The 288,358-nt window shown below is 43.1% G+C and overlaps 2 protein-coding genes across 3 annotated transcripts; one reads left to right on the top strand and one right to left on the bottom strand.

Annotated features, from left to right (window-relative positions):
* Positions 1 to 61,793: 61,793 nt before the first annotated feature.
* LOC126194184 (uncharacterized) lies at positions 61,794 to 137,523 on the top strand. Of its 2 annotated transcripts, none has more exons than XM_049932746.1 (4): positions 61,794 to 61,966; positions 94,314 to 94,531; positions 107,510 to 107,855; positions 123,181 to 123,402. In XM_049932746.1, exons 1-4 carry the CDS (start codon positions 61,918 to 61,920, stop codon positions 123,213 to 123,215), a joined length of 648 nt encoding a protein of 215 aa, XP_049788703.1. In that variant the 5' UTR covers positions 61,794 to 61,917; the 3' UTR covers positions 123,216 to 123,402. The 2 variants fall into 2 exon arrangements, with proteins under 2 accessions (XP_049788703.1, XP_049788702.1); XM_049932745.1 differs by lacking the exon at positions 123,181 to 123,402 and adding an exon at positions 136,511 to 137,523 and having other exon boundaries at positions 61,796 to 61,966.
* A 13,923-nt stretch (positions 137,524 to 151,446) lies between these two features.
* On the bottom strand, positions 151,447 to 171,268 carry LOC126237391 (turripeptide Lol9.1-like). Its single transcript, XM_049947482.1, has 3 exons — positions 171,216 to 171,268; positions 157,066 to 157,215; positions 151,447 to 151,558 (listed from the first exon to the last, which is right to left on the bottom strand). The coding sequence occupies exons 1-3, from the start codon at positions 171,244 to 171,246 to the stop codon at positions 151,455 to 151,457; spliced, it is 285 nt and encodes a 94-aa protein (XP_049803439.1). The 5' UTR covers positions 171,247 to 171,268; the 3' UTR covers positions 151,447 to 151,454.
* Between the last annotated feature and the right edge of the window lie 117,090 nt (positions 171,269 to 288,358).

Here is a 288,358-nt window from a genome sequence, read left to right as displayed (position 1 = left end):
AAAAATCTTAAGTAGTAGGTTCGGTAAATCCCAATAATTAGATGAGAAACGCCTGATACTCAGATCTGGGGCGACGGATGGCACAAAACCTAGACCTCAAGTAACGGACGGTCCAACCCTAAGCACACTATGATCCATACGTTAAATCATCTGTTTAGATGATAAATGATAAATGTCTATTTACATGGTATCTAGATCTCAATCTAGGTAATATCTCAATACGTAGATGGCCAAATAATGGCGCCAGATATCTGAGACTAAGACCTCAGAAAGGTGGAAGGGGGAAGGAATTTGACATAACCCTTAAGTAACACATGACCTGCACCTTGAGTACATGCCACTAAAACATGGATCTTAATTAACCAGCTAATAATTGCAGTACCTAGGTAGTGAAGTGGCATGCATTTCTGTTCGTAATATCATGGTTTTGAGAAGACATAACTATCAACAACACACATAAAACTTACATCTTTAGCGTTATGTGACAAATATTCGGGTCAAGCTAGTGATATCACATTAAGCTGATATTCATACAACTCTTGATAAAAACTTGTGCCTGAACTATCTCCCATAGAGACTCAGCTACACTGGTATGTAGACCAATGACACATCAAGTCATGCACACATTAAACAGGGCGCACAAAATCGGATTCGTGAAGGATGACAATGGAAATCAGCCGTGCCATTTCCAAAGGGACCATCAAGGTAACAAGAGATTTACGGAAAAAATTTAAACGTGAGTGACCGGATGGGGCTGGAACCACAGTCCTCCTAAATGCGACCCCAGCGCCTTATCATTGAGCCACCTCTCTCGTTTAGACAGCTTCGTGGCGGACAACTGGAGTGGAACCAATTACAGTACTCAGTATGTGTTGATGAAGAAAGTACTAAATTCACTTTCCAATCAATAACACAAGTGAATCCAAATCATACATCAGACTTACAGTTAAAATATTTTTAAATTTAGATTTATCTAGATAACTTTGCTGCTAAAATTGACGTACAATAATCCATTAATTTTGTTTCTGGAGAGTGCAAAAGTCCATAAATCTCAGTTAAATCTCAGGCTGTAAGAGATTATAAAAGTAAACTAAAAGCTACTTATCGCTATTTCTGATAATTATCAAACACAAGAGTGAAAAGGTTTAAAAAACGTCAAAGTTTCACCTCCCAGATTTCCTAGTAAATTTTAGTATTCGAATTTTGAACCCAGTTCCCGTGCTTACAGGAAATAGTAATAAGTTAAGAGTAGGTCGCCTTTTTGTAAATAAAGAACTTTTGTTTTTCTTTAATTCCCAAACACGTTTTACCACAGCTGTAACATCCTCAGTGGGCTTTTCTCTTTATTTTCCTTTTATTTTACATTTTGTGTGTCCTGTGACTGCCAATTGAAATCAGCTATAGGTCTAAATTAGTATACCATGTCGCCTTTACTGTATTTCACTTGTCCTGAGCTATGGCTGGTTTGTATTTGTGTGCAAAATGTGTTTTTTTCGGTTTTGTGCAGTTCGACAGACGTTTTCTCCTGCTCATTTGTGAACAGTGCGTCTTGTTACAAGGTTGCTGTGGTTCGGACACATGTCTTAATGCATAAATTTACGTTCAGGAAACTAAATTTATGCAGTGAAATATCTGTTCAAGCCACAGCAACCTAATAATACAAATGAGCAGGAGAAAAACACGTCTGGTACACAAATACAAACCAGCTACAGCTCAGGAAAAGTGAAATACAGTAATGATGACGTGGTGTACTAATTTATACCTGCAGCAGATTTCGTACGGCACCCACAGGACCACAAAATATGTAATAAAATAAAAATAAAAGTGAAAAGTCAACTGAGGATGACACAATTGTGGTGAAACATGTTTGGGTATTAAAGTAAAACTAAAGTTCTTTACTTACAAAAAGGTGGAACCATTCTTAGCTACTTACAATACTTCTTCGTTACAACCGGTTTCAATCATCGTCAGGTATCCTCTATACCAAGGGAGAGAATATATGCAAAGATTATATAAAATTTATTTCGTATTTAACTCTTATTACAGCGTTATCCGGTATACACGCTGACGAAACGTCAGATACTAAAGTGTTACAAACTCGCTTAAAGTCATTTAATAGCTTCCATGGTAATAGTAAACCTATAACGCCAAGTACCGTGAAATTCATCGTAAGACACTGACGCTAAAATTACACATAAAGTAATGAGACTCACAGTGTTCACACACAAACGAAATACTTATACGCGATGCAAGTAACGGTGTCATCTGCTGCCAGTTAGTACAATACATTACATTAGTAATAGTAATGTGTTAACCTTCCTTCTTTATACACAGTCCGGTTGCAGCATTTCGTGTGGAAATATTCTACACACTAGCAAATACACAGCTGCTTTGAGTTTACATGTCGAACCAAAGGTCACGCCGAGGGTCTACATTCAGCGACATCTGGCACGATTCCAGTGATTGATACTCTTAAAATAATTCATAGTGACGTCATACATAACTGTACTCTTCAGTTTTAATTTTATTGGAGCACAGACAGTGTTTTTAATACATGTACCGTCACTGCTTTAACGTAATGCGTTTCTACATTAACAATTAGATTCTAATTCCGTAAGGAAAGTATGAATCGTAATGAACGTTCTGTATAGTACCTAGGCTGACAGTATGTCATAATACAATCACATACATAGTTCGTTATTTGTGGCAGCAGGCACAAACAGGAGCCTTTACGACTATCATAAATCCTCATACATATGATACACAATAGTATAATCGTAAGGGTATTAGTCACTGGAACCTTAGTATAGATATAATTGTATGCAGACCCTCTGGATGAGTTTTGGTTCGACTTTTAAACATAAATCAGTTGAGTAGTTGTCATTATGCGAGTCTCTCAACCCGAAATGCTGGAATCGGATTGTAGATATAAAACGAAGATTAACAGCCTTTCGTACGTTTTAGTATTCAAATGTAATATATTTTACTACTTGACGGAAGGAAATACTGTTAAATGACTCGTATTTAAGTACTTTGTTATAAGTATAAACACTGTCAGAGCCTTTATTTTATGTTTACTTTTAATTTCAGTGATTTACGATGCCTTTTATGGCATTTGACGTCACAGATTTAATATTGCCAAGTAATCCGATTTTAAGCTATTCTGTGGCATATTGTACTACGTAAGTTTTCGTAATTATGTGCACCAGACGGCGCTGTGCTGACAGTTAAATACAAAATGCGTTCCATATATTCTCTCCTTTGCTATGCAAAATGCCTGCTGATGATCTGATTGTTAGAATTAAACCGGTTGTGAAATAGTAAGTATTTATTAGCAGCTCTCAGCATAGGAGATAAGGCGATTTTTGAATATTTACGAGCTGTGGATCATCGTCATCACAAAATACAATGACGTAAAACATTTGCAGCACCAAAATATAATTAGTGTAGAGCAATGTGGTTTAGAGATACATTTAAGTGATTAACATTGCTAGATTACAGGTTAATGAAAGCGCGAGATAAGCAATGGCAAATGTGAAATTCTGGTACATTAATAACCGGTGTAAGTGTCAGAATGTTGAATGCGAGCAATCAAATATGCATTCATTGCATTGTACAGGCGCCGAATGTCAGTTTCTGGGATGGAGTTCCATGCCTTCTACATCTACACCTACATCTACATAGTTTACATGGTTACTCTGCAATTCACACTTACGTGCTTGGCAGAGGGTTCATCGAACCATTTTCTTACTACTTCTTTACCATTGCACTCTCGAATGGCGCGTGGGAAAAAGGAACACCTAAATCTTTCCGTTCGAGCCCTGATTTCTCTTATTTTATTCTGGTGACCATTTCTCCATACGTAGGTGGGTGTCAACAAAATATTTACACATTCGGAAGAGAAAATTAGTGATTGAAATTTCGTAAATACACTCCTGGAAATTGAAATAAGAACACCGTGAATTCATTGTCCCAGGAAGGGGAAACTTTATTGACACATTCCTGGGGTCAGATACATCACATGATCACACTGACAGAACCACAGGCACATAGACACAGGCAACAGAGCATGCACAATGTCGGCACTAGTACAGTGTATATCCACCTTTCGCAGCAATGCAGGCTGCTATTCTCCCATGGAGACGATCGTAGAGATGCTGGATGTAGTCCTGTGGAACGGCTTGCCATGCCATTTCCACCTGGCGCCTCAGTTGGACCAGCGTTCGTGCTGGACGTGCAGACCGCGTGAGACGACGCTTCATCCAGTCCCAAACATGCTCAATGGGGGACACATCCGGAGATCTTGCTGGCCAGGGTAGTTGACTTACAGATTCTAGAGCACGTTGGGTGGCACGGGATACATGCGGACGTGCATTGTCCCGTTGGAACAGCAAGTTCCCTTGCCGGTCTAGGAATGGTGGAACGATGGGTTCGATGACGGTTTGGATGTACCGTGCACTATTCAGTGTCCCCTCGACGATCACCAGTGGTGTACGGCCAGTGTAGGAGATCGCTCCCCACACCATGATGCCGGGTGTTGGCCTTGTGTGCCTCGGTCGTATGCAGTCCTGATTGTGGCGCTCACCTGCACGGCGCCAAACACGCATACGACCATCATTGGCACCAAGGCAGAAGCGACTCTCATCGCTGAAGACGACACGTCTCCATTCGTCCCTCCATTCACGCCTGTCGCGACACCACTGGAGGCGGGCTGCACGATGTTGGGGCGTGAGCGGAAGACGGCCTAACGGTGTGCGGGACCGTAGTCCAGCTTCATGGAGACGGTTGCGAATGGTCATCGCCGATACCCCAGGAGCAACAGTGTCCCTAATTTGCTGGGAAGTGGCGGTGCGGTCCCCTACGGCACTGCGTAGGATCCTACGGTCTTGGCGTGCATCCGTGCGTCGCTGCGGTCCGGTCCCAGGTCGACGGGCACGTGCACCTTCCGCCGACCACTGGCGACAACATCGATGTACTGTGGAGACCTCACGCCCCACGTGTTGAGCAATTCGGCGGTACGTCCACCCGGCCTCCCGCATGCCCACTATACGCCCTCGCTCAAGGTCCGTCAACTGCAGATACGGTTCACGTCCACGCTGTCGCGGCATGCTACCAGTGTTAAAGACTGCGATGGAGTTCCGTATGCCACGGCAAACTGGCTGACACTGACGCGGCGGTGCACAAATGCTGCGCAGCTAGCGCCATTCGACGGCCAACACCGCGGTTCCTGGTGTGTCCGCTGTGCCGTGCTTGTACAGCCCTCTCGCAGTGTCCGGAGCAAGTATGGTGGGTCTGACACACCGGTGTCAATGTGTTCTTTTTTCCATTTCCAGGAGTGTAGATCTCGCCGCAAAGAAAATCGCCTTTGTTTCAGTGACTGCCACGCCAACTCGCGTATCATATCAGTGAGACTCTCACCCCTATTGCGCGATAACACGAAAGGAGCTGCCTTTCTTTGCACTTTTTCGATGTCCTCCTGTTGCACTTGGTTGGTCAATACAGCTACAGTTATGTGGTTGTGAATGACGCTGGTGTTGCCGTCCGATGAGGTCCCATGATGCGCTCGATTGGAGGCGGATCTGGTGACGGAGCAGGCGAAGGCAACATTTCGACACTGCGCAGAGCATGTTCGGATACAACAGCGGTATTTGGGCGAACGTCATCCTATTGCAAAACACCCCCTGGAATGCTGTTTATGAATGGCAGCACAACAGTTCGAATCACCGGACTGATGTACAGACTAGCAATCAGGATGCGTGGGATAACCAGGAAGTCCTCTTGCTGTCATACGAAATAGCACCACAGACCGTAACTCTAGGTATAGGTTCAGTGCTTCTAGCACACAAACAGGTTGTCTGCAGGGCCCCAAGTGGCTACCTTCTAACACAGGGCCATTACTGGTACCGAGGCAGAACTAACTTCACTAGAAAACACAGCACACCTCCACTTCTCCCTCCAGTGAGCTTTCACTTGAGACCACTACAGGGCATCTGGCTCAGAGCTGTCGTTGAAGAAACCGATTTGTAACAGTTCGTTGTGTTACTGTGGTGACAAATGCTTCTCAAATTGCAGCTACAGATGCAGTAGGATGCGCCAGAGCCATACGACGAACACAACGCTCTTCCCCCTTGGTAGAACCGTATGGCCACATAGCCGTCTTCTTGCAGCCGGACATTCTCGTAATCACTGCTGCCAGTAATCACGTGCAGGGGCTACGTTTCTGTCAACTCTTTCCGTAATATTGCAGATGTAACAGCCATTTTCTCGTAGCCCAGTTACAGGACCTCGTTCAAACTCAGTGATGTTCTGATAATGGCTTTTTTTTTCGCCTTGAAGGCATTCTTGACTCACTCAAAGGATACTAACGCTCCCGAACGTTACAGGGTGGTTATTTTCAGCCATAATGGCTACGTTTGTGAACCGTGACTGTGTAGTTCAAAATGGCTCTGAGCACTATGGGACTTAACTTCTGAGGTCATCAGTCCCCTAGAACTTAGAACTACTTAAACCTAACTAACCTAAGGACATCACACACATCCATGCCCGAGGCAGGATTCAAACCTACGACCGTAGCGGTCGCGCGGTTCCAGACTGTAGTGATTAGAGCCGCTCGGCCACCGCGGCCGGCCCGACTGTGTGGGATAATTATTTACTTCAAGTTTCTGCTACCAGTCACTTTTTATTTTATGCTTAATTTAACAAAATGCAACGCGTTTCGAACATGTTCTGTTCATTTTCAGGAGTTTATACATACATACATATATAGGGAAATGTTACTTAAAAATAAACAGTCTTAAACTAGAAATCGAAATCTGCGATTTGTAGCCATACACTGCCCCCCTCCTTCCCCCCAAATGCCACACCAGCAGCTACAGTAAAAAACAATGGACAAAGTGTTCTGGATTAATCTAGTATAAGATTGTTTATTTTTAAGTAACGTTTCTCTATGTATGTATGTATGTACGTATGTATAAACGCCTGAAGATGAACAGAAGATGTTCGAAACGCGTTGCATTATGTCAGATTAAGCATAAAATAAGAAGTGACTGGTAGCAGAAACTTGAAATAAATCGTTACAGGGTGGTATTTAAAGCAAACCTGATTTGCCTCCTCATTCACACATCTTCCGAAAGCCGAAAACCGAATTTGAGAAACCGTCGCTGGCTGCTATGTTCACATGTTAAGGTATGCAGCGGATTTTCTAACCCAGTTACATAAGGCGTCTGGAAAACAGCTGATACAGTTTCTAGTTCAGTCAACACAATCGTTATTTCTCTTCACTTAAATATTACAGCTAGACAGCATCATGCAAAGTCTAATACTTCTGCTTCTACTTCGCCGCACATTAAGTCCATGTAAATCGTATATTCTGAAAACAAGGCGTAACTTGACAACCAAAGTACTTTCAAAAATGCTTGCGTGCAAATGGAAGCGAAAATCGATTGTGGAATCGGAAAGACGCTAAGTAGAAGGGAGTTTCCAAAATCTATTTTGAAGTGGTTATATGATTACTCAGAAATGCTATTGGGAATCGGTTTACGAAATCCGCTTCCTGGAGCCCTACGTAAACGAGGTGCTAATGGCGCCACTACCCGCCACTCTTAGCGACTCGCGCGAAATTTGAGTAGACATCATCTTTCAGATGTAGAAACACACCTACCAACTTTCATTTATGTCGCACAACTCCTTCTTGGCGTTGCGACATTTTTTTCCATTAGCATATATTGAGAAAAAGGTACTCGTCATACCCATGACATAGCATCATGCAAAGCCGGCTAAGTAGTACCTTACACACATGTACGTTAACGCTGTTGTTATGGGTACAGGAAAAGTCAGCCTCATTTCCCAGAGCCCGTGTCTGGGCGAAGCTCCTCGCTCAGTCACAGTCGCGGCCCCAGATTGCGCCCAGTCACTCTCTGCCGACCTCCGCACGATCGGCGTGCTTCCGCTTCCGCAACAGCTGCTCCGGTACAGCTAGGCCACGCCTCTGCACGTTCTACTTTACACCACACTGCTTCTTTCCTTGTTGCGCATATGTCTGACAAACAAAAAGGGAACACAGAAAAGGGTGCAGGTGCGAGTTACTTCGTGTACTAGTGTCATTTCTCCTTTTCCTGTTCCAGTCATGAATGGTTCTCGTAGAAAGGAGCAAGATGTCGGTTGACTCTTCTAGGGAGGTATGCTCTCGGAGCTCTGATAGTAAACCGCATCGTGACGCAAAACGCCACTCTTAGAGCGTCCGCACTGGAGTTGGCTTAGGATATCTATGACGCTTTCGCGCTTACTGCATAAACCCGTATCGAAACGTGCTGCTCATCTTTGAGTGACACGTAAACATATTGAGTGTATCTCCTAGTTGCTTCACGCATTTTTTCTGGTGTCTCAGCAGCTAGTTGCAACTTCGGTTTCGTAATGTGTAGCTGCATTGAACCCTTTTAATACTGTTTGCCACGTCTTTAACGCGATGCCCAGTGTCAATGAAAATATAGTTTTACTTTAATTACAAACAAAATTATTTTTAAAGCGGAATTTTATGAGTCCATTCCATAGAGCGCCCCCAGATTTCTCTAGCGCGATATTCGTTTATTCGATATGTACTTCAAGGGACAGTAAAACGCGAAGAATAACTACACTCAAGAGCCAAAGAATCCATGCCCGAGGCAGGATTCGAACCTGCGACCGTAGCAGTCGCACGGTTCCGGACTGCGCGCCTAGAACCGCGAGACCACCGCGGCCGGCCATATGCCTTCAACTAGACAATCGTCAGAGACGTGTTTGGAGGCAACCCGGTCAGGCTGAACGCCTTAGAAACACTGTCCAGCGAGTGCAGCGATGTGGAGGTTCCCTGCTGTTTTGGTGTGGCATTATGTGGGGTCGACGAACGCCGCTGGTACGGCAGCTGGTTGGGCAGCAAAATAATACAAATATCCGAAGTAATGTGGATATAAAGTTTAGACCGGCAGGAATAAGACAAGTGTTTTATAAAAAGATAATTTTTTTCATATCGAATTAATCGTTTTTGAAAGTCTTTGGTAATGCTACTTGTAAGTAGTTTTGTACGGTAGTGAAACTTGGCCGAAAGCAATTCAGACAAGAAAAGACTAGAAACCACAGAAGAAATTTTGAATATTATATGAGTAGATCGCGTAACTAATGAGGAGATAGTGAATTGAGATGGGAAAAATGGAAGTTATGGCACAATTTGATTAAAAGAAGGAATCGGTGATAAAACACATCTCGAGGCATCAAGGATTAGTCAGTTTGATAATGGAAGGAAGAGTGTGTGTAGGGGGAGGGGGTATTTAAAAATAATTGAGGAAGAACAAGGTTTGAATACAGTCAGCAGAATCAAATGGTTGAGGGTGGCAGTAGCTACGCAGAACTGAAGAGTTACACAGCATAGACTAGCGTAGAGAGCTACATAAACATAGTCTCCCATCACGCTATTTTGATTTTCTTTCTCGCAGTCACTTATTTTGGTACCTGTTATTCTGGCATTCGTTTGATGGTTAAACAATTTGTGCATTACGCAAATTACATTTATCAACGATGAAACAAGTTTAATGTACGTTACTTATACAGAATTCATAATATCTTCATTAACTTACATTCATTTTGTGTTACTTATTAACCTCGTTGACTCTCCGTCCTACAACGCTGACTGGCACTCGTTGCATATTTAACAGTGAGCATGCTGCTTGTAACGCGGGAAATCCTGAATTCACCGCCGTCGGTTGAACTGCGCTGTACGTTGGGTAGCCGCCCTGCAGGCGTGCGTCACTTGGTGTTGGAAGAGATTGTTATTTGACGTAGACCGGAAAACACAGAGGAACAAAAGAAACAGATTTTTATTTTACTCGACTGAATATATATATTCGTTTAATTCAAATATTCAATAATTAATTGAAAATATTTAAGCGGTAGCGCTGTAACAAATATGTATGAAAAGGCGGTACGCAGAATTACGGTTTATAGGGCCTTGGTATTTGATTTGGGTTAAGAACAGGGGCGGAAAGTCTTTAGTTTAGCATGGACCAGCAGCCTTTTGTACAGCCATTCGATCATCTGTCCTACTATAGCTGTGTTACAGTATATTAAGCAAGGTTCGAACGAGGAACCGGAGCTGGCGTCGAGGCAAATTGTGCGAATCGATTTTATGCTTAACTAACTGCACCATTTGTATGCTCGGATTTTACGTGGAAAGACAATCCCCGTTCAGATTTTACGAACAAAAACAGCTACCCTTAAATAACTCCGGTCTGAAGCGAGACTGACGGTTCAAGTTTGGTCCATCGGTGTACCACATCTTGGTGTAAGATAGGTTTTAACCGTTTGAAAAACATTTGACTTCGGTGCAATTTCAAGTGCAAAAAACTCGTTTTTCTGGGGGCGGGGGTTCAAGCGTGCCGCTTCTATCCTTTAAAATCTTTTATCCAATACTCTTTAAGCGTTTTTCAGGTACGATGCTAAATTCGACCTGAATGTAGCACGCAAAATTCGTTCTTTCATGAATTGTATGTGTGGGAGCGGCTTAAAGTAAATCAAATAAATACAGAATGCATTATTACGATAAAACTGAAAACTCGTTTTCAAAAGTCTAGCATAGTAATATCTGAAGAAAACTCAGTAATATACTTTACGTGCAAAAGAAACAACACTTTCTTGTGAGTTTTCTTACGCGCGACGTTTTTACGTTTCAGATTTGTGCAAACCGGTGTAAATTTTGTAAGAACTTAAAAATATACACGTAATTAAGGTGGTGCTGTTGTTTTGTGAAAGCTTTATCAGTTGCCACTATATACCGGTCTAAGGTTGCACATAAAATGCACGTAAAATGCGGGTCTACGCGGATCGCAAGTTCTGATATGGTTTAAAGTATTACAGATTATACTTAGGTAATTATAACAATCTTTTGCAACCATCTTTCATTGTTCATGCTACATGTGTGAAAAATCATGTGATTACACATGAAAAAGTATTCGTACGATTGCGTTTCATTTTAAGCGCTGCATTTGGATATAATTTTTTTTAAAAAAAACTGTTTAGTACAGTTGATTATCATTTCACTGGTTCTGTATCAAATATTTTATTCACCATGTCTTTGGACTCGCAAAATAATGCATGTACACTCGGCAGCAAAAAAGTGGGTCACCCCTGAATTCCAACGTTTAGGCTGCACCTGAATGTATGCAACCAACATAACATATCCGTGTTGCACATCGTCGCAACCCTCCACAGTACAGACGTTGTGAGATACACAATGGGTACCGCTAGAGACAACTAGAGAACAACGGTCTTTATGACAGTCCGTCCAGATGTAAAGTAACACCACGATAGTACAGAAGAGATCAGACAGTCCTTAACGTTGGTAAACTAAACTTAATTACAATAAGTGACATTTCAAACGTTATGGGTCAACTAATTTCGTCATATAAATCGTTCAGTAATCCTTAGGCACAATTAAATATTCGAGACAGTATATGGATTTATAAAGTTGTATGGCAATTGGAAACAAGTTCTTTGCTGTCTAAAAGGTTTACCCAACACATGTTGAACGTCGTTCAACGTTCAAAGGGAAGTGGTTTCGCATCAACTTTATGTAATACTAAGCAGTTAAAAGAAAACGTGATTAACGGCGGCAAGCACTCTCCGGAAATTCCAACATTAACAACGAATCACAAGTAATATCATTGTTCACAGTACTCATCAACAGTTACTTGTACACAAAGTTGTACTTTAAATGGCATTACCAACGTCTTCGCTCTGGATCCGGATGCAAACCCAGAACGTAAAGCCATTGTTAACCAAGCAAAGCTTTGTGCCTTATCGAGACTCGATCACTAGGCAGAAAGAGACGTCAAATATTGACGTTTGCACTAGTATTTTATCAATTCTCAACTTGAACGCAAGTGACGATAATGTTTGTACGAAACCAGGAACCCTAACATGACAATTACCTCCTTGGTAATTAACCTCGAAAGACGTTGTATATTGTTGCATTGTCTAGGAACAAAGGATGCACATGTTTAAAATTGGAATGCCATCATGTAATGCTGGTGACAATGATGCGAACCCAACACCTAATCGGATTGTTGAATAAGTACGTAAAATCAGAATGCAGATATAACAGTTTGTCACCATAATGAGGTTGGAACCTTAAATGACGACTGAAGTTGTATTGCCTGACCTGGATTCGAACACGGCGCCTACCGCCGTCGTTGTCTAACCATTAATAGACGAGAAATGTCTAATTTTGGTCCACTATTAGCGAGATTTGCGCACGTTTAACTGGAAATAAGGCGACGAAAACGTCTGTGCTGACTGAGAGTCGAACGCCGCACACATGGTTATGAAGACATGTTAATAATCAAATTCTTATTCAGTAGTAGTATCTTTAGTTGCAAACCTTAAGGCCTTTCTCATCCCTAGTAACGTGTTGCCTAATATCTGCGATATCGTGGTGTTAAATTACAAGTGGATTCACTGCCGTAAAGAGCAATGTTATCTAGTAGTCGTGTATCATTGAGATGTAAATGAAGTGCCTCCGCAGAAAGTAATTTCCGTCGTGCAGCATGTATTATTTCAGAGACAATGAGTACATGTTATAAGTGCACAAAACGTGTATTATATACTACGTAAATACTATTATTTGGAGAAGCTGCCGCCAAACCTGTTTACTTTTATATTCCGCTAGTTGTCGTGGTTGAATACACGTTTTCTTAAGGCTACATCTAATGCAGAGCGCTTACAAGAGAGAATAGTTTCCTGCGTCATGCTATTGCTAGCTAGGTGAAATATTTTGTTGTAGCTATGTTTAAAATGAATGTATTTTTGAACGTATTGTTCGTCAAATATTTGAATGAACTATAGGTGTGACTGCACATGTTGTAGCATAATAGCTGTATAGCTGTAACTGCGTTAGTTTATACTACAGACTTGGGTAGGTTAGGTGTAACTTTCGATCCTTCCAGGGATGATCGTGGCCTTGCGGCCCGGGTCTGTACTACGCGCGGCTCGCGAACTACGGGTCAGCCAGGCTGGCCGAGGCGAGACGGAAGTGAGCGAGCTGGCGGTGGCGTTCATGGGCCAACAGCCCGGGACGAGCCAGCACGGCTGCGCCGCATGCCTCTGCCTCTGCCGCTCCGTTTGACATAAATATATTTACCTCCTCTCCTGGCATCAGTATAAGAGCGGCAAGCAGAAATACACATCAGGCTGTCTGCCATAATGGCTTACTGGGAGAGGTCTTGGTTCAAATGGCTCTGAGCACTATGGGACTTAACATCTATGGTCATCAGTCCCCTAGAACTTAGAACTACTTAAACCTAACTAACCTAAGGACAACACACAACACCCAGCCATCACGAGGCAGAGAAAATCCCTGACCCCGCCGGGAATCGAACCCGGGAACCCGGGCGTGGGAAGCGAGAACGCTACCGCACGACCACGAGCTGCGGGCTGGGAGAGGTCTATTCGAGATATAGTCGTCGCTCTCATTGACGGAGGAGGATCTTCCATCAGAGAAGGTGGCATATAGTATGGCGTACCACATACCACTGCAACGGGATGGTGGAGGATCTGCCTTGAAAGAGGCACCACCAACAGGGCTCCTGGCTCAGGCACGAAGAGAGTGAGCTCACAGCAGGAAGACAGGGACCTAGTGTCTAGGAGCAGAGAGAAACCATTTCTGAACGCGAAGCAGTTGCGGCGGGAGACCAACTTCCCCGGCTCCAGTGACACGATTCGCCGAAGGCTGAGGGACGCTGGACTGCATGCACGACGATCCGCCGTGAAACAAGAGCTCAGCGAAGACAACGTTTTATACCGGCTAGCATTTGCGGAGCTCCATCTGAGGGCGTCGTGGGACAATGTCAATTTCCCTGATGAGAAGGTGTTTTCCACCAGTAACGATGGTCCACGAATCGTTTACAGGCCGCAAGGGACTCGCCATCGACGCGAACATGTAACCACGACGAGAAGAAGTGGCCGTCTATCTGTTACCTGCTAGGGTTGGATTTCTGCGAGAGGGGTGGGAATTCTTCACAGGATAGAAGGAACTCTGGACAGCGTGCAGTATCCCCACATATTGGAAAATGTGATGCTTCCGTCAGTGCGAATGCTGTACGCAGAAGGGGACGTCACATTGCAAGAGGACCATTCGTCATTCTTCCATTCACAAGTCTGCATTTGTTCAGCAGCGGTTCTCCACGATTGGCGTCAACGTCATGGACTGGCCGCCACGGGCGGCTGATGTGAACCCCATGGAAAACAAGTGGGCTGAGGTCACCAGAACATTAACAGAGAACTGGCCACGAAGCCAACCAACTACTGCATACGCTCTTTGGGACTGCCTCCTGGAAGCCTGGGAGGAAGTTGCTTCTTCAGGCTGTTACGTCCGACGGCTTATGCTTTCTATGCCAAGACGCATGACAGAAGTACAAAATAATGAAGGATTCTGGATGAAATATTAGAGTCCTTAAAATGTTTTGTTATGTGTTCTTTTTCGTCATTTTTGCCGGCCGGAGTGGCCGAGCGGTTCTAGGCTCTACAGTCTGGAACCGAGCGACCGCTATGGTCGCAGGTTCGAATCCTGCCTCGGGCATGGATGAGTGTGATGTCCTTAGATTAGTTAGGTTCAAGTAGTTCTAAGTTCTAGGGGACTGATGACCTCAGAATCCATAGTGCTCAGAGCCATTTGAACCACTTTTTGCGCCATTGGGAGCTAGTGGAAGATCGCGTTGCAACAGAAAAGATACAATATGAGTTAGTTTTCCTTTGAGTTGCCTTTTAAATTCAAGTGGGTTTCTTTTGAATATACAGTTTGTTGAATATTCTATTCTGATTTCATTTATACCCTATCTATATACTTACAAACTAATCAGCGTAGTAGTTTTTGTTATTTCAAATACATCTCTCTCTTCCCCTCCATCCATGAATACACCCTCCGTCCTCCGCATAATACCAAACGATTTATGTTTACTCGTTGATAATATCTCCTCTATTCTCTCTCACACACTCTCTCTCTCTCTCTCTCTGACACTAACGCCGCAAGTGCCCTTCTATTCCATTCCCCCAAAACTTTATAAACAAATGTAGCGGTTTCCATTGACGCTACATTTTCTCTTTTGATTGCTGCTGTCTTTACTCTCTATCATTCCTCTCAACACCTATGAAACCGTATTCTTTGATCTCCCCTTCCCTATAACCCATTCGTCGTTCTGAAAACAGTCCTTCCTTATCTGTCGGTCCTAAGATAAAACGAACTGTGGCACACATCTATGTAAGCAATACTTTGCAAGCATTTCACGCTTATATTTTGCACTTCTGCACTTCTATCCATTCCCAGATCCCGCCCTCCTTCCTGTTACCCATCCCTTGACATCTGCATCTACATCTAAATGAATACTCTGCAATTCATAATTATGTGTTTGGCAGGGGGTTCTGTGGTCTGGTGGATTAATCTTGTATTGATGTGTAAAACGTGTAGGTTCACATCTCACGTCAGGCGTAGATATTTAACACACACAAGTAATTCTCCTTCACCCCTAGTAACGCCAACTGCTGAATGCCAGTAAGCTCCGTAGTTCAATATCCACAGTAAAGATAACATCCCTTCGCTGTCGACTGGGGTAGAGCGGCATTCGTTTGAGCTCTGACAGATGGAGAAACCCAGGAAGGCAGAGACTCTGTCACCAGCAAGCCGTTGTAAACTAGAAAACGTATTTCATTTAATGAACCAATGGCCATGTAAGTTCACAAGGTTCTTACTTTATTTGAGACTGAGACGTTGAAAATTGTGGTGTTGGACTGAGATACTAATTCGATTTCACTGTGTTCCCCAAGATTGCAAACTCTTCTAGGCCTCCGCGAAAGGCGCCTATCTGGTTTCGAATCCTGATCAGCACAAAATATTCATTATTTCATTTCAAGCCCTAGCATGTGCACTCCGAACTACCAGTGAAAAATAGTTGCATTTTCAACGTCTTTTCGTGCGTTGTCAGCTGTAACGTGTTCGTTTCAACTCACAGCCACATGATGAGCTTTTTATCACAACATTACAAGATCAAACGTTTCCTTACATCTTTTCAAGTTCAAACATTCCTCTCCATCCTACTGGCGAAAACGGATTCGAGTTTGACGTTGGGTTCGTTGTGATCACCAACGACGATATGTTGTGGATTCAACTTCTAGCCAGCAGAGTATTTTCCGTCACATCATTGACAGTACAGACATGACACTCCAAGCTATTATTGGAAAAGAATTTGTTAGTTAAAGTGTCTTCATGACCACGTGTGCGGGGTTTGAATTCCATTCAGCACAGAACTTTTCGTCGTCTGATGTCTAGCTAAACATGCGCACATCTCGCTACAGGTGAACCAACAATAGCTATTTATCGTCTGTTCCTGGCTAGAAAACGACGGCGCTAGATGCTGGGTTCGAATCCCAGTCAGGCAAAAACAATTCTATCGTCATTTAAGGTTCCAACATCTCGCTTTTGGTGAAAACATTTGATATTTAACTTCTGATTTTACGTACTTCGTTAACAATCCGATTAGGTGCTGGGTTCGCATCCCTGTCACAAGCTTTACATGATGGAATTTCAATTTTAAACATGAGCATACCTTGTTCCTTGTGAATGACACCATATTAAACGTCGTAGGTGGTAGTACCCATGAAGGTAACTGTTATGACAGGATTCCCAGTCCAGTGCAAACATTTTCGTCATTTATTTTCAGGATCTGAATTGATAACTGATGCTGGTGCAAACGTCTATACTTCACGTCTCTTTATGCCTAGTGATCGGGTCTCAATAAAGCACAAACAAAACTTAGCTTGGTTAGCAATGGCTATAGGTGCTGGGTTTGAATCCAGGCCCAGAACGACGACGTTGCTCATGTCATTTAAAGTTCAAATTTGTGTACACGTAGCTGTTGATGTGTTACGAGAACAATGATATTACTGGTGATTCGCTGTTAATGTTGAGATATCCGTAGAGTGCTTGTTGCCGTTAATCGCGTTTCTTTACTGGTTCGTCCAATATCCACTTTCCAGAGCCACTCGCCGTTGAGCGACGTTCAGCACGTGGATGGAAAACCTTATCGAGAGCGAAAAACTTTTTTCCAATTGCTGTACAGCTTTGTAACTCAAGTATTTAATTTTGACTAAGGATTACTGTACGAAATATGTAAAATAATCTGTTTTCTCAGAACTTTTGGAATGTCACTTGTTGTAATTAAGGTTAGTTTATGAGTGTTATGGGGTGTCTCATAGCCAAGAACGTGTTTTCTAATATGTTTTGTATGACGATATTTGTTGACGCTTAGCCCGCATCTCGTGGTCGTGCGGTAGCGTTCTCGCTTCCCGCGCCCGGGTTCCCGGGTTCGATTCCCGGCGGGGTCAGGGATTTTCTCTGCCTCGTGATGGCTGGGTGTTGTGTGCTGTCCTTAGGTTAGTTAGGTTTCAGTAGTTCTAAGTTCTAGGGGACTTATGACCACAGCAGTTGAGTCCCATAGTGCTCAGAGCCATTTGAACCATTTTTCTTGTTGACGCTTAGACTGACTGCCATAAAGACCTTTGGTCTCTAGTAGTCTTTTGCGGTACCCATTGTGTGTAGTCAAACGACTGTACCCCACGGGGTTTTGGTGTTTAGAGGACCTGCAACACAGCTACGTTATATTGGTTGTATTCGGCAGTGACCCACTGTTTTTGCTGTCAAGTTTACCTAACCAGAATTATTCTCAGCCCTGTACAATATGACGTGCTGTTTATTCATGAATTTAAACCCTTATCGATGTTGAAAATTAAACTAACCTGAAAACCGCTATAAAAATCAGTGTCAGAAAAGGATCACCCTATTTCTAACCAATAGAAAATATATTACTGAGTTTCGTTCAGAAATTATAATGTTATGTTTTACAAAATTTATTTTCGTACACAACAAGCTTAAATTCGTCAGTTTTCGTACAGGATTGAAAAGTTAATTGTATTTTGTCGTGCATAGTTGTTTTGCAGTTCGTCTGCTGATTTCATCCAATCATACTCATGCTTAAGTTGGGCTTATTTTTGTAACATTTGGTTCAAAAATGGTTCAAATGGCTCTGAGCACTATTGGACTAAACTTCTCAGGTCATCAGTCCCCTAGAACTTAGAACTACTTAAACCTAACTAACCTAAGGACATCACACACATCCATGCCCGAGGCAGGGTTCGAACCTGCGACCGTAGCGGTCGCGCGGTTCCAGACTGTAGCGCCTAGAAACGCTCGGCCACCCCGGCCGACTTGTAACATTTCGCGCCAAAATTATTCACATGAGTTTTTGTAGCGGCGGTGTCTTAATTTTCAGTGTTTAGTTTCACATACTTTAAACCATCGATGACAAGAATTTTAATATAAAAGATAATAACAAGGTGTATGTTTTTCAATAGTTTATTATTTGTTCCGGAAATCCTTCGCTTTGCGTTATAGTAAGCTTTTATGTAAGTTTGTCTATGTAATGTGGTCGTATCGCAAGTTTATCTACACAATATAAACTACTTATCATAAACTTCTCGCAGTATTTAATATTTCGTTCCGTATCGCAGTTACGTTTGCTATTATTATGGCAATGTTTCAAGTATTTATGGTTAGTTTTCATATGTTTGCGTATATAGTCGTATGCGCTTATGAATAAAATGTGTGTAGATACAAAACGAAACAAAATTGAAAAGAAACAATAAAAATCAAACAAAATAAAAAATTAAGAGATACAAAACCAAATAATAAAGATAATAAAAATAAAAGGAAGAAAACATTTTAAAAACTAAAGAAAACTTCATGCAGGCACGTGACCTTGATGTGGGTGTGAGGCTTGTGTGCTCTGAAGACACAGTAGGCTACACTGGATAGAAACCGTACCAGGCAGGTAACCGTACAGCAGCCGGACTAACGATACCCAACTCTGACAACATGGTTCGAAGGACAATAAAAAGTACCTGTACCTGATTAACTGTCAAGGCACGACGTTCGATGTCAAAATTAGGTTAAAGTAAAAGTTGGGAACCAGGATGAAAAATGCTCCTATCACAGTGATTGGTTTGGATATTATTAAACTCTGAGTAGCAGCCCAATAATTAAGCTATACCGACTGTGTCCTAAGGACAAGAGGCTTATCGGCTAGTACTGCTGTGGGAGTTGTCCGTATAAGTGTTTCAACTGCTGAATAAGGCATTAACTCAATCAATAGGTTTTTATTGTAACAAGAATGACTACGGTGTTCGACTGTTATAAAGTGTTATTTTCTTGATTTTACACAAATGTGAGGCAGTTACTCCCTTCGTCTTACAATTGAATGATGTTTATACTCATCACAGGTCACTGCTCGATATCTTCTTACGGTATAGCACTAATTAGCGCAAATATCACAGTGTTCACTGCCATTCAGTTGTAGGTGGTAGGCGCGGTTGTCGTGAAACGCGTAATCACCGTTCAATGTAGATTTTTAACAAACTATTTCAAAATAAACTCTTTTCTTACAATCGGTAAACTGACGAGAGTCAACTTCCATAGTTGGAGACTAATTCACTTGACAATACCCATTACAGGTGACGTTCCGCCCTTACACCGCGCCCTGTTCCCTTCCTTAGCGACACTCCCCTGCACACTGCCTGCACTCAACGTACCAACAACTGCTCTATGCCACTGGCGCTCGTGGCGCTCGACAGTCGATATCTAGCCTGCCTCTACCTGAGTGAGGCAAAACTACATTTACCTTTACGTAACGGGCTGAGGACGCCTTACAACAACACAAAAACGATGAGTACGTCCCGGGCGGAGTTAGGAATGTAAAAGAAGGGAATTAGCTTTTCGGCTTATCTGACAGCTTCAAAGACATATATACCCAAACATCTTGTCATATTCGATCTTTTTTGCGAGTTAACCTTAGTTCCCCAGCGCACTGAGCTCACTTAGTCGCAAGGTGTTGGCACACATCCGTCTTGCAATCTATAGGCTGCAGTCCCTGATCCTGTGCCCAAACTCAAGAAGAATCACCAGCAACAGTAGCTAAAAATGATTTTTCGGGAGGATAAAACTTCTGGAGATGAATTTGTTCCTGAGGGGACGCCATATCAGTTTTTTTTTTATTTCTGAACATGGGAGGGAGGTTGATTTTCTTCCCCAGGGAGCATTTCTCCTCCAAACCCACCATGTCCTACAGGCACGGTGACGGGTGTAACAACAAATACACACACATTTAGTAAGTAGGCTGTTTAGATGTAAGTAGGCTGTTTAGGTTTTTGTGTTGGTAACGTCACCTAGCGCTCTGTATGAAATTCACTGGCTGTGCTGTGTGCATTCTGTGGCTGGTTGGCATTGTTGGAATATTCGCCATTGTAGTGTTGGGCAGTTGGATGTGAACAGCGCGTAGCGTTGCGCAGTTGGAGGTGAGCCGCCAGCAGTGGTGGATGTGGGAGACAGATGGCGGAGTTTTGAGGGCGGATGATCTGGTTCAAATGGCGCTGAGCACTATGGGCAACTTCTATGGTCATCAGTCTCCTAGAACTTAGAACTACTTAAACCTAACTAACCTACAGCACACAACACCCAGTCATCACGAGGCAGATAAAATCCCTGACCGCGGATGATCTGGACGTGTGTCCATCAGAGACAGTAAATTTGTAAGACTGTATGTCATGAACTGATATGTTTATGATGACTTTGGAACATTATTAAGGTAAATACATTGTTTGTTCTCTATCAAAATCTTTCATTTGCTGACTATGCCTATTAGTAGTTGGTGCCTTCAGTAGTTAGAATCTTTTATTTAGCTGGCAGTATTGGCGCTCGCTGTATTGCAGCAGTTCGAGTAACGAAGATTTTTGTGAGGTAAGTGATTCATGAAAGTTATAGGTTATTGTTAGTCAGGGGCATTCTTTTGTAGGGATTTTTGAAAGTCAGATTGCGTTGCGCTAAAAATATTGGGTGTCAGTTTAGTGTTGATCAGAATAAGTAAAGAGAGTAAAGTCTGAGTACGTTCAGTTCTGCTCAGCTGTTTGAAAAGCAAATAACGTAAGAGGTTTTCCAGTACAGTAATTCATTAATTTTTCTAAGGGGACGTTTCATATGCATAAACTGAACGTAGTCAGACATTACTCTCTTTACTTATTCTGATCAACACTAAACTGACACACAATATTTTTTTAGTGCAACGCAATCTGACTTTCAAAAATCCCTACAAAAGAATTTATGTGCTTGTACATAGTGTGATCCGAGATTGGGGGCGCATCGATAATAGGAAGCATGCCATAGTGGGGATGCAAACATCCTAAAGTGTAATGACACATTGCGACATATTGCGCAACATGACAAATGCCATGTTGCATGACATGATGGCATGTGGCACGACATGTCCTGGCACATTACTTGCATTACCTCGTTTCCCCGAACTCCTGAAGATAGATGTTGACTGTGGATATTGTATCATAGACACAGTGCCTTTGACTATTCAGAGATGTCACTAAACCCGCCCAAAGATGTAAACAACCATGCGTGAGCATCGCCTATTAGACGGAGGAGGTCCGACAGCCAGTCAGTTACACTCATTCCACCCGGAAGGATGTACACGGCTCTTGTTGTCTGTAGTTCAACCATGCCTAGACGGTCAATACCGCGGTTCGTCGCGTCTGCATTGTTACTTTGTGCCAGGAAGGGCTCTCAACAAGGGAAGTGTCCAGGCGTCTTGGAGTGAACCAAGGTGATGTTGTTCAGACGTGGAGGAGATACAGAGAGACAGGAACTGTCGATGACATACCTCGCTCAAACCGCCCAAGGGCTACTAGTGCAGTGGTTGATCGCTACCTACGGATTATGGCTCGCAGGAACCCGGACAGCAACGCCACCATGTTGAATAAGGCTTTTCGTGGAGCTTAATTCTGATTGGCTGTAGATCTAAATGACAAATCAGACCGTTCCTTCCTGATCATTCTGGTGGCAAATCTTGCCTTATCCAGTCACTAATTTGATAGTAATTAATGTCAGAAAAACTTCAATTTCTTGTATTATGTTTAATAAAAATAAGCATAGTGCGAAATATTCTTCAAATTGATAAATAAACCTCTAACTCTCATTCTGGCTGTTTTTATACAAAACCATGCTCACACAGACATACGTCACCTGAATTGTGGTTGCAAATAACTTTCCCACTGTCTGTTTATACAAGGTTTTACGTAAAATGAAGTATTAAATTTTAACGGGTGCCCCACATACACTCCCTCAATCATTTTCACGCACTCACACAACAAAATACAATCAAATAATTATTTTGACCCATTTTTGTATTACATAATGCAAAGTGACAATAGTTTTAAAAATAAAATTCTAATTAATTGATTTTTATGCGCTGACAAATTTGTAATGGCTTCAAATGATAATGAAAGTCAATCTGTTATTGTTCCTATTTTGATTTTAAAAAATAAGCGTAGGTTTTAGGACTTTTAGGTAATACTCTTTATCTCCGACACTATAATAAATAAAAATCTGAAATTTTGACAGCATCATTCCATTAATAACAAAAGGCTGTGTACCAAATTTGAACAAAATCGGATAATAACTAATATGGATTATTTAGATTCGTAGATGGTATGAATCTTCGTATCGACTGCATGCTGCGCTATGCAGTTCCCACAGCAGGCAGCGTCAGCTGTGCTGTGACCAGAGCGAAGAGAAACATAGCCATCCTGCCGCCACCGTACTAGACGGCTGAGTGCGTTACTGCCAACGAATATCATCTCGTAATAACTTGCTGCGTTACATGGTGTGTGCAGCAATCTGGACCACCACCTCTGAACGTCTCGCTGTATCGTGGTACAACATGTAATGTGTGGTTTTCATGAGCAAAAAACGGACGGAAATGATATTTATGCTGATCTCTATTTCAATTTTTTGAACAGGTACTGGAACTCTCGGAAACGAGGTGATGCAAAACTTTTTCTATGTGTCTAAATCAAATTTTTATATTTTACTTGACACTATTTCAAAATGTCAAATTTTTCATAAGTGCAGCTCTTCTGATTTGCATTTTCTGTTGTTCAATGTCTCGTTCAACTTTTACAGCATCTCAGTAGATTACATTACACAATATATCAATAGCTTCCAATGGCCAACGAATCCTATTGGTGTTATTATTAATTCTAAAATAATAGATGGAACAATTCCTCAGCTTATGTAGAAAAGGGTACATATTTTCTTAATCGATTTATGTAATAACTTTTTTACTTAACTAAAGAAATAGTCCCGGAATTAGTTGGAGGTAGACACACAAGACACCATTACGTAAGGAAGCGCTAGGAAATCCATTTCTGTGTTCGCCTTTAGCAGTGCGAAAGAGTATAACGCAAGAGTCGTACCACTAGAGGAACGGAGTGCACACAGTCAACACGTGACTAGAAGGTGATCACGTGGACGGCGCATATGAGTTTGTCGAATGTTATACAACATTCTGAGTAGGCTGACGTTCGGTGCTCAGAAGTATTAAGATGCATTAAACCAGTGAAGACACCCCTCAGTTAAGTTAATGGACTCGTCCATCTCATTTGGGTGGGCTGCAACGAAAAATAATCCCGCATAAAATTATAGTTTTATTGGTAAATGAAATCAGGTTAAAACATCTGATACTGTCTTATGCAATTTTGAGATGAAAGAAAGACGTAAGTAACATCTAAAGTTGTATCAAAATTAAAAATGAGGGATGATAAAAGACGCAGCAGCGGATGGCACGACATGGGGAGAGTGACGGCATTCTCTCTGAAGGCTTCAGCGCTTGGCGACTATAGTTTCCATGGTTCCAAAACTTCATGCCGAATACGCAGGGAACTCGTGTTCTGATTTTGTGGTTTTTCGTATTGGCACTTTGCGCTATGGTGTCAGGCACAGACAAGTCGAAGTGGTAATCTCATTTATCCATCCATCAAATATTTTAGAGGCCACCGAGTTTCCATTATGAATTGTGTAAAATTATTTTCGGTTTTCACTGGTATGCTTAAGAATCCTTTTCCATTGCTTAAATCTTCTTTGGCATTTAGATGTAATGCAGCTGTGTGATACGGACAATGGATTATCTCGGAATGATCCTTTAACAAGTACTGCCGGGAGGTTTGCAAGATGGCAGACTGTAGAACGCCGGCAAGCAGCTGTTATAATAAGGTGAGCCACTGTATAATTTGATTTCTTTCCTAAACCTAACATCACACATAAGCATGACAGACACACGATTGTTGTTCTGGACCAGCACAGGAACGTGGTTGGCAGCACTGCTATATATGACATTTCATAATAATTATCGGTATGATGTACAGTATATGCTACTTCCATTCGACAAAGCTACTGCACAGATGCAAGGGGAAAGGTTTTCCAGCAGGAGAACTCCGCGTGATTCAACATTCGGAACAACTGAGAAAAGGCAACGTGGGAGCGGAAAGTTATTTGTCGGTAACATAATTTCCTCCTGGAGGTTTTTGGAACTTGTTGCTATTACGTACAGCAAGATGTGCTTTCATTTTACTGTACTTCGAGAAGTAATGTACGACAGTAAGAAATTTTCTGTCACTGTAATACGCTTTATGAAGACCTTATCAATTCCAGAATGAGATTTTCACTCTGCAACGGAGTGTGCGCTGATATGAAACTTCCTGGCAGATTAAAACTGTGTGCCGCACCGAGACTCGAACTCGGGACCTTTGCCTTTCGTGGGCAAGTGCTCTACCAACTGAGCTACCCAAGCACGACTCACGCCCCGTCCTCACAGCTTTACTTCTGCCAGTAGCTCGCCTCCTACCTTCCAAACTTTACAAAAGCTCTCCTTTCAGGAGTGCTAGTTCCAGGTTCTCAGGAGAGCTTCTGTAAAGTTTGGAAGGTAGGAGGCGAGGTACTGGCAGAAGTAAAGCCGTGAGGACGGGGCGTGAGTCGTGCTTGGGTAGCTCAGTTGGTAGAGCACTTGCCCGCGAAAGGCAAAGGTCCCGGGTTCGAGTCTCGGTCCGGCACACAGTTTTAATCTGCCAGGAAGTTTCATTTCACCGTATCAATTATTCAGCGGTTTTGTCCGGTATTAGTAAGGGAACCGTCAGGAGTAGCCGAGCGGTTCTAGGCGCTACAGTCTGGAGCCGCGCCACCGCTACGGTCGCAGGCTCGAATACTGCTTCGGGAATGGATGTTTGTGATGTCCTTAGGTTAGTTAGGTTTACGTAGTTCTAAGTTCTAAGGGACTGATGACCTCAGAAGTTAAGTCCCATAGTGCTCAGAGCCATTTGAAGCATTAGTAAGGGAAAACGAACATTTGCTATCCACTCCCGATTTGAAGAGGTTTTTTTTTTTTTTTTTTTTTTTTTTTTTTTTTGAGAAAATGTTTTGTGACACATCAGAGAGTATCTAGCCAGCAACGCTAGTCAAATGTCGCAAGCGCTGCGCACGTCCAAACTTAATGTGGAGAGTTTACTATGAACTGCTGCACCCACATCACCTGCATAGAGTCCAGGCAACAGCACGGAAATGTTACCCACTACAGATTGCACAATGGCGTCTTCCAACCACAATTTGGTGCTATTTACTAATATATTTACGTCCGAGAGAGATGACTGTAATGGCTCTACTCAGTATTTTATGTGTTGTTGTTGTTGTGATCCTCAGTCGAGAGACTGGTTTGATGCAGCTCTCCATGCTACTCTATGCTATGCAATTCTCTTCAACTCCGAGTAACTACTGCAACCTGCATCTTTTACATCCTACTGAATCTGTTTCCTGTATTCATCCCTTGGTCTCCCTCTACGACTTTTACCCCCACGCCTCTCTCCAGTACTAAATTGGTGATCCCTTGATGTCTCATACTGTGTCCTACCCAACGATCCCTTCTTCTAGTCAGGTTGTACCACAAATTTCTCTTCTCCCCTGTTCTGTTCAGTACTTTGTAATTAGTTACGTGATCTACCCATCTAATCCTCAGCATTCTTCTGTAGCACCACATTTCAAAAGCTTCTGTTCTCTTCTTGTCTAAACCGTTTATCGCCCATGTTTCTCTTCCATACATGGCTACACTCCATACATATACTTTCAGAAAGGACTCCCTGACACTTAAATCTATACTTGATGTTAACAAATCTCTCTTCTTCAGACACATTTTTCTTTCCATTGCTAGTCTACAATTTATAACTTCCTTATTACGACCATAATTCTTTCCGCACGCTATACGAGATTAGAATAATAGAGAATTGTGAAGGTGGTTGGATGAACCCTCTGCCAGGCACTTAAATGTGATTTGCAGAGTATCCATGAAGATGAAGATGTAGATCATCAGTTATTATGCTCCCAAAATAGCAAAACTCATCTACTACTTTGTCTCCTTTCCTAATCTAATTCCCTCAGCATCACCTGATTTAATTCAGCGGTATTCCATTATCCGCGTTTTGCTTTCGTTAATGTTCATCTTATATCCTCTTTTCAAGACACTCTCCATTCTGTTCAACAGCTCTTCCAGGTCCTTTGCTGTCTCTGACAGAATTACAATGCCATCGGCAAACCTCAAAGTTTTTATTTCTTCTCCATGGATTTTAACTCCAACTCCAAATTTTTATTTTGTTTCCTTTACTGCTTGCTCAATGTGCAGATTGAATAACATCGGAGGTAGGCTACATCTACATCTACATGAATACACTGTAAATCACATTTAAGTGCCTGGCAGAGGGTTCATCGAAGTACCTTCACAATTCTCTATATAGCGCGCGGGAAGAATGAACACCTATTTCTTTCCGTACGAGCTCTGATTTCCCTTATTTTATCTTTGTGATCGTTTCTCCCTATGTAAGTCGGTGTCAACAAAATATTTTCATATTCGGAGGAGAAAGTTGGTTATTGGAATTTCGTGAGAAGATTCCGTCGCAACGAAAAACGCCTTTCTTGTAATGATGTCCACCCCAAATCCAGTATCATTTCTGTGACACTCTCTCCCATATTTCGCGATAATACAAAACGTGCTGCCTTTCTTTGAACTTTTTCGATGAACTCAGTCAGTCCTATCTGGTAAGGATCCCACACCGCGCAACAGTATTCGAAAAGAGGACGGACAAGCGTAGTGTAGGCAGTCTCCTTAGTAGGTCTGTTACATTTTCTAAGTGTCCTGGAATTGAAACGCAGTCTTTGGTGTGTTCCTTCCAATTTAAATTGTTCGTAATTGTAATTTCTAGGTATTTAGATGGATTTACGGCTTTTAGATTAGACTGATTTATCGTGTAGCCGAAGTTTAATGCGTTCTGTTTAGCACTCATATGAATGACCTCACACTTTTCGTTATTTAAGGTTACCTGCTACTTTTCGCACCATTTCGATATTTCTTCTAAATTGTTTTGCAGTTTGTTTTGATCTTCTGATGACTTTATTAATCGATAAACGACAGCGTCATCTGCAAACGGCTGCAGACGGCTGCTCAGATTGTCTCCCAAATCGTTCATATAGATAAGGAACAGCAAAGGGCCTATAACACTACCTTGGGGAACGCCAAAAATCACTTCTGTTTTACTAGATGACTTTTCGTCAATTGCAACGAACTGTGACCTCTCTGACAGGAAATCACAGATCCAGTCACATAACTGAGACGATATTCCATAATCACGCAATTTCACTACGAGCCGCTTGTGTGGCACAGTGTGAAAAGCCTTCCGGAAATCCAGAAATACGGTATCGAGCTGAAATCCCTTGTCAATAGTACTCAGCACTTCATGTGAATAAAGAGCTAGTTGTGTTTCACAAGAACGATGTTTCCTAAACCCATGTTGACTGTGTGTCAATAGACCGTTTTCTTCGAGGTAATTCATTACGTTCGAACATAATATATGTTCTAAAATCCTGCTGCATATCGACGTTAGCGATATGGGCCTGTAATATAGTGGTTTACTCCTAGTACCTTTCTTGAATATTGGTGTGACCTGTGCAACTTCCCAGTCTTTGGGTACGGATCTTTCGTCGAGCGAACGGTTGCATATGATTGTTTAGTATGGAGCTAATGCAAGAGCATACTCCGAAAGGAACCTAATTGGTATACAGTCTGGACCAGAAAACTTCCTTTTATTAAGTGATTTAAGTTGCTTCAGTACTCCGAGGATATTTACTTCTACGTTTACAACACCGTCTCTCTCCCTTCTCAGCCACTGCTTCCATTTCGTGCCCTTCGACTCGTATAACTGCCATCTGGTTTCTATACAAATTGTAAATAGCCTTTCACTCCCTGTATTTTACCCCTGCAACCTTCAGAATTTGAAAGAGAGAATTCCAGTCCACATTGTCAGAAGCTTTCTCTTAGTCTACAAATGCTATAAACGTAGGTTTGCCTTTCCTTAACCTGTCTTCTGCGGGAAGTAGTAAGGTGAGTATGGCCCCGCGTGTTACTTCATTTCTCCTGAATGCAAACTATTCTTTCCCAAGGTCAACTTCTACCAGTTTTTCCATTCTTCTTTAAGGAATTCGTGTTAGTATTTTGTGACTGTGGCTTATTAAAATGATATTTCAGTAACTTTCACAGCTGTCAGGATCTGCTGCCTTTGGAATTGCAATTATTATATTGTTCTTGATATTGAGGGTATTTCGCCTGCCTCGTACATCTTGTTCACCAGACGGAGGAGTTTTGTCATGTCTGGCTCTCCCAAGGCAGTATTTTAAGTAAAAGTATTAAATCTTTAGTGTAAGCGACTGAAAGTAGCATGGAGGCCGCCACGGAGTATTGCAGGAACAGCACTGGCCACCAGCCACGTTATGTCGACATGCAGGGCACAGTAACAGATGCGCAAGTGAGATGGGAAGCGAAGATAGTTGTACGCAGCGGTAAACTGCCCCGCGCAGAAAAGAACGATGTAGTGAACGGGTCGTTGCCACCACATTCGATAGAGTCTGTTAGGAGCGGCGCCGGAGCACCACCGCACTGACTGGGCAGCACCAACAGCAGCTTCCGGTTCGAGGCCAGGTTGCGTCTGCCGCCGCACTGGTTCCTTCACGGGACTTGGTGCCACAGCCCCACTGGCCTACTGTCTGCAAGAAGGGGTTAGGTTAGCTCTGCAGTAGGGAGAAATACGTAGGTCGACAGAGGTAAGTGAGCGGAAACAGATATTTACATCGAGTATTAAGCGTTTCAGTTGCTATCGAATGGAACATGTACAATTACAACACCTACAGCGGGACTTGTCTATTACGGGTCACCAACGATTTGGTAGAAATGCAGTGGAGGAAGTTTTGGTCAACGGCAAGGGAACCCCAAGGCCACTGACAGGAGTTCCCGATAGGAGTAAGTTCAGTCAGAACGAATGCAGAGGCGGAATGTGCCATAACGGGTGTGGGGAATGGAAGACAGTATAAAGTATTGTTGGACAAAGGAGCATATGTGTCAGCAGCCTCAAGAGAATTACTGGGTAGGACGTAGTGGATTCCACTACGATAGGGGATAATGATATACGACCATTATGGTCAGAAATGGCGAATTGTTCAGTTGGGACAACCAAGTTTAGGCAGTGTGTGGAAGTAGTGTATCATGTGAGCGAGGGGTACAGCATGATCCTAGGGCTAGATTTTCTGCATCAAAATCTTACCATAACTGACATTTGACAACATATAGTGAAACTGAGTGAAAAGACATTCCGGCTAGGGGAAACTGTTGTCAATGTTAACCTGTCGTGAGAAATGTCCAGTATACAAGACGGTCAAGTTAAACTGCAAGCAATAGCATTAAGGCTTGATTTGCATGAAGCATTTGAAAGGAGTAGAAAAAGTACAGTTGGAGAACCTGTTGCTAGAATTCCAGGATATGTTTTTTTTCCGAGAGGGCTGTTGCCTGCCACAAGTAATACAACACAGGATTTCAGCAGGAGATGAAATACTGGTATACCAAAGATCATACAGAATATCACGGTCATTGCAACCACTTTCAGAAGAATTCTTAGATCAGAGATTAGATGACGGAATAATAGAACAAAGTAATAGTGTATTGGGGGCAGGAATCTTAATCGTACCTAATACGTCTAAGGAGGTTCGCAGAAGTATCGGTTTTGTTGCGATTATCGCTATTTGAGTAGCATGAGTGCAACAGATCCGTATCCTATTCTGAATATCACGGAGACCAAAGATAAGTCAAGGCAAAACAAATATTTCTCGACATTGAACTTAAAGAGAAGATACTATAAGTTCGAAGTGGCTCCTGAAGATAGACCGAAAACAGCTTTTCAGTAAATGGGGGACACTACTAATTTAGGAGGATGCTTTTTTGATTTAAAAAAAGCGTCGGCGACATTCCAGTGGTTGCTGGACGGAGTATTGAGAGGATTGAAACCACACCAGTCTTGATGACTTAATCGTCCATTCAAGGGATATTCTAAAAGAAGTATTCAGCGGATTACGGGCAGAATGTCTCATACCCAATGCTGAAAAATGTTACTTGCACTGAAGAAAGTTAACTATTTGGATCATGTCGTAGGTAAGGATGGTGTAAAGATTGATCCAAGGTTGGTGCAAGTAGCACAATATGTTTCAGTACCACATACTCCTCCATCTCGCGAATTATTGTATGAGGTTCGTGAAGGGCTTTGTGAATATTGCAAGCCTGCTTACGCAATAGTTGAAGAAAGAGCTTAAGTTTGTGCGTTCGAAAGAATGTCAGGGAGCATTTAACGAGAGATAGTAGGTGTTGACATAAAGTCCAGTTAAGATGTTTCCATACTTCCAAAAAGATTTGTACTGTTATGTGATGCATCAAACTACACCCTTGATTGCGTTTTGAGCCAGATGGTGGATGGTCAGGAACATCCTGTTGCCTTTGCATCAAGACAATTGAATGGCGGAGAAGGAAATTACTCTATAATGGACAGAGAGATGCTTAGACTGATATTCAGAATAACGTATTTTCGATGTTATTTGTACGGGAGGAAGTTTAAGTTGATAACGGACCATGCAGCTATAAAGTGGCTATAGGCTTAAACGACCCTCTAGTACATTAGCGATATAGACATTGAATCTCAGAGAATTTGAGTACAAAGTAATCCGTAAGCCGAGAAATGCAGATGGGCCAAGCAGAAAGATGCACGCACTGGGTCACAACCTTGCGGAATGGCGAGTAGCACAGAACACCGACGAGGAATGTAGGCAGTATAAGAAACAGCAGCAATTTGGTGTGCACGACAGATTATTGTGCAGAGAGACAAAATTAAGACCACGAGTTGTGGTGACAGCCAAGCTAAAATTGGAAGCACTATATGAGAAGCATGATCACGTTTTGTCACACCGTGGTGGATGCATGCCGACGAATAGAAGGATGGCAGGGAAGTACTGGTGGAAAGGAAGGAAGGATGGCGTGGATTGATACGTCAAGGCCTGTGCGAATTGTGCGCAGAGGGCCAATTTAAATCGGAAGCAGGTATTGTTACAAAGATTGTCTGACCCAACAGAGCCTTTTAGTTTCATTGGGGCGGATGTGTTACAACCATTCAACCGAACACCAGCGGGCAATCATTTTGTTCTGACCATAATAGCTCATTTTTATCATTATGTCGAGATCGTGCCAATTCTAGACCAACAGGCTATCACAGTCGCACTGCCGTTAGTTAATAGGTTGATACTGAAGTTCGGAGTGCCACAGAAGATAGTAATGGACTGAGGGCCGACCTTCATGTCAGACCCCATGAAGGAGTTGCGATAGTTGCTGAGAGTGAAGGAGTTGAGGACTAGCCTACTACATCCACAAGCTAATGACAAAACAGGAAGAGTTCATAAAACAGTGAGGAAGTACCTAGTTACTACGTCGATTGAAATCATTCAAATGGGGACACATACCTAGCTTTTATTGGAAATACATATAACTCTAAAATACACTCCTGGAAATGGAAAAAAGAACACATTGACACCGGTGTGTCAGACCCACCATACTTGCTCCGGACACTGCGAGAGGGCTGTACGAGCAATGATCACACGCACGGCACAGCGGACTCACCAGGAACCGCGGTGTTGGCCGTCGAATGGCGCTAGCTGCGCAGCATTTGTGCACCGCCGCCGTCAGTGTCAGCCAGTTTGCCGTGGCATACGGAGCTCCATCGCAGTCTTTAACACTGGTAGCATGCCGCGACAGCGTGGACGTGAACCGTATGTGCAGTTGACGGACTTTGAGCGAGGGCGTATAGTGGGCATGCGGGAGGCCGGGTGGACGTACCGCCGAATTGCTCAACACGTGGGGCGTGAGGTCTCCACAGTACATCGATGTTGTCGCCAGTGGTCGGCGGAAGGTGCACGTGCCCGTCGACCTGGGACCGGACCGCAGCGACGCACGGATGCACGCCAAGACCGTAGGATCCTACGCAGTGCCGTAGGGGACCGCACCGCCACTTCCCAGCAAATTAGGGACACTGTTGCTCCTGGGGTATCGGCGAGGACCATTCGCAACCGTCTCCATGAAGCTGGGCTACGGTCCCGCACACCGTTAGGCCGTCTTCCGCTCACGCCCCAACATCGTGCAGCCTGCCTCCAGTGGTGTCGCGACAGGCGTGAATGGAGGTACGAATGGAGACGTGTCGTCTTCAGCGATGAGAGTCGCTTCTGCCTTGGTGCCAATGATGGTCGTATGCGTGTTTGGCGCCGTGCAGGTGAGCGCCACAATCAGGACTGCATACGACCGAGGCACACAGGGCCAACACCCGGCATCATGGTGTGGGGAGCGATCTCCTACACTGGCCGTACACCACTGGTGATCGTCGAGTGGACACTGAATAGTGCACGGTACATCCAAACCGTCATCGAACCCATCGTTCTACCATTCCTAGACCGGCAAGGGAACTTGCTGTTCCAACAGGACAATGCACGTCCGCATGTATCCCGTGCCACCCAACGTGCTCTAGAAGGTGTAAGTCAACTACCCTGGCCAGCAAGATCTCCGGATCTGTCCCCCATTGAGCATGTTTGGGACTGGATGAAGCGTCGTCTCACGCGGTCTGCACGTCCAGCACGAACGCTGGTCCAACTGAGGCGCCAGGTGGAAATGGCATGGCAAGCCGTTCCACAGGACTACATCCAGCATCTCTACGATCGTCTCCATGGGAGAATAGCAGCCTGCATTGCTGCGAAAGGTGGATATACACTGTACTAGTGCCGACATTGTGCATGCTCTGTTGCCTGTGTCTATGTGCCTGTGGTTCTATCAGTGTGATCATGTGATGTATCTGACCCCAGGAATGTGTCAATAAAGTTTCCCCTTCCTGGGACAATGAATTCACGGTGTTCTTATTTCAATTTCCAGGAGTGTACATACTAGTACTGGGTAGTCACCATTCGAGGTAGTTTATGGCAAAAAAAATCCATCGCTTGTCGACATGATTGACCAGGAGAGCGGCAAAAAAGGGGCAGTCCGCAAGTTTGCAAGAAAAGTTTAGGTTGTGCGGAGCAGGGGACAAAGACTAAATACGAAGGCTTTGGAAAAACAGGAAGAAGCAATGAGTCGTATGGGAACGTTACTGCATTATAAGGTGGCCCGATGGATGATAGTGTCGAGTCCGTGTACGCCTGAGGGAAAGGCGAGTGAGTTTTTAACACGGTGCCAGTGCCTGTACCAAGTAGTCGAAACTAAGTCACCGGTGAATGTGAAGCTGCAGTTAGCAACAACGACAACGATTGTCATGTGGGCCGTCTGCGACCATTCAACGGTGCGCAAGAAGCGATTCCACGAGAAGTGCTGGTAAAGGCAAAGAAGGATAGCAAGAGTAAAAAGTGAAACGATGAACAACGAGAGAGGGATGTCCGGATGCCTCAGACTCGTTATACATTAAAGTCAACACCGTAGTCATGTGTATCGATTTTGTGCAGTTTATTTGTAAGTCTAGAGTAGGACGTAACGTTGATAGCAATAGGGATATGCCTATATGCTTATCCCCCCCCCCCCCATGAACCATGGACCTTGCCGTTGGTGGGGAGGCTTGCGTGCCTCAGCGATACAGATAGCCGTACCGTAGGTACAACCACAACGGAGGGGTATCTGTTGAGAGGCCAGACAAACGTGGGGTTCCTGAAGAGGGGCAGCAGCCTTTTCAGTAGTTGCAAGGGCAACAGTCTGGTTGATTGACTGATCTGGCCTTGTAACAATAACCAAAACGGCCTTGCTGTGCTGGTACTGCGAACGGCTGAAAGCAAGGGGAAACTACACCCGTAATTTTTACCGAGGGCATGCAGCTTTACTGTATGATTAAATGATGATGGCGTCCTCTTGGGTAAAATATTCCGGAGGTAAAATAGTCCCCCATTCGGATCTCCGGGCGGGGACTACTCAAGAGGGTGTCGTTATCAGGAGAAAGAAAACTGGCATTCTACGGATCGGAGCGTGGAATGTCAGATCCCTTAATCGGGCGGGTAGGTTAGAAAATTTAAAAAGGGAAATGGATAGGTTAAAGTTAGATATAGTGGGAATTAGTGAAGTTCGGTGGCAGGAGGAACAAGACTTCTGGTCAGGTGACTACAGGGTTATCAACACAAAGTCAAATAGGGGTAATGCAGGAGTAGGTTTAATAATGAATAGGAAAATAGGAATGCGGGTAAGCTACTACAAACAGCATAGTGAACGCATTATTGTGGCCAAGATAGATACGAAGCCCACACCTACTACAGTAGTACAAGTTTATATGCCAACTAGCTCTGCAGATGACGAAGAAATTGAAGAAATGTATGATGAAATAAAAGAAATTATTCAGATAGTGAAGGGAGACGAAAATTTAATAGTCATGGGTGACTGGAATTCGAGTGTAGGAAAAGGGAGAGAGGGAAACGTAGTAGGTGAATATGGATTGGGGCTAAGAAATGAAAGAGGAAGCCGTCGGTAGAATTTTGCACAGAGCACAACTTAATCATAGCTAACACTTGGTTTAAGAATCATGATAGAAGGTTGTATACATGGAAGAACCCTGGAGATCCTAAAAGGTATCAGATAGATTATATAATGGTAAGACAGAGATTTAGGAACCAGGTTTTAAATTGTAAGACATTTCCAGGGGCAGATGTGGACTCTGACCACAATCTATTGGTTATGACCTGTAGATTAAAACTCAAGAAATTGCAAAAAGGTGGGAATTTAAGGAGATGGGACCTGGATAAACTGAAAGAACCAGAGGTTGTACAGAGTTTCAGGGAGAGCATAAGGGAACAATTGACAGGAATGGGGGAAAGAAATACAGTAGAAGAGGAATGGGTAGCTTTGAGGGATGAAGTAGTCAAGGCAGCAGAGTATCAAATAGGTAAAAAGACGAGGGCTAGTAGAAATCCTTGGGTAACAGAAGAAATATTGAATTTAATTGATGAAAGGAGAAAATATAAAAATGCAGTAAATGAAGCAGGCAAAAAGGAATACAAACGTCTCAAAAATGAGATCGACAGGAAGCGCAAAATGGCTAAGCAGGGATGGCTAGAGGACAAATGTAAGGATGTAGAGGCTTTTCTCACTAGGGGTAAGATAGGTACTGCCTACAGGAAAATTAAAGAGACCTTTGGAGATAAGAGAACCACTTGTATGAACATCAAGAGCTCAGATGGAAACCCAGTTCTAAGCAAAGAAGGGAAAGCAGAAAGGTGGAAGAAGTATATAGAGGGTCTATACAATGGCGATGTACTTGAGGACAATACTATGCAAATGGAAGAGGATGTAGATGAAGATGAAATGGGAGATACGATACTGCGTGAAGAGTTTGACAGAGCACTGAAAGACCTGAGTCGAAACAAGGCCCCCGGAGTAGACAACATTCCATTGGAACTACTGACGGCCTTGGGAGAGCCATTCCTGACAAAACTCTACCATCTGATGAGCAAGATGTATGAAACAGGTGAAATACCCTCAGACTTCAAGAAGAATATAATAATTCCAATCCCAAAGAAAGCAGGTGTTGACAGATGTGAAAATTACCGGACAATCAGTTTAATAAGCCACAGCTGCAAAATACTAACACGAATTCTTTACAGACGAATGGAAAAACTAGTAGAAGCCGGCCTCGTGGAAGATCAGTTTGGATTCCGTAGAAATACTGGAACACGTGAGGCAATACTGACCTTACGACTTACCTTAGAAGAAAGATTAAGGAAAGGCAAACCTACGTTTCTAGCATTTGTAGACTTAGAGAAAGCTTTTGACAATGTTGACTGGAATACTCTCTTTCAAATTCTAAAGGTGGCAGGGGTAAAATACAGGGAGCGAAAGGCTATTTACAATTTGTACAGAAACCAGATGGCAGTTATAAGAGTCGAGGGACATGAAAGGGAAGCAGCGGTTGGGAAGGGAGTAAGACAGGGTTGTAGCCTCTCCCCGATGTTATTCAATCTGTATATTGAGCAAGCAGTAAAGGAAACAAAAGAAAAATTCGGAGTAGGTATTAAAATCCATGGAGAAGAAATAAAAACTTTGAGGTTCGCCGATGACATTGTAATTCTGTCAGAGATAGCAAAGGACTTGGAAGAGCAGTTGAACTGAATGGATGGTGTCTTGAAGGGAGGATATAAGGTGAACATCAACAAAACCAAAACGAGGATAATGGAATGTAGTCGAATTAAGTCGGGTGATGTTGAGGGTATTAGATTAGGAAATGAGACAAAGTAGTAAAGGAGTTTTGCTATTTGGTTAGCAAAATAACTGATGATGGTCGAAGTAGAGAGGATATAAAATGTAGACTGGCAATGGCAAGGAAATCGTTTCTGAAGAAGAGAAATTTGTTAACGTCGAGTATAGATTTAAGTGTCAGGAAGTCATTTCTGAAAGTATTTGTATGGAGTGTAGCCATGTATGGAAGTGAAACATGGACGGTAAATAGTTTGGACAAGAAGAGAATAGAAGCTTTCGAAATGTGGTGCTACAGAAGATTGCTGAAGATTAGATGGGTAGATCACAAAACTAATGAGGAGGTACTGAATAGAATTGGGGAGAAGAGGAGTTTGTGGCACAACTTGACCAGAAGAAGGGATCGTTTGGTAGGAAATGTTCTGAGGCATCAAGGGATCACCAATTTAGTATCGGAGGGCATCGTGGAGGGTAAAAATCGTAGGGGGAGACCAAGAGATGAATACACTAAGCAGATTCAGAAGGATGTAGGTTGCAGTAGGTACTGGGAGATGAAGAAGCTTGCACAGGATAGAGTAGCATGGAGAGCTGCATCAAACCAGTCTCAGGACTGAAGACCACAACAACAACAACATATATGCTTATTTGTGGTAGTCTTATCAGTAGAATAACAACATTGTTACAGTTCAGAGACAGCAGGCTTCTTGGGAGGAGGGGAGGTGATATGGGTCCCTGCCGTAAGGTTGCCAGGCGAAGGAGAAGACGAGTGCTAGTTTTGGCAGTTCTTTATCTCTTCAACGGAGGCGGTGTATCTGGACTGCAAGTGCACCATCTGGATGGTGGAGTGTTGTTTTCCAGACAGCGAGATATGGTATTTTCTAACCATAAATGGCCTTATTTTAGTATTTAATGTGTGGGAGCTACGAAATGAGATCAGGAGAGAGGAAGAAGTACTTTCGGTGCTGCAAAAATTAGTGATTGGTAGTGGGGAGCAGAGAGAGGTCTCAAAGGAACACGGGAACTCGCTCGGAGCATATGAACGACTAAAGGAGCAGATGCAAGAGGTAACTGAATTAGTAGCACACGAGCTTAGGAGAGTAAAAAGGAGATGGATAGATGACGGGGGTGACTCTGTTTGATGTGACACAGCCACAGCTGTACTGGCCATAGGAACCACTAGAGATATTATCCAAACAAAATCTTACCTTTGTGAACGATACTTGGGAACCAGGTCTGGGCCACACCTTAAGTCAAATGATAGCACCCCAAAAAGAGTGCATAACTACGGAACTAATGCTGCAGCATGTAGACCAGTATCGAAATAGACATCAAATAACAACGAGTGTCAGTGTCGCAATTCCTAGCACCATAGTAATTTTGATTTGGCTCTGCCTAGTTTTTTTTTTTTTTTTTTTTTTTTTTTTGACGCGACACCGCGGGAGGAAACCCGATCCAGGGGTAATACAAGTACCGGTAGATTGGATTCCCAGGGCAAAATTTGTTTGATATAGTAATTATGTAATACACTCCTGGAAATGGAAAAAAGAACACATTGACACCGGTGTGTCCGACCCACCATACTTGCTCCGGACACTGCGAGAGGGCTGTACAAGCAATGATCACACGCACGGCACAGCGGACACACCAGGAACCGCGGCGTTGGCCGTCGAATGGCGCTAGCTGCGCAGCATTTGTGCACCGCCGCCGTCAGTGTCAGCCAGTTTGCCGTGGCATACGGAGCTCCATCGCAGTCTTTAACACTGGTAGCATGCCGCGACAGCGTGGACGTGAACCGCATGTGCAGTTGACGGACTTTGAGCGAGGGCGTATAGTGGGCATGCGGGAGGCCGGTTGGACGTACCGCCGAATTGCTCAACACGTGGGGCGTGAGGTCTCCACAGTACATCGATGTTGTCGCCAGTGGTCGGCGGAAGGTGCACGTGCCCGTCGACCTGGGACCGGACCGCAGCGACGCACGGATGCACGCCAAGACCGTAGGATCCTACGCAGTGCCGTAGGGGACCGCACCGCCACTTCCCAGCAAATTAGGGACACTGTTGCTCCTGGGGTATCGGCGAGGACCATTCGCAACCGTCTCCATGAAGCTGGGCTACGGTCCCGCACACCGTTAGGCCGTCTTCCGCTCACGCCCCAACATCGTGCAGCCTGCCTCCAGTGGTGTCGCGACAGGCGTGAATGGAGGTACGAATGGAGACGTGTCGTCTTCAGCGATGAGAGTCGCTTCTGCCTTGGTGCCAATGATGGTCGTATGCGTGTTTGGCGCCGTGCAGGTGAGCGCCACAATCAGGACTGCATACGACCGAGGCACACAGGGCCAACACCCGGCATCATGGTGTGGGGAGCGATCTCCTACACTGGCCGTACACCACTGGTGATCGTCGAGGGGACACTGAATAGGGCACGGTACATCCAAACCGTCAGCGAACCCATCGTTCTACCATTCCTAGACCGGCAAGGGAACTTGCTGTTCCAACAGGACAATGCACGTCCGCATGTATCCCGTGCCACCCAACGTGCTCTAGAAGGTGTAAGTCAACTACCCTGGCCAGCAAGATCTCCGGATCTGTCCCCCATTGAGCATGTTTGGGACTGGATGAAGCGTCGTCTCACGCGGTCTGCACGTCCAGCACGAACGCTGGTCCAACTGAGGCGCCAGGTGGAAATGGCATGGCAAGCCGTTCCACAGGACTACATCCAGCATCTCTACGATCGTCTCCATGGGAGAATAGCAGCCTGCATTGCTGCGAAAGGTGGATATACACTGTACTAGTGCCGACATTGTGCATGCTCTGTTGCCTGTGTCTATGTGCCTGTGGTTCTGTCAGTGTGATCATGTGATGTATCTGACCCCAGGAATGTGTCAATAAAGTTTCCCCTTCCTGGGACAATGAATTCACGGTGTTCTTATTTCAATTTCCAGGAGTGTACAATGTCATCGGCGAACCTCAAAGTTTTTACTTCTTCTCCATGAATTTTAATACCTACTCCGAATTTTTCTTTTGTTTCGTTTACTGCTTGCTCAATATACAGATTGAATAACATCGGGGAGAGGCTACAACCCTGTCTCACTCCCTTCCCAACCACTGCTTCCCTTTCGAGTCCCTCGACTCTTATAACTGGCATCTGGTTTCTGTACAAATTTGTAAATAGCCTTTCGCTCCCTGTATTTTACCCCTGCCACCTTCAGAATTTGAAAGAGAGTATTCCAGTTAACGTTGTCAAAAGCTTTCTCTAAGTCTACAAATGCTAGAAACGTAGGTTTGCCTTTTCTTAATCTTTCTTCTAAGATAAGTCGTAAGGTTAGTATTGCCTCACGTGTTCCAACATTTCTACGGAATCCAAACTGATCTTCCCCGAGGTCCGCTTCTACCAGTTTTTCCATTCGTCTGTAAAGAATTCGCGTTAGTATTTTGCAGCTGTGACTAATTAAACTGATTGTCCGGTAATTTTCACATCTGTCAACACCTGCTTTCTTTGGGACTGGAATTATTATATTCTTCTTGAAGTCTGTGGGTATTTCGCCTGTCTCATACATCTTGTTCACCAGATGGTAGAGTTTTGTCATGACTGGCTCTCCCAAGGCCATCAGTAGTTCTAATGGAATGTTGTCTACTCCCGGGGCTTTGTTTCGACTCAGGTCTTTCAGTGCTCTGTCAAACTCTTCACGCAGTATCGTATCTCCCATTTCATCTTCATCTACATCCTCTTCCATTTCCATAATATTGTCCTCAAGTACATCGCCCTTGTATAAACCTTCTTCAGAAAAGGTTTACAAATCCCTTGGAAACGTTTTGTGGTGTGTGGTGTCTGGAGTGGTGTGTATATTGAGTGTGGTGTGATGTGTGCTGATGTTCATATCCAATGTGGTGTGATTTGTGTATAGTGCATTGCTGTGGTGTGGTATAGTGTGCACTATGTAGTGAGTTGGAGTGAATTTTGTGGTGTGTGTAGTGTCATGCTGCTTCTGCTAGGTCTCAAGCCATAGAAAGGTGACCACATATATTCTACAAGCCTTTATAAAATGCATTGTGGTGTATATCTTACATCACTGCTAGTGATTCCCTTTCCTATTCCACTCACAGATGTAGCCATGGGAGAACGATTATATGTCCCCATTTGTTAGATGTTCTCTGTCAAGTAAATATATGCATTCAAGTGCCATGAATCTCTACAACTTGTACTCTGCATTATGGATCGCTATGGAGACAGTCAATAGAGGTGGACATATCTTAAACTGCTCTTCGCTTATGTTGTCAAAGTTGAACTGGAACACAAGGTTCTTGTTTGCATCTTCTCACTTCTGTTCGGTGTTAAAGACAGTCCTGAGAAGTAACCACTTGATCAAAAACAGAATATCATGAGGGATGTATGATTTGACTGAAGTGTTCTTCACCAATATGCATGCTGTAATTAATGGTGGTTACTAATTTCATTGATTTCGGTACTATATTCGCTATTTTCAATGCAAAATTCATTGTTGTCCGTACAATATCCATTTTGAAAGCATAAGACTACATCTGGAGAATGTCTTTATACACTCCTGGAAATGGAAAAAAGAACACATTGACACCAGTGTGTCAGACCCACCACACTTGCTCCGGACACTGCGAGAGGGCTGTACAAGCAATGATCACACGCACGGCACAGCGGACACACCAGGAACCGCGGTGTTGGCCGTCGAATGGCGCTAGCTGCGCAGCATTTGTGCACCGCCGCCGTCAGTGTCAGCCAGTTTGCCGTGGCATACGGAGCTCCATCGCAGTCTTTAACACTGGTAGCATGCCGCGACAGCGTGGACGTGAACCGTATGTGCAGTTGACGGACTTTGAGCGAGGGCGTATAGTGGGCATGCGGGAGGCCGGGTGGACGTACCGCCGAATTGCTCAACACGTGGGGCGTGAGGTCTCCACAGTACATCGATGTTGTCGCCAGTGGTCGGCGGAAGGTGCACGTGCCCGTCGACCTGGGACCGGACCGCAGCGACGCACGGATGCACGCCAAGACCGTAGGATCCTACGCAGTGCCGTAGGGGACCGCACCGCCACTTCCCAGCAAATTAGGAACACTGTTGCTCCTGGGGTATCGGCGAGGACCATTCGCAACCGTCTCCATGAAGCTGGGCTACGGTCCCGCACACCGTTAGGCCGTCTTCCGCTCACGTCCCAACATCGTGCAGCCCGCCTCCAGTGGTGTCGCGACAGGCGTGAATGGAGGGACGAATGAAGACGTGTCGTCTTCAGCGATGAGAGTCGCTTCTGCCTTGGTGCCAATGATGGTCATATGCGTGTTTGGCGCCGTGCAGATGAGCGCCACAATCAGGACTGCATACGACCGAGGCACACAGGGCCAACACCCGGCATCATGGTGTGGGGAGCGATCTCCTACACTGGCCGTACACCACTGGTGATCGTCGAGGGGACACTGAATAGTGCACGGTACATCCAAACCGTCATCGAACCCATCGTTCTACCATTCCTAGACCGGCAAGGGAACTTGCTGTTCCAACAGGACAATGCACGTCCGCATGTATCCCGTGCCACCCAACGTGCTCTAGAAGGTGTAAGTCAACTACCCTGGCCAGCAAGATCTCCGGATCTGTCCCCCATTGAGCATGTTTGGGACTGGATGAAGCGTCGTCTCACGCGGTCTGCACGTCCAGCACGAACGCTGGTCCAACTGAGGCGCCAGGTGGAAATGGCATGGCAAGCCGTTCCACAGGACTACATCCAGCATCTCTACGATCGTCTCCATGGGAGAATAGCAGCCTGCATTGCTGCGAAAGGTGGATATACACTGTACTAGTGTCGACATTGTGCATGCTCTGTTGCCTGTGTCTATGTGCCTGTGGTTCTGTCAGTGTGATCATGTGATGTATCTGACCCCAGGCATGTGTCAATAAAGTTTCCCCTTCCTGGGACAATGAATTCACGGTGTTCTTATTTCAATTTCCAGGAGTGTATTTCTCTACATAGAGGTGACAATGTGTGAGCAGAAGCAATACTGAGTAAAAACCACAGCAAAGGATCTAAAATACCTTGTGATTATATCATATGACTTGTAGTTCCTAGCATTAAAACTGGCGTTATGATGGATGTCTGGAATATTACAGTAGCTCTTGGTTCTTCTACAGAGAATACGATCAACTGTAGGTTAGTAGGTCTGTAACTACCTCGTTGTTGAACTCACATTCCAATAGGTTCTTCTACATGTTATTTGTCACAATACTTACCCTGCAGCGTATGACTGTTTTTCTTATATTTTGAAACATTTTTTCGATGTATCAACCGAAAGCTACCTTCATGACAGTCGTATGTATAGCAGACCCTTCACTACAGGAATGTAAGCATAATAAGAGGCTTGCAAAAGAACATTATACTTCTTTAGATGGAAATTCCACTGATTTTGATATATTATTCGTCGATTTCAACATAAAATTCAATGTATATCTGTATGTAATTGTTTTTCTTTATTGGATTTCGATTCCCCCCCCCCCCAGGGGGTGTGCAGGCTGCCAGCAGCGTAATACGTCACACTGCAGCCGACAGAAATGTTAAAAAACGCATAATTAGGAGATATAACAATAAAAAAAGGTGACAAAACGGTGACTGCTTAAAAACGAACATGGTAAAAAGTTGCAAAGAAAATATAAAAAGCAAATGGTGGGCAATGGTGTTTAAAGCATTTAGTAATTGCACAATTAACAAAACTCGGTGACAGTCTGGTTTCTGTTCGCAGCACTTACAAAGGGGGACGCACAACACTGAACACTCACAGAAAATTGCACTATCGAGTACAGGTGCATATGGAGGGGCTGGGGGGGGGGGGGGAGAAGGACCCAGACAGATGAGGGGGAAGAAGGAGGGAGGGTATGTATGTAATTTTTTTTCTTTATTGTATTTCAATTCCCCATCATGGTGGGCTGACAGCATCATATGCGCTGCTCTTCAGCCGAAAGACATAGAACATACAATAGAAGACATTTAAAAATAATGTAAAGGAGAAAATATGGTGCACATAGATATAAAAAAGGGGGGAACATTATGGAAGACAATAGACAAAAAGGAGCAACTGTAAAATGGGGATAAAAAACTGTAACAAAGTAGTGCACACGAAAAACCACACACTGGGACAATTAAAAGAACACAAGGGGAAGCATGACCGGAGCATAAAAGTATCGATGGACAGTGTAGCACATAAGAATCACTGACAGTAACACTGTTTACAAGTCCAGCACACAATTAAAACCACAGCTCTCGACACACAGGAGAACAGCACCAAACACAACACTGACGTAGCACATTGATGATGATGAGCAAAACGGAGGATCTGCCAGGTGCAAGGAGATGAGGGAGAAGGGAAGAAGGGAGGGAGGGGTAGAGAGGGGGGAGACGGGCGGGGAGCGCCCCGAAGAGGGCTGGGGAGGTAAGGACGTGTGAGGGAATGGGGCAAGGATGGGGTGCAGGGGGGGGGGGGAAGGAGGAAAATCCACTCTGGGAGAAGGAGGGGAGAGTAAAAGTGGGGCCCTGGGAGGGGCAGAACAAGGCCAGGTATATGTCACGGCGAAGTTCAACATCTGGGAGGGGGAGGTGCTGGAAACTACTCTGATGAAGGAGATGGAGGCTGTGGAGATGGAGAGAGGGAGGGATACAGCGATAGAGGAGTGGAAATGGGTGGGGGGATGTATGTAAGTCACCTGTCTCCATTTATAAATACCTTGGAGGTGTCATGTTAAGTATGCGCCATTAAACATACAGTGGAGCATAAACACTTAGACATAAAAGTTCCATGGCATGGAAAAACTTTTGCTTCCAAGCACAATTCATGACATGGTTGTCTGCAGTCAGTGGCTGGTGTGGTGTGTGCAGTTGGTAGCTGCCCAGTTAGTGCCAAGAGACTGCAGAAATCACATAACTGCAGTGTATTTCTGGAGGTGTCTTGTATTCTCCAGTGCTAGTACACGGCCAGTATTGTGGGCTCTAGATTACATGATACGACCAGCAGGTGGCTATAGTTTCTGCCTGTGAAGGCAGGTCAGAACTGTGGTGTGCAAGTATGGTATTGATCACTACTCTCACAGGAAACATCATACTTTCCGGTCATATGTATTTCTCGTGCTTTTGATAGGTACGATTCGACTTGTAAATAAGTATGTTTCACTCTAATATCTTACAGTTACATGCCTGGTACATACAAGTTACAGTGTTTGACGTCACGGTGGTGGTTGGCTAGTGTGTGTGAAATAATCACTGTCTATTCCATGCATAAATTTTTATGATGATTTTTATGGGTGTAGTACTAAACTGCACTCCTGGAAATTGAAATAAGAACACCGTGAATTCATTGTCCCAGGAAGGGGAAACTTTATTGACACATTCCTGGGGTCAGATACATCACATGATCACACTGACAGAACCACAGGCACATAGACACAGGCAACAGAGCATGCACAATGTCGGCACTAGTACAGTGTATATCCACCTTTCGCAGCAATGCAGGCTGCTATTCTCCCATGGAGACGATCGTAGAGATGCTGGATGTAGTCCTGTGGAACGGCTTGCCATGCCATTTCCACCTGGCGCCTCAGTTGGACCAGCGTTCGTGCTGGACGTGCAGACCGCGTGAGACGACGCTTCATCCAGTCCCAAACATGCTCAATGGGGGACAGATCCGGAGATCTTGCTGGCCAGGGTAGTTGACTTACACCTTCTAGAGCACGTTGGGTGGCACGGGATACATGCGGACGTGCATTGTCCTGTTGGAACAGCAAGTTCCCTTGCCGGTCTAGGAATGGTAGAACGATGGGTTCGCTGACGGTTTGGATGTACCGTGCCCTATTCAGTGTCCCCTCGACGATCACCAGTGGTGTACGGCCAGTGTAGGAGATCGCTCCCCACACCATGATGCCGGGTGTTGGCCCTGTGTGCCTCGGTCGTATGCAGTCCTGATTGTGGCGCTCACCTGCACGGCGCCAAACACGCATACGACCATCATTGGCACCAAGGCAGAAGCGACTCTCATCGCTGAAGACGACACGCCTCCATTCGTCCATTCACGCCTGTCGCGACACCACTGGAGGCGGGCTGCACGATGTTGGGGCGTGAGCGGAAGACGGCCTAACGGTGTGCGGGACCGTAGCCCAGCTTCATGGAGACGGTTGCGAATGGTCCTCGCCGATACCCCAGGAGCAACAGTGTCCCTAATTTGCTGGGAAGTGGCGGTGCGGTCCCCTACGGCACTGCGTAGGATCCTACGGTCTTGGCGTGCATCCGTGCGTCGCTGCGGTCCGGTCCCAGGTCGACGGGCACGTGCACCTTCCGCCGACCACTGGCGACAACATCGATGTACTGTGGAGACCTCACGCCCCACGTGTTGAGCAATTCGGCGGTACGTCCAACCGGCCTCCCGCATGCCCACTATACGCCCTCGCTCAAAGTCCGTCAACTGCACATGCGGTTCACGTCCACGCTGTCGCGGCATGCTACCAGTGTTAAAGACTGCGATGGAGCTCCGTATGCCACGGCAAACTGGCTGACACTGACGGCGGCGGTGCACAAATGCTGCGCAGCTAGCGCCATTCGACGGCCAACACCGCGGTTCCTGGTGTGTCCGCTGTGCCGTGCGTGTGATCATTGCTTGTACAGCCCTCTCGCAGTGTCCGGAGCAAGTATGGTAGGTCTGACACACCGGTGTCAATGTGTTCTTTTTTCCATTTCCAGGAGTGTACTTTTTTTTCCTCACTTCAGAGCCATCACGCAAGTTTGCATCTGAGGGGAAAGGGTGTGCGTTTCCTGACTTTTCATGTTTCCCTTCATTTAAACTTAGGTCATGTGGCTGTGGCCGAAGCGATACCACAAACAACATATTACTGGCAGAGATCAGAACATCTATACTCCACGTCACATTAGCCTCGCCTGTATCAGCATTCTAGGTCAGACATCGTATGTCGCCAATTTGGACTCTGATGTCATAGATCCTGTGCCAATATGCAAAGATCGTCATCTTAAAAGTTGGTATGACAATGCACGATCTTAGATATTTGAATTTCCCGCCAATTTATACTTAGGATTACAGCCCCACGTCATAGGAGTGGAGGAGAGACTCCCGCGTTTTTGTAATTTCTTACTTAAATTTGCAATTCTTGCTATTTTATACCCAGGGAAATTGGCCATTGTCAGAGGTGTGGAGGGGGGAGGGATGGGGAAACCAAATGACGTATCGATAACGTCATCGATGTCCTTTTATGGTCCAGAAGTCTCCTTGCCTGCCTACTGACATGAATTCGGATTTTTGTTCATGAAATTCAGTAAAAGATATTATCACGGAGTGAAGTGAGGGACAAACAGATAAGCAAACGGCTATACTTATTTATGACGTCCAAAGACTTTTACTAATGATCCGTGTAAAGCACAGATTATTTCAAGGAGAACGAGAACTAATAAATGGGGAAATAATGTCTGGAGAATTGCGAACTTTCCTAGTGATTTGAAGAAAGAGGAAGGGATTCACATTTTCAAGAAGGATAGTCGAACAGATACACACAATTATTGTGCTGTATCTTTGACGTCGGCCTCTTGTAGAACTCTGGAAAGTGTTTTATGCGCTCGTATTATAAGGTTTCGGGAGACCGAAAATCTCCTCCATAGAGATCAACATGGATTTCGAATCGATGATTCATGAAAGCTCGCTCTCTTCGTCCACGACTCCTAGAAACCAGTAGATGCAGATGACCAAGTTTATGACGTGTTCCTTGACTTCCAGGAGGCGTTCGATGCATTTCCGCACAAAACACAATCGTGCGAAATATTAGACCAGTTGTATAACTGGACTCAAGAGTTTCTACGAAACAGAACATAGCATGCCATTCTCAGATCTTTGATTTTATGTATAAATTACACACTGGACAACGTTGGAAGTTCCATGAGGCTTTTCGTGGATGACACTCTCGTATACAGAGAAGTCGCAAAGCTAGAAAATTGTAACGAATTGCAGGAAGACCTGCAGAGAATCGACGCTTGGTACTGAGATCGGCAGTTGACTCAGAACATAAGCGAATGAAACTTAATGCGGATAAATAGGCAAAAACATCCATTATTGTTTGATTATACGATCGCAGAACAATTACTGGAAGCAGCCACATCCATACCACATCCAGGAATATGCATTGTGATTGGTTTAAAGTGGAACGCCCGAACACTTCGCAGGTAAGGAAGTGGCCAACCTGGAATTCACCAGAAGAATCCTCGGAAAGTGTTGTCCACCCACAAATCCTTTGTTCGATCTATACTTGAATACTCCTCGTGAGTGTGGGATCTGTACCATATAAAGTTGACACAGGAGGTCATATCCAAAGAAGAGCTGCGCGTTTCGGAACATGTCCTTTTAGTAAGCACGAAAACATCACGAAAGTCCTCAGTTAACTCAAATGGCAGACTCTGCAAACTGGCGTATCGCATCACGTTGTTATTTACTGTTAAAGTTCGAAGATCGTAAGCGAAAAGTTCATATTAGAGAAATTCAAGCTCACGCGGAGGCTTGCCAACAATAGTTCTTACCGCGAAACAATCACGACGGGACCAGGAAAAGACAGGAAGTGCCAATGGAAAATGAAGAACACTCTTCCACCCACTGTACGATAACTTGCACAATATAGATGAAGACATAGATCCAGAAATCAAGAATAAAGAAACCGAAGCATATGAAGACTGACACTTCAATTAATATGCATTTGAAATGTCAGAAAATAGAATGTAGTCAACTTTGGAATGAAATACCCAAAATATTTTTAAGAAAACAATGTGGTAGAGGTTATACGTAGAAAATATCAATAAACTAGAATATCAAAGAAAATTTCGTGTTAACGTTTTAAGTACAGATTGGAACTCATTGTCAGTCAGAGAAAAGAACAACCACAAAGAAAATATAAATGTTTTTTTGCAGGCAATTTTTAGCAGTCGACGTAAGTGTCAAAAAACTCATGACAATGAACTGGATTAACTGCATTTTATTAGTTCTACTGGTTTCCGTTTTGAGCCATCGTCTGGTACGAAAACCACTTAAAACATTTCATTTGTCATAAATATTGATACACAAATCATTAAATATTTTAATCCACATGAAACACGTAAGAACAATTCATTCCTAGCATTTACAACTGCACCAATTTGTTGTCATCTCATACGAATTGGACGACTACTGCACTTATAAATGCTATGAATCAGTTTTATTACGTGTTTCATGTGGATTAAAATATTTAATGGTTTGTGTTTCAATATTGATGACAAATGGAACGTTTTAAGTGATTTTCGTACAATATGATGGGTTATAGCTGAAACCGATAGTACCGGTACTAATAAAATTCAGTTAATGCAGATCAGTGTCATGAGTTTTTTGGAAGTATAAAGACCCTTGATAGAATTATGAAAAATGCAGAGTATACTGCTGATGTTTCTGATGGGTCACAGAAATAACTGTATCCACGAGGCTGTATGAGATCTCTACAGGACACCCTTGCCGAAAGATACAATGGCCAAACCAAGGAAAGTTCCAAACACACGATCATTGTTACAAAAGATTGATATTCTTAATCAGCAGAAGTAAGCACGAGCGGAGAAATGTAAGAACATCAACAGTTGGACATTCCTCACTCTTAAAAACTTCGTTGGTAATACACAGAAGAACTGAAGGAACGATTGCGTACTTACTGAAACATAATCTGAATACTTAAGTGTAGAAGAGAAGTATTTCAACCTTTATACAACAAAAAGTACGCTTTTACGACGTCAGACACTCCAATTAGATCTTCATAGAAATATGAGTAGCGTTCAATAAGTATTGCTACACTTTTTATTCTGCGGCCGATTTCGGCTGAAAAACGTCGAATTTTTTGCGGGACATAATGGAATATTTCCGCTTAAGACACTATAGGTCATACAGTACCTACAGGTGGCGACGACATACGTAGTCTTCAGAATGGCGGAATGGAGGTGAGTTCAAAGCAGAGAGTTGACATTGAGTTTCTTTTGGCGGAAAACCAGAGCATCGCATATATCCACAGCCACTTTCAGAAGATCTATTGAGACCTGGCAGTGAACAACAGCACGATGAGTCGTTGGCCGAGGCGTCTCACTATCGCAACAAGGTCGTGCCAACCTGTCCGATCTCCCGCGCGCCAGCTGCCCGCACACAGCTGTGACTCCTGCAATGTTGGAACGTGCGGACACTCTCAGTCGAGATGATCGACGGATCACAAACGTCTCGCTGCCCAGCTGGACGTCTGTGTTGGTAGTGTTGATACACGCGTTCATCAGCTAGGATATTCAAAGACGTGTGCCCTAACAGACGACCATAAAGATCTTTTGTCGAACGCCTTCACAGGCGATGAAACAGAACGGAAATCCATGGAATGGCGCCACACCACCTCTCCTCTGAAGAAGCTCGAAGCCGCACACTCAGCTGGTAAAGTCAAGGCGACGATCTTGTGGGACTCAGAAGAAGTTATTCTGTTTGATGTCCTCCCTCGTTGTGCAACGATCAGCTCGGAAGTGTACTGTGCTACTCGCAGGAAAATGAAGAAACGATTTCAGCTTCTTCGTCGCCACAAAAATGCAAACGAACATCTCCTTCTCCATGACAACGCAACGCCTCAAACGATTGTGCGCACCCGAGAGGAGCTCACAACACTTCATTGGACTGTCCTTCCTCAACCACCTTACAGCTCGGATCTCGCACCTTCCTACTCCATCTGTCTGGCCCAATGAACGAAGCAGTACACGGATGATGGGGAGGTTGTTTATGCAGCAAGACGTTGGTTCCGACGCCGACCAGTAGAGGGGTACCATGCAGTAAGGCGGCTTAAGGCAGTCGTATTGAAAAGAGATTATATTGTATAATAGAGTCTTTTAGCCGAAAAAGAGAAAGAAGTTTAGCTTATTGGCATCCTGAATAAGAGTAACCTGCTTTCAGAAGAAAAAGTGTTGCATTACTTATTGAACGGCCTTCGCAACATACAATATGATATGTGGTAACCGCCGGCCGGTGTGGCCATGCGGTTCTAGGCGCTTCAGTCTGGAAGCGCATGATCGCTACGGTCGCAGGTTCGAATCCTGCCTCAGGCACGGATGTGTGTGATGTCCTTAGGTTAGTTAGGTTTAAGTAGTTCTAAGTTCTAGGGGACTGATGACCATAGATGTTAAGTCTCATAGTGCTCAGAGCCATTTGAACCATTTTTATGTGGTAACCTAAGAAGAATGGCGATGAAATAAAAATACAGAAGAGTATTTCTAGTGGATATGGCTAAGCGGATCCAAAATCGTGTCTATGCTCGCAATAATTAATTCCAAAAATTCTGCAACAGACGTAATGGAAGGTTTGAGCATTAGTTTCAACGTTAGACATCTGTATGTGTTAATTTTAAAGGAAAAGTTCTGAGGTTGAAAAAATGATGTGCTTCACCTTGTCTTTAAATGCAATAGGGTGATGGACTGTGCATAGAGTGCAGAATAGTTTCCTGCGGAGGCGGATAGCAGCAGTGGAGAAGGAATTTACGGATGTTTTCATTTTAAGGTTGGGCACAGCTAACTATTAGATTAGAGAGATCTTGTGCTCGATAATCATATGACAGTTGCTTTATCTGTGATCTGAGACACTGAAGTGCGTACGAGATGATGAACCGATGAAGTAAGCATAGAATGTGATGTTCACGTAACTTGTCAGGCCGGAACCATTCTAACTGGCTTTCTGGAAGACTGGCATGGTCAAATAGATGGAGGTTGCAGATTCAGGGGACACAAGATTCATGGTTTCTTCTAAAGGTGTCTAGTTTCGTCTTCCCTCGTCTCACTGGATTACTTCACAGTAATGGAGGTCGGTAGAACGCATGACTGCACATGTTGGCGTTTCACGTCCTGTGGACATGTTCCGAGAACACAGAGGTAAGTCAAATTATTCTTGTTAGCGCTGACAGTTTTCTCTTCCCAAATAAGTTCCTCATCCATTGCCTTCAGTGTCCTCTACATTTTTCTTTACTTTCAGTTGTCACCTTTTCGATGAAGACATTGAATGGTATACAGGGCGGTCCATTGATCGTGACCGGAACAAATAACTCACGAAATAAGCATCAAACGAAAAAACTACAAAGAACGAAACTTGTCTAGCTTGAAGGAGGAAACCAGATGGCCCAATGGTTGCTCCGCTAGATGGCGCTGCCATAGGTCAAACGGGTATCAACTGCGTTTTTTTTTAAAAAAATAGGAACCCCAATTATTAATACATGTACGTGTAGTACGTAAAGAAATATGAATGTTTTAGTTGGACTACTTTTTCGCTTTGTGATAGATGGCGCTTTAATAGTCGCAAACGTATGGCTCACAATTTTAGACGAACAGTTGGTAACAGGTAGGTTTTATAAATTTAAATACAGAACGTAGGTACGTTTGAACATTTTATTTCGGTTGTTCCAATGTGATACATGTACCTTTGTGAACATATCATTTCTGAGAACGCATGCTGCTACAGCGTGATTACCTGTAAATACCACATTAATGTAATAAATGCTCAAAATGATGTCCGTCAACGTCAATGCATTTCGCAAAACGTGTAACAACATTCCTCTCAACAGCGAGTAGTTCGTCTTCCGTAATGTTCGCACATGCACTGACAATGCGCTGACGCATGTCGTCAGGCGTTGTCGGTGGATCACGATCGCAGATATCCTTCAACTTTCCCCACAAAAAGAAATCCGGTGGCGTCAGATCCGGTGAACGTGCGGGCCATGGTGCTTCGACGACCAATCTACCTGTCATGAAATATGCTTTCAACATCGCTTCAACCGCACGCGAGCTATGTGCCGGACATCCATCATGTTGGAAGTACATCGCCATTCTGTCATGCCGTGAAACATCTTGTAGTAACATCGGTAGAACATTACGTAGGAAATCGGCATACATTGCACTAATTAGATTGCCATCGATAAAATGGGGGCCAGTTATCCTTCCTCCCATAATGCCGCACTATACATTAACCCGCCAAGGTCGCTGATGTTCCACTTATCGCAGCCATCGTGGATTTTCCGTTGCCCAATAGTACATATCATGCCGGTTCACGTTACCGCTGTTGGTGAATGTTCGCTTCGTCGCTAAATAGAACCCGTGCAAAACATCTGTCATTGTCCCGTTATTTCTCTTGTGCCCAGTGGCAGAACTGTACACGACGTTCAAAGTCGTCGCGATTCAATTCCTGGGGCATACAAATATGGTATCGGTGCAATCGATGTTGATGTAGCATTCTCAACACCGACGTTTCTGACATTCCCGATTCTCGCGCAATTTGTCTGCTACTGATGTGCGGATTAGCCGCGACAGCAGCTGAAACACCTACTTGGGCATCATCATTTGTTGCATGTCGTGGTTGACGTTCCACATGTGGCTGAACACTTCTTGTTTCCTTAAATAACGTAACTATCCGGCGAACGGTCCGGACACTTGGATGATGTCGTCCAGGATAACGAGCAGCAAACATAGCACAGGCCCGCTGGGCATTTTGATCACGATAGCTGTACATCAACACGATATCGACCTTTTCTGCAATTGGTAAACGGTCTATTTTAACACGGGTAATGTATCACGAAGCAAATACCGTCCGCACTGGCGGAATGTTACGTGATACCACGTAGTTATACGTTTGTGACTATTACAGCGCCATCTACCACAAAGCGAAAAAAGTGGACCAACCAAAACATTCATATTTCTTTACGTCCTACACGAATATGTAATAAAAATGGGTGTCCTATTTTTAAAAAAAACGCAGTTGATATCCGTTTGACCTATGGCATTGCCATCTATAGGGCCAACCATAGCACCATCTGGTTTCCCCCTTCAAGCTAGACGAGTTTCGTTCTTTGTAGTTTTTTCGTTTGATACTTATTTCGTGAGATATTTGGCCCGGTCACTATCAATGGACCACACTGTATACTATATAGCTTGCCCGCGTGGCCTAGCGCGGTCTAACGCGCTGCTTCCCAAGCCGGAATGTGAGTATTGAATCGGGGACCTAGAAACAACGGAGAGAATCCGCCCGGCGGATTTGTGTCGAGGTCCGGTGAACCGGATAGTTTGTGGATGGTTTTTAGGCGGTTTTCCATCTGCCTCGGCTAATGCGGGCTGGTTCCCGTTACTCCGCCTCAGTTACACTATATCGGCGATTGCTGTGCATCCAATGTCTCCACGTACGCGTGCACCCTCATTACTCTACCACGCAAACATTGGGGTTACACTCATCTGGTGTGAGACGTTCCCGGGGGAGGGGGGATCGGGGTCCACTGGGGGCCAAACCGCAGAGTAACTCTGGGTTCGGTGTGGGGCTGTGGTCGGGTGGGTGGACTGCTGTGGTCGGTTGTGGGGTCGTGAACCACTGTGGGCTATGGTGGGACGAAGCCTCTCCGTCGTTTCTAGGTTCCCACTTCAATATACAAATACACAATTCATACCTTTGTATGTGAACATTTCCCTCTGCGTCGGAGAGTACACAGTTCTGAAACTTCCTGACAGCCTGAAAAGTGAACTGAATCAGGAGACGAGCCTTGATATCAACTGAGCTAAGCAGCCACATCTCACGACCCGTCCCAGCAGCTTCATTATTGCCAGTAACTCTCCACTACTTAACGAACTTCACAGTAACACTCTTGCACACATTGCGGGACTAGATGTCCTGAAAGGAAGGATAGCGCGGATAAACTCATTTGCCAGTCTCTAGGACGTTGTTTTCAGAGCAGATCTTTCGCCGTGTAACGATATGAGGGTTGTCTTAAGAACTCCAGACAGATTAAAACTGTATACTGGATCGGGAACCTAATCCAGAAGAGAACTGCCCCCGAAAGGCAGACTTCCTGTTTCGTGTCACGGTCCGTCACACACACTGATGAACCAAAACATTGTGACCCCTGCCCACAGCATGGTTGATTGCCGCCTGGTGGCGCACGTCATGTGGTAAGGAAGGTGTATAAGAGGAACAGAGATGATTGAGGAACCATTCTAGCGACATTGTAGTCCCCAAATGGGGAAACCCACTGACATAAATGACTCTGACAAAGGACAAGTCGCTAACTGGGAACGAACAAGTCGGAATCGGTAAAGATGCTTGGCTGTAGACGTGCTACTGTCGTGAGCATCTATGCGAAGTGGTTGATGGACATTGAAACCACTGATTGGCAACACTTTATTGGACTTGCACGGGTCATCACAGGACGTGGAGGTCGGAAGTCTGCCCGTTCTGTAAAGCAGGTCGATGGTCGCCATACAGGTTAGTGACTGCTCGAAAGACTCACCACGCAACCTGACGTCGGCCATTGAGGGCAGTATTGTGCTATGGCGGACATTCTCCATGCTTCAATGCGACATGTGGTAGTAATCGTAGATACCTGTAGATTACGTGAACACTTCTGCAGACCAGCCATATCCCTTCATGATTCATGTCTCCTCCTCTTCCAGCAGGATAACTGTCCGTGCCACAAAGTCACAATCATGCTGCAGCGCCATGCGCAGCATGAAGCAGAACTCATGTATGTGTCTGAGCCACAAAACTCGGCTAATCTGAATCCATCGGAAGTAGGAATGCTTTAGAACGGCTACTCTGCGTCCCTAACGTCCAGCCCATGCTTTACGTGAATTTTGTGAGCTGTGCGTAGACACTTTGTGCCAAATACCTCTGGAAACGGACCAAGGATCTATACTGTAGGAAGTGGGACAGAATCTGCAGATATTAACCAAGATGTTAGATAAGGCTGCTCTCTGTGTCGTCCGCCATATTAATCTTTATAGAGTAGGTATCAATCATAAATGATGATTACGTTAAACGACACACTAAGAAGTGATCATTTTAATTTCATGATGCTACTGTTTGCTCATGATCGGCTTATAATAGGAAAATCTGAAAAAATGGTTCGAATTGCAGAACATAAGTTGAGTCAAATTGCTGCTAAACACAAAATAAGAAAATTCACAGATAAAACAAAACGGATGCTATCTCAATGACTGGAACCCATAAGATTCGAAACTGTTATAAATGGCCAAACACTTGAATAAGTGAAGGAGTTAAAATACCTAGGGTGCAACTGAACCGCTTATTACTGAAAGGGGATAACTTCTTAAAAACTGGAAATGCAGATTTTTGTCAGTTTCAGTTTCTTGAGACCCAGATGCATGGACTGGAATTAAAAAGGATGGCCGGAATTCCTTGCTACCTGGAGAGAGCAGATTTAAATATGCAATTGTTTCTAATAGGTGACAAATCCAGAATTAGTCATGTTTTAGAAATAAACTTGTGGCAGGCTTGTAATCGTGCTGAATCAATCGGTCTTTTTACTTGAGAACTTTCATTAACTATTGCAATTATAAAGTAAGATCAGCAGCTCAGAGTTCAAAGTACCAAAAAATAATGAAAAGGAAAGCGAGAAAATGGAAAAAAGGTAAACATGATTATTTTTTAATATGCTATGAGTTTTTGAGATAAACAACATGACAAGAGATCGAGGCACGTTTCATTGTTATAATGAGAGCTAAGGTAAGAAAGGCCCTAATCGCTCCTTTCTGTACCGTTACTTTAATTTTTAGAAAACTCCACTTGTCCAGCAATGGCACGTGGTGGCCAAAATCGCAACGATATGGTTATAATAATGTTATTCTTCTTAAAAGACAGTGACAGATTTCATAAAATCTAGCATTGTTTTCCCACTGGAGGGCACTCTCATCTAGCATCTGACCGCACTTACGAATGTGCGACAGAGTACTTATTCCAGATCAGTATATGTCACTTATCATTGAATCCAGCCACCCTGGTCACTTTCAAGTTTACGCAACAAACACAAGCGAAATAGAAATTTTTTAACATGTTGGATTCGTTTATACGAAATGTTCGTCACCTTAACTGAAACGATGGAGAGAGGCACTAGAAAACTGGATAAAGTATCATTTGCTCCCAATTACGTTCTGTGCTATTGCCACAGGTCAAAAAAGAAAAGGTAAGCCGTATATCGTTGGACCCGAGATCCATATCTCAACGTTGGTGAAAGCCAGGACATATTTTCCCATCTAGAACATTGGGCTTCCTCAAACAGAGGCCTATTATGGGAACGTTTCCATAAACACAAAGAAGAAGGGTGTTATTGAGAAACTACTGAAGTGTGTTGCATATCGACAGTATCAAGTGTTTAGAAAAAGCTGAGGACGTAACCAATACAGAAGTAAATGGAAGTGACTGGAAACTGACTAGGAACAGTGATTTTTTTGTACAATGATTTCGTACTCATTTTTGCTAATAAACTTAATACACATTTCTGAACAAGTGACCAATGATCATTTGCAACATTTTTATATTCACTTTTGATTGAACTTCGTGCATTTCTGTGAACTTTTAGTCTTATATAGATAATATTAAACGTATTCATTGGTTTAGGTTCAAAAAATTGTGAAGCAGTAAATTATTTGGTTACCATGTAAGTGTACTTCATATCATGATTATGTACGGTAATTTTTCTGTGCGAGTACGCTTAAGACAGACATACATACTTTATGTTAAATTTATTGTCCTCGAAATGCTGTCCTTAATGAAATATAACTATTTACTTTTCTTGTAAATCAAATAAGTGCCTTAAAATATATTTGGGTCCTCATTTATTGCTGAAAGAGAATAACTTCATGTGATAAAAATCACCGTAACAGCTATAAATATTTTCTAATTAGTAATATTAGCCTCTTCCATTTCCATGGAAGAGGATGTAGATGAAGATGAAATGGGAGATAAGATACTGCGTGAAGAGTTTGACAGAGCACTGAAAGACCTGAGTCGAAACAAGGCCCCGGGAGTAGACAACATTCCATTAGAACTACTGATGGCCTTGGGAGAGCCAGTCATGACAAAACTCTACCATCTGGTGAGCAAGATGTATGAGACAGGCGAAATACCCACAGACTTCAAGAAGAATATAATAATTCCAATCCCAAAGAAAGCAGGTGTTGACAGATGTGAAAATTACCGAACTATCAGTTTAATAAGTCACAGCTGCAAAATACTAACGCGAATTCTTTACAGACGAATGGAAAAAGTGGTAGAAGCGGATCTCGGGGAAGATCAGTTTGGATTCCGTAGAAATGTTGGAACACGTGAGGCAATACTAACCTTACGACTTATCTTAGAAGAAAGATTAAGAAAAGGCAAACCTACGTTTCTAGCATTTGTAGACTTAGAGAAAGCTTTTGACAACGTTAACTGGAATACTCTCTTTCAAATTCTGAAGGTGGCAGGGGTAAAATACAGGGAGCGAAAGGCTATTTACAATTTGTACAGAAACCAGATGGCAGTTATAAGAGTCGAGGGGCATGAAAGGGAAGCAGTGGTTGGGAAAGAAGTCAGACAGGGTTGTAGCCTCTCCCCGATGTTATTCAATCTGTATATTGAGCAAGCAGTAAAGGAAACAAAAGAAAAATTCGGAGTAGGTATTAAAATCTGTGGAGAAGAAATAAGAGGTTCGCCGATGACATTGTAATTCTGTCAGACACAGCAAAGGACTTGGAAGAGCAGTTGAACGGAATGGACAGTGTCTTGAAAGGAGGATATAAGACGAACATCAACAAAAGCAAAACGAGGATAATGGAATGTAGTCAAATTAAATCGGGTGATGCTGAGGGGATTAGATTAGGAAATGAGACACTTAAAGTAGTAAAGGAGTTTTGCTATTTAGGGAGTAAAATAACTGATGATGGTCGAAGTAGAGAGGATATAAAATGTAGACTGGCAATGGCAAGGAAATCGTTTCTGAAGAAGAGAAATTTGCTAACATCGAGTATAGATTTAAGTGTCAGGAAGTCGTTTCTGAAAGTATTTGTATGGAGTGTAGCCATGTATGGAAGTGAAACATGGACGATAACCAGTTTGGACAAGAAGAGAATAGAAGCTTTCGAAATGTGGTGCTACAGAAGAATGCTGAAGATAAGGTGGGTAGATCACGTAACTAATGAGGAGGTATTGAATAGGATTGGGGAGAAGAGAAGTTTGTGGCACAACTTGACTAGAAGAAGGGATCGGTTGGTAGGACATGTTTTGAGGCATCAAGGGATCACAAATTTAGCATTGGAGGGCAGCGTGGAGGGTAAAGTAGTAGAGGGAGACCAAGAGATGAATACACTAAGCAGATTCAGAAGGATGTAGGTTGCAGTAGGTACTGGGAGATGAAGAAGCTTGCACAGGATAGAGTAGCATGGAGAGCTGCATCAAACCAGTCTCAGGACTGAAGACCACAACAACAATATTAGCCTTACACATTCCAGCAAATGATTTGTTTCATAGGACAGAAATAAATTCGCCGTTAAATTGAAACGAAGGTTGTGGAAATTTTTTCTTCCTCCTGAATAATTTGTCAGACGCGAGTTGTCCACTTTTTATAAATAAGTGATTCACTTTGAATCAATGTAGAGATAAAACTGGCCAGACTCAAACATTTCTGTGGAACCAACCAACGTACAATACAAACGCAATGTAAGTAAGGAAACTTCACACAATCTTCGCAAATTACAAGCTAATATGTAATTAATTACGACAAATCGAATCATCAGATATCAATTTTTTTCGCTTTGTAGCGGGAAACTCATTACTGGACCATAAAAGAAACACCTATATTAGACAAGAACTAATTGTAGAACAGATTACAACTGTAACCGAAAAAGCCAGATTGAACTGGAAAGACCATGTCCATGTAAAGTCATAGGATACTTCCTAATATCGTGTCGGCCCTCCTTTCTCCCGGCTTAGTGCACCAGCTCGACATGGCATGGACTTAACAAGTTGTTCGAAGTCACCTGGAGAAATAAGCCATGCTGCCACTATAACCGTCCATAATTGCTAAAGTATTGTCGGTGCAGGATTTGGCGAACGAATTGGTCTCCCGATTATGTTCCATAAATATGCAGTGTGATTTACGTCGGACGACCTCAGTTGCCAAACCATTTGCTCGAACTGCCAATCGTTAACAGTTGTGGCCCTGTGACATAGCGCATCTCATCCATAAGAATCCCATCGTTGTTTGGCAATACGAAATCCACGAATGGCTGCAAAGGGTCTCCAAGTAGCCGGAAATAACTGCTTCCAGTCAATGATGGTTGATTTGAACCGGAGGACCACGACCATTCCACGCAAACACAGTCCACACCATTCTGCAGCTACCACCAGCTAGCGCAGTGCCTTGTTGACAACCTGTATCTATGGCTTCGTGGTGTCTCTTACCAACTAAAACTGGAACTCATCTGACCAGGCCACGGTTTTCCGGTCGTCTAGGGTCAATCCGATATAGTCACGAGCCCAAGCGAGGCCCTGCAGTCGTTGTCGTGCTGTTAGCAAAGGCACTCGCGTCGATCGTCTGCTACTATAGCCCATTAACGCCAAATTTCGCTACACTATCCAATGGATAAATTCATCGTAGGTCCCACACTGACTTCTGCTGTTATTTCACGCAGAGTTGCTTTTCTGTCAGCATCGACAGCTCTAGCAAACGCCGCTGCTCTCGGTTGTTAAGTGAAAGCCGTTGGTCACTGCGATGTCCGTGGTGAGAGGTAATGCATGAAATTTTGTATTCTCGGCACACGCTTGACGCTGTGGATCTCGGAATATTGAATTTCCTTACGGTTTCCGAAGTGGAATGTCCCAAGCATCTAGCTCCAACTACCATTCCTCGTTCAAAGTCTGCTCATTTGCGTTGTGCGGCCACAATCACGCCGGAAACCTTTTCACGTGAATCACCTGAGCACAAATGACAGCTCCGCCAATGCGCTGCCCTTTTATACACTGTGTACGCGATGCTATCGCCGTCTGTATAACTGCATATCGCTATCTCATGACATGGTCACCTTAGTGTACGCCTAGTAATGGAATAGCTAAATTTTCAATACTGTATAAACAAATAGAAACAAGAAACTTTGGATGTCCCTTAAAGAGCTGGTGTGAACATTCTGAGCGGAGCAAGCAGAAAGGTCTGATCCTCGAAGACAATGATGATGACTAACCAAGCAAGGACTTGTCGAATCCACGCAACAAAGAATCGCTGCTGTATTGTGCTTCAGTGGTGGACGAAGGTGCTATTAAGCAGGGAGTCATCATGTTTTGGCTCGTCAGTAGTTCTAATTCATGGGCAACTATTCAACCCTGGTTCAAATGGCTCTGAGCACTATGGTACTTAACATCTGAGGTCATCAGTCCCCTAGAACTTAGAACTACTTAAACCTAACTAACCTAAGGACAACACACACATCCATGCCCGAGGCATGCGACCGTAGCCGTCGTTCGGTTCCAGACTGAAGCGCCTAGAACCGCACGGCCACACCGGCCGGCAACCCTTGAAATTTATCCAATTCGAACTTGTCCTAGAGTATCCAGAATGAGATTTTCACTCTGCAGCGGAGTGTGCGCTGATATGAAACTTCCAAAATTCCTGCAGGAGAGCTTTTGTTTGGAAGGTAGGAGACGAGGTGCTGGCAGAAGTGAAGTTGTGAGGACCGGGCGTGAGTCGTGTTTGGGTAGTTCAGTTGGCAGAGCACTTTCCCGCGAAAGGCAAAGGCTCTGAGCACTATGCGACTTAACATCTATGGTCATCAGTCCCGTGGAACTTAGAACTACTTAAACCTAACTAACATAAGGACATCACACAACACCCAGTCATCACGAGGCAGAGAAAATCCCTGACCGCGCCAGGAATCGAACCCGGGCGTGGGAAACGAGAACGCTACCGCACGACCACGATCTGCGGACGAAAGGCAAAGGTCCCGAGTTCGAGTCTCGGTCCGGCACACAGTTTTAATCTGCAGGAAGTTTCATGTCCTAGAGTACGCCATATTGCACTATGACCTTCGCCTCTTTACTGATGTTGCGTGTAACACGAATGTTTTCAAATGTCATAGACCCTGCGATTACGTGAACATTAACGATTTCCATTGTGCCGTTTTGTGATCAGCTGCAGGCGATGTTTGTCACGTGCTAAAAGTGTAGGTGTAAACAGACGACAACGGCACCAAAACACTTCGTCAATTAAACGTCCTCCGTGTGGCAAGACAGTTAAGAAGAGGTTTTGTGTGTGGGACACTGAACGGCGACGCTTTGTGTTACGCGAGTCACGACACAAACGCGGGCGCCGACTTGCGTGAGAAGAAGGCGGGAGGCCTTCGCACGGTTTGCCGGCACCAAGACGGAGAGGAAGCGGCGGAGCGGCAGCAGCTGCCGCGGGCTGGACGAGGGAGGGGAAGGTATCTGCTGCTAGGTCGCGCGCCGGCACAGTGAGCGCCCACCTGCAGACATGGCAGCCACGCCGCTACTCAGCCTGCTCCTACTGGCCGCCACCACCGGTAAGTCAGCCTCAATAGACACGTTTTCAAGTGTTCTCTCTCCTGTTCCTGAAATGGACAAGCTACATGTACACACACATTAAACCAACGGTATATACACTACTGGCCATTAACATTGCTACACCACGAAGATGACGTGCTACAGACGCGAAATTTTACCGACAGGAAGAAGATGCTGTGATATGCAAATGATTAGCTTTTCAGAGCATTCACACAACGTTGGCGCCGGTGGCGACACCTACAACGTGCTGGCATGAGCAAAGATTCCAACCGATTTCTCATACACAAACAGCAGTTGACCAGCGTTGCCCGGTGAAGCTTCGTGTAAGGAGTAGAAATGAGTACCATCACGTTTCGCACTTTCATAAAGGTCGGATTGTAGGTTATCGCGATTGCGGTTTATCGTATCGCGACATTGCTGCTCGCATTGATCGAGATCCAATGACTCATAGCAGAATATGGAATCGTTGGGTTCAGCAGGGTAATACGGAACGCCGTGCTGGATCCCAACGGCCTCGTATCACTAGCAGTCGAGATCACATGGCTGTAACGGATCGTGCAGCCACGTCTCGATCCCTGAGTCAACGGCCTCTTGTAAGGCGCACCATCACGTTTCCGACTCTGATAAAGTTCGGAATGTAGCCTATAGCGATTGCGGTTTATCGTATCGCGACATTGCTGCTCGCGTTGATCGAGATCCAATGACTGTTAGCAGAATACGGAATCGGTGGGACAGGAGGGTAATACGGAACGCCGTGCTGGATCCCAACGGCCTGGTATCACTAGCAGTCGAGATGACAGACATCTTATCCGCATGGCTGTAACGGAACGTGCAGCCACGTCTCGATCCCTAAGTCAACAGACGGGGACATTTGCAAGACAACAACCATCTGCACGAACAGTTCGACGACGTTTGCAGCAGCATGGACTATCAGCACGGAGATCATGGCTGCGGTTACCCTTGACGCTGCATCACAGACAGGAGCGCCTGCGATGGTGTACTCAACGACGAACATGGATGCACGAATGGCAAAATGTCATTTTTTCGGATGAATCCAGTTTCTGTTTACAGCATCATGATGGTCGCACCCGTGTTTGGCGACATCGCGGTGAACGCACATTGGAAGCCTGTATTCGTCATCGCCATACTGGCGTATCACCCGGCGTGATAGTAATGAGTGCCACTGGTTACACGTGTCGGTCACCTCTTGTTCGCATTGGCGGCACTTTGAACAGTGGACGTTACATTTCAGATGTGTTACTACCCGTGGCTGTAGCCTTCATTCGATCCCTGCGAAACCCTACATTTCAGCAGGATAATGCACGACCGCATGTTGCAGGTCATATACGGGCCTTTCTAGACACAGAAATTGTTCGACTGCTGCCCTGGCCAGCACATTCTCCAGATCTCTCACCAATTGAAAACGTCTGGTCAATGGCGGCCGAGCAAGTGGCTTGTCACAATACGCCAGTCGCTACTCTTGATGAACTGTGATATCGTGTTGAAGCGGCATGGGCAGCTGTACCTGTACACGCCATCCGAACTCTGTTTGACTCAATACCCTATCAAGGCCGTTATTACGGCCAGAGGTGGTTGTTCTTTGTTCTGGGTACTGATTTCTCAGGATCTATGCACCCAAATTGCGTGAAAATGTAATCACAGGTAAGTTTTAGTATAATATATTTATCCAATTAATACCCGTTTATCATCTGCATTTCTTCTTGGTGTAGCAGTTTTAATGGCCAGTAGTGTAATATCCTGTCTTCCCTTGCAAGTTCCTTCGCATAAGTAGGACGAAAGAACACAAGGTGTTTTCAGCAGGAACTGTAAATACGAGGGGCTTTGAGTAAACTGCGACGCATTTTTTTCTCGCCCAATTTCTGTTGGAAAAATGTGGAATTTATTATGGGTCATCGTGGAATATGTCCCCTATAGTTTCACGAAGTTCGGTAGGTCGAGGCGCTATACGTAGCCTTCAAAATGGCCTCTGTAACGGAGATCCGTTCCAAGCAGAGAGCTGTTATCATGTTTCCTCTGGAAGAAAAACAGAGCATCGCAGGTATACACAGGCGCTTTCAGAATGTCTATGGAGACTTGGCAGTGACAAAAGACGGTGAGTTGTTCGGCGAGGTTTCTGTCATCATCGCAAGAATGTCGCTCCAGCCTGTCCAATCCGCGACGGGCCGAACGGCCGCACACAGCTGTGACTCCTGCAGTGCTGAAGCCTCATTCGATGTGATCGACAAATCACAATCAGACACACTGTTCTGGAGCTGGGGGGGTTATTGATGCAGCAAGACGATGGGCATGCAAGGCCGCCCTGTAAGCTCGCATTGAACGGAGTTTATGTTGTAAAACAGGACTTTTTAGCCAAAAGAGTGGGGAATAATATAGAGTATTGAAAACCTGAATAAAACCAACCTACTTTCAGACAAAAATGTATTGCATTACTTATTGAAGACCTCTCGTATTTTGAGAGGTAGCACTATAGACTAATTCGAATAAAACATTCCATGTAACACGTGTCGGAGATTTATTGGTTAAAAAGATGTACGTGATACTCGGTCACCCAAACAAATACTCACAGAAGGTTTTAAGACTGTCACCCAAACAAATACTCACAGAATGTTTTATGCAAAGACAAATAAGTTCGAAGTTGATTTTCATAAATTCAACCCTCTTTGCATTCAATGGACATCTAGTTCTCCTCTCAAGTTGTCTCGGCGTTCTTGTTGAGGTCTGCGCTATTCAGTTTTTTGATTACAGACTCTATCAACCATCATCACAGTCAAAAGTCTAAAGAGGTAAGGTCGGGGGATATTGGTCACAAGAAGCTTGACCATTTCTGCCTTTCTAGCTGCGGGGAATCTCAGCTTAGGTGATGTGTAATCTGACGACTTGAATATGCAGGGTCTTCCATCATGCTGGAAGAACATACTCATCCTTGTACCCAAAGGAAAAGCTCCCAATAGCGCTGGAAGCTCGTTTTCAAGAAAGTCCAGATAACAGGGACAGGTAAGACGATGCAGTAAATTCAATAAACGCAATCAAATGCTCGTCCATCGTACCAGACCACACATTTATAGAAAAACGTTCATCGGACCACCAAAACAAAACTAATAGCGGATAAATAAACCCATAGCACCTGGAGTTCAAACATGCGAAATGCAAAATTCTCTCTATAATCAACTGTATCTCTGTACCTAATAAAAACTTGACACATGTTACACGGAATATTTCATTTGTATTGGCCCATATTTCGACCTCCTAAAATATCTGTTATTCTTCCCGAAACACTCTTTATATCCCTAGGAATCAGCAACTATCGCTATTAACTTGCCCTTACGCAGAACATACAATGGAGACATTTAGTATTGTTTTGCTGGTTCTCGTATTTTATCAAACAACGAATGTTAAGCAGAATATAGTAATTATTCCATCACTGCCCATCTAAGTTTCCAAAACATAGCTTCAAAACATTCGTATTGACTAACAACACACGTGATAAGTATCACTCAGTGTCTTCGACATGTATCTTCAGGCTGACTTAGTGTTTCGATCGTGATCTTCAGCCCGAATACTGGTATGATGTAGCGCCTGACGCTGGTCGGTCGTGTGCCAGCTTCTTCATCTCCCTGTAGCTGGGGCAACAAACATTAACTTGAGCCTCCTTACTGTTGTCAAGACTGTCTCCATCTACATTTTAGCCGGACGCTGTGGCCGATCGGTTCTAGGCGCTTCAGTCCGGAACCGGGCTGCTGCTACGGTAGCAGGTTCGAATCCTGCCTCGGGCATGGATATGTGTGATGTCCTTAGGTTAGTTAGGTTTAAGCAGTTCTAAGTCTAGGGGACTGATAGCCGCCGGCCACGGTGGTCTAGCGGTTCTGGCGCTGCAGTCCGGAGCCGCGGGACTGCTACGGTCGCGGGTTCGAATCCCGCCTCGGGCATGGGTGTGTGTGATGTCCTTAGGTTAGTTAGGTTTAAGTAGTTCTAAGTTCTAAGGGACTTATGACCTAAGATGTTGAGTCCCATAGTGCTCAGAGCCATTTTTTTTTTGACTGATAGCCTCAGATGTTAAGTCCCATAGTGCTTAGAGCCATTTGAACCCTCAACATTCGCGCCCGGGTTCCCGGGTTCGATTCCCGGCGGGGTCAGGGATTTTCTCTGCCTCGTGATGACTGGGTGTTGTGTGATGTCCTTAGGTTAGTTAGGTTTAAGTAGTTCTAAGTTCTAGGGGACTGATGACCATAGACGTTAAGTCCCATAGTGCTCAGAGCCACCCTCAACATTTTCAACCCCCCACACTTCCCCCTCCCCCCATTAAAAAATTTACGACTCCTTGATGCCTCTAGATCTGTCCTATTAACCAATCCCTTCCTTTAATCAAATTGAACGATAAATTTCTTTTCTTCCTAATCCAATTCCGTATCTCCATGATGTAAACCGATCTTCCCATCGAATCTTCAGCATTGTTGTACAAACCACATTTAAAAAGCTTATATTCTCTTCTTGCCTGAAATATTTATCATCTATCTTTCATCTTCAAACGGAAAAAGATTTCCTAATTCTCTAATTGATATTCGATGTTAACATTTTTCTCTTTATCAGGCCAAATTTCTTACTGTTATCAGTTTGCATTTATATTTTCCCTACATCGGCTATTATCAGTTATTTTGTAGCAATACTTATCGTCTGCTACTGTTGTCTGATTTCCTAATGTAATTTCCCCACCATCTCCTGGTAATCCGACTCCGTCCTGTTACTCTTATTCAACTTTTGTTGATATTCTTTTTATAATCTCTTTTCATTACAGCATTACGAATATAGGCCACACAATGATAGAATACGCTGTTTATTCTGCAGAGGCATCTTATTCTCGCAAACTTTTTTGTGATGAAGTCACCTCGCCTCTCAGTAACTTACTCTCTTCCTCTCTGTCGCAACACCTAAATATGTGTTCGATATGACTGACTCCGGATGTTGTTATTAATTCTATAAAACAAAGTAATATTTTCTGATATTTCTGAAATTTAATTTAGCTCCTGTTCTCATATACTGCGAGCTTGACTTGAGTAGAACTATTTCGGTAGTCAGTGTCACTTTTGCGAGGAAAGAGAGGGCGAGAGGGGGGGGGGGGGGGCACATCCGTGTTCTGACTTGCTTCTATACGGCTCGCTACGACTTCCCCTTCTGTCCAGCCTCTTCATTTCAGAGTAGCACTTACACCTAACGTTCCCTCTTATTTGTTGTTTGTATTCCGATCTCTGTGTTCCCCTACAGTTTATACCGTCTACAGCTCCCTCTTGCACCATGGAAGTCACTCTGTGATGCCTTGAAACACGTCCTGTCATCCTGCGCCATCTGCTCAGTGTTTTCCACGTATTTCTTTCCTCAGACACTCTGCGGGGAATCCCCTCATTCCTTACCTTATCAGTCCATCTAATTTTCAACATTCTTCTGCAGCAGCACATCTCAGACGTTGGGTTCTCTTCTTTTCTTGTTTCCCCACAGTCCATGATTCACTTCTGCACAACGCTCTGCTCCAGACATACATTCTCAATAATTTCCTACTCAAATTAATCCCAATGTTTGATATCAGTAAACTTCATATAGGCAAGAACGCTATCTCTGCCTGTGCTAGGCTGATTTTTATGTCCTCTATTATTCGCCCGCCGTACGTGATTTTGCTTCTGAACTAGCAGAATTTCTTCACTCTTGTGGACCCTAATTTAGATGACAAATGTCTCATCTCTTTTCTATCACTCTTCATTACTTTCGTCTTCCTTCGGTGAATTCTCAATCGATATTCTGTGCTCAGTGGATTGTTCATTCCGTTAAGTATGTTCTGTGTCCCTCCTTGCTTCCACTGAGGATAGCAATGTCATCATCGAATCTTATCGGTGGTAAACTTTCATACTGAATTTTAATCCCATTCCGGAAGCTAGCTTTAATTTATGCAATTGCTTCTTTGACATACTTATTGAACCGAAGAGGTGGGAGGGATGGGGTGGGTGGAAAGACTGCATGTCTTGTACCTTTCCAACCCGATCACTTCTTATATGGTCTTCCATTTCTGTTGCTCCTTCCCGATTCTTACGTATGTTCTATATTACTGTTTGTTTTAAAGCTTACGTTTGTTTTTCTTAGAATTTTGAACAACTTGCACGCTTTTACTTTGTCGAACATTTTTTCTAGGTCCACATATCTTATTATGTGACTTGATATTTCTTAGTCTTATTCCCATTAGCCAATCTGATCGTTAGCCAGGTATGCTCAATTTTTCCATCCAGTCTTCTGTATATTTTCTCGTCAGCTATTTGCGTGCATCAGTTGTTAGATCAAGCTTGCGATGATTCTCGTATTCATTTAAACTTTGCATCTTTGACCTTTTGTGGATGACATTTTTCCGAAAGTTTTATGCTAGGTTTGTAGCCTCATAGATTCTACTATGTCACTTACGCACCTTAAATAATGGCTCTCAAGTAAGATATCCTAATAGTAGAAACACTTTTAACAGCTACCCGTGGACCACAAATTGACATTAGTGCTGGCGACACCACTGATCCACTGATGGGAACTGAGTGAAGCAATCTATGTGCCTGTATCGTTTTCACCTTCTCACTCTCATCGCGCAATCACTCATAATGACACAGAGACAAGCACTCGTCGCAATCGTTTGCTTTTCATCATCACGTAGTGGAGTCCGTCTGCCCATCTGACACGTAGGCGCAGCTGACTGCCATGCGAAGGAGCCTGGTTAGATTCCAGATACAGTCAGGTTTGTTTCTTCATGAAAGGAGGCATCCAATGACGCCAGTGGCAGAGGTTAGCTCTGCAGTCGCTCGGCGGACGGAGACGGAGTTATTTAGTTAATTAGTGAGTAAGCAGAGAACGCCAGACACAGAACTATAAGATAAAGAACTCAGCTCTGATTTTTCTTTGACTTAGTAAAACTATCCGCAAATCAGTTGCAAATTCAGGTTGAAGAAATGATAAGGCACTACATTTCAAATGCTAGAAACAACCGCTTTCTCATTGTTTATTAATCACTGCAGGAGAATACGAATGCAGCTACCCTATTTCAGTAGTTATATTACCCAAATGTTCCACGAAATTGGTGCATTATATCTTTGAAGAACAATACTGGAGCGATTGCTGGAGAGTGTCTGTTATTTGTCCTCCGGCATACCTCTAATCCAAGTGTGGAAGTTGTTCCATACCTTCTTTCTCTTCTCTTTATTCTTCTGTTGTCTCTATATCGCTAAATGTACTGAATTCACAGAAACAAGTGCAAAAATTACTTCTTAGAGATTACTAAAACCCGATTTCCAACAGACTCTTAATGCGAAATTTGCAAAGTTCTATGAACACTCTACATTCTTTTGGTCTCACATGACGTTATGCCTAGTATTTTGTGGTTTCCTAAACTCAAAAGATATTTTCTTTCAGTTTTATATACACGCTTCTTACAGCTCCATTCTCATTCCTGATTGTGGAACGCTTACTTCCTTCCATTTCCTTCTTATTTCTGTCTTTAAACACTCGAGTTTTCATATAATGTAGTTGATTTTCTACTATGTAATGACACTGTAGCTTGTAGGGATGCGTTTTACTTAGTAAGACTACAGGAACCAAATAAATAAGAAATGCAGAGAGGCCAAGGCTAAATACCTGAATGAAAACTGCGAACCGATGTAAAAAGAAATGGTCATCGGAAGGACGTATGCAACAAATAGAAAATTCATGACAACCTTCGGTGGAATTGAAATCAAAAGAGTTAACTCGAAGAGCTCAAGAAGGATTTCACTGTTAAACGGTGGGCAGAGTATACTGACAGCCCCGGCGAGTGGGGGGAAACTGACTGAAGATGTGACACAATTAGAAATGGGAGTCGATATGGAAGACAATAAGGATCCAGTATTAGAGTCAGAGCTTAAGAGAGCTTTGGAAGACTTTCCATCAGATAAGACGGTAGGCGTGTACCACATATCTTCCGAATTTCTAAAATCATTGGGAGAAGTAGCAACCAAACAATTAAAATTTCTTTGTGGAATCTCGTTTGAAGATTTCGGAAAAATGTCATCCACACAATCCCGAAGACAGCAAGGGCAGATAACTGTGACGACTGTCGCACACTGATCTTGAAAGATTATACATTCAAGTTACTGCCAAAAATAATATACAGATGAATGGAAAAGACTAGCCCTTCAGTTTTTACCTTCTGCGACTTCCTCAACCACCACGGAAACTATTCTCTAATGTCTTAACACATGGTCTATCACTTTAAATTTTTTGTCAATGTTTTCCACATGATCCTGTCCTCGATGATTCTAGGGCGAACTTCCTCATTTCTTATCATATCAGTTCACCAACTTTTAGGCATCCTTCCATAGCAGCACATCTTAAACTTTTCGATTCGCCCCTTTTCCAGTTCCCCCAACAGACCATGATTCACCTCCATACACTGATGTCCTCCACACGTATATCACCAGAATTTGCTTCCTCAAATGAAGGCCATTGTATGATGTATAAAGAAAATGAATGATCTTTTAAATGACGATCCATTTGGCTTTAGTAAAGATAAAGGCACCAGAAAGGCACTTCTGGAAGCAAGACTTAAGAAAAACGAAGACACGTTCAAAGGATTTATGGATCTAGTAAAAGTGTTTGGTAATTTAAAATGGTCCAAGACGTTAGAAATCCTCTGGAAAATAGCAGTAAGCTACAGGGAAAGACGGGTAATAAACAATATGTATTTGGACAACTAGTCGCATCTTCACATCACTGCAGTTGCTCAATAAGCCTGTCACTGTCGTTTCCTGTTGTACTTCATGAGAATATTTACGCAGTTTGCGCCACTTTATGTGTTTTATGGATGACTTACATAAATAAAAAATGTGCATGCTACGTGAAGGCACAAAAAGTGAATGAAATGTGACCATTGATAATAGCTTCAGTGATCGATATTTGTATTAATATTTGTGACTAGTCGATCTCAACAACCTTGTTGAAATGTATCTGACTCTCAAAACAAAAATTTCATTCCGCTAGTAGAGTGCACACAGTAAAGAAAGATGCTAACATGTTAAAGCTGTACATCGGACCACAGCTTACACATTATCTGATAAACAACTGAATTTGCTTGCAAATTTTGTCACCGTAGGAAGATAATCAGTCGAATGGATTAACAAACTAATGGAATCTGACATTGTAGCTTGTGAAAATCTGACATCGAAAGGTGACAAAATAAATTCCCAAAACCGAATTTCTCTCTCATTACTCCTTATTGGCGTATGCTGTTAACTTGTTTGCAAGACTTTTAAGAGAACTTATTGCCTACGTGTTGTATGGCACCCTGAAGTGCTAAGATAATGATAGGAAAGAATACGCATCTACTTAATAGTCAAAAGCGTTTCTTGTTTCAAATACTATGCTATAACACGACTGCTTCACTGTAGTGATGAAATTACATAGCGAGGAAGAACAGCCTGCAGGTGAAGGACTACCATTAGTTCCGCTTAGGCAGAGCACCTGAGAAACAGCGTTTTCGTTACCCAACGTGCCTCCTCAGAATTGTCACCGCATAGGCTAGTCTTGTGACGATGCAGGGGGAAATTTATCAATATGTAAAACTGTATTGTTGTGTGTGGTCTTCAGACCGCAGGCTGGTTTGATGCAGCTCTCCATGTTACTCGATCCTGTGCAAACCTCTTCATTTCCGAGTAACTAGTGCAGCCTACAGCCTTCTGAATGTGCTAACTGTATTTCTCTCTTGGTCTCCATGTACGATTTGTAACCCCCACATTTCCTTCCAACACTAAATTGATGACTCCTTTATGTCTCAGAATGTGTCCTATCATCAGATCCCTTCTTCTAGTCAGGTTGTGCCACAAACTTTTTTTCTCCCCAATTCTCTTCATTACCTTGTTATTAGTTATGTGATCTACTTATCTAATCTTCAGACTTCTTCTGTAGCATCACATTTCAAATTTTTCTATTCTCTTCTTGTCTAAACTGTTTATTGTCCATGTTTTACTTCCATGCGTGGCTACACTCCATACAAATACTTTCAGAAAAGATTTCGTAACACTTAAGCCTATATTCGATGTTAGCAAATTTCTCTTCTTCAGGAAACCTTTTCTTGTCGTTGCCAGTCTACATTTTATATCCTCTCTAGTTCGGTCACCATCAGTTATTTTGCTTTCTAAATAGGAAACCTCATCTAGTACTGTAAGTGTCTCGTTTTCAAATCGAATACCCTTAGCGTCACCGGGTTTAATTCGACTGCATTCCATTACTCTTGTTTTGCTTTTTTTTATGTTCATCTTATATCCTCTTTTCAAGACACTGTCCATTCCGTTAAACTGCTCTTCCAAGTCCTTTGCTGCTGTCTCTGACAGAATTACAATGTCATCGGCAAACCTGAAGGTTTTTATTTCTTCTTCCAGAACTTTAATTCCTTCTCCAAATTTTACTGCTTGTTCAGTGTAAATATTGAATAACATCGGGGATAAACTACAAACCTGCCTCTCTCCCATCTCAAGCACTGCTTCCCTTTCATGTCCTGCGACTCTTATAACTGTCATCTGGTTTCTGTAAAAGTTTAAATAGCCTTTCGTTCCCTGTATTTTTCGTCTGTCATCTTCGTATTTTCAAAGAGAGTATTCCAGTAAATATAGTCAAAAGCTTTCTCTAAGTCTACAAATGCTGACAATGTAGTTTTGACTTCCTTTATCTTCTCTTCTGAGAGAAGTCGTAAGGTCAGTATCGCCTCGTGTGTTCTTACATTTCTCCGGAATCCAGACTGAACTTCCCAGAGGTCGGCTCCTACCAGTTTTTCCATTCTTCTGTAAGGAATTCGTGTTGGTGTTCGGCAACCATGAGTTACTAAACTGAGAGTTCGGTGCTTCCTTAGCAATTGGGATTATTATATTATTCATGAAATCTGATGTATATTGCCTGTCTCATACATCTTGCACATCAGATGGAAGACTTTTCTGATGGCTGGCTCTCCCAAAGCTATCAGTAGTTCTGATGGACTGTCGTTAGCTCCTGGGAATTTGTTTCCGCTTACGTGTTTCAGTGCTCTGCCAAATTCTTCTAGCAGTGTCATATCTCCCATTTCATCTTCATCTATGTCCTCTTCCAGTTCTATAATATCGCCTTCAATTACACCTCCCTTATATAGACCCTCTATATTCTCATTCTACCTTTCAGCTTTCCATTCTTTGCTTAATACTGGTTTTCCATCTGAACAAAAAAATGGTTCAAATGGCTCTGAGCACTATGCGACTCAACTGCTGAGGTCATCAGTCGCCTAGAAGTTAGAACTAATTAAACCTAACTAACCTAAGGACATCACACACATCCATGCCCGAGGCAGGATTCGAACCTGCGACCGTAGCGGTCGCTCGGTTCCAGACTGTAGCGCCGTTAACCGCACGGCCACTACGGCCGGCTTCCATCTGAACTTTTGGTATCCATACAGCTGTTTCTAATTTCTTCAAAGGTCTCTGTAATATTCCTGCAGAGGGTATCTATCTTTCCTCTAGTGATATATGCTTCCAAATCCTTATATTTGTCCTGTAGCCATTCCTGATTAGCCAATTTGCTCTTCCCGTCAACCCCATTTTTTAGATTTTGTATTCGCTCTCTCCTGCTTCATTTGCTGCATTTCTATATTTTCTCCTTCTGTCAGTTAAGTTCAGTACCTTCTGTGTTATCCAAGGATTTGTACTAGGCCTTGCCATTTTCCCCCATTTGATTATCTGCTTCTTTCCCTATTTCATCTCTCAAAGCTATCCATTCGTCTTCTAACGTATTCCTTTCCCAGTTCTTGTCATCGTTGCCTAATGCTCCCTCTGAAATTCTCAAAACCTTTGTTTCTCTCAACTTATTCAGGTCCTGTCTCCTTAATTTCCTACACTCTTGCAATGTGACAGTTTTATTCGTCGTATAATCTAATACAGAGTCTAAAAATAGCTATACTCTCACATCAGACTTAAAAATAGATTTCCATTCTCCGTAGCTTACGATGAAATCTGTAGACAATTCAAGGAACTTCCGGCTCCATTAAAAGCGTTATTTTCAATATACACATTTTTTCCGAGACATTATCCTTGGATTAGATTAACACAATGCCTTCTAGCATCAGATATGACGGACTCAAGGCTATGTTGTAAGGCTGGAGGAGACTACCACACAGTAAGCGTCTGCTACACCTCCTTAATTGTATTACTAGTGTTTAAAAAACTCCAGATTTATTGTTATACTCAGTGAGGGTTAAAAACTGAAGGACAGATTTGGTGCCCTGCAATAGTCTGTCAGTACTCTTATAACCAATACGTTCATTATATGTGCATCAGACCCATTCAGAGGTGGATGGAACATTGAAACTACTGCTGAAGAATGTTCCCCTCTGCTTCCTTTCTCTTATTTATCCGCACTCAAAATAACAAATTTATTCAGCAGACGAAATCTTTCAGAATATTCATAAGATACTTCAGCTACTGTAGATTCAAGGAGCAAACATCAACTGCTGTATGACATTCCATGAGTGGAATCTTTTTGTAGGGCGTGTATACTGAAAACACTAGCGTAAAAAAATGTAACATCTCTGTAGCTAGAAAAACTTAGTGTTAATAGGAACAAGAGTATTAGAAAGAAGGTAATATGCTAAGGTTAATAATATCATTGATCCGATAATGTAAATCTTAATCAGACTTCGCATAGGAACCTGCCCAATGACACAGGACCAAATCACACGCTAGGTAATCCAGTAGCATGGGTCAAAAACTGATGTGCCATTATCCACGGAACACCTTTTACTAAACTGTGTTCGATCCTGTGACAAGGGGAGCAGTGTTAGAATTTCTTAGAGATTTACTGCAATTTGCGTTACAAAGAAACTAGTGCAGAAAAGATTTTACAATTTCGTTTGTCCGGAATACCACTAAAACTTTTAGAAAGTAGATTTCCATATGTGTCTCAAGTGGTGATATACCGTTTTTCCTATGAAATAAAAAGATTACGGGAAAACCCTTTGCATGCCTCAAGTAGAGAACCTACCTAACAATCCTCACTACAGAAGTACTTTCTGAAAGTGAATGTGGACAATAAAACAGAGTGAAATAAGCCAGAGGTGTGAGGACAACAGGGTAAAGATCAGAAGACACACTCAGAGCTCCATCAGATGCATCACGTCAGTGTTAGTACTCATATCGTTGTCAAAATGTTGCGCACCTGTTATGCTTGTCGTGTTAAACGTGGATAGTAGGCACCATATTTTAAACGTTTTGCCACCGTCTCGAGTTCTCAGTTCCCCCATGTGTCTTGCGCAGCAGCAGCGATCGGTGTATGAACATTAAAACGAACCACTTTGAGCGCCATGATGTTTTTCGTACATTCTGGCGTGGAGAGTGTTTTTTACAGATCTTCGACAGCTGGCAACACGTGCTATGCACGGAACGGCCTTGTTGGTGTGTGTTTACGCGAGACCGCTTCGTACGTGACACCTGTGCTCACAACAGGTCTGGCTGTTCTTTGGGGACTGTTGTTTCCCCTAAGACAGACATTAACGGAACTCATCTTTGTTAACTTTACGTACTCAGGGAGAACCTACCAGCCTCCTTACCGTAATATAAAAGCTACCGATTAAAATTAACAACCTCATAAGAACATTAATTTTTTAATCGAGAGATGGAACCTGTTGACTATAACGGTTGATGTAGCACAATGAAACTTTGGGAAAAACGTGAATGAAATTGTTGAACGGAGCAATCAGTAAATTTTTCTCGTTTTCGTAAATTATACGAAAGCTTTAGTAGTTTCAGTTCCAACAAAATCTGTGCTGATTTCATTGAGGTACAAAGTGTTGATTCAACATATTATACCCAATAAAAACATACATTTTCACAGCTTCCATTAGACTTCATTTGGATAATGAGGAATTCAGAACTGATAGAGCAGCCAGGCAATAAGGTTCCACAACATCAAAATATTTCTTAGCTGTCCTAGAGAGAGTTTCCAGATCTTTAAACTGGGCGATCGAAGATAGGATATGCTTCAGTGGAATATAATGAAGCCACCTCCTTTCCTTTATTCGCATTGAACTGTTTGCCTGTAACTCAAATAAACTTTTCACGACGAATGCAAGAACTTAGCAGAGCAAGCTTAAAATAGGTCTGAAAAGCAATGTCATTGTAACTAATACAAGGTATAATTACATACACTGATGAGCTAAAGAAAAAGGTACACCTGCCTAACATCGTGTCAGGCCCACGCTAGCTGTGCTGTGTGCAGTCTGTGGCTGGTTGGCATTGTTGGAATATTCGCTTGTGTAGTGTTGGGCAGCCGGATGGGAACAGCGTGTAGCGTTGCGCAGTTGTAGTTGAGCCGCCAGCAGTGGTGGATGTGGGTAGAGAGATGCCAGAGTTTTGAGCGGACGATCTGGACGTGCGTCCATCAGAAAAAGGTATTTGTTTAATTGGATGACACAAAATTATATATATATATATATATATATATATATATATATATATATATATATATATATATATATACTCCTGGAAATGGAAAAAAGAACACATTGACACCGGTGTGTCAGACCCACCATACTTGCTCCGGACACTGCGAGAGGGCTGTACAAGCAATGATCACACGCACGGCACAGCGGACACACCAGCAACCGCGGTGTTGGCCGTCGAATGGCGCTAGCTGCGCAGCATTTGTGCACCGCCGCCGTCAGTGTCAGCTAGTTTGCCGTGGCATACGGAGCTCCATCGCAGCCTTTAACACTGGTAGCATGCCGCGACAGCGTGGACGTGAACCGTATGTGCAGTTGACGGACTTTGAGCGAGGGCGTATAGTGGGCATGCGGGAGGCCGGGTGGACGTACCGCCGAATTGCTCAACACGTGGGGCGTGACGTCTCCACAGTACATCGATGTTGTCGCCAGTGGTCGGCGGAAGGTGCACGTGCCCGTCGACCTGGGACCGGACCGCAGCGACGCACGGATGCACGCCAAGACCGTAGGATCCTACGCAGTGCCGTAAGGGACCGCACCGCCACTTCCCAGCAAATTAGGGACACTGTTGCTCCTGGGGTATCGGCGAGGACCATTCGCAACCGTCTCCATGAAGCTGGGCTACGGTCCCGCACACCGTTAGGCCGTCTTCCGCTCACGCCCCAACATCGTGCAGCCCGCCTCCAGTGGTGTCGCGACAGGCGTGAATGGAGGGACGTCTTCAGCGATGAGAGTCGCTTCTGCCTTGGTGCCAATGATGGTCGTATGCGTGTTTGGCGCCGTGCAGGTGAGCGCCACAATCAGGACTGCATACGACCGAGGCACACAGGGCCAACACCCGGCATCATGGTGTGGGGAGCGATCTCCTACACTGGCCGTACACCACTGGTGATCGTCGAGGGGACACTGAATAGTGCACGGTACATCCAAACCGTCATCGAACCCATCGTTCTACCATTCCTAGACCGGCAAGGGAACTTGCTGTTCCAACAGGACTATGCACGTCCGCATGTATCCCGTGCCACCCAACGTGCTCTAGAAGGTGTAAGTCAACTACCCTGGCCAGCAAGATCTCCGGATCTGTCCCCCATTGAGCATGTTTGGGACTGGATGAAGCGTCGTCTCACGCGGTCTGCACGACCAGCACGAACGCTGGTCCAACTGAGGCGCCAGGTGGAAATGGCATGGCAAGCCGTTCCACAGGACTACATCCAGCATCTCTACGATCGTCTCCATGGGAGAATAGCAGCCTGCATTGCTGCGAAAGGTGGATATACACTGTACTAGTGCCGACATTGTGCATGCTCTGTTGCCTGTGTCTATGTGCCTGTGGTTCTGTCAGTGTGATCATGTGATGTATCTGACCCCAGGAATGTGTCAATAAAGTTTCCCCTTCCTGGGACAATGAATTCACGGTGTTCTTATTTCAATTTCCGGGAGTGTATATATATATATATATATGCACACAGCACAGTCAGTGATTTTCATACAGAGCTCTACGTGGAGTTACCAACATAAAAACATAAACAGCCTATTTACACCGTGATTATCAGGAATACGGTAAAATATCAAATCTCCGACAACACTGCGGTCGGAAAAAGATCCTGCAGTAACGTGACCAACGACGACTGAGATTGCAGCAGATTTCAGTGCTGTGCCATCAGCGTGCGAACGCGTAAACGAAGCATCATCTATATGGGCTTTCGAAGCCGGGAGCCCACTCGTGTACTCATGATGACTGCACGACACAAAGCTTTACACCTCACTGGGCCCTTCAACACCGACATTGGACTATTGGTGACTGGAAACACGTTGCCTGGTCGGACGAGTCTCGTTTCAATGTCTATAGATCGGATGAACATGTACGGGTATGAAGACAACCACGTGAATCCATTGACCCTGGATATCAGCAGGGGACTGTTTGAGCTGGTGGAGGCTCTGGTATGGGATGTGTGAAGTTTTAATGATATGGGACCTCAGATATGTCTAGATACGACTCTGTCAGGTGACACATATGTAAGCATCCTGTCTGATCACCTGCTTCCATTCATGTCCATTGTGCATTCCGACGGACTTGGGCAATTCCAGCTGGACAATGCGACATCCCACACGTCCAGAATTGCTACAGAGTGACTCCAGGAACACTCTCGTGAGTTTGAACACTTCCGCTGGCCACCAAACTCCCCAGAAATGAACATTATTCAGAATATCTGGGATGCCTTGCAACGTGCTGTTCAGAAGTGATCCCCGCCCCGTCGTACTCTTACGGATTTATGGACAGCTCTGCAGGATTCATGGTGTCAGTTCCCTGTAGCACTATTTCTAACATTAATCGAGTCCATGCCACGTCGTGTTGCGCCAGTTCTGCGTGCTTGCGGGGGTCTGACAATATATTAGGCAGGTGTACCTGTTCCTTTAGCTCTTAAGTATATATATATATATATATATATATATATATATATATATATATATATATATATATATATATATATAAGAGCTAAAGAAGCAGAGGTAAGTGAGGTAAGAGATTCATGAAAGGTACAGGTTATTGTTAGTCAGGACCATTCTTTTGTGGGGATTATTGAAAGTCAGTTTGCGTTGCGCTAAAAATATTGTGTGTGAGTTTAGTGATGATCAGAATAAGCAAAGAGAAAACTGTTTGAGTACGTTGAGTTTTGCTCAGCTGTTTGAAAATCAAATAACGTAGGAGTTTACCAGCACAGTCATTCTTAATTTTCAAAGGGGACGTGTCAACGGTACACTCGTGAAATGGGAATACGAGAAAATCCCCACTTCATCGTACCTCGAAGATGGTGTCCCATCCCTCATGTGCCCACTATAACACCATGTTGAGACACACTTAAATCTTGGTAACCTGCCTTTGTAGCCGCAGTAACCGTTCTAACGACTGTGCCAGACACTTGCCTTGTATAGGCGTTGCCGACGGCAGCGCCGTATTCTGGTTGTTTACGTATCTCGGTATTTGAATTCGCATGCCTATAACAGCTTCCTTGGCGGTTCGGTGTATATAAAACCAGCATATAGAAGAGAGAATTGCACAAATTAACAAAGTAGTCGTGATAACAGTTGATGAACTTTTCGTATTTAGTTAATGATAGCAAAAGTAGGGGAGTAAAAGTGGCGAGGTGAAATTCTAGTAAAGTAAATGACGTGTTTAAAACCAAGCTCTCTTTGTTTCCGAAGCAGAAAGATTATACTCATAAACTGAGGGTGCTCAGTGAGCAATGTGGATATGAATGTTGGAAATTTTGGTTACTAGGAGACACAAGAAAACGAATAAATGAATCAGGTAAAAGAACAAAGTGGAGTGCAAGACGTAACTCTGAATGTAATAAAAATAAAATGGGAGCTAGTCAGATGAGTAGAGGTAGAACAAGTAATTGCGTTGTTGGATTGCAAGATATGAAACCGATATAGCGAAACGATCTGATAAGCGGTCGGCCGGCCGGCCAGAGTGGCCGAGCGGTGCTAGGTGCTACAGTCTGGAACCGCGTGACCGCTACGGTCGCAGGTTCGAATCCTGCCTCGGGCATGGATGTTTGTGATGTCCGAAGGTTAGTTAGGTTTAAGTAGTTCTAAGTTCTAGGTGACTGACGACCTCAGATGTTAAGTCCCATAGTGCTCAGAGCCATTTGAACCATTTGATATAAGGTCGGTGAAACAGATATTGTAAATAAACATAATTGTCCATTACTTTCTATGTCTGTGAGTCCAAAGGCATAGGTTAAAAACGTTTCCCAGTTTTAGCGGTTTAAAATTTTGAAATCAGTGTTTCGTTATTTCATCAGTCACTTGTGCAGTACTAGCTGATTCGGATATGTGGCCATTATCAACTGGGAAAGTTTTGTTTACAAACACAATATCTCTGAAGTGTGGAGGAAGTTTTATTTTTGACAAAAGCCACATAAAAAATCTTTTCACCGTTGTTCGACGACGTGGGGTTGAGGAAGTTGTATTAGTTCCCTATTTTATTGCTGTACCAGCACAATTTCTTGTTGAATCTGATAAAAAATCTACAGAACAGTATGAATGGTCCGTAGCATCTGATAATAGGTGTAACCACTGCCTAAGTCTTTCGAGCACACCTTGTGCGAGTCCATATGTATAAGGTTTTGTTTGTATATGAACGTCCACGGTATTCAGGCTAGTAGTCGAAGTGGGCATCTAGGTCGGGTAATGTGTTTTGGGAGTGGTTGGCAAGTTTTTGCCGTGTCCTCAGAGTACAGCGGCGTTCTCGCGAGAGTGGCCTGCGGCCATCCGCCGGGACTCCGCGTCGTCTCGGCAGAGGCGGCGTTTTTGCGAGTGTGACGCAAGATCCTGGCCACGCTATTACCTGCAGGAAGCACTTATCGAAACAGCCATCTCCGTCTCCAGGAGACAACCTCGCTACGGCATGAACTTAAGCAGGTCTTTCTTCAAACCGCTCGGCGTCTGTATCCACGTTCCACACCGTTTGCTAATATACCTGCTGTTGCCCCATAGCTGGAGCAGTTATTGGTACAGTGCGATAATTATCACAAGTATGAAGAAATCAGGACCGTAATCGCTTGAACTATTTCCTGTGCATTTCCTTACATTATTCACATAACTAGCGAATGTTTACAACTTTCGTTTAATGAAACAAAATGGTTCAAATGGCTCTGAGCACTATGGGACTTACCATCTCTCGTGTCCGTCGGCCGTCGTAATTTAGTATATTATTATTGTTATTATTATTTTTTGATTGTTGCCGACTTACGTGGTGGGCCTTAATAAAAATGATATTCCATTTAATTTTGATTTTACGATTAAATGCTTTCCTGAAGTTCTCCTTTTTAACAATATTAATCTTAAATTATTTGTTACGTTAATGAATGTTAGACTCGCTGAATCTTAAAACATGAGCATGCAAGTTGTACAATGTAATAGACTTTTCATATTAATTTCCTCGGCTAGTCAGTTCACTTTAAAGCAAGAAATCTTTAGTTATTAATTAAAATTGCGGCCCACACACTCGCGAGAGTATTTTTCTTACCTCCGTTAACCATTGTATTGTAGTCGGAGTCCTGGCTCTGGGTCTCGGCTATAGTACTGAAAATAAGAATCTTAAAGCTACGTATTTTTGCAACTTCGTGCGGCTGTGGAGAAAAATTAATATTATTTTAATAGCGGGCAAGTTTTCCGCTTCCGCTAATTTTTCATAAGTTAATATCGCCACGTAATGGCGTCGTTGACTGCATCGGCAGCTGCGATTGTTGAACTGTAAATTACTTGAATGCAGGCTAATTCAAGGAAGGCGGACATGAAATCGGGATCACCTCTTACAAATTAAAAGTGCACAATAATATTAAATAAGTATATATATATATATATATATATATATATATATATATATATATATATAATCTGCTTAACTCATACAAATATGTTTACATTTGCCAGCACTCGCAAGATGTCCGCCTACACATCATCAAGACAAGTGAAGAAGTGAAGTCGACTAAAAAAATTAACAAAAGAGCGTATCTTGTCGTCTCTTTAGATCATTCTGTCATAAATTATTTCTTTACAATCTAAACCTACACAGAGAAATTATTATTTTACGGCTAAATGGCTCTGAGCACTATGCCATTTGGCTCTGAGCACTATGGGACTTAACATCTATGGTCATCAGTCCCCTAGAACTTAGAACTACTTAAACCTAACTAACCTAAGGACAGCACACAACACCCAGCCATCACGAGGAAGAGAAAATCCCTGACCCCGCCGGGAATCGAACCCGGGAACCCGGGCGTGCGAAGCGAGAACGCTACCGCACGACCACGAGATGCGGGCTTTACGGCTACATGACAAAAATATATTATTCAATTTTTAAATGTCTCTTCTTTATAAATACTGTTTTTTAAGTCTTTTCGTAATATAGCACTGGGGACGCTATACATCTTAGGTCATCAGTCCCCTAGTACTTAGAACTACTTAAACCTAACTAATCTAAGGACATCACATACATCCATGCTCGAGGCAGGATTCTAACCTGCGACCGTAGCGATCTTGCGGTTCCAGACTGAAGCGCCCTGAACCGCTCGGCCACTCCGGCCGGCTTAATGAAACACTATGAACTGAATTACCGGCTCAAATGGTTCAAATGGCTCTGAGTACTATGCGACTTAACTTCTGAGGTCATCAGTCGCCTAGAACTAAGAACTAATTAAACCTAACTAACCTGAGGACATCACACACATCCATGCCCGAGGCAGGATTCGAACCTGCGACCGTAGCGGTCACGCGGTTCCAGACTGAAGCGCGTAGAACCGCACGGCCACATCGGCCGGCGTGAATTACCGCCCAAGGTATAAGTGATATGCCGCCACTGAAAACTGGTGCAAAGACATATCCTCCATTAATTTAATCTGTGGCAGATGGCGTCGAACTGTTGAGCCATGCCGCTTCACACCCTCTGAAACGCTCAACGTGTTGAGCCAAAACTGTGGAAACTGTCACGAGGAACATACAGTATACCCTGTCCTGATAAACCAGTACTAACTCTGATTTATAGTACACACTTCCCGTCCATGCAGTTGGGTAATTCTTCTGGAGGACTATACACACTCTTGTATGTACAAAACAATACCTCTTTCAATTACTCTGCTTTTCAACTCACTTATGGCATTTCTAGAATGTTTACTAACCCAGTTAGAAATAACATAACGTTAAAATAATTGCGTAGGCTTCCGCGGCCAGTCAGTTAACGTGGGAGTTTTCTGGGTATGGTATTGCGTCATATTGTCGTATTGTAAATAACTATCACTAATGAACTCAACGTTTGGGTAGACCCAGAAAGAGGCCACTGTAACATCTGCCGAAACGCTGGTTTTATCAGTGATAGTCTTTTACAATATGACACGGCAATATACCCAGAAAACTTTCGTGTTAACGGAACATTAGTTCATCAAGTGAAACACAGTTGACGTTTAACGAATATGTAGTGATAAATGAAAATTTTTGCCACGCTGGAATGAGAATCAGATTTCCCGTTTTCTTTTCGAGCAGCTGCCATAGCATGCTTCCAGGCCTCACTCAAGTGTTCAGTGTTACTGTTTGTCAAGTTTGATTTCCGGCAGGTACTGCCAGATGTTCTTACTCGGGACAGACGGGACTAGGACCACTGTGCAACACCCTATCTAACTGAATAGAAGTACGAGGTGCTTCAAGTAAGGTGTTTTCCTCTGCAACTTATAAAACAACTGAAAGGAATGTTTATTTAGATATGTAAACATAAGAACAATGCTCTTTGTACGGAATTATAAACATAGTTAGCTTAGTTATTTACCACAAAACTACAGAACGAATTACAGAGTTTTCAATAGAACATTTTCTCTATCATACAGCTACACTACTGGCCATTGAAATTGCTACACCACGAAGATGACGTGCTACAGACGCGAAATTTAACCGACAGAAAGAAGATGCTGTGATATGCAAACGATTAGCTTTTCAGAGCATTCACACAAAGTTGGCGACGGTGGCGACACCTACAACGTGCTGACATGAGGAAAGTTTCCAACCGATTTCTCATACACAAACAGCAGCTGACCAGCGTTGCCTAGTGAAGCGTTGTTGTCACGCCTCGTGTAAAGATCAGAAATGCGTACCATCACGTTTCCGACTTTGATAAAGGTCGGAATGTAGCCTATCGCGATTGCGGTTTATCGTATCGCGACATTGCTGCTCGCGTTGATCGAGATCCAATGACTGTTAGCAGAATACGGAATCGGTGGGACAGGAGGGTAATACGGAACGCCGTGCTGGATCCCAAGGGCCTGGTATCACTAGCAGTCGAGATGACAGGCATCTTATCCGCATGGCTGTAACGGATCGTGCAGCCACGTCTCGATCCCAAAGTCAACAGATGGAGACGTTTCCAAGACAATAACCATCTGCACGAACAGTTCGCCGACGTTTGCAGCAGCATGGACTATCAGATCGGAGATCGTGGCTGCGGTTACCCTTGACGCTGCATCACAGACAGGAGCGCCTGCGATGGTGTACTCAACGACGAACCTGGGTGCACGAATGGCAAAACGTAATTTTCTCGGATGAATCCAGGTTCTGTTTACAGCATCATGATGGTCGCATCCGTGTTTGGCGACATCGCGGTGAACGCACATTGGAAGCGTGTATTCGTCATCGCCATACTGGCGTATCACCCGGCGTGATGGTATGGGGTGCCATTGGTTACACATCTCGGTCACCTCTTATTCGCATTGACGGCACTTTTAACAGTGTACGTTACATTTCAGATGTGTTACGACCCGTGGCTCTACCCTTCATTCGATCCCTGGGAAACCATACATTTCAGCAGGATAATGAACGACCGCATGTTGCAGGTCCTGTACGGGCTTTTCTGGATACAGAAAATGTTCGAATGCTGCCCTGGCCAGCACAATCTCAAGGTCTCTAACCAACTGAAAACGTCTGGTCATTGGTGACCGAGCAACTGTCTCGTCACAATACGCCAGTCACTACTCATGATGAACTGTGGTATCGTGTTGAAGCTGCATGGGCAGCTGTACCTGTACATGCCATCCAAGTTCTGTTTGACTCAATGCCTAGGCATATCAAGGCCATTATTACGGTCAGAGGTGGTTGTTCTGGGTACCTATATCTCAGGCTCTTTGCAGCCAAATTGCGTGAAAATGTAATCACATGTCAGTTTGTCCAATGAATACCCGTTTATCATCAGCATTTCTTCTTGGTGTAGCAATTTTAATGACCAGTAGTGTATGTATTTAATCCGTGTACAAATCAGTCTAATCAGATTTCTATAACTTTTAATTTGGTCGCTATAAACTTTATAAACATTCCACAATCTAACCGAACATGACTTCAGACTGTACACCGAGAAACCTTGTCTCTCCGTTACACAAATATCTTTAAGTCTACATCTAGCCCGCAGTTCGTTTAGAAAGCACTCTTACATACGCATTGTGGAAAATGGGCAGGTTTTGGAACACCTAGCTTAAATGAACACCCACACGAAGACAGGCAATTATGAACAGTATGTTGCATCTACCCGTAAAACTCTGAACGTTTCTAGCTCCATGAATAAAAGTTATAGAAATATAATTTAAATTAATTTGCACATAGTTGGTTCAAATACGTCAATTGCAAGGTATAAAAAACAATTTTATAATTAAAGAGTTATAACTTCTTGCTGCTGCTCTTGTCACAACCTTACATATTAGGAAAATGGATGTATGCATATATGTATACACTGAGGTGACAGAAGATCATGGAATACCTCTGTTTTCCGGGTGTAATGCAGCAACACGACGTGGCATGGACTCAACAACTCGCTGTAAGTCCCCTGCAGAAATATTGAGCGATGCTGCCCCTATAGCTGTCCATAATTCCGAATGTGTTGTCGATGTAGGATTTTATGCTCGAAAGGAGCTCTCGATCATGTCTCATAAATGTTCGAAGGTATTCATGTTGGAAGATCTGCGTGGCCAAATCATTCACTCGAATTGTCACGAATGTTCTTCAAACCAATCGTGAACAATTATGGTCCAGCGACATGGTGCATTGTCATCCCCAAAAATTCCATGATTGTTTGGGAACATGAAGTCTATGAATGGACGCAAATGGTCTCCAAGTAGCCGAACATAATTGGAGGATCCAGCCCATTCCATTATGGAGCCACCACTAGTTTGCAGAATGCGTTGTTGACGACTTGGGCCCATAGCATCGTGGGATCTACGCCGCACTCTAAACCTACCACCACCTCTTACCAATTGAAATCGGGACTCATCCGACCAGGCCACGGTTTTCCGGTAGTCTAGTGTCCAGCCTATGTGGTCACCAGCCCAGGAGAGGCGCTGCAGGCGATGTCAAGCAGTTAGCAATGGCACTCGCGTCGGTCGTCTGCTTTCATAGAACGGCAGATTTCACCGCACTTTCTTAATGAATACGTTCGTCATACATGCCTCATTGATTTCTGCAGTTATTCCATACAAGTATTGCTTGTCTGCCAGCACTGACAAGTCTACGCAAATGCCGCTGCTCTCGCTCGTTAAGTGAAGACCATTGGCTACTGCGCCGTCTGTGGTGAGAGCCAATGCCTAAAATTTTGGATTCTGTGCACGCGCTTGACACTGCGTATCTTGGAATATTGAATACCCTAACGATTTCTGAAAAGGGACGTCCCATGTGTCTAACTCTCCAACTACCATTCCCCGTTCAAAGTCCGTTAATTCTTATAGTGCGGCTGTAAATACATCGTAAACCATTCCACGTGAATCAGCTGAGTGCAAAAGACAGCTCCGTGAACAAGTTGTCTTTTTATACCTTGTATACGCGATACGGAAATTTGTGGTAAGGTCTTATAGGATCAAACTGCTGAGGTCATCGGTCCCTAAGCCTACATAGTACTTAATGTAACTTACGCTAATGACCCTCCGACGGGGGGGGGGGGGGGGCGACCGTGACAAGGCGCCCAAGACCGCGCACCTACCCCGATGCTACCGCCATCTGTACATGTGCATATTTCTATCCCACGACTTTGTTGTAACCTCAGTGTATATGTTTGTATACACATCTTCTCCTAAACTATTAAACTATTGGACCGATTTCAACAAAACGTTGTGTACCTATCACTTACTGTCTGAAAACAATCGCAGTGAGGATAAGGAGCACCTACCTACTCAACGTGGTGGGAGGTCGGTGAAATAAGACGTGTAGTCCACGACACGCAAATGACAAAATTAATTCATCCAATAGATAGTTAGTCACTTGGACCATGCTTTAGAGATAATTTCAAACCTTCAAGAAAGTTTTTGTCGCTGACAACCTCCACAAAATGATGAAGGGAGAAAGTTTGTCCCTTGTTATATTGTCGCTGCTCAGGCAGTAAAACTCCTGCATCAGGCATGACGTTTAAAATTATTACTTCTTTGCTGCTAAGTCGATCCGCAATTCATTTCACAGACAGTATTCACATGTGCCGCTGAATGTATCTACAAAATTACATCATTGTGCGGCACCTAGTTCAGGAAATATGACGCCATGAACATTGAGCTGCCTGGAAAAGAAAGTGTAGGGCGAAATTCGCTAGAGATCCAGGTGAAATATGTATGAAGTGACTTACACAGGTCATACAAAAGAGCGTATGTGGGCGAATCCACGGGTAAAAAATTCTCCTAAGCCCCTGTATTATTTATTTAAACTTGGTACACTTACTACCTATTATCTGGAAAGAAATACGGTAGGGGTAAGAACCAGCAGTGTCGTATTGGGATAGGAGTGCTGATGTGGACAGAGAGAGAGAGAGACAGACAGACAGAAAGACAGACAAAGAGAGAGAGTAAGGGGAGGAAGCAATGGACAGTCAGAAATGGGGAAAGAGGACATGAACACAGGTGGGAGGAGGAGTTGGACAGAAATGGGGAGATGAGGAAACTAACAGAGAAATGGCAGAGGAGAGATACAGAGAGAGAGAGAGGAGAAGTAAATTTGAAAAGACAGTGGGAAGAAGCAGATGAAGAAAGTGAGGGGGGTGGGGGAAGAGCAAATGGACTGAGAGAGTCGCAGGAGAAATAGGAGGGACGAGGGGATGGGCGGGAGATGAACAGAGAAAGGGAGAAGGCGGAGATGGACAAAAAGATTTGTTGTAAACTAGTAACTAAATAAAGAATGATCATAAATCCGCAGAAAGACTCATATTTCTTACGTTTACATATTGAATTATAGTGACTGAACAAAAATTTGGAAACAACGCGAAAAATGGATGCTGGAAGATAAATGCAGATGCAAGCCAAACTTGCAGGTTCCGCTGTTTATTTGATCACGAACGGCGTCTGTGCAATATCCCTAGTACGTTTCAGGTGTCAGTCGTCGTTAGAACAGTGTTGTGTGTAGTTGTGAGTGCACTGTGTCGGAGATAAGTGGATTCAAACGTGGGCAAATTGTGGGTGCTCGTGTGGTGAGTTCTTGCGTAATCAGGGGAGCCAAAATTTTGGTGTTTCATTGGGTACCGTGTTGAAGATTTACACCGCATTCAGAGAAAGCGGAAAAACGTCATCCTCTTAAATCACAACGCGGAGGAAGCTGTGTGTCGAGTGATTGTGGCAGACGGTTACTGAAGAGGGCTGTGGCGAACAATAAGAGAACGGCAGCTGCAAAAGTGACCGCAGAACTGAATTTCTGACTGACGACTCCTGTCAGCACCAAAACAATACGAAATGGCTCCATAATCAGGAAACTACAGGACGTAATTACAAAACAGCTCGTCTGTGATGTCAATGCCCGTAACAGAGAAACGTGGTGCCGAAGCCATGAAACGTGGACGATGGAGCAATGGAAGAAAGTAATTTGGTCGTATGATTATTGTTTCACACTTTCCAACCTCTGGCCGAGTTCACGTCCGAAGTCTGAACCATGACGCCGGTTCGGTGATGATTTGGCTAGCTATACCGTGGTATTCCATGGGCCTTATGGTTACCCTGCAAAGTCGCATTTTTTCAAGAATTATGTGACCGTTTTGGTTGATCAGGTCCATCCCATGATACAACGTTTGTGGCGTAATAGTGATGCTGTGTTCCAAGGCGACAGGACCTCTGTTCACACAGCTCACATCCTCCACGTTAGTTTTGTGAGCATGACGATGAATTGTTGCAGCTGTCCTAGGTCACCAGAGTCACCATACCTCAATATTATTTAGCTTTTGCCGTCTTCTTTGGAGAGACAGGCGCTTGATCGCCATCGACTTCTAAAGTATCCCGTTAGGGGTAAAGCACGCACAAGAAGAGAAATGTGCCCGGGTAGCCAGAAACAACAGAACATTATTACAGAGGAATACATAAGAACGTGGGTAACAGGGAACAGTTTCATATTGAAGGCAACGTAAAGATCGTCCTGATCTTATGAAAGAAACTCGTAAATACGACAGAGTTCTTGAAAGCGCAAATTGAGCACCCGGCCTGTCACTACTGAGAATTAATACTGTAGGCAGGGTCGGTGTAAGATTGCACTGATAAAGTCCAACCTCCCGATAACATGGGCTGTACTTGGAGGAATCCGATCGCGCCACTTCCGAATTAGAACCTCGATTTCCAGGCTCGGACTCGCACTCGCTAGCGAACTCTGGGCGGTGTTCTATTAAGACCGAGCCGTGAAGGAACACCGGGCTGTTGTCTGGTGTCCCGTGGCTCGCGGATGCAAGCTAGTCCCGGCCGTATTCAGCGATATGGCGCCCCCAGTACTGCAGCGTCGACGATGTGGACGCGCTGGCTTGCAGGCAACCCGCAGCACTCTGTAGTGTGATGTGCAGCTGGGCCATGGCTCAAATGGTTCAAATGGCTCTGAGCACTATGCGATTTAACTTCTGAGGTCATCAGTCGCCTAGAACTTAGAACTAATTAAACCTAACTAACCTAAGGACATCACACACACATCCATGCCCGAGGCAGCATTCGAACCTGCGACCGGAGCGGTCGCTCGGCTCCAGACTGTAGCGCCTAGAAGCGCACGGCCACTCCGGCCAGCAGCTGGGCCATGAGACACACTCTGTACGCTACACACCTCAATCACCGTTATCTGAACTTCCCACTGTTTTGCAGGAAAAATGGTACAAGATCTCTTTAAAACCATACAGGACCTGTATTTATCAATTCTGAGGCGACAAGAACGTTACTTTAATGCCAACACTTTCTCTATGCTGTATTTTCATATTTCGTCCATCTCCTGTTAATATTCTATTCACTTATGATAATGCTTGACCAAAAAATTGAAGCACCCATAAGGAAAGGGGGGGGGGGGGAGGAGGGGAAAACTTCACAGGTTGAGAGGCTATGTGGTTTTATTTCAGTGAACACAGTATCGAGTGAAATTTACAAACAACTGGGCAGTACGAGCCGACATATCAGTACGACGTTGCAGACCCTCTAGTATGAATGCTTACACTCAATCGATTGGGAAGGATGTCACACAGCCACTGTATCTTCTCCTGAGGCAAACTGGCACACAGCTGTTGTAATTGATCGATTATATTCTTGATACTGGCACTGGGACAGAATTGACGGCCTAGCTGGTCCCACAGTTGATCTGGGGATCTTGACAGCCACGTGAGAACCTCATCATCACCCTGACAGTTAAAACAGATACGTGCCATGTGTGGAGGAGGACTGTCGTGTTGAAAAAGGGCTCGACCATATATTGTCGCCTCAGAGCTAACACATGAGGACGCAGGATGTCGACGGACCGTTGTGTCGTCAGGGTTCCTCCAGTCACTACCTACCACGAACTGAAGTCATACCTGATGGCTCCCCACACCATGACGCCAGAAGAGTAACACCGAAGTGCCTCTCTAAAACATTCAAAGAATGAGAACTTTCGCTAGGTATCCGCCGTACTCGCCAATGATGGTCATCCAAGGTATGGCAGAATCGTGATTCCTCGCTGTGCACATGCGACGTTCTTCATCAGCAGTTGATGCTCGTCCGTCACGGGACAAGTCCAAGCTCAGCCGTTTGTACTGTGGTGTTAACGACAGCCTATGTACACTACATTAAAACTGCTACACCAAGAAGAAATGCAGATGATAAACGGGTATTCATTGGACAAATATATTATACTAGATCTGACATGTGATTACATTTTCACGCAATTTGGGTGCATAGATCCTGATTCTGGGTAGAACAGCCACATCTCGCCGTAATAATGGCCTTCATACGCCTGGGCATTGAGTCAAACAGAGCTTGGATGGCGTGTACAGGTACAGCTGCCCATGCCGCTTCAACACGATATCACAGTTCATCAAGAGTAGCGACTGGCGTATTGTGACGAGCCACTTGCTCGGCCGCCATTGACCAGACGTTTTCAATTGGTGAGATATCTGGAGAATGTGCTGGCCAGGGCAGCAGTCGAACATTTTCTGTATCCAGAAAGGCCCGCCCGTACAGGACCTGCAGCACGCGGTCGTACATTATTTTGCTGAAATGTAGGGTTTCGCAGGGATCGAATGAAGGGTAGAACCACGGATCGTTACATATCTGAAATGTAACGTCCACTGTTCAAAGTGCCGTCAATGCGAATAAGAGGTGACCGAGAAGTGTAACCAATGGCACCCCATATCATCACACCGGGTGATACGCCAGTATGGCGATGACGAATACACGCTTCCAATGTGCGTTCACCGCGATGTCGCCAAACACGGATGCGACCATCATGACGCTGCAAAAAGAACCTGGATTCATCCGAAAAAATGACGTTTTGCCATTCGTGCACCCAGGTTCGTCGTTGAGTACACCATCGCAGGCGCTCCTGTCTGTGATGCAGCGTCAAGAGTAACCGCAGCCATGGTCTCCGAGCTGATAGGCCATACTGCTGAAAACGTCGTCGAACTGTTGGTGCAGATGCTTGTTGTCTTGCAAACGTCCCCATCTGTTGACTCAAGGATCGAGACGTGGCTACACGATCCGTTACAGCCATGAGGATAAGATGCCTGTCATCTCGACTGCTAGTGACACAAGGCCTTTGGGATCCAGCACGGCGTTCCGTATTACCCTCCTGAACCCACCGATTCCATATTCTGCTAACAGTCATTGGATCTCGATCAATGCGAGCAGCAATGTCGCGATACGATAAACCGCAATCGCGATAGGCTACAATCCGACCTTTATCAAAGTCGGAAACGTGATGGTGCGCATTTCTCCTCCTTACACGAGGTATCACAACAACGTTTCACCAGGAAACGCCGGTCAACTGGTGTTTGTATATGAGAAATCGGTTGGAAACTTTCCTCATGTCAGCACGTTGTAGGTGTCTCCACCGGCGCCAACCTTGTGTCAATGCCCTGAAAAGGTAATCATTTGCGTATCACATCATCTTCTTCCTGTAGATTAAATTTCGCGTCTGTAGCACGTCATCTTCATGGTGTAGCAATTTTAATGGCCAGTAGTGTATATAATTCCCTAGTCCGGTTGCTGTTAGTCTCCCAGCAATAATGCTGTATGATACAGAATATGCAGAGAGTCCATTACGTGTCCTAGGACGGCAGGCGCAAATGTAGAGAACGCATGCATTCGAACATCGAGCCACCGTCGCACCGAATATCCCACAAATCTGAATATTGCAGGATTAGATCAGCCGACAGAATGAAGACTCACGATGAGACCCCGCTCAAATTCTGTAATGTTCTGATAACGCTGTCTCACACGAATATGTAACATCTGTGTCCAACACTGTGATCAGCTTCTAACGCTGCTCACGCGCCGTATACATGTTACAATGAATAATGGAAATGAGCGTTTGGCGTCATTGTCCGGGAGGCCCCTTGTGGGGCAGGTCCGGCCGCCTTGGTGCAGGTCTTATTACATTCGACGCCACATTGGGCGACCTGCGCGCCGGATGGGGATGAAATGATGGTGAAGACAACAACACCCAGTCCCTGAGCGGAGAAAATTCCCGACCCAGCGGGGAATCGAACCCGGGCCCGTTGGGACGGCAGTCCGTCACGCTGACCTTTTTTTTAATCTCATTTTTTTCTATGTTGTTCGTTGACTTTGTTCGTGGCGGACGTCCGATGACACTTGTTCAGGTTGTTCGTTAATCGGTTCACTCAGTTTTTTATTACAGAGGGTAGCTAAACCCTCTGACCGAATACGCCAAGCTACCGTGCCGGCAATTCATTCAGCTATCGGGGCGAACTATATGTTACCATGCCTGGCAACAACACTGAATACAAACAAGACTAATTTACTATGGTGGCTTTTCTACCTATCACAGAGAATTGCTGCTGTAAGCATTTACACAACCTCCGAAATTACATTGACATCTGACTATGGCTTCTTGGTGCTTCACTTTTTTTTGTCAGGCCGTGAATTTTATAAGTTACAGAGAATAGTGTATTATCCGAAACATTGTGTAACCCTTGCGACATGGTAAGTCAGGGTCGCCCACCAGTTCCGTTCACTAGTTGTGCTACTGCTACACACTCACCTTTGGCAGCAGTGTTAGGAGACCAGTGGAAATGTCAGTGACAACGGAAGGTTGAGTGGAGGCGTGCTGAGATCGGCCAATCGTTTCAGAGTCACGAGAAGGGTTTTCAGCCGAATAAACTGCTTAGATTTTCTGTATAAGTTGTTTATAGTTATTCAAGCAAGATATAAAAAAAACATATTAAGCTTCCGACAAGGAGGAAGTCCGAGTACGAGTGTACCGCCCCAGTAAAAATTTTCATTTTTACGACATACGAACATTCATCATACTGCATGATCAGCACGTCTGATATGTTTGCACTGATATCTCACCCCATTACATCTTCACTGACATCACATGAGCCATTCGTTTCATATCAGCCCGCTTCATTCATTTCATGCAGTTGTTAGGGATTCATGCTCAGTAGATCGCCCATAGGAAATGGCATCATTTTTGCATTTGTCTTTTACCGCTTACCTCCCGACAAACGTTTCTTTCACGAATTTCAGACATTACGCATCTGACACAGGCTGCAAAGCGCAAAGTATCAGTAGCGCATGTTAATGATGACAGTCTGGTTACCGCAGACAAAAAAAAAATGGCTCTGAGCACTATGGGACTTAACTTTTGAGGTCATCAGTCCCCTAGAACTTAGAACTACTTAAACCTAACTAACCTAAGGACATCACACACATCCATGCCCGAGGCAGTATTCGAACCTGCGACCGTAGCGGTCACGCGGTTCCAGACTGTAGCGCCTAGAACCGCTCGGCCACACAGGCCGGCTTACCGCAGACAACTCTTCTATTACGTTTTTCTCGTACAGCCCCTTGATTGTCAACCTTGTGCAGGCTTGTGCGTCGAGGTGAGCAACAAGCTGGACTTTTGGGAGGAAGAGGAGACGGACGCGCACGAGAACGAAGTGGAGCCCCGTCCGCCGCCGCTGACCGTCGTCGACGTGCACGTCGTCGTGTCTAACGGCAGCGCCAGCACCACCGAGAAGCACCGAGACGTGCCCGTCTACGTGCCCGTGGAACTCGTCACTCCCAAGCCAGCCACCTCCCGCCCGGTAAGTTGCCTCCGCACGTCCATTACCTTTGAATCTTTGACTACGAATTTTATTTCGAAAACACTAACGGATGTCTCGTTCGGAAGAAACAATAAGAAAATTATATTTGCCGCCTTTCAGAAAATGACTGGGCAAAACCTACAAGACATACAGTAGTGGACAGAGCGTCTCTCCAAGTTTGTAGCTCACACTATAGGTGCTCAGTATGAACTTAGATTGTAATGTGGCCAGCGTCACTTCGAGAGTCCAAGTCGTTGACGCGAAGGCAGCCCGCTTTGCTAACCTGGTGATTGGGTTGCCTTTCTGCAGGTGCGAACTAATTGCAAGTGACAATACGGTGACGAGGATTAACAATGAAACTTGAGGACAGCACAGCAATTTGTATTTATAAGAATTCTGTAAACCATTAGCAGGCTTCTCTTTACCAGTAGGACAGTGTACCGTAGGTCTCTAGAAGAGCGTAGCGTTACAAAGGATTGGAAAAGGGCACAGGTCATCCCCGTTTTCAAGAAGGGACGTCGAACAGATATGCAGAACTATAGACCTATATCTCTAACGTCGATCAGTTGTAGAATTTTGGAACACGTATTATGTTCGAGTATAATGACATTCCTGGAGACTAGAAACCTACTCTGTAGGAATCAGCATGGGTTTCGAAAAAGACGGTCGTGTGAAACCCAGCTCGCGCTATTCGTCCACGAGACTCAGAGGGCCATAGACACGGGTTCACAGGTAGATGCCGTGTTTCTTGACTTCCGCAAGGCGTTCGATACAGTTCCCCACAGTCGTTTAATGAACAAAGTAAGAGCATATGGACTATCAGACCAATTGTGTGATTGGATTGAGGAGTTCCTAGATAACAGAACGCAGCATGTCATTCTCAATGGAGAGAAGTCTTCCGAAGTAAAAGTGATTTCAGGTGTGCCACAGGGGAGTGTCATGGGACCGTTGCTGTTCACAATATACATAAATGACCTGGTGGATGACATCAGAAGTTCACTGAGGCTTTTTGCAGATGATGTTGTGGTGCATCGAGAGGTTGTAACAATGGAAAATTGTACTGAAATGCAGGAGGATCTGCAGCGAATTGACGTATGGTGCAGGGAAAGGCAATTGAATCTCAATGTAGACAGGTGTAATGTGCTGCGAATACATAGAAAGATAGATCCCTTATCATTTAGCTACAAAATAGCAGGTCAGCAACTGGAAGCAGTTAATTCCATAAATTATCTGGGAGTACGCATTAGGAGTGATTTAAAATGGAATGATCACATAAAGTTCATCGTCGGTAAGGCAGATGCCAGACTGAGATTCATTGGAAGAATCCTAAGGAAATGCAATCCGAAAACAAAGGAAGTAGGTTACAGTACGCTTGTTCGCCCACTGCTTGAATACTGCTCAGCGGTATGGGATCCGTACCAGATAGGGTTGATAGAAGAGATAGAGAAGATCCAACGGAGAGCATCGCGCTTCGTTACAGGATCATTTAGTAACCATGAAAGCGTTACGGAGATGATAGATAAACTCCAGTGGAAGACTCTGCAGGAGAGACGCTCAGTAGCTCGGTACGGGCTTTTGTTAAAGTTTCGAGAACATACCTTCACCGAAGAGTCCAGCAGTATATTGCTCCCTCCTACGTATATCTCGCGAAGAGACCATGAGGATAAAATCAGAGAGATTAGAGCCCACACAGAAGCATACAGACAATCCTTCTTTACACGAACAATACGAGACTGGAATAGAAGGGAGAACCGATAGAGGTACTCAGGGTACCCTCCGCCACACACCGTCAGGTGGCTTGCGGAGTATGGATGTAGATGTAGATGTAGACAGTAGTACCTAGCAAGAGCATGAAACAAACTCCATGTGATTCTCTCAAACCTATGATGGCAAACATATGTCCCGCTGGTAGTTTTGCTAAACAATTAAAACAAGTGTCAGAGTCAGAGATTCGTGTGGCAGTGTCTCCAGCACAGTAATTCATGAATTTTTCTAAGGGGACGTTCCAGAAGCAATTTTTTAGAAAAAAATTACTTCTGAAACGTCACCTTAGAAAAATTCATGAATTACTGTGCTGGAAAACCTCTACGTTATTTTCAAACAGCTGGGCAAAACTCAACGTACTCAAACATTTCTCTCTTTACTTATTCTGATCGTCACTAAACTGACACACAATATTTTTTTTTGCGTAACGCAATCTGACTTTCAATAATCCCTACTAAAGAATGGCCCTGACTAACAATAACCTATACCTTTCATGAATCACTTACCTCACAAAAATCTTCGATAGTCGAACAACTGCAATACAGCGATCGCCAATACTGCCAGCTAAATAAAAGATTCTAACCACTGAAGGCACTAACTACTGATAGGCATCGTTAGGAAATGAAAGATTTTGATTGAGAACAAACAATGTATTTACCTTAATAATGTTCAAATGTTATCAGATATATATCAGTTCATGATATCCAGTATTTCAAATTTACTCTTTCTGATGGACACACGCCCAGATCGTCCGCTCTCAAAACTCCGCCATCTCTCTCCCCATATCCACCATTGCTGGTGGCTCACCTCCAACTGCGCAACGCTACGCGCTGTTCACATCCAACTGCCCAACACTACAATAGCAGATATTCCAACAATGCAAAGCAGCCACAGACTTCACACAGCACAGTCAGATATTTTCATATACAGCGCTACGTGGCGTTACCAACATAAAAACCTAAACTGCCTACTTAAACTTCGAACAGGTAAAGAAATGATTCTTGAGGGTACTGTCTTAGACCTTCTAGTAACTAACACACCCAAGCTAGTCGAAGCCATTAATGCAGAAAGGGCTTTACTGAACATATGGCTGCCATAGAATTATCGACTACCGGTGTTATAAGGAATGTTACCAATGATAGGAAATATACTTGCGTAAAAAGTGAGATAGGAAACAAATTGAAAATTATATGAGAAATCAATATCAAATTTTCAGCTCTGAAGACGAAGATGAGCAAACGTGGACGTCATTCAGAATCAGTGGGATGGCAAAGACCCTGACCCACCAAGGTACAATAGTCGTGTTGAGAGGTGGCACGCTACCCCCCCCCCCCCCCTCACTTTTAACAACACTGTCAGTCAAATTAATATTCATATTTGAGGTCATCTTCCCCAGTACTACATTTGGTGTGTGTGTTTTACAACTTTTTACATGAGGAAATTGTGGATAGAATGTTCATATAATAGCATGTGTACCCTTAGAGAACTTGTACCTGAGGGTCATAGTGGAGGCAACATAGAACAGGGAGAAAGATGGATTGCGGACCTTAAATGATGTGTGCATCGGCCTGGTTGTGAGAGTGATTCTGGCAAACAGTGCTTTGTGGATTGTACCTGCAGATGGACTTCGGGCCGTGGCATTCCCCCCTTCCCACTTAGCGTCGGGGCAAGAAGGTGCTGGTTCGCAAGACATTTTACCTGGCCAGGCGACAGACCGTTGCTTAGGTGGCCAGATGGCAGAAAGTGGGTGGAGAAAGCCATTTAACACAGACTTTTGTACTCTGAGCTTTTGTGCAAACGCTGGGACGGTTACGTGCAAGTATTTAGTGGAGGCAAGGATGTAACTCCCCTGACGCCAGGAGTCGCCAGTTTCCTTTAGCGAACGGGAAAAAAATCATATATTTCAGGAGCACGACTCTCTGCGAAGCTTAACAGCCTTCTTTCAGATATTGGAAATGATCGGCCTGAAAAGATTAGACCTCTCCATAAATAAGAGACTACGCTGTTTTTGCCGAAACATGGCCATACTTACCGTAAGAACGACGGCTTCCTGGTCTAAAATCTTTTTTCGCTGATATTGGCTCCTCTCACGATATACGAGGGTGACTCAAATGGAAACCTTAAATTTGTAATAATAAATCTGAAATTTCGCTCCGTTATCCTGTACGTTGGTAAACGTGCTACAAACAGCGTGCAGAATGGCCTGTAGGTGGCAGCATAGTGCAGATGCACACATACCGTCGCAGTATCAGTATTAAGATGGCCGCCCCACTTGCGACTTACACCATGGAAGAATAGCGTTCTGTTATTCGGTTTGTGCGTAGTGAAGGTGTCAAACCTATTGAAATTCATCGACGAATGAAGGTTCAGTACGGTGGTGCATGTTTGTCACAGCAACAAGTCGAGGAACGGAGTAGGAAGTTCGCAAATGGTGTGACTTCAGTGGAAGATGCTCCTCGTCCAGTTCAGGCACAACGAGTTGTGACTCCACAGAACATTGCAACAGTTGAAGCCACAGTGAAGGAAAACCGCCGAGTGACACTCAGTGACATTGCAGCATGTTTACAGATTAGTCATGGGTCAGCACACCACATTGTGCATGATGTGCTCCAGTTTCACAAAGTGTCTGCAAGATGGGTGCCACGGCAGCTGACTCCTGAAATGAGAGAACGACATGTTGATGCTTGTGAAGAACTTTTTCGGCGCTTTGAACGAGAAGGTGATGGCTTCCTTGCAAGAATCGTTACTGGGGACGAAACCTGAGTTCACTTCCACCGACCGGAAACGAAGACAGCGAGCAAGGAATGGCGCCATTCCTCATCACCAAAGCCAAAGAAGTTTCGAACTGAACCATCAGCAGGAAAGGTTATGCTGACTCTCTCTTGGGTCGAAAAAGGCGTCATTTTGGAGCATTACATGCCTCGAGGGACCACTGTCACCAGTGCATCATACACAGATCTCCTAAGAAATCATCTGCGACCTTAAATCAAATCAAAGCGACGTGGATTGCTGTCAGCAGGTGTCCTTTTGCAACATGACAACGCAAGGCCCCACACTGCCCGTACAACAGTTGCAACAATCACAGACCTGCTTTTTGAGTGTCTTCCTCATCCACCATACTCACCAGACCTTGCCCCAAGTACTTTCCATAGATTTGAGCCACTCAAAGACGCAATGGTAGGAAAGAAGTTCCGTTCTGATGAAGAGGTACGCCACGCGGTGCGTGAGTGTTTGCGCGGACTACCAAAAGAATTTTTTCTAACGGAATTTATGCACTTTGTAAGCGCTGGAGGACTTGCATTGAGCGTGGGGGAGATTATGTTGGAAAGGTGATACAGCTTTGTACCAATGCTGCACAATAAATAATATTTAAAAAATATTTAAGGTATCCATTTGACTCACCCCCGTACAAAACATAGGCTTGCTCCCCCAGCGCTGGATCCGCTGTGCTGTGTGTGGATTGGCTACCAGGCCAACAGAACAGTCAAAAGGAGAGATTCTATAAGTAGAGAATAGTTCGATTGTTGTTGTTGTTGTGGTTTTCAGTCCTGAGACTGGTTTGATGTAGCTCTCCATGCTACTCTATCCTGTGCAAGCTTCTTCATCTCCCAGTACTTGCTGCAACCTACGTCCTTCTGAATTTGCTTAGTGTATTCATCTCTTGGTCGCCCTCTATGATTTTTACCCTCCACACTGCCCTCCAATGCTAAATTTGTGATCCCTTGATGCCTCAGAACATGTCCTACCAACCGGTCCCTTCTTCTTGTCAAGTTGTGCCACAAACTCCTCTTCTCCCCAATTCTATTCAATACGTCCTCATTAGTTATGTGATCTACCCATCTAATCTTCAGCATTCTTCTGTAGCACCATTGGTTTGTACAATTTTGAGGTTTTTTTTTTCTAATTCGTCTCCCGTTCCGAGGCTTGGTGGAAAGTCATTGTGACCCTTTGCTTCGTCGTCTTCTGCTGCTTCTCTGGTGGAGAGCTTCAGGTCTTAGCCTAGTAGATAAGACTTGGGGTCGGCAACTTCTGATGAGCTAAGAGCCAGTAGTAACTTCCAATTGTACCGACAGTGGAACCGCATATCATCTCGGACATATCGTGTATCGTGAGAGTGAACTTATTCGTCCCGAGTCGACCGTCTGACGTCTGACAATTCCATCACGCACCGTCGTGCCTCTGAGTCAAAATGGTTTGGCCAGACCAGCGAACGGGTGCACATTATACTGGAATCTGACGGAATTTCAGGGCTGTGATAGGAAAGTTTCCCGAGTTCTAATAATCAGAGCACCAGTCCACGTACTTTGTAAATTTTCGTGGACGCGTCAGAACATTACATATGCTGCAGCGTTCCGCTCCTCGCTCACAGTGCACCGCTTTCTGCTGTGTAAAGTAGGACTGCGCCAGCGTATGGTTGTTAAATGATATTCACAGCTCGTTGTTCTCCGGTGAATCGTAGTTTGTGGTGCACTTGGTCGTAGTTGATTCTATTTGGATAGAATGTGGAATCATAGTGGATTCATGTAAACAAAGTCAGATTGTGAAACTTCCTGGCAGATTAAAACTGTGTGCCGGACCGAGACTCGAACTCGGGACCTATGCCTTTCACGGGCAAATGCTTTACCAGGCGAGCTAGGCAAGTGCTCTACCGACTGAGCTACCCAAGCACGACTCACACCCCGTCCTCACAGCTTCACTTCTGCCAGTACCTCGTCTCCTACCTTCCAGACTTTACAGAAGCTCTCCTGCGAACATTGCAGAACTAGCACTCCTGAAAGAAAGGATATTGTGGAGACATGGCTTAGCCACAGCCTCGGGGATGTTTCCAGAATGAGGTTTTCACTCTGCAGAGGAGTGTGCGCTGATATGAAACTTCCTGGGAGATTAAAACTCGAGAGATTCTGTAAAGTCTGGAATGTAGGAGACGAGGCACTGGCAGAAGTAAAGCTGTGAGGACGTGCGTGAGTCGTTCTTGGGTAGCTCAGCTGGTAGAGCACTTGCCCGCGTAAGGCAAAGGTCCCGAGTTCGAGTCTCGGTCCGGCACACAGTTTTAACGCACACTCCGCTGCAGAGTGAAAATCTCATTCTGGAAAGTCAGTTTGTGTTATAAAAGGGATTTATTCAGGGAATAATTTGTATAGTTTCCACCGCAATGAATGCTTTGCCAATCAAAAACCATCTCTTTTCTGATTTGTCTTTGTCTTTTGTTTTTTTGTAAGATTTATCAGCTCGTTGTAGCTTCATAAGGATGAATAAAAACTTGTCTTTGTAAACTTAAATACTCCACTGTTCTCATTCAAACTCCCTCAACTACCCAATGTTTTTATATTTTTGTGGTAATACATGGATGCACCTGCAATTCAAGGTTCAATTTTGTTAAATTAGTCAATCTGATTATTAATTTGAGTTCTGAACGTGACCGCAGATATAGGCAACGGAAGTGCCACGAGTTAATTCATTCTTTGAAAAATTAAGCTGATTCCTGTGTTACATTGCTGATTACATTTACATATACTAATAGCTTGACGTCTTCTTTGGATTCATAAACATTTTATTTTACCTGTTATTACTTTTCTGTTGTAATAAAAAAGAACAACCCGGGCTAAGCCAAGAACAGGCAGAACTCATGTATCAAGCGACAGGGACCACCAAGAACTGTGGAGAATGGTTCTAAAAAGAATCGAATGAAATCACGGAAGGAATCACTTGCGAATCCCCGAGCGACACTAGCATTACTGTGCGTTGGGAGTTAGAAAGTATAGGGTACAATGGTGGAGTACTCTTCATACGACACGTTCTTCTTTTGTCAATGCTAAGCGAACTTTGAGGTGGTGTAAACAACGATGCCACTGGACAGTCGATGATGGAAGCAAATGATTTGGTGGGATGAAGCATACTGTACACAGTGGCAACTCGCTGAAAGGGTTTGGATCTGGCGAATGCGTGGAGAATGTTAACTTCCATCACCTGTAGAGCGAAAAGTATAGACGAGTTGGTTTTACTGTACGGAACCTGTTTTCCGTGGTTAGAGTGTGAGCTCCTTAATTCTCTCAAGAAAACTCTAAAACAAGACGAACACATTTTACAGACTGTATACTGCGTAAAGGAAAGGAACAGTTAAGAGACGATGACTGTTTATATCAGCTTGACGATGAACCTTGTGATAAAGCAGCAAATATGAGGCAATTGTTTGTGGACAATAACTTTCTCGAAATCGTCTGGACCGCTCAGGGTCCCGATTTCGGATGAGTTAGAACGTCGACTTCTCTCCAGACCGCACCGTCCAACATCTCTACCTTCTCTGGTTTCGGCTCTTGAGGAAGAAAGAGCTGCCATTCTTCCACAAACATTCAGACACGTCATTGAAAGATCCCGCAGAAGAATTGAAGCCGCCATAAAGGTGGAGGGCGGACACATCCGTTATTAATGTCCACTAATAGCTGTCCAGATTCTCTTGATCAGATAGTGTAGGAAATCGTCAAGTCGAAGAAGTCTTCCACGGCTTCAACCACGAAGTTGAAAGAAGAATTATAGCCACAGACACGAGAAAAAGAGGCAGGAGGACAGGAGGAAAGTTACGCAGTTCTATTCATTTGCTAGAGATGGCAGGCTCGTGGCGAACGCAGGCCAGATCACAAAGATACAGACGTAATGGTACAGCCCGCATGATTTCTACGTAAGCGATCATTCCTTTTAGTGCTCAATGCACTTATGCTATAAAGAAAAACCAATTATAGTACTGCAACTAACCAAAGTGGTACGAGGTAAATGTCTATTGGTTAAAATGGCTCTGAGCACTATAGGACTTAATTCTGTGGTCATCAGTCCCCTAGAACTTAGAACTACTTAAACCTAACTAACCTAAGGACATCACACACATCCATGCCCGAGGCAGGATTCAAACCTGCGACCGTAGCAGTCGCGCAGTTCCAGACTGAAGTGCCTAGAACCACTCGGCCACTCCGACCGGCTTTGTCTATTATTCACATAATCACCATCACAGTCGGTGTTAATAAAACTTCTTCTAGCTTCAGTTCTGGAACGTACTTCGGCACATACACTGCAATGGTGTAGGTGCGATTAAGGTGTGTACAGGGTAAGGACCCCTATTTCGAAATGATGTTCTTTCTCTCAAAGGCCACCCTCAAACAACTCGTAAACATTCTTCGTGCACAGGAGGTGAATCAGCCATAAGGAAACATTCTATTACCACGTAGACACTGAACCTTATACTTGCAGAGTCCAATGAAGTAAATTCTTTCTTTGTTGTCATTTGGGCAGTGCCACACAGCCATTCCTCTAAATATGCACTTTAACTGAAAGGAGAATGGTCCAATCCAACATGTCGAAGCCTACTCTAAAATTTTTCACTCAGGAAGAATATGTCGAAAGAAACGCACTGTCCAAATTTTAGCTGCTAAGGCTCACTGCAAGCATTATTAAAAATATTGAAGTTACTCATTTTGCCGCACGAGGAACCTCTTATAAGAGACAGCCGTTTCTGCCCAGTGCGCGGATTGGCTAATAAGCAAACACAGCTGGGACAACAGAACGTAGCGCGGCGTAGCGTGAAATCCAAAGCGCACATACGCGAATTTTAATCACGTAAACCATATCAAAAATATAAATGCGTAGGCTTCCGCGGCCAGAGTCAGTAGACATAAAAGTTTTCTGGTTGTGGTAAATGGAAGTGAGCGTTTGGCGTCGTTGGCCGCGAGGCCCCTTGCGGGGCAGATCCGGCCGCCTTGGTGCAGGTCTTATTACATTCGACGCCAAACTGGGCGACCTCCGCGCCGAATGGGGATGAAATGATGATGAAGACAACACACAGTCCCTAAGCGGAGAAAATCCCCGACCCAGTCGGGAATCGAACCCGGGCCCCTTACGATGGCAGTCCGTCACGCTGACTGTTGAGCTATCAGGGCCGACTCTGGCTGTGGTATTACGTCATAATGTATAAAACTACTGCTGCTGGAGAAAAACCAACGTTTCGGCCACGGTTGCAGTAGCCTTCTTCTGGGTCTACTCAGAAGGCCGCTGCAACCGTGGCCGAAACGTTGGGATTTCTCCAGCAGCGAAGTTTTATACATTATGACGCGGTACCACAACAAGAAAACTTTTATGTCCATATCAAAAATGTCAAAAAGTGTCAATTATTTGAATAACCTGTAGCTCATATCGACAATTACACTGTTGCAGATGTGTTACACAACTGACTACCAGAGGAAAAAAAAAATCAGTGCAGTGTATGTTACGTTACAGACGTCTTCGATCAATCGGGACTTCAATTTGTTGACATTAAATGTTTTATAGCAATTGCTGTGGCATAGTTCTTATGATAATTTTTAATAATGTATATTTTACTGACAATCAAACAGTTTCTTGTTTGTTCCCTATAGTCGTCACAAAATTACGAAGTGTCTATTGAATAACGAAAACAAACTTTCCTTACATCAGGCACATCTGATAAAAGAAAAATATTCGAATGAATAGGCACAAAATTAACTAATAAATACTTTAGGAGAAGTAAGCGATTTCGATTGCTTACCAGGTTCTTCATATTTCATCTTACTGAGGTCGAAAACATTATTTGGATAAATATTTCACCTATATAACTTCACAAAGACAGATGCTATTAGCAAGCGGCGGCCGGGGTGGCCGAGCGGTTCTAGGCGCTACAGTCTGGAACCGAGTGACCGCTACGCTCGCAGGTTCGAATCCTGCCTCGGGCATGGATGTGTGTGATGTCCTTAGGTTAGTTAGGTTCAAGTAGTTCTAAGTTCTAGGGGACTGATGACCTCAGCTGTTAAGTCCCATAGTGCTCAGAGCCATTTGAACCATTTTTGAAGCTATTAGCAAGCATGCAAAAGAAAATTGCGAAGAACATTAATTTAGTTTTATTTCTGTTGTTAAAACTTAGTGATGCCGCAAAGGCAACTGTTAATTGTAATGGGTGTTAAATGAGTCGCAAATTCGAGTGAATAATAACTGTCAACAATTTATTGTGTCAGAGAAACTATGAACGGAAGCTGAGATTCGTTTAACAAGTTACGATCGTATTGTGCCAAGTTATGTTTAACGATGTGGCATTAACTAAGGATATGTGCTCGATTTATTGCGCACGGTTAGCTACGACAGGAGTGTACATTTCTCCAGCCGCCTGGCGAGCTAAGAATTTGGCAAATTTCAACATTTAATAAAATTCCTTAACGTCTAACATTCTGACATTGTGTTTCGTTCGCTGTAAACCCCCTGCTTAAAAAAAAAAAACAGGGAAGGTTTCAGAATGTTGGCTTGGACCATTCCCTTGTGAGGTAGCAACATCATCATGAAAGAAATAATTTCTGCGGTATACATTGTGGTAAATTAACCAAAAAGTGGACTCGACAGATAAACTTTCATATATTGATAAAGATTAATAATGGTCGTTTTGTGTAAGGGAGCTGTTGTAACTGACGCTTTGAAAGTTTTTACAACACATCTTTTATTTAAGTGAGTCTACATGGAATAGACTGAATAATAACGAAAAGTCAGAATCACAACCTGTAAGAATTTCCTACTAGAGGCAACAAAAGGTAACTTCTAAATTTCCCACAAGAGTCCGAGGTAACACACATACACTTAATTCCAAGTCATATTCCAATGGTGAAGACGTAGTCTTCCGTGTAGACGTCCTTGAGGTCGGTATTCGGCGTCCACTGACGTCCGGTACTGGTTCTAGCCTTTAAATAGTATTGGCCAGCCAATCAGATGTTTGTGTAGTAATACCTTCTGCAAGCCATCTCGAACTCCCCCTGCAGGAAGTATTACGCGGAATGTCTGTTTCCGTATCAGCCTATGTTTACCATTGCTTACGTCTTGGTCATAGGCAACCTCGGTTCTGTGTGGTGTTAGATGTGTTGCCGGCCCACAGGGGCTACCTTGGCGACGGTGTAACAGGAGCTATGGCTTGTTCTGAACGAAGAGACGAACGAGCTTTTCTCCGCGTTGTTAAGAATGCATAATGTGAGGTGCTGACAATGTTTCCGTTTGAAAGACCTTACGCATTCCGTACGACATGCCTTTGCTGTATTGGGCAAGCATTTCCCTACAATTATGAACGTGAATTTGGTAACAAAATGATAGAATATTACTGTACAACGAACCACCAGAGAAAAAGGTTTTATTGCATCAAAACACTGATTAAACTACTGTAAGTCTGTCAATAGAATAAATGCTGTTGTCTGAGGTTCACATTACGGTGTCCTCGATTGGTGTCGTAATGCCATGAATTTTGTAGAAGTACGATGTTATATTCTATTTCCTTTAACAGCTGATCATTACGTTATTTTTCGTGATTTTTGACGACCATGTTATAACTTTAATATGTAAGTAGGTCTACAAGTAGCCTTGGTGAAAATTTTCACTTTCATTTAACAAATGAAGATAATGACTGTCCTTAGCGACCAAATTCCTCATCTATAGCCGGCCGATGTGGCCGAGCGGTTCTAGGCACTTCAGTCCGGAACCGCGCTGCTGCTACGGTCGCAGGTTGAAATCCTGCCTCGAGCATGGGTGTGATGTCCTTAGGTTAGTTAGGTTTAAGTAGTTCTTAGTTCTAGGGGACTGATGACCTCAGATGTTAAGTACCATAGTGCTCAGAGGCATTTGAGCCATTTTGAACCTCGTCTATATGTAAACATCAGCGTGTACAAGCGCACAGTATCTCACCAATTTTTTCGTATCAAAAAGGGAACTTACTTAAGTTTTATAAATTTAAACAGGAGTTCTAATAAATCAGCTCAATGATGAACTGAATTGGTACGAGACGTTTCTACAATACGTCGTCATAATTTTAAGTCTACATAAGCGTTTACATGTTATCAGATGTATCCGGGAAGGGCAAAAAAATGGTTCAAATGGCTCTGAGCACCATGGGACTCAACTGCTGAGGTCATAAGTCCCCTAGAACTTAGAACTACTTAAACCTAACTAACCTAAGGACAACACACACATCCATGCCCGAGGCAGGATTCGAACCTGCGACCGTAGCGGTCGCGCGGTTCCAGACAGTAGCGCCAGAACCGCTCGGCCACCAGCGGCCGGCGGGAAGGGCAGGAAGTGTGCAGCGTGCTGCAGAAACGGGCCACGCCAGTATACTTTCTTCTAAGAAAGAGGATAGTTCAGGTAGCATTGTGGTGCTATACAGAACTAACAGGTCTGTTGTTTGTGCAGTGGAAGCACCACGGCAGCTACGCGCCCTCGAGCACCGTCCCAGTGCACGACGTGCCGGTGTACGTGCCGGTGTCCAACAGCGTCTCCAGCGGCGCCAGCGGCCACAAGGTGCACTACGACGACGTCCCTGTGCTCATCGGCAGCAGCGGAGTCAAACACGTCAAGACCGACGACTCCCAGAAGACGGTGCCCGTCGTTATCCCCATCAGCATCAACATCAGCACCGGCAAGGAGGACAAGTCCCCGCCGGCTAAGCACCCGGACGTCCCGATAGTCATTGGCAAACCTCCAGCTGCCTCCAGTACGGTGCCGCCGGACGTCCCCGTCGTCTACGGACTCAATCTAGGTGAGCCATTCTTTGCGTAACTACCTGCACAGGTGTCATTGTTATTGTTGTTGTTGTCTTCGGTCCGAAGACTGGTTCGAGCATTTCTCCATGACAGTCTTTCCTGTGCAAGCCTCTTCATCTTGGCGTAGCTACTGCAGCCTACATTCACTTGTGTACTGTAGTTAAGACATGGTCGTCCTTTACAATCTCATACACCTCACCCAGTTACCAAATTATCTATCCCTTGATACTTCAGAATTTTTGGTATCAACCCGTCCATTCTGCCTGTCAAACCTGTTTTCTTCCCTGTTCGATTCAGTACCTCTTCGGTACTTATACGATCTCTCCATCTAATCTTCAGCATTCCTCTGTAGCACATTTCAAAATCTTACATTCCCTTCGTATTTGGATTCACTTCCGTACAAGGCTGTACCCCAGACAAATACTTTCGTAAAGTTCTTTCTAACACTTAAATTTGTACTAGATGTCAACAAATTTCTCTTTTATGAAAATGCTGCCCAAATAGCGAAACTCGTCCACTGCTTCCAGGACGTCATTTCCTAATCTATGAGGTTCCTACAGCTCACCTGATTTGATGCGACTGCATACCACTGCTTTTGTCCCACTTTTGTGGAGGTGGAGGTGGTTAGTGTTTAACGTCCCGTCGACAACGAGGTCATTAGAGACGGAGCGCAAGCTCGGGTTAGGGAAGGATTGGGAAGGAAATCAGCCGTGCCCTTTCAAAGGAACCATCCCGGCATTTGCCTGAAACGATTTAGGGAAATCACGGAAAACCTAAATCAGGATGGCCGGTGACGGGATTGAACCGTCGTCACCCGAATGCGAGTCCAGTGTCCACTTTTGTGGATGTCCATTTGATAACCTCTTTTCAAGACTCTATTCATTTCGTTCGACCGATCTTCGAAGTCTTTCGCCGTTTCAGATAGAATTATAGTGTCGATTCAAAGTACGAAGTTTTTACTTCTTGTCTGTGGACTTTAATTTACTCTTCAAATTGCTTCTTGACAGGGACTATAATAAGAGCTGCAGGTTTCAGTCTTCTCGAACTGTAGTTTGACATTCCTCAATGATACTGATAAACAAATTTTCATTAAGCATCTCTCTCACAACTTGCATAGTTAGTTACATTTCATTGGTATGGCTGTAATTATGAACTGATTACGTGTCTTACACTATGAAGCTCTTAACAATATTTTGATCTGCAAGTCCTCCATACTGTAATGAAAACATATTTAGCATGTTTCTACTTTTTACGAATCTTGCTTAGCATAAATGTCATATAACATAATGCAAACTTTTCATTCCGTAATCTAAATAAATCCTTTTTTTTTTAGAAACATTCGTAAACAATAAGCTGATGCATATGGAGCGTATGGTGGCATAAATTTATTTAACTTCAGGAAGAAACGATTAGTTTGAATGCCATTGGAGCGGTGATATAGTCACGGCCGTCACCTGAGGATTTTCTAAAGACAGTGGCTACCATTTCACGGCAGTTTGTTACCTGATAATGGCAAGGAAGATCTTTGCGAACTTTTGTACATTTTTAGCTATCCCTTGTGATGCATTAGAAATAATAATATATTATCATTAAGCGTGACTTGCGTTCAGTTTATTGGCTCGATATTCTTCGTAAAAATTTTTCTTATGTCATGAAGAACAATCATTACAATATATAGAATGCTCAGAAACAGTCTTACAAAGATGTAATAGTGTTGCTGGATAGGTTGTGATGAGATGCAATTGTTAAAAAAAATCGGTACGTTCTGCCGTTTCCGATTTAATTTGCATTGAAGTTAGTCCATCAGGTAGCTGCGCACACTAAATGCGGCGCTGAAATCTGCGGATCTGTGAGTTACCACTTTTGAAATACTCACTACCAGTTAGAATGTGCCTTTTTCGCAAGTGATAAATTTAATGTAGGTGAGCAAAAGCTACGTTTGTCCGGTATGAGAAAACCAAACGAAAAACACGTTTGGCGACACTGTCTCTGGCAGACCGCTTGAATCTGCGTGCGCAGCAACATGATTGGCTAGCTTCAGTTCTATTTATATCGGAAATGGCTCAACGTACCCCTTTTTTTCTTAACAGTTATTTTTTATCACACTCTACGCAACAAAACCCTTACAAGCTTTCCAGACTATTTCTGACCTCCCTGTATACATGCAGGGTACACAGACAATACTTGCCACCACAAAACCTGAAAAGACCGCACATTTCCCTATGTTTAAACAATACATCATTTTCTTTCAGGATGGCGTATATCATGAATACAGTGGGTATGTCTTCGTAAAAATAGTGCTAATTGGAGGAATAGGTCATGTCCTTCAGCGTCGTTCACTTAGAACTCATTACCGCTCGGTGGGTAAGTGCCACACTATGCAGTTAAAGGTGTGTCGTTCGATCCCCGTCCATCCCTGCGAATTTTTCCTCTCGCATTTCTGTTGTTTCATCACTGACAATTATTGTGAAAGTGAAAAATAACAATTTGCACCGTAGCTCTAAATCTGCCTCCCCGTATAACTGGTTGGATAAGTTAGTTCAAATGTCGCAGAAAGACAAGTCTGTACCACCTCCAGTAGGTCCACGGCTAGGAAAGCACCTCGGTGATCTAAACAAAATCCAGTGTGATGACAATTTTAGTTACCGTCCGTAACGCTAACACGGAAAGCAAAAAAAAGTACGAAATGTAGGACGAACTCAAACGATCACCAGAATACATCATCATCTGTGTCACGGCTGTATTCGATTTCGACCACTTTGAAAACAGAGTATGTCATCGCTACAAGTATCTGGTTCTGTTCCATGCAGCATCGCTACCATCATAGTGTCATCCATTGCTGAATTAAGGTTTGCGAATTTTCCGTGCGTTATAGTAGTCATCCATACATATCCACGTTACTTTGTTTGCTTTCAAATGCCTTCTATCCACCTTCCATACAATCTTCATATATTTTTATTATCATTTGGAGCCCTGCAAGGAACTTGCTTGATTTGTCTGATATCCATTCATGTGACTACATTTGCAGCTGACCTCCGCTTCATTTTCATTGCCGTCATAGCTACCTCTTCTAGTCGGATCTGTTGCTGCCTGCCCCTGGCTCTTCAAGTAATTCCCAACGTGCATCACTCCACTGCTCGCAAAGTAACCCCTAAGTTTTAATTTTTATCCTGTAATTCAATGCCTCAGTAACATAAATCACATCAGTTTTAGTTAGTCATTTCACTTTAAATCGCTCCTAAATATTAAATGAACTAGGCTTCTGATGATGTAATAATGGGTCATTCTATTTATTTACGCTATGTGAAAAGTATCCGGACAACCCCAAAAACATACGTTTTTCATATTAGGTGCATTGTGCTGCCACCTACTGCCAGGTACTCCATATCAGCGACCTCAGTAGTCATTAGACATCGTGAGAAAGCAGAATGGGGCGCTTCGCGGAACTCACGGACTTCGAACGTGGTTACGTGATTGAATGTCACTTGTGTCATACTTCTGTACGCGAGATTTCCACACTCCTAAACATCCGTAGCTCCATTCTTTTCGATGTGATAGTGAACTGCAAACGTGAAGGGACACGTGCAGCACAAAAGCGTACAGGCCGACCTTGTCTGTTGACTGACAAAGACCGCCTACAGTTGAAGACGGTCTCAATGTGTAATAGGCAGACGTCTATCCAGACCATCACACAGGAATTCCAAACTGCATCACGATCCACTGCAAGTACTATGACAGTTACGAAGGAGGTGAGAAAACTTGGATTTCATGGTCGAGCGGCTGCTCATAAGGCAGACATCACGCCGGCAAATGCCAAACGACGCTTCACTTGGTGTAACGAGCGTAAACATTGGACGATTTAACTGTGGAAAAACATTGTGTGGAGTGACGAATCACGGTACACAATGTGGCGATCCAATGGCAATGTATGGGTATGGCGAATGCGCGGTGAACCTCATCTGCCAGCGTGTGAAATGCCAACAGTAAAATTCGGAGGCGGTGGTGTTATGGTGTGGTCGTGGTTTTCATGGAGAGCGCTTGCACTCTTGTGGTTTTGCGTGGCACTATCACAATGTAGGCCCACATTGATGTTTTAAGCACCTTCTTGCTTCCCACTGTTGAAGAACAATTCGGGGATCGCCATTGTATCTTTCACCACGGTCGAGCACCGGTTCATGATGCACGGCCTGTGGAAGAGTGGTTACATGACAGTAACATCCCTGTAATGGACTGGTCTGCACAGAGACTTGACCTGAATCCTATAGAACACCTTTGGGGTGTTTTGGACCGCCGACTTCGTGCCAGGCCTCACCGACCGACATCAATACCTTTCGTCAGTGCAGTACTCCGTGAAGAATGGGCTGCCATTCCCCAAGAAACCTTCCAGCACCTGATTTAACGTATGCCTGCGAGAGTAGAAGCTGTCATCAAGGCTAAGTGTGGACCAACACCATATTGAATTCCAGCATTACTGATGGAGGGCACCACGAACTTGTAAGCCATTTTCAGCCAGGTGTCTGGATACTTTTGATCACACAGTGTATGTGTAATACGCTACATTGGTTTATGTTCGGGTTCAACTGCCATTCCATGTACCAAGCGTCGCTTATCTGCACACCCACACGGAAGACGTTATGCAGGAGAGTTTGGATCAATGGAAGGAGCAAATATTGGCGTGTATGGACTCAACTGGGATATACTTCGAAGGCGGCTAACACTAATTCAACACTCTCTGTTAGTGCAAAAGGTAGCAGCATCAATCTCGTTTTTCTTGATGCCGATCCCGTACATGACGTTGTCACATCGTACGAACTCATTCAATGTTAAAAATCAGACGCTTACTAATACGTAAAGATAAATATTTCCTTCTTCAATTCTTGTTTCAGAAGACGAAAATTTCGACTTCATTGCAAATTGTAATAGTACCTGAATAAAAAGCAACACCCGTCTCCTGACTGAGAAGATAGCTGATAAAATATTCGGAATCATCGATGGCCGATTCAGCCCAAATGAATTATCGCTGAAGACTGTGCACATACAGTTCAGTGCTTCTCAGAAATGGCCAGATGAAATTAAACAAGTTCCCAGACCATGAAATACAAGAACAAAGTGTCAGGTTTTATGGGTCTACAGGGAGATCATAATCTTAACTGGAACACCCACTGCCTAGACTTAATGAAACACTTTATTTCAACTTCTTTAGCACGTCCTATTGTGATTTTATTACTACCGTCGGTGATTTAAAAATAAATGAAGTAGTATGTTGCAATAATTAATGAATTATAGTATCTTTTCTGGGGGAACCAAACTTTCGTGAATAGTATATTAAAGAACTCTGCCATTACTAATATTTCTCTTACCTCAAAAACTATTGAAAATCATTAATATACACATTAAGAAAAGTTTTGCATCACCCCGGTTCTCAAACCTCCTGGAGGTAGAAGTTGACTGTGGATATTCTTTCACAGACACAGCCCCTTTGACTGCTCAGATATGTCACTCAACCCGCCCAAAGATGTAAACAACCATTCGTGAGTAGTGCCTATTAGGCAGAGGGGGTCCGACAGCCGATCAGTTCCAGTCATTGCACCAGGAAGGAGGTACACGGCTCGTGTTGTCTGTAGTTCAACCATGCCTAGACGTTCAATATCGCGGTTCGATCGCGTCCGCATTGTTACTTTGTGCCTGGAAGGGCTCTCAACAAGGGAGGTGTCCAGTCGTCTCGGAGTGATCCAAAGCGATATTGTTCGGACATGGAGGAGATACAGAGAGACAGAAACTGTCGATGAGATGCCTCGCTCACGCCGCGCAGGGGTTACTACAGCAGTGGGTGACCGCTACCTATGGATTGTGGCTCGGAGCAATGCCACCATGTTGAATAATGCTTTTTGTGCAGCCACAGGACGTCGTGTTACGACTCAAACTGTGCGCAACAGGCTGCATGATATGCAACTTCATTCCCGACGTCCATGGCGAGGTCCATCTTTGTAACCACGACAGCATGCGGCGCGGTACAGATGGGTCAAACAACATGCCGAATAGACCGCTCAGTATTGGCATCACGTTCTATTCACCGATGAGTGTCGTATATGCCTTCAACCAGACAATCGTCTGGAGGCAACCCGGTCAGGCTGAACGCCTTAGACTCATTGTTCAGCGAGTGCATCAAGGTGAGGTTCGCTGCTGTTTTGGGGTGGCATTATGTGGGGCCGACGTACGCCGCTGGTGGTCATGGAAGGCGCCAACCATATCGGCAGCATATTGGCGAGGTGCAACCATATCGCCAGCATATTGGCGAGGCATTCGTCTTCATGGACGACAATTCGCGCCCCCGTAATACACGTCTTGTGAATGGCTTCCTTCAGGATAACGACATCGATCGACTAGAGTGGCCAGGATGTTCTCCAGACATGAATCCTATTGAACATGCCTGGGATAGATTGAAAAGGGCTGTTTATGGACGACGTGTCCCACTAGCCACTCTGAGGGATCTATGCCGAATCGCCGTTGAGGAGTGTCACAATGTGGACCAACAATGGTTGGTTCAAATGGCTCTGAGCACTATGGGACTCAACTTCTGAGGTCATTAGTCTCCTAGAACTTAGAACTAGTTAAACCTAAGGACATCACACACATCCATGCCCGAGGCAGGATTCGAACCTGCGACCGTAGCGGTCTCGCGGTTCCAAACTGCAGCGCCCAGAACTGCACAGGACCAACAATGCTTTGATGAACTAGTGTATAGCATGCCACGACGAATACAGGCATGCATCAATGCAAGAAGACGTACTACTGGGTATTAGAGGTACGGCTGTATACAGCAATCTGGACCACCACCTTTGAAGGTGTAGCTCTATTGTGGTACAACTTGCAATGTGTGGTTTTCGAGAGCAATAAAAAGGGCGGAAATGATGTTTATTTTGATCTTTATTCCAATTTTCTGTACAGGTTCCAGATCTCTCGATACCGAGGTGATGCAAATCCTTTTTTGATGTGTGTATAACACTAGGACAAAAACATCTACAGACTTCAAGGGGTTAATAGTAGTACACAATGGCGTCGGATACATGGGTACACCCGTAATCAACAACCGGCCAGAGCACACTAAATGCCACGTGGCTAATGTGGGTGAATTTAACGCTGAATGAAAGGACTTTATATTGGTCAAGTCTTTCTACACCCTTAAGAGTGAATTCACAGAAACTCTTAAACATAATATTATAATTTGGTTTGTAATTATAATCATAATTAGCAATGTAATGCAGTAATGTAAAATCGTTTCCGTGTATTGCACTTTAAATTATATGTACAATTCGTGGCATACATGGAATACGACTGATGTAATGTAATCAGTAACGTGAACAGTCTCGTTTCTTCTGTAATTCTTTTGTGTGTTCAGATATAAGTATTAAACATCAAATATTGATATCAACTAATGCACAGGTACTCCACAATAGTTGTATATGTATTGCAGATGGTTCAAATATTTGCAGCTACCGATAGCTTCTGATCTCCTACACATGTATTAGATTGGTGCATAAGTTCGTAGTGTTTTTCCGTGAGCTTAATAAATGCAACACATACACATAACGGAATCTTTAGTCATCAATAATATATTCCTCTTCACTGTTTACAACAGTCTACCATCGTTGTGATAACTTTTGAATCCGATATTTTAGAAATCACGTGGTTTTAAGGGGAAGAGTCGTCGAGCCATGTTCGGAGCGTATTTTTATCCGGAAACGAAGTTCCTTGAAGGTAGTTCGATAGAGAGCGGAAAAGGGTGAAAATCTGAGGACCAAGGTCTGATCAAAATGGTTGAGGAAATACTGCCCAACACAACTTCTGTATAGTGTTTTTTGTCAGTCTATCAGAATGCAGGCGGGCGTCATCGTGGAGTAGAATCACTTCAAGTGGTCTTCTTGGTCATTGTTCTTGGACTGCGTCTGCAAAACGTTTCAATTGTTGACAATAAATGTCAGCAGTGATAGTTGCACCTCGCAGAAATAAATCGTTGTACACCACAACGTCGTTGTTCCACCAGACGCACAACATTATCTTTTGTGGAATGCAGCAGGTCTTTGAACGGCGAATTCCTGCTTTTTTTAGGCTCAAACATTCGTTCTTTTTCTTTATGCGACAATACAGACACTATTTTTCATCGTCAGTGACGATACAGGATGGAAATTGTCGGTGTTGTTCATGAGCCAATTGATGACGAGCAAACAAGGGATGCACATATGGGCACAGGCTGTGTTTTGTTATTTTGGCTTAAAGCACCCACACACACGATTTCTGAACCTACACCATTGCATGCGAATGTCGCACTGCAGTGCAAACGCATCTCAGTTCTGGAGTACAGTGACGTGGATCATTGTGGATTACTGCCTTTAAACGATCTTCGTCAAAAACTGAAGGTCTTCCTCATTGTGGAGAGTCATTAATGCCCCAGTGGATACACCGGTTCCCGTGAGATCACCGAAGTTAAGCGCTGTCGGGCGTGGCTGGCACTTGGATGGGTGACCATCCGGGCCGCCATGCGCTGTTGCCATTTTTCGGGGTGTACTCAGCCTCGTGATGCCAGTTTAGGAGCTACTCGACCGAATAGTAGCGGCTCCAGTCAAAGAAAACAATCATAACGACCGGGAGAGCGGTGTGCTGACCACACGCCCCTCCTATCGGCATCCTCAACTGAGGATGACACGGCGGTCGGATGGTCCCGATGGGCCACTTGTGGCCTGAAGACGGAGTGCATTAATGTCAAAAGGATCCTCCTTAAAACGAGTAAACCATTTTCTTACCGTGCTTCGTTCAATGGTATTATTCCCATACACTTCCTAAATGTTTCTGGCTGCCTCCGCTATTGTCACCTCTCTATTGAACTCAAACAGAAGAATATGTCGGAAATGTAGATTTCTCCACTTGCACTCCGTTTTCTAGCGTCCACAGCACCACTCACTATCTCGTGATGACAAAATGACAATATGTATACTCAAATAGCAACAGTCAACAACAAATAAAGAAACCTCAATCAACTAATAAACCCATAGCAACTGGAATACCAACATTCCAAACAAAGACGCTACAAACTTATGCATCAGTCTTATACATTCTAGAATAATTGATTCCCATTTCAGTGAAGTTATTTTATGATATACTGTCAAGTAACTCTACTTTCAATAACAAATCAGTTACGTAAACAATGCAACTGAAAGTTCCAAGAAAGTGAAAGCTCACAAAAAAAGTTCAAAAAAATTTGGGTAACAGGTATCCTTTACCACTGTCGTAAGCCACGGCAGTGAAGTGATGTCTATATGTCAGTCATTTACGGGGAATCGGGACCGCGCGGGATTAGCCAAGCGGTCTGAGGCGCTGCAGTCATGGACTGTGCGGCTGGTCCCGGCGGAGGTTCGAGTCCTCCCTCGGGCATGGGTGTGCGTGTTTGTCCTTAGGATAATTTAGGTTAAGTAGTGTGTGAGCTTAGTGACTGATGACCTTAGCAGTTACGTCCCATAAGATTTCACACACATTTGAACATTTGAACGGGGAATCGGGGCAGTTAGATGGTTAGATGGTTCGACATGCAGATCTGACTGAATAGCAGCAAGAGGCTACAGCGTTCAAAGGTGTCCATGGCCACATTTGTTGGTGTATCAATGCAGACTGTACAGTGTATAAAAGGTAAGATGCACCAGAAACCATGTAACACAGTGGTCGTAAAATAGATCCTAACCGACAGATACCGGAAGCAAGAGCCACGCCCTGTCAACGGCAGTCGGTTTCAGGACCACCAGGAATTGCTCCTGTCACTGCATTCAGGACAATCTCAATCAGTTTCCAAGGGACCTTTGCGATGGGAACAGCCTACAGTGGTAACTTTAAGTCGGGCACATGGCAAAATGCCAATGCTCACTGTGGCACCAAAATGTGCACTTCAGCGACACAAACAACACGGAAACTGAACAATGACTATCTGGAGGCGCGTAGTGTAGTCTGACGTGTCGAGAATTACCGTCTTTTCGAATGACACAAGCGTTCAGTACGGCCCAGTGAAGCGGTAACCTGCAGTGTCTAAAGGACATTGATAAGGTGTGTGAAGTTTTGAGGATGTTCCCAGCACCATGGCGTATGCCCTGACCCAGTATGTCTTTTTTTTGTAATATTCTTGATGACCAAAGTCCGCTCCGATAGCTGAGTGGTCAGCGCGGCGGTATGTCACGTCAAGGGGCCCGGGTTCGATTCCTGGCTGGATTGGAGATTTTCTCCGCTCAGGGAGTGGGTGTTGTCTTGTCGTCATTATCATTTCATCATCATCAGTGGAAGGCAGGCTTCCCCCATCAGAACACAAAGTTTTTTTTTTTTGCCAAATGATGCCCTTTCATCTGCATCTACGTGATTAGAATGCCGCCGGCACTCCAATCTTGCAAGATGGCAACAGCCCTATGCACGGGGATGCTGCCGTACATTTGACGAATACTGAGGCGCCCTATAATACACTCATAAATGTTCCGCTAAATGAGCCGATCGCAGTCCCACAGGAAATGTACGGGAGTGTGTGGAAGAGCAGGTGAAAAGTAGCTATCAATATCCCGGCCATTTTTTAGTTCTAGGGGTGACGTGCATTTTATCCTGTGTGCTTATTATTCAAAATACATTTTTTCCAAGGTTTCTCCATCGAGCAAGTCACTAGGGCTATGACTGGAAGTACTTTAACTTTTTCTTAGCAACGAAGTTTTGAGCTCCGTATTCGTCGTATAGAAGTGATGTCGATAATACACTGGCGTGCAGAACTTAAGGACGAAAGTATCTTTAGCACGATGTGTCACCTCCAAGTAACAGCTCGATGAAACTTGTTCCATGCATAGCAGTAACTTCTGTAGGATAGTACGGAGGGTACCTGATAGAAGTACATAATGAGAGGAACAAAAATGACAGTTTTATTGAAAGAGAATAATAACGCTGAACTCTCCACAATTTATGATGTTCCCCTGGATATTGAAAAAGGTTCTTTTAGGTTGTGTGATCACCAACCATGCTTTGCAATGTGCACCCATGCTGGACATGATGTTGGTAAGGAGTTCTTCTGGTAAGCCTTCCCATTCCTTCACCGTCACGTTTGATAACTGCTGGGTGGTCTTTCTTGCATGTGGATGTGCTGCACTACACCTCCCCAACGCATCCAACGCGCTATATGGGATTTAAGTAGAGAGAACCGGCAGGCCAGTCCATTCCTCGAGTACCCCCTCGTCCCAAGAGCTCCTTCACCTGCGCTGCTCGATTCCGTCACGCATTGTCATTCATAAAAATAAAATCTGGGCCGGTTTGACCCGTGAATAGACGCAGAAGTACAGTGTCACAGCAATGATGACCAGCCAGCGTACCGTGTTGAAATATTCGGATGTCACCACACCCATGAAACATTTTATCTCCCCACACCACAACAACTGCAACACAGAAACGGCCATGATTGACGATATTCACTGAATCCGCCTCTCATTCGAGAAGAGCACGCAACTCCACTCCTTGTTGGACCAGTCCGTGTGCTCTTGGAACCATCACAAACGATACTGCCGATATGCGGGCGTCAACGAAACACAAAGTACTGGTCGTCAGGCAAAGAGATCACTCCCGTATAGTCTCCACGCCACTGTGGAGCGTAAGGATGGATGCCTTTCAGTCCTGTTAAATATAGCTGCAATTGCAACCGCTGTTTGACGCTTATCCCTTCTTGCCTGAAGCACACTGTAGCGGTCATCTGTTGCTACTGCTGACCGCGACCGACCACCACCTCTTCTCGTCACGCAGCTGAAACAATGCTGTTTGCTATACCAAACTCATGGGCTGCACTCATCACACCTCATATTTCTTCAAGTTCCCCGACGGTTCTTTCCTATGTGAACTCATCCAAATGTTGTCTCCGGGCCATGTTGTAATGAAAAACATCACCGCACAGCACCGTAACTGTTCGCTGACGGACTAACGCTGTCTTTTCACGTTCCTTCAGCTGCCTCGTTTCGCGGGGCCAGCCCCATATGGCGCCAGAGTCGCGATGACCTCGTGCCGTGCGACAGCCAGCTTCCTGTGCACGACTGGGAGACTCCTGGCAACATGCTCCCGCAGTTTTACTCATTTCCACGAGTAGATAATATGTTACGGTACCCTAGCCATCTCGTCCTTAAGCCTTGCAGAATAGTGTACTTTGATAGATATTTACTATGATATAACGTTCCAAATGTAATGTTGAACTGCGTACTAGCTAGTTGTTTTAAAGGTGAGAACCTGTGTATCAGGAAATTTCACACTTTTATTAAATTTGGACACCATCAGTTTTTAGCGGAATAAGTACGCTACTGCCCATTAAAATTGCTACACCACGAAGTGGACATGCTACAGACGCGAAATTTAACCGACAGGAAGAAGATGGTGTGATACGCAAATGATTAGCTTTTCAGAGCATTCACACAAGGTTGGCGCCCGTTGCGACACCTACAACGTGCTGACATGAGGAAAGTTTCCAACCGATTTCTCACACACACAGAGCAGTTGAGCGGCGTTGCCTGGTGAAACGTTGTTGTGATGCCTCGTGTAAGGAGGAGAAATGCGTACCATCACATTTCCGACTTTGATAGAGGTCGGATTGTAGCCAATCGCGATTGCGGTTTATCGTATCGCGACACTGCTGCTCGCGTTGGTCGAGATCCAATTACTGTTAGCAGAATATGGAGTCGGTGGGTTCAGGAGGGTAATACGGAACGCCGTCCTGGATCCCAACGGCCTCCTATCACTAGCAGTCGAGATAACAGGCATTTTATCCGCATGGCTGTAACGCATCGTGCAGCCACGTCTCGATCACTGAGTCAACAGATGGGAACGTTTTCAAGACAACAACCATCTGCACGATGGTTCGACGACGTTTGCAGCAGCATGGACTAGCAGCTCGGAGACCATGGCTGCGGTTACCCTTGACGCTGCATCACAGGCAGGAGCGCCTGCGATGGCGTACTCAATGACAAAACTGGGTGCACGAATGGCAAAACGTCATTTTTTCGGATGAATTCACGTTCTGTTTACAACATCATGATGGTCGCATCCGTGTTTGGCGAAATCGCGGTGAACGCACGTTGGAAACGTGTTTTCGTCATCGCCATACTGACGTATCACCCGGCACGATGGTATGGGATTCCATTTGTTACACGTCTGGCTCATCTCTTATTCGCACTGACGGCACTTTGAACAGTGGACGTTACATTTCAGATGTGTTACGACCCGTGGCTCTATCCTCCGTTCAATTCCTACGAAACCCTAAATTTCAGCAGGATAATGCACGACCATATGTTGCAGGTCCTGTACGTGCCTTTCTGGATACAGAAAACGTTCGACTGCTGCCCTGGCCAGCACATTCTCTAGATCTCTCACCAACTGAAAACGTCTGGCTCGTCACAATACGCCAGTCACTACTCTTGATGAACTGTGGTATCGTGTTGAAGCTGCATGGGCAGCTGTACCTGTACACGCCATCCAAGCTCTGTTTGACTCAATTCCCAGGTCTATCAATGCCGTTATTACGTCCAGAGGTGGTTGCTCAGGGTACTGATTTCTCAGGATCCAGGCACCCACATTGCGTGAAAATGTAATCACATATCAGTTCCAGTATAATATATGTGTCCAATGAATACCCGTTTATCATCTGCATTTCTTCTTGGTGTAGCAATTTTAATGGCCATTAGTGTAATACGACCTACTGCCTGGAATCATAAGTCGTGATGAAAGTCTTAATGGCAATTAAATCTACCGTGAAGCGTGCTGAATCAGTACTAAACAAGTATGTGTGCCGTCTTACGTTTTCCCCGTCTCTTGCGTCTTCTTTCTCATGGCGTTTTGCTGGTTTTTTTTTTTTTTTTTTTGCTTTTTTCTAAATGACTGTATTTTCCGTTGGTTCATGCCGGCCTTATTGTTTTGTTTTCTGTATCTGAATTTTATCCTGATCGGACGTCTTTTGATTTCCAGTTATTTCTCGTGTCAAGTGAATTTGCTCTGTACACACGTCTTGCTAACTCCTCTATTCTCTTATTAACGGTATTGTAGAGAAATTTGTCTGACATATTATTTATAAGAGTTCAGCTCAACTCTGATTTTAATTGTTATGATACAATATCTGGAACTCTTCTAATTTCTTCCTTCTTTTCCCATTGATTACATTTTACTTTCATGCGATACTCTCATGGAGACGAACACAACTCATTCGGAAGGAGTATGGTTCACGAATCCTCATCTGGATGTATAGGTTTTTGCGTGTATTGCAGATTACGTATCATTATAGATATTTATCGCAAGTTTTGGAAGATCAAGATCTTATTTTTCGTCACGTTGATCGATTTCTCTAGACATACATATGCCGCAAAGTCTTCCAGATATTATTTTATTCTTCTATCCATTGTCATACACAATCTTTGTTATGTATATTTTTCAATATTTTTTCTGTACTTCTGTATAGTATTGTACCAAAGAGCTTACAAGGGTGACGTTTCGGCGTAATCGTATTTCTATGAACAGCCTTTTCTTCGAACGCAGTTAAACGCTTCAGTAAAGCAGCCTGAGAAAAAAGCAGGATCATTAAAAAACCTATTTTCTCTTAATTACACGGACCTTTACGACGCACATCGTTTAGAAGCTAATAATATAACATTCATAAGACATGTTTATAAAAATAACTTGCTCATTAGAATTAATGATGTCATAAAACTTTATAAAAAAAGCATTCCTTAACAAAAAGATCTGCTTCGTTAGGAAAGAATCTTCTTTATTTATACATGTTATTAAATTACCTTATTTACATTCGTCATACACTTCGGTGTGAAAAATTTGGAATGAAATTTGCCACCCAAAAATTGATAAATTGTCATCTTATTACCTGTATGTGTATTTCAACACATGATATGTATGACCATTCAATGGAGGCTGTTTATGTTTGTTACAGTGGAAAGTTGTTGTTTATATCGGCTTGCAGAAAATTTGTGTATTATAAATACCTCGCGAACGGTTATCAAGGTAAAAGCAAAGTCAAGATGCGCGTGATTGTATCGCGTTGGTGGTTGAAGGCAACAAAAGAAAATATCAAAAAATCACATTTATTCTGGAGATTACCAAATAAGTTTTTTGAACTTAGTACTTCAACATTTGCGGGATCATTCCCATAACATCGAAAAGAAAAAAGTTAGAAATTCAAACTTCGATGAAACGTTCTGTACGTTTTTTATAGCAGTAGATTTGTTTAGTTGTTACTAATAAGTTTTAATAACTATGGAACTTCATTGGTTTTAGGTTTGCCAGCTTTCGCGGATGTCGCTGAAATATAACTTGAGGCAAATCATTTCCAGTTACAAAAATATCTCATCCGTAATGATGTCATCACTGCAGTAGATCTAATTCCATAAATATTTAAACATTTCTTTTATCATCTGTGACTTCTTTCTCTTTTCAAACAAGTGTTCCTTCTATGGTTGTTTTTCTCTCGGCGTGGATAATAAAGCTGTAGTTAACAGATTTTTTAAAATTTATTTTTAAGTTTTAATGTTCATTGGTTTGTCCACTTTCATCCCTATTCTTATCTTATGATCAACTACTTGTGGATAGCAATGGACGTATAGAATCTAAAGGATGTATTTACCGCCTCTATACAACCAATTTTTCGGTTCCACAGAGTACGAAAATAATAATTTACGACTTACACTTACTTGTAAACTATGACACCATGGATCAAATATCGGGAAATGTCTAATTAAAACTATACATAACAAACGTATGCAGTGAATATCTACTATATGACTAAAGAAAGTTCGCATAGCAATAAAAAATTCAGTATTTTATTAATGTGGGAAACTATTGGTAATAAGGTAGTTAACACAATCTCTATGTAGTATATTACATATTTAGTGAACCAACTGCGTATTAACCACGACTTGTTTCTTCTCTAGTCGCAGTTTAGCTCCAGGAAACGTTTCTGTGTGTGTTGTGTAGAGTAGGAAGTGTGAATGCAGTATACCGTATTTCTTTGAAATCAAGTAGTCGCATCCGAAATTATTTTTCTTGATATTTTACAGTGAACTCTGCCCGTAAGTGAAAATTCGGGAAGCTAGTAGATTGATGAGTAGTAGGTTGCTGTGCAGTAGATGCAACAGGCAGTCTCAGAGGGAGTAAAAGTGGGGGAAACTGCCGATTACCTTTGTGACGCCCTCTCCCGGTCATTCCGATCTCACAGCGAGAACTGAGTATGGATGAGAAGGAAGGAGAGAATTTTCAGTTACCTATACCGATAGGAAGAGATCATCAGACACGGAAAATACTGAAGCAAAAAAAAAAAAGTCACAATACCAAGGAGTTGTGCGACGTAACGAAAGTTAGTAGGTCTGTTTCTACATTTGAAATATGATGTCTATTCAGATTTCGCGCCCCTCACATAAGAGAGGCACTAGTAGCGCCACTATGAGGATTCAAATCAGCTTTGCTTTAAATGCACGCTGTACCGGTCGTAAGCGTTAGTTATCTGTAAGATTGGATGTGGTGAGTTGATGATCGTCAAGAATGCCTTTAAGGCGACAAAGATACCATTATCAACACCTCACTAGGTTTGGATGGGGTCGTCTAATAGGGCTGCGGGAAGCTGGATGTTCCTCCGATACTGCCGAAAGACTTGGCAGAAAAGTAGCCACTGTACTGCTGGCTAGGTTCGAATGGGGTCGTCTAATAGGGCTGCGGGAAGCTGGATGTTCCTCCGATACTGCCGAAAGACTTGGCAGAAAAGTAGCCACTGTACTGCTGGCTAGTGGTTATCTTGAGATTGTACGACTGCAGGAACACCGGGCTCCGGACGTCCAGGTAGCACTACCGACAGGGAAGACCATCGTGTTCGGCGTGTGGCTCTGGCACTTCGTACTGAATCTGCAGCAGCAATGTGAGCAGCAGTTGGCACCACAGTTACACAACGAACTTTTACAAATCGGTTACTTCAAGGTTACTCCGAGTCAGATGCTCTATAGCATGCATTCCACTGACCCCAAACTATTTGCAGATTCAGTGGTGTCAACCGAGAGCTTACTGGAGAGCATGGTGTGAGTCTGGTGTGTTTTCCGGTGGTAGCTGGCTCTGTGTCGGCGGCAGTGATGGCCGTGTGTTGGTTAGAAGGAGACAGTTGAGGGTCTGCAACCAGTCTTTCTGCGTGTTAGACACACTAAACCTAAACTTGGTTTTATGGTCGTGGGTACGATTTCGTACAAGAACAGGACCACTTTCGTCGTTATCCCACGCACACTGACTGCAAATTTGTACTTCAATCTGGTGATTCGACTTGTTGTGATTACATTCATGAGCAGCAATCCAGGGGGTGTTTTCCAACAGGATAACGCTCGCCCACATACCACTGTTGTAACCCAACATACAATAGAGAATGTTGACATCATGCTTTGGCCTGCTCGATTACCACATCTGTCTCCAGTCGAGCACAAACGGGACGTCACCGGACGGCAACTCCAGCATCATCCACAAACAGAATTTACCGTTCCTGTATTGACAGACCAAGTGCAGCAGGCATGGAACTCCAGCCCACAAACTGACATCCAGCACCTGTACAGCAAACTGCACGCACGTTTGAGTGCTTGCTTTCAACATTCTGGTGGTAACACCGGTTATTAATGTACCAGAATTTAATTTAACATTTGCAATGGCTTTTCACACCCTTTCGTTAACCTGTGATTTTGCAATGTTAATCACTTAAAAAAGTTACCTGTACAAGTGTGTTCCCAAAACTTCATTACTCTACATTAACTATTTTTTGGTGTTATGACTTTTTTTAGCTAGTGACAGAAGACGATTTCTGACTGTGGAGACGTTGTGAAATCTCGAGGAAGGCAGAGATAAAAAAACCACCAGCAGAAGTCGAATGCATATGCCATTATGATTAGTATATTGTCCACATTCAGCACCAATACCATAAAGGAACATCGCATGTTGTAGTATCTTAACGTAAAATATTTGGGCACCTCACTTGAGAAAGAAAGAATATTTTTTGCCAAAAAGCGAATCATCTTAACCGTGTATCGTTGTAATTCACTAAATTTGTTTAGGCTTTTATTTTGTGACCTGAATAGGGAATAAGTTGTCAAACTGGGAGAAGATTTCGAAATCTTTGTTTGCACTACCCAATGCTAGAATAGCAAAATACAATACATGTGGAACATAATGAAAGATTTGAGATACTATATGGCCTTTCGAAAACCTGAGGTTAAGTTCAAAATTCTAAGGAAATTCAAAACAAGACAGTAGCGTAGTTACTTTGAAGGATAATGAGTTCCAGAAGCACGAACACAAACATGCTAGAAGAAGAATGAAGAACTGCCCACTATAGCGATGGAAGAAGAGAGTTTTCCCAGGAAATATGAAAGTGAAAGTGGGAGAAGAATGAGCAACAGTTTACTAGATAACTGATTGGCCTAATTTTGTACAAGTTGTCAGGTACCAATTAAAGACAGGCGACCGTATATCGATGATATATCATCGGAATTACTAAACCCCTAGTTCTTAGAGTAGACACACCAAATAGCAAGATATGCCTAACTCGGGAAACATCACAAAATAAGATACGTACCAGCAGTCTATCTTGGTAGAGTCTCCAGCAGAATTAATGCACTTTCTAAAGCCACAAATATTCAACTAGCCTTTCGAACCAATAACAACCTTTCAATAAAATTACGTTCCGCCACCACTAGAACATCGAAATAGGATAAACAAGGCATATATCAAATCACATGCGGCAGCTGTAATGGCTTTTACATTGGCCAAACAGGAAGAAATTTTAACGTAAGAGATAAAGAACATACTAGAGAGCGCGAATATAATCAGTCGAGCTTCTTTCTACATTTGAAAAATCAACATCACACTGCTGATACGACCGAAAATGCGCTACAGATTCTACTCAGAATACCGAAAGATTTTGCAATGGACATTCTTGAGGAATTATAAATTTACATGTACACGAGAAAATACCCACAAACAATATTAAACGAGCATACAGAATTTAGACACAAGGACTACCTTAAAAACTTTATTGAACTTATAGAACACGATAATAGATAAATCGGAAGTAACATATGCAACAACCAAAGATAATCGTAACAAATTTTAGTTAATAAAATAATATTGCTGTTCATCTGCACAATCTTTGTAAACATATACCGTCGTGAGAGTGGAACTGTCAAACTGCTTTCATGTCCTAACTAACATTTAATTTCAACATCTTGACACCATTTACAGTGATAGTCACAAAACAGTCCACTAACGACGCAATATGGACGTCACATCAGCCTAGACGTGAGTACAAGACTGCTACTTTAATACGAAAGACGTTTGCACCCATGCCTACTCTCACCAAAATTGTAATTGCAGGTACTTGAAAATGGCGATTAAGCCGAAGCAGCTATGTGGTGTATCTGCTCTAACATTTATTACGCTGCTGGCCCTAAAGAAGATAAATCCCTAGTGTGTTCAAAAGCTAGAAGTCAATTCACTCCGATCTCCTATAACGCTAGTAACTAACAATTTCCGGAACGACATTGTGTGTTTCAAAGAAACCGCAATCACTCGAATGAGAATTTCTCATGATCAATTTGTGACACACTAGGACCTGTTCGCTAGATTAATATACAGATCTATTGAAAAGAAAATCGAAGAAATAGTTCTTGATAATCAGTCTGATATCAAAAAAGGTAAATATAAAGGTGCAAAAGAAGATACTCTAACATTTCCCTGGAAATGAAACGGAGAATAAAATTAAAAGAATGCAGAAAAGTTTTTTAACTTAAAGGGACGGAAGCGTGTAAAGTAGCTTGTAATTGTTGGCGATAACAGGTTATAATTGTACGACATAATAGAAATGTACGTACATAAGAAAACGAGCAGTAGTAAACTGCCAATCAAAACGTTCGCCTCAGATTAGTCTGAGACACACATTGTTTGCCAAGGATCGTGAAAATTTCAATACCAAATAACTTATATAAATTTCTTCCACCGATGACGTAAAACACAAATTAATCGGTTTAGGAACTGTACACAGCCTCTGAGATCTCAGTAGGAAGACCCACAAGCTGCGATCAGATCTTCTGAACGTCGTAGCATGGAACAAAGGAGGGTCGGAATACGCCCAGTACAACAATGGCTGGAAGGCCCCGACGAACAAGTTGGTGATTAACCATGTTGCGGGTTTCTTTGACGGGCTATATTTTAGACGAATGTGCCAGCCAGAGAAGCAGTGAACTAGTCGTTTTCCGAAGAAGGCTTATACATTCTGCGGCACAAGTTGCTGTTTGAAACGGGGGCGTATTGAGTTACCCAAGGCTCAAAATCTGGGGCTCTGAAACCGCTAATACTATGGAGGCAGACTGTGTTATGACCATACTCTATCCAGTGGTTCTATACAAGCATCACTCTCACAGCATCGTATTCCGTACGAAAGAAAATATCTTGAATGACAAACCCTTTTAGTGGAGATTAGAGATCAATAACTTTTGTCGTTCAAAATTGCCCTCGTGCCATCGACATCTGCTGCAATGCTATAAGAAAATATGACGACATCAGTTAACAGATACGAACTAGCACGCTAAAAGGATCTGTACACGGCAAATTAACAATCAAAATGGCCTTAAATTTTCTTTACTGTTTGATCAAGACGGTCAATTAATTCGGTATTCAGCCTTATTGTATTTTCAATGCTTCCTGTGGGTGATAGTGTTCTGGGCAGTCATAATCGAAATTTCACCTTGCAATGTACGGAGTGTTTAAGAAAAGTGTCATATTTTTTGCAGGAGGTAGAATTGGTCGTAACTAGACGAAAAGTTCCTGTAACGATCGGAACCAGACTGCTGTCGACATATAAACCGAGAAGTCCTCTCGTTTCCATGTGTCTGTTACGTTTGAGTAGAAACTATAGGCAGTGCTGCGTGTGATTATCAAGTATCCTGATTCACCGTTCAGGCCTTCTTCACAATGAAACACTCATTCCTTCAAATACACCTCGCTCCATTTGGTTTGTGTCACATGCACTGGTCATACGCTCCTGTAGCTTCTGCACATTGGCAGTGGGTTAGGCATACATGGATACTTTTAAATGTCCCCACAGCCAGAAATCCGACGTATGCAGTTCAGGTGAACGGTATGGTCATGCTACCGGACGCTGTCGACCAATCCATCGGCCATGAAACGTTGCGGCGAGGTAGCGTCGCACAATCCGCAGAAAACGGGGTGGTGTCCCGTCGTGTATGAACCACAGTCGTCTTTCTTCATGGGTAGCATTCTCCAATAGTGCTAGTAACTGATCGGTGATGATACCCGGTACTTACTGGAATTAAGGAAAACGTGGAAGGGAGGGCCCACCAATATAACTTTCTTTTCACACAACCTGTTTATGTAACAATATATATACTGTGTTTTACAGATAATCGAAGCATTTAATCATAAAATTTTCTTTACCAAAATGAACAAATTTGCAAAATTCTTTTGACCTTAAACTATAAGTCGAATAAGATTTTATCTTTGCAAAAGAAATCTTAAGTGCTGTATTGCAAAACAGCTAACAATATGACAATGATTACAAGATGGCCGGACCTGCAGCCCGGGCGAAACAGCGGTGTTTACTACCTCGTTGGACACAGTCTGACTTATTAAATGCCCTTCTGCAACACATGAAAACTATATAAACACCATAGATGACAAGAGTGATTCAATTACTCAAAACAGATGACGTAACCTTTAATTTGAAAGCTGTATGTCGAAAGGGTCGAGGTTAAGATGCCCACCTGTGCTTAAAGGTTAAACAGATTAGCAAACAATATGACAATGATAACGCTTGCTTCAAAGCAACATAACTCTTAATTTCAATGGGCATCCAAGGTGCGACTGAATCCAAACCCGTCCCTTCTGACAATTTTATTTTGACTAAAGCCCTGGCAACACTTGGCTGTTAATATTTTCAAAGTTAAACTGACTGTCTGTTATTAAGACTGTTCTGAAGGAACGTCTTAAAACATTACTTGCGAACACTTATTACAAGAGAATTCACTCGATGGAACCTAAAGCGCCGGCCGAAGTGGCCGTGCGGTTAAAGGCGCTGCAGTCTGGAACCGCAAGACCGCTACGGTCGCAGGTTCGAATCCTGCCTCGGGCATGGATGTTTGTGATGTCCTTAGGTTAGTTAGGTTTAACTAGTTCTAAGTTCTAGGGGACTAATGACCTCAGCAGTTGAGTCCCATAGTGCTCAGAGCCATTTGAACCATTTTGAACCTAAAGCTCCAGCTAAAATACACCAATAATGACTCGGTCTTTCTTTCAAAGACAGAAAGGAACAGCTTAGTACAACAGGTTGTTCAGATTATAACTGATGACTGAGAAACGCAGTTACAGCCAAGGCTGAATCTAACCACAAGGTCCCTCTTTGTTTAACGGCAGCCTATGCCTTGGTACAATTGTTCCGGCTGCATTTATGACCAAGAGCTGATTAATTAGAACATTAATGATCGTGTATGAACCAGAAAGGAAAGGCAATGTAATAGCGGGACAAATTTTCAAACGACAACTAGTGTCTTAGTACAATATTACCGCCTATATTTACGACCAAAGGGCCGACCGAGGGTCGGGTACAAACCAGAAAATAATAAGGAGGGCAGACAGACAATGAAACAAATCACCACAAAGATTACAGAATATTACTCCCCTTTATCAGTAAGCAGTTCCATGGACCCACCGCGCGTCGCAACAGTTTCTGAGTGTTGCCGATGAAAGCCAGATAGAAGAGGGCTTTCAGGCCACGAGCGGTCGTCCGACAAGAATCTTGCCAACCAACCGACGGGATGTCGGCCTGCTGCTTGTAGTCGACGCTGACGTCGGTGAAGTACTCTCGTACCCTCGCTCTGCGCAGGCCCTCCTTGCGCAGCTCGTGGCTTGGGCCACTCGGACCTCGTGACCACCTCCTGTCGCGACGCTACCGCCAATCCGCCAACTTCGTGCCTCCTTCTCCGGCCAGTAAACACCGTATATATATCGGCAAGCAAAGACCTTCTAAGGACACAACCCACAGATACGAACTCTTCCTCGTAGATATTGGCAATGGGGCCGCAAGAGGAATAGTCGATACTATACCTCAGCCAGTGGCGCCAGACAGAACAGTCCACTAAATGGCGCCACGGTTCAGGTGATACAGAAGATCAGTTAATATATTATTTCACACAGTTTATGTCCCTGTGACTGTTGTCACCAACAGTTCCCATTCACTGATGCTGAAGTGATCCTGATGCCTCGCCTCCAAGATTGCTGGAGGACTTACATCTGCCTACACTCCCGTTTTGTCGCAATTTACTGAGCTATCTTCTGGGAATCCAAACTGATCTGCAAATGAAATGTAGGATCTGAATTGCGGATCGTCAGCAATCTATTAAAAAAGCCGTTGACAGAACTGTAATCGGTAAAGGTGATCTGCTGGCCGAAGATCTTGCACGCGTTGTTTATGATAGGGATAATGCAACTGCTCATACAGAACTGGCCACGGAAGAGTCTCGTTGATACCTACAGCAGCTTAAATTCTCCGCACGCTTGCTTCATGATCATCGTCTACATCTCACAAAACCTTTTCCTGCACCTGTGACATGTGAACTGTGCGGTCCGTTGTCCTTGCTGCGAATAATCTAGTGTATGCACTTCACGGGCCTGGAGATTACTACCATCGACAAAGCCTTAACAGATTACTGCGTCTGTCAATTCCCTATCATTGGATCAAATGCTTTTTTTTTCTTTATTATTTCTCCCTGTCATAGGGCTTTTAACAAAGCACTGAAATCTGCAGTGGACTACTATAATGTCATTGATGGTGGTACCACTGGCTATCAGAAATATTGCATACAACTAAACAAAAATTAATAGCAATGTCAAATAAAGTACCTACACTGATCAGATCTTCGCAGTTCAGGGAATAGTGTGTATCTGAAAGTGGCCATCAATCACCATGTAGCCACAATACTGAATAATATCATAGCGAAACTGGTAAGCCGGCCGGGGTGGCCGAGCGGTTCTAGGCGCTACAGTCTGGAACCGCGCGACCGCTACGGTTGCAGGGTCGAATCCTGTATCGGGCATGGATGTGTGTGGTGTTCTTAGGTTAGTTAGGTTTAAGTAGTTTTAAGTTCTAGGGTACTGATGACCTCAGAAGTTAAGTCCCATAGTGCTCAGAGCCATTTGGACCATTTGAAACTGGTAAACGTCACGCGAAGTGAAATTCCAGCGTCCTTCGAGTAGCCCTTCCCTGATGCTCCTCGGCAGTTTCCAGAAAGTCTGTTCGTGATCATCTGGTTGGTGCAGTTATAAATGAGACATGACAGACTGGACAAGCTGCTAAGGCCAACTCCTGACAATAAAATCTCTCGCTCACCTCCGTATCACATCGCATACTTGAGAACGTCAGTAACAGAAAAAAAATCATTTAAAAATGATGAAACTGACGTACGACGACCTATGAACACCCAGACGAGGTCACGGAACATCACCACCCACGATCCCAATTCCACATTCAGCTTCACCAGAAGTGATAAGGCAGTTCATTTTGTTGCAATTGTATGTACGTCGGCTATTTCTTTTTCAACCTTCGATTTTTGCGAAATTAAAACCACAATGAAAAATCCGGTGAAGCTTTGCGCAGATGTCCCTTGTATGCCAGTCTACAGCGTCACGTCGCACTTTTCAGTGCTGAGAGTACAATGAGCACATAAAGATGATTAGAAAATACTGTCTCCCTCCAAGTGTGAGGTCCTGCTGAGGAAATTCACCTGATTTTATGCAACTCATGTACCGTAACTGTCATGTGTTTCCATCTTCATGAAAATTCTCAGCTGCGTATTGCAGGTGCAACGAAGATGCTGCTGCAGCAGTTTCGATGTGTGACATTTGATCAATAACCGCAGAGCCCGGACTTGGTGTAAGTTTTCTACAAGAAATTTATCTGTGTATGAAAATACCGACCATTCTTTTCTCAAAAACTTTCTCTTCGCGTAACATGAGCTTCAGGTACCGTATTTAACTTTTGAGCAATATTGACTGCTGGTTGGCCCTTATGTTGCGCATGGGAATAGGGTCGTGAAACAATACTTTAATCTTAATGAAATGCCGAATTCGAAATAATGAGAACGAATCTAATGTAATATCAAAAGAAACTAATTGCGTGCTCAGTGAAAAGTATGTAACTAAAACCCAATACAGAACTATACTGTGAAAGTTGTGTAACATGAAGTGCAAGGTGTGACTTGAAACATCCACAAAATTAAAATACTGCTCTACACAGAAGAAAATAACTGTCTGAAATTTTGCACACCACCTAAAATTTCCATCCACTGTTTCCACTTAAGAATGCAAAGTAAGATCTGCCCTGAAATATTCGTCTGCAGCTCGTGGTCTAGAAGCTATCGTTGCTGCCTCTGAATCACGGGGACCCATGTTCGATTCCCGGCTGGGTTGGCGATTTTTCTGTCGGGGACTGGGTGTTGGTGGAGGGAGGAGGAGATTAGTGTTTAACGTCCCGTCGACAACGAGGTCATTAGAGACGGAGCGCAAGCTCGGGTGAGGAAAGGATGGGGAAGGAAATCGGCCGTGCCCTTTCACAGGAACCATCCTGGCATTTGCCTGAAGCGATTTAGGGAAATCACGGAAAACCTAAATCAGGATGGCCGGAGACGGGATTGAACCGTCGTCCTCCCGAATGCGAGTCCAGTGTGCTAACAACTGCGCCACCTCGCTCGGTGGGTGTTGGTGTTGACATCATTTCATCATCTTCATCATTCGTGTCAGTGGCTACACTAGAATGCGAAAAAATTGGACTGTGTAAACATTGGGACTTTGTACGGGAACTGGTGGCCGCGCAGTTGAGCGCCCTACAAACCAAACATCATCACCATATGCCCTGAAATAAGAGTAGCTTACCTCATAATCAGTATGCTGCTTCGTGTCTGGTGTACTGATGTTCTCGAAAGCAAACAGAAATCAGCAGATGCAGCAGCTAAAGGAAAATGAGCTACTCACTACAAAATTTGTCTATGCTTGTCAGGTACAACCTGTGGCTTCGTGTGGGTAGGGCATAATGCACAGGCGACAAAAACATACAAAACGTTACTAATAATAATGGAGGTGCGTTTTACTTTAAAGGCGAGAGTTCTTGAAAAATTGAACTCTGATTATTGTAAAAAAACTTTACGACGTAACAAGACTTACAATTATGAAATTATCTCAACACAAAAATTACAGATATTTACACTAACTACGCTGTTTGTGACATAATGTAAACGAAGAGATCAAATTAGCACTAATTATGAATGTTATTAGTTATCTGAGTGACAAATATTTCCTTCAGTTAATAACTCTGACGAATAAAAATTTCATTTTTCCTCACGCATTGTTTACCTTGAAAGATTCCTCCAAAAAATCTTCTCCATCAATAGAATCAATAAGATATGTCTACAGACAAGTTTTCATCTCTATAATAAAGTATTCCAGATAATTTCAGTCAGATTCACAAATATTAAATTATGTTCTCTAAAAACATAACTGCTCGCTGTTATGCCTCAATTAAGAATTACCCAGCGCTGCACAGCTGACAGGCTAGCAAGCGAACCACAGTTAACTTAAACAAAGAGTCAAGGATCTTATTTACTACAGTACTGGCCATTAAAACTGCTACACCAAGAAGAAATGCAGATGATAAACGGGTGTTCATTGGACAAATATATTATACTAGAATTGACATGTGATTACATTACCACGCAATTTGGGTGCATACATCCTGAGAAATCAGTACCCAGAACAACCACCTCTGGCCGTAATAACGGCCTTGATATGCCTGGGCATTGAGTGAAACAGAGCTTGGATGGCGTGTACAGGTACAGCTGCCGATGCAGCTTCAACACGATACCACAGTTCATCAAGAGTAGTGACTGGCGTATTGTGACGAGCCAGTTGCTCGGCCACCATTGACCAGACGTTTTCAATTGGTGAGAGATCTGGAGAATGTGCTGGCCAGTGCAGCAGTCGAACATTTTCTGTATCCACAAAGGCCCGTACAGGACCTGCAACATGCGGTCGCGCATTACCCTGCTGAAATGTAGGGTTTCGCATGGATCGAATGAAGGGTAGAGCCACGGGTCGTAACACATCTGAAATGTAACGTCCCCTGTTCAAAGTGCCGTGAATGCGAACAAGAGGTGACCGAGACTTGTAACCAATGGCACCCCATACCATCACGCCGGGTGATACGCCAGTATGGCGATGACGAATACACGCTTCCAATGTGCAGTCACCGCGATGTTGCCAAACACGGGTGCGGCCATCATGATGCTGTAAACAGAACCTGGATTCATCCGCAAAAAATGACGTTTTGTCATTCGTGCACCCAGGTTCGTCGTTGAGTACATCACCGCAGGCGCTGCTCTCTGTGATGCAGCGTCAAGGGTAACGGCAGCCATGGTGTCCGAGCTGATAATCCATGCTGCTGCAAACGGCGTCGAACTGTTCGTGCAGATGGTTGTTGTCTTGCAAACGTCCCCATCTGTTGACTCAGGGATCGAGACGTGGCTGCACGATGCGTTACAGCTATGAGGATAAAATGCCTGTCCTCTCGACTGCTAGTGATACGAGGCCGTCGGGATCCAGCACGGCGTTCCGTATTATCCTCCTGAACCCAGCGATTCCATATTCTGCTAACAGTCATTGGATCTCGATCATCGCGAGCAGCAATGTAGCGATACGATAAACCGCAATCGCAACAGGCTACAATCCGACCTTTATCAAAGTCAGAAACGTGATGGTACGCATTTCTCCTTCTTACACGGGGCATCATAACAACGTTTCACCAGGCAACGCCGGTCAACTGCTGTTTGTGTATGACAAATCGCTTGGAAACTTTCCTCATGTGAGCACGTCGTAGGTGTCGCCACCGGCGCCAATCTCGTGTGAATGCTCTGAAAAGCTAATCATTTACATATCACAGCATCTTCTACCTGTCGTTAAAATTTCGCGTCTGTAGCACGTCATCTTCATGATGTAGCAATTTTAATGGGCAGTAGAGTAATTGTGCTGCGCGCTCATTCATCTTTGCCGCAGTACATAAAGGTGAATTATTTACACAATGGCAGGGAACATGAAAATCTTACATTGGCTCCCTTTGAGTTTTGTCTTTTCTCGCGCATTAACCGCTGGATATGAAGACAGCATTTCAGGACAGCCGAGATGCAGACCGGCGTAGGGGATTAGCCTTCCATGACTAGGGCATTGAAAAATTGGTACCACACTACGACAAATGTCAAAGGCAGAGCGGCCACTATGTAGAGAAGTAGCTGGAAGGTGTAGCTAAAAGTTTCTGTTTTTCACTGTTGTCCACAGTCCTTGATCTATCAGAGCTTTTTAAAAAATGAATGAATGAATTAAATAAACTCTTAGTTTAAATGAATTGAAACTTTAAATTTAGATTATTCTGGATGTTTGTGCTTCAACGTCGAACAGGTAAACAAATACACGAGGTATCCATGGCAACAGTTCCTTGAATGTCCTCAGTGAGTGACGTGGCTGTGTCCGGCAGGTCCGCAGTTCCACCGTCGGGGTGGCGGTGGCTTGGTGAGACCGGCGCCGCCGCTGCAGGACCGCACTTTCTGGTGGCCGCCCGTCGTGGCCATCGCCCCCCGCCCCTGGCTGCCGCCCGTGCAGCTACCGCACTACCACCCCCAGCCCCCGCAGCCGCCTCCTAGGCCCGTAACTCCCAGCCGCACTACGAGCACCACTACAACGACTACCTCTTCGTTGGTCGTCGATGGGAAACTTGACTTCGGCGATTATTAGAACCAGACGCTGTTCCTGCTGTGTAAACATGGCGGACAAAAATAAATATACTCGCCAATATCAGTCCTCAAAACTTCATACCAGAAGTGATTAATATTAATTTGTGCATGAATCTTGATTTAATGCTTGTGTTATCGATGCAGGTCAAAGTTTCAGTGAAAAACAAGGTATTGTGAGATAAAAAATTAATATATGTACCGTATGGCAGCCCATGACAAAGTGTTAATTTATACATAACCTACGTTTTACAGTATAAAATCGTTTAATTCTTATTGTTCGGTAATTAATTTGAGCAGCTAATGTTTTAGTCCAGGCATCCATGAAGAGATTCGGAGGTAAAGATATCTATCATCACGTGAGTTGTCTGAAAATCGTGTGTAAACGCAAAAAATATTTTGGTGGGTCGACAGTGTTAATTAAACGTGATTAACCGACTCTGAACACTAACAGGCATTTTAAAATTATCTTGAAATATTATCAGACGTTCGTTTGAGGGCAGCGTGTAATGTGTTCATTCTCTGTCTCTCATTTTCTGATAGCGTCAGCAGCTTTTTCACAACTATTTCCATTAGCTATAATGGTTGGAGACAGGGATGTAATAAAATATAACCGACTGATTACAGAATTTATTCTGAATTTGCTGCTTAGACACAGGTATGATTAAGCTCATCGTACAATGTTTACATTCAAAAGTTAATTTAATGATGATTTCAAATTTATACATAAAAATTAAATATATGTTCAACAATGAATAATAAATTCCACAATATACATAAGGTGTTGAATTTCAATAACAGGAGATACTACACCAGACTTGGATCCACAGAGAAATCTGTTGAGTTTTAATACCAGTTAACTTTAAAATTCTGATATCCATAATGTGCTCCCGCTGTGGTCACTGTGGTGTGTCCCACCTTCAAACAATTAGTTTTCGGGGGATTACAGTTCAGTCACTTTATTACAAACTCATTCTTTTGAGGCATACATTACACAGGGCTACTGTAAAGATGGAATTCTGTACTTTAGTCAACTACAAACAATTCGATTATCTTTGGAGGTTAGTCTGTGAGGTTTACGGTAAGTTTGCCTTGCACTTCTGGGTGAATGGGCTAATGAGAACTACCCACTCACAAGAGACGTTTAAAGGGGCACTCTTTCGTCTTCCGTTTTAAATTGAAAAGACGTGTAGCAATTAGCATGCTACATCGGTAGTTTAGGAGGTTTCCTTCATTTGTCTGTCGGCACTTTGTTGCGTGACTGCCCGGGAATGCCGAGCACTGGTGGCAAGCGGGGTGCACTCAGCCCTTGTGAGACCAATTGCGGAGCTGTTTGATGAAAAGTGGCGGCTCCAGCCACGAAAACTGGCAACGGCCAGAAGAGCGGTGTGCTGACCACATGCCCCGTCACATTCAGTGACGTCTGTCGGCTGAGGATGACACGACGATCGGTCGGTACCATTGTTTCTTCCGAGGTCCGTTCGGGAGGGTTTTTTTTTTTTCTTTTTTTAAGTCTGTCTGTCAAGTGTCAAACACGTTCCATGACCAACAGATCTCAAGAAATCAGTTGTCAAGGCGGCGATAAATAAGAGTACAGTGATACGACGCGTCCAAGAATGCTTCCAGAGCGAGACTGGATGCAAAACCAATACGTGGTTAAGTGTCAGAGTTGAATGCAGGGTGGAATGCACAAGTGGCAAGTAGGATGTAAGTGACTTATTTGCCAGGAGTGCCTGTTCTAACTTTTCTTGGCTGTTTCTTATAATTTATGTGTACCCATCCGTGACTCTATATCCGTTGACATTATTTTATATCATTTCTTATTTTTGGCATTCAACCAAATATTTACTGTTGTTTCGCGTATTACCGCAACACCACTGTCAGTGGGTAGTGCGACTATATTGTGCGAGAATGCGAAACAGACTCTACGAAGGGTCAAATATATTAACCTAATTGCGAATATGGTTTTGTGAACGTATCAATGAGAGTTGATAATACGTATAAAGTAGAAGACACGACCGCCATTACAGTCTTTTTTCGGTGCCTGGTAAGTAAAGAACAATAAGCTGAGAGCCGCATCGGCACGCGAAAGTGGTGATACAGTTTCCGTTTCATCTTTTCAGAGATGCTGCACCAGATTTGTACATACCAAATATCTACTTCGAAATTAGTAAATGGGTGAGTACGTCGCAGTCTGGGAGCTCACAAGGGAACCTCCCCATCGCACCCCCATCAGATTTAGTTATAAGTTGGCACAGTGGATAGGCCTTGAAAAACTGGACACAGATCAATCGAGAAAACAGGAAGAAGTTGTGTGGAACTACGAAAAAAATAAGCAAAATATACGAACTGAGTAGTCCATGCGCAACATAAGCAACATTAAGGATATTGTGGGCTCAGGAGCGCCGTTGTCCCGTGGTTAGCGTGAGCAGCTCTGGAATGAGAAGTCCTTGGTTCAAGTCTTCCATCGAGTGAAAATTTTACTTTCTTTATTCTCGCAAAGTTATGATCCGTCCGTTCGTTCATTGACGTCTCCGTTCACTGTAATAAGTTTAGTGTCTGTGTTTTGCGACCGCACCGTAAAACCGTGCGATTAGTAGACGAAAGGACGTGCCTCTACAATGCGCACCGAAAACATTTGCTCGCAAGGTCATAGGTCAACCGATTCCTCCACAGGACAACACGTCTGATATATACGACACTGGTGACCTCATGTGCGTCACCTGACGGGAATATGTTGTAGACCCATCTAACTTGTACACTTGGCGAATGGGTAAAAAGATTCTTCTACCTTGCCGATTTAGGTTTTCTTGTGGATGTGATAATCACTCCCAAAAAAGTGATGAAAACATAAGAGTTTGTCACATGAACTGCAACAAATGAATGCAATAGTTTCAGAGTCGCACAGTTTTCCCTGTGCTCTGTCAAAACATATGTTTTTAACGTTTACAAAATTTTCCGTGTGTAGACCGTCAAATCCTGCATGTGTCCCAGCAAATCTGAACATGTCCCGGAATTTTGGAGAGCGAAGTTGATTATGTTTGAGTGCCTTAACTTTGATAATAGTCCGAAAATAAAAAATTTTTTCACTGGAGGGAGGTTGGAACCAAAGACCTTCCGTTTCGCAGCTGCTCACGCTAAACACCGGACCACGGCGCTCCTCAGGTCAGGTCATCCTTTATGTGGGATATCTTGCGCATGGACTACTCAGTTTGTATATTTTGCTTATTTTTTTCAAAGTTCCACACAACTTCTTCCTGTTTTCTCGATTGATCTGTGTTCAGTTTTTCAAGGCCTATCCACTGTGCCAAATTGTAATTAAATCTGAGGGGGGTGCGATGGGGAGGTTCCCTTGTCAGTTGCGAATTATTTTTACAGAAGCACATTTCGATGTCCTCCAATCTCATCTTTTAAAGTTTTCCCACTATCCATGTCGCATTTCATTGAACACAGCTTTCCAAATGTACTTTCTCCGAACACTACTCCTTTATTCTACCTTGTTCTCTGTGGTGAAGAGGTTTATTTTAGTGTAACTGCCCCTCTATCGTTTTCTCTGATTTTAATGGAAGAGCTGACTCAAGTTTATAGTTACAAACGCGTGAAAGCGGTTCTGTACATGATACGCAGACGGTTGTGGTTTGAACTGTTTGTTTACGCTAGCCTGCCTACTGCTTCCTTTATCTACAGGGCAACATAATTAATAATTTAATAGTCACTTTCGAGTAGTACTTATGGCTCGGTGCAGCAAATCAGCGTGATCGTAACATCAGGGATTCCATCCTTCTCAGTTTCTAACCGAACTTATATCCTTTAACCAAATTAAGCTTATCCATTACGGATATTTTAGATCCCGTAACTGTTCATGGAATGAAACATAATTATTAAAAAAAAGTTACTGGTTGCAGTATTATGTAACTTATTTACGTTTAAACTAAATGTTTCTATGTTTGATTTTCGGCCATCATATGTTTCAAAACAAATTGTCTTTGTTGTAACCCTCTTGCCTGGCGACTGTCTGCGTGTCAGGATGCACCTCCTTATTCTCTGTAATTTTGTTTATAATAATAATGTTACCTAAGTCCATTTATGTTTTTTATGTTTTTTTATGTTTCTGTGTAATGCGAACCACTTATTGCATTATATTTAATATTATCACGGCCCCGAATGACGACTCTCCACCTGACTCTAAAATAAATCAGAAAATAGCAGGTAATAGAGACGTCTTCAGCCAAGTAGCAGTTCTAACACTAGTTAATATTAAAATTCTAATTATCAGTTGTTTTCATGTGCTCCTGATGTGGTCACTGTGGTGTCTCCTACCTCCGAACAATAGTTTTGGGAAGGCTAAAGCTGAATCACTTTATTATACATACATTCTTTTGAGGAGTACATTACACACGGCTACTGCAAAGATGAGTTTCTGTGCCTATTATCGACTACAAACAAGTTGATTATCTTTGGAGGTGTACGGGAAGTATGCTTTGCGCTTCCGGGTGAGCGGGTCATTGAGACCTGCCTGCCACAGGAAACGCTGGAGGCCGCCGCTTGAATAAACACTCTCTTGTCATCCCCTCCGTAGTGAAAAGACATGTTTGGGTTGAATGCTCCTGCTGGCCGCTGAGATTACTTTGTGGTGAGATGGTATCGTATAGCTTGGACGAGTCTAGGCGATGCACTTCTCAATACGATGGAGACATGGCTTGTATCACATGATTAACTTTTCCTTTATTCGCGTTACACAATTACTATGATTTCAGCACGTCGGATTCATACCACACGTCTGGTTACCAGTTTTATGTGTCTTTGAAAAAGTAGTTGGGTAAAAGACTCTGTATAGTATCCGACCAAAATCAGTTAATTCGAACGGTAGTATAGTCAATCTGGTAATTTTTCCCGTCAATGAAACTTTCTAAACGCTTTGTGACTTGTGCCGAACTTAGTTTATTTCTCGTTATTACATAATTAGTGTAACTTCGCCTGTCACGTCTTGCTTGGGCACTAATAATTCGTGTGCTACTACGTTTACCTGCTTTTCTAAAGTCATTTATACTAGTTTATCTGTAAATACTTTTGCTATACCACTTATTTGCTATATAGACGCATTACCGTGACTTGCACTCTGCAGCAATTATACGATAGCAGGATTTAAAACATAACCTTCGCCTTCAGCATTTGGTAACAGGTTTCTTACCGCATTTCATATCAAAGCTAGCATCCGTTATTATGAATATTATACATCAATTTGTTTGTATGATTTTCAGCGGATGAAGTAAGTCTTGACGTTGATGCAGCCTGCAGAGACACTGAACCGTGTTATACACAAACAGAAGTATATATATATAATGCAGTATATTTGTGCGTTGTTATAACTGTGTGGGTTTCACATCCCCACTTACAGCAGGCTACAAACAACGTTGCTTAAACACTTTCATGTTTGCTGAAATACTAGATACGTCTTGTCACATCACCTAAAATCAGTTTCTGCTTGCTACTGTCACTAACTTGCTAACTGATATACATGCTAACGTAACTATCACTGCAACTGTTCTTGTAACACACGTGATTTGCTGTTGGATGGAAAACACAGAATGTTAAAGTATTATAATTGTCACAGATACTCATTTTAATATATAATACACAACATACATAGTCGCAAAAAGCTAGCCACTACAATAGCACTGGAACTATCGATGTACACTGAGTTAAGAAAAGTCATGGGGTACCTCTAATGTCGTTTCGGACCTCCTTTTATCCTGCGCAGTGCAGCAAGTCGAGGTGGCGTGGACTCGACAAGTCGTTGGAAGTTCCCAGCAGAAGTGCTGAGCCGTGCTGCCTCTATTGCTGTCCATAATTGCGAAAGTATTGACGGTGCCAGATTTTGTGCACGAACTGTACTCTCGACTATGTTCCGTAAATGTCCGATGGCTGGCCAAAACATTCACTCCAACTGCCTAGAATGTTCTTCAAGCCAGTCGCTAGTAATTGTGGCCCGATGACGCTGCGCACTGTCATCCATAAAATTCCATGGTTGCTTGGGAACATGAAGTCCACGAGTGGCTGCAGATGGTCTCCAAGTAACCAAAATAACCATTCCCAGTCAATGATCTCTTAAGTTACACCAGAGGATCCAGTCTATTCCACGAAACCACAGTCCATACCATTATGGAGCCACTACCAGCTTGCACAGTGCCTCGTTGACAGTTTGGGTCCATTACTCCCTGGGGTCTACACGACACTCAAACCCTTCCATAAGCTCTTAGCAACTGAAATCAGGACTCGTATGACCAGGCGTCGGTTTTTCAGCAGTCTAGGATCCAACCGATATGGTTACGAGCCCAGGGGAGGCACTGGCGGCGATGTCGTGCTGTTCGCAAAGGCACTCACGTCGGTCGTCTGCTGCCATAGACCGTTAATACCAAATTTTGCCGCACTGATCTAGCAGTTACGTTAGCCGTATACCTCACATTGATTTCTGCGGTTATTTCACGCACAGTTGCTTGTCATTTAGAACTGATAGCTTTACGCAAACGCCGCTGCTCTCATTCGTTAAGTGGAGGTAGTCATCCACTACGTTGTCTATGGTGGGAGGTAATGCCTGAAACGTGGTATTGTCGGCACACTCTTGACACTGTGGATCTCGATATATTCAATTCGCAAATGATTTCTGAAATGAAATATCTCGCGAGTCTAGCTCCGACTACCTTTCCGCGTTCAAAGTCTGTTTAATTCGGGAGGTACGCATAAAATATCTTCCGAAATTGTGCTGAACGCATTCTCTGAAAATTATTTCGATCAGTTAGTTCACGAGCCCACGCGAATAGCAAACGGTTGTGAAAACACACTTGACCTCTTAGCAACAAATAATCCTGAGTTAGTAACGAGCATCAAAACCGATACAGGGATTAGAGAACACAGGGTTGTCGTAGCGAGACTGAATATTGTAATCCCAAAATCTTCCAAAAATAAGTGAAAAATATACCTATTCAAAAAAGCAGATAAAAATTCACTTGCCGGCCGCGGTGGTCTCGCGGTTCTAGGCGCGCAGTCCGGAACCGTGCGACTGCTACGGTCGCAGGTTCGAATCCTGCCTCGGGCATGGATGTGTGTGATGTCCTTAGGTTAGTTAGGTTTAAGTAGTTCTAAGTTCTAGGGGACTGATAACCACAGCAGTTGAGTCCCATAGTGCTCACAGCCATTTTTGAAAAATTCACTTGACGCCTTCTGAGAGACAATCTCCACTCAAAAAAAAAAAAAAAAAAAAAGTTCAAATATGTGTGAAATCTTATGGGACTTAACTACTGAGAACCATCAGTCCCTAAGCTTACACACTACTTAATCGAAATTATCCTAAGGGCAAACACACACACCCATGCCCGAGGGAGGACTCGAACCTCCACCGGGACCAGCCGCACAGTTCATGACTGCAGCGCCTAAGACCACTCGGCTAATCCCGCGCGGTAATCTCCACTCATTCCAAATTTATAATATAAGTGTAGACCAGATGTGGCTTGAATTCAAAGAATTAGTATCGGCAGCAAATCAGAGATTTATACCAAATAAATTAACAAATGACGGAGCTAATCCTCCTTGGTACATAAAACGGGTCTGAAAAGTGTTGCAGAAACAATGAAACAAACATGCCAAATTTAAACAGACGCAAAATTCCCAAGATTGGCGATCTTTTTCAGAAGCTCGAAATTTAGCGCGGACTTCAATGCGAGATGTTTATAACAGTTTCCACTAAGAAACTCTGTCTCGAAACCCGACAGAAAATCCAAACAGATTCTGGTCGTTTGTGAAGTATGTTTGTTGTTGTTGTGGTCTTCAGTCCTGAGACTGGTTTGATGCAGCTCTCCATGCTACTCTATCCTGTGCAAGCTTCTTCATCTCCCAGTACCTATTGCAACCTACATCCTTCTGAATCTGCTTAGTGTATTGATCTCTTGGTCTCCCTCTACCATTTTTACCCTCCACGCTGCCCTCCAATGCTAAATTTGTGATCCCTTGATGCCTCAGAACATGTCCTATCAACCGATCCCTTCTTCTAGTCAAGTTGTGCCACAAACTTCTCTTCTCCCCAATCCTATTCAATACCTCCTCATTAGTTACGTGATCTACCCACCTTATCTTCAGCATTCTTCTGTAGCACCACATTTCGAAAGCTTCTATTCTCTTCTTGTCCAAACTATTTATCGTCCATGTTTCACTTCCATACATGGCTACACTCCATACAAATACTTTCAGAAACGACTTCCTGACACTTAAATCTATACTCGATGTTAACAAATTTCTCTTCTTCAGAAACGATTTCCTTGCCATTGCCAGTCTACATTTTATATCCTCTCTACTTCGACCATCATCAGTTATTTTACTCCCTAAATAGCAAAACTCCTTTACTACTTTAAGTGTCTCACTTCCTAATCTAATCCCCTCAGCGACACCCGATTTAATTAGACTACATTTCATTATCCTCGTTTTGCTTTTGTTGATGTTCATCTTATATCCTCCTTTCAAGACACTGTCCATTCCGTTCAACTGCTCTTCCAAGTCCTTTGCTGTCTCTGACAGAATTACAATGTCATCGGCGAACCTCAAAGTTTTTACTTCTTCTCCATGAATTTTAATACCTACTCCGAATTTTTCTTTTGTTTCCTTTACTGCTTGCTCAATATACAGATTGAATAACATCGGGGAGAGGCTACAACCCTGTTTCACTCCTTTCCCAACCACTGCTTCCCTTTCATGTCCCTCGACTCTTATAACTGCCATCTGGTTTCTGTACAAATTGTAAATAGCCTTTCGCTCCCTGTATTTTACCCCTGCCACCTTCAGAATTTGAAAGAGAGTATTCCAGTTAACGTTGTCAAAAGCTTTCTCTAAGTCTACAAATGCTAGAAACGTAGGTTTGCCTTTTCTTAATCTTTCTTCTAAGATAAGTCGTAAGGTTAGTATTGCCTCAGGTGTTCCAACATTTCTACGGAATCCAAACTGATCTTCCCCGAGGTCCGCTTCTACCGGTTTTTCCATTCGTCTGTAAAGAATTCGCGTTAGTATTTTGCAGCTGTGACTTATTAAACTGATAGTTCGGTAATTTTCACATCTGTCAGCACCTGCTTTCTTTGGTATTGGAATTATTATATTCTTCTTGAAGTCTGTGGGTATTTCGCCTGTCTCATACATCTTGCTCACCAGATGGTAGAGTTTTGTCATGACTGGCTCTCCCAAGGCCATCAGTAGTTCTAATGGAATGTTGTCTACTCCCGGGGCCTTGTTTCGACTCAGGTCTTTCAGTGCTCTGTCAAACTCTTCCCGCAGTATCGTATCTCCCATTTCATCTTCATCTACATCCTCTTCCATTTCCATAATATTGTCCTCAAGTATATCGCCCTTGTATAAACCCTCTATATATTCCTTCCACCTTTCTGCCTTCCCTTCTTTGCTTAGAACTGGGTTGCCATCTGAGCTCTTGATATTCATACAAGTGGTTCTCTTCTCTCCAAAGGTCTCTTTCATTTTCCTGTAGGCAGTATCTATCTTACCCCTAGTGAGAGAAGCCTCTACATCCTTACATTTGTCCTCTAGCCATCCCTGCTTAGCCATTTTGCACTTTCTGTCGATCTCATTTTTGAGTCGTTTGTATTCCCTTTTGCCTGCTTCATTTACTGCATTTTTATATTTTCTCCTTTCATCAATTAAATTCAATATTTCTTCTGTTACCCAAGGATTTCTATTAGCCCTCGTCTTTTTACCTACTTGATCCTCTGCTGCCTTCACTACTTCATCCCTCAGAGCTACCCAATCTTCTTCTACTGTATTTCTTTCCCCCATTCCTGTCAATTGTTCCCTTATGCTCTCCCTGAAACTCTCTACAACCTCTGGTTCTTTCAGTTTATCCAGGTCCCATCTCCTTAAAGTCCCAACTTTTTGCAGTTTCTTCAGTTTCAATCTGCAGTTCATAACCAATAGATTGTGGTCAGAATCCACATCTGCCCCTGGAAATGTCTTACAATTTAAAACCTGGTTCCTAAATCTCTGTCTTACCATTATATAATCTATCTGATACCTATTAGTATCTCCAGGATTCTTCCAGGTATACAACCTTCTTTTATGATTCTTGAACCAAGTGTTTGCTTTGATTAAGTTATGCTCTGTGCAAAATTCTACAAGGCGGCTTCCTCTTTCATTTCTTCCCCCCAATCCATATTCACCTACTATGTTTCCTTCTCTCCCTTTTCCTACTGACGAGTTCCAGTCACCCATGACTATTAAATTTTCGTCTCCCTTCACTACCTGAATAATTTCTTTTATCTCGTCATACATTTCATCAATTTCTTCATCATCTGCAGAGCTAGTTGGCATATAAACTTGTACTACTGTAGTAGGCATGGGCTTTGTGTCTATCTTGGCCACAATAATGCGTTCACTATGCTGTTTGTAGTAGCTAACCCGCACTCCTATTTTTTTATTCATTATTAAACCTACTCCTGCATTACCCCTATTTGATTTTGTATTTATAACCCTGTAATCACCTGACCAAAAGTCTTGTTCCTCCTGCCACCGAACTTCACTAATTCCCACTATATCTAACTTTAACCTATCCATTTCCCTTTTTAAATTTTCTAACCTACCTGCCCGATTAAGGGATCTGACATTCCACGCTCCGATCCGTAGAATGCCAGTTTTCTTTCTCCTGATAACGACGTCCTCTTGAGTAGTCCCCGCCCGGAGATCCGAATGGGGGACTATTTTACCTCCGGAATATTTTACCCAAGAGGACGCCATCATCATTTAATCATACAGTAAAGCTGCATGTCCTCGGGAAAAATTACGGCTGTAGTTTCCCCTTGCTTTCAGCCGTTCGCAGTACCAGCACAGCAAGGCCGATTTGGTTAATGTTACAAGGCCAGATCAGTCAATCATCCAGACTGTTGCCCCTGCTACTACTGAAAAGGCTGCTGCCCCTCTTCAGGAACCACATGTTTGTCTGGCCTCTCAACAGATACCCCTCCGTTGTGGTAGCACCTACGGTACGGCCATCTGTATCGCTGAGGCACGCAAGCCTCCCCACCAACGGCAAGGTCCATGGTTCATGGGGGAAATGATGTATGTTAGCGGCAAGAAACAATCAATACCTTCTCTGCGCGATAGGAATGGAGATACTATCGAAGACTGTGCTGCCAAAGCAGAGTTACTAAACACAGCCTTCCGAAATGCCTTCATAAAAGAAGACGAAGTAATTGTTCCAGAATTCGAATAGAGAACAGCTGCCGACCTGAGCAACGTAGAAGTAAATATCCTCGGAGTAGTGAAGCAACTTAAATCACTTAACAAAAGCAAGTCTTCCCGCCAGACTGTATACCAATTAGGTTGCTTTCGGAGTATGCTGATGCATTAGCTCCATACTTAACAATCATATACAACCGGACTCTCGACGAACGATCCGTACCCAAAGACTGGAAAGTTGCACAGGTCACACCAATATTCATGAAAGGTAGTTGGAGCAATCTACTTCATTACAGGCCCATATCATTAACGTCGATATACAGCAGGATTTTGGAACATACATTGTGTTCGAACATTATGAATTATCTCGAAGAAAACTGTCTATTGACACACAGTCAACATGGGTTTAGAAAACAGCGTTCCTGTGAAACACAACTAGCTCTTTATTCACATGAAGTGTTGAGTGCTATTGACGAGGGATTTCAGATCGATTCCGTACTTCTGGATTTACGGACGGCTTTTGACACTGTACCACACAAGCGGCTAGTAGTGAAATTGCGTGCTTATGGAATACCGTGTCAGTTATGTGACTGGATTTGTGATTTCCTGTCAGAGAGGTCACAGTTCGTAGTAACTGACGGAAAGTCATAGAGTAAAACAGAAGTGACTTCTGGCGTTCTCCGAGGTAATGTTATAGGCTCTTTGCTGTTCCTTATCTATATAAACGATTTGAGAGACAATCTGAGCAGCCGTCTTAGGTTGCTTACAGATGACGCTGTCGTTTACCGTCTAATAAAGTCATCAGAAGATCAAAACAAACTGCAAAACGATTTAGAAAAGATATCTGAATGGTGCGAAAATTTCGAGATAACCCTAAATAACGAAAAGTGTGAGGTCATCCACATGAGTCCTGAAAGGAACTCGTTAAACTTCGGTTACACGATAAATGAGTCTAATCTAAAAGCCGTAAATTCAACTAAATACCTAGGTATTACAATTACGAACAACTTAAATTGTAAGGAACACACAGAATATGTTGTAGGGAAGGGTAACCAAAGACTGCATTTTATTCGCAGGACACTCAGAAAATGTAACAGATCTCGTAAGGAGACTGCCTACACTATGCTTGTCCGTCCTCTTTTAGAATACCGATTTTATTACTGTTTACACGGATGGGTCTAAACAGGGGGATTTTATGGGCTGCTCTGCTGTGTTTCCCGATACTGTCCATCGGATAGGGCTCCCAGAGCAGTTCTCAGTTTACTACGCAGAACTGTTTGCCATTCTGCAAGCATTAGAGCATATGCGCCGACATCGTGGCACGAAATTCATCATCTGCTCCGATTCCCAAAGTGCTCTACACGCTCCTGAACAGATGTACCCAGCAGATCGGATGGTGCAAGAGGTGCAGGACGCACTCCTGCTCTTGCAACAGCAGGGTAAGGATGTAATTTTCTGCTGGGTTCCAGGGCACATAGGGATTCCTGTAAATGAACTTGCAGATGCGGCTGCCAAGGAGGCTTGCTCCATCCCACCTCCTGCTCGCTGTTCCGTCCCCCTGCAGGCCATTACGTCTTTCGTGACTCGGAAGGTCATGCGTTGGTGGGAGGCTCAGTGGCTGGACGTGAGGGATAATAAGTTGCGAGCGGTGAAGGATTCTGTCCGACCGTGGCTCACCTCCTTCCGACAACGACGCGCTGAGGAAGTAGCCCTTACACGGCTTAGAATAGGACATTGTCCTTTGACACATGGTTTTCTGTTACGTCGTGAGGAGCCACCAACGTGTCAGACATGTGGGACACAGCTGTCGATACGACATATTTTAACTGAGTGTGTTTTATATGCGGGTTTGAGGGAAGATTTCAGTTTCCCACCAGACCTACCCTCTCTTTTAACTAATAATGAGGCGAGTGTCGCTAGAGTTTTACGTTTTTGTGTGATGTCTGGCCTTCTTCCCAAATTTTTGGATTGAAGTCTTAATGTGCTGTCCAGTGGTTTGGTCACCCATTATTTGTAAGTGGTCACTCAGCCACCGTTAATTATTTTCCCTGTTTGTACTGCTATTTTATTTTTAGTTTTATCTCCCTGTTTTGATGTGCTGTGTCCAATCTTGCAATTTGAACAATACCAATTGTCTCACAATTCGGCTCTGAATTGCACTTTTGGGAACGGGCGCTGATAACCTCGCTGTTGTGCGCCCTAAAACACTAATAATCATCATCATCATCATCATCATCTTTTAGAATACTGCTGCGCGGTGTGGGATCCTTACCAGATAGGACTGATTGAGTACATAGAAAAAGTTCAAAGAAAGGCAGCACGCTTTGTATTATCGCCAAATATGGGAGAGAGTGTCACAGAAATGATACAGGATTTGGGATGGACATCATTAAAAGAAAGGCGTTTTTCGTTGCGACGGAATCTTCTCACGAAATTCCAGTCAACAACTTTCTCCTTCGAATGCGAAAATATTTTGTTGACACCAACCTACATAGGAAAAAACGATCACCAAGATAAGAGAAATCATTGCTCGAACGGAAAGATATAGGTCTATGAACCCTCTGCCAAGCACTTAAATGTCATTTGTGGAGTATCCATGTAGATGTAGAACTCCCGTCGTGCGATCATAATGACAACGATAATCTTTTCACATTAGTTACCTGTATAGCAATGACAGATCCGCCAATGCAGTGCCCTTTTATACTTAATGTACGCGAGAGTAGCGCCATCTGTTGTGTGCATAATGCTACCGCATAAATTTTGTCACCTCAGTGTATGCAAACCCATAGATCGTCTTTGGATTCACTGGTTAACAGTGATCTGCTGTGCAGTAGGCAATATATATGTGTCCGATCGTAGCGTAAATGCGGACTGTTGATATAGGATGAAAGTACACTTATGGCACATTTTGTGACTGACATTGTGATTTTTGTTACTATTTGACAACAGGTAAGTCTGTGTAAACGCAATGCATGTACGTTGCTCATGATATCCTTTGTCGTACTTCGTTACATTATTCTGTGTGTTGTACATTTATTTCCAGCGACAGTTCTTTATTCTGTGACATCAGTGATTTTACATAGTTTAGCATAATTTAGCTGTAGGTGACAGCTTTTCTTCTAATACTTTTTATACGTTCTTTCATTTGGTGTACAGGAACTTTATGGCGGTTCGTGAACCGAAACTGGTTGTTCAATCAAGAAATATTATCAGCGGCTCTTGACGGTAAATCGTGGCGTTTTTCAAATAACTAGGACCTGCGGGGCCCCACTTTCTTAGAAACACAAACGTTCCGGTCACATATGAAAGAAAGAGGATAGTAAACATGTGGCACTAGTTATTAGAAATCACTTCTCTATTTTATTACCATTTGGCACACGTACAATAAATGGATACATTAAATTAAATGATTTGGCACTGTAGAGAACAGACGAGCCCCGTGTTGAGACACGTGCGCGCTGGCAGTCCTCAGCGCCTGCCGTACACCACGGGCACCGCGTACTGGTACTGGGGAGTGGGGGCGTATCCCACCACGGCGGGCACGCACACCCCGGCGTAGGCCAGCAGCAGACCTGCAAAGGAAACACAGCGCAGGGCCGCTCTTACTAGCCGTACAGCTTGTATATCTACTGTGAAGATTCTCAATGGCAAGGTGAAGCAAACAGCTTTACAGTGTATTAACAGAAACGCTATTTCATCAAAAGTATCCGGCCGCATATTAGTGGACATTAATATGCAGTGCGTCCATCCTTCGCCTGTATCACGGCTTGAACTTTGCGCAGGATACATTCAGCGAGGTGTCGGCATGTCTGTGGAGGAATGGCAGCCCCATCTTCCTCAAGACCCGAAACCAGAGAAGGTGATGTTGGACGCTGAGGTCTGGAGTGAAATCGGTATGCTAACTCTTCCCAAAGACGTTTCACTGGGTTCTCTGGAGAGGCCAGTCAACTTAAGGAATGTAATTCTGCACAAAACATTGGTTTAAAGATGATGCCTAATGATAGGGCGCGTTGTCATGCTGATACAATCACCGCCTCAGGAATGTTCCTCTGCCGTGCACAGTAACAGTGCTGTACAATGTCTTCGTGTCCTTCCGCATTCAGCGTTTTCTTAAGCCTAGTTTACACGACGACACTAGGTTGCAGGAAACTGCGCTACCGGCCACTGCGCATGCGCGCCGTGCGTTTGCGCAACTCGTCGGTCAAACTAAACACTTTCGGCGTGTTCCAGCTTTGGCGACACTAGTTGCATGAGTTTTTAGGTTATGTGTGTTCGTAGAGTGTAGGCAAACTGAAATATGCAGTGAGGAACGGAGAATCATGTTCGCTTTTTGGATAAGTATGCTTTGCATAGGTGTTTGTGGGATTTTAGTGATGCTGATTACAAAAATAAGCAATATATTGCTGCTCCTGAGACCTTCTCGTGCGATCAAAACACGGAAGATTTGACAATATCTGAGCTGCAGGGCAAAATTTATTGGATTAGAAGAGCATATACAATTAAATTAAGAAAAATACAAGCAAATGTAATTCCAGCTGTGGAAATGCTCTCGTCTACAAGACTAGAATCCCATCGTTCGAGTTGCCGACTTTTTTTTAATTTTTTTAATTTTTTTAAGGAATATTGTTCAAAGAGGGAAGGCTACACAAATCAAGAAGCTGCGTTCTTTATTCAATATTCATCTATTTAAAACGTCGCAGCAGTCCGTCCCACTCACATATGTTTGAATTTTGAAATATTGCCAGTGTACAGATCCATCTTCAAGAGATTAGTTTGCAAACCATTATCTTCTTAATGCGGCCTCTTCGAATAATTACTGCTGTTAACGTTAATAATTATTACTGTTAATGTTAATGATTACAGGTGTTAATGAGAAAGTGTTATCACCAACTAAATCCGCATCTTACGGCATCCCAATTGTTCTCGATTGTAATGCACGCAATGTGATATGTAATCTCAGTTCTGGCAAAGTGCTTCATGCATTACAGTATCTTTATTACTTATCGCAAAATTAACTCTGTTTAGAAGAAGTGTGAACAGCTCTGGTGACATTCTAAGATAATTATAAGTACTTCTTGGGTCTTCCTTTACAAATTATTTCAGCGAGAACTTTGAGCAACGGAGATGACCTCTTTTCTTCGTCCAGTCACGAATCGAAACACGTTTCATATTTTTTCTTATGCAGCGATTCCACGCAACAAGCTTTAACACCGTCGCAACTCGTGCGACGTGCAGCTGCCAAAATTTTCATTTCAGACACAAAACGACGAAACTGAAGTGTATACTGGTTTCGCCGTGTTTTGCGTGCAACTCATTCCACACAACGAGTGTCGCGACCCAATGTTGTCGTGTAAACTAGGCTTTAAGCGCAATAAGGGTATCACACCTTACCCACGAAAACCGGCCCTATACTGTAACACCACCCCATCTGTACTTCACAGTTGGCAATACAAGTGACCTCCAAGTACTCGACAAACCATAAACCTTGCACTGAATTGCCACAGGATATATCGTGATTTATCACTCGTCTCCAGTGATCCAGGGGCGTCGCTCTTTACAACAATTCAAGTGTCGCTTACCAGAACTGCGTGGCTTATGAGAAGCTACTCAACCGTCTTTTCCCATTGTTTGTCACCTCCTACACACAGTCGTTATGCTAGATGGACTTCTGGTAGCACTTTAGAACTCACAAGTGATACCTTCTGCTGATTTCATGTGACCTTCCCCCCTCCCCTCCCCCCTCCACCGGTCGATGGGCGCTGTCCGTCAGCACACGATGTCTGTCTGATCTAGATTCAGCTGTGGTTATTCCTTCACATTCCCACTTCACAATCACATCACCAACGGTCGATTTGCAGCTTCAGAGGGATTGAAATGCCTCTGATAAATTCGTTATTCAGGTGACATCGAATGACTAGCGCATGTTCGAGATCACTGAGCTCTGCTGACCGTCCCATTTCGTTGCTACCGCTTCTCTACTGACGGCACAGAGGTCTCTGCCTCCTCCTGTAATGTTGCTTCCTTCTCTTGTGACGTCTAGTCACCAATTCTGTATTATAGACGGGCGTACGGGTACTTTTGATCAAACAGTGTATTCTCAAGTGCATGAATAATAAATGTGAATAAGTCATCTTCGTCACATAACAATCGCGTGCCATGCGTAGTTGTGCCCATCACAGTCGTCAGTGTCTACATTTCGCGACCTATAGTCACAAAGCACACCTACACTCATGCTTATAAATTAAGGATAATTGCGGAATGTGGTGCCACACAACGTGGCACTACACAAAACTGGCGCTAATAGCATAGGCACATAGTGAACACAAACGACACAGATCTGTAAGTCCACACATACACGTGCTACAAAACGCCACTGTTTCCTGCGCATGTACCCCGACATCAGTATGGGATATGATCACCATGCACACGTACACAGGCCGCACAACGGGTTGGCATACTATGGGTCAGGTGGTCGAGCAGCTGCTGGGGTATAGCCTCCCATTCTTGTACCAGTGTCTGTCGGAGCTCCTGAAGTGTCGTAGGAGTTTGGAGATGTGCAGCGATACCTCGACCGAGAGCATCCCAGACGTGCTCGATGGGGTTTAGGTGTGGAGAACAGACAGGCTACTCCATTCGCCTGATATCTACTGTTTCAAGTTACTCCTCCACGATGGCAGCTCGGTGGGGCCTTACGTTATCATCCATCAGGAGGAAGGTGGGACCCACTGCACCCCTGAAAAGGCTGACATACTGGTGCAAAATGACGTCCCGATACACCTGACCTGTTACAGTTCGTCTGTCAAAGACATGCAGGGGTGTACGTGCACCAATCATAATCCCGCCCCACACCATCAAACCACGACCTCCATACAGGTCCCTTTCAAGGACATTAAGGGGTTGTTATCTGGTTCCTGGTTCACGCCAGATGAAAACCCGGCGCGAATCACTGCTCAGACTATATCTGGACTCGTCCGTGAACATAACCTGGGACCACCAGGTACTGTGTTCTTGACACCAGGCTTTACGGGCTCTCCTGTGACCGGGGGTCAGTGGAATGCACCTTGCAGGTCTCCGGGTGAATAAACCATGTCTGTTCAGTCGTCTGTAGACTGTGTGTCTGGAGACAACTGTTCCAGTGGCTGCGGTAAGGTCCCGAGCAAGGCTACCTGCAGTACTCCGTGGCCGCCTGCAGGCACTGATGATGAGATATCGGTCTTCTTGTGGTGTTGTACACTGTGGACGTCCCGCACTGTAGCGCCTGGACACGTTTCATGTCTGCTGGAATCGTTGCCATAATCTTGAAATCACACTTTGCGGCACAGGGAGGGCCCGTGCTACGACCTGCTGTGTTTGACCAGCCTCCAGTCGCCCTAGTATTCTACCCCTCATAACGTCATCAATATGTGTTCTTTGAGACATTTTCAACACACAGTCACCATTGCTACGTCTGAAAACGTCTGGACACTTACTCGCTGCTCCGTACTCTGACATGCACCAACACAACTCTGCGTATATGGACTGCTGCCAGCGCCACCGTGCGACGACCGCAGGTCAAATGCACCGCCTCGTCACACCCCGAGGTGATTTAAACCCGCAAACCGCCCACCAGAGCGTTGTTTAACCATGTATCAGCATAACCTTAACTTATGAGCATAAGTGTAGCACAGCTGTTCACGGCTCTGCGCTATGTCTAGAAGTGTCTTCTAATATTATTTCAAACTTGCATCATCTGGTGCACGCGAGCCATGCGTTGTTGTGCTCAGCACAGTCGTCAATGTGCACGATGTCGCGACTTATAGCCACGAAACACATCTAGCACAGCTGTTTACGGTTCCGCGGCATGTCTAGAAGTGTCTTCTAACGTTATTTCAAACTTGCATCATCTGGTGCATGGTAACTTTTCTCGGTAATGATTAAGTCCTACTTTTTATCCCAATTGCCTCTGCCGGCTGATATTTGGCAAATGAGCAAGGAGCTGATTCCCACTGCGAAGCAGAAAATGGTCAACTGTCAGGCAATAATAAAGGTAACAAAATCCCGTCCACTTAAGTTTATCGACGCAAGCTCTTTGAAAAATATAAAATGCTGACAAACTCGATGACGGACTGAACCTGTATTCCAGTTTAAGACCCGAAGCCAGCTCTTTGAGTTTCGCGGTTTAAGGTGTTAATGAATTCGCTATCCACTCACGACTCACAACCCTCCTTCTCAGCTTCTGTTCTATTAAAAAATCTCTCCTGCTTTCCGAAGTCTACAGAATTTCTCCTGCATGCCTTAACCCAATGACAAACATTGAAGGTAAAAACAGAGCCGTACTCCCCAACACTCCGTCCACTTTTCCCGAATAAAGGGCTCAAATGATTGACAATATAGTCTTGTAATACGTGAATGTATTCCACCGGATCCTCCCTGGATCAAACTTCAACCACTTCTCCTATTCTGCCTCTAATCAGCTTGCCATTTGTACTGTGGGTTCAAATGGCTCTGAGCACTATGGGACTCAACTGCTGAGGTTATTAGTCCCCTAGAACTTAGAACTAGTTAAACCTAACTAACCTAAGGACATCACAAACATCCATGCCCGAGGCAGGATTCGAACCTGCGACCGTAGCGGTCTTGCGGTTCCAGACTGCAGCGCCTTTAACCGCACGGCCACTTCAGCCGGCTGTACTGTGGGAACAATGTGATTTGGACACAAGTGATTGTTATCCGCTTTCCAAGTAGACAGCCATCCTTGTCTGAACAGAGTACCTTTGACTGAGTCCGGCAGCACCATGAGGTTCCAAAAAGTCATTGCTCACTGGCAAATACCGGAGACAGAACACCATGGCTGTTTCTTGATGATGAGATATGACGGCCTGTTTTCTTGCAGAATCGCAGTGGATCTAGTTGTTTCAGGCAAATATCATTCACAATTTATACGAGAAAATCACTCGCTACAGTGAGCCCTCAGGATCGGCGTCAGATGACAAGTCCGAGCATAAAAGAAGGGCCGAACATAATGGCGATTACCGTCAGCCACATTTGGAGGTGGCTGCACAGTAGGGAACGACATGTGGGCAGCAGGTGTCGGACTTACCCGGTAAATCGCACTGTGCGCAGCGCAGCTCACACTCGTTGAGGTACGTGACGCCATTGTTGCCGCACAAGGGTTGTTGTCCCTGAGAACAGGCGCAGCCGACACCACAATGTACGCTGCCCAGCTGCGCATGAGCGCAAGCCACCAAAGCTGCAACATCGGAACAAGAGGCCATGATTAAGACTAGGGACAGGCACCTGAGCCGATACGGACAGAAGGAAGATTAGGATTCAACGTCTCGTCTTGAGCACATAACGAAAACTTACCACTGACAGTTGTGATGTAATCAGGCTGAGACATTTTCTGATTTCTTCAATACCGACGGGTATCGGTAATTTCATTACATAGTACAAAAATCGTGTAAAACTACACCCTGTAAAATTCATTACTTCATGCATAACTATTTATATTTTACGTGTTTGGAACAAATTTTGAAGTTTTAACACAAAAATCCTTAAAGTTAAATCTAACAGGTTTTGCTAAATATTTCTGAGCTAATGTCTTTCATAACGAAGTACACCTCTTTGCTTCAATTGTTATCTTTGTACTTCGTCTTTGTACATTTTTCAGGAAGTTGTGTGGTAGTGGAGGCAAGTCGTGTTTTGTGATGCAGTAGAAAGCAGACATTGTAGGAACTGAGAGACAAAGAAAACGAATGAATGGTACATTATGTTATACCAATTTCTGAACAGTCAAAATACAGATATTGAAAAGTATAGATATTTACTTCATTCGTAGTTATTAACACGTCAGACTTCCAGAATCCTAGCACATGTGGATGCTTTTTGTACAAACCAGACCAGCGGACATTATCATGCATCTATTAAAAGACAGCGAAGACAACCTCAAGATCATTAGCTAAGCAAAATGTTGTACGTATTTTAGAAAAGTAAATATACCCTTCAGTCCAACTCCATTCAGAATGATGCCAGACGTCCGGTCCATGGACGTCATTGTGTACACTGTACTGAAGCGGTATATTAAACAACACACACCCATATATAGTAATCAGATGAAGACGAATGGCGACAGCCGCCGACACGTTGCACATCATTTTGCAAGACGACAAGGTCTACAATTCAGAATAATATTAATAGAAATTGAAACCGGGATCGAAAGCCAGTTAACTTAACAATATACACTTCCCTTTTTACACGTCGTCACGAGTGGACACGTAATCTAGCGCTCTTGCAACTGAGTGAAAAGAAGGAAAATGTGGTCCAAGTAGGCTGTAGGCTGTTATCCGTACAGTTGACTAATTTCAACTGTGGATCATTTTCAAGCAGTTATTTTAAGCTTTACGCTTCATTTCACATTCTTATTCATCGCTGGTACATGTGGACGGGTATACATCGCATTTCTGTGCGTATGTGGCACAAAAGAAAAATGTGTGCATGATTACGTCCATTGACAGAGTAAAGGTTAACTCAACTAATGTTAACGAAAGCTGGGGGGATAAGAGGGCCAGAGAACATTAAAAATCTCGAACGGCATGCATGTGCTGTGGTTTAGATTGTTTTTGTAGGGCAGTATGACGTGGTTCATCAGCTCGATAAGCCACAGATATGTTATATCAAATAGTTAGCCACGTTTTCTCTTGCGCCACTGTGTTGTGTTGTTATAGGCAAATTTGTCTCTAAAAACAACTATAAAGTATGTTGGTAAGCGCATGTTTAATTGTCATATTAAGATTTCCTTCCGTTTCATTAAGGGTTATGAGATGTCATACAAACCTATGGCCCATAAGTAACTGAAGGATGTACCCATAGTCCCAGAGCGAGTGATGTAGTAGGTGATCCAAGTAAGCTAAACATCTCTAAAACTTCATAAACGTACACTACAAAATGATATTAAAGAAAGAAAGAAAGATTAGCGTTTGAGGAGCTTTTGATATTGAGTTCACGAGAGAGAGAGAGAAAGTGACAGAGAGAGAGAGAGAAGCTGAGCAACTGGCTCATCACAATACGCCAGTCGCTAGTAGTGTACATTCGGCAACCGTCTTATTGTGGGTTACTTAGTGTATCTCTGCCACTCCCCACCCTTTTCCTGTTCTAGTCGCGAATGGTTCGCGGAAAAAAACGATTGTTGGTAAGCCTCTGTGTAGGCTTGAATCTATTAGCTTCATTACCTTTTCGCGAGATTCCCGTACGGGGACCCAATATATTGGCCGATTCTTCTCGAAACGTTTTGGTGCTTACTAAATGAACCTGTAACGAAAAGTGCTGCTTTTCTTTTGATTTTCTCTTTCTTCTCTATCCTATCTGGTACGGATGCCAGACTGACAAACAATTTTGACGTATTGGCCGAACGAGGGTTTTGCAAATTACTTTCAGCTGTGTTCTGTTTGCTAGGTTTTCTTCTGTCCAGTCACACGACTGGCTTAATATTCGGGACGCTCGTAATTTTTTTCACTAGTCAGTGGTACGGAAGTGTTTCGAACTGTGTCTGGAGGTCAAGAAACACGGTACCAGTCTAGGCGCCAGTATCTACTGCTTTCTGGATCTCGTGGATGAACAGAACGAGCTGGCTTTCATACGATAGTTGTTTGCACAAGTGAAATTTAAGTGTAGTATCTACATAGTGTAAGTGCTACATTTGCTTCAGTTTACTGAAAAAATGGTGATTTTGAAAAGTCATGATAATAGAATATTGGTACACACTGCCGTAATCGTAAAAAAAAGTCATACTGCATAGATATACCACTTAAGGCTACTCATGGAAACACAGAATAGCCTATTCAAAAGTTCTATACATATGGATTAGTATTTCACTGGTCATGTGTTGTGGGAGTTCAGTTTGAGTAAAATAGATCTATGATCATACTTCCCTGTAAACTCACGATATCTCATGTTGTTATAAACTGCTACTATTCTGAAACACTCGAATACTATTGCAGTATGTAATGTGTTGTACTTCGTATCGTTCGCATATGAACAGTGGTTTTGCCGAATCGTACAGAGGTACCAATGGCTGCCAGCTACTTCGGACACCGATAAACGTATGTACATGTTCGCTTCTTGATTAAATCCGACGCCTTACAGAAGGGGTCAATAGATCTAACAGAACTGCAATATCTCATCTTTGTACAGTGACGCCTCAGGCATGGATGTGTGTGATGTCCTTAGGTTAGTTAGGTTTAAGTAGTTCTGAGTTGTAGGGGACTGATGACCTCAGAAGTCCCATAGTGCTCAGAGCCATTTGAACCATTTTTTTGTAAAGTGACTCACAGCAGTCAAATATTATATTCCCGAGGATAGAGAGACTTTCTTAAACCTCGAGATTTTAGAACACATCGAGAAGGCCTGTAAATCGATACATTTTTGTTCAGGAAACAATGGAAGTTATATATTTATATAAGTAATTTCCTTTACGACCCGTCTTCAAAAAATAATTTTATTTTAATAAATAAATATGAAGCGTATTGCTTCATTGTTCCCATATAAGGTTTTGCTATGAGAGATTCAGCTGTTAGCTGTGTTAGGTAATTGCAAACACAAGTCTTGTCTCGTAGGAGATATCTAACATTCAAAGCATACAACTTGACGCAATTGTAGAGAAATGCACAAACACCCAAAATATCGCTTCTTTCTTTGTGAGTGAATGTGGAAGAGGTTTAATAAGACCTCTGAGTAATTATTTCTACGTCTCAGAATAGGACTACGATCTGATTATATTTTACACGAAACGTTGATGAATGATTTGCTATTTGCATATTGCCTTCTGCCCACACTTCTTTACATTGGAGCTACTTTTTAGGCTTAACCACAAACTTACACACACGTAGGTAACACATTGTTCATATGACAGAGCAATATGGACACCCCACTGCATGACGTATGTTTCGTATTTGTTAATAGATTTTTGGTATTTTGCGCCATATACCCTGCCTCTTCTTTCTTAACGTCTGTTTATTCCCATATTTCATTCTGATCAGCATTCTGTCTTCGGTCGTTGACTTTGATCCAAAATCCGGTTTTAACTTCTTGCATGGTGATAATATATTATTTTGTTTTTCAAAATGTGTGCGTCTAACTGCGTATGATACGCCAATCGTAACCGGCACGTCTCAACATGTTAACATACAACGTTTAAGAGGTTTTATTTGTAATGCACTTTCAAATGACGCTAACAATTCCATTCGACAAATAGTTGCTATTATAGAAATTAAATAGAGACGTGGTTATGTTGCTGCATTACAGTTCCACTGATTCTGACAGTTATGGTATTTATGTAGTTTATGATCCTGGTATTTGTTTCGGACGGTATGCGGAACTTAATCGGAGCCACGCCGGTTTACCTTGTTGTCCACTAGCTGACAAGGATCTACAGACTGTAAGAGCAGGCAGTTAGCGGCTGATGATCCGAATAGAGGAAGGTTAGCTGGAAATATTTCAAGGTTAAGGCGTTGCTTTCAATAGCAGCTTATAGTTTTTCGCCCTCAACACCTGCCACGGAGACAACCATTGATGTGTCTTCAGATATAACGACCCACGTGGGGTCATTTAGGAGCGGGAGAAGCAGGAGTTACGCAATACCTACAGACGTCTGAAGCGTGGAAGCGTCACACAGTCCAAGGGAGAAATATCACATTTATATGCAGAATCAAAACGCCAATATGTGCGAACTTATTTGTGTCCAAGGAACTGAGAAAGTATTCTGATACCACAGAATTATGCTGCTCTCCTTATCGTCGTAATAATCAAGAAAATTAGACGGTCGAGGTGCCACGGAACTGACTAGTTCTGAGTGCTAATAAGAAAGTTTTTGTTTCAGGTGCCATTAATACAGAGGCACTACATGAGCATAGAAAAACAGCACTAATACTTGAACTAGCTGAAATGCAGTCAACAAAACACACGTATCATAAGTTTTCCATTTTTGAAAAAGAATAATGAAATTAAATTTAAGAACAAAATTTCTCATTATTGACTTCTGTTTCTTACGTAATTACATTCTTGCGGTCAGGTGTCGCTAAATTTACTGTAGGAGTTCCTGCGCCGTTGAGGAAGAAATGGGACCATTAAGAATAGATCTTTTTATTTTACAAATGGTAAACATAGCTGGTCTTTCAGATGAAGTATGGCATAGCATACATCAGACATGGTCTTTTCTTTTTTCGATACCCTTTTACCATTCTTCCGCTTAAGTGAAAGAATTTTTTGTAGCTGTTTGAAACGGATGAGCATCAGATACTTTGACCTACTGCATTTGGAGCTCTTACTCATCTGCACTCATAACGTTTCCGCAGCATCTTTAAAATCAAAGAAATTCTATGCAATGGAATTACACGGAACAGGTTCATAGCTTAAGCTGACTCAACAATCTGTCTTGCAGAACAAAGATGTTGGCGCATGGCATTTGATACTGCAGAAGAAAGCACTACTTGGCACAAATACCAAGCGCCATCTATTGGTAAATATTTGAAACAATGATTTGATACTAGGAACAAATCTAAGGACATGTAACGGAGTGACAAGAACACAATAGCACAGAAAACGTGATTTGTGAAGAAGTGGCTCTTAGAACGTTTCACTTTTCCACCCTTCAATTGTTGTCTCTGGCCGTCGAGAATGCTACCAAGCCTTCTGCAACAGTGTAATCAGCTATTATAAAAACACGAGAGATTAGAGCTCAATTTCAGCTGGAACTGCAATTTTTACAGTAATTCCATGTAACGCAACTGACAGTTTTAACTGAAGAAAGAGGATTCGATAGTTGAACATCCCATCGTCGACGTCTTTGAAGACAGAGGAAATGGGTAACGACCTTCTCAAACGTCCCCCCCCCCTTCCCCCCAGAATTTGTCTTCAGCAATTAAGCAAACTAAAAAATACCTAAATATCTGTAGCTGGACGGGAATGTGAACCTGTTGTCCCCCCGAATATGAATCCAATGTATTACCACTCAGCCTTTTCGCTGGTTAGTACTGATCGAAATCACGAGTAGGAGTCTCGTTCCGTCAATGATTTTTCGCAGCCCATGAAAGTAGCGTATAGGAAAGGAGTTCCGCACGTCCTAGTGACACGTAATGAAATGTAGGTATTCTGAGACGATGTGATGTGACCTCAACTCTCTAAAGCAATGCGAAATCAGCAATATACTTTTATTCCTTCATGTTCACGTGGACGTGAAGCGTAATTAGCGCACTGAATTAACAAAACCAATATCTAGCGTTCTTCCGCTAGTAGTACGACTGTCTCCACATAGGGCTGTGAAATCTTTTGAAAATTTGAACATTTTTGGAAGGAACTATCAACAGCCATCAAGTAATATATAAAATGCATGTTTGACCATCAGCCGCTTTTATTTTAAACCCGAATATCGACCAATGTCATGGGCCATCTTCACGGATACGGGTTAAAATGTTTTAAGTCACAATTTTATATTTGTCATTACTTAAATAATGTGTGGAGCATGTCATGAATATCAATATACGACACAGTACTTTTAGAAGCAAACATACTTATAAGTGTACACAAAGCAGTACTGAAGAGAAGGTGAGGACTATAGGTATTACAATGTAATACTTTTAGTCCTGATCTTCTCTTCAATACTACTCTGTGTATACTTGTTGCGTTTGCTTCTAAAAGTGTAAAAATTAATTTTCTACACCCAAAACTTCTAAAAATACACAATTACTAAACTAGTTGTTCGGTTACTTTCCCGTGAAGATTATCGTTTTTTAGACACCAGCTTTTTGTGCAGCCCTTCGCCCTCATGCACACATGTCACATATATTCACGCATATTCAATTTTACACATATTTAAAAGTTTTCACACCAGCCTGCATTGTGGTGACGTGTTCCAGCACAGCCTGAAATCAATGGTGTCATTGATAACATGTTTCATTTCTTTGCAATAGTTTTGCACTTTCCACTTCCGTTGAAGCTGACCGACAGAATTCGGTTTCGTCTGAAGCAGGTTGACTTATCATCGTTTCGACAAAAAAGATTGCGATTAGCAACTGTCTGATTCTCCACTGATTTACACTAAGTAACTCCAGAGAAAACGTTAAATGTACTGTTGTTAGGACTACCAGGCGTCCCGCCTCAACCGGACATGTCCAACTTTTTACGGTTGTGTCCTGTCAGATATACAAGAGCTCTGCCTGTCCGGCATTTGTTAGGCTTTTCAGCGATGAGTAAAAAACACACAACTACGGCCCTTTGCAAGCTAATGACGCACGCGGGAGAAATAAGTAAAGGATGAATAAGGGGACTCATCACAAGGATGTACAGACAAACCAACCGGTATTATTATTGTGTCCTGCATCCTATGTTTTTCTTCATAGAACGAGCGAGCCTAACACACAACGTCCACAACCACGCTACGCGCGGAGCAAGCGAGCCATAACGGAATGTACCCATCAATCGATGCCAACTCGGCCCGCCACGTCCCGCTACCAGTTTGCTCGATGCGTGATAACCTTGTGTCGTTCCTACTCGTGTTCAGACGAGCAAGTGCGAACGATAATTAGTCTGCGCCGTACCTTCCCTATTCCAATACTGATTATTCATAAGTCCAATTGGAATAACCAAAGTTATTGAATATTTATTCCTTTTCTGTCGCAGAAGAATACGTTATCGTTTATTATGAGCAATAATACTGTGCAATTGAGAAGGCTGAGCACTTAGTTGCTACCATAACTGCCAAATCGGAAGGCTGTTTACTGATTGTTTTCTTAGTTCATGCTCGTTTAAATTTGGTCTTGCAAAAACCTAACTGCAACGATTGAAAATATCAAAGGAATAGTCCTGTGCTTAAGATAAAATGTCCAGAAAAATACAACGCCGAGTACAGCTTCTCTTCTTTTGGACCTGGTAACTCTATATGCGGTATCAGTAAGGTATTCAGCCGTGTGGTATGATCTTTGGCCGAGAAATATGTTGACAAAATTAGTGGATAGCTGGAGAGCTGACTCTCGCGTTTTGGTTGACGGTGCATACTTTTAAAGTGTTCCAATTCAACTAAACGAAGGAAATCAGTTCCAATATTACCCCTCTCCCATAGGGGTAATATTCTAATGGTATTGTTGAACAAATAATGAGTCATGTACAATTTGTTGAAACTGTCCCAGGCGTTCCCGAATTTTCTGTCCCATATTTCCGCGCCAACCTTCAGCCATTGGGTTGCTATAGCCGGCCGCGGTGGTCTAGCGGTTCTAGGCGCGCAGTCCGGAACCGCGCGACTGCTACGGTCGCAGGTTCGAATCCTGCCTCGGGCATGGATGTGTGTGATGTCCTTAGGTTAGTTAGGTTTCAGTAGTTCTAAGTTCTAGGGGACTGATGACCACAGATGTTAAGTCCCATAGTGCTCAGAACCATTTGAACCATTTTTTTTTTGGTTGCTATAGGTGTCTCACTGTCACAGTAATTTTGTCCAGGTAGCAATTGATAAGTCTGGTAGATTTTCCTTCAGGCCCCACAGAGATATGCTGATACGTCATGGTCTTTGCGCCGCCCACCCCGCACATCTTCCCTCCACCCCTACGTGTAACAGCTCATTGGGACTGTTTACCGACTCCGGAAACTATTGATGTTATACTAACATCTATAGTTATTCAATATTTTTATATGTCACGAGTTCGTGCCGTCTCATGGTGTATTTTTCCTTGTGAATATACTTGAGAAAAGGACTTATTGTTTTTCTGTAATACGAGGGTTGGAACTTTGACATTGGCAACTACTTATTTACAGCTCAAACAAAATAGATACGTGTTTCAAAGTTTTGCGACTTTCAAAGTAGTCACCAGCATTGTGTATAACCCGTTGCCAGCGATGTGGAAGTCGTAGAACAGTCTTAGCAGTGCCAGTTGTGTTGACAGTTCGAGCGGCGCGGCCTATTGCCCGATGAATTTGTAGCAGTTCTGAAGCGAATGCCGTGAAGTGTTTCCTTCAGTTTAGAAATCGAGATGAACTCAAGAGGGTTTAAGTCAGGGGAGTGCAGTAGGTGGTATAGCACTTAGCAGCCCCATCAGTCAAACAAATCAGTAACAGCTCGCACTGTACGTGCTTGAGCATTGTCCTGCAAAATGATGGTCAGGTCCTGCAGAAAGTGTCATTACTTCTGCCTCTATGCAGTTCATTTTTGGAACGCAACCTACGACCAGCTTAGAGACAGAAGTGATGACACTTTCTGCAGGACGTGACCATCATTTTGCAAGACAATGCTTAAGCACGTACAGTGCAATCTGTTACTGATTTGTTTAACTGATGGGGCTGCTAAGTGCTATACCATCTACAGCACTCTCTTGACTAAGTTCAACTCGATTTCTAAACTGAAGGAAACACTTCATGGCATTCGCTTCAGAACTGCTACAAATTCGTCGGGCAATAGACCGCGCCGCTCGAACTGTCAACACAATTGGCACTGCTAAGAGTACCCTACGACTTTCACATCGTTGGCAACGGGTTGTACACTATGTTGGTGACTACTGTGAAGGGCAATAAAACTTTGAAACACATATCTATTTTGTACGAGCTGCAAATTAATAGTTGCCGCTATTAAAGTTGCAACTCTCGTATGTGACAACATTGACATTTTCCATGTGAAGAGTATCGAATGAAAAGGATACAGACAATAAGCACGATTTATTATCCGTGTAAACAATGCTTAAAGAAGACAATATAAACCCTATTTATTTTTATTTGTCCGATTACAGAGAAGACATTGAACGCCTTTCGAGTACTGCCGCCGATTTAGCAAGACGCGCTCTTCCTAAGTTCCATGTTGAGAGGTCTGTAATAAGCGTAATAAGTGTTCAGTTGTGTAACAATATAATAATACAATATTATTTTTTACTACTGAAACAGTGTTTTATTTATAGTAGAATCGTTGTTTCCTGCAGTTACCGACAGTTCCCCCCTCCCCATGAACCATGGACCTAGCCGTTGGTGGGGAGGCTTGCGTGCCTCAGCGATACAGATGGCCGTACCGTAGGTGCCACCACAACGGAGGGGTATCTGTTGAGAGGCCAGATAAACGTGTGGTTCCTGAAGATGGGCAGCAGCCTTTTCAGTAGTTGCAGGGGCAACAATCTGGATGATTGACTGATCTGGCCTTGTAACATTAACCAAAACGGCCTTGCTGTGCTGGTACTGCGAACGGCTGAAAGCAAGGGGAAAACTGCAGCCGTAATTTTCCCCGAGGGCATGCAGCTTTACTGTATGGTTAAATGATGATGGCGTACTCTTGGGTAAAATATTCCGGAGGTAAAATAGTCCCCCATTCGGATGTCCGGGCGGGAACTACTCAAGAGGACGTCGTTATCAGGAGAAAGAAAACTGGCGTTTTGCGGATCGGAGCGAGGAATGTCAGATCCCTTAATCGGGCAGGTAGGTTAGAAAACTTAAAAAACGGAAATGGATAGGTTAAAGTTAGATATAGTGGGAATTAGTGAAGTTCGGTGACAGGAGGAACAAGACTTTTGGTCAGGTGAATACAGGGTTACAAATACAAAATCAAATAGGGGTAATGCAGGAGTAGGTTTAATAATGAATAAAAAAATAGGAGTGCGGGTCAGCTACTACAAACAGCATAGTGAACGCATTATTGTGGCCAAGATAGACACGAAGCCCACACCTACTACAATAGTAGAAGTTTATATGCCAACTAGCTCTGCAGATGATGAAGAAATTGATGAAATGTATGATGAGATAAAAGAAATTATTCAGGTAGTGAAGGGAGACGAAAATTTAATAGTCATTCGTGACTGGAATTCGATAGTAAGAAAAGGGAGAGAAGGGAACGTAGTAGGTGAATATGGATTGGGGGAAAGAAATGAAAGAGGAAGCCGTCTGGTAAAATTTTGCACAGAGCATAACTTAATCATAGCTAACACTTGGTTCAAGAATCATAAAAGAAGGTTGTACACATGGAAGAATCCTGGAGATACTAGAAGGTATCAGATAGATTATATAATGGTAAGACAGAGATTTAGGAACCAGGTATTAAATTGTAAGACATTTCCAGGGGCAGATGTGGACTCTGACCACAATCTATTGGTTATGAGCTGTAGATTGAAGAAACTACAAAAAGGTGGGAATTTAAGGAGATGGGGTCTGGACAAACTGAGTAAACCAGAGGTTGTACAGAGTTTCAGGGACAGCATAAGGGTACAATTGTCACAAATGGGCGAAAGAAATACAGTAGAAGAAGAATGGGTAGCTCTGAGGGATGAAGTAGTGAATGCAGCAGAGGATCAAGTAGGTAAAAAGACGTGGGCTAGTAGAAATCCTTGGGTAACGAAAGAAATATTGAATTTAATTGATGAAAGGAGAAAATATAAAAATGCAGTAAATGAAGCAGGCAAAAAGGAATACATACGTCTCAAAAATGACATCGACAGGAAGTGCAAAATGGCTAAGCAGGGATGGCTAGAGGACAAATGTATGGATGTAGAGGCTTATCTCACTAGGGGTCAGATAGATACTGCCTATAGGAAAATCAAAGAGGCCTTTGGAGAAAAGAGAACCACTTGTATGAATATCAAGAGCTCAGATGGAAACCCAGTTCTAAGCAAAGAAGGGAAAGCAGAAAGGTGGAAGGAGTATATAGAGGGTCTATACAAGGGTGATGTACTTGAGGACAATATTATGGAAATGGAAGAGGATGTAGATGAAGATGAAGTGGCAGATACGATACTGCGTGAAGAGTTTGACAGAGCACTGAAAGACCTGAGTCGAAACAAGGCCCCGGGAGTAGACAACATTCCATTGGAACTACTGACGGCCTTGGGAGAGCCAGTCCTGACAAAACTCCACCATCTGGTGAGCAAGATGTATGAGACAGGCGAAATACCCTCAGACTTAAAGTAGAATATAATAATTCCAATCCCAAAGAAAGCAGGTGTTGACAGATGTGAAAATTACCGAACAATCAGTTTAATAAGCCACAGGTGCAAAAAACTAACGCGAATTCTTTACAGACGAATGGATAAACTAGTAGAAGCCGACCTCGGGGAAGATCAGTTTGGATTCCGTAGAAATATTGGAACACGTGAGGCAATACTGACATTACGACTTATCTTAGAAGAAAGATCAAGGAAAGACAAACCTACATTTCTAGCATTTGTAGACTTAGAGAAAGCTTTGTACAGAAACCAGATGGCAGTTATAAGAGTCGAGGGACATGAAAGGGAAGCAGCGGTTGGGAAGGGAGTGAGACAGGGTTGTAGCCTCTCCCCGATGTTATTCAATCTGTATATTGAGCAAGCAGTAAACGAAACAAAAGAAAAATTCGGAGTAGGTATTAAAATCCATGGAGACGGAATAAAAACTTTGAGGTTCGCCGATGACATTGTAATTCTGTCAGAGACAGCAAACGACTTGGAAGAGCAGCTGAATGGAATGGACAGTGTCTTGAAAGTAGGATATAAGATGAACATCAACAAAAGCAAAACGAGGATAATGGAATGTAGTCGAATTAAGTCGGGTGATGGTGAGGGGATTAGATTAGGAAATAAGACACTTAAAGTAGTAAAGGAGTTTTGCTATTTGGGTAGTAAAATAACTGATGATGGTCGAAGTAGAGAGGATATAAAATGTAGACTGGCAATGGCAAGGAAATCGTTTCTGAAGAAGAGAAATTTGTTAACATCGAGTATAGATTTAAGTGTCAGGAAGTCGTTTCTGAAAGTATCTGTATGGAGTGTAGCCACGTATGGAAGTGAAACATGGACGATAGCCAGTTTGGACAAGAAGAGAATAGAAGCTTTCGAAATGTGGTGCTACAGAAGAATGCTGAAGATAAGGTGGGTAGATCACGTAACTAATGAGGAGGTATTGAATAGGATTGGGGAGAAGAGAAGTTTGTGGTACAACTTGACTAGAAGAAGGAATCGGTTGGTAGGACATGTTTTGAGGCATCAAGGGATCACAAATTTAGCATTGGAGGGCAGCGTGGAGGGTAAAAATCGTAGAGGGAGACCAAGAGATGAATACACTGAGCAGATTCAGAAGGATGTAGGTTGCAGTAGGTACTGGGAGATGAAGAAGGTTGTACAGGGTAGAGTAGCATGGAGAGCTGCATCAAACCAGTGTCAGGACTGAAGACCACAACAACAACAACAACCGACAGTTTTATTAGTTACGATCTAACACTATTGTTGTCCGCCATTACATTCGGTACAACTATTTTTGGTAATTACGGCTCTTCTAATCCAGATACTATTGAGGACATTTATTCATTTTATGTATTTATGAAAGTAGCAAAGCATCTCCGTCATTGTTTTTATATTATGATGCAAATTTTCCCGTACTGGGCCACCACTAACGTCGAGTATGTTATTTTTCACGTAGGTGCCACTACAGAGACAGGTGTAACTAAATATGCTTCACGAAATTAAAATTAACCATTGTGTTATAAATAAATATATATACAGAACCCTAAAGTTTCAAACCCTGAGACGAAAACAGATCATTTTCATATGTTGTTTCTGCTTTGCTGTGTAACAACGTATCAGTACGTTAACGTAACTTCAGCAAAAGGAAATACAGTAATTATAATCAATTATTTAGCACAGTGAAGTGTTGTGTGTAATAAGTCTGCTAAGATTTTTTCAGGTTAAACGAGTGCCAGAAGATGTGTGGTAAAAATAATTAATCAGTATCAGTTTTACAAGACGCTACAATTACGTTACATACATTTAAATTTTCATATAAAGGCTACGCCATGTATATACAAAATTTTGGTTGGCAATGCTCCATGCATTCCTGAGTTATGCTTTTACATCACTCCCTTTTGATACCCATCCGCACGCCCATAGAAGATACGTAGTTACTCCAACAGTGTTTGTTTCGAGATAGTAAACGGTATATGTACCAAATTTGGTTGAAATCGGTAAAGTGCTTTAGGAGGAGATATGGAACGTACATACAATGTACAATAATTTTTATAAATTTGTTAATAGATAGACAGTGTAGGTGTAGATATGGGTATAGATGGTTTTCTAAACGTAAACCACGACGAGGAAGGCTAATGGCTATCTGCCCACGGACTACGCCTCTTCTGATAATTAGTAGATGTTCTACAAATTACATCTGAAATCTAAGGCAGCAACAATATTTTTACGTAATCCAGTACTAAAATAAATATAAATTGAAAAGAGCACTCTAACTTTTAACAGTAATGAAATGGAAGATGAAACTCACCGACGAGGAGAATTGCGACCACAGTGTTCATCTTGCTGTGTGTTGTGTGTTGCTGTACGGCACACTCTGCCCAGACGGTGTACTAAAGCGTCTTTTATAAGGCTGTGAGACACTTAGCATGGACGCGCGGGGTGTGTCGTTAAGATTATGACGGTTAATGACCGGGCGTCCCGGCGGCACGCACGCTCGTCGCTGCCGGCTCTTCTACTACGGATTTTCCGAGTAGATTCCGCTACAGATAACTCCCATCCATCTGCCACGATTCCTTCGACAGTCTGCGAGAATTTCTCGCGGAGTGACATATCAACGGAATGGTAGGCACTATTGTGACATTGGCACTATTGACATGTTACGACAAGCGAGTTAGTAATTCTGTTTCATAACCTATCAACACTAATGCTAACGGAAACTACGGAATCTCGATAAGGAAAGCTGCTAAGTCAGTTGCCTCGAGAGGTGATAGATTACTGTCCGGAGTTACACCAGTACGGCCCGTCCGATAAGCCATGCGTTCAAACGCACTGCTTTCCGGGCGGGAAGGCGTGCCAGTCCCCGGCACGAATCAGCCCGGCGGATTAATGTCGAGGCCGGCCGAAGTGGCCGCGCGGTTCTGGCGCTGCAGTCTGGAACCGCGAGACCGCTACGGTCGCAGGTTCGAATCCTGCCTCGGGCATGGATGTGTGTGATGTCCTTAGGTTAGTTAGGTTTAACTAGTTCTAAGTTCTAGGGGACTAATGACCTCAGCAGTTGAGTCCCATAGTGCTCAGAGCCATTTGAACCATTTGATTAATGTCGAGGTCCGGTATGCCGGCCAGTCTGTGGATGGTTTTTAAGGCGGTTTTTCATCTGCCTCGGCAAATGCGGACTGGTTCCCCTTATTCCGCCTCAGTTACACTATGTCGGCGATTGCTGAGCAAACACTGTCTCCACGTACGCGTGCACCATAATTACTCTACCACGCAAACCTTGGGGCCCGCATCTCGTGGTCGTGCGGTAGCGTTCTCGCTTCCCACGCACGGGTTCCCGGGTTCGATTCCCGGCGGGGTCAGGGATTTTCTCTGCCTCGTGATGGCTGGGTGTTGTGTGCTGTCTTTAGGTTAGTTAGGTTTAAGTAGTTCTAAGTTCTAGGGGACTTATGACCACAGCAGTTGAGTCCCATGGTGCTCAGAGCCATTTGAACCATTTTTGCAAACATTGGGGTTACACTCGTCTGGTGTGAGACGTTCCCGAGGGGGGGGGGGGGGGAGAGGGGGGGATGGAGGGGCGTTGACTGCTGTAGCTTGCGTGAGGTTGTCTACCACTGAGGGCTGACCTGCCCGCATAAAAGGAGGCAATGAGTATTATTTTGTCGGCAGGGAATCAGTAACAGCAAAATGAGTCGGGCAGGGAGCTCAGAGACCTCTAATGTGGACTGGTCATTGGCTGCCGCATGAGTAACAAATCAATCACGGTCATTTCAAATATTCTAAGGCTGCCCAAGTCGACTGTTGGTGATGTGATTTTTGAAGTGGAAACGTGAAGGGGGGTTGTAAAACCGCATAAATCAGTGGAAGGGATGACTCATTTATTCCAAAGTGCTGACACCAGAACAGATTGCACAATGGCTGCGATTATTAAGTTAAAAGTAATGGGGTACAGTGGACACTGGATGGCTCGAAACGAGTTAATTCGAATAATGAATCACGCGATACCCTATGGCGATCCAATGGAATGATATGGGTTGGCTAATTCCTGTTGATCGTTACCAGCCATTACATGTAGTGCCAACAGTGAATTACGTAGGTGGTGGTGTTACGGTTTGGGGACATGTTTCGTGGTTAAGGTGTGGTCCCCTTATTGCACTTAAGAAAACTTAAAGTGCGAAAGAATACGAACACATTTTACAGCGTCGTTTGCATAATACAGCAGAGGAACAGTTCGAAGACGATGATTGTATCAGCATGACAATGCAGCATGTCTTGAAGCTGCAAATGTGGGGCAATGGTTTGTACACAGTAACATTCTTGAAAGCGAAGGTCTTGCCCAGGGTCCCAACTTGAACCCAGTGGAACACCTTTTGGATAAATTAGAACACTAAATTCTCTCCGAGAGCAATTTATCATTTACACCTCACTAGACAATGACGTACTGACTTTCATCTTCGACGGTCTAGTCCGGGTTAGGCAACGTCTTCGGGGGAGAACACAGGACAGATCACACATATTAAATTTCATGTCTACTCTTGGGCTGGGGCCCTCAATGAAGGAAGGGAGGAAATTTAGACTTTAACGTTTTCTCGGCGACGAGGTCATTAGAGACGGATTACAAAATAATGGGGACGGAAATCGGCCGCGTCCTTATCAAAGGAATCGACCAGGCATTTGCGTAGAGCGATTTAGATAAATCACGGAAAACCTAAACCAGCCGGGAATTTGAATCGTCGTCCTGTCATGAAACCTTTTATGCTTGATTTACAGATAACCCAACTAACAAAGCACACTAATCTAGCTGACATAGAACAAAAAGAAAAGAAAAAAATAAGTTTTCATTCTGAATCCGCCATATGACCCGTATAGTGTCCTAAGAGCCAAATGCTGCTTATCAAAAGCCAAAAGATGTAAACTTTATTTTTACTGCTTGATATCTTACTGTATCCTCTTCAAATATATTGCCTGTATACTAATGAACAAGACACAAAATTTTAAACAATATTACAACGTTCTTAGGCAGATGGTAGCTGCCTGCTCTGTATCTACCGAGCAAGATGACGGTACAGTTAAGACGCTGGACTAGTATTAGCCAGGAACAGGTTTCAAGTTTCCGTCTACGAATGCTGATTTATGTTTTCCGCAGTATCCTGAATGCATGACCAATGACAGGTTGTGTCTCTATTTCTCGTCCCACTTTTGTCTCACCGCTGTTCTGTTACGAATGCTCTTGCAGTATCCAAAATGTCATAATTTAGTTCTCACTGGATAATGAATAAAAAATAGCCAGAAGCGGTTGTATACTAGGAGACCATTATCGGGGGAACACATGTTTTGTTTTATTGTTGTTGTTGAGTAAACTGGTTTCCTATTCTTTAACTTTCTCACGTTTATGTGTCGAATGTGAACCTCAACAATGCAAGTGATGCGATTACCTAAACGTTATCTGAACAGTCGCCAAATACATCAGAAACTGTGTAACTGTATCATAGTTAACTTTTACCAAAAATAATTAGAAAACGTAAAACTGTATACTAGCACAACTGTACTACGAAATTCTGTATTTTGCAGTGCAGTGAACAGCGATACAACGTGTGACATCACAGTACCTGACCAGCCGCTGGATCGTACAGAACTAAGAGTAAAATTTTACGTATAATTACAAATAAAATTTTGAAAAAAAAAGTCTAAAACGGTTTTGTGAAAATAACCTGTATTTACGTACGCAAATTGACTAAATAAAATTCCGAACACTAAGAGGTGTACACGCGAATGTAACACTGCACTGAAAGGAAATGTCTGCGTAAGAAATGAGATCTGAACAGAACTTTAACGAAACTTGTAAGTAGGCTGTTTGTTTTCTTATTGGCAACGTGCTGTGCTGTGCTGTGCTGTGCTGTGTGCAGTCTGTGGCTAGTTTGCATTGTTGTCTGCCATTGTAGTGTTGGGCAACGGCAGCTGAATGTGAACAGCGCGTAGCGTTGCGCAGTTGGAGGTGAGCCGCCAGCAGTGGTGGATGTGGGGAGAGAGATGGCGGAGTTTTGAAATTTGTAAGACTGGATGTCATGAACTGCTATATATATTATGGCTATTAAGGTAAATACATTGTTTGTTCTCTATTAAAATCTTTCATTTGCTAACTATGCCTATCAGTAGATAGTGCCTTCCGTAGTTTGAATCTTTTATTTAGCTGGCAGTAGTGGCGCTCGCTGTATTGCAGTAGTTCGAGTAACGAAGATTTTTGTGAGGTAAGTGATTTGTGATAGGTATAGGTTAATGTTAGTCAGGGCCATTCTTTTGTAGGGATTATTGAAAGTCAGATTGCGTTGCGCTAAAAAATATTGTGTGTCAGTTTAGGCACAGTCATGCAATTTTTCAAAGGGGACGTTTCAAACTGACCCTGAAGATAATTTTGAAACACAATGTTTAATTGTGACTGATCTTACTGTTTCCTGTCAGATGCTGAAATGACCTTAACAATTTTTTCACAACTTACGTTGTGGCAACGGAAATTTGGTACTTCTCGAAAGCGATGAATATTAAAATACAGCGGCATAGCAAATCAGTTAAAGAAAAACTCTGCCAAGGATGATGCAAGACAAAACAGCTACGCTAAGCACATCAGGCTTTTTTCAGTGATTGTTCGTCTCAGTGCGTTGCCGCAACACACGATTAGAAAATGACCTTTCGTAAAGAGACGGTGGTAGAAACTAAATCTATTGACGTCGAAGACACAAGCATTCAAAAACTTTATTGTGAATTATAAGACTCATTCCTTAATAATTACAACAATCTTCAAAAAATTCATGTCTTATTGAAAAAGATGCTAATCTGCTGTATAATACGTTACTGAAATAGTAAAGAAGTGGTGAAACTGTAATTCTGAGTCCAAGCTATGTGAGCAGATAACATTGTTTAATCAAGTGTCGAAAATCAAATTAGCTCACCCGGATCAATAAAGAAAAATCGTACTAAAACTTAGTCTTTCTAAAAGTCGGCAAATTACGTACCAGTATGGAAAGCAGCGACAATATTACCTGAATATCTTCACACTTCTCAAACCAGTCTTTACATAATCATGTTTCCAAAAACCAACATCCTCTCTTTACGTCTCTGTGTTCTGCTGGTTATTTCCAGACTGCTCAGCAGCGTAACACACAACCTACTCTCTATCCGTCTGCAGCTTAAAGTGACACCTTTACGATAAGTAGCAATCTATCTTTTCCTTACATTGCTGATATCCCAATCCGGAGTTTTCATTGTTTTGTTTTAATTATCACTGAATGCTACACTGACAACGACAATGCTACTGACAATCAAAGATCACACTGCTTGTACTCAAGACCTCTGTAGTGTGACTCATCTATAACTGAAGACTTATGTTTGAAGAGTATTCAGCGTACAGGTATCAAGTATAATACATTGAATAAAATCGGAGCTCACATCAGTTCCATTGAATACCAAAAATAAGCTACAGATCTTACACACTCTCTCTTCCCGTGAGAAGTTTAACAACTGAGGGGTAAATTTTATAAAAGATGTTAAATAAACGTAGGCCAAACCCAATGTAGTAAATCGTTCCCTATTGTACGATATTACAACTAATCTAAACAGTCAAATCAGAGGACATTGCTTGAACCCAAAAAACATAAATGAAAATACAGACCACTATCGGAATGAAAGAACCACATGCAAAACATAGGGGTATCAAAGGCTTACGTTTTATGAACGTTGCGAGAATATACAATGAAAACAATTGGGACAACAGAGTATGTAATCACCCATGGAAGCTAGGAAATGAACAATCTGACTTTACCACTTCACCCTCAATGTATTCTTCTAGTTAGAAAAAAAATAGAACAATCAGAGTCATGTTTTAGTGCGTCTGTAACTAACTTTATTAATCGAATGCTATTTTCATCAACTACAGTAATTTTGTTTATCGTTCAAAAGCAACCAATCGAGATGCTGTGATAAAAAAAAGATTAAAAGTTATGCAAGCGAGAGTGATGCCATACCCCCCCCCCCCTTCCTACACACACACACACACACACACACACACACAGAGAGAGAGAGAGAGAGAGTCCAAAAACTAGTTAAAATGTTCCCAAACCTTCTTGACCAATCCAGGTCACTTTTTCTCCGCAAATACAACAGTTCTTCTACTTCTTTTTTATCATCCATTTGTGTGCGTTTTCACTTCCCCTTTTTCTCCGTCACTTCTGTCTTCCATATTGGCCGCCTCTACCACCCCCATATGCCCCCTTGGCCCCCCCCCTCCCCCTGTCTCTGTATTCGACGGGTGTGAAATCATAACGCCAAAATAATGACACATTTTTATTATAGTGCGATTTCAGTTATACACTTAAAACAGTTTAACTTTCCTATATCGTCTTTTTTAAAAGTTACTCTACTTTTTCATTCTAGCTGGTATGTTGCTGTTTATTACGTAGAACTTAGACACACGCGAAAGTAATGGAATAACACGAAATGGACTAGCTAACGGTTTGGAAACTTGGAAGACATTAAAGATGATGCCTCTCGGAGCATCCGTAGAGACCCGTTAGGAGATACCCAAACAGTTATGTAGGACCAACACAGAAGAGGCTTCGAGGTGGGGCGAGTCTGCACGCCATTCACGTTTAGTTGAAAGCTTGTCATCTACTCTGTCTTTTGGTTTCTCTTGCATTCAAAAGCTATCCCGTGCATGACGTGTCTTCTAATTTCCTCATTTATTCAATGTACTGCTGCTGCCGTTCACGTTCACGCAACGAATGCGACGAATTGCGTAGTTTAACAATTAACACGTTAATGCTGTACAAAATTCCAAGTAATTCGAATCCTGCGTACGTCAGACTGAAAGGACATATACAGGGTGAATTCGATTTCAACCGACCTTTATTTCTGGATATTTTCTGAGCATTTTCGTATAAGAGATTCGTGGTCTCTCGTGACTAGCTCAAGTGTAACAGTATTTCATTCTATTTCTTATTCCTATTCATCTCTGCATCTGTACATTGATAAAGTCGAGTCTCATGTGATAGTTCTTTTTCTGCATCTGAAGATGAACACGCTGCAACATTCGATACTAAACTGTTGAAAGTGTGTTGCAGTATGTCACCAATTACGTGGCGCAGGCGTAGTGTTGACAATCAACAGAAAATGACGAAGACCGAAGTAACAGATCCTCTCTCTCTGTGGAGAACCATGACTCGCAAAAGAAACGGACGCCACGGTGCTCGAAGGCCGGCGCTATCCTAGTCCAGGTGATAGTGGAAAAAGGGAAATTCAGTGCTTGGCCAATCTTCAATACGACATATTGAACATGACGAGGGTCGCCGCCAACTGGAATCCAAGGCTGCTAAGATCCTTTCGAACCGCATGACGAAGCGAAGTAGCAGAAAAAATGTTGAAGTTGTGTCGGTCTGTCCATGTGACTTGTTTAGTCGCCTAATCACAATGGACGAGCGTTGACCGTATCCCTATGGCACAGAAATAAAGGAGCAAAGAAAGTGGAACCACGTCGATTCAAATGGTTCAAATGGCTCTGAGCACGATGGGACTCAACTGCTGTGGTCATCAGTCCCCTAGAACTTAGAACTACTTAAACCTAACTAACCTAAGGACATTACACACATCCATGCCCGAGGCAGGATTCGAACCTGCGACCGTAGCAGTCGCACGGTTCCGGACTGCGCGCCTAGAACCGCGAGAGCACCGCGGCCGGCCACGTCGATTCACTACCGTCTAAAAAGACAATACGAAGTGATGAGTGGTTTCCGGCACAACTTCTATTTATTTAACGTGACTAGATCAGTGCCAGCAGGCGCTCACTTACATCTAACGAGAAATTTTACATATTTGGCAATATTTCCAGTGTATAATATACTACATGATAAAACATTTAGTAAATACTAGCGCAGAAAGAGGAAAAAATACACTCTACATTTGTTAATGTGAAGTACAACTATAATGACAAGATTCTGGAAGATGCAGTTAAACTTCGAGAGCTGGCAGCAATAGACGCGGGAGAAAAATTGGAAGAGAGGGCGAAAGAGGAACTTGATAAAAAAATATTTGCGAAGACAAAGAAAAAAGAAGTGACGTGAATGAGTGAGAAATGGAAAGAGCAAGAAGACAACAACAGTATTTTCGCTAGTAAGAGCCACATCCCAAGACAACGATGGACATCATTTAGTTTCAGTATGATGGACGCATAGGAATTATGGACAAAGTTTAAACGGAGTGTAAATCGCTCTCTGGACAAGTATTTCCGAGTAAGTGGATTAAGTACGGCCGTATTTGCCCGATTATAGGCGGCCCCCATAAATAAGCCGCACGTCTAAATTTCTACAAATAAATAAAAAAATATTTTGCACGAAAATAAGGCACATACAGATTAACAGGAGAAAAATTACCAGAAATTTACTAGTACCTACGTGTAAGACGTAGGAATGTCTACAGCTACATCTACATGGATACTCCGCAAATCACATTCCAGTGCCTGGCGGAGGGTTCATCGAACCACCTTCACAATTGTCTGTTATTCTAATCTCGTATAGCACGAGGAAAGAACGAACAACTAATTTCCCTTATTTTATCGTGGTGATCGTTTCTCCCTACGTAGGTCGGTCTCAACAAAACATTTTCGCATTCGGAGGAGAGAGTTGGTGACTGGGATTTCGTGAGAAGATTCCGTCGCAACGAAAAACGCCTTTCTTTTAATGATGTCCAACCCAAAATTCTGTATCGTTTCAGTGACACACTCTCCCATATTTCGCGATAATACAAAACGTTCTGCCCTTCTGTGAACTTTTTCGATGTACTCCGTCAGTCCTATCTGCTAAGGATCCCACACCGCGCAGCAGTATTCTGCAGATCTGTTACATTTTCTAAGTGTCCCACCAATAAAATGCAGTTTTTATCTTCTGGTGACTTCTAGTCGATAAACGACAGCGTCACCTGCAAACAACCTAAGACGGCTGCTCAGATTGTCTCCCAAATCGTTTATATTGATAAGGAACAGTAAAGGGTCAATAACACTACCTCGGAGAACGCAAGAAGTCTCTTCTGTTTTACTCGATGACTTTCCGTCAATAACTACGAACTGTGACCTCTCCTACAGGAAATAACAAATCCAGTCACATATCTGAGACGATATCCCAAGCACGCAATTTCACTACAAGCCGCTTGTGTGGTACAGTGTCAAAAGCCTTCCGGAAATCCAGAAGTATGCAATCGATCTGAAATCCCTTGTCAATGTCACTCAACACTTCATGCGAATAAAGAGCTAGTTGTGTGTCGTAAGAACGATGTTTTCTAAACCCATGTTGACCGTGTGCCAATAGACCGCTTTCTTCGAGGTAATTCATAATGTTTGAACACAATGTATGTTCCAAGATCCTGCTGTATATCGACGTTTATGATATGGGCCTGTAATTAAGTGGATTACTCCTGCCACCTTTCTTGAATATTGGTGTGACCTGTGCAACTTTTAAGTCTTTGAGTACGGATCTTTCGTCGAGCGAATGGTTGTACATGATTGTTAAGTATGGAACTAATGTATCAGCATTTTCTGAAAGAAACCTAATTGGTATACAGTATTGACCGGAAGACTTGCTTTTGTTAGGTGATTTAAGTTGCTTCACTACTCCGAGGACATTTACTTCTATGTTACTCATGTTGGCAGCAGTTCTTGATTCGAATTCTGGAATATTTACTTCGTCTTCTTATGTGAAGGCATTTCGGAACGCTGTGTTTATTAACTCTGCTTTGGAGGCACTGTCTTCGATAGTATTTCCATTGCTATTGCCCAGAGAAGGCATTGATTGTTTCTTGCCGCTAATATACTTCACATACGATCAGAATCTCTTTGGATTTTCTGCCAGGTTTCGAGAGAAAGTTTCGTTGTGGAAACTGTTATAAGCATCTCGCACTGAAGTCCGCGCTAAATTTCGAGCTTCTGTAAAAGATCGCCAATCTTGAGGATTTTGCGTCTGTTTAAATTTGGTATGTTTGTTGCGTTGTTACTGCCAAAGTTTTCTGACCCGTTCTGTGTACCAAGGAGGATCAGCTCCGTCGTTTGTTAATTTATTTGGTATAAATCTCTCAATTGCTGCCGATACTATTTCTTTGACATACACTCCTGGAAATTGAAATAAGAACACCGTGAATTCATTGTCCCAGGAAGGGGAAACTTTATTGACACATTCCTGGGGTCAGATACATCACATGATCACACTGACAGAACCACAGGCACGTAGACACAGGCAACAGAGCATGCACAATGTCGGCACTAGTACAGTGTATATCCACCTTTCGCAGCAATGCAGGCTGCTATTCTCCCATGGAGACGATCGTAGAGATGCTGGAAGTAGTCCTGTGGAACGGCTTGCCATGCCATTTCCACCTGGCGCCTCAGTTGGACCAGCGTTCGTGCTGGACGTGCAGACCGCGTGAGACGACGCTTCATCCAGTCCCAAACATGTTCAATGGAGGACAGATCCGGAGATCTTGCTGGCCAGGGTAGTTGACTTACACCTTCTAGAGCACGTTGGGTGGCACGGGATACATGCGGACGTGCATTGTCCTGTTGGAACAGCAAGTTCCCTTGCCGGTCTAGGAATGGTAGAACGATGGGTTCGATGACGGTTTGGATGTACCGTGCACTATTCAGTGTCCCCTCGACGATCACCAGTGGTGTACGGCCAGTGTAGGAGATCGCTCCCCACACCATGATGCCGGGTGTTGGCCCTGTGTGCCTCGGTCGTATGCAGTCCTGATTGTGGCGCTCACCTGCACGGCGCCAAACACGCATACGACCATCATTGGCACCAAGGCAGAAGCGACTCTCATCGCTGAAGACGACACGTCTCCATTCGTCCCTCCATTCACGCCTGTCGCGACACCACTGGAGGTGGGCTGCACGATGTTGGGGCGTGAGCGGAAGACGGCCTAACGGTGTGCGGGACCGTAGCCCAGCTTCATGGAGACGGTTGCGAATGGTCCTCGCCGATACCCCAGGAGCAACAGTGTCCCTAATTTGCTGGGAAGTGGCGGTGCGGTCCCCTACGGCACTGCGTAGGATCCTACGGTCTTGGCGTGCATCCGTGCGTCGCTGCGGTCCGGTCCCAGGTCGACGGGCACGTGCACCTTCCGCCGACCACTGGCGACAACATCGATGTACTGTGGAGACCTCACGCCCCACGTGTTGAGCAATTCGGCGGTACGTCCACCCGGCCTCCCGCATGCCCACTATACGCCCTCGCTCAAAGTCCGTCAACTGCACATACGGTTCACGTCCACGCTGTCGCGGCATGCTACCAGTGTTAAAGACTGCGATGGAGCTCCGTATGCCACGGCAAACTGGCTGACACTGACGGCGGCGGTGCACAAATACTGCGCAGCTAGCGCCATTCGACGGCCAACACCGCGGTTCCTGGTGTGTCCGCTGTGCCGTGCGTGTGATCATTGCTTGTACAGCCCTCTCGCAGTGTCCGGAGCAAGTATGGTGGGTCTGACACACCGGTGTCAATGTGTTCCTTTTTCCATTTCCAGGAGTGTATATTGTAAACAGTTGTTCTAACTTATGATACAGCTTATTGGCACCCAATAACGGTATCATATTTTGTCTTAGGCTGATCACTCTCATCACTGTCAGTGCCGGTATTCACTTCATTATAATCACTCCCACCATTTTCTTGGTTCTCTTCCCACAGTACGTCTTCCTCGCTGTCATCAACCGCTTGATGTTGAACTCTGATGATATGGAGGACCATGAAATAAAAATGCGCTTGTACAGGAGAGTGGCTGACAGCTTCTTACTCTTGTGTTGTGAATTGAAACCGAGGACCTAGAAACGACTGAGAGGTTTCGTCCCGCCGTAGCTCTCAGCGGTTCACAACCCCACAATAGGCCACAGCAGTCCACCCGCCCCACCGCCGCCTCCTCACACCCAGAGTTATTGTGCGGTTCGGCCTCCAGTCGACCTCCCTGGGAAAGTCTCACACCAGACGAGTGTAACCCCAATGTTTGCGTGGTAGAGTAATGTTGGTGTACGCGTACGTGGATACAGTGTTTGGTCAGCAATCGCCGACATTGTGTAATTGTGGCGGAATAAGGGGAACTAATCCACATTCGTCGAGACAGATGGAAAACCGCCTTAAAAACCATCCACAGGCTGGCCAGCACACCGGACCTCGACACTAACCTGCCGGGCGGATTGGGTGCCATGGACCGGCACGCCTTTTCGCCCGGAAAGCAGTGCGTCAGACTGCACGGCTAACCGGGCGGGCCGTAATGGTGTAACTACGGACAGTAATCTACAGGCTCTCGAGGCAACTGACTTATTATCCCACTATGACATCCGATCTTATTATTATCCTGCAGTTTTCCTTATCGTGATTCAGTAGTTTCCGTTAGCATTAGTGTTGATATGTTATGAAGCAGAATTACTAACTCGCTTGTCGTAAGATGACAACAGCCGTCCCTAACTGCGAAACTGTTGCACGAACTGACTACTCGATTCTGTCGTATAAATGTTCGACGGGACTCCCGTCGGGCGATCTGGGTGGCATAATCATTCGTTGGAATTGTCCAGAATGTTCTTCAGTCGCGAACAATTGCGCCCTATTGTAAGAGGTCCGAGCAGATGTAATTTTATGTAAGAGGTATGTAAGAGGTCCGAGCAGATATGTAAGAGGTCCGAGCAGATGTAATTTTATGTAAGAGGTATGTAAGAGGTCCGAGCAGATGTAATTTTATGTAAGAGGTCCGAGCAGATGTAATTTCGATGCGCTACCTGCAGTAGGCAACGTATAAGAGAATCTCTGACCAGAGAGCAGTGTTGACTGCAGTACGAACTGTGTAGCTGTAGTAGTAAGTAGTTGCTAGTGGCTAGTCTGTGCTTGTCTGGTCTGCAGTCTGCTCTGGTCTGGAATAGTGTACCGTGTTAACTGGGCCGGTCGCGGTGCAGCGATGCCGGAGCCTGAGTATTATTGTATAAGGTAAAAAGCAGCCTCGCGCATATCTAGTAATGTATCTGAACTCCCATGTAAATGTTTTAAAAAATGTCCTAATACTAATCTTTGTGATATAAAGTAATTTTTAACAAGCATTCATTTCAATTTAAAGAAATTACTAATTTCTCCAATCCATGATCATTCCGATTGTTGCAAAAGCAAAATCAGTTGCTTCCTTTCATAAATGACAAATCTATCGGCCAGCATTGCACAGAGCTGTGTCGAAAAAATTTATTGCAAGAGCAGATATTTGGCGACTTTATTGAGGTAAGAATTTTTCCTTTTTTTATTCAGAATGATCTTACAGGGCCGTGACGCAGCACTGCTGTCGTCCAAAATTTACCAGGTTACTGAATTTATTTTTTATTATGAGGTTTAAGAATTTTTCTATTTCGAGCTTACATTAAATGAGAAAAGAATTTTGTGGGTACATTAAATGTGAATGCATTTCTGTACGGAGATTATAAATGGGAACCGATTTTGTTCCGGGGTTGCACTAAAATTAGAATCATACTATTATTATTATTATTTATTTTGTGGGGAGGTTACATATTAAAACATTTTGTGGGGAGGTTATACTATTGACATGGCGCATTGTCATCCATAAAAATTCCCTCCTTGTATGGGAACATGAAGTCCATGAATGGCTGCAATCGGTCTTCAAGTTACAGAACATAACCATTTCCAGTCGGTGATAGGTTCAGTTCGACCAGAGGAGCCAGTCCATTCCATGTAACGCAGCCCACACCATCATGGAGCCGCCAACAACTTACACAGTGACTTATTGATAACTAGGGTCCATGGCTTCCCGGGGTCTGCACCACACTCGAATCCTACCATCAACTCTTACCAACTAAAATCGGGACTCATCTGACCGGGCCAAGGTTTCCCAGTCGTCTAGGGTCCGAGCTGTATAGTCACGGATCCAAGAGAGGCACTGTAGGCGATGTCGTGCTATTAGCAAAGGCACTCGCGTCGGACGTCTGCTGCCATAGACCTTTAAAGCCAAATTTCACCGCACTGTCCTAACAGATACGTCCGTTGGTATTCCGCGCATTGATTTCTGCGGTTATTTCGCGTTGTGCTGCTTATCTGATAGTACTGACAACTCTATACAAATGGCGCGCTCTCGGTCGTTAAATGAAACCCGTCGGCCACAGTGTTGTCCATGGTGAGAGGTAATGCCTGAAATTTGGTATTCCAGGCACGCTCTTGACACTGTGAATCTCGGAATATAGAACTCCCTAATGATTTCCGAAATGGAATGTCTCTTGCGATCTAGCTCCAGCGTATGGAAGGGGTGGAGAGGCAGCACGGCTATACCAAAACATGTACCTTTACAGACATCAGGCACATCACACAACATTTCAAGCCCTTTTTGGGCGTCTGTGTGATCAATAGGTCCTTTCAGACAGACGAACGAGCAGGAAGGCGGAAGACTGTACGTACACCAGATATGGGGGACCTGTTTCTACAAGATACTGGTTCAAATGGCTCTGAGCACTATGGGACTTAACTGCTGAGGTCATCAGTCCCCTAGAACTTAGAACTACTTAAACCTAACTAACGTAAGGACATCACACACATCCATGCCCGAGGCAGGATTCGAACCTGCGACCGTAGTGGTCGCGCGGTTCCAGACTGTAGCGCCTATAACCGCTCGGCCACCCCTGCCGGCCACAGCATACTGGGACGAACCCTAGTACAAGCTCCAACCAAGTGGCTCGCCAACATGGTGTAACCTAAAGTACGATTACGTGTATCCTGCGCGGCAAGCGCTACTATCCTAATCACCTGCAATCCCATAGAGGCCACTTTGAATATCTGTTGTTGATTTCAATGCTATGCAGCTCTGTTCCGGAACGACTTGTCGTTGCACGAACACCGGCCATTTCCTGACACATGTTCATAGGACCTATTTTCCTCCATTCCAGTCAGGAATCCCTTGCTGCAGCTCGTCAGTTTTATTAATATTTATCCTATATACTACTTATACCACCATACGCGAATACTATGTACTGCTGCGAAGGAAAATTCTACTCGTACCGTCAGGTCATGCTTTGTAACACAACACTACGAACATGATATGCACGAAATTTTAACTTCTGCACCGCTTTAGCAACACTACCATACGACACCTGAGATTGGACACAAAGTCTCATGACACCTTTTTCAAGGCGAGCTCAGTCTCACATTCTTCGTCTCAGCCATTTTACCGTGCGTCAAAATGACCAGTCTCCAAGTTTTCTTTTTATCAGCATCTGACCCGCATGCAGGTGATTAATCTCGCTAGTGTGGAAGTGTTCGACTTTGCGGCATCTGTATATTTCCCACGAAATGCGTGTACAACACTCCGTGCATACGAACAACTTGAAAAATACTGTCCAGCAAGAAAACTCGTTGCTCTTGGGAAAACATGCTTACCAAACAATGAATTGCACGATACGAAAGACGCAATGACCTGTACCCATCATAAAGACGTCTTGGTGTGTTGTCGATAATACTTTTAGTGCTGTCATGCAATGGCTGATTTAACGAATGCAATGCAACTCCAGTTTACACACACTTTTCTTTCCGTAAGTGCGACTTCTCGATCGTGCTGCAAAGCGAACTATAGTCTGCAACAGGTCGATACAGGACAGCGTTCTTTCTGGCAGGGCAGTCCCAGTCATTAACCAATTGCCGACGAGCCTAGTCAAATGAGACACGAGAGGAATTTCCGAACGATGTGGCGGTGGGTCACGTTGCAGGAGTATCATCGGACTCATAACAAAGCTGCTATCCACTGCGCGAGCCAGACAGTCGTTATCGTGGCTGTATCTTAATACTTTGCTGCATCGTGTGATACAATCCCACGTGTCTGCTGACTTACGTGAATTGGAGATCGATTTTATGTACAAGTTCTGTAACTGACAGTCTATTACAAACTGCAATGTCTCTAACTCATAAGGTAAATTTACGTGGTTTCTCAGGTACATTTCTCCCTCCGTCGGAGGTTCGAGTCCTCCCTCGGGCAAGGGTGTGTGTGTCTCTGTGTGTGTGTGTGTGTGTGTGTGTGTTGTCCATAGCGTTAGTTTAAATTAGAGTAAGTAGTCTATAGGCTTAGGGATCGATGACCTCAGCAGTTTAGTCCCGTAAGACCTTACCACAAACTTCCAATTGCAGCTACATTTCACAGGGCGATATGGCGCAATGGTTAGCGCACTGCACTCGCATTTCGGCGGACGATGGTTCAAATCCTCGTCCGGCCGTCCTGATTTAGGTTTTCCGTGAGTTCCCTACACCGCTTTAAGCAAATGCTGGGATGGTTCCTTTGAAAGGGCACGGCCGACTTCCTTCCCCATCCTTCCCTAATCCGATGGGACCGATGACCTCGCTGTTTGGTCCCCTGCCCCAAATCAACAAACCAATCAATCAGATTCATTTCGACTGTTCATAATATCGTTCCGACAACACCGTGCTTGTAGTTTCTTCAGTTTCTTGATACCAGACACACAAAATCGCTTACTCATACGGATATCTCTGAGTGAATCCGAAATGGCTCTGAGCACTATGGGACTTAACTTCTGAGGTTATCAGTCCCCTAGAACTCAGAACTACTTAAACCTAACTAACCTAAGGACGTCACACACATCCATGCCCGAGGCAGGATTCGAACCTGCAACCGCAGGGGTCGCGCGGTTCCAGACTGTAGAGCCTAGAACCGCTCGGCCACTTCGGCCGGCGAGTGAATCCGATATAAGCTTCAGTTTCTCTGTTTTGTGTGCACGCTAAAGTGTTCTAACATTTATTGAAAGACAGAACATAGTTTGATTTGAATGTAAGCTGAAGTGATTTTGTTTATAAAACAAGAAATAATGGTAACATAGCAGGCTTCGTGGGAGACACAAACTGCGTCATCACATCCGATAGCTTGTGATGTGACAGCTCGTAATGCATCATTTTCATGACATCTGCTGCCAGAATGATAGCTCCGCTGCGGTTGATGCAGGGTGTTATACTACATCGGTACACGCAATCGAATGTAAGAGAATGGCTGTGTTTCAATTAATACTGAATTAATTACTTAAAACAGGGTCGTTAAAAGCTTAATTACTTCATTAATGTTCATAACATTTTAACGCCAGAAACTAATTCTACATTCATATTTCAAACGAATGACGTACATCAACATATTGTTTTAACTTTCTTCAGTTTTTAAGAAAAAAGTAGATATTATTTTTAATTGTGAGCCATATTTTGTTCTTCTTTCAAAACTAATTCGATCAAATGAATGTAAATAGTGATTATATAGCAAAAATGTGGCATTCAGTTATAGTCACCATTTAAAATTACAATTTATGTACACTTGGATATACCCTTCGATCGACAATAAGCAGTCTTCTGACTTGTAAATTACGGTGTTGCCCTGTGCTGCTTTTAAGGAGAACCATTTCAACAGTGAGTTAGCAAGTGATGAGCATGACGTTTGTCAATTACTACACCGCTACTGGAAAAGTTTCCATAAATTTCAGAATTACAAGATATCAGTCAATTTGGTTCAAATGGAAGGTAATTTGTCGGGTCTTGTGTTAGATTATAAAACAAAGAAATAACATTTTTTCTGCTTTTCTCTTAGTTAATGAGTTGCCATCGACCATCGAAAATCAGTTCCAAAATCAAAATCGATGTAACATTTTTGTTTCTTTTTCCACTTGTCATTGAAAATCAGTACCAAAATACTTAACCTGTGGTAGTACAACAGAAATAAAAACAAAAAAAGAAACAAACTAAAGTAACTATTGCATCTACATGATTTGGAAAAAAATATGGAAGCACCAAAAAACGCTTCGGTGTAGGAAACCCATCAGCATTCAAAACAACTTCCAGTCGCCTCGAAGTGGATAAGAGAATCGTGTAGCATTCTTCCTGCAAGATCTAATGAATGTGGTGACTACGGCAGTTCATCTCAGTACTCAATAATCCAATCCTGGATAGAGATGCAAATGGCACATCGATGTTTTGAAAACATCGAGATTTAGTCCATAACTATCGTGGTTTCCGTCGTTGTTTTGAATGGCGATACATTACCGATGAATCGACGACAAAAGCCCAAAAACATCGAAATCATTCAACAATGGATTGTTCATTCCGTTCGTGGGTCCTCAGCCGTGTTACATTTATTGCGTCGTCTCGATGTTTGTACTTTTGATCTAGTAGGTAAGTAAAATAAGGTTACAAGATCATCATTTACTTAAAATAGTCTCCATTGAATTATGCACTGGGATCACTGAGTATAATATAAGTGATTCTCATTGTCCCGGTGTCCATTTTACAAGGTGTCAAGTCGACTAACTATAAAAGCCAAGATTGACGACTAGTATGAGGCAATGAATGATATTTGTAAAGCATGCAATAAGAACGCCAAATACTGATGCATTTCCTACGATATTTGGACAGGAAATATGCAAAATTAATCATTAATCATTTGTGGGCATTAATATTCACTTTGTGGACAAGACTCAACTCCTCAGCTGAGCAATAGTGCTTTTGAGCTGACAGAACACGACACATCGCTGTACATCACTGGAAAAAATGACAGATATTTTCTCCGAGTGGAATATTTCAATCGAAAAAGTTTCAGCTACCAAATCAGACAATGACAGCACTGTTACGAAGGTCAGTTGGCACATGTTTGGCGACAAACGATTACCCATTGTTTTGCCCATACGATTAACTTAGTCGTAACTAAATTCACTGATGATGCAAAATATTCCACTGAATTAATAAGTGCGGTCCGAGACATCGTCAAATATATTAAAGCGAGCGTCAGTGCCACCGAAGAGTTGCGGAAAATACAGCTAGAGACGGGACTGAAGGAAGGACGAATTAAAAAAAAAAGTCGCACATAATGAAATTCGTGCTTGTGTATGTTGGAACGTTTCATAGAGATAGTGTCCGTTGAGGGAGCCATACTTCTAACTAGACCTGAGGCTCCCTCAGTGGTTTCCAGCAGCGGGTTACACTGTGTCAAAGAAAAGGTGGAATCGCTACGACCATTTGAAAAACCAACAAAAACAATTTCAGAGGACGCTTGCGTTACAGTAAGCATTGTGATCCAGTCAGCCACTTGTGTTCGGTACACTGTCTAAAAGATGATACCTACAAATGAAATCTGGCAAGAACTTTCGAAAGCTTAGAACGTTCTGCTTTTCTGCCATTTTCAACAATTGTTGATCGAAGATTCAAATTCAATGTGTCATCGGTTAAGGTAATTAATTACTTAAATAACTGTACATGGGAATTTACAATCAATTACGACACATCCGATGAGTCGGATAAGGAAGAGCCTGACTCTTGAAAATACCACAAGCAGCTGACACACAGAAACGTGACAAATGAGTGATCAGCATCTGCTAGAAACATTAGTGAAAATGGGGTTGAAATGCATCTGTCGTCTCTTGTTAAGCCAGTAAAAAGAGGCTGTATTGAAACCTGGGAGGGCATGAAGTATTCTTAAAACTTGCAAAAACTGCCAAAGTGTGCCTTCCAGTCGCTGCCACATCTGTACCAAGCAAGCACTTGTTCTCGGACCCCTGGGCAACCATCACCAGGAAAAAAAAGCTTTTAGGAACTTTATTATCTACGCTTTTTTCCTAAATTGTGTGTTGTTAAATTAAAAAAAATTGTTTTAATGATAAAAAATGAATTTTCTTTACAAGATTCATTTTATTTTGTTTCATAATCTGATTTATATGAAGATAGTCATCGCTTCGGTCAGTATCATTGCGGCTAATGTAACTTAACGTTAGGAACGATAGGCAGATCTATGAAGAAAAAGGTTCCCAAGTGTTTTAAAATATCTCTGACCACATAACGTACGTTGTTTTATTACGCTGTTTAAAAATATCATTTTTGCTTGCTTTTTCTAATATTTCCAAAATACATAGAAACATCGTAAAAACATCGATGTATCGTTTTTAAGAGCGATATTGTTTTACTATCGAAGCTTTTCGGGTAAACGTCGACTTCTCAGCATCGCTACTGAGACGTAAACTCGGCCAGAAGTCGCAAACGGTGTGAAAAAGACAGCTGACAAAACGACTTGCCTTCATTGCTGCATAGTCCATGTTTTATGGCTTTCGCGCCACGTTTTCCTGTTAGGGGCGTTTGCATCACCGATGAGTGATTTCGGAAGTCCATCTCGCCTTGCATTTCCTTGCTTATGGAGGTTCTTCCGCATTGTTTTGGTTCTGACAGAGTTAGTCAGTGCGACGCTCATCTCTGCAGTGACGCTTGCAGATGTCGTCCTATCATTCTTCGCCACAGTCCTGTTCAACGGCTGTCTGTCACAATCACACAACACACAGTTCCGCCCGCATGTAACTCAGCTGATGTTCTTCCGCTATCTCTGTATACGGTATAAACCTTCGATACGACACCTCTTCCAACACAAAACACTTCGGCTGCCTTGGTTACGAGCACCATAGGAGCACAATTTGCCACTTTCTAATTCACTCGGCTCTATCATAACGTACTCATTTATAAATACACAGAACACTGTTATGACCATGACTGACAACTGAAGCGTATTGCGGACATCGTTCAGGTGCCGTTCGAGGTCAAATACAACAACACGACCCGTAGGCTCTGCTAGCATCTGCATTTATGTTCAAACATTCGTTTCTCACACTGTTTTCTTACTTACGTCCAATCGCTGTATTGTACAAATAGAGATTCATTCACCTGTGATGATTACTAGATTTATGACGACATGTGCTCAAAAATATGTCGGGAATGGTCAAGAATGCCGATAGAACCAGAACACAACATTACGGTCGTCTGCTGTGTCCCTACAAAGACTAAACTTCAAGGTACTGCCACAGGGGGGCGAGTGTACAGAAAGGAAAGCAGAGGGCGGCTCCTTTGATCTGTATGAAGTCAAGCATTGCGCTCGACGCCGTATTGAAACCGAGTAAACGCGAAGCGATAGCTGCTTACTGCTACGGCCCGAAATGGACACTCTTACGAAACGGAAGTAATGTAACCGTCAATGAAACAAGCTGTGATAAATCTTTAGTTAAAAACTTATAATATAAGGCCTTAAATTCATTACTATTCATATGTGCGAGCTGCGAACTGCCACTCCTAGTTTCAGATAACAATGAAGCTTCTTTGTTACGTAAATATCGGTTCTTCCCTTGCAGCAATTTCATTTTACCTCTTAATTTTTCACCGCGTGGGGTAACCGTGTGGTCAGGGGCTCCTTGCCATAGTTCCCGCGGCTCCCCCTGTCGGAGGTTAGAGTCCTCCCTTGGGCATAGGTATGTGTGTTGTCAGCGTAAGTTAGGTTAAGTTAAAACAGTGTGTAAGCCTAGGGACCGAATACCTTAGCAGTTTGGTCCCATAGAACTTACCACAAATTTCCAATACTTAATTTTTCTTTTCTGGGACTTTGAGCTGAATATGTCGGGATGGTTCTTTTGACAGGTCACAGCCGACTTCCTTCCCCATCCTTCCCTAATCCGATGAGACCGATAACCTCGCTGTTTGGTCTCTTCCCCCCAGATCAAGACCTGCAAGTTCACTCTAACATGTCATGTAATATGAATCATATACGTTCAATAAACGATTGATTAGTGTCGCAAACAAATTCTTACAAGCTTTATCCTAAATATGAGATGTGTTTAGCTTTTCCATTATGTAACTGTTGGTGTCTAACGTCTTCTTCACCATTTTCTTCGAGCAGTAAGTAGAACAATAAATCGTGATCATTAATCACTGGACTCGCATTCGGGAGGACGACGGTCCAATCCCGCGTCCGGCCATCGTGATTTAGGTTTACCGTGATTTCCCTAAGTCTCTTCAGACAAATACCGGGACGGTTCCTTTGACAGGGCACGGCTGACTTCCTTCCCTAATCCGATGAGACCGATAACCTCGCTGTTTGGTCTCCTCCCCCAAATCAACCCAACCCCAACTCAACAGTGATCATTAATTGAGGAAATATGCGTCTGCTTGCAAGAACTGTTCACGACTTAGCTGCAGCCAACTTGTATGTGGTGCCATCAGGCAGAGCGCTCAAATAAAATACAACTTCTATTTCCTCCATACTGTCGTGAGGTATGGCATTCCTTCCAATTTAAAAAACAGTTTCAATTTATTAGCTATATTTAGTGCACAGCGTATATCATCTGAAATGAACTAAACGTAAAGTAGCCAGCGACCACATGTTTCACTGCAAACCCTTCAAATTTTTTGCTACAGATTGCTAGGAAATTAAATGTTGCAGAAACTATGATCAATTTGAAAAAAATAGATCATCATTGAGCTGTGATATGAAACTATAAGTTATCAAAGAATTCAGTTTTGTGCACCAGTTGGTTCCCTCAGAACCTAACGAGAGGTATTAATGAAGAAAACGCGCAAATGCAAAACAAGTCGTTTTTTTTCTTTTTTAAAGGAAAAGGCCCTCTACCGAATAATTAATCCCAGAAGTTGGTGTAGCTTTGCTTGATTTACAATTTAATTAATTAATGATTTATTAATATTAATTAATTAATGAGTTATTACTGTTTACAGCACGATAACTGGAAGTCATTTTTCTCCTGTAATGATATACATGAAAAAGTATATTTTGTACACAGACATCTTCGTTCTGTAATCTTTTCTCCCGTTTGATAACATTATTTACCAAACGCAATCGACGATTCATGGCTACCAAGGAAGTCGGCGGTGTCAATTTATGGTTAAAATGTTATATGAAACTTGAAACAACACTATGAAAAATATTCATGATAGCAACGAAAGATGTTGTGTGTCCTAGGCATCGTACATAAGTACAACATTTTGTGCAAAAAAAAAAAAAAAAAAAAAGAAAAAGAAAAATATTCTGCTGATCTCTATCAAGTTGTGAAACGCCCACAACTGATTCCACACAGGTGTATCTGGCACCATTCACAGGAGCAGCAACACTAAGAGTAGTAGCTGCTATAACAGAGGTTGTAACACTAACAGTCTCTAGTAGCTGCGGTTTTACTGATAACAGAAGCATTAAACCTGACAGCGTTGGAAGTAGGTTAGTCGTTCCAGCGGTGTCTCCGTAATGACTCTATGTAGTCGATGTATTGACAAAGTTAAATTAAGGGAGGAGCATATAGCAAATAATATTATATTAATTTAATGATTATTTCATCAGCAGTTGTGCACTGGCGGAACAATTGCCTGTAGCAAGGCGATGAACCAGAGTTCATCCCTTGAATCAAATCAAACGACACGTAACACTACAATACACAAAGATATAAAGATTATTCGCTGCACCCATCTTGTAAGATGATTGCGTATTACTGGCCATCGTACCGGTACATAACAGGGAAACAATCTAAATAATTAATAAATGAAATACTGATGCAGAAATGTACATAAACGGAAGACACAGCCACTAAAACGAAAACTGTGCAAATTAATGTAAATGCATTACTAATGTCAATAGTATTCCGAAAATGCTAAAAAAGACGCTAAAGTCACAGTTTCTTCTGCGACGTTCATGACAGTAAAGAAAAACAAAAATGTGACATAAAATACTGATTCATAACGTTGATCTTGAGGTTCTTAAGTTACTAGTTAAAATATGAACTTGTTTATTTTCTTTCAAAAAAAGTAGCATATGGACCTCGAAAATGTTCCTTCAGTCAGCGTGAATCCACAAGGGGCTCGGGGTATTTCATATTATTCTTTGAGTTAAGGGGGGAGTGCAATGAAAGCTTCATTTATTTTTATTGGAAAACAGAGAGAAACGTTCAGTAGTGTTGAAAAGGTTTGGTAACACTGGTTCCTCCATGAAATGTTTTGCTTACACTCAGCTCGTCGTTGATTATCTTTGAAGCTTCCTCCGCGCATTTCTTCAGCCATCACTTCTGTGGCAGGAATAATTATTTTAGAAGGAACAATCCGCTTCAATACCTATCTCTCACTGCCAGCAAGGTTAATCATCGTTCCATTGTCAAGGCACTTGACATTATAGCTTTAGAAGAAGGGGATTTACACATGTGAAACATGCACGAATTAAATAGGCACTTCGGAACTGTGTAAATGGCCGGTAATTAACCTAATACCACAATCTCAAAACGATTTTAGCGAAATAATAGTATGAGGGAGAAAAAAACAACTCGTCGTTATGCAACAGCCAGATGCCATGATAAGCTCATATCATGAGGTGTCCTTGCCGTGGAGGTCCTTACCATGGTGTTCGTATTCCTTTTGTCCGTCCCTGTAATATTCCATGTATTTTAATACTTATATGTGATAAAACCTGAGTTACGTGTAACTAGTGTCCACATCATCTGTTAACAGATCGCAGACTTAAACAACATTACACAAATGCTTCGGAGAAAGTTATCAGTACTCGCAACATGCCCAGGAATGTCTTCGACTTGAGTTTCATTCAATCGCAAATATACTTTATCGAAGTCAACCTACACGGCTATGGTAGTGCAAAATCCCAAAAGTGGTCACACAATTATTATTTACATATTCTCCGTTGTAAATGAACTAGGAACTGATGTGCAGTTTGCCATATTTGATGTATTCCTTAGAGTTCAGTTCGCATCAGTCACGTCCTTAATACTCTAAAGGCAAAGTCGATTTTCAGTTTAGTAAATATTTTTCTCATTTTCTCCGTTTTCGTCCTTATGCCAGGCTGCAATATTCCCATCAGGGATTCAATATTAATCATTTTTCCCCCTCTATTATAGTTAAAGATGTCGTCTGGAATAGTTTAAACGTGATCCATTGTTCGAATTAATTCGTCAATGACTTCTCAAGATTCCGAAGATAATTACTAATTTGCAGATTCCGGTTCACATTGCATGCGCGTGAAGTGGTGCCGCCTAGCGGCGACTGCCTGCTACAGCTATGTTAAACCGCCCACCGCTAGATGGCACGTCCTTCCATTTCGTCGTAGACAGCACCAGAACAAAGTCAAGCAGCACTACCGTGACGGTAAACAAGCTATTAAAATGCGTACCGGTATGTACAGATAGCTGAAGTAACGAGCTAGCCATTGTCAAACCTTCCATTCTGCAGAACTATAGTACAACGAATGACAAGGAAATGTGTATGGACTTGCGCAGTAGAAATCTTCTGACAGTTGTCCCCAGATTGATGTGATTAAGAAATACTTTGGTTTTGAAGTATCGTTCATACACTTTTACTCTAGATACCGGTACTTATACATACCATAGTTAATATCTTTATCAATTTGTACAAATTTTCCTCATATTTCAACAGTAATGTAAAAAAATAAAAAACATTTCCCTATTGTGCACGTAGATAGCAATTTTGAACTAGTGTGCACGAATACCAAACGGCACCGAACGATCAGATACGACAGAATCAAGTTGAGGATAATTCTTAGATTAAAAAAAAGGTAATTATTATAAAGAGATTGCCGGTAACATTTTCATGGTGAGATCACTGTATTTCCGTAATGAATTATATGTCAGTTTTTAACCGTAAAAGTGTCTGTACCATCTTGAATGAGAGAGAATTAGGATTCAGAATGAAATTTTCGCTCTGCCGTGGAGTAAGCGGAAATACGAAACTACCTGGTGGATTAAAACTGTGTGCTGTACTGGGACTTCAACTACGGACCTTTGTCTTTAGCGGGCAAGTGTTCTACCTCTTTCTTCCGATTGAGCTACCCAAGTACGAATGACGACCCCTGCTCACAGCTTTACTTGCGCCAGTACCTCGACTACTACCGCGGGCATAGCTACCGCCTTATCAATAATTTCCCCCCCCCCCCCCCCTACGGATTACAGGGGCCCCGACATGTATTAGCAAAAATTCGTAACATGTCTTCTACAATCTCACTCAAAGTGAACGCTTAATTAACAGGTAGTCCAAATGTTGGTAACACATGTGTGTTATAAGTACAGGTAGAGTATAAAACTTAACATTGTGCTGTAGAGAAGCAACGCGAAATGATAACAGTCTGCACATGTGGATTTAAAACGTTATGGGTTGTAGAGTCTCAACCGAAAATGGAGTGGTTTTTCATTCATTAGTAAAGTAACGTATGGCTGATGAAAGGAAATAATAAGACTAATACAGGCAAAGAGAGAATTCCTGGCCGGAAGAAGTCCATCAGTATCAAATATCGGCTTTAATTTGAGGAAGAAGTTTCTGATAGTGTACATTTGGAGCACAGCATTGTATGAATCATGGCTTGGGAAAACCGGAAGAGAACCGAAGGCTTTGGTATGTGGTGCTGTACATCCAACAAATAATTTTGAACGGTGAGTGCAAGTGCCACTCCAAGATGAAGAAGTTGACGACTTGGGATCACCTTCGAAACTTCTCCCGACGTTGACATTTTAGATATTGTCCAGAGATTTGCCACAATCTATACTGATGCTATTCACTGATGCCATTCGTGAAAATCTTACTTCCTCTGTCTCTTCCATGACCGCTTCAAGAGAGGTAGACTGTTCTCCGAAGACAATGTCAGGGAGTTAACGTGGCGGAGTCCCACTCGTGGCGTTAAAATTACGTTCTATTTTTAACTTCAGTGAAACATTATTGTTTTGTTGACCTCTTAGGATACCTATTTCCTATAATATTTTTATTGTAAAAATGTTTACTTCGTGGTTCTCAACAATCTATATCTTTTATAAGATATTCATTACGTTCATAAGAGAAACATGTGGTTTGTAATTTGTTGCTTTGTAATGCATCCCCTGTAGCTTAGTGCACCAGTGGGTAAGTACCAAGCTACGATCCAAATACTTGGTACGCGATCCCTGTTTGAGCCGAGGATTTTTCTGGCAACTGTCCGCCTCCTTAGCTGAGTGCTCAGTGCGTGTGAATGGCATGCAGTGGACCCATGTGAGATTCCCGTTCGGGTCGGAGATTTTCTCCACTCGGGGACTGGCAAGAAACCACTTGAGTGCGAGATCGCAAGTTCAGTCTAATTCTCATTTCAGTGCTGTTTTGACAATTATGACAGGAAAAGTGTTAGCTGCTAATGACTCATGTGCAGCAGGAAGGCGACAGATAATAGGTTTCCGGGAGGTGCAGAGCTCAATCTTCTATGAGATTTATGTATTCCACTTCATAAAATGGACATCACCGACGTTCAAAAAATGTTCGAAACAAATCATTAACCCGCACCGTAAACACCGAATGAGAAATGGCGCGCCACTGTCATCACGTCCGAAGGAGAACTCCTTGGGAGTTACAAAGAGTGCAAGACGTTCAGCTAGATATCCGCTCTAAAAGAATGTATAGAGAGGGTGACAATTTGAGACCTGAGTTTCTCCTGGCGTATACAACTTTCAAATAACTTCCGGGAATTCAGCCAGGTAACACTTTCAGCGACCGCCGATATTTCGGCGGGAGAACACCCCGCCATTTTCAAGGCAAACTGCAACGGACAGGCGGCGTACATGCAAATTTAATACCTCGGTTCTCCGACAGAAGCACGAAAGATAACACACACACACACACACTGAACACTAGTGCCACCAAAGATAACCAAAGTCAGAGCTATCGATAGTGAGACTATGAATTCGCAGTTGAGGCAGCATTGACTCTGTTCCTCTGTTTTTTGACAAGGGAGAGAGCCGGATTCCAAACAGAGTTTAAACAGAAACCTCCATCCCTGTTAACGAGGTTGCTCGCTAATTTAATCTCAACTGCCTCCCTAACGACACTGTCCCAATAGTTGGACGTGCATGCCAAAATCTCGGTGTTATTACATAACATGGGGTGACCAGTATCCAAGCAATGTTCGGCAATAGCAGATCTATTTGGCTGCTGTAATCGTGTATGCCGTTTATGCTCAGTACATCTGTCCTCCACGGTCCTGATAGTTTGACCAATATATGCCATGCCGCAGCTACAAGGAATACGATATACACCCGCCTTACGCAGTCCAAGATCATCCTTAACGGAACTCAAAAGTGCTCTAATTTTAGATGGAGGTCGGAAAACACATTTCACATCGTATTTCCGTAAAATACGACCGATCTTATTGGACGTGTTTCCTACGTAAGGCAAAAAGGCAGTAGACTTAGGAGTTGACTCAGAATTATCATCAATCACCCGATGTACAGTTGGTCGATAGCGCAACGCACGTTCAATCTGTCTATCACTATAACCATTTTGACGAAATGTAACTTCAAGATGGGACAGCTCAGCTGGCAAAGTCTCAGCGTCAGAAACGACATGTGCCCTGTGTACCAAGGTACGAAGTACCCCTTCACGCTGAGCCGAATGGTGACAACTATTAGCTTGTAAGTACAAGTCGGTGTGAGTACGTTTCCTGTAGACTGCATGTCCCAATGATCCATCATCCTTCCTCCTAACCAACACGTCGAGAAAGGGAAGGCTACCATCCTCTTCCATCTCCATCGTAAAACGAATGTTTGGGTGGATCGAGTTCAGATGTTCTAGAAAGACATTCAAATTCTCCCTACCGTGAGTCTCACACTTTTCGGGAGGTATAGATCGCTGTAAACGAGTGTGATTTTTATACGCAGACCAGAAATCAAGCAAAAGCAAGTTATTTTGACGAGCTATAGGCCAAAAGCAATGATCATATCATGGTTGTAATCCTCTTGCTCCCATCTGCTGTCACATAAATATTCTCTAGTGCCTTGAAAGATCACGCATACTAGAAAGAATCGTAGGCGACATAGCACCTTAAACTTCTCGCAGCGCAGTAAATAACTTCACAGCCAATTTACCATCTAGATTAACTTTCGACATAACTGGTTACGGCCGGCCAGTGTGGCCGAGCGGTTCTAGACGCTTCAATCCGGAACCGCGCTGCTGCTACGGTCGCAGGTTCGAATCCTGCCTCGGGCATGGATGTGTGTGATGTCCTTAGGTTAGTTAGGTTTAAGTAGTTCTAAGTTCTAGCGGACTGATGACCTCAGATGTTAAGTCCCATAGTGCTCAGATCCATTTGAACCATTTGAACTGGTTACGATTCGTTAAGGAACTGATGTTAGCTGATATCTCTTGGTGCCTCTAATGTCCAGAGTTCCTTTCATATGCGTTTCCTCTTCAAATCCAAATTGGTCGGGGCTCAAATAAATTCCTCACTCAACGATGAGATTAGTTTGTTTATCTCAGCTACAAATTTTCGGACCAATTCCGTAGTTTGCTATGCATCGACAAGATGACGCTTTGTTTGAAATTTCGTTATCTTACGCCTTCCAATTCTGTAATACTGTGTGAAGTTATGCAGCCTTTCATTGCTACCCTTGAAAACACCGTAATTTATGGAACTTTCTGACAGATTAAAACTGTGTGCTGGACCGAGACGCGAACTCGGGACATTTGCCTTCCGCAGGCAAGTGCTCACCATCTGAGCTATCCAAGCCCGACTCACGACCCGTCTTCACAGCTTCAATTCTGTCAGTGCCTCGTCTCCTACCCTCCAAACTTCACAAAAGCTCTTCTGCGAACCTTGCAGAACTAGCACTCCTGGAAGAAAGGATATTGCGGACACAAGGCTTAACTACAACCTGAGGGATGTTTCCAGAATGAGATTTTCACTCTGCAGCGGAGTGTGTGCTAATATGAAACTTCCTGACAGATTAAAACTGTGTGCCGGACCGTGAGTAGAACTCAAAGGTCCCGAGTTCGAGTCTCGGTCCGGTTATTCTGTCAGGAAGTTTCACATTAGCGCACACTCCGCTGCAGAGAGAAAATCTCATTCTGGAAAGTCAGATTGTGTTATAAAAGGGATTTATTCAGGGAAGAATTTGTATAGTGTCCACCCCAATGAATGCTTTGCCAATCAAACACCACCTCTTTTCTGATTTGTCTTTGGCTTTTTTTTTTTTTTTGTAAGATTTATCAGCTAGTTGTAGCTGTACAAGGATGGGTTAAACTTGTCTTTTTAAACAAACACGCCACTGTTCTCATTCATACTCCCTCAACTAAGGATGCACCTGCAATTCAAGGTTCAATCTCCTTAAATTAATTAATTTGGTTATTAATTTTAGTTCTGAAAGTGACTGCAGATATAGGCGACGGAAGTGCCATGAGTTACTTCACTAATTTCATAAATAAAAAATTTAGGATGTAGTTCACTATTTGAAGGTTATTGAGAAGATGAAACTTTTCTTTATGTAAAGACAATAACATTTAGCATTACTCGAAGATATATTTATGATTAAAGGAAGCGACGGCTCCCAGTGTCAGATATTTCCTACAAAAGCAAAGACATGTTCTTTGCAGATTTAAGGTCTTATAATCATTCATCCTCATCGACACGCAGGTCAGCCAACAGTGGCGTCACCTGAAAAGCAACTCGACGACCTATCTTCTACAGGTGGAGACTCCCGGCCGTCAATGCCATATGATCATTTTTTTTTTTCATTTCTGTCAACTGAAACGCCCATCGTCACTACGTATCTGAAAAACGCCAAGCCACTCTGTGGCAGTATAGGTTAGCACATATTTTGATAAAACCGCAAAGGTGAAGACCTGTGCATAAATAATATTGAAGAAACATGATGATGATGATGATGATGATGATGATGATGATGTCAAATGTTATTCCTGATCGTGGACTGCCATATAACATCTCCTAACACCATTTCAGTTAAAACGTTTACTGAATTGTGGTAACTGCATAGAATGAACAGTAAAAAACTATTTCTTTTGGTTGTACTTTTGAATAAGCAAAGCCTTCGGAAACTTAACACCTGTAAACATCTATATTATACCAGTCTTTGTTGTACACAATTATTCTGTCTGTGAAATAAACATAAATTGTTTTCTTCTTCTTCTGGTATTGCCCATGTACGAGTGGCGTTGAATATGTAATGCAATACCATTTTTTTCTCTCCCAATTTTGCTTGAAAAAATGTGAAATAGCTTCATGGAGTTCCGCTAGGTATCGGCGCTATATGTAGCCTTCAAAATGTCGTCTATAACGGAGACGCGTTTCAGGCAGAGAGATGTCACTGACGGTTTTTTTTTTTTTTTTTTTTTTTTTTTTTTTTTGGTGGAAAACCAGAGCATCGCAGATATTTATAGTCGCTTGCAGAATGTCTACGGCGACTGGAAGTGAACAAAAGCATGGTAAGTCGTTGGGCGTGGCGTCTGTTATCATCGCAGCGAGGTCGCAGCAACCTGCCAGATCTCCTACGTGCCGGTTGGCCGCACAAAGCTGTGACTCGTACAACGTTAGAATGAATACACTACTTGAGGTGATCAAACACCTCACTGCACTCCAGCTGTATGAAATGTAATGGCGACCATGCCGCCTCATTCCGTGAGTGAGCGGGCCGTCCTGGAGACCCGGGTGAAGGAAAAAGTACCTGACCCTGTCGCTGGCAAGTTGTTGGCTAGTCGAAAGCCCTGCCCTTACTGTCCGGCACTTACAATGCTGTTCTTGCTACGCCTCTCCCCCCGAAGAACATGGTCGCCCAGACTTGTGACGTCCAGTTCAGCACTGCAGTTGTAAAATCGCCCAGTATCATGGTAACATCCTAGTCCCTCTCTCCTCCAGCTGTGCAACAAGCCACCAAATATTTGCATTCGGTGGGAAATCACCTGCTACAAAACCGGCAAGCCAGAAAGCACAAAAGGAATACTCCTGCGAAGTCTTCTTAAGTCCCTCCAGCCAACAAACATTTCAGTCTTCATCTACCAATCGCAAAGGCTCTAAGAAATCAAACAAAGACAAACCGTCTTCTCCTTCCCCGACTTGTAGATCCTCTTCAACGGTGTTGCCTCACCCAGCTAATCTCCAATTCGACGGTGCGCACCGCCTACCTGTTTTCTGCCCTGGTATCCAGAGGTCGACCCATTGAGAATATCGACACCTCTGAAGATCTCACGGAACAGTATTAAAAAAAATAGTTCAAACGTGTGTGAAATCTTATGGGAGTTAACTGCTAAGGCCATCAGTCCCTAAGCTTACACACTACTTAACCGTAATTATTCTTAGGACAAACACACATCCAATGCCCGAGGGAGGACTCGAAGTCCCGCCGGGACCAGCCGCACAGTCCATGACTGCAGCGCCTGAGTCCGCTTGGCTAATCCCGCGCGGCGGAACAGTATCGTTCAGCCTCTGTGCCCTATAGCAACGAGTCTTCGAAGCCTGGCACTCGGCAGTTGCCGAGGTGACTACCGTTAGTTTGTTCCCTCCTCCCCAATCACCGCTATGACTCTTCTCCAATGAATGTTCGCGGCTTTACGTACAAGGAGCAATTACGGCTACTGTTGGAATCGCAGCGTCTACTTGTTATCTGCCTCTAAGAAACAAAATTGTGTCCTCGCAACCACTTTGACCTCTCCCATTTCCTTCTGGTCCTCTATGACCTCCCCCGCCTCCCCCCCCCCCCCCCGCACCCCACCCCTCGGCCCAAGTACGGCATTCCACCTCATGGTGAGTCATGCTGCTCATCTGGGATGACATTCATAGCCGAACTATCTCACTGAACACACGGCTGCAATCTGCTGCGGTCTGCATTGTCCTTCCTCACTTCACCTTTTCTCCTTGCAACATCTACATCCCTCCGTCATTTGGTGTCACCAGAGCAGACTTCCTCCAGATTATTGATCAACTACCTCACCCCTTTTTGCTGCTCAGTGATTCTAATGCACACCATCCCATTTGGGGCTCTTCCAGAACCTGTCTGAGAGGTGCCCTCTTCACTGACCTTTCCAATCAATCTCATTTGTCTTAACACTGGAGCACCCTCGTTCCTTTCAGACTCTACACACACCTATACCCATTTGCACCTCTTGTTCTGCAATGCCCAGCTTCTCGTCTTCTCGAGTGTTCCGCTCTCTACGACACGTACTCGAACGACCATCTCTCGTATGCTATCCGTTTTCTGGCTCCTACCCCAACTACGTATAAATCCAATTGGCAGCTTTCTAAGGCTGACTGGAAGCTTTATTCCTCCATGACGACCTTCGATGAACAACATTTCCCAAGTTGTGATGATCAGATAGAGTACCTCACGCCGCAGTACGTTCCATAGCTCGCACTTCATCTTTACCGCGCCGCGTCCCGGCCCCCTGGTGGACTGAGGCATGCTGCAATGCGATTCACGAGAGGACACGCGGTCTCAGCTTTCTTAATCTTAGTCCTACGATGGTGAACTGAATTCGTTATAAAAAGTTGCGTTCACAGTGTCGTCGCATTCATCGCGATACCAAAAAAGCTAGCTACATTTCATTTACTAGTTCTTTTAACAGTTTCACTCCCTCTTCCATCTTGTGGAGCAACATCCCTCGGCCATCTGGGATCAAGGTCCATTCCCAGATCTCTGGCCTGGCTGTAGCAGATGACGTCATTGTGTACCTTACAGCTATCTCCAACACCTTGGGACGCTATTTCGCGATTTCAAGACTTCAAGTTCCACCCACTATCACACCACCTTCCTCCCTCGAAAAGATGTGGAGGAGACCTCTCCTCTCAGAATCTTAAATGCTAAAATGTCGCCACTACTATGAGGGAGTTAGATTATGCTCTCACTTCATCCTGATCTTCCGCCCTAGGGCCAGACCTTGTTCACATTAAGATGTTGCAGCACCTTTATCTCACGGTCAAGCAAGCACTTTCTCCTTTATTTGTACAATCGCATTTGAGCAGATGGCACATTTCCCAGACGCTGGCATGAAGCCATTATCATACGCATTCTTGAGCCCAGCAAGGACAAACACCTTCCTTGTAGTTACTTCCCATTTCTATCACCAGCTGTGTTCCCAAGCTGATGGAATGTATAGTTCATGGTAAGTTGTTATGGTGGCTCGAATCTCGCAACCTACTAAGCACTGCACAATTTGGATTTTGAGCGCACTGTACTGCAGTTGGCCATCTCGTCACTTTGTCAACCTATGTTCTGACCAGTTTTCTGAGGAAATGTCAGATTGGTCCGTGATTTTTATTTGGAGAAAAGCCTACGACTCCTGCTGGAGAACTGGTATCCTCCATACTCTATACACGTAGGGCTTCCGAGGCATTTTTAAGAGACAAATATTTCAAGGTACGTATGGGTTTGGCCTTGTCGGACACCTTCCTCCAGGAGAACGGGTTGCCTCAACGCTCCGTCCTAAGCGTCGTCCTCTTTGCCGTAGTCATTGCCCCTATTATGGCCTGTCCCCCGTCAGGCATCTCCGGCTTCCTTTCCGTCGATGACTTTGCTATCTATTGCAGTTCTCCATGGGCTTGTCTTCTTGAGCAGCCTCTTTAGCGACGTCTCGGTTGTCTTATGAAGTATCGCTTTCCCACTGACAAAACCGTTTGTATGTATTTCTGGCGTCGCAATCGATTTCTTCCAGTGTCTTTAAATCTTGGGCCTGTTGCTCTTCCGTTCGCTGAAACTACGAAATTCCTGGGGCTCATGCTTCATAGAAACCTTTCTTGGTTCTCCCACGTGTCTTACTTGGTCACATGTTGTACCCAGTCTCTCAGTGTCGTGTGTGTTCTAAACGGTACTTCCTGGGGAGCGAATCGAACCACCCTCCTCCGTTTGTACGGATCCCTTGTCCGTTAGAAACTAGACTACGGGTGTTTCGTTTATTCATATGCGCGTCCGTCCATCTTACGCTGTCTTAACACAATCCGCCGTCGTGGAATCCATTTGGCTACTGGCGTCTTTTACATTAGTCCGGTTGAGAGTCTCTATGCAGAAGCTGCTGAACTACCACTGTCTTACCCACTTGATTTCTCTTCAGCAGATGCCATTTGTCTGTCATGCCTAGCCACCCATCCTACGCCTCCTTTTTCGATGACTCCCTTGACCACCAGTACAGGGCACGTCCCTCTTTGTTACCTCCCAGAGTTCACTTTCGACTCATACTTCGGCAGCTTAACTTCTTTCTACTTGTCACGTTCAGAGTAGGTATCAGCCCTTCATAACTTTGGTTACGGGCGGCGACCCCCGTTCATTTTGAACTTCATTCGCTTCCTAAGGAAGCCACACCGGATTCGATCTATTTCAGTAAGTTTCTAGACCTTTGCACACAACTTATTGACAGCACCTTCATGTACACTGATGGCTCTAAGATCGGCCGTTAATGCCCTTCAGAGCCTCTGTGTACTGCATACAGTCCATCCCTTGGTGCGAAAGGGTCAAAAAAGCTTCCACTTGTTTATTATTGTGGGAGCCACTGTAATGTTCACGTGGGTTCCTGGTCACGTCGGTCTGACGGTAAATGAGGCTGCTGACGCTGCTGCCAAGGCAGCCTACCTCGGTCCACCAGCTCTTCCGTTTCTTCGGATGATGTCTATGTCTTCGTCCTTAGGCATGTGATGACACTTTGTTATCGTCACTGGTCTTCTCTTCATGGGAAAAAGCTCTTGCAAACTGAACCTCTCCCAGTGGGGTGGTCGAAAGGAGAGCTTAGATAGGTCTCGTATTGGACACTGCCGTTTTAGCCCTCGCCATTTGTTACGTGGTGGTCCCGCGCCATTTTGTGCTCATCGTCATCAATATTTGATGGTTCACCATTTCTTGACCCAGTGCCCTTTTTCAAACCATTTACATTCTCATGTATGTTTGCTGTCTTACGCGCGGTTGACAGCACGTGCATCGTTGTTACAGAGCGATGCACGGGCTGTCAACCGCATTTTACTTTTTATCCTTAGCAGCAACATGGCGAAAAACGTTTAAAGTGTGGTTCGGGACCTTCGCTGTCTCTCCACCGTATTTTGTGGATCTTTCTCCACGAGGTCGTCCTTTTCATAGCTCGCTTTTCTTCCGTCGATTGGGCTTGACGTACATTCGCTTTTAAGTTCTTTTACTTCCTTAACTTCTTGATGATCTTAGGTTATGACATGGGCGCTTATGATCTTAATTGTTTTAGCCCCTTAAAACAAAACAAAAAATCCCACTGCATAAGTGGACATCTCTGTTGGTAGTGCTGGCTCTCCAGTCCACCAATTGGCCATAAAGAGCAACGAAAGACCATCTGTGCGGAGTTACTTGCACATTACGTGACTTTTTTAATCGAACATCGTCATACACTATGTACCACGGGTGCATCAACTCGAACTGGAAACAAAACAACACTATGAAGTGGCGGCTAACCACTTCTCATCTGAAGAAAAAGTTCAAAGCCGCTCCCTCAACCGGTAAAGTCAGTGGGGAGGTTTTCTGGGACTCTGAAGGGATTGTTCTGTTTGCTGTTCTCCATCATGGTGCAACGATCAACTCTGAGATATATTTTGCTACCTCCAGGAAATTGAAGAAACAACTTCAGAGTGTTCGTGATCACCAAAATTCAAACGAACGTTTTCTCCACCATGCCAACAAACGCCTCGCACAAGTCTGCGCAACCGAGAGGCGCTCACAAAACTTGGTTGGGCTGTTCTTCCTCGTCCAGCCCACAGGCAGGATCTCGCACATCACGACTTCCATGTGTTTCGCCCTATGAAAGAGGCACTCTGTGGGAATCGGTATGTGGACGACGGGGAGGTTATTTATGTAGTAAGACGTTGGCTCTGATGTCGACTAGGAGAGCGTTACCATGCCGTCATACAGGACCTGCCAGTTAAGTGCTGTAAGGCCTTCGCGTTGCAGCTTATGTTGAAAAATACGGTTTTGTAGCAAGAAGAGTGATGAGTGATATAGTGTATGAGTCCCGAATAAAACTAACCTCCTTTCTGGAAAAAAACTGCATTAATTATTAAACGCCTCTCGTAATTACCTTCTGGCCATTAAAGTTAAGTTGGAAACGCTCTGTCGTTAGTTATAGTCTTACTAAAAAGTTGAACCTGCGTCTTATTTTGAAGTCCGCTTAACTTTTTACGAAAAAATTTTCTTTGTGTGAACATTACTTGAAAAAACGGCCATTCAACACCATAAGCGCCGTTAATTAACAATGACTTTTTGACCGGGAACCACATTTCACTTATTGTGTTCAAGACAATGAATTTCTTTTAAAAGTAAAAAATAATCAATTTTTGCAATAGTTTCAGTTGTAAATGGGAATAATTACACTCTCCCTTTTTATCGCCTTTGAAGTTGAGCCTTTTGTTTGATCCTTTATGATACTTTCAATCTGCAAACTTAATCAATTTATACGAAAGGAACCACTTTACACATTCTCTGTACTCTTTATCTCACAGCGAATAACATTATGCAGGCTAGTTCTCAGGTTTGACAAGCCCATTGTCACTATCCCTAACAAAGCACTGTGCTAGTCAAACCTTACCACATACACGGTTACTAATCAAGTGTATTTCTTGATATTCTACTGTCACATTTTTTCCACAAAGTTCATTTAGAGATCTACGTCCAATACGTAAGAAATAAATAAAATGTATGCTGTTATCGTACCTAACCACAAATAAAATAGTGCATACGATAGCACAAGTAATTGCCGAACAACGAGACAGTTTCAGTTGTTGTACACAGCGTCTGTGGAATACCAAATAGGTTCAAGGGATACGAAGAAATTAAGTCGTGTCACCCTGTGTATGACAATGCTGTTATGTCAGAAACAATCCATTTACGAGGACAAAATTACAACAATATTTAGATTTCCCTTGGCGTGACTTTAATTTATTTTCAACAAATTCAAAAGTTCTGCAACTAAAACCCGTTCACCATCGTGGAAAAAGTGCGACTTTTTAATGACTTAAGTTTTCTCCTATTTTTTCATTTGTCTGTACGTCAAGTATTCATAGATTATATCAGTGTCTCGAAGTACCGTACGAAGAGCAATATAAAACAAAATTAAATGGTTCAAATGGCTCTGAGCACTATGGGACTCAACTGCTGAGGTCATAAGTCCCCTATAACTTAGAACTACTTAAATCTAACTAACCTAAGGACATCACAAACATCCATGCCCGAGGCAGGATTCGAACCTGCGACCGTAGCGGTCGCGCGGTTCCAGACTGTAGCGCCTAGAACCGCTTGGCCACTCCGGCCGGCAACAAAATTAAAGGCCCGTGGAATAGCTCCTCCAATCACACAGCTGCGGGCGATGATTTCCCGAGGGAGGCCAAGGAATATCAGCTCCCGCAACTCCTTGGTCGTCTGATGGGCTATACCGGAAAAACATCGTCGGTTTAATTGAAGCGGAGACTGATAAACTGTTGCTAATTTTTTTGTTGTAAAGAAGATACAAGATAGGTTTAGTGTCCTAATGTACGCAAGCTGAGACGTGTGAAATAATGTTTTGAAATCGCCAGATAACGATCACTTGAGCGGTGTAGCTACGTGTGTGCTGGTAGAAGACAGCGCTGGAATCGGAAACAGGGCGACTCGTGGAGCATCCCCTTCTTGTGCGTCATCGTAATACGCAGCTGGGCTCGCATTTACTCGTTATTGGCGACGTAAACGCGGAATGGCTTTCGTTACCAACGATCGTTCCAGGGCGCCATGTCTGCTACGATGCGTACGTTGCAGGGACTGGAAAACGGTCACATATTGAGAGCCCTAAACTCCGCTATAACAGAATACTGCAGCGGCGTATACGAATAATGTGCGGTCTTCGCCTGAGGGTTTTGCAGGGTGTAAATACGACGTTCTAAAGTGGTTTACGTGAAGTCGGGACGAACAATTTAATATAGGACGCTAGCGGTCTATCAAACAGGAAAACAACCTCAAAGTGGCCAACAAAAGCCACCTACAGTTAGCCATAGCCCATGCACGTCATGCGGGATTTTCAACAGCCCCTCATTCTCTTGCACCATCAGCTTAGTCGGCTATTTCGTTAACGTTTCTAATTTAAACTTTGCCGTAAGAGTAATGAAAGAAAAAAAAGGCTTTTGTAAACGTTATGCAAAAACTAAGTAAGTTAAGTTAATCACAACAAGGGCAGAGGTTGTGTAGTAAGGTCAGACAACTAAAACGATTTAGTTGTTGGTTTTATGCTATTAAAAATCACATTGGGAAAAATACATTTTGTCAGTGGAGTGGGTGATTGATTATTTTGAAAATTTTTTTGTTTATTTATAGACGCAATCATATTCTTATGATTGTGTCATAAGAATGTGATTGCGTCAATAAATAAACAAAAAAATTTTCAAAATTCACATTGTTTTGATGTGAAATTTACCCAAATGTCAATTATATATTTTTTAGGTTCAAGAACAAGCGGTTTTTAACATTTAAGGACGAGTTTAGATCAGTTATCGTGCGGCGCGCATGCGTTGGAGCTCAGATGTTTTTGTAGGCCAATTTCAGGCTGTTTTCCGGCTTGACAGACTGCAAATGCCCAGTGGCAGTTCGTTCGTGTTGACTTCCCCTACGGCACTGCGGTAAGTCGTACACAGCTACCGTTTACACGCTGTATTAAAAAGAAATTTCTTCGTCATTGGTTGGTATTGTCCTTTTCTCGAAACTCGAGTTTTCTGTAATAGATGAGATTTTCCCAACTTTTACTTTCTTCATGAATGAGTTATCTGTTCCTACATGTAACACCTTTTGTTGTGTACGTAAGTATCTCTGCTTCATTTCATCTGGCACACATACTTATTATTAAATGAATTCTGATAAGCTACATTTATGAATTTCTGCCTAATGAGTCTCTTTAGCTTTGAACTTATTTTTAGGAGCAGCGTTATACAGGGTGTAAGAAATAGTCTGAAAAGCTTCTAAGGGTGTTGCAGGCGAGGATCTGCTGAGAAATAACTGTTATGAAAAAAAATCGACACGTTGCACCATTTCCGAGTTATTTAGCGTTGAAGTTAGCCATTCAGGTAGTTGCGCGCAGAAATTCAGACACGTGTACGGGTTAAATGTGGTAATGCACAGACATCTATGGGTCAGTGGGTTACCACTAATTCAGATGCTCAATACCAGTTAAAATGTGCCATTTTCGGACGCGATAAATTTCAGCTAGGTGACCAACAGTTACGTCTCTTCAGTTTGAAGAAATCAAACGTGGATACGTATGCCGACACTGTCTCTGGCAGGCTGCTTGAATTTTCGCGCGGAACGACATAATTAGCTAACTTAAATGCTAAATAACACGGAAACGGCGAGACGTAGCGAATTTTTTAAACAACTATTTCTCAGCACAACTTCCCCAGCAACACTCTTCAGCCGTTTCAAACTGTTTCTGACTACCCTTTATTACACACAGCTGTACTAGTTATTTTATTTTTTTTCTACCATACTGCTGATATTTTGCAGTAGCAGCACTAGACTAGGTATTAAGGGTTGTTCCAGGCACTTTAATGTTTACATTGCGAGAGAGGGAACATGTTGGTTATAAAGCATTTTGTACTGTAATATAACATTTCAGAATCAGTAGTCATTGCGGTTGTAAAAAAACATGGTTGATTAGGTTTTATGAGCTGCGGATGGTCTGAAATTGATCGAAGTCGATAGTCAAGAATAAAATAGCTAGTACAGCTGTGTATTTGCAGCTCCATCATTCATGAGATCTGTGATTGTTGTGTACAGATGCGAGCTGAGTTGTCAACCCTTCGCTCACAGTTCCAGGTTGCGTTGGAACAGGTTTCGGGCGTTATTTGTGGATGATGATGCCTCTGAGCCGGATGCAGTCGTCCACCCTGTTCCAGAGGAAGCCTCTCGGCCTGCAAGATCTGGGCGTTGACAGAGGGTGGGTTTGCTGGTAGTTGGGAGCTCCAACGTTAGGCGCGTAATGGGGCCCAATAGGAACATGGCTGCCAAGAAGGGGAAGGAAGCCAGTGTGCACTCCTTGTGCGTACCATTGGGAGTCATTCCGGATGTGGAAAGGCTGCTTCCAGATGCCATGAAGAGTACAGGGTGCAGCCAACTACAAGTGGTGGCTCATGTCGGTACCAATGACGTATGTCTCTTTGGATTGGAGGAGATTCTTTCTGGTTTTGGGCGGCTAGCGGAAATGGTAAAGACTGCCAGTCTTGCTTGCGAGATTAAGGCGGAGCTCACCATCTGCAACATCGTCGATACAACCGACTGTGGTCCTTTGGTACAGAGCCGAGTGGAGGCTCTGAATCAGAGATTCAGGCGGTTCTGTGACCGTGTAGGCTGCAGATTCCTTGACTTGCGCCATCGAGTGGTGGGTTTCCGGGTTCCGCTTAATAGGCCAGGAGTCCACTACACACAGAAATCGGCTACACGGGTAGCGGGGACGGTGTGAATGGGACTGGGCGGTTTTTTTTTTTTTAGGTTAAAGGGCCTCAGGGAACCACAGAAAGGGCGTCCTTCTCAAAGGGGGCAGGTAAAACACAGTAAGTTAGTTGCAGAAACGATCGGTATTGTAGTTGTAAATTGTCGTAGCTGTGTTTGTAAAGAATCAGAGCTCCAAGCCCTAATAGAAAGCAGTGAAGCTCAAATAGTTATAGGTACAGGAAGCTGGCTAAAGCCGGAAATAAGCTCAGCAGAAATTTTTTCTAACGATCTAACAGTGTTCAGAAAGGATAGATTAAATACAATTGGAGGTGAAGTATTTACTGCTGTCAGAAGTAGTTTGCCTTGTGGTGAAATTGAAGTAGATAGTTCCTGCGAAATAGTGTGGGTAGAAGTTAGACTTGACAATCGGACTAAACTATTAACTGGGTCGTTTTACCGACCCCCCGACTCAGAAGACATAGTTGCTGAACAGTTCAAAGACAACTTGAGTCTCATTTCAAATAGCTGCACGCACAGTCTATGACTGCAGCACCTAAGACAGCTCGGCTAATCCCACGGGGCTTCAAATAGGTACCCCACTCATACAATTGTAGTCGGTGGTGACTTTAATCTACCTTCGATATGCTGGAAAAATTATACGTTTAAAGCAGGCATAAAACGTCGTCCGAAATTATATTGAATTCTTTCTCAGAAAATTATTTTGAACAATTAGTTCATGACCACACTCGAAGCGTAAATGGTTGCGAAAGCATACTTGACCTCTTACCAACAAATAATCCTGGACAAATAGTGAGTATTGTGACGAATACAGGGATTAGCGACCACAAGGCAGTAGCTGCTAGGCTGAATACCGTAACTCCTACAACCATAAAAAACGTATATATTTATTTAAAAAAGCTGATAAAAATGCTCTTAACGCCTCTTTAAGAGAGAGTCTGCACTCCTTCCGATCTGATCATGTAAGCGTAGAAAAGTTGTGGAATGTTTTCAAAGAGATAGTATCGACAGCAATTGAGAAATATACACCACATAAATTAATAAGCGATGGTACTGATCCGTCATGGTACACAAAACGGCTCAGATCGCTGTTCCAGAAGCAGCGAAAAAAGCACGCCAAATTTAAAAGAACGCAAAATCCCCAAGACTGACGAAGTTATGAAGATGTTCGAAATACAGAGCGTACGTCAATGCGAGATGCTTTCAATAATTTTCACACCGAAATTCTGTCTCGAAATCTGGTAGAAAACCCAAAAGAGATGCTGGTCATAGGTAAAACACACCAGTGGAAAGGCGCAATCAATAAATACCTTCACTGCGCGATAACAACGGTGAAGTCACTGATGACAGTGCCACTAAAGCAGAGTTATTAAACACGATTTTCCGAAACTCCTTCACCAAAGAAGACGAAGTAAATATTCCTGAATTCCAATTAAGAGGAACTGCCAAGATGAGAAACATAAAAATAGATATCTTCGATGTCTCAAAGCAGCTTAAATCACAATAAAAGGAAGGCTTCCGGTCCAGATTGTATAGCAGTCAGGTTCCTCTCAGAGTATGCTGATACAATAGCTCCATATTAAGCAGTTATATGCAGCATCTCGCACACAGAAAGATCCGTTCCTAAAGACTGGAAAATTGCTCAAGTCACGCCAATACCCAACAATGGAAGTAGGAGTAATCCGCCGAATTACAGGCCCATATCACTAACGTCGATTTGCAGTAGGGTTTTGGAACATATACTGTATTCGAACATTATGAAGTACCTCGAAGGAAACGATTTATTGATACGTAGTCAGCACGGATTCAGAAAGTATCGTTCTTGCGAAACACAACTGGCTCTTTATACTCATGAAGTAATGAGTGCTACCGACAGGAGATGTCAAATTGATTCCATATTTTTAGATTTCCAGAAGGCATTCGACACCGTTCCTCACAAGCGTCTTCTAACCAAACTGCGTGACTGTGGAATATCGCCTCAGTTGTGCGACTGCATTCGTGATTTCCTGTAGGAAGGTTACGGTTTGTAGTAATAGACGGAAAGTCATCGAGTAAAACAGAAATAATATCCGGCATTCTCTGAGGAAGTGTTATAGGCCTTCTATTGTTCCTGATCTATATTAATGTCAAAGGAGACAATCTCCGTAGCCGTCTCAGATTGTCTGAAAAAGGTGCTGTCATTTACAGTCTTGTAAGTCATCGTATGACCAAACGAATTGCAAAATGATGTAGATAAGATATCTGTATGGTGCGAAAAGTGGCAATTGACCCTGAATAAAGAAAAGTGTAAAGTTATTCACATGATTAGTAAAAGAAATCCGCTAAATTTCGATGCGTGACAGCGTGACTGTGGAATATCGCCTCAGTTGTGCGACTGCATTCGTGATTTCCTGTAGGAAGGTTACGGTTTGTAGTAATAGACAGAAAGTCATCGAGTAAAACAGAAATAATATCCGGCGTTCTCTGAGGACGTGTTATAGGCCTTCTATTGTTCCTGATCTATATTAATGTCATAGGAGACAATCTCCGTAGCCGTCTCAGATTGTCTGAAAAAGGTGCTGTCATTTACCGTCTTGTAAGTCATCGTATGACCAAACGAATTGCAAAATGATGTAGATAAGATATCTGTATGGTGCGAAAAGTGGCAATTGACCCTGAATAAAGAAAAGTGTAAAGTTATTCACATGATTGGTAAAAGAAATCCGCTAAATTTCGAGTACGCCCTAAGTCACACAAATCTGAAGACTGTAAATTCAACTAAATACTTAGGGAATACAATTATTAATACCCTAAATTGGAACGATCACATAGATAATGTTGTGGATAGAGCCAACCAAAGACTGCGATTCATTGGCAGAACACTTAGAAGGTGCCACAGGTCTACTAAAGTGACTGCTTACACCATGCTTGTCGGTCCTATTCTTGCTATTGGTGTCCGGTGTGGGATCGGCAACAGATGGGACTGGCGGATGACATCGAAAAAGTACAAAGAAGGGCAGCTCGTTTTGTATTATCGCGAAATAGGGGAGATAGTGTCACAGACACGATACGTGAATTGGAGTGGCAATCATTAAAACAATGGCGTTTTTCGTTGCGACGGGATCTTCTCAGGAAATTTCAGTCACCAGTTTTCTCCTCCGATTGCGAAAACATTCTGTTGGCACCAACCTACCTAGGGAGAAATGGTCATCACGATAAAATAAGAGAAGTCAGGGCTCGCAGAGAAAAATTTTCCCGCGCGCCGTTCGAGAGTGGAATGGTAGAGAGACAGCTTGAAGGTGGTTCATTGACACTCTGCCTAGCACTTTATTGTGAATAGCAGAGTAATCACGTAGATGTAGATCTACTCAACGCCTCTTACACAAAAGACATGATTTTCAGTCTGTATCTCCCGAATCTAAAATGACATTTGTCAAGCCGCGTCTCTTCGAATAAAACATTCGAGCTTTCAACAGCTGCCCCCGCCATCGTCATCACAAGTAAAAAACCACTGGCTGCCCGGTGGCACCGTGTTCCGCTTAAAGTGGCGCCATAGCAGCGTTTGGACTTCCACGGAAGAGCCAAAGTGACGTGAGCGTTGGTAGGTGGGTTCTGCTGCTCATAGCAGCGGGACAGGGTGCAGTCAGGCGGCGCGAGGAGCCAACTGGTCTCGGTTGAAATTGTTGCTGTTTATTCTAATGTCGGCTGTCCCTTTTGTAACCGCAATTCAATATGGTGACGCTTGAGCCAAGACACTTTTCTTTTAAAACGGTATTTCTTGCTTTTTATCCAGGCTACGTTGAGCCACGCTAAAACTTCACAAGCTCCCGTTGTTTAATGTGTCCCTTGTGCTCAGCACTACGCACAGTAACAGTGTGAATAGTCTGGTCTATACAGACGCTGGCGCATCCACAGCGGACACCCCTCACAGCGGGCACTCCAACAGCTAGCGGGAAATACATGCTTGAACATAAATGTAGATGCTAGCCAAGCCTGCAGGTCGCGATGTTGTACTTCACCAGGAACCTCTGCGATGTCCTCAATACGTTGCAACTGTCAGTCGTGATCAGAACACTGCCCCATGTAATCATGAGTGCATCATTTACGAGCTGAGCGAAATCGAACGTGTGCTAACTGTTAGCGCTATTATGGAGGTTGCTTCCGTAATCAATGTAGCCTATATGTTTGATGTTTCAAGAGGCACCGATCGAAAATTTATACCGTATTCAGGGAAAGCGGGAAGACCTCGTCCTCTACGACTCATCGTGGACGAAATTTTGTGTTGAGTGATCGTGACACGGACGGTTATTGAAGAGGACTGTGACAAAAAATAAAGAGGACTACAGTTGCAAAAGTTACTGCAGAACTTAATGTCGCACTCGCAGGGCCTGTCAGCACAAAAATAACACGGAGGGAGCTGCATGAGCAAAGAAATGCAAGGCGAAGTGTAATTTCAAAGCTACCCGTCGGTGATGCAAACGCCTGTAACTGGGAAACGTGGCGCGGAAGCCATGAAACCTGAACTATGAACCAATGTAAGAACGTCATCTGGTCAGATGAGTCTTCTTTCACACTGTTTCCAACTTCCGGCCAAGTTTACGTGGCAGGAGAGAAACATGGCGAGAGTTTGGCGACGATTTGCAAGGCCATATCGCGGTATTCCATGGGCCACATGGTTACTCTGCATGATCGACTTACTACCAACGATTATGTGACTATTTTGGCGGTTCATGTCCACCCCATGATATAAGGTTTGTTACCCAACGGTGATGACGTGTTCCAAGGTGACAGGGCAGCGTTCAAACGACTCCCATCGTTCAGGACTGGTTCTGTGAGCAAGAGAATGGATTGTTGCATCCCCCCTGGCCACCACAATCACCAGATGTCAATGTCATTGAACCTTTGTGGTCTACTTTGCAAAGAAAGGTGTGTGATCGCTATACACCTAAGCATCGTTACCTGAACTTGCCATTATTCTGTAGGAAGTCTGGTATTGGATTCCTTTGAAAACGTTAAAGGCCCTGTATTTGTCCATTCTGCGACGACTGGAAACTGTTTTGAATTCCAGTGGTTTTCCTATAACGCGTTAGTCATTGTAATGTGTTCTGATTTTGGGGTTTCGATATTTTTTACACCCTCTTTTATGTCGTTTTTAACTGTGCTTAACGTATCTCACATCTTGATGGCGGGCCAGAACATGGGTCTCAGTCCATGTCTCCGCAGCACATGCCCAATCTTGCTGCTTGTTGTCCCACAATATGGAAGGAATGCAAGCCGTCTTCACCTCTTCCCTCGATTCACGAGGCGTTCTTAGTTGTTTATAATTTGATAAAAAACAGACTGCACAATTTTTAGATCCACTTAGTCTTTCCATTGTCAGTTTTTATATGTTCTCTTCCGAATAAAAATGTCCAAGTGAAACATTCTCTCATTCTCGCGGAACTCTACTGCTGTATTACCGTTCTCGCTTCTGGAATTATACGTGAATTTTCCCATTAATGCATCATTCATCATATTTGTCCTACTTCCGAATTAAAATCGCCTATTATAGTCTTCTTTTTGAATTTTCTGTCACCTCCTTAGAGGTCTTTTACCCCTTCAACAGTTTTAGTTTTGGTATAAAATTCGGAATGATTTGCACTGAATAAGTTTTTTTTATTTTTAAGATACACTTGCTATACTGACTGAGGTTCCTACAATAATAGTAACATAGTTCTTAATTTTGTTATCTGTAATAAGTGTTCACCATAATGTTCTTCCCGCTCTGTTAGTATGTCAGCTGAAGAAACAACCACGGCGAAACACCTTAAATACAAATATATAAACTGACGGCATCTGTCTGTGGAAGCCCTTGAAAGCTGAAACACGCGCAGACGCACTCGTTCGGCGTCATAATGAATTGTAAAACATGTGTAGGGAGTGTGAGCGATAACGTCTTCAGTCAGAAAGAATTTTGTGTTATTAAATTACATGATGTACTTCGAGCCCTGTGGGTTTATCATCAGATGCAAATCACATTCCTTACGCTTGCTGTTGAGCGACTTGATGCGAAATTTACTTTCCTATTTTGAGAAAGTTAGATGTTAAATTTTGAAACTCGTCGATCAAACAATTTAAAATAAGACAAAAAACAGTGAAAAAGTAGGAGAAGCTCGCGGACAAACTTTTTAACGCCGTAACGTCAGTAAATGTTGATTTATCCTTTCGGTAATTGCATATCACGTCTCTCAAGGCGCACATTTGTTTGTGAACACTGTGCAAATACTGTATAATGTGCGACGACCAAAGATAAATCTTCTTATATAATGTTGTACTTCAGAATTATAAAATAATTTGACAGACTTAAGCACTAAATATAAAATATGTCTTCAAAATCACTAAAATAACTGCTGCTAGGGAGATCTGCATGTTCATTTAACATCGATCCTGGTTTTGTTGGTTTTTGGAGGTATATTTCCGTTTGCTCTAACAGACGTAGGGGTTTACCATTAGGTTCCTTGTATAAACTAACAAACTGTTTTCTGTCTCGTTCACAGTCCGTTCAGTTTTGAACATGTGCTGTGCAGTGGCTGATCTTTCGAAGTATTTAGGCTAAAGGAATTCATGCGTTTTGGGAAATTGGTTTTGAAACTTATTGCTGTTTTTCCAGCATTTTAGGGAGGACAACTGGGGCATCGTATTTTATTCACCCTACTATCGTAGAATTTTTGGAATTTGTTTTCATGCTGTGGAGTAATAAACGCACTGACTTATTCTTAGTGGAGAAGGCAATATTGTTTAACTAGCTTATTAAACCGGTTAGTAATTATTTTATGAAATGGGGCCTACGTATGGGATGCTAGCAACTACACTGATGGTTAAAAAATAATTAGTGCAGAGTAATGAAGTTTCGGGAGTACATTTGTCTCTGTAACATATTTAAGTGATTAACATTACAAAATCACAGGTTAATGTGAGCGCGAGATAAGCCATTGCAAATGTGAAATGCTGGTACATTAATAACAAGTGTAAGCGCCAGAATGTTCAGTGCAAGCATGCAAACGTGGATGTACTGTGTTGTACGGGGGTCGGATGTCAGTTTGTGGGATGGAGTTGCATGCCTGTTGCATTTGGTCGGTCAGTGCAGGGATGGTTAAGTGGTTATGAATGACGCCGGAGTTGTCGGCCGATGGCATCCCATACCTGCTCGATTGGAGGCAAATCTAGTGATCGACCAGACCAAGGAAACATGTCCACGCTGTGTAGAACATTTTTGGGTACAACAGCGATATCTGGGCGATCATTATCCTGTTGGAAAACACACCCTGCGATGCTGTACATGAATGGCAACACAGCAAATCGAATCACCATATCAACGTACAGCCTTGCAGACAGGGTGTATGGGATAGCCACGAAAGTGCTCCTGCTGACATACGAAATCGCACCCCAGACTATAGCTTCAGGTGTAGATCCAGTGTGTCAAGCACGCAGATAGGTTGGTTGCAGACTCTCAACTGTTTGCTTATAAACAAAATGCGGCCGTCACTGGTACCGAGGCAGAACCAGTTTTCATCAGCAAACAGAACAGACCTCCACCCTACTCTCCAGTCATCTCTCTCTTTACACCACTGAAGTCGCAAGGGTTTGGGGGTCAGTGGAGTGTGTGCTACAGGGCGTTTGGCTCGGAGCTGTTCCTGAAGTGGCTCTTTTGTAACAGTTCTTTGTATCACTGTGGTGCCAACTGCTGCTAAAATGCTCCTGGAGCCGCAGTACGATGCGCCAGAGACATACGGCATCTTGACTATCAACAACTCACCACATCCTGTCTCAAAAGTAACTAACGCTCACGATCATTACAGCGTGTATTTGAAGCAAACCTCATTTCAGTCCTCACAGTGGGACTACTAACACCATGCTTGTGCCGCTTGTGCGAAATTTGAATAGACAACATCTTTATGGTGTAGAAACACGCCCACCAACTTTCGTTTATGCCGCAGAAGTCCTTCTTGGTGTTGCACCCTGTTTTCCGTCATTGTATTCTTCTTTATTAGCGTGTCGACTTTTTGTCTTATATTTGTGTAATTCCATGTGTAAATTACACAGCTCTACAAAATAAAATTTTTTTTTCGTTGCCAGGGAAGTTTGAACGAAAATGGGATATTGTTATGATACTCATTCCGAGTATATTTGTACTTTTTCCAAATTGGCTCTGGTTTTTGAGATATAGGTTATTTGTGGAAATGAGAGTTTCATGTGGATAATATCGACTGCAGGGTCCATATATGGTGTAATGTATTTGCTACCTGTTTTTTAATTAGTGATATTGTACTATCTTTATTAAACAATTGTGCTCAGGGAGTGCATCTGTGTGGTTGAGGATTACATCATGCAAACATCACACTGTCAGCATGTGTTCAGTCCTGTTGTGCGGTGCGTGTGTTGAAGATATTGAGGGTTGTGCAGATTTGAATTCGGCGGTACTCGACATTCATTTGTTGGCCGAGGTAATCCCCGCAACAGCCGATAGGTAGCGTTCAGTGTAAACAAGAAAAATGGCGATGGTCGAAAGTCACACACATGTGCAGTGCAGCTTCAAGGAGATAGAACCTTTTCATCGTGACGTAGCAAATAAGAGGTGAGTATTCATTTCACACAAAACAATTAATGATGTTTGTTGGATGTGATTGACATGCAAATACAAGAAAGTTCTGCATAATATGTAGTATTTGTGCAATTTTGTTTTAGGAAAACATGAGTTCTTCACGCCGTCTTTGCGTGAACCATCCAGATGAGTTCTGCTACATTTGTGGTGAATACGTTCTTCAAAAGAACAGGAAGAATATCACTCCTTTTGTGAAGGAAGCGTATCTGGCATATTTCGGAATTAAACTTGGAGATCAAGACAAGGCGTGGGCACCCCATAAAGTTTGTAAATGCTGTGTGGAGTGCTTACGGCAGTGGACAAAACGAAAAAGGAAAAGCTTAAACTTCAGAGTGCCCATGGTATGGCGAGAGCAGAAGAACCATACAGATGATTGCTATTTTTGCATTGTTAATGTGAAAGGTTTTAATTGGTTCAAAAAACGAAAGTGGGAATATCCCGATTTGGAGTCAGCAAGAAGACCGGTGGTGCACAGCAACGATGTTCCTGTACCAACCTTCATAACATTACCCACGCTAACATCATCAGATGACGATGTGCACGGCGAGGAATGTACAAGTAGTGGTTCGGAATACGAAGGACGTGAGACACAACCCCAGCAGTTCGACCAGAAGGAGCTCAGTGACTTGATACGAGAACTCAATCTTTCAAAGCAAGCATCAGAACTCTTAGCATCCAGGCTTAAGGAAAAGAACTGTCTTCATCCAAGTGTTAAAATAACAGCTTACCGGACGAGAGAAGAAAACCTTCTTCCATACTTCAACCAAGAAGAGGTTATAGTGTATTGCAGCAATATACCTGGACTTTTACTTGAACTGGGGCTGCCGGAATATAGACCAGAGGACTGGCGTCTCTTCATAGACAGTTCCACTAGAAGTTTAAAATGTGTTCTCCTACACAATGGCAATCGTTACGCATCTATTCGAATTGCCCACTCAACAAAACTTTGTGAAGCATATGCTAACATCAAGATGGTTCTGCAGAAAATTCAGTATATGCAGCACCAGTGGTTGATTTGTGTTGATTTGAAAATGGTGAACTTCTTGCTTGGACAACAAAGTGGATACACAAAGCACCCATGTTTTATCTGCATGTGGGATAGTAGGGCAAAGCACGAACATTGGAAGCAGAAAACATGGCCTCCAAGCGAACATATGGCTGTTGGTGAAGAAAACATCATTAATGAACCTCTGGTTAGTAGGGACAAGATTGTTCTTCCACCATTACATATTAAGTTAGTACTAATGAAGCAATTCACCAAAGCTTTAGACAGAAATGGTAATTGCTTCACATACATCTGCAATACGTTCCCTGGACTCAGTAGTGAAAAACTTAAGGCAGGAATATTTGATGGTCCTCAAATTCGCAGGCTCATCAACGATACCAATTTTACAAGTGTCATGACTGTCACTGAAGCATCGGCCTGGAACAGTTTTGTCGCTGTTGTTGGATCGATTTCCTCGTAATCTAGGTGATTTCAGTGAGGAACAAGGAGAGCGGTTCCATCAAGATATGAAAGGAATAGAGGAAAGATATAAAGGAAGATGGGACAGGCATATGATGGCAGATTATTGCTGGAATCTGCAACGTGACTGTTCTGAAGAGACCTATAAAAGGAAAGCGTGCAGGAAGCGGTTCGTCATGGACGGAAAATGATATACTTATAGAGAAACTTTTCAATTATGTTTTATACGTGGACAAATGCCTATCAGGTTTTCATAGAAGCTATTTATAAAGATTATTTTCTTTTTTCATTGTAGTTTGTAGCGCTCGAGTTCAGTATTAGCAATTTTTTCTAATTTTTTGAATAAATCATGCATTATCTCAAAAACTAGAGCCAAACTGCATAAATGGTTGCTATATTCGTCCTCAGCACCACTAACCCATCCTAAAGCCACTCAAATATCCTTGGCAAGAAAATGAGTGTTGACCAGTGTTATCTATCGTTTTGGTTGTGTAGCCTTCGTTTAAGGTAAATCTTTTTGTTGTGTCCAGTTCTGTCCTAAGGATATTACTGTTTAAATTAACTATAATATAAGCTCAGTATACGCAGAAAACGCACGTACAGTTCCGTGCACACCTAGAGGTAAGTTAGTAAGGCATGTCTGACTGGGAGTGCCTGAAGAGGAATGTTCAGCTAGCTGTTTGCAAGTTCTTTCGGCGACTTTCGCGCGAGTTAACGTAACCCAGTAATCCTACTATGGGAAGGGGCCCTACAGTGTAACGTGGGATTCGAACTAGGTGTCGTTTCTGGCATAATTTCACGTCATTGAGAGGTAAAGGTTAATAATGGATGCAAGACTAAAGAAAAATCAAGACACGTTCATAGGATTTGTCGACCTGGAAAGACGTTCGAAATTGTGAAAAAAGTAGGGATAAGCTTAGGGAAAGACAGGTTGTACACAATAGGTACAACAGCCAAGAGGGAATAATAATAGTGGACGACCAAGAAGGAAGTGCTCGTATTAAAAAGGGTATAAGACAGGGATGTAGCCTTTCGCCCCTACTGTTCAATCTGTGCGTCGAGGAAGCAATGACGGAAACAAAAGAAAGGTTCAGGAGTAGAATTAAGATTCAAGGTGAAAGGATATCAATGATAGGATTCGCTGATGACATTGCTATCTTGAGTGAAAGTGAAGAAGAATTACATGATCTGCTGAACGGAATGAACAGTCTAAATGATGAGTACAGAGTATGGACTGAGAATAAATCGATAAAGACGAAGGTAATGAGAAGTAGTAGAAATGAGAACAGCGAGAAACTTAATATCAGGATTGATGGTCACGAAGTAGATGAAGTTAAGGAATTCTGCTACCTAGGCAGTAAAATAACCAATGACGGACGGAGCAAGTAAGACATCAAAAGCAGACTAGCAATGGCAAAAAGGACGTTCCTGGCCTATAGCAGTCTACTAATATCAAATGGTTCAAATGGCTCTGAGCACTATGGGACTGAACATCTGAGGTCATCAGTCCCCTAGAACTTAGGACTACTTAAACCTAACTAACCTAAGGACATCAACACATCCATGCCCTTGGCAGGATTCGAACCTGCGACCGTAGCAGGCACGCAGTTCCGGACTGAAGCGCCTAGAACCGCTCGGCCACCGCGGCCGGCGAAGTACAAATATCAAATATCGGTTTCAATTTGAGGAAGAAATTTCTGAGAATGTACGTCTGGAGTACAGCATTGTATGGTAGTGAAACATGGACTGTGGAAAAATTGGAACAGAAGAGAATCGAAGCATTTGAGATGTGGTGCTACAGACGAATGTTGAAAATTGGGTGATTGATAACGTAATGAATGAGAAGGTTCTATGCAGAATCGTAGAGGAAAGGAGTATGTGGAAAACACTGATAAGGAGATGGTACGGACGGGGTGATAGAACATATGTTAAGACATGAGGGAATGATTCCTTGGTACTAGAGGGAGCTGTAGAGGACAAAAACTGCAGAGGAAGATATAGATTGGAATACATCCAGCAAATAATTGAGGACGTAGGTTGAAAGTGGTACTCTGAGATGAAGAGGTTGGGGCAGGAGATGGATTGGTGGTGGGCCGCATCAAACCAGTCAGAAGACTGATGACGAAAAAGAAATAAATAAAAGATAGAGAGAAAAGAGAGAGAGAGATAAGGGCTAGCGTAAAGGCAGACTGAACAATTCCGGGTGCCGACAGGGATATGATTCAGCGACCTCGCGGTTTCCAGGTGCACCCATTACCAAACCCAACGAATACACAACTGCAAATTATGGACTGAATTAGGCAAAACGTATGGTTTATGGAAAGAACTCCAGGTATCTAAATCTAAAGTAACGATCTATATGAACGAACGCACCCCATACTGGAATGACAAGGAGGAGAAACACTGCTACCTGTGTAAAGCGAGTGCAGTGGGGAAGGCCCGCCTCGCCTGAGTGCGGAAGCCGGCAGCTGCGGCGCGTTACCCGTAGCCTGCCGGCTGCGCCGTCTCCAAATATTTCGGTTCCCGCGCTGCGGACACAAACGAGCCCTGCTCCAGGTGGTGGCAGGCGGCACGCGGAATCCAGACCGCAACAGCCGACTGTGAAACGTGGTACCAAGAGTCCCTCCACCAAGGGCTCCACAGTCTACTCCATCTACACCAATGGTGTTCTGTTTAAAGTTTAATCGATGCAAATTCAAACGATATCAAGATATTTCGAAATCCCTTTGACGTCGATATAGAAGCGTTACCCGCAGAACTTCAGTTTGAAATTATTGATTTGCAATGTAGCGACTTTTTTTAAAGAAAAACATTCAAAGTCAACATTACTGGAACTTTGTAAGTATCTTCCATCCACACAGTTTCCAAATTTACATAAATTTGCCCGTGGCTTTTTTTCCGCTTTTGGCACTACTTATTTGTGTGAAAAAACTTTCTTCAAAATGAAACATGCAAAAAGTATTTACAGACCAAAATTAAGTGAAGAGCATTTGAAGTCGCTAATGATTATCTCTACTAGTAAACTTGGTCCACAACTGGAGGTAATTATGAAAGGAAAGTTACAGCTACATAAAAGTCACTAATTATCACAAAGACGTTAAATTTATTTACGTGAATACTCTAAAACTGTGAGTTTTCAAGATATAAATGAATCACAGTTATTTTTATATATCAGTTACAACTAAAATATCCAATATCATTACGTACACCAGGTATAGTATTTTCTTTAAATTGCCTTTAAATAAAAATATTTTATACTATTTACTTGCTATGTGTATTTCACAACGTAATCAAAAGAAAGTGAAACCTCACTTAAGAAGCATCTTCCATAATGATTGATTACTAAGGCTAGTCGCCGAAGTGGCGTCCATTTGAAAGACTTGCACCAGAGTCGTGAGTAGAATAAAATGCAAAGAATTTTTTTACTTAAAATGTTTTCGCCAAACTAGTCTGTTAACCGTTCTTTTTCTTTTTTTTTCTTTTTTTTTCACTATCGCACGGAGAATGGTCTGTCTGTTTATTGTGGATAGCCACAAGTTTAACCATGACCTTCCGCTTTGTAAAGATACAGCTCCGACTATGTCGCGGTGTATTGGTCGCGATAGGCCTCGAAACTCAATTGTTGGCAGTACAGGTACCACCTCAAATATTTGGCGGGCTGGATACCGGGGACGTCCGGCCAGCTAACGCGGGCCGGATTGCCGGCCGTCGCGGGCTGGTTTCGGTCCGCGGGCCGTAGTTTGGAGACCCCTGATTTAAACCAAGAGATCACTTATTCCTCATTGTAGACGATACAGCAGTTCACAGGAGTGGCTCCAAAGTAAAATACTATAGGAGCAGTCAGGGATGGAGCTTGGGGAGAATGAACGAATCTGTTTCTTTGCGGAAGCTGTGATTAATTTTGTCCTCATTGTCTGTCAGGGTTTGAAACTTTAAAGAATGTTCGTAGCTTCCACCCTAAGATCGTGTTTTGTAGTTTTCTAAGCAGGTTTCTGTGATCTCCCTCTTAATATTCTTCTGTAAATGTGTTGTAATCGCTGGTCCGTCAGACAAGTCAGTAATCATCCGTGGCACCTCTTTCTGCATTATCTCCATGTCTCTTGTTAGTCGGACCTGTTATGCATCCCACACATTTGAGCGGGGTCCCAGCACTGGGCAAACAAGCGTTTTCTAAATTATATAATTTGCAAGAAAACTGCTCTTCCCAATATTCTACCAATAAAAGAACTCTGGTGCATGCCCTAAGACATCCCCTTCGCAGTAGCTGCTTGGGAGGTACATCAAATGATGCAGAAACTGCAGAATTTTTCTTCAAGGCGGTGCTCATCATCGTCAAATTCTGATTCCAACACCATTTGCTTTTGCTACTATGAATGAGCTTATGATTGACTTTAAATCGGACTCAATAAATGTGTACTCAAAAGTAACCGTATTTTCCTCAAGTGCAGATTCAGAGCTAGTTGCTCTTCTTTGTATCACGTTTACATTTTGTCCAGATTTGATTGGTTATTACTAGAATTTTATTCCATAACACATGTTCACTGATAACCTCATCAGCTGATGACAGAGCCGACAGAGGTAGCCGAGCGGTTCTAGGCGCTACAGTCTGGAACCGAGCGACCGCTACGGTCGCAGGTTCGAATCCTGCCTCGGACATGGATGTGTGTCATGTCATTAGGTTAGTTATGTTTAAGTAGTTCTAAGTTCTAGCGGACTGATGACCTCAGAAATTGAGTCCCATAGTGCTCAGAGCCATTTGAACCATTTTGAACTGATGACTAAAACTAACACTTCGCGATACAAAATTAATGTGTGTTAGAATGAAATCAAAACACTGTTAAACCATTTGAGTTGCAGAAGACATGGTCTATTCCATTGCTTTTTCCTGTGCACAAATTACAATAGGTACCGGTACTTCATTATTAATTTATAACATGAGGCACTTGCTCTGTTTCAGAATTAAACATTTCGTGTTGCTGAATACACATAAACTGGTATAATTTATTTAACTTGGAAGACTGGAAAGTGAGAAATTTGCTTTTACACCATCTGCAGATTTAGAGTAAACTTTTTACAATGTTAATTGAAATACACTCTTTGAAATTCTGAAGATAGGAGGTGGGAAAGTCAAGGAACGCAAAGTTATTTACAACTTATACAGAAACAAGATAGCAGTTAAGAGTCTAAGGACTTGAAAGGGAAGCAGTAGTTGAGAAGGGAGTAACACTATTCCCGTAGTTCCTCATTCTGTACATGGGAAAACACTGAAGGAAACGGAGGAAAAATTTTAAAATGGAATTACAGTTCAGGAAGGATTCTTAGATTTTTTTTTTACTATGTGCAAATCGGTAGCTAGTAGGAAAAGCAAAAAGTATGGGAGTATAACCAAAAATAATACATTTTTCTAAAGTTTAGGGAGAAGAAATAAAAATTTGAGGCTTGCCGATAGCATTATAATTCTGTCAAAGACAGCAAAGGACTTGAAGGAACAGTTAAACGGAGTGGTTATCGTATTGCAACAAAAGTAAAACGGTGATAATGAAATGCAATCGAATTAAATCAGGTAATTCTGATGAAATTAGGTGAGGAAATGAAACACTAAAAGTAGTAGACATGTTTTGCTATTTCGGCAGCAAAATAACAGATGACGAAAGAAATAAGGGAAAAAATGCAGTCTGGCAGTAGGAAGAAACTCATTAGTGAAAAAGATAAGTTCTTTAACATCTAATAAAAATTTAAGTGTGAGGAAGTGATTTATGAAGGCATTTGCCTCGAGTGCGACGTAGCGGGGACGTGAAACGTGGAGGACAAACAATTCAGACAAGAAGCGAGTGGAAGCGACTGAAATGAGGTGCTACAGAAGAATGATGAAGGTTAGATAGATATAGCTAATATCTAATGAGGAGGTACTGCAGGAATTGGAAAGAAAAAGAATTTATGGCACAATTTGAATCAAAGAAGGGATCGGTTGATGGGACATAGCCTGAGGCATCAGGAAATATTCAGTTTGGTAGAAAAATTATGGAATTGAATACAGTAAGCAGGGGTTCAACTGAATGTAGGATGGGGTACCTCTACAGAGGTGAAGAGGCTTCCACAAGACAGAGTAATGTACAAACCTTCGTCAAACCAGTCTTCGGGCTGAACGCAAGAACAAGAACAACAACAACATCCCTGACATCATAACAACGTTTATTAGTTACTTTAATGAGCTTTGTACAAATGGAGTAAGATCATCTAGAGTTCACAGTTGTTAGATTCGCTGTAACAAATTAAGTATTAACCTATTTTTCACCGAATGTATACATTCGTTCTACCAGGTCTGCTGCGCACATTTTCTTCTATAAGAGAGCATGAGAGGAACAGAAGTTTTTAGAGTGCTATAATCCAATGCACATTTCAGTCTTTAAATACTATACAAGGTGTCTCACCTAACTCTGCCACCTCAAATATCTCTGGAACAACAATAGATATTCGAAAACGGTTTTCACTAGCATGAACGTACGGCAGGGGCTTAGGAAACCAAATACTATGCGAAATTTTAAAACGTAAACAAATACTATTTTCAACACAAACTTGGGTGTTTTTAAATGGACACCCCCTATTATTTCTCATGCAATCAATAGCATAAAAATTACAAAAATAATGGCGTTGGTTACATCGCAATACGCCAATTACATCCCGAGAAATTGCGAAGCGAAGTTGACGCTTGAAGTAAATGAAGCGTACAGCTAGTGCTCGTCCTGAAAGTCAAGGGTGCACCTCACGCTGCCTGTGTCAGGGGCTCACACAATGGGAAGGAATGCACATTCCACAAAAATAAACAAGTAACACGTCCAACGCAAAGTTACGTTTTTCAAATTATAAATGTATGTTTATTCTAACGAAATGACAACTAGACCTACAATTAGAGGTAACACACTTTAATTCACTTTGCTAAATACATTTACCAGTGCCCTGTCACCCACAGAAACTGTTTTGTTATGGATTACATCCAGCATAGAAAATACACCCACATCTTGACCAATGAAACTGTGTCACATCAATAAATATTCGAAGTGCCTTCCGTTTGCATCAATACACGTTTGCAGACGTAACTAGAGAGTGTTGCACAGATTGTACGGTTTCTACAGATATTGCCGCACACGCCGCAGTAATACGATGTTGCATATCCACTACTGTCGTTGGGGGGTTCTTGATACACTCTGTCACTCACTACGCCCCAGAGGAAAAAGTCTAATGGCGTCAAGTCGGGGGACCGCGCTGGCTATCGCACAGTGTCTCCCCGCCCCATCCACCTGTTTGGAAATGTCGCATCAAGAACGTCTCTGGCAATTTTTGCATTGTGTGCGGGACATCCATCATGTTGGAACCACATTGATAGACGAGTTTCCAATCCTAGATCCTCCATGAGGAGCGCTAGTTTGTGTTGAGGAAGAGATGCATATCGCTGTCCATTCAGTGTTCCACGGTAAAAATAGGGACCTACAATACAAATATAATTCAAATGGCTCTGAGCACTATGGGACTTAACACCTGAGGTCATCAGTCCCCTAGAACTTAGAACTACTTAAACCTAACCAACCTAAGGACATCACACACATCCATGCCCGAGGCAAGATTCGAACCTGCGATCGTAGCAGTCGCGCGGTTCCAGACTGAAGCTCCTAGAACCGCTCGGCCACACCGGCCGGCCCTACAATACAGTCAGCAATGATACCGCAACAAACATTGACACTCCACTGTCGTTGATGAGCGACTTGGCGAATCCAGTGGGGATTTTGCACGGGCCAGTAGTGGATGTTCCACAGATTCACTTTGCCATGATTTGTAAATGAAGCCTCGTCCGTAAACAACGTATTGCTTAGAAATACTGGATTACTTTATAACTGCTGAAGTGCAAAACGACGGAATGCAATGCGGAATTCAAAATAATTCTCGTACAGTTCTTGGTGCAGTGAGATATGGAACGGATGAAACCGATGCCGATGCAAGATTCTGCACACACTACTGTGGCTTATTCCAACACCTCGTGCAATTTCTCGTACACTCACCTGAGGACTCTGCGCTACAGCAGCCAGAACAGCAATTTAGTTTCCATTTCCAGTCGCTGGCGTTGTACGTCAGCGTTTTGTGGGAGCCCAGCTTCCTGTTTCCGTGAGTGTCTTGCAGATGTTGCCAATGGTTTAGCCGAGCGGTCTAAGGCGCTGCAGTCATGGACTGTGCGGCTGGTCCCGGCAGAGGTTCGAGTCCTCCCTCGGCATGGGTGTGTGTGTTTGTCCTTAGGATAATTTGGGTTAAGTAGTGTGTAAGCTTAAGGACATCCGCTGCTCGTGGTCCCGCGGTAGCGTTCTCGTTTCCCGAGCACGGGGTCTTGGGTTCGATTCCCGGCGGGGTTAGGGAGTTTCCCTGCCTCGAGATGACTGGGTGTTGTTTTGTCGTCTTCATCATCATCGTTCATCCCCATTACGGTCAGAGGAAGGCAATGGCAAACCACCTCCACTAGGACCTTGCCTAGTAAGGCGGTGCGGGTCTCCCGCATCGTTCCCCTACGCTCTGTAAAGAAGCGTGGGACTTCATTTCATTTCAAGCTTAGGGACTACTGACCTTAGCAGTTAAGTCTCATAAGATTTCACATAGATTTGAATTTTTTTTGCCAATGGTTCGTCGTAACGGACACCATCGATCTGGGTAGCGTTCAGCATACAGAGTCACAGATGCGATTGCACTACTGTGACATTCACCATAATATAATATCTAGTTTTTCTTCAATACTGAAGGCCGGCATATCGACTAGATGACGGCAAATGTAACAAGCCACAAGAAAACAGGTTTTAATGTGGAAACGTACTTGAATTACATTGCAGTATGAGAGTAGTTCAGCAGACCAGATTGTACACTGAAGGTAGAGCGTGCCGTGGTGATATTGGTATGTTTACGCCAGGATACAGGTGCCAGTGCTGGCAACCTCTGGTCTGAGCACAGTACTACATGCCATGCATTACGTCAGAAACAATGACGCCGTTGCTGTCCTTTACAAGCCACATATTGCAGAACTTATGAGAATTAGAAAACTGAAACTAAGTGTGTTACCACTAATAGTACCCCTAGTTGTCATTTCGCAACAATAAACATTATGCCCAGAACATCCATCATTCTGTTACAGCATTATTTGACATATTATAAGAAATGGTTCAAATGGCTCTGAGCACTATGGGACTTAACTTCTAAGGTCATCAGTCCCCTAGAACTTAGAACTACTTAAACCTAACTAACCTAAGGACATAACACACATCCATGCCCGAGACAGGATTCGAACCTGCGACCGTAGCGGTCGCGCGGTTCCAGACAGTAGCGCCTAGAACCGCTCGGCCACCCCGGCCGGCCATATTATAAGAGGTGGCTCGGTTCAAGTAAGGTACAGCTCAAGAAGGGGCTAAACTATCCCCCTTTAGGAGTTCCATCAATGAAATATGTGCCAATGATGTGTTGTCATACAACACCACACCATACATTAACACTCCACTGACGTAGTACGTCAATCACATCACGATTACTGGCAGCGTGAAGTGCACGCTTGAGTCTCAGGACGTGCGCTTGCTGTGCACTTCATCTATTTCAAGCGTCAACTTCGCTTCCAAATTTCTCGGCATGTAATTGACGTATCGCGATGCAACCAACATCATTATTTTTGTGATTTTTCATGCTATTGATTGCATACGAAAATATAGAGGGGTGTCCATTTAAAAATATACAAGTTTGTGTTGAAAAATACTACTTGTTTACTTTTTAAAATTTCGCATAGTATTTGGTTTCCTAAGTCCCTGCCGTACGTTCATGCTAGTGAAAACCGTTTATGAATATCTATTGTTGTTCCAGAGATATTTGAGGTGGCACAGTTAGGTGAGACAACCTGTATACACTAACTTGTGGATAGTGCAAGAAAGATGTTGGTGATGCGCGTTACCAAAGCATGCCGGATTTATTGTGCTTGTAATGAAGATTCTTGCGTAATTGTCCTCTTACCTGTTAGAGTAAGCGGTATTTTTTCACCTCTGATGCTATATACACTCTGTTTTCTTGGAATTTTAAGACTTCCCTGAGACTAAATGGCTCTGAGCACTATGGGACTTAACTTCTGAGGTCATCAGTCCCCTAGAACTTAGAACTAATTAAACCTAACTAACCTAAGGACATCACACACATCCATACCCGAGGCAGGATTCGAACCTGCGACCGTAGCGGTCGCGCGGCTCCAGACTGTAGCGCCTAGAACCGCTCGGCCACTCCGGCTGGCTCCCTGAGACTAAGACAGAGATTAACGCTGTATGTTTGGTGTGGCGTGAAGTTATTTTTTTGTGCCGATTGATGTAATAACATCCTGGCTTATACACTGAAGCGCCAAAGAAAGTGTACAGGCATGCGCATTCAAATACATAGGTATGTAAACAGGGAGGATACAGCGCTGCGGTCTGCAACGCCTATATAAGACAACAAGTGTCTGCGGCAGTTGTTAGATCGGTTATTGCTGCTACAATGGCAGGTGATTAACATTTAATGAGTTTGAACGTGATGTTATAGTCGTCGCACGAGCGATGGGACACAGCATTTCCCAGGTAGCGGTGAAAAAGGAATTTTCCCGTACGACCATTTCACGAGTGTACCGTTAATATCAGAAATCCGGTAAAACGTCAAATCTCCGAAATCGCTGCGGCCGAAAACAGATCCTGCAAGAACGGGACAAACGACGCCTGAAGAGAATCGTTCAAAGTGACAGAAGTGCAATTCTTCTGCAAATTGCTGCAGATTTCAGTGTTGGGCCATTAACAAGTGTCAGCGCGCGAACCATTCAACGAAACATCATCGATATGGGCTTTCGGAGCTGAAGGCCCCCTTGTGTACCCTTGAAAACTATACTAAAGCAAAGCTTTACCTCTCGCCTGGGCCCGTCAACACAGACATTGGACTGTTGATGACTGTGAAACATGTTGCCTGGTCGGAAGAGTCTCGTTTCAAATTGTATCGAGCGGATGGACGTGTAAAGGTATAGAGACAATCTTATGAATCCATGGAACCTGCATGTCAACAGGGACTGTTCAAGCTGGTGGAGGCTCTGTAATGATGTGGAACGTGTGCAGTTAGAGTGATATGGAATCCCTGATATGTCTAGATACGATTCTTTTTGATCCTGTCTGATCGGCTGCATCCATTCAAAAAAAATGGTTCAAATGGCTCTGAGCACTATGGGACAACATCTATGGTCATCAGTCCCCTAGAACTTAGAACTACTTAAACCTAACTAACCTAAGGACATCACACAACACCCAGTCATCACGAGGCAGAGAAAATCCCTGACCCCGCATACATTCATGTAAATTGTGTATTTGGACGGACTTGAGCGAATCCAGCAGGACAATGCGACACCCCACACTTCCAGAATAGCTACAATGTGGCTCCAGGAACACTCTTCTGAGTTTAAACACTTCCGCTGACCACCCAACTCCCCAGACATGAACATTATTCAGCATATCTGGGATGCCTTGCAACGTGCTGTTCAGAAGAGATCTCAAGCCCTTCGTACTCTTACGGATTTATGGACAGCCCTGCAGAATTCATGGTGTCAATTCCTTCCAGCACCACTTCAGACGTTAGTTGAGTTAATGCCGCGTCGTGTCGCGGCACTTCTGTGTGTTCGCGGGAGTCATACGCGATATTCGGCAGGTGTACCCAGTGTGCGATTTTCAGGGGGGGATGGGGGGGATTTCGTCCCCTCCGCATCAGACCATCCCCTCTTCTGGCTTTAGTTTATGCATCCCAACCTGGGATGTTTATTTCCCATGCACTGGAGTAAAACTCATATAATTTAAATTTGTGGAGCCGAACACTGAAAGTGTTTAATAGTCTTACTATTAATACTATTACTATGTTTGCTTATTAATTTTGAAAAAGTGTTACGTAGTAGCCGGCCGAAGTGGCCGTGCGGTTAACGGCGCTGCAGTCTGGAACCGCAAGACCGCTACGGTCGCAGGTTCGAATCCTGCCTCGGGCATGGATGTTTGTGATGTCCTTAGGTTAGTTAGGTTTAACTAGTTCTAAGTTCTAGGGGACTAATAACCTCAGCAGTTGAGTCCCATAGTGCTCAGAGCCATTTGAACCATTTGTTATGTAGTAGTTAAGCATTTCTAAACATTTAGAACAAGCACCATTCTCAGGTTGTCATTGTTGCTTTCGTCTAAGGTGCGTCATCCGTTTACTTGCGAGCTTGCGAGGGAAGTAGTGTGGCAGTCATACCGCAGCAGTCGTACCGCAGAGTTGGGTGATCTGGGGGCTGATATTCCTACCCCGGGCCCTGACACAGGGTTGTGACCGGCCGGGTGCCTGTGCGAACATTTACCGTTAGGCCACCTTTTGGCAACGGTATGGCGCGGACTAACGCGCCTGGGACGAAAGCACATATTACTAAATAACGCACCATCGTGTGCTTCTAGTTCCTAGGATACTATTTCGTGGACCTTCTTTAAATACACTTCTCTACCACCATCTTTTTCTTTTCCTTTGGTTTTCATTTCCGTTGTTAGCTGCATGTGCAAGTACCAAGTAGGCCGCCGCTGCGATACTTTATCATCATTTATACTGCAAGACCGACACACGTGTGGCACAAATTCTGTTGCTTTGGTATAAATTAACCTGCCGCATGCAACATACGCCGCAATATGTTGCCTTTTGTAGCATGCTACAAGGCGACGCACACCACATTTCCGTAAAATGCCACAATGTTGCAAGACGTCGCCCCAGCGTAAACGAGGCTTTAGAGCCAGGTCTGTATTGTATGGTGGATGTGATGTGTTGCGTACGAAACTAAAACCTGCAATCAGATCCAAACGTCGTGGAAAACTGTGAAGAGGTGTCATCCTGCAGCAAGATAACCCTCGCCCACATTCTGCCAAACGGACAGCCGACGCAAAAAGAAGTTGAGATTCGAGGTGCTGGAACATCCCCCATACAGTACAGACCTGGCTCCAAGTGATTTTCACATGTTTGGACCCTTAACGGAAGATTTGAAAGTGATGAAGACGTCATTGCTGCGATGCAAAATTGGTTACAGATGCAACCGAAAAACGTATTTTCTGATAAAATAAAAAAAAACTCGTAAAACGTCGGGAAAACTACATTAAGTCCAGGGAGGTTACGTAGAAAAATACGCATGTTTCAGTTTTCTATCATCATAATAAGTACAGCTTTTCACAAATGTGCTGAAAGGTGGCTACACTGAGCCACAGCGCCAGAGATTGCGCCAAAGAGTTTTATTCTGCCGCCTCCACTGGCAGTTCTTGTCGAGAAGTCGTGGTGGAGAGTGCTTGTTGAGAAGTGGTGGTAGCGAGTCGGTGTTGAGATGTTGTAGTAGGGAGTGCTTGTTCCATGTTTTATGTAGTTGTTTGATGGGCTAGACAGCAGATGTTGTTCGAATGGAGATATTGTAATGATCAGAGTGCTTTTCGACAATATATATGAAGGTAAAAAAAATTTCTTTTTTTTCATTATTTCAATGTCTTAAATAATGCGTCATCACAGGTTCAGTCAACAAAGCATCTGGCTCGTGTTGTTGTATTAGAGTGTAATTCTGGTTTCCTTACGCAATTATAGTATTTCTATTTTTTTTAATTACTTCAGTATAAATGGTGTTCTAAATATCTTGTCTTATTGAAGAAGAACCGTGCCAGATGTGTACGTTGAATCACATTTCCACACACAGAACAGCTACATTTGTGCTTTGTTGTTGCGTTGGTTTCATAGTTGCTGGGGACTTAATTAATTAATTGTGTTAACGGAAATTTTCTTTCATTCTTGTTGTTGTTCTATGCAGTCAGATTGCGTACAAATACTAGTCAGGGTCAACCGTTTACGAGACTTCGTAATCGGACAGACAGCGACTAAAAAATTAAAATTATTTGCATTCATATTAATAATTAAGCCCCCATGCACGTGGCGACTGCTGCTTCGGATCGTCCCTTGGAATTCTTCTGATTGTAAAAATAGTAGACAGTAGTATTGTTGTAGTAATTTGTAGTTTAGTAATTGTAGTCTATATTGCATGTGTAGATTTGGTAATTGTCATTCTTCTAATGGTATTTTTTTGCAGAATTTAATTTTTGTTGTCTTGTCTACGGGTTTGACAATTTAGTGCAATTATTTCAATTGTTCGTTAATCGTGTTTGAGGGAAACATTTCGTGTGAATGGTATTTTTGGAGATAAAGAGTCATTGTGTGTAATTTTCGTACAGTGACGAGTTTTGTATGTTTTGTAAATGATTACACGATCGATGAAAAAGACAAAAATGATGAATAGTCAGAATAACGAAATTGTTGACATGGCGAACTCGCCAACACAGGAGAACAGGATGATGAATAATGAAGTTGAAAACAATTTAAGAAGTAGGGAAAATAGTCCGGAAACAGTTCAAAATTTTTCACAATCGAAAAATATTCAGATTACATGGTTAACGACAGAAGAAATGGAGCAGTTGATGGGTGCTATACTAAATTTGGGATCTGAATTAAGAGCAGTGATAACAGGGTTAGACTCACAAATAGGAACAAGTAAAACCGAGATGGAAACAATGGAAACACGGTTAGACTCACAAATAGGAACAATTAAAACAGAGATGGAAACAATGGAAACACGGTTAGACTCACGAATAGGGACATGTTTCAAAAACATGAAAGATGAATTAAAGAAAGAAATTAGAGGGGAAGTACAACCGATTTTGAATACTCACAATAATAGTTTAATTTCAATAGAAATTAGACAAGAGGAACAGGACAGAGAACAGGAAGAAAGAGATCGCGTGATAGTACAGAAATTTTCAGAGTTGAATTTACAACGTGCACACGATAAGGAAGAAATACTTGAAAGAATCGAGGAATCCGTACCGGATGACAGAATAAATAACCTAACACAACAGTATGGACAGTTAACTACTAAATGTGACAATACCGAAGCCCGAGTCGCGACACTTACGGAAGACGTAAATAAAAAGAAAGAAAAAATAGGTGACTCATCGGAAAGAGTCGAGGAGATTTCAGATAAACTGACAAGTCTTAGTTTAAATGGGGACAGAGATTCAGACGATACTGCTCCATTGCAATTTGCAGAAACCGAAGAGTACCAGAACATAAATAAGCATGTTGAAAAACAGGGAAAATTTAATGAACGCGTTAAAAGGGAACTTGAGGCATTACAAAAGCAAGTCAAACAAATTGAAGGCGAAATCGTAGGAAAAGACAGCAAAAGAAATTTAGAATCACAGATAGCAGAAGGGTTTGAAGAAAGTAATTTGTTTCATTTACGGGATGCAACAAGAGAGCGCCAGGCGTGCGAACTTGACAATAATCGACATTGGGACTGGAACAGACGCGGTAGGTCTTTGTCGCCACGAGGCGAAAACTTTGACTATAAACACTTTTCGACTGTTCGGAAATTTAAGATCTTTCGCAATTCTAAGAATGATATACATCCATGTTCGTGGTTAGATCAATTTACGTACGCAGTTCCGCCAAATTTGCCACTAAGTCACAAACTGAAATTTATGTGCAGCTATTAAAGTCCTCAGGGGAGTCACTACACTAAGTGAATATGTGCCGTAGCGTTCACAGGGCCCCGAGCTGTAGTGGTGCTATTTCCCTTTTAGTTTTCTGCACCGCTGCCTACTCTTTTGCTATTCTTTGCATCTGTCAAAACAACTCTTCGACTATCAATCTATCTAGAGAATCGGTAAAGAATAACCGGATATGACTATTTTACCCAAAAGTGATTTCGGAAATTACCGTTTGGACTTACTGTATTTTCAGCAGCATTCATTCGTAGTTTAAACGAAATCTTACCTGTGTATCTTCGTGACAATATTACTTCATATGTTGACGATATTCTTATTGCTAAACGTTCTTCGAGTGAGCATAACAAAATTTGGGATTCATTATTACGTATCTTTGCAAGAGTTGGCATTACAGTGAACTTGAAAAAATCTGAATTTGGTCGTTCTCAGGTGAAATTTCTCGGTCACATTATTTCTACAGAAGGTATTCTTCCTGATCCAGAGAAACTAGACGCTCTACTTCAGTAACATGGAAAAACGTATTCGATCTGTTCTTGCCAAATGCAAATTATGTCAAAAGGCTAAGCCGCCAACTATTTCTCACAGAGCACCGTTGTTTCCTATCATTCCAGCGAAATTAAAGGACATGGCTGCAGTCGATTTGTTCGGTCCAGTGGTTCGTTCTACTAATGGTTTGCGTGCATTTTGGTAGCAGTGGAATTGACATCAAAATATGTGTGTTTTACGCCTTTACGCAAAGCAACAGCTCGTTCAGTATCTAATTCTTTCATCAAACATTTTCTTAAAGAAGTTGGTCATGTTGATAAGGTTATATCAGATAATGGATCACAGTTTCGCTCTAAAATTTGGCTTCGTACTCTACGGTGTCGTAAGATTAAACCAATTTTTATTTCACTTTTTCACCCTCAATCTAACGCTTCAGAGAGATGGATGAAGGAAATCAATAAATTGTGTCGACTTTATTGTCATCAGAATCACAGAACGTGGGATCAGTATCTTCATATTTTTCAAAACATTCTGAATGAACTCCCTAATGATTCAACTTCTTTACCGCCTATATTGACATTAAAAAATAAAGCACCGACAAATCGCATTTCTGAAATAGTTCCTTTCCCGCCTGCACGGAAACTGCGGCATTCTGAAGTTGTCAACCTGGCCCTACAAAATATTGCATCTGCGGCTGCTAGAAGAGAGAAATCAGCAAAACGTCCTGGTCGTTTAATGACCTTGTCAGTTGGTCAAAAGGTGTTAATTAAGTCTCATCGTTTGTCTCACAAAGGAAAGGGCTTGTGTCGCAAATTTTTTTCTGCTTTATAACGGTCCATATAGAATTCGCAAAATTATTCATGATAGCACTGTCGAAGTAGAAACTCTTAAATCTCGGCGCTCTAAGGGAATACATCATATATCAAACGTTAAAATTTTTGTGGAATGACATACTTTTGAGACATCAACAGTTATACGTAAACACACGGAGCATGCAAGGATACCGCGCCGTGTTCCGGCGGCGGCACATACTCAAAGCAACAGTCAAGTCTGCGCGCCGCACAAGGCAATCGTTGACCGCAAACAATTACTTCCTACGTCACGCGCCTACAGCTGATCAAGCGCTCAGTGCGAATGCACTGACAGCCGTAAACAAATACACAATCTAATTTCTCTGATTAAATTCAGTATAAAGCTATAGTGACTTGATAAATTATGTTATTAACGTTCAGTATTTTTCAGGATACGGTTGTATAAAATATTTAAGACCTTCAGGTAAATTCTGTGTGTGTCCCACGTTAAGAGGACTTGCTATCGAGAAATTTTCAGGAAGAATGTAATTTCGAAGAAAAAAAAAGTAATAAATTAAAAAGGGTAACTATTAATTGAGTTTATTTTTCAGGTAACATATTTCCACTTAGGTACGTACTTTAGACGTAATTTGCTGCTCGCGATTACGTGATTTATACTTTGTGCTAAATTTCATGTTCTATGAATTTACTTGTGAAGCGACGTGCTTGCGTACATTTACTGATTTTGACAATGATTGATTAATGAACAGGGTTGTTACTTGTGTATATTATGCATCGCTTGGCTGCACTGCTTTTTCACTGATGTCATATTTTTTTATTATGCGCCTGCTGTGCTTATTTATTTAAATTATAATTGTCACCTGATTAGTTGTGCTGATATGGTTATGTATGTGGGTTACACTTTGTGATTTATCTGCTTGCGCCTTCATGTTTACTTATTAAGATTACATATGAACATTTATTTGCTTATGCTGATATGATGATAATGACCTGTTTATTATGTGAGATATATATTTGCTGCTTTGCGTATGGATTGCATACTTACACATTTCTGTTTTGTTGTCATAACTACTCTTCAATTCAGAATATAGCAATGCTGATGTACAGTGTACGAACATAGAGTTTAGGTTACACTATGGTATTAATTATTGTTCGCTTGGCAGAGCCTCGTTGTAGGGATTGTGCTGCATCCACTTGTTGACATTCTGTTCTCTACTGGTATATTTACTCGCTGTTGCATGTTTTGCTTACGCTCAGTGCCTTATATTTTTAAGATAAGAAAATGAACTGCTATAATTCGACGAACGACATTAGTACAAGAAACTTCATAGAAGTCACATGAGCTGGAGGTTTTATGAAAGCTGCATAAATTTATGCTAATAGGAAGGAAGCTAACGACATGACATACCAATACTAGGTTTAGACCATTAACAATTATTACACTGCATTCTTCGTGAGCAATTGAAATAGCAAGTGACACTTGACACAAAAAATACTCCACATGTTTGCTTCTGCCATGATTCTTGAAGTGGTGTACACACTGTGAAATATTAAGATCATTCACATTCCGTACTCATACTTACTTACTGAAAGTTATTCAAACTAAAGGCTGTTAGAGGTCATGTATGCATTTCTCTTATTTAATGATGGACAAGGTAACCAAAATGTATTTTATAATTCATAATGAAGATTTGGATCAGATGGATTACACAGAGGTTGTGTGTGGACATTATGTCTTCGGATTGTATGGGATGATGAATTGAAGTTTGCACTAGGATTTTATCTGTACTTGTTCGAGGAGACTGACTAGAGGGAGGAGTTGTTATGGAAGTGAAATGATATTGGCGATAAGGTTTATATGTATCGATGTATTGAAGAGGTATTATTGAGGTATTGAGATTGTGTGAAGTTGATGATTATTGGAGTTTTAATGGACAAGAGGTAAGGTATATGATATTGATGATAAGGTTTATATGTATCGACGTAAGAGGTATTATTGAAGTATTAAGATTATGTGATGCTGATGATTATTGGAGTTTTGGTGGATAAGAGGTAAAGTAAGTGAGGAGTATATTTTTTTTGTTGGTTTATATGGAACAATGAGGATGAAGATGGCAGACTAGAACACTCAAGTAGAAGGAAGATTGTCTACACACACACTTTGTTAAATCACTAAGCAGTATATACTTTTTTTGGAGAGAGGAAGTATTTGCATATCTTGGCACACTGACAGTTGTTCAGCAACCGTACATTTGATTTGGCTTGGCAAACATTGGTCTTGGCATGATGACTATGATGTTGACTAACTATTATTGGCTGTTATACATTGTTGCCACTACTACTTGATACACAAGTTGAACATAAAATTTTGACAGAATTGCATTTACACAGTTAACACTATTCAATTACACAGTAGTAATTAATGTGGATGAAAGATGAGTGAGTGTGTTTTGTGTGTTTTCCTTTCCTAATCCCAAATAATTGGTACCGACCTATCTACTAAATATTATTTTACTTGTTTGTTGTGGCTTGCACTGACTCCCATAAATATTATAGGTTTACTGACATTTGTGTATTTGTAATAGTTAATATGACAATTATCTGATATCATTTGTGTGTTTATTATAAATTGTATGTTTAGTTTAAGAGCATTGAGAATAAGTTTGTGAAAGCACTTGTGTGTGCATTCAATCTGTTGTTCATACCTGCACCTGTTCAACATTGCTGGTGCCACTAATGGAACTGCTTCTACTGAAATAATGTCACTTGTTGCTGTCTGCACCTGTTCAACATTCCTGGGTGCCACTAATGGAACTGCTTCTGCTGGAATAATGTCACTTGTTGGTGCCTGCACCTGTTCAACATTACTGGGTGCCACTGATGGAACTGATTCTACTGAAATAATGTCACTTGTTGGTGTCTGCACCTGTTCAACATTGCTGGGTGCAACTGATGGAACTGCTTCTATTGAAATGATGTTACTTGTTGGTGTCTGCTCCTGTTCAACATTGCTGGGTGCCACTGATGGAACTGCTTCTACTGACATAATGTCACTTGTTGGCGTCTGCACCTGTTCAACATTGCTGGGTGCCACTGATGGAATTGCTTCTACTGAAATGATGTCACTTGTTGCTGTCTGCACCTGTACAACATTACTGGGTGCCACTGATGGAACTGCTTCTACTGGAATAATGTCACTTGTTGGTGTCTGCACCTGTTCAACATTTCTGGGTGCCACTAATGGAACTGTTTCTACTGAAATTATGTTACTTCTTGCTGTTTCCACCTGTTGACTATTGCTGGGTGCTACTGCTGGAACTATCAACTACTTGTTTATTGAATTATTGTAAGCATTTTATGTGAACATTTATATAAACTGATTTTTTGTGAAATGTTATGAGACTCTTACCTGCACATATTCGTCATTGCTGACGTTATTGATTGAATTGTTTAACCACATAATACTTGTGTAAACTATTATGTAAAGTCACATGTATGAAAGAATTTGTATTCCTTACTGTATTTTATTTATTAGGTTACTGAAAGGTCAGTGCAAAGCCAAAATTTGTCTAATTACGTGATATTTACTTATTAATATTATATTTTATTTTTGTCTGTATTTTTTTTGACGAATTTGGTGGTATTTTCACCACCAATGCTGGCAAAAATACCATCAAATTCTAGCCTGTGGAGGAGGGGCATATGAAAGGTGGCTACACTGAGCCACAGCGCCAGAGATTGCGCCAAAGAGTTTTATTCTGCCGCCTCCACTGGCAGTTCTTGTCGAGAAGTCGTGGTGGAGAGTGCTTGTTGAGAAGTGGTGGTAGCGAGTCGGTGTTGAGATGTTGTAGTAGGGAGTGCTTGTTCCATGTTTTATGCAGTTGTTTGATGGGCTAGACAGCAGATGTTGTTCGAATGGAAATATTGTAATGATCAGAGTGCTTTTCGACAATATATATGAAGGTAAAAAAAATTTCTTTTTTTTCATTATTTCAATGTTTTAAATAATGCGTCATCACAGGTTCAGTCAACAAAGCATCTGGCTCGTGTTGTTGTATTAGAGTGTAATTCTGGTTTCCTTACACAATTATAGTATTTCTATTTTTTTTAATTACTTCAGTATAAATGGTGTTCAAAATATCTTGTCTTATTGAAGAAGAACCGTGCCAGATGTGTACGTTGAATCACACTTCCACACACAGAACAGCTACATTTGTGCTTTGTTGTTGCGTTGGTTTCATAGTTGCTGGGGACTTAATTAATTAATTGTGTTAACGGAAATTTTCTTTCATTCTTGTTGTTAATTCTATGCAGTCAGATTGCGTACTAAAATTAGTCAGGGCCAACCGTTTACGAGACTTCGTAGTCGGACAGACAACTACTAAAAAATTAAAATTATTTGCATTTAAATAATTAAGCCCGCATGCAGTGCCTTTACTTTTTGAATTCCCGTCGTATACCTGTATGTAGATGATTTTGTAAATAAGCTTTACCTATAATGAACTTTTAAAGATATAACAAGGGATGGCTTTTCTGATAGTGCATATGCGTGCGTAGTGAGTTTCGGCATTAACATCTATTTATAAATAACTGTTTAACCATGGGTAACGCCGCGGTCCAAGCTAGTAACATATGTAATTATACTAACCCCCTAAGACGTCCCCCCCACTGGTAAAAGCACAAATCGCACCCTGGGTGTACCCGTTTGTTTGGCTCTTCGATGTTGAATGGTAGTACGTCAAAAAGTTCCCGTGAACAGAAACACTGATTGTACAGAAAAAGTCATTGAAATACCGGTTAAAGGATAATCAATTTCATTGTATCTGTTTTACATCAAAGTTTTAAGTTTTACTTCAAGTTTGACTACAGAACTAATACTGTGGAAGACAACTTTACACCCTATTAGGCAGAATGTATAGTTCTACATACTGAGCAACTTTTGTGCTTCGATATCTTCATCATTCGTTCGACAGCGACTAAGCTGTCGTGGTGAGCTCGTGCGGTGGAAAACGTTGAACTACAAAAAGTTGACATTAAAGCACTGGGATTTCTTTAAAATGACGCATGCAGTCCCATAGTGTCTAGTTCGGTTTATGAAAGTACCTTTCCCTCAATCCTTTAAGTACCATGTCAACATGTTATGTTCAGAAACATAGTAGTAACTCTCGTAACATATTTGTAATACGTTGATTTACTTTTAATACTGCCAAGAGAGGAAACTGGTGAGGTACGGCGCTAGCGACTACGGAGCGTTCGTTATTTGTTTTTTTTTATTTGTTGTTTTTATTTTTATTTTCTTTTTTTCGTCGTAAGTTAGCGTTGAAAACTGAGTACAGCCTCTGTTCTAAAAGGCCCCATTAAATTACATTAGCTCTGCATACACTGTCGCAGTTTTCTCTAAACTGTCGCAAACGACACCCGTTTATCAAAGAAACTTGGCTCCTTACGTACGCATTTCTTAAAAAGTGCGCTGCGGGTGGTTTTATTCGGTGACACCTGTGGAGAAATTGTGTGTCTCCAGCCGCAGGGGAGTGTGTTTTATGCGGTGCAGGGAGCAAGGATGAGAAGCGGAGTTCCTCGGGAGATATCTGATGTTCTGAGAAATCGTTGGCCTGTAGTTGTATGTGCAGGAAGAGAAAATCTGCGCATTGCAAATACGATGCAGGCAGACTCAATGCATTAATCAAAAATCATTTACATTTCAAGTTAGGAAACATTAATAAACTTGGAGAAAAGAGAAGTCTTTGTGATTCCTGGGGACTTATTATTAGTTGAACTGTAGAGTGAAGGGGTTGGAGTCGACCATGTGAAGGGGAACTGGAAGCTATAATTTGCAAGAGAGCCGAAGTAAAAGAAAACGAAAAACTGTAGAAGCAACATTACAATTCGAAACTTCCTGGCAGATTAAAACTGTGTGCCGGACCGAGACTCGAACTCGGGACCTTTGCCTTTCGCGGGCAAGTGCTCTACCATTTTTTTTTTATCTCGTTTTGTTCGTTGTATCTGCTCGGGGCGGACGTCGCAAGACACCCGTTTCAGTTCGTCGTTCATCCAGTAACTCAGTTTTTTATTGCAGAGGGCACCTAACCCTCTGACCGAACACGCTGAGAGGAGAGCTTCTGTAAAGTTTGGAAGGTGGGAGGCGAGGTACTGGCGGAAGTAAAGCTGTGAGGACGGGGCGTGAGTCGTGCTTGGGTAGCTCAGTTGGTAGAGCACTTGCCCGCGAAAGGCATTGGTCCCAAGTTCGAGTCTCGGTCCGGCACACAGTTCTGCCAGGAAGCTTCATATCAGCGCACACTCCGCTGCAGAGTGAAAATCTCATTCTGGAAACATTACAATTCGATTGCTGACTGAAGATGGAGTTCATATGTCGAGGAACATTGTATGTTTGTGATATGGTAACACTAAGCGACACACTCCGCGAACACGAACTGAAATCAAAACCAAATAGATACCAATAATCTGGTATCTATCAGCTCAGCTGCAGAGATTGTGAAAAGATACGCATTGGAATGATTGGCAGGACATACGACGGAAGATATAAAGAACACACCAGAGCATTTAAATACGATACAAATCATTCAACATTTGCAGATCATCTAAAACAAGAACACCATAGACCAAGTCACATTGAAAAAGATATGATTATCATAATAATCAATAAAGACAGACACTTCCTCCCTTTCCAAGAAAATTCCCTCATACAAAAATCACTAACACAAAATAAACTGTTGCTCAATGACCAAATAAATATTGGAAACCAGACTCAATATAAAATAATTGATTAAATTACATGAAAAAGAAAAGAGCCTTTTCCATCCTTCACCACCTCCCACAACCTCCCCCCGCCCTGCCCCCCAATCACAATTTCATTTTTTTTTTTCCTTGTTCCTCACCTTCTCCTCTAAGTCATACTCCATCACACTACTATGTACACTCCTGGAAATGGAAAAAAGAACACATTGACACCGGTGTGTCAGACCCACCATACTTGCTCCGGACACTGCGAGAGGGCTGTACAAGCAATGATCACACGCACGGCACAGCGGACACACCAGGACCCGCGGTGTTGGCCGTCGAATGGCGCTAGCTGCGCAGCATTTGTGCACCGCCGCCGTCAGTGTCAGCCAGTTTGCCGTGGCATACGGAGCTCCATCGCAGTCTTTAACACTGGTAGCATGCCGCGACAGCGTGGACGTGAACCGTATGTGCAGTTGACGGACTTTGAGCGAGGGCGTATAGTGGGCATGCGGGAGGCCGGGTGGACGTACCGCCGAATTGCTCAACACGTGGGGCGTGAGGTCTCCACAGTACATCGATGTTGTCGCCAGTGGTCGGCGGAAGGTGCACGTGCCCGTCGACCTGGGACCGGACCGCAGCGACGCACGGATGCACGCCAAGACCGTAGGATCCTACGCAGTGCCGTAGGGGACCGCACCGCCACTTCCCAGCAAATTACGGACACTGTTGCTCCTGGGGTATCGGCGAGGACCATTCGCAACCGTCTCCATGAAGCTGGGCTACGGTCCCGCACACCGTTAGGCCGTCTTCCGCTCACGCCCCAACATCGTGCAGCCCGCCCCCAGTGGTGTCGCGACAGGCGTGAATGGAGGGACGAATGGAGACGTGTCGTCTTCAGCGATGAGAGTCGCTTCTGCCTTGGTGCCAATGATGGTCGTATGCGTGTTTGGCGCCGTGCAGGTGAGCGCCACAATCAGGACTGCATACGACCGAGGCACACAGGGCCAACACCCGGCATCATGGTGTGGGGAGCGATCTCCTACACTGGCCGTACACCACTGGTGATCGTCGAGGGGACACTGAATAGTGCACGGTACATCCAAACCGTCATCGAACCCATCGTTCTACCAATCCTAGACTGGCAAGGGAACTTGCTGTTCCAACAGGTCAATGCACGTCCGCGTGTATCCCGTGCCACCCAACGTGCTCTAGAAGGTGTAAGTCAACTACCCTGGCCAGCAAGATCTCCGGATCTGTCCCCCATTGAGCATGTTTGGGACTGGATGAAGCGTCGTCTCACGCGGTCTGCACGTCCAGCACGAACGCTGGTCCAACTGAGGCGCCAGGTGGAAATGGCATGGCAAACCGTTCCACAGGACTACATCCAGCATCTCTACGATCGTCTCCATGGGAGAATAGCAGCCTGCATTGCTGCGAAAGGTGGATATACACTGTACTAGTGCCGACATTGTGCATGCTCTGTTGCCTGTGTCTATGTGCCTGTGGTTCTGTCAGTGTGATCATGTGATGTATCTGACCCCAGGAATGTGTCAATAAAGTTTCCCCTTCCTGGGACAATGAATTCACGGTGTTCTTATTTCAATTTCCAGGAGTGTACTTATGTTCACTCATGATGGTTTCTCCCTCCTCTGCACCGAAAAAAAAATCCATCCTTCACTATTACTTCCCTACTCTCACACAGTATAAAAATACACAGAACCATAATTAAATAAAATTACACACATACAATAATGTAATATGTACAAAGAAAAACGTTGTAGGTCAAAGACAAAGTAGTAGAAAGATTATGTTGGCAACACTACAAAACACAAACCACAACACATACTTAGAACTACACAAACAAACAGAATACAGTGGTGCGCGTAAAAGTGTACTATGAAAACATAAGAAATGCATGGTGCTGCAGAACAACTAAAAATTCGACCAAAACTATCAGTGTGTATTGCAGAAAAACGATGTGATAGCAGATGGCATTTCCCGACGTAAGGGAGAAATCAAGCGAAAATCACTGTAAGTACAAATCAACATATTCTTAACGAACTGTTTTTCGATCTAAAAGCAACTCATATTGTAAATAATTACAGACCACTGATAACGCGTTGCCTGAATAAATAGAAACGCGTCTGGTGAAAAAATCACAGGTTTTTGTAGTTGCAACGACAGAACAAAAATACCCTCGAGCAATGGTGTTTTATATGTGTGTGTCAAGATTTCACATCTAGATAACTTGTTTTCTCCAACCATGTTCAACGATTTCGATAGCGCGTTGATTTGCTATAGGACTAATTGATTTGTGACTACCGGCTTCTACATCTACATCTACGTGATTACTCTGCTATTCACAATAAAGTGCCTGGCAGAGGGTTCAATGAACCACACGCGGGAAAAACGAACACTTAAATTTTTCTGTGGGATCCCTGATTTCTCTTATTTTATCGTGATGATCATATCTCCCTATGTAGGTGGGTGCCATCAGAATGTTTTTGCAAGCGGAGGAGAAAACTGGTGATTGCAATTTCATGAGAAGATCCCGTCGAAACGAAAAACGCCTTTGTTTTAATGATTGCCATTCCAATTCACGTATCATGTCTGTGACACTATCTCCCCTATTTCGCGATAATACAAAACGAGGTGTCCTTCTTTGTACTTTTTCGATGTAATCCGTCAGTCCGACGTGATGCGTATCCCACACCGCACAGCAATACTCCAGAACAGGGCGGACAAGCGTAGTGTAAGCAGTCTCATTGGTAGACGTGTGGCACCTTCTAAGTGTTCTGCCAATGAATCGCAGTCTTTGGTTTGCTCTACCCACAACATTATCTATGTGATCGTTCCAATTTAGGTTATTTGTGATTGTAATCCCTAAGTATTTAGTTGAATTTACAGCCCTCAGATTTGTGTGACTTACCGCGTAATCGAAATTTAGCTGATTTCCTTTAGTACCCATGTGAATAACTTCACACATTTCTTTATTCAGGGTCAATTTTTTCGCACCATACAGATATCTTATCTAAATCATTTTGCAAGTCGTTTTGATCATCTGATGACTTTATAAGACGATAAATGACAGCATCATCTGCAAACAATCGAAGACGGCTACTCAGATTGTCTCCTATGTCGTTAATATACACTCCTGGAAATTGAAATAAGAACACCGTGAATTCATTGTCCCAGGAAGGGGAAACTTTATTGACACATTCCTGGGGTCAGATACATCACATGATCACACTGACAGAACCACAGGCACATAGACACAGGCAACAGAGCATGCACAATGTCGGCACTAGTACAGTGTATATCCACCTTTCGCAGCAATGCAGGCTGCTATTCTCCCATGGAGACGATCGTAGAGATGCTGGATGTAGTCCTGTGGAACGGCTTGCCATGCCATTTCCACCTGGCGCCTCAGTTGGACCAGCGTTCGTGCTGGACGTGCAGACCGCGTGAGACGACGCTTCATCCAGTCCCAAACATGCTCAATGGGGGACAGATCCGGAGATCTTGCTGGCCACGGTAGTTGACTTACACCTTCTAGAGCACGTTGGGTGGCACGGGATACATGCGGACGTGCATTGTCCTGTTGGAACAGCAAGTTCCCTTGCCGGTCTAGGAATGGTAGAACGATGGGTTCGATGACAGTTTGGATGTACCGTGCACTATTCAGTGTCCCCTCGACGATCACCAGTGGTGTACGGCCAGTGTAGGAGATCGCTCCCCACACCATGATGCCGGGTGTTGGCCCTGTGTGCCTCGGTCGTATGCAGTCCTGATTGTGGCGCTCACCTGCACGGCGCCAAACACGCATACGACCATCATTGGCACCAAGGCAGAAGCGACTCTCATCGCTGAAGACGACACGTCTCCATTCGTCCCTCCATTCACGCCTGTCGCGACACCACTGGAGGCGGGCTGCACGATGTTGGGGCGTGAGCGGAAGACGGCCTAACGGTGTGCGGGACCGTAGCCCAGCTTCATGGAGACGGTTGCGAATGGTCCTCGCCGATACCCCAGGAGCAACAGTGTCCCTAATTTGCTGGGAAGTGGCGGTGCAGTCCCCTACGGCACTGCGTAGGATCCTACGGTCTTGGCGTGCATCCGTGCGTCGCTGCGGTCCGGTCCCAGGTCGACGGGCACGTGCACCTTCCGCCGACCACTGGCGACAACATCGATGTACTGTGGAGACCTCACGCCCCACGTGTTGAGCAATTCGGCGGTACGTCCACCCGGCCTCCCGCATGCCCACTATACGCCCTCGCTCAAAGTCCGTCAACTGCACATACGGTTCACGTCCACGCTGTCGCGGCATGCTACCAGTGTTAAAGACTGCGATGGAGCTCCGTATGCCACGGCAAACTGGCTGACACTGACGGCGGCGGTGCACAAATGCTGCGCAGCTAGCGCCATTCGACGGCCAACACCGCGGTTCCTGGTGTGTCCGCTGTGCCGTGCGTGTGATCATTGCTTGTACAGCCCTCTCGCAGTGTCCGGAGCAAGTATGGTGGGTCTGACACACCGGTGTCAATGTGTTCTTTTTTCCATTTCCAGGAGTGTAGATCAGGAACAATAGATGGCCTATAACACTTCCTTGGGGAACGGCGGATATTACTTCTGTTTTACTCGATGGCTTTCCGTCTATTACTACAAACTGTGACCTTTTTGACAGTAAATCACGAGTCCAGTCGCACAACTTAGGCGATACTCCGTAGGCACACAGTTTGGTTAGAAGACGCTTCTGACGAACGGTGTCGAAAGCCTTCTGGAAATCTAAAAATATGGAATCAATTTGACGTCCCCTTTCGATAGCACTTATAACTTCATGAGTATAAAGAGCTAAATGTGCTTCACAAGAACGATATTTTCTTAATCCGTGCGGACTGTATGTCAATAAATCGTTTTCTTCGAGGTACTTCATAATGTTCGAATACAGTATATGTTCTAATACCCTACTGCAAATTGGCGCTAGTGATATAGGCCTGTAATTCAGCGGATTACTCCTACTTCTCTTTTTGAGCAATTTTCCAGTCTTTAGGGCCGGCCGCGGTGACCGAGCGGTTCTAGGCGCTCTAGGCCAGAACCACGCTGCTGCTACGGTCGCAGGTTCGAATCCTGCCTCGGGCATGGATGTGTGTGATGTCCTTAGGTTTAAGTAGCTCTAAGTCTAGGGGACTGATGACCTGAGATGTTGAGTCCCATAGTGCTCAGAGCCATTTGAACCATTTTGAACCAGTCTTTAGGTACGGATCTTTCTGTGAGCGAGTGGTTGTATATAATTGTTTTCACACTAGCGTCAACACCCTTCCCAGTGACGAAATTTAATACGCTGTGATATGATCGCCCAACATTAGCGATGACTGTTGTAAAGTTATGAGTCACAAAACATGTCAGATGTACGTCGTCTTATCGAACAATCTTCTTCTTCAGTTACTCTCCAAAGAGCCCTGCACAAACTCACTATTCATAATCGAACAGTAACCTTCAGCCTCTTGTTCAATCCCAGGAATTTATTAGCGGAAGCAAGTAGTCAGGATGATGTGATTGTTTGGAGACAGTGTACCAGGCAACAACGGTGATTCTTAGATTGTCAGGTTTAAGTACAGTCCTTTTTCCATCAGAAAAGATAACTGCAATAATTTCGATTTACTTCCATCTTGTTATATGTACAATTTCTAACATAAAAACGCAAATCTCTGTGAACGTTACACGAACTCTTATTCGTATTTTCAGCAAAGTGTGTTTCTTTCTGAATTTAAATATTTTAGTATGTATTCGAATGCATGTGTTTTACATCTTTAAACTGTGCAAAATCACATTCATCGTCATGCTGTTAAGACCTCTAAAAACTCATCACGATAGAGGCAAAACAGAGTTCAGTCGGTGAATCCGCGAATTCTTCTAGCAGCTATTGTTATGGACGCCTCATTCCATCCTGTCAGCAGTGTAGGACACAACAAATGAACAATGAACGCAGTTCAGTAATTAAAGAGAAATTCTCAGTGTTTCAGATACAATAAAAATTTATTTTATGTAATTCTATCCACATGCTGATCTTGCCATTGACCTACATCAATCACATGGTTGACTGATTCCTGCCAAGCAATCGGCGGTACACATAGCATACGCCTTTTTTTTCATTCACACATGCATCGGGGTTAAACAGATTCGTAGTAGAGCATACGTGCGGAACCTGTGTTTTGTCCTGACACCCTTACCCTACAGCAAAATACCTAAAAAACATGCATTACTTAATACTTCTTTAAGACAAAAGTTGCGTCACCCGTAAATAAGCCGAAGTTTATGCATTATATACACATCCACGAGAATTGGTTCAAATGGCTCTGAGCACTATGGGACTTAACATCTATGGTCATCAGTCCCCTAGAACTTAGAACTACTTAAACCTAACTAACCTAAGGACATCACACAACACCCAGTCATCACGAGGCAGAGAAAATCCCTGACCCAGCCGGGAATCGAACCCGGGACCCGGGCGTGGGAAGCGAGAACGCTACCGCACGACCACGAGTTGCGGACTCCACGAGAATTATTCTATGTATTCGTCAGTCTTCCCCCATGAACCATGGACCTTGCCGTTGGTGGGGAGGCTTGCGTTCCTCAGCGATACAGATGGCCGTACCTTAGGTGCAACCACAACGGAGGGATATCTGTTGAGAGGCCAGACAAACATGTGGTTCCTGATGAGGGGCAGCAGCCTTTTCAGTAGTTGCAGGGGCAACAGTCTGGATGATTGACTGATCTGGCCTTGTAACATTAACCAAAACGGCCTTGCTGTGCTGGTACTGCGAACGGCTGAAAGCAAGGGGAAAATACAGCCGTAATTTTTCCCGAGGACATGCAGCTTTACTGTATGATTAAATGATGATGGCGTCCTCTTGGGTAAAATATTCAGGAGGTAAAATAGTCCCCCATTCGGATCTCCGGGCGGGGACTACTCAAGAGGACGTCGTTATCAGGAGAAAGAAAACTGGCATTCTACGGATCGGAGCGTGGAATGTCAGATCCCTTAATCGGGCAGGTAGGTTAGAAAATTTAAAAAGGGAAATGGATAGGTTAAAGTTAGATATAGTGGGAATTAGTGAAGTTCGGTGGCAGGAGGAACAAGACTTTTGGTCAGGTGATTACAGGGTTATAAATACAAAATCAAATAGGGATAATGCAGGAGTAGGTTTAATAATGAATAAAAAAATAGGAGTGCGGGTTAGCTACTACAAACAGCATAGTGAACGCATTATTGTGGCCAAGATAGACACGAAGCCCATGCCTACTACAGTAGTACAAGTTTATATGCCAACTAGCTCTGCAGATGATGAAGAAATTGATGAAATGTATGACGAGATAAAAGAAATTATTCAGGTAGTGAAGGGAGACGAAAATTTAATAGTCATGGGTGGCTGGAATTCGTCAGTAGGAAAAGGGAGAGAAGGAAACATAGTAGGTGAACATGGATTGGGGGGAAGAAATGAAAGAGGAAGCCGCCTTGTAGAATTTTGCACAGAGCATAACTTAATCATAGCTAACACTTGGTTCAAGAATCATAAAAGAAGGTTGTATACCTGGAAGAATCCTGGAGATACTAATAGGTATCAGATAGATTATATAATGGTAAGACAGAGATTTAGGAACCAGGTTTTAAATTGTAAGACATTTCCAGGGGCAGATGTGGATTCTGACCACAATCTATTGGTTATGAACTGCAGATTAAAACTGAAGAAACTGCAAAAAGGTGGGAATTTAAGGAGATGGGACCTGGATAAACTGAAAAAACCAGAGGTTGTAGAGAGTTTCAGGGAGAGCATAAGGGAACAATTGACAGGAATGGGGGAAAGAAATACAGTAGAAGAAGAATGGGTAGCTCTGAGGGATGAAGTAGTGAAGGCAGCAGAGGATCAAGTAGGTAAAAAGACGAGGGCTAATAGAAATCCTTGGGTAACAGAAGAAATATTGAATTTGATTGATGAAAAGAGAAAATATAAAAATGCAGTAAATGAAGCAGGCAAAAGGGAATACAAACGTCTCAAAAATGAGATCGACAGAAAGTGCAGAATGGCTAAGCAGGGATGGCTAGAGGACAAATGTAAGGATGTAGAGGCTTGTCTCACTAGGGGTAAGATAGATACTGCCTACAGGAAAATTAAAGAGACCTTTGGAGAGAAGAGAACCACTTGTATGAATATCAAGAGCTCAGATGGCAACCCAGTTCTAAGCAAAGATGGGAAGGCAGAAAGGTGGAAGGAGTATATAGAGGGTTTATACAAGGGCGATGTACTTGAGGACAGTATTATGGAAATGGAAGAGGATGTAGATGAAGATGAAATGGGAGATAAGATACTGCGTGAAGAGTTTGACAGAGCACTGAAAGACCTGAGTCGAAACAAGGCCCCGGGAGTAGACAACATTCCATTAGAACTACTGATGGCCTTGGGAGAGCCAGTCATGACAAAACTCTACCATCTGGTGAGCAAGATGTATGAGACAGGCGAAATACCCACAGACTTCAAGAAGAATATAATAATTCCAATCCCAAAGAAAGCAGGTGTTGACAGATGTGAAAATTACCGAACTATCAGTTTAATAAGTCACAGCTGCAAAATACTAACGCGAATTCTTTACAGACGAATGGAAAAACTGGTAGAAGCCGACCTCGGGGAAGATCAGTTTGGATTCCGTAGAAATGTTGGAACACGTGAGACAATACTAACCTTACGACTTATCTTAGAAGAAAGATTAAGGAAAGGCAAACCTACGTTTCTAGCATTTGTAGACTTAGAGAAAGCTTTTGACAACGTTAACTGGAATACTCTCTTTCAAATTCTGAAGGTGGCAGGGGTAAAATACAGGGAGCGAAAGGCTATTTACAATTTGTACAGAAACCAGATGGCAGTTATAAGAGTCGAGGGGCATGAAAGGGAAGCAGTGGTTGGGAAGGGAGTGAGACAGGGTTGTAGCCTCTCCCCGATGTTATTCAATCTGTATATTGAGCAAGCAGTAAAGGAAACAAAAGAAAAATTCGGAATAGGTATTAAAATTCATGGAGAAGAAGTAAAAACTTCGAGGTTCGCCGATGACATTGTAATTCTGTCAGAGACAGCAAAGGACTTGGAAGAGCAGTTGAACGGAATGGACAGTGTCTTGAAAGGAGGATATAAGATGAACATCAACAAAAACAAAACGAGGATAATGGAATGTAGTCAAATTAAATCGGGTGATGCTGAGGGGATTAGATTAGGAAATGAGACACTTAAAGTAGTAAAGGAGTTTTGCTATTTAGGGAGCAAAATAACTGATGATGGTCGAAGTAGAGAGGATATAAAATGTAGACTGGCAATGGCAAGGAAATCGTTTCTGAAGAAGAGAAATTTGTTAACATCGAGTATAGATTTAAGTGTCAGGAAGTCGTTTCTGAAAGTATTTGTATGGAGTGTAGCCATGTATGGAAGTGAAACATGGACGATAAACAGTTTGGACAAGAAGAGAATAGAAGCTTTCGAAATGTGGTGCTACAGAAGAATGCTGAAGATAAGGTGGGTAGATCACGTAACTAATGAGGAGGTATTGAATAGGATTGGGGAGAAGAGAAGTTTGTGGCTCAACTTGACTAGAAGAAGGGATCGGTTGGTAGGACATGTTTTGAGGCATCAAGGGATCACAAATTTAGCATTGGAGGGCAGCGTGGAGGGTAAAAATCGTAGAGGGAGACCAAGAGATGAATACACTAAGCAGATTCAGAAGGATGTAGGTTGCAGTAGGTACTGGGAGATGAAGAAGCTTGCACAGGATAGAGTAGCATGGAGAGCTGCATCAAACCAGTCTCAGGACTGAAGACCACAACAACAACAACATTCGTCAGTAGTAGGTTGTCATCTGAAAGTAGTAAATAACCTAATTTTCACTGAAACACTTCCAGACGCGTAAAATACGAACGATTTCTTTTAACAGTTCTTAAACAAGGAATGCCCTTCTCTGTTCGCAACGCTACTAATCACATCACGAACACATTACGTGGACATGCGAGATAAAGTGAAAAAATCGGAATCACAGATGTCTGCAATTCAAAAACTGGTGCTAGCATGTCAATTTTAAGGTCAGTTCGAAATTTAGTGAGAGAAAATCAGCAAAGTTTGACTCATTTCGCTTCCATAAATAGAAGATACGTGTTGCACGGGAGCGAAGATGAACAAGTGCTCGTAGACCTTAAGGCTTGCATTTTAAAACTAATGATTATAGGACATTTTTTCTTCGTTTGATCCATACTATGACCTCTGAAAGCTGCCTACCCTACAATGTTAGGAACAACAGTAACGATACGCCGGCCGAAGTGGCCGTGCGGTTAAAGGCGCTGCAGTCTGGAACCGCAAGACCGCTACGGTCGCAGGTTCGAATCCTGCTTCGGGCATGGATGTTTGTGATGTCCTTAGGTTAGTTAGGTTTAACTAGTTCTAAGTTCTAGGGGACTAATGACCTCAGCAGTTGAGTCCCATAGTGCTCAGAGCCATTTGAACCATTTAGTAACGATACATGTATTCCGCTGTCAGATATATCAGAACGATTTTCACTTCTTTCTACATCATCCCAGAAATTTTATAACATCATCGCGGAGTCATGCTGATGAACGATATTTTCAATGAAAAAACAACTGACATATTTTGTCGCGTAAGTATTACACGTCACATACGGGGGCGGTGGGGATGGGGAGGGGGAAGGACGGGCTCTTCGAAAACCTTTAGCGTCAAAAAATAATTGGTAGGGAATCCTGAACTGAGTGCTTTAAGGTACTAATAGCCGAATATGAATAGGGGTTTTTAATGACATAAACAGTTTCCATCTACACCAAAATCTTAAGTTCATAGCAGATGATCAAAGAGACTATTCCCAGTCTCATTGCACACATCAACATCTTTATGTAATACCGAAGAGGAAAAAAAACAATATCCACAGGCAAAAGAGCTGGCGGTCGCATTTGCAGTGGGAAAGGACGTCCCCATCCAACCCAACGACGAGGGCATTTGTTGTTCAGGTGCTCACAGACATTAATATCTAAACGGCTAGTTGAACCGCAGTGGCGAAATCACATCCTATTGCGGACGACAAGAGGTACAGTCTCCCACTATGTCAACGTTTCTTGAACGAACACATGAACCATGCACAATGAAAAAGAGTTGGCAGTAAACAGGACCCATTTACTTGTCCTTCTACAATTTCCGCCCACTGGTTGATAGAGGTTCATTGCTGCTGATCTGGCACTTCCGTGGTGTGTGTTTTTTTCACCACTATAGACACAGCCGAAGTTCAAAACACCGTCATCGTTGAAACGGGGTTCAGCCTTGTACAAAACAATCTGTAAGAATTTCACCAAAATTTTATTACTGCAATGGATGATCCACTGACAGAACTGAACTCTGGCTTCAAAATAATTTGGTCCAGATGGTTTAGTACTTTTTTATGATAGTAGTATAACTGAATCTTTTCCCAAACGATCCAGCTCTTCGAATTCTTATATGTGAATAACTGTCTGTCGAGAAACTAGGCCAGATTTCCGTGCCCTGGACGACCCAGTTTTTCACAAGTTCTGTCCAAAAAGACATATTTCCTCCTATTAAGATAGCAACCGTTTAGAAACTTTGCCCTGTACATTCTCTCAGCTTAGAAAGCGCTACATTTTATGTACCGTACATTAAATTCATGTCTGCCAACTCCAGTTACGAGTAATGTTTCTTCCCGTAGTACCAGCCACGAACTGCAGACTGTCGTAACCTCCATCGTGGACACATTACAGTCAACTGTACGGTGTGTCCCATCTATGTTGTGCACCACAGATACCCTTATGTACAAAAGCAAAATAAAAAACGGAACAAAGCAAATGTCGTCTGGCTGACAGAGGGACGTTAACTGGCACGATTACCTTTCTTCGTTGCGAAGATATATTAAACTGCATCCTATTTCTTTATTTGGTAATTTATTTTCTCTTCTCAAGACCTGTTCAAACACGTATAACAGTAAACAATTAATGTAAACATCACATCATTGAAAACGTAACACAAAACTGACTTTTACTCTTCTGTATAAATAAGCAGTGCAGCAGTGGAAACATAACTTGTTCACTTGTTAGAGTTGACAGTAAAGAAATCAAGATACAAGATAAGTGAAACCCCTTCATTCAGCCAACCGCCTTCAGTTGAATGTTTATGTTAATACAATGAGCAGCAACCAAGAGAAGACACAAATGCTAATCATATACGGAGAATGTAAGTTCGCAGAAAAGCACGGTAGGTGGGGTAAAGCCCTGTGCGGCTTAAAACCCGCACAGAGTTGCTGAACTGACTGCCATCGATTGAGAGTCGACCACCAGGTGCCAGGATTGCCTTCTTGCAACTTATTGCTTCTCCATGGAAGTTGGTCCCGGTAGGTGAGAAAATGAGTTAAGTCTGTTTTTTTTTTACTACTTACATGTTACTTTTACCACGTTTTACTTGAACATTGTACAATGTAGCGCTTGAAAAGAAGAATCAACGAGTTACTTGTTGACACTGCCGCAGTTAAGCTTCATTATCGCATGAAAATAATTGTTTCAATCGGCCCTCAAAATCACCAATGGTGAATTTGTCAGGATATGTCGAAATGGGCCAGATCCCCACGGGTGTTTTGCGCTACATCCCCGCAGCTCCAACAATGGAACAGTTCTTCAATGATAACCCCAGCAAAAGATGACATTCAACACACATTGAGTGAGATTATCTCACCTGAAGATATAATTCCACTGTCTAAAATAAATATTTTAGGGAAATTTTCTGGCAAAACAATGAAGTTGTCCATCTATCGTCGACACCCAATAAGGAAAGAAAGGGAGAAGAATGCATGGGAAAGGAAAAGCTTTCTAATGAGAAGAAAAAAAGTGCCAAAGAAAGGAAAGAGCGTGGTTTAAAAGCAAACATCAATGCCAAAAAAAGAAGGAAGTAGAGCAAACAGCCAGCCGATTATTCTTAAGAGTCATAATCAGACTTTTCGCATCATGACAGTACCTCAGATTTATTTATGTAAGTTGACATAGAAATAGCGGACTCACTACTTGGCGAAGAAGTATGTCAAGGAGAAGAGCAAGAAACAAGGACTTCAAGAAAAATCAGAGGACATAACGAAGTACACTATTTACTACGTACCTAGATACCTAACCCTCAGTAAATGAAGTCTTTAAAGTTACCCAACTAATTCTCTTTTCGTGGAGAAGAAAGTATTATTTTTGTACAAGTAGTTTTAAGCGCTGTGTTCAAATTTGCGAGACTTCAATATTATGTTGGGTATTGTGTGCACTGTGTATTTAAACTATGGACCTAGAAACGATGGAGAGGCTTCGTCCCGCCGTTCAAATGGTTCAAATGGCTTTAAGCACTATGGGACTTAACATCTGAGGTCATCAGTCCCCTAGAACTTAGAACTACTTAAACCTAACTAACCTAAGGTCATCACACGTCCATGCCCGAGGCAGGATTCGAACCTGAGGCCGTAGCAGCAGCGCGGTTAAGTACTGAAGCGCCTAGAACCGCTCGGCCACAGCGGCCGGCGGCCCCACCGTAGCCCTCAGTGGTTCACAACCGCACAACAGGCCACTCACCACCCCACCGCCGCCCCAGGATTATTGTGCGGTTCGGCCCCCAGTGGACCCACACCCTCCCCCCTGGGAACATCTCATACCAGACGAGTGTAGCACCAAATGTCTGCGTAGTAGAGTAATTATGGTGTACAATGCAGGCATTCTGATAAAAATCAATGGTGGCCCTCAACTACGTACCCTCTGACTCAGAGCTGAAATATAGAAAGTTTTGGCTGGTTTCGTTGTCTATGGGCTGGGATATGTAGTCGCCGCATTACAAGCGAAATACTGCTAGTCTACAGTATACAATATGAATGTACACATGAATCGAATAGTCGAAGTTTCCTATCACTCGGTAATTGCGAATTTTGAATGTAACATACAAATTTATGACTGAAAGATTGCAATTAAATAAAATCTGCAGGTACTATCTTAACGACTTTAAATGATGAGTACAATAGCAGAAGTACCTTACTGCAAAACACTTATTGGTGTCGATGGTCCTGCAATTAAATAAAATATAAGTTGAACAACAGTGGAATAATAGATTCTTACTTCACGTAATTAGTTATGGACAACAACACAGCTCACGAGATATTCACTTCTAAACACATACTACGTGTTCACTGCAAAAGCCATGGAAATCTCACAAGTGCACCAGTCGGTACTATGAATTATTTCTATCTCCCGCGACCATGCGCAAACTGCTCAACACTCTCCAAGCATTTCCTGCGATTGCCCGTCGCGCCTTCCCGTCCAGCTCTCGCCCGTGTCCTGTGCGACCCGATGCTCCTCCTCCGCTTCCATACAGTCTGTCCATTGACTTCGGTAGTCGCCTACCATAGTAACGAGCACTGTAATTGGCTAGAGCGCTCCCGCCGTGTCTCCAAGCCAACGCACACTCACAAACATATTGAAACACTTACAAAATACTGGATTTACATTAAAATAACTTGAAAATAAATAAATATTCCTACGGCTGGACCATAAATACGCTCTAACACACATTATTAAATACATAAACAGATTAAATAAACATATATCAAAGGATTAGAAGCAAAAGTAGGCCAGTAGCCTAATGCCCCTGTGCTTTCTAAAACACAGTAAATATTTGACCGATTTCTTCATGAGTAGTATATATAGGATATAAACAAAGACATAGACGAATAAATATATTTATAAGCATGCTGCTACCGTTTTCTCGTGTAACTGTGGAGTACTTATGGCCTGACACGATCAACAGTAATCGGCTACTTTGACCTCCAATAACACATGTACTATTCAAGTTACATGCCTGTAATTCATACCAATTTAGGTTTACACAAATAGCTTTCTAAAGACTAGTCGATCTACAAAATCAATGAACCGTTTAGATTTTGGAAATTCGTTGCTGGGTGTTACTTGTATAATTTACAGTCAGATATTACACTTTAAACTAATAAAGACATCGAAAATCTGATTACACCACCAGAACCGTCGTGCAAATAATGGTAATGTACATGTTTCTTTTTAAGGTATCATGATTCCTCTGGCTATTATTAATTTCTACATGACCTGTGAAATGTCTGCCGTTATGGTTTCACAAAGTCCACCATCTTTGGCACTCCCAACATACAAATCTCCTTCATCGACACACAGCACAGTCCTCAACATGGAATTCCCAGGCACGCGGTCGGCATGGATCATACGCTCGGACTACCCCTCTTACTCTGGCTAATGTTTGGCACCACGTGGTTGCTGACGAGCCAGGGCTTGCCGAGCGGCCCGTGCGGCCACGCCAGCTCTGAACTTAGAATATTTTCAGGGCACCACAACTCGCCCGTTACCTCACAACGCGTACATGGAGACAGTGTTTGCACAGCAATCGTCGACGTAGTGTAACTGGGGAGGAATAAGGAGAAGCAGCCCGCATTCGCCAAGGTAGATGGAAAACCGCCTCAAGAACCATTCACATGCTGGCCGGCACACTGGACCTCGACAACAATCCGCCAGGCGGGTTCGCGCCAGAGACCAACACGCCTTCCCGCTCCGGAAGCAGCGCGTTGGACCGCGCGGCTAGCCAGATGGGCTAATGTTGGCTAACTCTGTTATAGTAAAAAGTGTTACAAACGGTTTTTTCGAGTGTTTTATTATGGAGCCACCCTTTTCTATCCATCTTTATCTCAAAAGGTACCAAGACCCGCACTGTGGGGCCTTACTCCATTTTGTGGGGCAAAACCTCGCAATTTTTGTTTTAACTAAGCTGTAAATTTCTCTGTAATTAATAATCAGACAGAAGTGATAATTGGATGGGTTATGGATAGCAATCCAACCTGTGACTTCAGTTTGAAATCACGGGAAAATCTACTCCTTATTGAAAATTGCGGAGCTTTACTCCCAATATCCCAAATGCAATAATGGTTTCTTGTTCGCAATACGGGTACAAGTATAACTGAACTATAGTATTTTTAAACGCAATGTTGTGTGCAGCATACGTCCCGTATGCATGGCCACAACAGATTCAGCTTTAGACAACTGAAATGTTACCGTTGGTTAATTCCAAATCGCCGAGTAATTTCGTAAATACTGTATACTGATGAACTCGTTTTCACTTGTGGCGGGACCAATAACACTCGCAACTCTCATAGGTGGTCTGATGAAAATCCACGTGTCTTTTAGGGGGAAATATTATCAAAAACGCTTCTCTGTTGTTTTAGCGTGGTATATCAGACAGGCCGTTGATTGGGCCTATTGTGTTACAGCATCATCGTACATGTCCCCGTTACCTAGACTTTTTTGAAAACGAGCTTCCAGCATGGGAAGAACTTCCTTTGGTTACAACGATGGGTATGCCTTTCTAGCATGACGGGGCCCCTACGCACTCTAGTCCTCAGGTGACAAATCACCTAAACCAAACATGGATTAGCAGAAATGGTCACGTTTCTTGGCTTCTAATCTCTTCAGCTCTTACCCCTTCCCATTTTTGCCAATGGAGGTGGCAAAAAGTCGAAGTCGGCAATGTAAACACAAGAGACGAACTGATCGTTCGGATTATGGATGGCGCTGACCTCATAAAAGAATGCCAACACGACCTAGAACAACCGCACGCGGTGTTTCAAGAGAATTCAAAAGTGAATTGGAGTCAGAAAATATGAAAACCAACTTTGATCTTAGCAATTTGGCTTTATTTGAAAACTTCTGTACATATGTGTTTAAGTTACATTCTGAAAGCTATATCTTTGTAGCCAACAAAATTGAAAACCTATTGAGTTGAAAGTTTTATTCTAAATAACCTATACTACCACCTCCTGAAATGTTACTATTACTCCTCAAACAGCTTGGGCTGCATGATATGTACTGAAAATGCCAATAAAGTTAAATATAATGCTGAAATTACGCATTCACTCTAAGTAAACAGAAATCACAGAATACTTCCCGTTTACGAATTATCGTTTTCTTTGTTAGCGCTTTCAAGCGAAAAATTGAAGAAAGCTGTGCACAACCAAGTAACACACTTTTTCTATAATAATTATTTCTTGGTGCAATTGCCTTACATTCGCTTGTCTGCATGTGCTGCCCATCTCGATTTCATTTATTTTAGTGTTATAATTACGTCCTGTACTCTAGTCTGCTTTTCATCTATTTGACTTTTTCCGCCTTTTAATAACTACCGGTGGGCTTTTTTCAAAATCGTTTACACATTAAAAACCCCTTTTTCAGCTACAGGGGTAGCTGTCTTTGAAAACCTCTTTTGTTACACTTCTATTTATTGATTTTTTCCCAGACTCAGTCATTGTCCTGCCTGCCTAGGATACAAAAACTCTACTGATTCCATTACTTCGCATATAACGTTGAATGTGTTCTTTGCGGTGTGTTATTTTGATACCATTGTCAGGCTTGCAGTCAGGTATGCTCTATTAATTTCCTCCATCTGCGCACGAGGCGAATAGTACAATATAGAGAGAAAATGAAAGTGATTTACATATGTCATTTGCCTTCGGTTTCTTAGTTATCCATACGAAAATTTTCTGTAAAGGTCATAGGAATAGGTTTGGTGTAGAGAGATAGTTCATACTTATTTCTCTGTTCTATAATACCGTCCACTACTTCAAAAGCTCATTCTCCTACAACTACTTCTGAAAGCAGTTTGTTCTGTTCTAGAATTAAGATGCAGATCTTATTAGTATGCGATAGATGATTATTCCAGTTAATGTTTGTACATTACGAGAAGAAGGCTGCCAGGTTTTCAGATTTTCATCTCTTTTCTGAGTCACAGTACTTTTCCAGATTCGAGGAACTTTCTTTTTTCGATGATACTCTGCAAAAAGTTTTGCGATTTCCTTTTCTGTTACTCTGTCGTCATGTTTTATCATGGCTGTTTTTCCATAGTGTGAATGTCTGTACACACCTCATTTGGAATTACTTCTAGAATGTCAACATCTTCACTATTAACTAACTGTGTTTGTATCTCATCTCTTGAATGAAAATCCTACAAACATTTAAAGAAATCCTATGACGCTTGTCGTACACAATTTTCTGGCATTACTTTTTTCTAAGTGACTGTGTCATCTTCAGTTTTAACTAGTGAAATGTGGTGTCAACTCAATATAAATTTCTGTTTCGTTTTCGTATGTTTAGTGCGACATCGTGTTTGTATTATTGTATGCTTCATAACCTCACCTTTTAATAGCTGTGTTGCTCACAAATCTCCTCTCTACTCTGTTCCTCTGTAATTACTTCTGTTTACCTTTCCATTTCTCGCCAGCCGCATCTCTGAGAACACTCGTGGCCCTGTCTGTCTCTCTTTCTCTTTCAGTATTATGAAGAACGACTATTTGAGTTGAGAGGCTGTTGTTCATTCAACACAGCGGCGTAATAGGGAACATTCGATACTCCTTGTCAGCCGGACAGTGTACTGAATCATTTATGGCGCAGGCCTCGTAAGCCGACAATCGCGTGTCATCGATCGTTGCGTAATGTCTGTTGCCAGAGCGTTCAATAATACAGACGTGTCACGTAGCAATGATGGTGTCGCGTGCGACGCAAAGCATGCCGCTTTTACGCCCACTCAGTTCATATCCGGCCGGTCACGGAAACCACAATCCACCTTCTGTTTACTCCTCGTTTAGCACCGGGAAAACAAAATCTCAGCCTTGTAAAGAGTATGAGTTTCGTGCTACAAGGAGATGGTCAATAACAACTTCCCTGTCTTTACCGTAGCTTCTCTCTTTTGTCTACCCATACTACTATTATATGATATATAAGTATTCATATCCATACAAATTTAAAAAAATGTTTGTGTGTGTGCTCCACGTCTCCTCCTAAGCCACATGATCAATTTCAACCAAACCTGGTCAAAATCATATACTATCTGGAAAAAAATCACTGTCGGGGTAAGAATCACCCAGTTATCAAGAGGGTAGAGTAGGGGATGAAAACGCAGAGCAGCCCACGTCATGAGACTAACCCACACATCAGTCACCCAGTATTTGAGAATGAGTGCACTTATAGAGACTTGCAGCAAATTTCACACGTAATTTCAAACCCTTACGATTCAGTCCGGAACCACGCGACCGCTACGGTCGCAGGTTTGAATCCTGCCTCGGGCGTCTAGGTTAGTTAGGTTTAAGGAGTTCTAAGTTCTAGGGGACTGATGACCTCAGATGTTAAGTCCCATAGTGCTCAGAGCCATTTGAACCATTTTTCAAACCTTTACGAATTTTTTTCTCCCTGACGACAAAATGATGAAAGGAAAAAAGTTTATCGCTTACTATATTTTCGCTATTCGTGTAGTAAAACTGCCACATCCATGTCGTTTAAAGTTACTACTACTTTATTACTAACTGCATTCGTGACAGATTTTGCGGAGAGTAATCACATATACCATTGAATGTACTAAAAAAATTACTTCATTGTATGACACGTATGAACACCGAATGCTAGAAAACTATCGCATCACGCGTAAATTTATTACTTCCTTATATATATATATATATATATATATATATATATATATATATATATATATATATATATATATATATGTGTGTGTGTGTGTGTGTGTGTATTTAAAAAGAACATAAAGTGCTGCTTGTATTCTTCCTCACTGTCAGTTTTACAGAAAACAGGAAAGTTGTACTTATGGCTTATCGATTTATGATTTGAACACTACTATGGAAACTTCGTAATCCTATCCATTCACGGATTAAAGCTATGTGAAATACGCTCAGTGGAGCTACTACCCTCACAGATCCAACAATTGGAGAGGTGCTTCTCATACCTATATACCAATGATGCCAACCAGTTCACCCATTCATGGCCCGCATCTCGTGGTCGTGTGGTAGCGTTCTCGCTTCCCACGCCCGGGTTCCCGGGTTCGATTCCCGGCGGGGTCAGGGATTTTCTCTGCCTCGTGATGGCTGGGTGTTGTGTGCTGTCCTTAGGTTAGTTAGGTTTAAGTAGTTCTAAGTTCTAGGGGACTTATGACCACAGCAGTTGAGTCCCATAGTGCTCAGAGCCATTTGAACCATTTTTTTCACCCATTCATGTGAAGCGATTTCAATTCCAAAAGCTCAGAGTCACAGAGGGGTAGGAGGACAGCAGGGGGGAGGAGGAGATAGATGAGCAGAGAGCGGAGAGGAGGTGATGCATAGAGAGATGTTGGAGGAGGAGGAGGTGGAGGAATAGAGGGGGAAGGAGGAGATGGGTAAAGAAAAGGAGGGGAAGGAGTTTGGGATGTATATCCAACTGACACACATATTTAGCAATTGCGAAGCATTTCTCGATTCGGTAGTTTTGGTTTTTCCTTTAATTTAGAGAGCTATCTTCCATAACTGTAAATGGGCCATTTCCTTCCATAGTGGCGGTAGGGATTTTTCATCGCACTTAACTCTTACCGTATTTTACGGACTATAGGACGCACATTTTTCTTCGAAAAATTGCTTCCAAACCTCCGGTGCGTCTTATACTGGAAAGTAGCATAAAGATGTCCAGTGTTGATTTAAAATTCCAGTCAGTCTTAAAAATGGCCATATAGCACTCGCGACGCACTGGGAATTGCTTCATCACGCTATAAAAAAAGGGTGCCATAAACAGGCAGAACCAATTGCTTCACTGACCCGTAACTTCCTTGTTTAATAAGCATCATTTATACTTCGTCATTTTAAAAATGGAAGACTTCAAGGAAATTCATTTTTCATTCTAAAGTTTATTTAGGATCTAATGTTGATGCTGGTGGGGGAAATTTGATAGCCCTCGCAGGTAATGGTCTCAGAATGGTTGGGAACCGTTGGTGCAGAGAACATTCACTAATATTGTCATCTATCGTATAGAAAAAAAAGTCATATTTTAGTTGGGAAAAGGAGCAAGCAGCCTTTAGAAGTGAATATGGGACAACGAATGAGACACTTTTCAATCATCGACCAAATTATGGCACGCAGTAATGAGTATGAATTACCTCTGCCTGATTTTTTAGAAAGGTTTTTACTCAATTTCAACAAAATCTTTACCAATAGGCATTGAGAAAATTGACATTGACTGACTATATGTTAGCATACTTCAATTTCACAGTTTCAATTAGTCTTCATAAGGACACTGTGACTTTATTGGTCTACCAACTGGAACAGGCATGGAACTCCATCCCACAGACTGACACCCGGCACCTGTACAACACAGTGCATGCACGTCTGCATGCTTGCACTCAACGTGCTGGCGGTTGCACCAGTTATTAATGTACCAATATTTCACATTTGCAATGGCTTATCCCACTCCTACATTAACGTGTGATCTTGCAATGTTAATTATTTAAGTATGTAACCTAGAAAAATGTATTTCCGAAATTTCATTACCCTATATTAATAATTTTTTGGTGCTGCGATTTTTTTCCGTCAGTGTAGCTTGAAACAGCATCAAGTCACAAGAACAGTTTAAAAAACGTTTATTTAAATCAAACCGTTACTGGTTTCAGATTTGCTAGAATATTACTGTGAAATTCAAAGAAGAATCACTCAAGGAGATTTCGTATCACCAAAAGCAACGAAAAGAAAATAGTTCAAATTAACAATAAGATTACTTAACAACAGAGGGTAAAATCTGAGAGCGTTCCAGCAAAAGCAATAACAAGTGGACGTTTTTTCACAGGAGTGCTTGAAGCAGGCTAGTGAATGCATGGGGAAGTACTGCAGAAACTCCAGAGGAAAAGAAAAAGGGGAAAAGTCTAAGCGTGATCCCAAGCGATCAATTAACATCGAATAATAATAACAGTATTGAAGTTATAGAACCAGTTCAAGAGCTTTCGTATGATGATTGAAGACAAAATGACTGGGAGAATAGTAAAAACTGCACTGAGTGTCCGAACTAAGCTTAAAATATGTCTGAAACCACAGGCTCTAATCAATGTGCATCATTGTGTGTTATCAGTTTTGCCTTAAGTATGGGCTTACAATGCCACAACCTTTCAGAAATTACGATTACTCAGTGAATATGGAAAGAAATAGAGCACGAGATACTAAGGGCAAAATCCGAATGCTTGCTACTGTGCAGGTAGATGCACATTCTGAGCTCATCGAAGCTTCTAGCTGCCACTAGTTCCTTTCATTTAATATTAATAGTGAAACAATTGACTAGTCCCTGGAAGGAACTTATGGCAGACAAGGAATGGTGTAGGGGCGGAAGAAGATGAAAGGACGTGGAGAAGGTTGAAAAAGAAGGGGTAACAGAAGAAGAACAATGCGAAATACGGCTTTTTGGTACACCAGCTACTGTACGTGCCTGCCCCCCCCCCCTTTCCCCTTTTACTCGGAGCCACAGGTGCGCGGCACGCAGCCGGCAGCAGACGGCTATAAAGTTAAAAGCTGTCCTCACAATGGCCGCCGCCGTCGTCTAGATGCGGAGCGATAAATTTCCGGGCCAGTAAAAGGGGAGGCGGGAATCGATTGCGCGACGTTTCCGGCGCGTTACGCCGAGACTTGCGTCGTTGGCGTCCGCCACTCTGCCAGATTAGTGGCAACAACAAACGGTTGCCACGGTGATAGCGGCGCTTCTGGCCGGTCAGCGCTGCCGGTTCCCCACACCTGCAGGGGTGGCCTTATACCGTACAGACAGGCAGCCAGTGCCACATTCTGTCCGCAAACTGATAAAATTTGTCACCTGAAGTTGCTAGTGGCTTAGCCTCTCCACCAGCAATACGCTATCTTGTCGAAAGTAGACATTATGAGGACTGTGACTGCAACGCAGTTTCGAGGCTTATACACTGACGGGCAAAAACTGCAACACCAGTTAGGTAGGCAGGAACAGGTATAGACGAGCCATAATCAGTTAGCGTTGGTTGCACAGTAAACACGAACACTTTATTTAAGGAAATAATTTTTTAAAAACATTCATTTAAAAAAATATATTGTAACACAAGCTACACTGACGGCTGAAGGCCTTATTAAGAAGAATTCAAGTTATTTTTCGGCTGAAGGCCACAATCAGACCAAATAAAGAAGGTAGTGATCCACAGACAGTGCTCCAAGGATCGACCTGAGGAAAGTCCCTACAGCTGCGTAAGCGGTGAGGCAGGCAGCCAAGAGTTATGCTCACTTAACGGGATGGCAACTCAAATTAGGGACAGCTTAAGCGCCGACCGACACACTCGCAAAATCCAGCTAAGATGCGATAACCAATAGCACGATAATATGACAGTTAGCACCGTGAAATTACAAGCATTTAATTACACAAGTTGGCTCCACCAAATCCTAGTACGCAGACAGTGTACAGCAACAAGACGAATTGCAAGTAGACATGAACGCTAAGAACACAGAAACGGTCGAAATACCAGGTACACGTCGTCCACTGAGACGACCGAGTGCACGACCAACCATCGGTCGTTGCCAGTCAAGTCAGGCAAGGGAAACGTCGGACTATAAAACCGCCAACTGACAGCTTGATGGCATGAGGTCACTTCGACGGACGGACACACAGACAATGGTGGAGGTTTCGCTACTCGGATTTAACGATGCATCCAACTTGACCTAGGTGAATCGGATACCCGACGTGGACGTCCCCCATGGCGACCACACACCCCCGATCGAGCAGTGCACGTGTGTCGGCAGCGGTGGCGCCGATTACCGGCTTTGGGCGGACCTCACTGCTGCCCGTCCTAACCAACTGCTTAATCCAGCACGCAGACGGCTCATTCAAACCACACAAGATACACACGGATCCCCGAAAACAATTCCACAAACAACTCAAACAATATTAAAACCAGTCACTGTGGAGCAACAGGACGAATTACAAGTCGACACAAAGACAGAGGAGCCAGAAGCGGTCGGAAAACCAAATACACGTCGTCCGCTGAGACGACCGACCGAACGACCAACCAACGGTCGTTCCCGCTCAAGTCAGGCACCGAAAGGTACCAGTATGAATCGTCGACTGACAACTTATGGCCATGAGGTCACTTCGACGGACAGAGACACACACACCAGTGAAGGTTGCACTACTGGAATATAACGGTCCATTCAACTTAAACTCGCTGAACCCGGTCATTGACGTGGTCGTGCACTCGTCACGACCTCATCTTTCCGTCGGACGAGTACTGGCTGTGCGAACTTCACTGCTGCTCCGTCCTCCAACTGAACCCTAACATACGACGACCCGGAAATACTTGAGGTCGCTCCATAGATAGTACCACAGTACTCGCTATCGATAAATGCCGCTGCTGCCACTCACGGACAGACAAAGCGAGCAAACGCAGTGGCGCCAGTGAACGCACTAAGAAAACGAGAGGTCACAATGCGCATACACGACGCCAACCTGTCAACGGCAAAAACGCGAGCCGGAGCTCGGCTCACACCAATAAGAAGTTGTGCGACACGAACAAAACTTTGTAGGTGTGCATCTAGATCTGAAAGATGATGCCTCTTCAAATTCCCGCCAGTCGCGTAACAGTGGCGCCAGTAGCATCACTATGAGGATGCAGAACAGGTGTACTTTAAGTGCGCGCTGTGAGCGTTAGTTACCTTTGAGATTGGACGTGGCGTGTTGATGTTAGTCAATAATGCCTTAAAGGCGACAAAGATGCCATTATCAACATCTCATTGAATTTGGTTCAAATGGCTCTGAGCACTATGGGACTTAACATCTGTGGTCATCAGTCCCCTAGAACTTAGAACTACTTAAACCTAACTAACCTAAGGACATCACACACATCCATGCCCGAGGCAGGATTCGAACCTGCGACCGTAGCAGTCGCGCGGTTCCGGACTGAGCGCCTAGAACCGCTAGACCACCGATACCGCCATTGAATTTGGATGAGGTCGTGTAATAGGGCTACGATAAGCTGGGTGTTCTTTCTGTGATATTGCGCAAATACTTGGCAGGACAGTATATGATTGCTGGCAGCGGTGCTCACCAGAATACACGTACGCAAAAACACCAGGCTCCGGAGGGCCATATGGCACTACCGAGAGAAAGACCACTGTGTACGGCGCATGGGTCTGGCGCATCACACTGCATCTGCTGCAGCAATTTCAGCAGCAGTTGGCACCACAGTGACACAACGAAGCATTACAAATAGTTTATTGCAAGGACAGCTATGAGCCATACACGATGTACTAAGCATTTCACTAGCCACAAACCACTACCATTAGCTACTACAGTAGTGTGAAGAGAGCGGTCATTCGAGGGCATGGTGGACGTCTGTGGTTTTCTGATGAACGTTGGTTCTGCCTCGATGCCAGTGATGGCCGTGTGTTCGTTGGATAGAGTCCAGTTTAGGGCCTGCAACCAGTCTGCATGCTAGACACGACGAACTACATCTAGTGTTATATTTTGGGTTGTGATTTTGTATGACAGCAGGAGCATTCTCGTGGTTACCCCAAGCACCCTGACTAAAATTCTGTATGGCAATCTGGTGACTGGACCAGATGTACTGCCATTCATGAACAGAATTCCAGGGAGTGTTTTCCAACATGATAACGCTCGCCCACAAACCGCTGTTGTAACCCAACATGCTCTACAGAGTGTCTACATGTGTGTTTGACCTGCTCGATCATCAGATCTGTCTCCAATTGAGCACATATGGGACATCATCGCACAACACCTCCAGGGTCATCCACAAACAGCATTAACCGTCTCTGTATTGGCCTGCCAACTGCAACGGGCATGGGGCTCCATCTCACAAACTAACATCCGGCACCTGTGCAACACAATGCATGCACGTCTGCATGCATGCACTCAACGTGCTGGCGGTTACACCAGTTATTAATGTACCAATATTTCGCACTTGCAATGGCTTATCCCGCGCCTACATTAACGTGTGATCTTGTAGTGTTAATTATTTAAGTATGTAACCTAGAAAAATGTATTTCCGAAATTTCATTACTCTATACTAATCATTTTTTGGTGTTGCGATTTTTTTCCGCCAGTGTAGTTTGAAACAGCATCAACTCACAAGAACAGTTTAAGAAAAGTTCATTTAAATCAAACCATTATTGGTTTCAGATTTACTACAAAACCATCTTCAGATGTCTCTTACAGATTTTCTTTCTTTCCTGCTCGGGCGTCTGCATTAAGATAAACAGTAAGATTTTCGTTCACGTCTGGGTGAACATACAAAAGTGCTTTTTCCATAAAAAGGAAGGAATCATAAACCTTACAATAAAAGCAGTTTCTGTGGCCCACCTTACTAATCTAGAAGTACTTATCCAATAGAGCATCAAGAAATACTATCTGTTCTATAAATAAGTACTTCTCAGTCGTATTTATTTGTTAATGTTTGTTTTTATTTACGTCTCATAATAAGGACACCTGTCAAAAAATTAGTCACTGCTGCAGGACATCACGCTACTAACTGTAACACCACCTTTATAGTGATCTCGGTTCCGGTAGGAAGAAAGTCCATAACATTCTTCAGGTTTTGAATGGATGGCTTCATATGTATATTCAGGATTTGAACTACCTATATTCAGATTCTAACATCTCATGAATGCTCCATGTTCTGCCTAGGACAAACAGCTCGAGTTCTCCACACCAGGTATACACAGAACATTAGTAGTAACACAAACTTATCAGCAATAGTCCCACAATACACAATACAGGACAATGTAGAGGAAAATGTCAGAGGACTCCACTGACTAGGTAAAGACCATACAGTGTATTAGAAGAACTGGAGATACTTTCACATCATAAAAAATACGAGGGAAAAATATTAAATGAAAGACTCGAAGGCCGGCAGGAGTGGCCGAGCGGTTCTAGGCGCTGCAGTCTGGAACCGCGCGACCGCTGCGGTCGCAGGTTCGAATCCTGCCTCGGGCATGGATATGTGTGATGTCCTTAGGTTAGTTAGGTTTAAGTTCTAGGGGACTGATGACCTCAGATGTTCAGTCCCATAGTGCTCAGAGCCATTTGAAGCAAAGACTCGAAAGTAGCTCGTTGAACTTCTCCAGGTGCTTTCGTACTGTCCTCAAATAAGGAAATAAAACAGTGATTCATAAAAATAAGCACTCTTGTAACTAATATAGGCTAAAAGCAAATAATAATTCAGAGAACATACGAAAAATACCCTCCGCACCGAAGAACACTACACATATTCTGTGGACGCCCTGTAGCATCACATATCTTCTCACACAATGGAAAATATCCTTGTAATTTTAAAATTGTATTTTTCTCCAGTTAACATGTACTGTGTACTGCAAATTCTGAGAGTTATGTTAAGTACGTGTGGGTTTCTGCATAAGTATAGAATGAGAAAACTGTAAGTTTTTTTTTCCACATTCTTCATTAACTATACATAAAAATCCCTCGTCAATTACAAAATTTTGAGTGTTTATGTATTGCAGTAAAGGCAAGAGGGCATTGTAGCATCTCAAACATCGAAAAAAATCGAACTTGTATGCCAGAATATATAGAAATTGGGAACAATTTCCCGAAACGCATCAGCCGGCTCGGGTGGCCGAGCGGTTCTAGGCGCTACAGTCGGGAACCGCGCGACCACTACGGTCGCAGGTTCGAATCCTGCCTCGGGCATGGATGTGTGTGATGTCCTTAGGTTAGTTAGGTTTAAGTAGTTCTGAGTTCTAGGGGACTGATGACCTGAGAAGTTAAGTCCCATAGTGCTCAGAGTAATTTGAACCATTTGAACCGAAACGCATCGTGCAGTAAATATAAATAAGAAGGAATTGTGATTGATAGCAGCAAAAAAAAAAAAAAAAAAATGGTTCAAATGGCACTAAGCACTATGGGACTTAACATCTGAGGTCATCAGTCCCCTAGACGTAGAACTACTTAAACCTAACTAACCTAAGGACATCACACATATCCATGCCCGAGGCAGGACTCGAACCTGTGGCCGTAGCAGCAGCGCCGTTCCTGACTGAAGCGCCTAGAACCGCTCGGCTACAACGGCCGGCTGACAGCAGCAAAAGTCGTTTTATAAACAAACGCATTCTTGTGCAGCCTAGGGTTTTCAACAACTACACTGTCCAGCTCCATTACTGTGACCATCTGTCAAAAGCGAGAATAACACATTTTGCAGCGCGTACCGCTGCGAGAGGGTAACGACAGGGATGTGAAGCCATGCCGACTGCAGTGCCATGGCCAGCTGCGCCAGGTTCGTCGCTTGAGGATGCATGGCGCGAACAACCCGATCGAAGTGGTCCCACAGATTCTTGATTGGAGTACGGTAGACTCATCTTAGTGCTCTTCGAATCACTCACGTGCACTGCGAACTGTGGGACACGTTGTTTTGTCCTGCTAGTACATGCCGTCCTCCTGAGGAAAAACTAACTGGAAGTAGGGATCGACATGGTCCCCAAAGGTAGATATATAATTTTGTTGATCCAGTGTGCCGTCCAGAATGATGATTTCACCCAGCGGTTACCCTAAAGCATTCCCCATACCATAACGCTCCCTCCTACAGTCTGGATCTCCCCAATAATTGCTGAAGGATGTTTGCTTTCAGACGTTGCACGCCATACATGATAAAGGCCATCTGCCAATGGAGAATAAAACGTAATCGTCTAAAACACCACCTGTCGCCACTCACTGGACATCCGGCTGCGCTACTGGCGTGCAAATTCCAACCTTCGTCGCCAATGACCAGCAGTCGGCATGGACGCATGAACCAAGCGCCTGCTGCAGAGACCCATATGCAGCAACGTTCACTCACTGATCATTGAGGAGACACTTCTTGTAGTCCCTTGGTTCATTCGGGCGGTCAGTTGCTCAACAGTTGCATGTCTATCGCCCGTACGCATCTCTGCAGCTGTTGTTCACCCCTGTCATGTATGTCCTGGAGTGCACCACATCTACCTCGGCGCCGGATTTGGATATCGCCATTTTGCAATGCACTGTGTCCTTTAACCGCGGCGACATGTGAACAGTTTACTGATTTAGCCGTTTCGGAAATGCTTCCATCCAAATGCTTACACCCCACTCCTGAAAGCGAATGAGCACGTCCTTTTGACGTCAGACAAATCGCTCCGTTTCCGCATTAGACAAGGACTGCACTTTTTCCTGCGTCTCTCTCTTACCCCACCGCCTCTCCCTCTCCCTCCCCCTCCCCCTCTTTATCTCCCTCTCCCTCTCTCTCTCTCTCTGTCTCTCTCCCACCCCCTCCCCCTCCCCACCTTCCTCTTTTCCTCTTCCGACACGCTTTATATACCCTCTACTGTTAGTGCTATTCAAACGCCGCGTGTGAGTGGTTATTGCACGTTGACATCGAACATAAGGAGTGGTCACATGAATATGACTGAACTGTGCATTTGTAATGAATAAAACAAAGCTAGCAGCTTGTGGAGTTGGTGATCGCCACGTTTCGTCAGTTATTCAAAATACCCTACCTTTTTCTATGGAATTAAAATTGCGTAATTTAATGGGACAGTCGACGAGTCATACGGTCCCTGAGGCTTCGGCAAACTAGGAACCTAAGCATGCAATCCTACGAGCACCGACGTCGTCATTTGTAAGATGGGAACTTGCTATCATACTCACAAAGAATATGATAAAGCAACGCACTGTCACCGAGAATGTTGAAATAAACATCTTGGTAAACTGAATGAGTGGGAGTGGGCCTAAGTCATGCCACGAAAAGCACCTCCCAAAAACCCTAAACCCACCTCCAGCCTGATTCTGCGGATTAAACGCCTCGTTGGGTCATCGGTGCATTCGGCCCTGCATCACATGAAAAGAGGCAACATCGCAATTCATCTGACCACCCTGCACACCTGCAGTCAGCTGTTGCCCAGCTTCTGTGTTGGTTGGCCCGCTGAACACGTGCAGCTTTATGAGCCGTTGTGAGCAATGCCCTTTGCCTGTAAACGTCCTTATCATGCAGTTCCCCATGCAATGTTCACTCGTAAACTGCAGTCACTGACAGCAGCAAATCCTGCCTAACTTGGAGTCGATTGTCCCTGTTTTTGGTCGGATAGTACATTTTTAATAGGCACTATTCTTACGTCCTGTTATATGAGTGGTGTACCGCTCCATGCAGACACGTAGAACAGTTCGCGTTGATACATCAACAGAGAGGCCAACCACATGCACGATGTGATCATGGGCACATCCAAACACGATTGTGTCATTTTGCCACTGGGTCACGTCCCCACATCGACCCATCCTACAACCCTGATTACCACCAACTGACTCCCACAAACACCCTTCTTCACTGTTACGACGTGCGTTAGCGGAGGAACGTCAAGTGACCACGTACGTTCTACATCATCTGCAGCGCTCCAAAGCGACCAGCATGCTCTTTTAAGGGAACGATCATTTTGTCCGGTAAACGGGTGTTCAGTTGCTATAAGTACTGTAAGTACGAGGATCTAGATTTATTTTACTGCAAGCATGATTACTCGTCGAGAGTACACGATTATTATTATTATTATTATTATTATTATTATTATTATTGCTGGCGGATAAGTGGTTAGTATAAAAAGTTTAGTACCTCTAGCTCATAGTTTTTAACTCATCTGAGTTCAGTGTGTGTCGTTTTTTGCCTTCAGTCACGCAAATCTATAGCTAAATTCTGGAGTGTATTTAGAACGGTCCTGCTAAAATTTACACCTCTGACTTCGCCTATAAAACGTTACCAGTGCCACAGACCCGAAGTACAAGTTGTGGTATCGGAGAGTTAGAATTTGTCTTATTTTTCTTGACTTCCCATCAATTCTTAACAGTGCTTTAATTTGTTATTACTCTTTGCGCAATTCTTGTAATTGAATCTCATAAAAATCACTAAATCAACTAGTGATTGTTGTTCTCTATCTATCTTAACGATATAATAACATAATATAGAGGATTTTTTTGGGATCCAGGATGAGCGAAGGGAAGAGTGGAGAATGAGGAATTGAACAGAAAAATTGGAAACTTGTTGGACAAAATGAATTCGTCTCTGTGGAGATTTTCCTGACAAATAAATTTTAGTTTTCGTAAATGAATGTTTAGTCATCGTGCCACTAAGAAGATGAAGGAAATAAATATTAGTGTCAGTGGCGTTCAGATACAGCTCAAATCGTGAGAACTGAAAAAAGCTTCAGACCCGATGGAATCCCTATCAGATTCTATACTGAATTTGCGGCTCAGTTAGCCTCTCTTCTAACTATAATCTATCGTAGATCCATCGAACAAAACACCGTGCCCAGTTTTTGGAAAAAGGCACAGATCACACCTGTCTACAAGAAGGGTAGTAGAAGTGATCCACAAAACTACTGTCCAATATTCTTGACATCGATTTGTTGTGGAAGAACATATCCTGAGGTCAAACATAATGAAGTATTTTGAACAGAATGACATCCTCAATGACAACCAGTATGGTTTTCGAAAACATCGATCGTGTGAAACCCAACTCGCACTTTTCTCATATGACAAACTGAAAGCTTTGGATCTAGGCAACCAGATCTGTGCAGTGTTTCTTGATTCCCGAAAAGCATTTGACTCAGTACCGCACCTACACATTGTCATAAGTACCATCATAGTGGTACCAAGTGAAATTTGTGACTGTATTGAGGACTTTTTGGTAGAGAGGGCACAACATGTTATCTTGTGAATCTTGTGAATCTTGAAATTTGTGACTGGATTGAGGACTTTTTGGTAGAGAGGGCACACATGTTATCTTGGATGGAGAGTCATCGTCATTAAGTACTATCTGAGAGAAGCTGTATAAATAGTCAGATCTTGATACGATTTCAACATGGTGCAGAGATTGCCAACCTGCTCTAAATGTTCAAAAATGTAAAATTTTGCACTTGACAAAAAGAAAAAACGTAATATCCTATGACTATAATAGCAATGAGTCACTGTTGGAATCGGCTAACTCATACAAATATCTAGGTGTAACACTTTGTAGGGATATGAAATGGAATGATTACACAGGTTCAGTAGTGGGAAAAACAGGTTTATTGGTAGAATACTGGGGAAGGGCAATCAGCCTCCAAAGGAGATTGCTTACAACTCGCTTGTGCGACTGGTTCTGCAATATTACTCAAGTGTGTAGGACCTGTAGCAGATAGGACTAACAGGTATACCGAACACAAACATAGAAGGGCAACACGAATGGTCGTGGGTTTGTTTGATCCGTGGGAGAGTGTCACAGAGATACTGAAGGAATTGAAGTGGCAGACTCTTGAAGACAGGCGTAAACTATACCGAGAAAGTCTGTTAACGAAGTTTCAAGAACCGGCTTAAATGATTACTCTAGGGATATACTACAACCCCATATGCATTGCTCGCACAGGGATCGTGAGGATAAGATTAGGATAATTATTTGACACACAGAGGCATTCAAACAATCATTCTTCCCGCGTTCCATACGTGAATGCAAAAGGAAGAAACCCTAATGACTGGTACAACGAGACATATCTTCTGCCATGCACCTCACGGTGTTTTGCGTGGTATAGATGTAGATGTTACTTCGGCTGACGCTACTACAGCACAAATATAGCTTCGTCTTACTCCTAGCATGTGACGTCACCAGAGAATCAGACAATAACAATTTTTTCATGACCTAACCAGATCTTGATATTTAATGATTATTAAGCTTTAATTAAATAAAAATAAAGTATATTTTTTGAGAATACTGAGCGTTCTTGCTGGAGTTACCCGTTTCCTCTAATGTATTAGAGAATCATTTGGATTAGTGTACGTTGGTGTTCTTCTACGAAATGCATGTCTAAACTTACGCAGAACTGCAACGGTACACTTGAATTTGATAAGCTATAAGACACTATTATTATATCCCACTTGGCCAGCTTACTAGAAATTGCTACACCAGACGTGCCCCAACTGTCCTGAGTACAGAATAGCAGAAAATTCAAACAACAATATGCCTGTACCAGTTTCAGTACAGCCTGCATTGCTGGCAGGCTTCTGATGACATCAATGATTATATCATCATGCAACACAGCCAGATTTCCCCCCGCCCCCCAATGCCTCTGTTGTCACAGGGCAATTGCCTCTTGTATGAAATGGCAGGAAATCCAAAACATAGCACAGTCTGCATGGTTGTCAGATCACTTGTCCTAAGTGTATAATGGCGAAAAACTCCTGATCATTGGTTTTCCCCATTTCTAGATTGCCAGGCCACACATCTGCATTGCACCTGCCTTTTCTGTGAGATAAGATGCATTTACACTTCATTAGCACTGTTCAGTTAGTACCAGAACATTCCAACCCAGTCATGTGGTAATCGCTTGTGAAATTTTTTTCTTTATTGTTATTTCATACCTCTGTGCTCCATATGGGCAGGGTTGTGCTGACAGCAGTACAGGCAATCCACTCTTCAGGCAACTGGCAATGTAAAATTAAATTAGACGAAAAACAAGAAACACATACTGAAGATATTTACATTGAATTTACAACTTTTTTAAGTGTAAATTAAAATGGGTGTTTTTAGATATATACTAGTTGACTTCCTACACTGGTAGTTAAAACAGTAATACCAAAAGGCAAAATGAAACACAATAAGTGCACATTTAAAACATGTTGCACAAACATTCATATTTAAAAGAAACACTTTGTTGTCACTAGAAACTGGGAGGTCCTCTCATGGTACAGGGAGTCACTTGGTGAAGGGGAAAAGGTTGCCTGGTGAATGTGGTGTCGCCGCCAGACACCACACTTGCTAGGTGGTAGCTTAAATCGGCCGCGGTCCATTAGTAGATGTCGGACCCGCGTGTCGCCACTGTCAGGATCGCAGATCGAGCGCCACCACACGGCAGGTCTCGAGAGACTTACTAGCACTCGCCCCAGTTGTACGACGACGTTGCTAGCGACTACACTGACGAAGCCTTTCTCTCATTTGCCGAGAGACAGTTAGAATAGCCTTCAGCTAAGTCCATGTCTACGACCTAGCAAGGCGCCATTAGCCTTAGATAGCTTGTATCTAAAGAGTCTCACTTGTATCGCCACAATCTCCAGATGTCTCATCAAGAACGATGTATACAAGGATGTATTAAAAGTTAAGTATTCAAGGAGCTACGTACTTTTCTTTATAACATTCATTACGTATCCTGTTTCAGACCTCACTCCATCCTTCGTGAGTTAGCGCGTGCATCTTGGCCGCCTCTTTCAATTAGTGTGCGTAGTGTTGGCAAGTCTGCCGACACTACAGTGAAGATGGCAGAAATGTGGTGGTATAAGGATGGAAGACTGGTGCACAGCAGCGATGGGGTAGGAGTGGCTGTTGGGATAGAACAGGAGGTGAAGTAGAGGGGGGACTGATGATGCCAATAGTTGTTGGGAAAGAGAGGATGGGGAAAGAAAGAGAGATGAGAAAAAAAGGGCAAGGAAACGTGGGAGGGTAGGGAGAGGAAGCCCTGATAAAGTGGACACGTTTGGGGTGGACCTACAGCTGGTAGGATGGATAAATGTTGAGACAGAGTTCATTATCTGGAAGGGGGAGATGGTTAAATTTTCGTTGGGGAAGCATGTGGAGGTTGAATCACTTTTGAAAGCTATGATATTGTTTAAAGTAAATGGTAACATTGTATCTAAATGCTGTTTATATCTCACAATCATAAAGTATAATTTAAAACAGATGAAAAACTTGTTGCTAGACACCTGCCTGGGAGAGCATACATGGTCGCATTTCCACAGCTCAGACGGTCGGTTGTTGCAGCATGATGGATGTGTAGTGGACTCCGGCATCTCCTAGGTACCTGGCTCATACGTTCACCATGCGAGCAGCTCTTCCTCATGAATCACCAGACATCCAGACCTTCTCTGACTGTGGCATTCATTTCCAGTCCTCCAGATGGTGTTGCTCTCTGTCACTGATAGCAGTAGAGATTTTTCATCACGAAACACCATGCGCAAGTAGGTTACCAACTGTCACTCTTCTAAAATGTTCTTTTTATCAAAAGATGTATCGCTGCATTTTGGATGGTTACAATTTAACTTATCACTTCGTTTTAACATGTTTAGCTCTTAAATGTTGTTGATAGATCCCTTGCGCATATGAGCTCTCTGGTTTGCTATTGACTAAACTATTTAGTTTAATAGCTCCTTGAAAAGCTGACAACCATCCGATACATTAATTTTTTTAGATGAATTTTGTGACCATAGTAACTGACCTTTTTCTTTGGCTGCTGAGGCACTGATGATTTTCTTGTCACAGGAAGTGTGCTAGAATTTTTGCATTTCCCTGCAGATTGTATGTGTAAACCACTGCTCATTTTAAACTTAGGACAGTCTTGAATTTCGCATCATATTGACTTAGGTCACATGGTCCGTCACACCAGAGGAGCTATGGGCTGACTGTATTACCACTATAAATAACATACCAATAGGATGAATCAGAATTACTAACTTGGATATTTTAATTTCTTGCCAATTTTAACTTAGAGTGAGTGGGCTTTCTGAGAGATCACCAATCACAGTCTGCACTTCACCTCATGTAATCCAGTTATCAGCATGCATTCGTTGTCTTGCAGGTGCCCTGTGCACTGAGCTGTCACTGGCATGTGGAAGTGTGACTTTGGATCCCAGCAGGTGTTGCACTTGGACTCCTCTGTCAATACAGAGTGTGCATTTACTGGTGACGAGCCTTCGGGCCTGGGTGAGTGAGGTGTTGTCGACACATGGCTGTCTTTGATGCAGAAAATAAGGAGTCAATTGGTCCTATCTTATCCCAGCTGTGGCAGTAGCAGTACAAATGGGCTGTCAACAGAGTGGGTAAAATTGAATACACATAGCATATGTGCACTTAAATTTACAGTAAGTCAGCTCTTTGGCTCCAAACTCAGACTGGCAATCAGTTGTATCAGTGAACTGTAACATCACAGGAGTCAGAATAACCAGTGATACTGAATTTTCTGCCTTTTTAAACTTTCAACAAGTAATCTGACAACCAGAAAGGCTGTGCTAATTTCCACCATATGCATCTATGATGTTATAGGGCTGGGGAAAACCTGAAAACCACGCAGGCTAAACTAAGACCACTCATCTTGAAATTCATACTTAGCACAAGTAACTTACTTCCATCTATAGCACAACTGCCCATTTTTAAATTTCCTGCCAGTTTATACTTAGGACGATTATGCTTCAACTTTGGCATCATAGGAGTAAGGGAAGGCCTTGTAGCATACCTGCACTTTCTTGAATTTTCCTCCATTGCTTGAAATTTCCCACCACTTCATATTATGGGCAGTTGGCATGTGTCGTCAAAAGTGTGAGAGGAGGGAGGAAATTTGGCAACGATGCATAATGATATTGTTGTTCATGTCCTCAGAAACCTGGCAATAATGCATGGTGTGCAGAAACTACTATGGCTATGCTACAGCCTTAATTACCTGCCTTTCTATACTTAGAACAATTGGGGTAGCTCTGCTGTGACATGAGAGGGGAGTGCTGGAGTAGGGGGGGGGGGGATTGGAGGCTGCTAAAGATTAAAATTGCAGCATTTTGGAGGCTGCTTGGTGGACTGTGGTAAAGTCGCCCCTTACCTTGTAGTGCAGGTTGCCTATCAACCCCTGTGCCAAAACCCACTCAGGCAACCTACTGATGAGTAAACTAGGCGTAGCTTTCTATAAGGAATGCACAGGTAATTCATCAAATTAAAGTAAATCAAAATGAGGACATAAGGAGGGGAATATGATCAAGTTCCTTCGGAAAATTTTCAGACGTTGTTATCTAGCGCCTCGCTATTGATTACTTTCCGCTTCATGCATGAATTTTGTTTCTGATGTCAACTAGAGTGCAAGCGACGGTGTGTGAAATTAAAGAACGGGACTTCGTTTATGCAGAGAGGCTGCTATGTGCTGCCTGTGTGCAAGAACTTTACAGGCGCTATGACAGTGAAAAATGAGTCAGTAGTTTACATGAGTGCAGGGGCTAGTCGTATGTACAGATATATTATAATGAATATAGTTCCATTTAAAAGTGCATGTTGCGTTGAAGTTAACAGAACACGTGAATTGCTGTAGATTTGCTGGTTACCTGTAAAACTTCTCATGCTTCTTACTAAGGGTCAATGTAGCTTAAAGCAATATGAATGATTGTGAATGGAGGTAGTGAAGAACAGTGGGGAGGTACTTATCAGTGATTTGCTCCAAAGTGCAGCGATGCTTCTACTTAACAAATATTTAAGCTCAATAAACAAGTTGGAAGTCATGTTGGTGTATAAGGAAAAGAAGTGACAGAGAGAAAGGAAAGGCGTTAGGAGACAGTGGTGCGTCAGTGAGAATTTTTAAACTAATAGAAAAGGAGCTTTTAAAATAGCTCACAGACTGTCTGCAGATTAAAACAGCTCCACAAAACTTGAACAATACCGTTCTTATTCCCCTTCACAAGAAAGGTGACAGACATGATACAAAAAGCTGTGGACCTATCTGCCTCGTTTCCGTAATGAGAGAATCGCTAATCTACATCTACACGACGGTGTATGGCGGAGGGTAGTTGACGTACCACTGTCAGTTCCCCTTTTCCTGTTCCAGTCGCGAATGGTTCGCGTGAAAAAAGAATGATGATAAGCTTCCGCGTGAATTCCAATTTTTCTAATTTCAGATGCATGGTCTTTTCGCAAAATATTGGTTGGCTTTTCTAGGAACTTAATGTCTCAGAATTTTAACAATAAGCCACACCGTGACGCAGAATACCTCCCCTGCAGTGTCTGCCACTGGAGCTGGCTGAGCACCTCCGCGACGCTTCCACGTTTACTGAATATACCTGTAACGAAACGCGCTGCTCTTCTTTGGATCTTCTCTGTTTACCCATCAATAGTATCTGTTACTGCTCACAGACTGACGCGTGATAGGGTATAACTCGAACAAGGGTTTTGTAAGCTACCTCCATTGTGGGTTGACTACAAATGGTTCAAATGGCTCTGAGCACTATGGGACTTAACTTCTGAGGTCATCAGTCCTCTAGAACTTAGAACTACTTAAACCTAACTAACCTAAGGACATCCCACACATCCATGCCCGAGGCAAGATTCGAACCTGCGACCGTAGCAGCGCGCGGTTCCAGACTGTGGCGACTAGAATCGCTCGGCTACTCCGGCCAGCGGTTGATTACACTTCCTAAGGATTCTTCCAGCAAATCTCAGTCTGGCAGCTGTCTCACGTACTAGTAGTTTTATGTGGCCGTTCTACTTTAAGTAGCTCGGTATGCTTACTTCCAAATATTTGATTAATTTGAATGCTTCCAGTGACTGTTTTGGAATCGTGAAATCATACAATAGTGGGTGTTTGTGCATATTTTGCCTCAATACGTTAAATTTGTTGACGTAGAGGGACAACTGCCAATCACTGCACCAAGGTCTGTCAGCACTTCCCTACAATTTTCTAACTTACATATCAAGTTCGCTGAACGCAGCATCTACGAAAAGCCATTGGAACTTCCGACGTTATCCACTGGATGATTTAAAACTCCGGTATATTGCGAAACAGTTCCTTCGGGGATGCCTGAATTAATTTTACGTCTGAAGACGTCTCTCCATTGAGAATGATATGTTACGTTCTGTCTGCTAGGAACTCTTCAGTGAAGTCAGACACCTGGTCTGATATTCGACACTCTCGTGCTTTGTTCAGTATGAACAGTGCTCTACTGGAATAAGAGACGTTTATTGTCTCACGAAAAGATCGTCTGAAACCTGAAGTGAGGAAAAGCTAATGGTTTGTCCACGAAGAGAAAGTAAGATTTCTGAAAAATATATGTTGGGAGCATGGCACCGTATGGATGTGGCACCTCGCCTCTGAGGAACGAGGATGAAGTATCAATGTTTCGAATCAAATTGACTGATAAGATCACCATTAGCGACATTCAGACAGAAGTTCGTATTTTGCGTCGACAGATTACAGACTTCGGATCACACGTACTAACGCTTTCTTCTGAAATACGTATATATGGAGCGTGCAGTTCTACAAAAGTGACGTTTTCTTCAGCCAAATCGGAAATCAGATGTTTGCGATCGCTATTTGTTACCTGTCCTTCAGAAACGGCCTGCGAGAAGATTCAGTACACTGCTTAAAATAATGTCCCGAAGCTCATTATAAATAGCTATACAAGCGTATTAAAGCGAGTGAAAGATTTTTACACGCATTGACAGCAGTCGTGGGATTAATAGTGTCGTGATTTGCCGCTTGCATAGATACAGTTATCAGCCACTGAAGATAACGATCTGCTGTGGACTGCAACGTGCTGTCAGAACCACAGCTGATTTAAGGTCGCACCAGGCCCGTAGCACTGATGATCTGCCAGCTCCTGCTGGGCAATATTTGTCCTTCTTTTTTTAACGTAATGTTTTACCTCCATATCACACGTGAAGATAGTGGGAGAAAAATTTTTACGTCATTGACTTGAGCACTGACAGATGCTATACATTTTGAGTTTTGAAATGTGCCACACGTATCAAGTTCGCTAAGCATGTGGATGCTATGATAAAGAATACTAGCGTACGCAGTTCAGTAGAAGAGTAGAGGACATTTCTAACAAGGATAGTCACCGATGCTGGGCAGACAAACACAAACAGAAGGAAGGTAATTTCCAAGAAATCTTAGGTAACAGAAGAAATACAACTGATTGACGAAAGAAGCAGGTATAAAAATATTCTGGAAAAGGCAGGAATACAGCAATATAAATTTCTTACGGTAGTATAGAAATAAATAGAAGTCCAGGGCAGCCAAGGCGAAATGGCTGCGGAAAAGATGTGAAGAAATCTAAAAAGTAACAATTGTAGGAAGGACTGACTCAGCGTATAGAAAAGCCGAAACAACTTCGACGAAATTAAAACCAAGGGTGGTAACAAAGAGTTCAACGCAGAGGAGAGAACGGATAGGTGGAAAGAATACGTTGAAGCCCTCTATGAGGGGGACGACTTGTCTGACGACGTGATAGAAGAAGAAATTGGAGTGGATATGGAAGACAGAGAGGATCTAGTATTAGAGCCAGAATTTAAAAGAGCTACGCAAGACTTGAGAGTAAATAAGGCAGAAAGAGTAGATATTGAATCGGAATTTCTAAAATCATTGGGGAAATGGCACTCAAACAACTATTCAAATTGCTGTGTAGAGTCTATAAGACTGCGACGTACCATCAGACTTTTGGAAAAATACTATCCACACAATTCCGGAGGAAGAAGGGGCAGATAACTGCGGCAACTATCGCACAATCAGTTTAATAACTCATAAATACAGGTTGTTTACAAGAATAGTATACAGGAGTATGGTAAAGGAAATAGAAGATCTGTTAGATGATAACCATTTTGGCGAAGGAAATATAAATGCACCAGAGAGGCAGTTCTAACGTTGCTCTCTTCAGTGAGAGTGAAGAAGAAGTACTGGACCTGTTGAATGGAATTTACAGTCTAATGAGTACAGAATGTGGATTGAGAGTAAATCGAAGACAGACTTAAGTATTGAGAAGCAGCGGAAATGAGAATAGCGGAAAGCTTAACATGAAAATTGGTAATCACAAAGCAAACCAAATTAAGGAATTCTGATACCTTGGAAGCAAACTAATCAATACCGGACGAAGCAAATACGACATAAAAAGGAGAACAGAATAAGCAAACAAGGCATTCCTGGACAACACAAATATACTGATATCAAACATTGGGTTTAATTTGAGGAAGACATTTCTGAGAATGTACGTTTGGACCACTGTATGGTAGTGGATCATGACAGTGGCAAAACCGGAACAGAAGAAAATCGAAACGTTTGAGATATGGTGCTACAAAAGAGCATTGAAAATGATGTGACCTGAGAAAATAGGAAATGAAGAGGTTCTTCGCAAAATCGGCGAAGGAAGAAATATATGGAAACACTGACAAGAAACGGGCAGGATGGTAGGACATGTATTAAGGCATCAGGCGTTAACCTCCATGGTACTAGATGGAGCAGTAGAAGGTAAGCCCGCATCTCGTGGTCGTGCGGTAGCGTTCTCGCTTCCCACGCCCGGGTTCCCGGGTTCGATTCCCGGCGGGGTCAGGGATTTTCTCTGCCTCGTGATGGCTGGGTGTTGTGTGCTGTCCTTAGGTTAGTTAGGTTTAAGTAGCTCTAAGTTCTAGGGGACTTATGACCACAGCAGTTGAGTCCCATAGTGCTCAGAGCCATTTGAACCATTTTTGAAGTAGAAGGTAAAAACTAGAGGAAGACAGAGATTGGAATACGTACAGAAACAGCAGAGGACGTAGGGTTACCACACTGGAAGTGATGTGAGATATAGGAATATATTTTGAGTACATTCACGTGTATTGAAAAGATTAATGAAATAATATGAGTGGTGCAGTATGTAAGTGCCAAGAAAGTGAGTAATTTTTACGTGACCTGATTCTGAAACTTGTATCCCGTCTCTAAGTGACAAAACATTTGAAAATTTGTGGTAAGGTCTTATGGAACTTAGGCCATCGGTTCCTAAGCCTACTCACTAGTTAATCTAACTTAAAATAACTTACACTATGGACAGCACACACACCCATGCCCGAGGGAGAACTCGAACCTCCGACGGAGGGAGCCGCACGGACCGTGACAAGGCGCCATAGACCGCGCGGCTACCCCGTGTGGCTCTAGGTGACAAAGCCGTTTTCTGGGCAGCTGATTCAGTGACATGTTGACATGTGACTGCTGTAGTGGTTACGCCGAAAAGATCACACCGAATATGCTGCATACGCTCGTCCAACACTAGGTTATGTTAGATAGATGGGAAACCACAGATAAGGTAGTACTGATACATCAACCTATCACCTCCCGAAGGCGAGTTCTGTTACGTAATCGTCGCTACTCGCTACTACATCTACGTAACTTGCTACTACATCTAGTCGGCCGAGTCGTTTATTCGACCGACAGATACAAACGGATAGTACGGCACAGCGGCTGCCTAGTAAAGCCAAGAGGGACCGTTGAATCTACGCTGCCACAAACACAGCGTGCTATGCAAGGCTTAGTGGGTTGTAAACACGTGCCCACATGTTGTAAAAACAAGCCTTAGCAACGAGCAAGCGCGTTCTGTTAGTTCTGCTGCCGTTATCTCTGATTTTTATGTACTCACCTTTGCCTACAAAGAGCTTACCTCTGTTAATGTGGCATGTGGTGAGTTAACACAAAGCATCCAAAACGAGATACAGCAATACGTTCGCTATGGCCCGTGACATTTATGTTGTAAGAGATGCTGGCCATCTGAGGGACGCGGTCAAATAGAAACCTGTAAAGACGTGATGTGGAAGCATCATATTTGAATGGGATATAAGACAGCAAAACCTATGATTCACTGCAGTCTCCTGTGGACCGATCTGGTGCCATACACTACCTGCGAAGATAATGAGCTCATATTTGCTACACAAGAGTGGTGTACTGTATATACTATCTCTACAGGTTAGTGGACATTATAAACATGCCTGGGCAGAGTTGCCAATTTCAGCTCGTGCAGATGGGTGGTCTGGAAAGTGAATTAAAGTACTACATTAAAACGAAATAAAAAGGTTTGAGGTTTGTCGATGACAGAAAAGGGCATGGAAGATCATTTGAACAGAGTAGGTAGTGTTTTGAAAAGAAATTGTTAGATGAACATCGACAAACCAAAAAGAAGGGAAGTAGAATTATACACTCCTGGAAATGGAAAAAAGAAC

The sequence above is a fragment of the Schistocerca nitens genome, chromosome 1, assembly GCF_023898315.1.
Source record: "Schistocerca nitens isolate TAMUIC-IGC-003100 chromosome 1, iqSchNite1.1, whole genome shotgun sequence".
NCBI lineage: Eukaryota > Metazoa > Arthropoda > Insecta > Orthoptera > Acrididae > Schistocerca > Schistocerca nitens.
The sequence above is the reverse complement of the archived record's forward strand: the minus strand, read 5'-3'. Positions and strand labels throughout refer to the sequence as shown.

Excerpts from the sequence above, each read along its gene's own strand:
- LOC126194184 (XM_049932745.1), top strand. The coding sequence starts at position 61,918 with ATGGCAGCCACGCCGCTACTCAGCCTGCTCCTACTGGCCGCCACCACC. Across the intron at positions 94,532-107,509 it reads AGCCAGCCACCTCCCGCCCG|TGGAAGCACCACGGCAGCTA; the intron begins GTAAGTTGCCTC and ends TTGTTTGTGCAG. Across the intron at positions 107,856-136,510 it reads CGTCTACGGACTCAATCTAG|GTCCGCAGTTCCACCGTCGG; the intron begins GTGAGCCATTCT and ends TGTGTCCGGCAG.
- LOC126237391 (XM_049947482.1), bottom strand. The coding sequence starts at position 171,246 with ATGAACACTGTGGTCGCAATTCTCCTCGTCG. Across the intron at positions 157,216-171,215 it reads GGTCGCAATTCTCCTCGTCG|CTTTGGTGGCTTGCGCTCAT; the intron begins GTGAGTTTCATC and ends CCGATGTTGCAG. Across the intron at positions 151,559-157,065 it reads CGCACAGTGCGATTTACCGG|GTCTGCTGCTGGCCTACGCC; the intron begins GTAAGTCCGACA and ends TTTCCTTTGCAG.